Source organism: Cydia splendana, chromosome Z, assembly GCF_910591565.1.
Source record: "Cydia splendana chromosome Z, ilCydSple1.2, whole genome shotgun sequence".
Classification (NCBI taxonomy): domain Eukaryota; kingdom Metazoa; phylum Arthropoda; class Insecta; order Lepidoptera; family Tortricidae; genus Cydia; species Cydia splendana.
Genome location: NC_085987.1, coordinates 16,623,582 through 16,853,445, shown reverse-complemented (window position 1 = coordinate 16,853,445; position 229,864 = coordinate 16,623,582). Strand labels below are relative to the sequence as shown.

Below are 229,864 nucleotides of genomic sequence, written 5' to 3'. Positions count from 1 at the left end.
ATAATGACTGATAATGACTTATCAATATCAATAGTAATTTGTATTTTGTTGTTTTAAATTTCTTTTTGAGTTATGTTATTCAGATTTACTTTCACAGCTTCGGCAAACAAATTCGTCCGGGGACCGGGCTGCCGAGATGGGCCAAAAATACAAAGTTGATAGCAAATAATGTAGGTAGATAAAATTTAAGTGCATGTTCAGATTTTTAAGCGAAACGACCTGGTGAAAATAAGCAAACGTACAGTCAGCAGTCGGCCAAATATCGTAATATAACTCTGTTGCTATAGAAATAAGGATGTGTTCCGATATACTGGCGGAATACTGAGAGACAAAAGTGGCTAAGCTTACATTGGCTCGGACATTTAGAGAGAATGGGAGAGGATCGTGCCGGAACGAGAGCGTACTTGGGACAACGAAATGGGAGACGCCCAATTGGACGTCATAGGTACCTACCGCTGGAACGACGTAGTTGCTCGAGATCTGCTTATCCTCGGCCATGGGGACTGGCGAGAGCTATCGCAAGACCGGGAAACATGGTGTGTTTTGTTTTGTCTTTTCTCGAGGCCAGGATTCACATAACCGTAGTAAGTAATGTTAGTATTCAGAAAGGGAAATGGGGGGAGTACGTACGTTTGTACCAAAAGGCGATTTACTTATGGGCGGTGGTCGTCCATATTCGTCTTAAGGCGGAAATTAATCTAATGAACGTTTTTGCAATTAGGCTTATAAAAATAAATAATAATTTTATGTTGAAACGAGTTTTAAATAAATAACTACGTAGATGAAAAAGTATAATTTTGCCTTTTATCAAATCACATAATTTTTTTCAGATATTTTGCGTATTAAGTTATCCAAATAACGGGTACAAATAAGAAATCCCTATCACCGTTATCATAGTCTAATAAAACATGGTCTTCCATTCCCAGAGTGACACGGGCCTACGTCACAACAACATGGCCGCTATATATAGCGCTATCGCATATTATCATATAGCGCTGTCGCATGATGACGTAGGCCCGTGTCAGTTAGGTGACCTAGAAAAGACGGGAATGGAGTACCAGGCGGAGTATATTATTATACCATGACCGTTATGAACCCTGGCAGGGTTGACACACTCTTTATTTCATTTATGCGAGCGGAGCTGCGGGCCCGTCTAGTAATATTATACTGACCAATGACAGTGACTAGTGAATCTATTATAATTGGATCAGGCATGAGGGGTGAGGGGAAATGACCGAACGGAATATTCTTATTATCTTTCAGTAGGAGTAGCAGCGAAAGCGCTATTATTGTTTGTCACAGACAATTTTTTTATTCCCCACCGACAATTCCCCACGATTATGGTGGACAACAAATAAATTCGACCAATCTAATAGCCGTAACACACTACCGCACCGCACCAAGGTCATTGTGGGTCGCACCCATAAGTAAGAGGGAGAAAGAGATATCGCTTTCTAGCTCTTACTTATGGATGCGTCCTACAATGACCTTGGTGCGGTCCGGTAGTGTGTTACGGGTAATAGGGTCGGATTGCGTATGTTTTGTTCCTCACGGATGCACGCGAACTTGTAGCACGTCTATAGGATCCTACCATCTAAGCTAGTGATTTATCTTTAGCCCCCATTAGCACGGGAGCTTTTTCAACGCGCGATAAAAAAGCGCTTGAATCTGTCTGCACTCTAAATTCGATTTGACGACCAAGGCTTAAAGTCGAAAATCCAACAACGCTTGATAAAAAGCGCCACCGCTGTCGTGTGAATACATACCACAGAAGAAATAATAGTACTACCGTACAGAAAGGACACTTCCTACAAACCCGAAGTTTGACAGCGATTCAGGGTCGAATCATGCTATCCCTTTCTAATATATAGCACTATCCCTTTCGGCTATTTAGGGTTGTCAAAATTCAAGTGATTATCTTATCTGTGCTCGTGCACGAACAAAGAAGTCAAGTGGTGCCAACCCTAATAATTGCTCGGAGCAATGCCGAGCCGAACGGAGCCGAGTTCGACCGAAGTCAGGAGTGTCTCCCCACTGTACATACATGGTTATCCACTCGGGTTATCCATTTGTCAATATCACAGATCTGCGAAATCGACGATACACTCGCGTTCGCGGCTTCGCGCCGCAATTCGTGCATGAGTGTGGAGCGGGCTAAGCCCCCATTACCACGGGCGCTTTTACAACGCGCGTTAAAAAAGCGTTTGAATGACACAAATGGATACATGTGTATTTAGGATCCTATAGAAGTGGTATACGCGTGCCTTCGTGAGGGACAAAACATACGCATGCGGCCAATGCGACACTATGATTGGTCGAATTTATTTGTTGCTTACCATAATCCATACTAAATTTACAGTGGGGAACAAATAAAATGTGAGACTGTGACAAGGACAAACAATAATAGCTCTTTCCTTGCTACTCCGTAAATTTAGTATCAATTATGGTGGGCAACAAATAAATTCGACCAATCAGAGTGTCGCATTGGCCGCATTGCGTATGTTTTATCCCTCACGAAGGCACGCGTATACCACTTCTATAGGATCCTACCTTCTATGGCAAAACCGTTCCCGAACGCAACTTTACTGCTATGGCCTATTTTATAAAGCTACAAGTTACAATTTATAAGCGGAAGTCTCTTTCTAACCCTATGTGTTAGAACGAGACTTCCGCTTGTAAATTGTAACTTGTAGCTTTATAAAATAGGCCACTGGTTGTTGTTTGTTTAAATTGTTTTTCAATTGTCCAAAACATGAATCTAGTATTTTAACTGGATAAGGCATGATGGGTGGGAGAAATGATCGAACGAGATAGAGTTACACCAAGAAAAGTCTGCAGCGATTTTGATAGCCCACGCCTTCGAGCAACACCGGCTTCCGACACATCGGAAGGGAGGGGCCCAAGCGATATCTCACCGTACAAATCTTTCTGCCATTTTTCGCGGGGGGAAAGGTGCACACAGTCGCACTTCTCACACACTTACATACAAAATCCAATCTGTAATGACGACACAAATACATAGAAAATGACACACGTCAAAGACAAATCTTGCAAACCTCGATCTCTTTTTGTGTACGGACGAGTGACAAGTGTCACAACACGCAACACTAACACATTTTCGTTGAAATATGTTATTGTATTCTGAGAGATGAGAAGTCGGATTTGTTGCTCGACCGATCCGCAATTTGTACTGAGCGAGCAAAATCGATAAATCCAACAATTACATGAGACTAAAATATAATAATTGTGTTTGAATGTAATTAAACGTATGATATGTAAAAAAAATATTACATGTGAAATGTAACACTTTCTTTTTGTAAATTTGATGTCCTCGACCTCTTTTCATAACAAAAAACCGAGCAAACAGGCATTTTTGTGCAGCAGTGTTCACGCGCGCGTCTGGACTCGGTCTAGTGAAAAATCCAAATGCAACTAGTTTTATTACCCGCGCTAGATTAGATTGACGCGCTAATCTTGTACCTCGGCAAGGGGAAATAGTGCGAATGCCGCCTCCCTTCCGTGTTGCTCGAAGGCCCACGCAGTGCAAGTGTTATTTATACGTCATAATTTCATAGATGTTTGATGTTAAAAATGACACTTGCACTGCGTGTGCTATCAAAATCACTGCAGACTTTTCTCGGTCTGACTTTAGTCTTTGTATCTTTCAGTAGGAGTAGCAGCGAAAGCGCTATTATTGTTTGTCCTTATCACAGACTCACATTTTTTTTTATTCCCCACCATAAATTAGTATGGGTTATAGTGGGCAACAAATAAATTCCACCAATCATAGTGTCGCTTTGCCTATGTTTTGTCCCTTACGGAGGCACGCGTCTACCACTTCTATAGGATCCTACCTTTTATGGTCCAAAATAAAAATTGTCAATTGTCAAACGTCAATGTCATATTTGTTTTTAAATACACACTTTGCTATTTATGAGATGTTGTTTGGTTGTCGTGGTATTACGAAGCAATCAATATCGATCTAACTATTGCCATATTTTTTAGAAACTAATTTAGTTTAGTCCTTTAGTGATTTTCTAGTCTTGACAATGGCGCACCAACAGAAAGCGCCGCGCTACATGACTAAACTATTGGATGCACTTGGTTGGAATCAAGGAACAAGAATTCCTCTAGCAAATCCTGATAACCAAAATCTAGAAACCCTCTTAATTGATAGGTGAGTAAATAGGAATATAAATGATTTACGCACACGACTACAGGCTTATTGTTTGGCTATTATTTGTTTACAATTCATGTTGTATTTCTTGCAGACAAAATGAGATACAGAGGCTGAAGGAGGCTCTTTCGCTTCAGGATCAAAAAACCGGCGATCTTAATAACTACAAGCAACATGTGACTACTGAGTATCAGGAAAATACAGTTAGTATTTAGTTTATATATATTTTTTTACATAGTGTTGTGACAAAATAGTTTACTGGCTACATATATTTACTATTTGATTTGCTAAGTTGCTTTAAATTACACCATAGATTACTTACTGGGCATAAATTAATCTTCTACATAAGATCTTAGCAAATGCCAAAACATTTCAAGTTCTCAGTTTTTTTATGGTTGGATTTAACTCTATGCTAAACAAGATTGATTACTCTATTGAAGAGAATAATTACTCTTAACCTCATAAGACCCACCATATAAAGTTTATAAATTTTAATTTGAACCTTATTCTATAAGTAAATTAGAACGAATGTTGTTTGTTTTAAAAAGCAATGAAACAAAAGAAATGCTACTTTATTTGGTTCATGAAAGGTTCAAATTAGATTGCACGATTATGTACATTGTAATGTACATTTAGTCTCAGGGGTTAAGTTTTATTTATATTTAAAGAGACTGTACTTATTCTAGATTTGATGTTTATACTGAGTTAGAGTGTTTAGTTCAAAATCTGTATTAAAATTTCAGCGTCTGCTATTTGCTCACAAGCAGCAGCTGGAGCAAGAGGTGAAGCTCCGCCAACTGTCCGTCAATGATTCTGACAGCCTCGACAGAGATATTACTGCAACCAACAAGCAGAGCAAGGACATCTCTGAGCGGATTGATAAATACCAAGGTCTCAGATTATCCTCCTAGGACTCTATTTGACAGTTGTGTGAAAACCTGAATGTACAGTAAGCTGCAGAGATAGTTCACCCCCCCTGCAAACAAATTTCTTTGCATTGCTGGATGAACAGGAATAATGCAGATTGATACCCTGCTCGTTTTTGCATCTTTTGACGACCGGTCTGGCCTAGTGGGTAGTGACCCTGCCTATGAAGCCGATGGTCCCAGGTTCGAATCCTGGTAAGGGCATTTATTTGTATGATGATCCAGATATTTGTTCCTGAGTCATGGTTGTTTTCTATGTATTTAAGTATTTATATATTATATATATGGTTGTCTGAGTACCCACAACACAAGCTTTCTTGAGCTTACCGTGGGGCTTAGTCAATTTGCGTAAAAATGTCCTATAATATTTATTTTTTTATTTATCTCCCTGCTTTCATTTAATTTTGAACTTTAAAGAATTTACAAAACTAGGGTGTAGTTATTTAATTAATAAAAATAAAATATTCAATAATACGCAAGAATTATTTATTGACATAAATAAGTGTTGTAACGTCAGTGTCATCAGTATCATCTACTTAACATAAAATTTTAAGCTTGATTATAGCTTATACTTATGTCAAATTGTATAATGTATTGCATGTATCCATGATTGGTGTTACTTTCCTTTTTACTTAATAGTAAAATTGTGGTTTACAGCTAGCATAGCACGCCTTCTAAAGAAAGCGGATGCTCTGAAGAGCGAAGTTTGTGGGGAGCAAGGGGCACTGCAGGAATGGCGAGCGCAATTGGAACGGAACCACGGAGACATCACTGCTATTGAACAATTCACCAAGCAAGATATTTCCAAAGCAAAAGTATTTACGCAATATAAATAGGCTACAAATAAATAAAGTCCCTCCTTTTTCTGAAAGATAGTATCTTACAGATCTCCAATTTGAATTATTCTCTAAGATAGTAACAAATTTGCAGACTATAGCATAACTGTCTGTCAGTCTGATTAGAAGTGTTTTAAGTTTATGAATTTAAAGCTTGAAATACACATGCCTTTAGCTGGCTCACTAGCATAACAGCGAAGGAGCTGTTATGCTAGTGAGCCAGCCAGCCAGTGCCAGTGAAAGGGCACGTGCCACCCATTGTCATGTGTATACACTAACTGGCCTTTTTTATTGTTTCCCGCCATGCTTCTCTATTGTATTCTTTGCTTGAGTGATAGTGATAGAGGCAGATAACGAATTGAAAGTCCCACCTCTTAACGCTAGGCCACCAGCGCTTCAGTTCTATATTAAAAAAATAAGATGATGAATTTATATTACTGACTTCAATTTTAATTTGATTTTAGGCATTGGAAACTAAGAGACAGAAGTTAAAAGTAGAACATGACCATATGCTAGATCGGCTGAACCAGCTTGTGTCAAATCTGAGTGCTGAAGAAAGGGCGTGTGAGCGAATATCTGTACAGGTAAGTATATTTATTATCTCCTAGGCTTTAAGTCAATCTTGATCTTAATTTCCTAAAAAAATTATGTGTACCTAAGTCCCCAGATTTTCTTGTTATACCTAATACTTATAATCTGCTTACATTTGTTTGAAATAAGTTTCAAATTTATTAATATGGCGTCAATCCTATATCATATAAGTATAATTGGCATGTGACGAAGCTAAAATTCTTTTCTGTAGAGTGTAGACCTATGTAACCATACGTTACATCATAATTTCATGTAACATTGTCTTTTTTTTCAGGTGATGGAAGGTATGGAGCAAAGGAGGCAAATGATGGTCATGTGGGCATCTGCTGTCGAAAATTTAAGGCAACGGGACACGGATATTAGACACATCAGAGAGGTAGGTCCTTTAACTTGTCTGCCCATTTCAAGACAAAATGCGATTGTGTTGAAGATAGCAAGTCATTTAATTGGCTTCTTTACCAGTTGCTTTCACCCTGGAACGTTTATTATAAAATCTGTCTGCAAGTTATTGTTGTTAAGGTTTGGGTAGCTAGGTAATCTAAATATTTACTTTGAAAGGATTACGAAGTGTTACAAGTGGAGGCGAACAACATAACGGACAAATGTCGCGAGCAGCAGAGGTTCTGCGACCAGCAGGCCAGCAATAACGCGGAGGCGGTGCGGGCCAACACGGGCCTGGCGCAGGAGCTCTCCAACCTGCGGCTGACGCACCAGCAGCTGCTGGACCTTAACGCGACTCTGCATAGCAACGTGAGTCCCTATTAACCGCATTTCTAAGACCAACACTCTTCTGACTGACCATTGGTGTACCCTATCTTTTTACAATAAGGTTTAGCAATAGGGTATTTTCCTACTAGTCAAATCAGTTACTTTTTTAGAACTGTCAAAACGATTTGCTAATATGGAATTTATATGAAACATTACATCGTGACCTCACGGTCAACTCACCTACTTTTTATATTTCTATCTGATTTATTAAATAGAACTTGTGTTTAAAAATAACTCCTATCTGTGTTTTTCTAATAATCATCTGGTGCTTTATTTCATACATGGTGTAAACTGTAAAATAATTTATTTTTCACGCCACTGTTCGGAAATGTGGCAATAGATGGTCTAAAACCAAGCTGGAAAGTAGGCAATAGCTGTAGCACCTGAATCACCACTACTACAATGTTTCATTGTTATCATCATCTGTCATTGGTGACGGTTCGCTACAGCAATGAGTATCATTTAAAACATAAAAATCAATAAAAGGTCTTTTTTGGCGCAACTTTTTCCTTCAAAAATAAAATTAGGTTATTTATAGGAGCAATTTCTTGTTAAAAAAAAAGAAATGTCAAAACCATTCAGTTCATTTTTTTAACAATTATCCATTCAGTTCACGCTTAAGGCGTTTTTAGGGTTCCGTACCCAAAGGGTAAAACGGGACCCTATTACTAAGACTTCGCTGTCCGTCCGTCCGTCCGTCCGTCCGTCCGTCCGTCCGTCCGTCCGTCCGTCTGTCACCAGGCTGTATCTCACGAACCGTGATAGCTAGACAGTTGAAATTTTCACAGATGATGTATTTCTGTTGCCGCTATAACAACAAATACTAAAAACAGAACAAAATAAAGATTTAAATGGGGCTCCCATACAACAAACGTGATTTTTGACCAAAGTTAAGCAATGTCGGGAGTGGTCAGTACTTGGATGGGTGACCGTTTTTTTTTTGATTTTTTTTTTGTTTTTTTCTTATATGGTACGGAACCCGGAAAAACGCCTCTTAAAAGTGATAAAAAAAAGTAAAAAAGGCGGGATCTGAAAATATTTACTAAATTGGATAGTGTAAATTGTGTTTGACTAAAAATACAAGAAACACGTATCTACGCTCGCTATAAAAATGAGTTCTAGTGAAGAAAATGATATTCTTACGCTTACGCCTACCGAAATTCAAGAGACAGCACAGGCAGTGGCTAAAAAATTGCTACCAGAGAAATCGCGGGCAAGTACTTATGGTTATGCAAATATTTTCTTATTTCCTCGCAGTCGTCGTGAAAAGCACTATGTAATGCCTCGGCCGGAAACGCTAAAGATGGACTCGTATTATTTGAGGGCCTCCACTAACGTGTCGGCCCTCAAACGCACTCGTCCATCTTTTAGCGGTTTTCCGTCCTCTCCTACAAATTATTTTAGGAGATGCACATGTTCTACGAGGGTTAAAAAGGACCGTAAAGAACTGTTTTTGCTTCATCCTTCTATCCGAGGTTTTTTGCGTCAGTTTTGTGCATTAATTTTCGCACACCTTGGCCTCAAGCAAGAGCAGTCGTAAAATTTCTGTAAAAAATGCCACATTTTTAGTTATTTACAGTTTATTATAATCCCTCGTATTTTATTTTTATAAATTTCATTAACATTGAATAAGATCTATCGAATGACACCAATTTCGCCAGAATCGGTTAATGGACTGATGAGTAATTACTAAATAAACACTAGGGGTCGTAGGTTCATTACATCTGGTTTTTTTTTACTGGATCTAAAATTTTGAAAAAAATTAGTGTCCGACCGAAACATGTTTTTTTGCCGAAACCGAAACCGAAACCGAATGTTCGGCTTTGGCTCTAGTTTCGGCCGAAACCGAAACCGAAACCGAACCTTTTGTAGACTTGTTAAAATCGTTTAAAAAATGTCATAAAACCGCTTTTACACACATATTATGGAGCTGTCAACACCCAATGTCCTTGAAATTGATGTTACTTAAGCAGTTTTTTAAGAAAATTACTAGAGTTAGACCAAGGTAATTTTGCAACGATTTTGATAACACACGCAGTGCAAGTGTTATTTTAAACGTCAAAACTTCTATGAAATTATGACGTATAAATAACATTTGCACTAGTTGCACTGCGTATGCTATCAAAATCATTGCAGAATTTTCTTAGTCTAACTCTATTCATTCACCAGTCAAGCTAACATGTAGATACAGGGTCAACCAAAAACGCGAGCGCAGCGAGCGCGAAAATTTTTGTTAAAATATCGCAAGGCCGGGTACCGATCTTCACCTGGGCCTAAAAGTCCGAAGTGCCCCAGTGAGGCGAACTTTCATGCGAAGTCAAAGCCGTGCTTCAGGCTTCAGGATAAGTAGTTGAGCACAAACTCCAACCAATGTCCATTGTATTAAAAAGCGAGATATTTCCTTGAGCGCTGGTGGCCTAGCGGTAAGAGCGTGCGACTTTCATTCCGAAGGTCGCAGGTACAAACCCCGGCTCGAATCCAATGAGTTTTTCAGAACTTATAGGTACTTATACGAAATATCATTTGATATTTACTATTTGCTTTTCGGTGAAGGAAAAACATCGTGAGGAAGCCGGACTAGTCCCGTTAAGTCCTAGTTTACTGTCTGGGTTCGAAGGTCAGTCTGATGGCAGTCGCTTTCGTAAAAACTACTGCCTACGCCAATTCTTGGGATTAGTTGTCAATTGGACCCAGGCTCCCATGAGCCGTGGCAAAAATTCCGGGATTACACGAGGAAGATGATGAGTTTTCTTATTATTCCTTTGCCCAGGCCCAGTAACATGCGACAGTGCTATCCCATTTACTCCGATACAATTAGACAGTGTGCGCGTTATAGGTATTAACAGCCTCTTAAGACTGCGTCTAGTGGCGCCCTCATTAGTGGAATTGTGTTTTGATAATAAACCAGTTAATTACTGTACCTATACATGAATCAGTATATGTAGGTACATATTAATATTGTTGTCCTACTTATTCCCCAACTTTTGGTCTTTGTCACATAGTTTAGTTTCATAGTACGAAGTACCATTTCGTAAGTTTCGGCCCGGCCGAAAGGTTCGGCCGTTTTTTGGCCGAAACCGAAACTACAGCCGAAACATGATTTTTTGGCCGAAACTGGCCGAAACCGAAACCGAAACCGAACCTTCGGTCGGACACTAAAAAAAATACCTACACAAAATAGTTTTTTACCTATAGATATGACAGGAAAACCTATTAGAAATGTGCAGTCAAGCGTGCGTCGGACTTAATTACTTAGTTTTTGATCTGACCCCTACGGGTTTTTAAAGTCATTTCATTTACGTTCCACATAAAAAAATACATTGTTAAAAATTGGGTAATGTACGGAACCCTTGGAACAAGAGTCCGACTCGCACTTGATCGGTTATTTTTTTATTTAAATTGTTTTTTAGGGTTCCGTACCCAAAGGGTAAAAACGGGACCCTATTGACAGCTAGGCAGTTGAAATTTTCACAGATGATGTATTTCTATTGCCGCTATAACAACAAATACTAAAAACATAATAAAATCAATATTTAAGTGGGGCTCCCATACAAACGTGTTTTTTTTGCCGTTTATTGCGTAACCCTTCGTGCGCGAGTCCGACTCGCACTTGGCCTGTTTTTTGCCTTGACTTCTGGGGCGGCGAAACTTATTGGCCCGGGGCGCCAAATTTCTAAATACGCCCCTGCCTACAATGTACTATTAAATACAGTATATTAAGGTGGTTCTACTTGCTCGAATTTCATACAAACTTTCTTGTTCACTCACTACTATTCTGTAGGGTGTCTTCACTTGAATACGTAATGTTTGGGTAGTATATATATTTCTTACTGCGCCAAAGTAACAAAATACTAGAAATTGATTGATATTTTTAAGAAAATAGCCTTTGAAAATTAGTAAAATTTTGCCCCATTGCTTGTTTGTGTGAGTGATGCTTATAGTATGGGTGTAATTCTAACATGACGACTTCTTTGACAAGCAATGATTTTTAATTTATCAAAGGTGTAACAGATGGCATTTTAAAACCGGAACACAGGTTACCTGTGTATTTTGTTTTATCTTCACTCAATAGAGGGTGATAATTTTAATGCACAAAGCATGTTATGAGTATACTCATTTAAGAGTCTCCTTTTTCTTATATAATTTCATTCCCAGATGTAATATAACTTATATTATATATTAAAATACATTTATATAACTATACATTTAATAGAATTAAAGGTCAGTCCAAACAATCATTCGCGTAACGGTCGTCCACCGAAAAGCCTTGTGAATTCTGTTTTCGTCTCGGCAGAAATATAAATAATGGTCTCTGGAAGCCTATATTTATTCTTACAATGATTTTTAAACTAAAGTAGCTATATTTTTCTCAAAAATATATATTGGGAGCAAAATGTCATCTTCTTGTAAATAAACAAGATTCTATATGTTCTGCTTGCGCATAACAATAGTAGATTGTTAACCAAGGGATAATTTCTGCCGAAATCATCAATGATCACCTCGGCAGAAATGATGCCTTTCACCCGAGTTAAACACTTCGCATACAAGGAAAGTAAAATGCATGTGCTTTTTTTTAAAGATGACTAAGTATAAATAGTTTTTATAGTATTTTTTTAGGATACTTTCAATTAACAATTTAGCCAAAATTCAGAATGTCAGAATGGAAATTATATGAAAAATCCATTTATACCCAAATTTCAATTGCTTATCGTAAAAAAAATCGTACTTGGAATTGGAACCAAAAATGCTCTAGTGCAGAAACTTATCATTTTCTGCACAACTTTTAGAATAACAATGACCCTCTTTCAAAGCATGAGAAATGAAAACGGATATTTCTTGTTTTCTTTGCAAGCATTTTTCTCTCAATAATTTAATCAATTTGCAGCATAGAAAATCGTCATAAATGTATAGGTAATCATAAATATCAAAATATAAAAGGACATACATTTTTAGAAGATTTCTAGTTATTCCCCGGGCGACGTTGCCAAATGGTTTGAAAAGGCAACATGCTCGCAACGTTCGGATGTCGGTAAGTCAACAATGAAAAATTCTATTTCAAACTTGATATTTTTGACAGTAATGGGTTACTTAAATAAGAAGGCATGTTTCGCCCGGATCTACTATGGTCAAATGGTCTAGTGGCTTCTAGCTATTGAGTATAAGGTCTAAGTTGAACAGCGTTGCCGAGTTCAAATCACGAACAAAGACTGAATTATTTATGTTTTTATTTATTAATTTTATTTCTTTTTTTTTGCTTTTTATTACCGTATGCGACTGGCAAATATCAATGGATATTTCAAAACAAAAAATGTTTTAATTGAAAAACAGATGATAATGATACGAAAAGTTTAGTAGGAAATACAATATGTAATATAAACAAAAAAATATATAAACTAAAATTAAAAACTACATAAAGCTAAAACTAACTACAACATAAACTAAAATTCAAAAAATTCTAAATATGTATATTTATTTGACAACTTGAATTACAGAGGGGCAGTACCTACAACAGTGATCCCCACTAGGTTTAGCCTGTAACGTGGGGATCTAAGCGAAATACAAATTATTATTTCGTACATAAGTTCCGAAAAAGTCATTGGTACGAGCCGGGGATTGAACCCGCGACATCCGGATTGAAAGTCGCACGCTCTTACCGCTAGGCCACCAGCGCTTCTATGTGCAACCATATATAGGCAAATAAATGAGTTCGCATCCCATCATAATCACAATATTATATTGTGTTTACTTCCCCAGAAATGTGACTCACACGCCAGCTTACTTAGTAGTGTTTATACTACATACTAAGCTAACATTAAAAGCGTTTTTGTAATTTTAGGTAAAATAAATTGCATCATTTTCAATTGATAATAAGAATAAAAACTAGTGTCCGACCGAAACATGTTTTTTTGCCGAAACCGAAACCGAAACCGAATGTTCGGCTTTGGCTCTAGTTTCGGCCGAAACCGAAACCGAAACCGAAACCGAAACTTTTGTAGACTTGTTAAAATCGTTGTAAAAATGTCATAAAACTAGTGTCCGACCGAAACATGTTTTTTTGCCGAAACCGAAACCGAAACCGAATGTTCGGCTTTGGCTCTAGTTTCGGCCGAAACCGAAACCGAAACTTTTGTAGACTTGTTAAAATCGTTGAAAAAATGTCATAAAACCACTTTTACACACATATTATGTTACTTAGCAGTTTTTTAAGAAAATTACTAGAGTAAGACCAAGATAATTTTGCAACGATTTTGATAACACACTCAGTGCAAGTGTTATTTTAAACGTCAAAACTTCTATGAAATTATGACGTATAAATAACATTTGCACTAGTTGCACTGCGTATGCTATCAAAATCATTGCAGAATTTTCTTGGTCTAACTCTATTCATTCACCAGTCAAGTTAACATGTACATACAGGGGAAAAAAACGCGAGCGCAGCGAGCGCGAAATTTTTTGTTAACAATATCGCAAGGCCGGGTACCGATCTTCACCTGGGCCTAAAAGTCCGAAGTGCCCCAGTGAGGCGAAGTTTTTTGTCAAAGCCGTGCTTCAGGCTTCAGGATAAGTAGTTGAGCACAGACTCCAACCAATGTCCATTGTATTAAAAAGCGAGACCGCAGGCCGAGCATGGCGCAGCGAGGCCAAAGGCTAAGCTGAAGTAGAGGACATGTGGAACACAAACTAATGGTAAATTGAGGTAAAAAGAGAGGCTAAAGTGATTTCTATTCTCTTGCCCAGGGCCCAGTAACATGCGACAGTACTATCTCATTCACTCCGATACAATTAGACAGTGTGCGCGTTATAGGTATTGACAGCCTCTTAAGACTGCGTCGACCGTCCAGTGGCGCCCTCATTAGTGGAATTGTGTTTTATAATAAACCAATTAATTTCTGTACGTATACATGAATCAGTATATGTAGGTATTAATATTGTTGTCCTACTTATTTCCCAACTTTTGGTCTTTGTCCGAAGTACCATTTCGTAAGTTTCGGCCCGGCCGAAAGGTTCGGCCGTTTTTTGGCCGAAACCGAAACTACAGCCGAAACATGATTTTTTGGCCGGAACTGGCCGAAACCGAAACCGAAACCGAACCTTCGGTCGGACACTACATAAAACCACTTTTACACACATATTATGTTACTTAGCAGTTTTTTAAGAAAATTACTAGAGTAAGACCAAGATAATTTTGCAACGATTTTGATAACACACTCAGTGCAAGTGTTATTTTAAACGTCAAAACTTCTATGAAATTATGACGTATAAATAACATTTGCACTAGTTGCACTGCGTATGCTATCAAAATCATTGCAGAATTTTCTTGGTCTAACTCTATTCATTCACCAGTCAAGTTAACATGTACATACAGGGGAAAAAAACGCGAGCGCAGCGAGCGCGAAATTTTTTGTTAACAATATCGCAAGGCCGGGTACCGATCTTCACCTGGGCCTAAAAGTCCGAAGTGCCCCAGTGAGGCGAAGTTTTTTGTCAAAGCCGTGCTTCAGGCTTCAGGATAAGTAGTTGAGCACAGACTCCAACCAATGTCCATTGTATTAAAAAGCGAGACCGCAGGCCGAGCATGGCGCAGCGAGGCCAAAGGCTAAGCTGAAGTAGAGGACATGTGGAACACAAACTAATGGTAAATTGAGGTAAAAAGAGAGGCTAAAGTGATTTCTATTCTCTTGCCCAGGGCCCAGTAACATGCGACAGTACTATCTCATTCACTCCGATACAATTAGACAGTGTGCGCGTTATAGGTATTGACAGCCTCTTAACACTGCGTCGACCGTCCAGTGGCGCCCTCATTAGTGGAATTGTGTTTTATAATAAACCAATTAATTTCTGTACGTATACATGAATCAGTATATGTAGGTATTAATATTGTTGTCCTACTTATTTCCCAACTTTTGGTCTTTGTCCGAAGTACCATTTCGTAAGTTTCGGCCCGGCCGAAAGGTTCGGCCGTTTTTTGGCCGAAACCGAAACTACAGCCGAAACATGATTTTTTGGCCGAAACTGGCCGAAACCGAAACCGAAACCGAACCTTCGGTCGGACACTAATAAAAACATATAATCTATAAAACTTTTTATAAATTAATAAAAAATTAAAAAAATTAAGCACCGTATGTACTTACTCTGTATTGATACTCTAGCTAAAATTGATTCAAAACAGATGTTGTGGGTGCCACAAGCACATGACAATCAACGTCTGAAAATACGTATCAGTTGGTTCTAAGTTACTTGTCAATGTCTCAAATAAGAATTTAAATTCTAAATTGTTCTTCCTAAAAATATTCATGCGCTGCACTGCGCCCTCTAGGTTACTTTACTGTAACTTTACAAATCTACTGACATTAGACACTGACTTTAGGTATGTGAGTGTGCGTGAATGCAAGATATTGCAGTATTTTGCAGTTTTATTCTCTGATTATTTAGATTAGACACTGTAGAGTATAACATGTTTCGATTTCGACGTAATATTTTTTATTGTTTTCGCCAATATCAACACATCTTATGAAACTGTTTATATTTTGGGAGAAACGGTGAAAATCCACAATTCGTGCACACTGACGCCATCTTTTGGCTGATAATCGGCATCCCATCCCTAGACATCCACCTTAATACCCTATTGCCAGTTAACAGTATGGATTATGGTACGTGCTTTTAGAAGAAAGGAAGACCTTACACCATCGGTTCCGAAGTTTCCGAACCAAAGTGTTAATTACCCTTGTAGAGGTAAAACAGCTACAGTGTAAACTCTTTATAACGTCACTCGATTTAACGACAAACTCCTTAAATCATCGAAATTGCTTGACTTTGGTTGGTTTACCTTGTTTTCTATACAGTAATAAATTCTATATAGCGTCACGCTCACTCTATTTAACGACAACAATACTGCATAATACATCATTAAGAAGTACTTTCTAAGTAGCCGAAATAGATAAAACCTGCAGCTGTGTGCTGTTGTACGTTTATTGGTTGCTGTTTTGTTGTTTTATTATCTAGCACGTGTTTACTTCGACTGACGTACCGGAGATTCTAAGAAAATTATTCTTTTGTTTTTGTTTGATCAACTTGCACATGTTTACCTCGGTCACTAGACTTTTGACAAGATGTTACACGTTACACGTTATAGGCGTTGTTATTTGTATGAAATGAATGTTCTTGTGCAAAATGTGTCCTAAGTATATTATAAACAGATACATTAGAATAGTAAGATGACCTTTTTATTTCACTCCATTTAACAACCACTCTCTATAACGTCGTAAAATGCGCAGTCCCTTCAGTGCCGTTATATAGAGTTTACACTTTTATGCTGCTAACAGAATTGGTACCATAATGTATTTGTCAAATACAAATTTATTTATTTTATAAGAGTAAATTTTTATTTAAAAGAGTACATACAGTTGCTGTGTTTGAAACGACTAATTTTCAGATAAGTACGGGTAAAATCAGTCACTTTGTTACTTGTATGACCTATCTAGGTTACGGGAGTAACACAGTGAAAGTTAATGATTAAGATTAATTACGATTCATAAGAGCTTGTTGCTAGGCCTACATGAATAAAGTATATTTTGAGTTTGAGTTTAATGTTCACTGGCTTGATAGGTTACATTAATTACATTACCCAAATAAAGAGACACACGTGTGGTGAATAAACACAGCCTTAAAATGTATTTCTATCCTGCATACAGCATAGCACAGGTAATTAGTTACTCATGGTCGAACAAATTTATAGGTCTGCGTAAAATTAATTATTATTTTTTTATTGATGATAAACTAAAATACATTTTATAAATTACATAAAACTCGCCAAACTGTGAAGTTTGATGGCGAGGTACGCTCTTTTTTATGCAAATAACTTAACCTATTTGGGTCATACACGTTTTATAGTATGGTATAGTTACCTCGTTTCCTGAAGACATCGCAAGGTTAAGGGAATCTAAAGCTAATTTTTAAATTGCACCCTTACAGGCGGGTTGCATTTTTCGAGTACTTGAGACTCAAGTAATAAATAATAATAAAAAAAACTGACGTCCCCCTATCCACGTATAGTGCGCTTCGAGCAGCAGTGATATTGAATAATAACCGTATGCCGGTTGGTCTCCAGGTCCATTGCTCGCAGCGCGAGCTGCACAACTTACGGAACACGCTCGAGAAGCTGCACATGGAGAACCGGCGCATCATGGACCAGCAACATCGCAAGGACGTCGCCATCGAGGAGATTGTCAACAAGGTGCTCAAAGCAAAGCTAATTACAAGCTTTTATTTAACTTGCCCTGTTAGTTATTTTGTTAGTGTGGGTAATTTTAAAGGTGTAGCTAAATTTGACGCACTTATCGATTAAATCGGATGACAAGGCAATATTATGATGACATGAAGCTGATCTGATGATGGAGACAGAAGGTGGCCATGGGAACTCTGTAATAAAACAACGAAAACTAGTTGTGTTTGGGATTGTTAGAATTGTTTTGATGAGTATTAGTTGCCTGTGGAAAGAAAATTACAGTCAGCGATATAAGCTTGTACCAAAAATGAAATTTTTGCCAAAAACATATTTTCATTTTCAACCATTTCACATACTTTTCATTGGCCAAGAATACATAAAAGCAATATGTACAATTTGTACAGAATGTTTTAACGAAACCGATTGACAGCAAATCACAATTCAAAAGTAACTCTTAAAAGTAAGCTCTTAGAAAGCATCTTAAAAGCCTTGTGAGTTTACATATTTAATTACATAATATAAATTTTCAGACCAGATAAACCAAAATTATAAATTAAGTTAATGAATGTTAACTTCATCATTAACTAAAACTATATCATTCCAGATTAAAGAGGTTAAGGCGAAATTAAACGAATCAATGGACAAAACTAAAACTTCTGAACAACGTGCCAAGGAACTTGAAGCCATTTTGCAGGTAAGTTTATAATTGTATTACTATTAGAATAATTTTAATGTAATCTAAATTTCAAGTATGATTTTTTAAACTACTCGCACATGGCTTAGTTAGGCTTAATGAGCCTTGAAAAAAAAACTTGAAGTTTTAGATTTAAACTGACGGCCTCCTAGCCTAGTCGGTAGTGACCCTGCCTGCCTAGGAGGCCCCGGGTTCGAATCCTGGTCAGGGCATTTATTTGTGTTTATCACAAATATTTGTTCTTGAGTTATGGATGTTTTCTGTGTATATAAGTATTTATATATAATTATATATTATGTTTATCGTCGTCTAGTACCCACAACACAAGCCTTATTGAGCTTACCATGGCACTAGACTAGATTGATCTGTGTAAAATTGTCCTATAATTGTCATTGCTGACCCTATAACGCGGGGGTGGGCAGCTAGCTGAATCTATCGATCCATTGTGTAACATTGTTTAACTACCCACCCCGCTTTTCACGAATCAACTCTATTATTTAGTTTATCGCGAAAATATGTTACACTAACCAGTCAATTCAGACACTTTATGGAACATCCCACTTCTCTCGTAAGCTCAGTACTATTCCTAGATATGATTGACGTTATTCGGTTGTAGGAGGAAGAGCGCTACGCCAGTAACCTGACGTTGAACCAGCAGCGCGCGATGCACTGCTCTTTCGTCGAGCAGCAGAAACTCCTGGCGCTCAAAAATGAGGAAAGACTTTTCCATATGAACCTTAAAGGTATAGTTCCATTTGTTTACGTACATGAACCAAACCTACCGTCAGTGGGAGAACACCTAAGAACTATAACAGCCATTGAAAAACAGTATACATTTGGAATTTATTGTGAAATGCGTTTTCCAGTTTTTGTTACGCCTGTTAATCGTGGTTGGGCAGCATTCGTTGGGTATGGAGTCATAATTCAATACATACCTTGATGAAAGTTGCTTTCCCTGGCCTATTTGAGTGTCCCACTGCTGGGCAAAGGTCTCTCCCCTTGAATTCCATGACTCCCGATTCAGGCGCGGATCCACCGTTGTGGGCACGGTGGGCATGCCCACAACCCTAATAGGATGCCCTATTGATTTCCTGAGTAGAATTACGCCGATTTTTGTTTCGCAGACGCTTTGGCAGAGGAACATTTGGCAGAATTTCATTAGGTATAGGTAATTACGCAGAGTAGTCAGTTGATCGATACGCAGATTTACTTTTCGTACAATGATCGTTTGGTGAACGTCAAAATTGCCCGAGTAAATTAACCATTGGCCGAAACACGGTACCTAGGTACTTAGTGAAATAGAACTCTTAGCTGTCATAAGTATTTATATCAGCTGACAACTCAAATTAGTGATACAAAATAAACAGCAATTTTTTAAATTGTTACCTTATGGAGTCTTAAATTTAAACATTCAGAATTTTATGTACAATTGCTTAAAATAATTTCAGCTTTTAATTGACTGTCATAGGAGTTTTAGAGCGCAGGTCTATATGGATATTATGGATATGGAAAGGGCTCCATAGACCTTACGAAAAATCGCATGCCATTTTTGGTAAAATTCCGACTACACTTAAGTGTAGGGGCAAGTGCTCTACATGTGGACATTATCCAGATTTTGGCCTTATTTTGTTCATAAATCATAAACTATTGACAATGTCAAAAACTTATTTATTTCTTTTAAACAATTATTAAATAGTATATAATTGCAGACTAGTTTTATCACGTTAGCTAAATAGGAAACAGAGATATAAAAAAAATGTTAAAATTGATATTTTTGTATGATATTTGGCAGGGTTTGTACCGTATGGTCAATATTCTTGGTACAACTTTCCAGCAATTATTTTGGACTAGATATTGTCTCCAGGCCGGGTCTACAAAGACGTCGGAATCATCGTTAGTACGCAAAGCTTTAGACGAAGGCGAAATGCGAAAACTGTAGAAAACAACAATGAAACGTTGACGCTTATTTTGTGATTTTTTTACACACTTGTATCATTTACCGAATTCACAAAAAACATTTATATTACGAGGATAAAATTTAGTTATTAATATAATAACACTTTTATTATATACAATTACAAGTTATTAACATAATTTTTTTTCAGACCCAAAAAAATCTCTACATTTACCGGGTGTGGCCTGTAACACGAGCAAATAATTAAAACATAAATTGTACTCCTCAAACGGTGACACTTCTGTTCAACAACTTTTAAAATTTATGAAGTATTGACTCCCTATTTTTCATACAAAATAAATATTATCTTCAATGGACGCCATCGCCACGCCATATCATTGTGATTGACGTTGCTTGTCACGCCTTAAACATAACAAAATTCGCAATACATTGCGTCTTAGAATAAACTTTAAAGTGTATTAAAAATCAAACCAATAGTTATTTTTAAAAGTCGCTGAACAAATGTTGGTCAGTATGAGGAGTACAGCCTACAGTTAAATTTTTTGCTCACATTACAGGCCACACCCGGTATATATATGGTGAATAACTAATTGTTAGTAATATAAGAAAATGCATTTTTTTAAGTCCACGGTGGTAGCATATCGTTAGTAATTCTTTAAGAGCCAACGGGAGTGGTCATTTCCCCATACAAACGTACTCCACGTTTTCCTCCGTGGTTTTTGAAGCTAGAGCAATGATTTTTTCAACACAGATTAATATTGTCAATATCTGTGTCGGACCGTTTTGCTTTTTTTGATATTTTTGTTTTTTAAGGCGCTAGAGCCCTTCAAAAATGGCCAAAATGGCCTAATTGACTATGCCGCAATGAGAGGCGTGGCATTCAAAACTGATATCAATTAGCCAAAAAAGCAAAACGGTCCGACACAGATAATTTCATAATCATTTAGATTTCTAAATTTGGTTACGATTGGTTAAGTTTTGGAGGAGGAAACAGAGGAGTACGAAACCTCGATTTTTGAAATTTTTACGCAGCATTTTTCGCCTTGTCCTTATCGCACTACTTTTAGGTGCCGCTTCCGTTAGCGAGACGGGTATATTTACCTAAAATATTTAAAACTCAGCTCCTGTTTCGCCTTAAATACCGGTATTAGTGTCCACAGGTAAAACCGTCCACAGCACTTAAGTATACTTATATGTAGTGTGATCGAGTGCCACTTGACAAAAACTTTAAAAAAAGTTATAAAACGTTACTCGGCTGAAGGTTGCTTGATGAAAAGATTACTCTACCAAATGAAAAATACTCTAATAATTGGTCTGCTAATTTACACAGAAGCGAACTGAATGATATGTGAATCAAGAGTCTACCAAAAGTTAGTTGACCAAAACTTACATCTACGAATAATTGACTCTACGAAACCATTTTCGGCGAAACGTTGTAAGCAAATTGACAATCTGCTAAAAATTGGTCGGGGAATCATTAGGGTAGGTACTCCAGCTGAATACAGACAGAGCCCTAATTATTTGCAAGGATATGAGAAGAATACCAAGGTTACCAGTACAATTTGACACTGGGTTAACAGTTTAACGGGTTAACTCCGGGTTAGTGGGATGGTGCAAGTGGCGCTAAGTGTGTATACTCGTAGACTGAAATAAATCGCTTGTGATCCCTCTGCGAATTTATTGGTCGGGGAATCATCAGGTACCCCCTACTCGCACTTGGCCGATTTTGGAGTGGCTGTGACCACAACCTTTTTTGAGGGCTGGATCCGCGCCTGTCCCGATTTAGTGTTTCCTCCGGCCAGTTGTTTAGGAAGCTGTCCAGGTCATCCCGTCATCTTCGTCTGGGCCTGCCCCGTCCACGTCCCTCTACTCTACCGGCATCCACTTGGTGGCTAAGCTAGCCCACCTATCCGGATGTATGCGGTATACCGGCCCAGTCCCATTTGAGCCTAGCGGTTTTCTCGCCTACGTCAGTAATGCGGATTTCAGAGCGCGGCGTGGTGTTTCCTATGTGATCGGTTAATTAAATACCTATAATGCTGCGCTCCATAGCGCGTTGGCAAACCTTCAGTGTGGACTTTTATTGTTATATTCTGAAAGTTGCTTGGTATTTTTTTTACATGATGCCTAAACTGCTGTCTCTTAAGAACAGATGGTTGCGGGGGAAAATTTTATTTTAAAATTCTTTCTATATTGTTTCAGCTTCAAAAGCCATCGTCAGTAAATTGGAAAAGAAACGAGCCGATGTCCTCAGAAACCTCCAGAATGTGAAGGAGTCTCTTTACATTATCGTCAGTATCTTTTTGTAAGCTTGTGTTGATATGGGACCCGTTTGAACCCCTGTAAGATGTGAATATTGATACGATGATGTGGATTGTTTCAGTGTTACCAAGTGGAGACGATCGGCGCGCAAGTGTCGCACATGGAGGGCGCGCAGTCGGAGCGCGAAATGTCGGCCGAGTTATTGGCGCGCGAGAACAGGTCAGATAATAAATGGTTACTTTTGGTGTTGTGTAGCGCGTTAGATCTAATTTTGTGTTAATAGCCTTGAATTCTATCGAATTTGAAATTAGTTGTAACTTGCTTTTTTTTTTGCCCTGTCTTTGTGTTGTGTGCAGATAATCCACCGCGTTTCCAGACTTTTTTTGGTACTCACTCATTCATAAACTGACTAACTCGTATAAGGAAATTATAGCGAGCGAAACAGCTGAGAATGCTATGAAACCAAGTGTTAGATTGACACTTGAAATTTTGAATCAAGCTTTATTAAGCTTAATTATATAAACCGAGCAAAAATCGTCTTTCTCTGATGACACATTTCTAACTGGGTACCTACTTACAGAAAGTAATGATTGCATTTGTTTCAAGACTGTTGGAGGTGCGTGCGCGGCACGCGGCGCGGGCCGCGCTGTTGGAGCGGCACTCGGCCAAGTTGCAGGACGACATGCGCCGCCTCGCGCGGGATCTCGAACAGTTCGTCACCACCCACGTCGCGCTGGTCGGTATCATTATATAAATCTATCTGAGATATCGCAATCTGCTAATTCAAAATAAAATCCAGTAACGTGCGTTAAAATTATCAAATAATGATTATCAAAATTTTATTTTTGTCACTACCGTGAAATACAAATGTTTTAGTTACCTCATTCTTTCAGCTTATTTTCGTTGTGATTTCATGCCTGTTATGAAGTAACTGAATTTTTCTATAGGAAACTAGTTAAATGATATGTTTTTATATTTCAGCAAAGCCGTCTGCGCACATCATTGTTGAACGTAGAAGGCGGCGAGAAAGACTTGCGTGCGTCGCGCGGCGAGTGGCGTCGCGACCGCGTCGAAGAAGCGTTGACGCGGCTGCGAGTCGCGCACGCGTCTCGCGCACTCGCTAGCCTCGACGACCGCGCGTACAACGCCGACACGCAGCGGCTGCGGCTCGATGCGGTGAGCTCTCTTTGTTGTGGGCCTTGTTGGAGATGGGCGTGAAGCACGTCGAGAAGGTGCTGACGCGGCTCGACGCCGACCGCGACGACCGCGCGTGCAACGCAGATACGCGCGTCCATTCTCTTTGTGACTAATTGTTCTTTGTCGTGGGCCTTGGTGGGTGTATTGGCAGTGGCCATGTCGTGCGTCGATAAGGCGCTAACGCGGCTGCAAGTCGCGCACCACAGAACACCGCCTCTAGAAACCTAATATTGGCCATTTTGTTCCCGACGCAAATCACCAAACTGTGAGGTGCGGGAGGGGTGCTCACAGCGTTGCGATTGGTCGTTTCAAACATGGCGCGCTGACACGTGTAAGCGTAGGGATGGGACATGTTCATTACAGGTAGTGGGTACTGCTACCAGTGATACCGAAATTTATTGTGGTAAAATTGTTACTAATTTAGAATACTTAGAGTAAACTTACTTAATAATTATATTGATTAATTTAATATTTCATTATGTAATTTAACAATGTACCTGAAATGTTTACTTAACATATTAGAGCATTTCTGTTTAAAGTACCCAGAACATGAATTTTAAAGTTTAGAATTTTTATATTATTTCCACTCAGAATCGCAATCTCTTTCGATACGAGAAAAAAGTGTCGCCAAAATCTCATACAATTATTTTCTTTTCTCCGTTTTATTAAGGTCATAGAAGGTTGTATTGAAAACATATTCAAATGGACCAATAACATATGCCTATTACAAATCAACTCCGAGTTGTCTCGCACTTCTTTGAAGTTCATCATCAGGTCCATTTCGTGACATGAGACCTAACTGCTCACCTAGAGGATTCTAAAAAACCCATACAACATGTCTAAGACATACCAACACCGAGTTCCCTCGCACTTCTTTGAAGTTCATCATCAGGCCCATCTCGTGACATGAGATCTAACTGCTCACCTAGAGGATTCTAAAAAACCCATACAACATATGTCTATCACAAACCAACACCGAGATCCCTCGCACTTCTTTGGAGTTCATCATCAGGTCCATCTCGTGACACGAGACCTAACTGCTCACCTAGAGGATTCTAAAAAACCCATACAACATATGTCTATCACAAACCAACACCGAGATCCCTCGCACTTCTTTGGAGTTCATCATCAGGTCCATCTCGTGACATGCGGCCTAACTGCTCCGCCAGGCCAGCCTAGAGGATTCTAAAAAACTTACACAACATATTACCTATATATTATGTCTAAAATGGTACAATACGGTATGACGAAGCACGAAGTTTCCGCAACTGAAAAACCATCATCGTCACATCACTAGTCGAAAGGGAAAGGGATAGCGCATTGCATTTTCAAGTTGACGAAAAGGGACGGACATTCTTCGCCTCTGCTAACGACCAGTATAAAATGAACCCCGCGGACAAGATACATTATTCAATGAAATAATGAATTTGACTTTCCTGTGGGATGTTATTCCATCTGTTTCGTAAGTAGATGTCTTAGATGACTTGCCACACCATTTTACGCTGCAATATCCCATGATTTCCCAATGAATTCAATAGTTTACGATTTATTTTCTTAGACTCGTGCACACTGCTAACAGGTCGTAACCTTGGGCGCAACTGATCGGAGCGGCGCGCGAACAATCTTATATTTGACCTATACACCATACGGGCGGTGGCCGCGAGTCGTCCTATAAGCTCGGTCTATAGGGGTTGGTCTGTGTCGCGCACGCATCTCGCGCACTCGCTAGCCACTACCCTCGCACTTTCAACGCTGAGACGCAGCGGCTCCGGCTTGATGCGATGTGTTTTCTACGAAACTTGTATGATGAATGAAAATATGAACTTTATATTTTATTATGACGAACTGGAAAGTTAGCAAGAAAGATCTAAGCGGCAAAACTTGACTTGATTTGATGCCATGGGAGCGCTTGCAGATATTCCTTATAAAATACATATGTATATTTGACATGTCTTTTATGGAAAATTACAGTGTAAGCAAGAAAGTTGCGCGTTGGAAAAAGCGCTATTTTGTAGTTTTGTGAGTACGGCATTGCCGAGTGGTGACCATTTCAGCCTCACATCTTTATCTGCTTGTTTTGTATACTTCCTCTTTTATATATTTGATATATATTTTTGTAACCTAATGATGTGTTGCCAGAATAAATATTATTCTGTTCTAGTTATTGTCTCTGATCTGAGATTCACACACGTATGATGTAAGACGCACATGTAAACGCATTCTTTTTTGTGTCAGGCGATGAACGAACGCTTGGTGGAAATCATGGCGCGTCGCGACATGTTCAGCGTGCAGGTGCGCGCGCTCACGGAGGACTGCGGCAAGCTGCGCGGCGAGATAAAAGAGCGAGAGAACCGCATAGACCAGCTCAAGAAGAGGTGAGACAGTAGCTAGTTGTAGACAAGTGTGACGGGCGGCGAGTGTCCGTGGTGGAGACACGTCGCGACATGTTCAGCGTGCAGGCGCGCTCACGGAGGACTGCGGGGGAGAGCCGCATAGACCAGCTCAAGAAGAGGTGAGACAGTAGCTAGTTGTAGACAAGTGTGACGGGCGGCGAGTGTCCGTGGTGGAGACACGTCGCGACATGTTCAGCGTGCAGGCGCGCTCACGGAGGACTGCGGGGGAGAGCCGCATAGACCAGCTCAAGAAGAGGTGAGACAGTAGCTAGTTGTAGACAAGTGTGACGGGCGGCGAGTGTCCGTGGTGGAGACACGTCGCGACATGTTCAGCGTGCAGGCGCGCTCACGGAGGACTGCGGGGGAGAACCGCATAGACCAGCTCAAGAAGAGGTGAGACAGTAGCTAGTTGTAGACAAGTGTGACGGGCGGCGAATGTCCGTGGTGGAGACACGTCGCGACATGTTCAGCGTGCAGGCGCACTCACGGAGGACTGCGGGGGAGAGCCGCATAGACCAGCTCAAGAAGAGGTGAGGCAGTTGCTAGCAGTGGCGTAGCTAGGGGGGGGCGGCCCGCCCCGGGTGTCACCCATTTAGGGGTGACACCCGACCGTGAACATCTATAAAAAATCGTAAAACTGTGGCAGACAGAGTGTAACAACATGCCCACGAGGAACCCGAGAGATTTTGACAGTATATTCCTGATCATATTGAAATACTAAAGTGTCCTATAAACTGTTTTGGAATTCGCCTACTTTCAGAGTTCAGTATCACCAGCCAGCTAAAAAAAAAACCTCTTTTTCATCTCTCCTGTTTCTGAAAGTTCACCTTTCATAGGCTGATAACCGGGTGGAAAATTGCATTTCCCACCCTAGGGTGGAAAGTATTTTTTTTTTAATAATTTACTTCGAGCAACGGCTAACAGCCATATATGCCATATAATTCAGTTAAAAGCTCTTTTATTAGCTTCCGCATGACTGAAATTGGCGCCGTTTACATTGTAATCGGAAAAAAAAAATTTGTTCTAAAGAAATATACTTACCAATAATTAACCTACATTTCTCGTGTTTGACTTTCCTCATAGTCGAAATGAAAAGTAGAGTGTTTAACTCTGGTAAAAGTAACCATCTCACCCTCGAACTATAAGCGCTCTCTCTTCGTTCGAGCGCCAAAATATCTCGGGTGAAATGGTTCACTTTCCACCCTTGGTTAACAATCTACTATTTATTGTTACTTAGTGCAAAATGTTTTTTTGATGACGATGTTGCTACTGTGGGACCTAGTCCAAATATCCTTATTGATAGAATGTAAAAAAGTGACAAGTATACAAACTAGGTTTTACAAAAAAGGTTAAAATTCTTTTTGAGTGATAGTTTTACAAATAGCATTTATATTTTATCTACAAATACGTACAAAAAACCGAAAAAAGAAATATGTTTTCGCGAAATTGACGTAAACTTTTTAGGGTTCCGTAGCCAAATAGCAAAAAACGGAACCCTTATAGATTCGTCATGTCTGTCTGTCCGTCCGTATGTCACAGCCACTTTTTTCCAAAACTATAAGAACTATACTGTTGAAACTTGTTAAGTAGATATACTCTGTGAACCGCATTAAGATTTTCACACAAAAATAGAAAAGAAAAACAATAATTTTGGGGGTTCCCCATACTTAGAACTGAAACTCAAAATTTTTGTTTCCATCAAACCCATACGTGTGGGGTATCTATGGATAGGTCTTCAAAAATGATATTGAGGTTTCTAATATCATTTTTTCTAAACTGAATAGTTTGCGCGAGAGACACTTCCAAAGTGGTAAAATGTGTCCCCCCCCCCCTGTAACTTCTAAAATAAGAGAATGATAAAACTAAAAAAAATATATGATGTACTATCATGCAAACTTCCACCGAAAATTGGTTTGAACGAGATCTAGGAAGTAGTTTTTTTAAGACGTCATAAATCGTAAACCGCAATTTTATTATGTTACTTGCTGCCACGGAACCCTTCATGGGCGAGTCCGACTCGCACTTGGCCACTTTTTTCTTATTTTATCTTTCTTTTGGCCTCGGAAATGCGTGGTTAAAATCTCTCGGGCTCCTCATGGGCACCTGGTATGCAACAATAATATGTTGGCGCCTCGTATGTTTTTTTTTTAATTCAGGACCAAATGCTTTTTTCTTAAATTATGTGATTATTTCTGTAATTGACAAAAAAAAGTTAAAATAATTTTTTCGTGACCGTTTTAAAAATTATAGCATTTACATTTTATGTAGGTACTATACGTACAAACAATCGAAAAACAATTTTTTTTGGCGAAATTGACGTAAACTCTTTTAGTATTTTTTCCTTATTGGTGCCTCAGAAATGCGTGGTTAAAATCTCTCGGGTTCCTCGTGGGCACCTGGTATGTAACTAGGGCATGCAGTACCGGTCCCGGTACCAAGAATTTCATTTCCCGGGATTCCCGGTTCTTCCCGGTTTTCAAGGCATCTTTTGATTACTATTAAGAAATTGTTTGTGTTAGCGTACAATCTTTATGAATGACTTATTTTATTATAAATAAACACTTAACCCTTAAATGCATGGTGTACGATGCAGCGTACGTTACAAAAATATCTAATTTTATACATAATTAGATAAAATCTATTTATTTAAATAGTAAAACCAATCCGTTTTCCGATTTTTTACTTAAATTAACGCATAATTTTAATTTATAAAAATTACATTCGTTTTAAGACGAAATGTCGGAAAATTTTAAAATATCCAAAGTTTGATGATTTTTAGTAGGTATGTGATTTAGGACGTTTTTTTTGGGATTTAAAAAACTTTATCATAGGTGTATCAAAAATAGTGTATCTTTCTGATGGTAGTAAGATTTTTCATATATCTCTTCCTGATGCAACTTCTAACACTGATTTCGCAGATTTCGCAGTGAAAATCGATGTTATAATTTTACCATTTTTCCCATAATCAGCAAACAATTACGTAACACATATATTAATTTCGGGCAAAAAGAAAAAATCATGCATTTAAGGGTTAATTGGCGTTCCAACCTATTTTACGAAATTAACAATAAAATTAACCGGCACACTTCCTCCGCCTGGGCCGAGCCACACGGCCGTAGCGTAGTCGATGCACTCAGCACTATGACGGCACGGCCTGCCTGCACGAATGCCTACTTTACTAGGTTATTTTGTCGGGTTATTTGGGTCCCCCGTTTCATAGCACCATTATTAAATGTTATATAATGTCCCGAGCGAAAGTACTAAAACATTACTACTATTGAAATGGGAATAAATAGTCATATGATGAGAACCGGGAAGTACCGGTACCGGGTCCTCAGTACCGGTTCTTTTGACACTATAAAATTCCCGGGAATTCCCGGGAATATAAGAACCGGGAATTCCCGGGAGCATGCCCTATATGTAACAATATTATGTGGGCGCCTCGTAGGTTTTTTTATTCAGAAAGGTTTTTTTTATTATGTCAACTATGTGATTATAATTGTTTTATTATTTTTAATGTAATTTAATTTTAATTTAATTTATTGATTTTACAATTTATGTACTCAACTAACATATTTTAAGCACCGTGTATACTAACAGAATATGGGTCGACAGACCTGAAATAAAGATTTTCAATTTCTATTATTTCTGTAATTGAGAAACTATGTCACTGTTTCTAATTGGATAACTCTGGACCACTCTGGACTATTTTAAATTCATTGTGAAATGGGATTTTACAGTATCTCTTCCAAATCTCGCCCTTGGCAAAAAAGTTTTTAATTCTTTTTAACATAAATTATTTGTACCTATATCTTTCACGGGACACTGATGACTCGGACCTTTGGGACTATTGAGAGTTCATGGAATCTAAAATGAAAGCGAGAGTAAAATTGTGAGCTATGGAATATTAAACATAAATTACTATTTTTTTTTTAATAATTATATTTTAAAATTTTGATTGAATTTTGGGGTGACACCCACAATTTCCGCCCCGGGTGCCACCCATGCTAGCTACGCCACCGGTTGCTAGTTATAGATTAGTGTGACGGGCGGCGAGTGTCCGTGGTGGAGACACGTCGCGACATGTTCAGCGTGCAGGCGCGCTCACGGAGGACTGCGGGGGAGAGCCGCATAAACCAGTTCAAGAAGAGGTGAGGCAGTTGCTAGTTATAGACAAGTGTGAAGTGAGCGGGTGTCCGTGGTGGAGATATATTGCTATAACTTCTAACGCTGAGTAGCCTATTGCATATAATCTATAATATTGAAACTGATACCCCCTTGGGTAATTGTCTCCTGATTAGTTCTCGTTTATTTACAGATACGACATTTTTATTGCTTCACTGGGCAAGGATGACTCCGGGCAACAGTTGTCTGTGACCTTCTTCAAAATTAAGGTAAGCAGTAAAGTAACAAAGTATTTTATAGTTGTGTATTAACTATTCATGTGACAAGTTGTATTCGTATGTGCAACAGACTACTATTACTTTGCATCACGTGCTTTCGAATCCCTCGTTACGATCAAGATACCCATTTAGGCCCTGCCTCTAAACGCATGTAGCAAATGTATGAACATGCACTAAACACTAATCAATGTGTAAACAGGTCCTTAGAATGTGTTCCTTGAGTTATTCCTGTCTCGCTCAGTTCGCAGCGGAGCGAGCGGAGCTGCGCGAGCGCGGAGCGGCGCTGGACGCGGACATCGGGCGGCAGGAGCGCGACATCTCCGCGCTGGAGGCCACGCTGCGCGTCGTGCACGCCGCGCACACGCACTTCCTGCACCGCATCTCGCCGCTCGCGCACGACAGTCAGTTACTCACTCCTGTCGCACTTACTGTCGTGATGGCAAAGTGTGACAACGTCTTCATAGAAAATATAACGTTTATACTCGCCACAAATTATCGCCTTATACAGGGTGTTTGGTACATCGTTTGCCAAATTAAAACGGCAGATAGGTTGAGTCATATGCTATCTTCTCGTGCCTAGAAAAAAAAAATTAGCCATGGTTTTTTTTACTACTACGCAAGTAAAAATTTGAAATTTACGAAAAACTGGCATAGAACTGAAAAAAAAGTGCGCATTATTAAAAATTTCTAGGCCTGAGAAGATAGCAAATGACTCAACCTATCTGCCATTTTAATTTGGCAAACGATGTACCAAACACCCTGTATATGAGAAGTTCTACGTGCCATCTGTGGTACCTGGCTCAATAACTTTTATAGTATGAGTTACGGTTATGCGTCTTTCCTGTGGACGTCATAACATAAACCGCCTATAAATCCTAATTTTCGTACTTTATCCTTATAGGCTGTTTTGCCGAATGTCTTTGCTACGGATTCTACATTGCCTATGAACTTTTGTCTCTCTTTCTTTACCATACCATACCCCTAGAAAATTTAATAGAAAATATTTAATATAAGGTACCTAAAGTTATATCTGTTACACAGCACCCGAAATCCAGGAGCTGGAGGAGCTCACGAAGAAGTACTACGAGGTGCGCGACGAGCTGAAAGACTTGTACAACGCGACCGCGGCCACGGAGCTGCGCGTGCAGGACGCGAGCGCGCGCGCCACCGCGCTGCACGACAAGTGCAAGCAGCTGGAGCAACGGCAGTGAGTCACTCACTACACAGACACCGCATTATAAAGCTTCTCAAAGTAACGTGGCAAAAATTACATTATTGGTGTACAAAAACTTGTAAGCTTTTATCGCTGACTGTACTTTTCTTTCAACAGGCAACTAATAGTCATCGAGATAATTCTTCAAACCCCAAACACAATTACTTTGCGTTGTTTTATCACAGAGTATCCATGGTTATTGGTTACCTGCTGTCTCCGTCATCAGATCAGCTCCCTTTCATCATAATGTCATCCAATTTACATATGTATGCAAAAGTTCATCTCAATCGCAAATCGGGAAGTGGGTCAAATTTGCTTCCAAGATTTGACCCACACTAACTAACATATCTACATAACATACTAACAGGGCAAGTTCAATAAAAGCTTGTAAAAAGAAAACGATGTCAACACACATAGGTACAATTTTACTCGTAAAATGCTACGATTTGAGTTCAGCAGCATAACTAAGTTGTATTCTACACCCTTTTATTATTTTACACTATCCTAATAGTAGACAAAAAAATCGCAGAGAAACGAAACGCACATAGCGTCTCGGTCGCCATAATATGGAAGAGTTATAGAGAGACATTGACTTTTCATTTCGTTTTCCGCAAACGATTATCATGGCTAGGCTCCCAGGTACATCCCTAAAGTTTTAGTTTTGCGAATTTTTTTGATTTACACGAGTACTGATCGTAAATGTGTCCGAAACGCGTTTCGGGGTTGGTTCCATAGTAAAAGTTGCTCAGTATAATCCCAAAACCTCCCTGGCAACGGGAATACAGTTTTTTAGTCACCCTGTATAAACGTAGGTAGTCTTTATTAATATGTAAAATAATAATGTTCATTAGGGCCGACTGTGAGAATGAATTGGACAACTTAAGGGATAGAATCTCTAAGCATGAAGGCCGTCTCCAGAACGCCCTGGATGTAGTCAAGAATAACGCTAAACGCGCGAAGAAGATCTTTGACAACGTCGACGACTGGCGCATATTCCAAGTGGGTTTTAATCTTACACTACCCATATAACCATTCCAGTCGCAGAATCACAAAGTGGTAACTAAATGTCAGATGTGTCGTAACAGAGTCCACACAATGTGTCTAGAATTGTTTCGAAACAAAGTGTCGTCGCCGTGTCTACACTTTTCCGTAACAAGGTGTCGACACATTTGTGTGCACTTTGCGTGCGGTTTGCGACTAAATCTGACAGCAAATTTGTGACAGCAAATGTCAATATAAAATACCTCTTGAAAACCAAGGTTTGTCAAACTACTATTAGTGTCTCGTGTGCTCGTAATTCTAGTAAGTCATCATGGCAATGCAAATGATAATAATCGACCGAAACCATATAAACACCCAACACCCGTCAACCTTTTACAGAAAAGTTTTTAAAGAAATGTAATAAGCTACTTAGGTCAGGCAACGAATGCTCCAAAAGTTGTAGAGGGAAATGCTCGGAACACAATTTTTGACTCCGTAACTCGGTTTGACAAGTTAGGAGGTGAACATATCAAAAGTCCCCGGCCGTAGCCCTTGAGCGGGGGGGAGAGAGGGGGCTTTGAAGGTCCCATTTTCCGGTTTTTCGATTATATCTCGGAAACTATGCATCTCAGCGACATGGCCACTTATACAAAATGAAAGTTAATTTAATTTGTATTTAATTTGTTACAAGTTTATTCAGTCAATTTTTTCAATATGTTGAATAGTTTTTGAGATATCCGCTCTTGAAAGTTTATTAAGGGCTCTCAATTTTATCTTGATATATCTATATCAGTGAAGGTGCTAGGCCGTGTTTGGTATCGTTTTCGTATAAATCTGGGGTGCTGAATCCATTTAAGGTATCACATTGACACCATTCCACAAAATAAAAATAAATCTTTTTATGGTTCCGTACCTCAAAAGGAAAAAACGGAACCCTTATAGGATCACTCGTGCGTCTGTATGTATGTCCGTCTGAATACACAAAATAGTTCTTTACCTATAGATGATAGGAAAACCTATTAGAAATGTGCAGTCAAGCGCGAGTCGGACTTAATGTACGGAACCCTTAATACGCGAGTCCGACTCGCACTTGGCCGGTTTTTTTGAAACTCCTTCAGCGGTTAAGCGTCAAGCGCTTATTATATTTTGTCATAAAAGTCGTCATGAATATCGTTTTATAGGTTTTAGGAAGTGCCGATTTCGAAAATGATGACCAGTTTGGAATCCAAGATAACTGCCGTGCACTTTGTCATAAAAGTCGTCATGGATATCGTTTTATAGGTTTAAGGGAGTGCAGAATTCGAAAATGATGACCATTTTGGATTCCAAGATGTCTGCCGTGCACTTTGTCATATGACCCGTCATGGATGTTGATTTATAGGTGTTAGGAAGAGTAGAATTCGAAAATGATGACCATGACCAACGTGCACGGCAAACATCTTAGATTCTAAAACGGTCATAATTTTCGAATTCTCCACTCCCTAATACCTATAAATCGAGATCCATGACGACTTTTATGACAAAGTGTACGGTAGACATCTTGGTTTCCAAAATGGTCATCATTTTCGAATTCTGCACACCCTAAAACCTATACATATAGTAGTTCGCCCCGAACTGTGAACTCGCGGTTCGCCAAACAGATCAATTGAATGCAGTGCTACTTAGTCTGAGATGGGCATTTCGTAATTGATTCCTGATTCCACGATTACTTGAAATTACTTTGTAATCTGATTACCGATTCCTAGATTACTTTGTAATCTAACAATACCGAATTACTAAGTACAATTCCATTTGAGGAATCAGGAATCAATTTTTCGAATACTACAATTACAAGCTACTCGTCTTATCTGCCCACGGCACAATACAACTGCATTTCGTGGTAGTTTTAGATATTCTGCCACGAAATGCTGGAACAACATACCGCCGCCCATAAGAAACTCTCACTCTATTTTATCTTTCAAAGTAAAATACAAAAAATATATTTTGAATTTGCAGAAATCTGCTCAAAGTTAGATCACGCGTAAGTGCCAAGTTTATTATTTTCAGTGAATAGTTTAATGCAATACTAGATAAATTCTGAGTCTTACAAATTTGTTATTAAATAAGCCGTACATCATATTATACTTAATAGGTCAAATTGAAGTAATATTTATTTGTGATTTTTGTTCTGATCTCAATTTAGTTTAACCAATATTAGTTAAGTTTACGTGCTGACGCGATCGCTTGGACAGGTCTCCACGGAAGACCAGCGTCAAGATACCTGAAAGGTAACTTGTCATCAAGCTGAGGGGAGACCTATTCAGTGACGTTTATGTTTTAACTTATAAAAGTGTTGTATTAATTTTAAGCAATACTGTAAGCGTCCTGAATAAATTTATTTTCTTTCTTCTTCTTTCTTTCTTAGTAATAGAAATCAATGTCGATTCTTCATTAGGTACAGGAATATATATTACTTGATTCCTTTCAGATTACATTTCGTACTACTACATAAGTACTATCAAAAGTACATTTCGATAGTAGATATAGATGTTGTTGACTTACTAGGATGCATCTACCGATACCTTATTTGAAACAGATGTTTCGAAATTGATGACCATGACCAATAAAACGACATCCATGACGACTTTTAACATAGTGCATGGCGGCCATCTTGGATTCCAAAATAGTTATTATTTTCGAAATCTGTGCTCCCTAAAACCTATTAAACGACAGCCATGACGACTTTTATGACATACTGCATGGCCGCCATTTTGGATTCCAAAATGGTCATCATTTTCGAAATCTGCGCCCCCTAAAACCTATAAAACGACATCCATGACGACTTTTATGACATAGTGCATGGCCGCCATCTTGGAATCCAAAATAGTCATCATTTTAGAAATCTGCGCCCCCTAAAACCTATAAAACGATATCCATGACGACTTTTATGACATAGTGCATTGCCGCCATTTTTAAATTGAAAATGTTATCATTTTCGAAATCTGCGCCCCCCAAAACCTATAAAACGACACCCATGACGACTTTTATGACATAGTGCATGGCCGCACATTTTGGGTTCCAAAATGGTCATCATTTTCGAAAGCGGGGCCCCCTAAAACCTATAAAACGACATCCATGACGACTTTTATGACATAGTGCATGGCCGCCATCTTGGAATCCAAAATGGTCATCATTTTCGAAATCTGCGCCCCCTAAAACCTATAAAACGACACCCACGACGACTTTTATGTCATAATGCATGGCCGCCATTTTGGAATCCAAAATGGTCATCATTTTCTAAATCTGCGCCCCCCAAAACCTATAAAACGACACCCATGAAGACTTTTATGACATAGTGCATGGCCGCCATTTTGGATTTCAAAATGGTCATCATTTTCTAAATCGTGGCCCCCTAAAACCTATAAAACGACATCCATGACGACTTTTATGACATAGTGCATGGCCGCCATCTTGGAATCCAAAATGGTCATCATTTTCGAAATCTGCGCCCCCTAAAACCTATAAAACGACATCCATGACGACTTTTATGACATAGTGCATGGCCGCCATTTCGAATTCCAAAATGGTCATTATTTTCGAAATCGGCACTCCCTAAAACCTATATATCGACACCCATCTCGACTTTTATGACAAAGTGTTTTGCTACCATCTGCATGCAAGACATTTCTATTATTTTTACGTACAAAAATGGCCCCCTGTCAACTTTCAATCGAGATTTAATCGATAATTTATTCGATTAATATTCAGATTAATTCAATTTCAATCTATGTAAGGTCGACTAAACTAATCGCGATTAAAATTTGAGAATTAACTTTTTTTATTCCATTAATTAGTCGAATAAACAGTTAATCGATTAATGCCCATCTCTGACCACGGCATTTTTACACTTTGAGAATATCTGAAAACAAATCAACACAAGGAGCCATTTTGCAAATCCAGTAACATACCAGTAACTTTGTTATTACTTTTGACAGCGCGTGTCATGTGTCAACACAGAGTCGACACAAAGTCGAAACATTGCAACTACTTTGCGACTGCAATATTTCTCAGCCTTAAACCATATTTATACATCATAATTAACAAGTTTCGTAGTATGTAAAGCGTTATTTCTGTTATTTAAGTATAGTATACGCATCGAAGTACTAAAAATGCTTCAAATAATATAGTTATGAACACAGGCACTGAGAAGTAAACAATTTAATTTCCGGCTAAACTAAAACAATGTGGTGGCGCGTTGATTATATTACACTTAGTTTATTAAATCACTCGAGCAGTTTAATTCCCCATAATAATTTTAAGTCCTATTGTAATATAAATGCAAACAATATATAATTATGTCTTGTAATCCCGTTTTAGAGATGGCGTATTAATGTCACTTATTTTTATTTAAGTATTTTTCCATCTGACAGTTTCCATTTGACAGGAACAAAATGAACGAATGAACGAATGATTTTGGCATAAAGTAGTCGCAAACTCGAAACAATGTGTGCACACGGCGACCACACTTTATGTCACTTTGTGTCATGTGTCGACCCTTCCCCATTTCTGGTAACTGTGTCGACACGGCGACGACTCTGCGACTGGAATTGTGACCGAAACAGACGGTGTCGACACAAGATGTGTCAACATCGCGTCGTAACGGCGACTGGAAATGGTTGTATGGGTAGTTTTATAATAAATAACTACAAGATTTTTTTATTATATTAGTATTATACCTAATTAATAATTAGTTAAAAAAAAGTTTTTATCACCTGAACATTATACGTCTATAAATTACCTTCATCTTGAACAGCAACACAGAAGACGTCAATAAAGTTACAGTTTATAATGTTCATTGTTGCTACAACCGTCGACACTGTTATATAATTAACGATTTGTAAATCATCAACAACAACAACCAACAACAACAGTGAGTTAAGTGTGATGCTGAAAACCCTTTGGACCATTTAATAGAGCTGTTGCACCCAAACTATTTGTATTAGTTGATGATATTCGCAATAAGAATGTTACAAAATATAGTATAAATACTTACTAGGAACTTAAAATACCTACAGAATAGGAAGTTAGATGGTCCGTATTCTGTACAGTTAGCTCTCTGGATCCGCGACTACTCGGAGGCGGCGAGCGGCGCACTGGAGGCGCTCGTGGAGACGTGTGTTGGCGCGGCGGCCGTGTACTCGCACCTCGCCGCGCTCGTGGCCTCCGCGGACCTGCAGCGCTACGTGACGCGCCACCAGCGCCGGCTGCATCTCCTCGTGGAACGGTACCACAGTAGACGTTACTAGCCGCACTCGTGGCCCGATAAATTGCCCATACTAAACGAAGGTCTAACTGGACACCGGTTCGGGTGTATCGTATGGTTTAACTGTCAACGATGTAAAATTTAAGATGGAGCAAACACGTACCGTGGACTTGGGTTAGCCAAAGACGCCTAGTCTTTCAAAGATTGCATTTAGTCGAGAATTCGGGACGTGTACCGCCGTGGGTGTCATCTCATGGCGTTAGCCACGAAACACGAAAACGTCGGTTCGTTTCCGGCCTCGGCCACTGGAGGGCTTTGTCACTTTATCTTTAGTATGTGACATCTATTTCAGTTTATAATGTGTATTGTAAAATATTTAATGAAATAATTTGATGTGTTTCTTAGTTGATGTAAAATTTGATTTAAGCTGTTAATTTTTTGTTAAGTAAGTAAATATCCTTTATTGCACCATAAAGTAAAAAATAAAATACAAAAAGCGAAATACAAGCTTAAGACTAGGTAACAACAGGTGGTCTTATCGCTAAAAAGCGATCTCTTCCAGACAACCTGGGGTACCAAAGATGACAGACCTTGTCAAGTGGTTTTTGTTTTGTTACAGTTTGCAAGCAGATTCGCATATTGGAGTACCCGGTGACGATGAAGGTAATGGACATTATGTTTTCAATTTATATATACTATATCGTCGTAAATTAGTTTATGTATTGAATATTTCCAAATTTTTGTCCTCCATCTGTGTCCTCCAAATTTGTGGAAAATGTAGTCGATAATTTATAATTATATTTCGCTCTTATATTCATATTGCTGAGTAGGCGGGTATGTGCCTCTTTATACTAACATTACCCTACTGTCCTCGATCTTGTGCAAACCAGGGATGTTGCGGATGCAGATTTTTTGACATCCGCGGATGCAGATTTTTTTACATCCGCGGATGCGGATATTTAAAGACTCACATCCGCGGATGCGGATGCGGATGTCAAGATTAGGTACTTAAAAAACGTCAAATATTACATTTTTAGTAATTTTTGTAAAAAAATCCGAAACGATTTGTATTTGAGCAAGAATATAGGTGCGTTATATTTAATAAAGAGTAACTTGGCCGACTTTATGCGGATGCAGATGCGGATGTTGAAAATAATACGGAAGTTCCGCGGTTGCGGATATTCGCAACATCCCTGGTGTCAACAGTGAACTACCAATACATAATCTTTTTAATCCTCCTAGTTGTCACCAGTAAGAACTCGGTTCCCTGTTGCGCCGTGTACAGCGGCACATTATTATGGGAAGAAAGCAACATTTTTATAGGACGTTACTGACCAATCTGACCATAACCTAATAAAATTAATGTTGCCCCCAGAGTCTGTGTTTTCTTCGTCGATGTCATCAATGCGGAGCGGGATGAGTATTACGAGCGGCACCACGAAGCGGCTGACTGCGTTCCGTAAGACCCTCGCCACCAAGATTCAGGAGGCCACCGTAAGTTCCACTCCTAACCACAGAATAAATAACAGTACTAGGTACAGAAGGTTCGCTCTCTAACAAAACGCCAGAATAAAGTCTCTATTACGACAGATATGACCGCTAGGTGGCGTAAGCGCGAGCAGGCGTCCGTTTCGTAGCGGTGCGCGGCAGCTACTATGGCTAGACACCAAAATTGGTGTGGGCCGCTTGTATTTGTAGCGACGCGACGAAATCGCGGAGTGAGCCACGCCTGTCCTAACTCAGCCTGGCGCCTCTGCCACGAAACGGACCCTCCGAGTGTGGCCGACCGCCATACATTGGTTTAATCAAATGTATGGCAGTTGGCGTTTATTGTCGTACACGCTCGGAGCGTGCGCTCCGTGGCCCTCGGGTACACTCACGCACGTCACGGTCACGGTACTGGCCCATGTTTACCTTTTCAACATTATTTGTCACATCCGAAAAAATACTGTAAAAAATATGTTCGTATCGTATCATATACATTTTGTGTGCGGCCAAGATGATTATATTAACGCTATCTGATAGATCTAACTAAAGAAAGGATGCTTAGCATGAGGAATGCCCATGGTGCCGGCTTCCAATGTCACTGTGCGAACGAACAGCGATATAATTATGCGCGTGCAATAGAGATGGCAACAGGCAGGTCAATATACGAAATTTCTTGTGGTAAGCATCCTTTCTTTATATAAAGAATTCTGTGTCAACTATCGTAAAGCAGGTACATAATGCTATTGTCTCCGCCATGTCTTTAATCTTCAAAATGGCCCTGCTTACTATTTAAGTAGGCCAGTCAAATTAGATCCAAAAAAAGCGTTTTGAGGAATTAATTCCCAGCAAGCTAAAACATTTTAATACCTTCATTTGGTCCTAAATGCGTATAATACGAGTTTGCTCCATCCCAGGAGATGTGGATAAATTTTGGGAGCCTTGGGAGTACATTTTACCTTAGATTGACAAAACCACTCGATGTAGTAGGAACCCAACATCAATGACAATGTCACTACCAGCAAGGTTGTTGTGAAGCAGACACTGGTGAAAAAAAAATTTTGGTTTTATCGCGATTATATAAAAATAAAATTCAAAATGGCGGCCATTTTTTTCCAATCTTTGACTACGAATTCATATTAAGGTATCTTTCGGATCCTCGGGTGTCAATTTTTATCATGATTAGAGCAAATTTTCCGTCGGACGTACCTTTTTTGAACTACTTGAAAAAAACTGAAAAAGAGCAACATTTTTTCCTCAACTCTTGGAATGGAGCAAACTCGGATTACACTAATTTAAAACCAAATGAAGGTAATAACATAATTTCCAGCTTGCTGGGAATTAATTCCTGGAAAAAAATCTATATTGACTGGCCTATAAAGCTACTTTTGATGACTTTCCTCTGAGAAACTCATATTGTCGGCTCAATATCTTGCCTCAATTTTAACATGTTTTTTATAGGTATGTGTACAATTTTACTATAATTAACTTGATTTACATAATTTTAATTTTCGGTTGCTCGCAGCTGGTCGAAGACCTTCCAGTATCAGGTAACTGTTGCTTTATTAATAAATAAAATAAAGATAATTACAAAGTCATTAAGACAGAATCCCTCTTAGCCACACACGGAGCAGAATGCCAGATTGTTTGGCGTCACCACGTTAATTAACTGATAACCGGGGTCAGATAACTAAGCAACCGGGTTTCCTTCGAGACAATTAATGATTCATTTGGTGTTTACATATTTTTTTATTTTTGTTAATGTATATGTTTAGAATTCAATCCGTCTACCACTGGATATCTACAAGTACTTATATAGGGGGCGTAAGCGCTGGAGGTCTGGCGTGCGACTTTCAATCCGGAGGTCGTGGGTTCAAACCCCGGCTCGTACCAATGAGCTTTTCGGACCTTATGTGCGAAATATCAGTTGACCAGTCGCTTTTCGGTGAAGGAAAACATCGTGAGGAAACCGGGCTAATCCCAATAAGGCCTAGTTTCCCTTCTGGGTTTGGTAGGTCAGATGGTAGTCGCTTCTGTAAAAACTAGTGCCTACGTCAATTCTTGGGATTAGTTGTCAAGCGGACCCCAGGCTCCCATGAGCCGTGGCAAAATGCCGGGATAACGCGAAAAAGAAGACTTATATAGGGGGCGTGCATGAACTATAGGGGGCAGATAGGAGCCGTCAGATTTTTGGCGCGAGGCGTAAATGTGACGTTTATGCTTCCGATGTAGCCCACAAGATGCCAGAACCTACTATGCGCAAGGAAACGTGCATACGAGAACGGTAGATGGTCAATGGTCAGATGGCTTTGGCAATGTACATGTGCACATATGTTTCCTATTCAGGCCACAAGATGGCAGACCCTCCAACGCGCACGGTCCCTATATAAAGAGTATCGAAGTTAGGTATTTTAGAAGCGGTTAATTTTTACTACTTTCGTCCTCCGACGTATGAACAACATGCGTATCTGTGGCATCGTAGCTCTCGAACGTATCAACCGTTCTTTTGAGTGCGTTTTTTTTTATCGAAATCTTTGTCAGTAGAGACGGTTAGGATAAGCCAGAAAAGTAGTGAGATTTTTTAATTTGGAATTATTGTTGTGTAGCGTTGCGGTCGTCAGTGTCTCTGCGCGTTGTCACGCTGGGCCTGGAGCACCCGTCGCTGTCGTGCGCTCCCTCGGCCTCCGGCCGACTTGGCAAGACATCAACATCACGATAAATTATATCGCTTTTTTACTACGTTTATACATACTGTTTTTTCAATTTGCCAAATAAAGTCGAGTGCATTATCGTTAGCTTTTATTTTATTTCATAATGACAAATGATATAAGGGTGTGTAGGTACTGTTCAAACCACGTTCAAACGAAGGCCACTGATAGAGGACCGATTCGAAAATAGTAACTGAAATTCAACAGAATTTATGACTGGACTAAATATTTCAAACCACTATTTTACTTTACTAAACCTTGGGTTAAGGTTACCTTGTCTACTCTAAGCGCCACTTGCACCATTCCACTAACCCGGGGTTAACCGGTTAAACCCGGGTTAGTGGGATAATGCAAGTGGCGCTAAGACTGCGTTTCCACCAGAGATGTGCAAGGAGGCGCTAGCGGGGGATGTGTTTTTTAAAAACCAACTGAATCACTTAATTTTTTGGTTTACGCTCAGCGTGTAGTGATTATATTGGATCTTAACAAACGCATCTCTCGCTACAGATGTACCTAGTGCATAATTGCTTTCCATCGTATTTTCTCGGAAACGTTCGTATATTTGTCATGCTAGTTCAGTCATGTCAGTACCTACTTTTTGTACCCAGACTGACTGAAATAGCAAGACACGTTCGTAAGTTTCCGTGAATATACGCGATGGCAAATAAATAGGTGACTGCTATAGTTATTGGCCACTACATAGTAATTGGCCTTTCCTAACAAATCAGAAAGAAACAAGCCAATTGAAACCTTATTGTTAAGAGCGAGCGGCCAATTACTATGTGGTGACCAATAACTATAGCAGTCACCCTATGCACTACTTACATCTGTACTCATCCTCGCTCATCTCTGGTGGAATCGCAGCCTAAACAGAGTTGGTGGTAACAACTAGCAATATTTTTCGGTGGGAAAAAAATCCCAGTGTTAGAGGTAAAATAACTAGTGGAAATAGCCCAAAATTCTTTGTGTGAAATAGCCCAAAATGTATCTATTTTCGAATCTATAATACGTTTTCTGCGACATCTTTAATTGCTTAGTATTGAGCAATAACATAAGAGAACAACAGATTTCTCTCAGCGCTGCTTTATTTATCATCCTCAAATTAATAAAAGAATGGACAAGCGCAATCAGGGCCGTCTTAAACTATGCTGGGGCCCTTGGGCACATAAGAATTTGGGGCCCTGTTGGAAAGGAAAGAAAGCGAATGAAACTAACATTTTTCTACTACGATCTCCTATTTTTATAGGTAAATATACAGTTACTGTCTGTCCTTTGGGGCCCCCTGAGGATGGGGGCCCCTGGGCACGGGCCCCGTGTGCCCTTATGGTAAAGACGGTACTGATCGCAATTGTTGTTACGTAAGCAGAGGACCTACCGCGATCCGCGTTCGGCGTGTTGCCTCCCTGTCACACTTACGTACTAATTTAAAAGTACGACAGAGAGGCAACACGTCGAACGTGGTTCGCGGTAGGGCCCCAGGCTAATTAAGGTCAAGCGTTTCTGTTCGTTCCAGCCTACTTGTACCTACATCCAAATACCACCCCGACAAGACAATCGATTGCTACCCTCGATTATTAACGGTTTGACCTAGAAAGTCTGAACAACTTAAGTCAGTGGGCCAAGGTAACATCAACTCTACCTTTCTTCTGTCCCCGTGTACAGTCGCCATCAGATATATCGGGGCGGATAAGGCGCTCACAAATATCTGAACACGCCTCTATTGTCAAGGCGTTAGAGTGCGTGTTCAGATATTTTTGAGCACATCGGACGCTCCGATATATCTGATGGCGACTGTACCTACGATATCAAATCTCACAAGTTTTTTAGGCGAGCCACTTTCAGGGTTCCAATTAAGCTGCAATTATGCATACCTACTTAATATTGTACTACGTAGTAGTTTAGTAACTTGTGGGTAATAAATAAGGGATTAAGTAGTTTAAGTACCTAGTAGGATTTTAATGAACCAGAAATGCTCGAAAATAGCTAAGACGAAAGTGGAGGACCCCCGGCAAATATCTGGTTATTTGGTCTAAAGATAATTTAACTTGCACTTTTAATAGGTACTGCGTTAGTTACTCGTGTAATATCATATCCCTTATCGTTTGGGTTTTAACATTTGTCTCGTGGTTTGCAGAAGAATATTTTATTGTAGGTAGTGGGTAATTATACTAATTATAGTAGTAGGTATTAATTGTAGAAAAATACTATTTATTGGAAAAAAGGACTAAAATAGCGGAACTACTGCAGTTACTACAATGTTCTGCCGCCAGAGTGCAGCACTACCGACTCAGTAAATTCATAGACTAACTTATACATACTGTGCCTTAAACTGTTTTTAGGGTTCCGTACCCAAAGGGTAAAACGGGACCCTATTACTAAGACTTCGCTGTCCGTCCGTCTGTCTGTCACCAGGCTGTATCTCACGAACCGTGATAGCTAGACAGTTGAAATTTTCACAGATGATGTATTTCTGTTGCCGCTATAACAACAAATACTAAAAACAGAATAAAATAAAGATTTAAATGGGGCTCCCATACAACAAACGTGATTTTTGACCAAAGTTAAGCAACGTCGGGAGTGGTCAGTACTTGGATGGGTGACCGTTTCTTTTTTGCTTTTTTTTTTTCGTTTTTTTTTGCATTATGGTACGGATCCCTTCGTGCGCGAGTCCGACTCGCACTTGCCCGGTTTTTTTGACAAGTTTTCACAGACAATAAAATATGACATTGATGCATCAAGGCGGTTTGTTAACAAGGGCCTACCGGTAAACGCGAAAATCGAAATTTTGTTATCTGCCTCGCCATCGCTCTAATATACAAGAGTGATAGAGAGATTAGATAACGAAATTTCGATTTTCTTGTTTCGCGGTAGGCCATGTGATTGACGTGACGTGTAATGTGTCAATGTGGTTTGTTTACTGTATGTGCCACCTACGCAAGGCTTTGCCTAATATTCCCTTAGAGGTCCCATGACCTCTATGATGTGTTCAATTACAGAGGCCAAATTAAGAAAAACTAAAATCTTCCATAATTTCAATTATAGATGCCTTTTGGTGCCAAAGGACCGGAACCAGACCTTGGGTTGCAATTATTGAGGTTTTCCATTTATCCAGGTCCCAATAAGGAGTATTACTGCAATATTCTGCCGCCAGAGTCCGGCACTAATTTGTTTAGTAAATCATAGAGTAACTTATACATACTAGGCCTTAAACAGTTTTTTTGATAAGTTTTCACTATGACATTGATGCACCCAGGCGGTTTGTTTACAGGTTGCCTACCGCGAAATGCGAAAATCGAAATTTCTTTATCTGCCTCTCTATCGATCGAATAAGCAGTAGTGATAGAGAGAGGCAGAAACCGAACTTTCGATTTTCGTGTTTCACGGTAGGCCATGTGATTGACCTAGTGATGCAAGATGTGTCATTGATGATGTCAATACATATATTATTATACTCTTTGGTTTGTTTACTGTATGTGGTAGGGGTGCCACCTACGCAGAGCTTTGCCTAATATTCCCTATTAACCTCTATAGGCACAGAATAAATAATAGTACCGTAATACCGTACAGAAATGACACTTCCTACAAAACCGAAGTTCAGAGGGCCTACCGCGAACCACGTTCGACGGGTTGCCTCCCTGTCACACTTACGTACGCATTTACAAGTGCGACAGAGAGGCAGCACGTCGAACGTGGTTCGCGGTAGGCCCTCAGGGACGAATCATGCTGTCCCTTTCTAATGTATGGCACTATCCTTTTCGGCTATTTAGGGTTGTCAAAATTCAAGTCATCTTATTTCATAATTATTTAATAATCGGTACGGTCGTGACTTTAATTTACCTATAATTTTATCCCAGCTAGAGAATCAAAATGCACGAGGTGCATTTAACTTTGGTCTCAAGTTGCACATACAACTTTTTATCAGCATCGAGGACATATTGTTATTATTAGAAGTAAAAAAATACAAGAGGAATTCTATAAATATAATATAAATAAGATTTAGGTATAGATTACACACTATGACACAATAAGCTGCATGAGACAAAGTAAATTTGCATCACCATGAGATGAGGGTGATTGTATACTTGTTAGAGCTGCTGATTTGAAATAACAGGTGTACACAGCTCATTTTTAAAAACTTGTTATATGTATAATATAATTAACAAACGTGGTTTTGACGATGATGTATGAAGTAAATGGTAGTCAATATAAATGGTACAAATGATGCATAGGCCATGACTATTTGAGGTAATAAATAACAAAGGAACCACATTTACATTTCATAACTCATTCATTGCCTACATCTTAATTTACTAACTATTGGCAAGCAATAACAAATATTGTGGCTTTCTATCAGAGATGGGTCCTTATGCTTCATGTGCAGTATGGACCATTCTGTTAAGTGTTTTAGAATTTTAGAAAGCCACATTAAGTATTCAGCAGTACCTACATACATGTCAAAAATAATCAGTAAGTTGCAGGTGTTTATCTATTACATAAAAAGTAAGTTACATAATGTATTAAGCTCTATAAAGGTACAAATGTATAGAAAATTTATAAGAAACCCAAGTTTCTTTTACATAATTATAAAAAAGCAACAAAAACAATAACATAATAAAAACCCAAAAGTACTTGTGAATCTACCTGTAGTGACCAATTATTTTATTTTACACTATTTGTAATCATAATCTACATTTTTCTAAATTTGAATCTACAAATACAATAATTAGTTGTTATATAATCCCCTTAAACGTAAAGTTCAGTCTAATTACGACTAACAATGAGGTTTTGGAATAAGGCTGTTTTGTTTATTATCTATCTGTTACTTCATTCCCCTAATAATTCCATTACATCCACAATGTTTTTCAATTACATCTACTACGTCCTCTACTTTTTAAACAAAAACTACATTCAAATAACACATCCCTAGTGAAGTTGTATACAATACAAAAGTACAGTAGAAGTAGTAAAAATATGGTTCTTAGGTAGTTTCATGTATGTGTGTAGTTAGGTAGTTCCAACCTAGTACCATGTCACAGCTGGCAGACTGTCAGCCGGCACAAATTCATCACAAATCATTCGTATTGTAATGAATATGAAACATCAACATATATTATGCTTCATTTATATGCACAATCTTCAGTGGCTGCACTTTAAGGTGAGGGGGCCAATTGATGGTATACTGCCACATGATTAGATTTTTTAATGAGCAAATCATGTACCAATTAGTAATACAGTAAAATCTCAGTAATCCGGTACTTCAGTGGCACTAAAACAGAGGTGCAACTGATCACTATACAGTACAATCTCACTAAACCGGCACTAATGCTGACACAAGACAGTCAGATTACTGGAAAATGCGGTTTACTGGAAGTTAGAGCAAATCTGCATATTATTGATGTGTTTTTTAGTATGTTGAAGAAATACATTTTACTAAAATACTAAATGCAAAATAAAAATCTACTCTAACTTAGCCATTTATAAAGAGATTGAAGGGGTAAAATGTTAGCGCACATAGTAAATTAGGATATAGGATGTTCATTTGTATCCCAATTTTAGTGCCGGATTACTGGATATCGAAGTGCCGGACCGGACCATAGAAGTGCCGGATTATTGAGATTTTACTGCATGTCCAAGTTTAGTATCTACACTTAATTTATCATACTGCCTTCTGTTTATAAATAGCTATGCAATACAATAGCTAAAAAGCGTAACACAGCAGATTTTTTTTAAATATATTATTTTAGTATAGTGTATTTATACTCGGAGTAATTAACAAAGAACTCTATTTATATGACATACTTATCAGAATTTTCCACTTAACCAGCTCTCTTGTGTCAGCTATAGTGCTTAATTAGCGAGATTGTACTGTATCACTAATTTAAGTTCTGAACTGCAAAACATATTGGTAACATAACAAATCCCTAAATACTGACACCTAAATAGACGGACTACCAAGAAAGCTCTTCATGGCACCTTGGTGTAGGTAGCATGAAATACTATAATGGTTGCTTTTTAATCTTTCCTTTTATTTATAGCTAGCTACTTAATTACATATATTTCAGTAACTGAGTGCCGAGTGCTCCCATATTTTTATTTACTTCACTGTATGTATACCAAATAAAAAAGAAATGATGTAAGTAACACACACAAGGTGGAACTACACATAAATGTAGGCGACTTGCAACATTTGGTAGGAGTGAATATTTTTGGGTTCACCTTGGACTCCGTTTTTAAAAACAGTTACTCTACAAAGAGAACACAGTGGCTAGAATATGAGCTACCTAGGCTGAACAACATTGGGAATTCTATAGTGATGAGCCCTTGCGCAGAAGCCTTGCAGCATGAGCTTCTTACCATTCTCAAGACATGCCCATGTTTTACCTCTCGCCGCCAAACAGGCTTTTCGCTAACTTCAAACAATGTTAAAATATCAAAGCGTCATAAATCAGGAAACCTCATGGGGTCTTCTATGTAATCATCTGGTATAATGAACATGTCGTTTGGTATATCATTTTGGAACTCAAATTTTTGAAAAGTTATTTTTGCAGTAACTGTAGGTAAAATTGGTATATCTATTTTAACCGGGAATCCATTAGGCAACTTCATTGCAACAAACTGACGCAACTTAGCAAAATGTTTAAATGGTGCAATTACTTCTAATACATTCAGTAACATATCAACACTTAGAGGAAAGTCATCACTCATAGCAATGGTAGCTCTAAAGTTTCTGGATGACTCTTTATAAACTAGTTCTCTGCCCAGACTGGGGTATTGGCCTGGAGGTGCAGCGATGTAGGTTTCCCAGTCTACTCCACTCTCTGGCGGTGGGTTTAAAGATGCTCGCCTTGTTGGTTCTCCGTTAGTATCTAAATTCTGTGTATTACCTTTTGTTAGACTCTCAATTATAGCTTTATTCTTTTGAAGATCATCTGTGGATAAGTGTTCGCGTCTTTTACGTGATTCCAGGACAAGGCCAGAAATAGTATAAATGTCACTTCTGTAAAGTCCAGCTACAGTCTCTTTTCGGTCTTCACGAAATATCCAGCCTGACTGTGCTCTTAAAAACGCTATACCTTTAGTAGACATTTGAGCTGCCAAAATATCACTTGACATCAATATGTCTACTTCATCTTCTATTTCATTTTCTGTCTCCTCATAGCGCACTCTCTGGTACACCTTGGCTTTGTTGTCCAGTACGGTGAGTGATTCACTAGGTTGCTTCTCTCCTTGAAATATAAATGATATATCTCCTCTCTCCCATTTCATATCTGTGAAATCAACTAATGTTGTGTCTAATCTAATTCCTGAACCAGATTTATAAATTTTACAAACATCAGATGGTAGAATTCTAGAGACGAGAGGGACCCATGAGTGAAAATCCCACTTTAGTTCCATGTAGAAATCTTGTATTTGGGCTAGAGCCCTAATGAGGTCAGGTCTTCTTCGTTCCATTTGTTCGCGAGCCTGCTGCTTGAGTTTGCGTACGAGAGAGGATATGGTCTGGCGGTCCCCATAACTGATGGCCTCGGCGAGCGGCGACCAGCCCGCGAGGTTTTTGAGCTTGACGGGTGCGCCGTGCGCCAGCAGCAGCTGCACACACTCGCGCCGCCCCAGCATCACCGCCAGGTGTAGCGCCGAGTTGCCGTGTTTGTCCTTGCGTGCCACGTCCTCCAGCCGTAGCAAAGATGACAGCTTTCGTACGTCCCCCCTGAACACGCACTCGTGCAAAGGAAACGCCTCATCCTCCTCGCTACACTTTGAATTAGACATTTCGGTCACCACACCTAAATCATCACTCCTATAAAAGTATTCATCGTAATGAGGCGCTATTGCGAGTAATTTTACACTAAGATTAGATTAGATTAGTTTTAGCGGAAAATACACCAAGTACGAACATCATAATCGTTTTTAGTAGATACGGACAAATTACATTACAACGACTGAAACCCAAAAGCTCAGCAGCTGTCAGTGAAACTGTCAGTTATTCACATTAATTTAGAAGCACTGTTAAATTTTGTTGATTCTCAAACTAAAACGTTTAAACTTTTCTTTATAAAAATTATGAAAATGCCGTGCCGTAACAGCTAAAGTTGAACTAAAGTACGATGATAGGTCATAGACCTATATAATAGGTTTCATATTTCAGTGTGATAGGTAGGTACATGACAAATTGTCAATCGTACCCTGTCGTCCGTGTACCGAACCATTTTTTTGAATAGGATACTAAAAAAGTATACATGTGTATATAAAGCACTCTACAGACGCATCCGAAGGATAGTTTTCATGTTTTCATTTAAGGCCAAGCCACACCGGATGCGTATGCGTAGACGTGCACGTGCACGTACGCGTCCCGATGCGTTGTATAATACGAAAACTCATACGAGAGGACACACCGCTTGCGTGACGTGTGCGTGACGTGCGCGTACGCGTGACTTGCACGCAACGCAGCTCCGACGAGACAAACCGGCTGCGTGCTGCGTGCACGCGTCCACGCACCGGAGCGGCAACGTCGCTTCGTTGCGTGCAGTGATGACGTTGTGTTTAACTGCGTTCCCTATGAGAGGGCGAACCGAGCAGGTTCGGACACGCACAGCTCGGTGCTGCATAGGTGCTGTGCGTGTACACGCGCAGCTCGCTTGTATTTATTTACAACTCGGCCGGTGCGCGTGCTGGTTTTTAATATGGATTCAGTGATAAAAGAAAAACTAATTAATATATTCGTCAATACGAATGTATATTTACAACATATAGCACAAAGATTCCAAAAAAATACGTCTTATAAAAATTTGGCCTGTGGGAACAAATCGATGTTAGGTACTAATAATACTATTGGAAAACAAGGTTGTTGTATTGTGAACTTAATAATAATATTATGTACTCTGAATTATCTCGATTCAAATATGACACATTTTTTTCCTCTAATTGCAATGTCGGCATTCTGTGAGCTGCTTCCATTTGCAACAGGAGTATAATAGAATAGAATACCATTTATTTCAGTATAAGTAACAGTATAATAACATGATGTACTGTCGCAGGAGTGTATTTTATTTTACTGCACGCATGACCGAGCTGCAGCGTGCGCTTGCGTGACGTGTACAGCACACTGCGTGGCGTGCGCTGCGTGACGTGCGCGTCACCCGGTGTGACAGGGGTGCTGCGCACGTCTACGCTTACGTCGACGCACACGTGCTGCACACGCAGCCGGTGTGGCTCGGCCTAACATCGAAGTTCGAAGATATTATATCTCCACCTGTTTTAAGCACGTAACACACTATCGCACCGCACCGCGACCTTGGTGCGTCGCACCCATAAGTGAGAGCGTGAAACAGATATCTATTATTTCTCGCTCTCACTTATGGGCGGTCACACTTTTAGAGGTATAGAGTAAAAGGAATGCGGTGGGAACCGTAGGATAGTGGTCTACGGACGCAAACGCCAATTTGGCTCGTCGTTTTCGACCGCTGATTATGACCGATATTACTGATAAAAGTGATTTTATTTTATTGATAAAAACAAAGATAATAAAATATAGGAGACCTACCGGCGGAGTCGAATTAAACTTCAGTTAAAATAAATCTCCTATAATTAATTAATAAATACATCAACATTCAAATGACACGGAAAAATCAGCGATTGTTTCTGAATGTCATGCTTCAGCTTAAAACTCGTTGAACCGTAGACGTGTGGCCAAAAAGGCCAGTCCGCTACACTACTCCCCCGCCGAGACCGTTGCTACGGTCGATAGTCAAAAAGATGGGGCGGAAAGTGTACGGTTCGGCCGCTACGAGTTCTTTTTTCTGCAGTTTGTTCCTGCTCTAGCGGCAGATTATTGGGATCAGATGCAGGCACTTGCGGAACTAATGGCGTGTCAGGCGTAGCGCTGCTGTGGCTGAGATTTCCCCAATCGTCTTTGGACATATACGCTGGCTTGAGCCTGTCAATACTGACAGTGTCTGCTTTCCCAGCTCTCTCTATTTTAAATGTTTTGCTTCCTCTCTGCAAAACCTTATATGGGCCAGTGTACGGGGATTCCAGTGATCCTTTGACAGGTCCATGTCGTAGGAAAACATAATCTGCAGAGCTGAGGTCCTTCGGGATATAGAACGGCCTCTGAGAGTGACGAGTGCCAGGAACTGGGATGATTTTAGCTATATGGTTGCGTAGCCTGGCCACAAAATTGCAGTAGTCGACTGCAGTAGTTTCTGAAGGCTTGAAGAAGTCACCAGGTAGGCGCAATGGCTCGCCATATACGAGCTCTGCCGCTGAAGACTGGATGTCTTCTTTCCAAGCACTGCGGATTCCGAGGAGCACCAAAGGCAAAGCTTCTACCCAGTGCGTGTTGGTATGGCACATTATGGCTGCTTTTAACTGTCGATGGAGGCGTTCGACCATACCATTGCAAGCCGGATGATAAGAAGTTGTTGGTCGATGCTCGGAACCAAGGATTGTCGCCAAACTTCGGAAAAGCTCGCATTCAAACTGTCTGCCTCTGTCCGTGGTGATTTTTGCAGGACAGCCAAAGCGGGCGACCCAGCCTGATATAAAGGCTAGTGCACAGGTCTCTGCAGTGATGTCGGCCAATGGATATGCTTCAGGCCAACGCGTAAAGCGATCGATGACCGTGAGGCAGTACCTGTAACCACAAGAAAAAGGTAATGGCCCTACTATGTCCATGTGGACGTGTGAAAAACGATGAGATGGAGTGGAGAATGATGAGATGGGAGATAAAGTGTGACGTGAAACTTTGTTCTTTTGGCAATCTGCGCATTCTTTAGCCCACAATCGGCAATCTTTCCTGATGCCAAGCCAAACAAATCTTTGCGTTACCAGGCGGATGGTTCCTTTAACGCCTGGGTGGCTCAGCCTGTGTACTGCGTCAAATACTTTTCGCCGGAAAGTTTCCGTTATATATGGTCTCGGGTATGCTGTTGAGACATCACAGTACACTTCGATATCGGAGTCAGGGATTCTCAACTTCTTTAGGTTCAGCCCTGTGCCGTGTTGTAATAGTTGATTCAATTCTCTATCTCCGTCTTGAGAATTTTCCAGCGCTTTGTAATCAATCGTATATCCACCAATTTCTTCAACTCTGGACAGGCAGTCTGCCACTACATTTAGTTTCCCTGCCACGTATTGTATGTCTGTGCTGAATTGGGAAATAAAATCCAAGTAGCGGAATTGCCTAGGAGAGCATTTGTCTCTTGTTGAGGAAAAAACATAAGTAAGGGGTTTGTGGTCCGTGTAAATAGTGAATGGCCTGGCTTCAACCATGTGACGGAAATGCCTGATAGCGTCATATATGGCCAGCAATTCTCTATCATATGGACTATATTTCTTTTGCGAGGGTTTAAGACGACGAGAAAAGAATGCTAGAGGTTCCCAAGCTCCAGGTGTTACTCGTTGTTGTAGTACAGCGCCAATAGCGGTATCTGAGGCGTCAGTATGGATGGCCAACTCAACGTCTGTTCGAGGATGAGCTAGGGTAGCAGCTCGAGAAAGTCCTTTTTTGCATGCCTCGAACGCTTTCATCATTTCCTGCGTCATCTCGATGGCCTGCGTAGGTTTCTTCTTTGGGCCAGTCAGCACAATATTTAAGGGTGCTTGCAGTTCTGAAGCACTTGGCACGAATCTTCGATAAAAATTAAACATGCCAAGAAATCTGCGGAGTTCTCGGACGTTTTTAGGTGCGGGATAATCCAAAATCACTTGTACTTTGGTGTCAAGGGGTTCTATCCCTTGGGCTGAAACCTTATGTCCAAGGAAAGTAATTTCCGCCTTTCCAAATTCACATTTTGCTACATTAATGAGGACACCGTAATCTTGCAGACGCTGGAATAACGTGTGGAGATGTTGTTCGTGCTCTTCTGTGTTGGAGGAGAAGATTAAGATATCATCCAAATACCCGTAGCAAAAATCAAAGCCTCGGAGCACTTCATCCATAAATCGCTGGAACGTTTGTGCAGCATTTCGGAGGCCAAACGTCATGTACGGAAAATGGAACAGCCCAAAGGGGGTTATAATGGCTGTCTTTGGAATATCATCAGGATTTACAGGAATCTGGTTGTACGCTTTGACGAGGTCAACTTTTGAAAATATTTTGCTTCCTGTCAGCTGCTGTGTAAAATCCTGAATGTGTCATATTGGGTACTTGTCTGGGATGGTACGTGCATTAAGGGCTCTATAGTCACCGCATGGGCGCCAGCCGGCATCCTTTTTAGGAACGAGGTGCAACGGAGACGACCAAGAGCTCTCGGATCTGCAAGCTGTGCCAACTTCGAGCATGGCATCAAATTCTTTTTGAGCTATTTTTAGGCGATCTGGTGGAAGGCGTCGCGGCCTGCTTGTAACCGGCGGTCCAGGCGTAGTGCGAATATGATGTATGGTATTATGCTTGGGAGTGTTATGCATGCCGGCTGGGCGTGTAATGTCAGGGTACTGACACAAAATGTTATGGTAGTTCGACTCCCCTGACATTACTTTCACTGATGCGATGGATTTTGCTGACGGCTGAGGTGGGGCCGTGATGCTCAATGTTGTTGAGTTATCTATCAATCGCTGGTTTCTGCAATCGACTACTATACTGTAGAACGATAGAAAATCAACGCCAATGATCGGCTTCGATACGTCGGCGACCACAAAATTCCAGTTGTAAATCCGACGGAGCCCCAGGTCCAGTTGCAATTGTATCGAGCCGTATGTGTGTATTATTGAACTGTTAGCAGCAAAAAGTTCATAATTAGATTTTGCACGAGCTCCTCTAATTAATGTGCGCGGATATACGCACAAGTCTGATCCTGTATCTACTAGGAAAAGTGCTTTAGAGGTATGGTCCAATACAAAAAGGCGGCCCGGGTTTATATGGCAGACGTTGGGCGCTAATTTCGGCTGCCGCTGAAGTTTTCCGCTCCTGGGTAACCGCAAGGCCTAGTACAGCGGGTAGCTCTATCGCCGAATCGGTTGTGGTAAAAGCATATGGATTGATCTCTTGGTCTCGATGCGGAACGATCTTGACGGTTGCTAGACCTAAACGGCGCTCGACTGCCACGGAAACTGGATCTAGATGTGTGCGGTGGATTTCCAGCCTTTAAGGCAGCAACTTCCCTTGTGAGTTCAGTCATTTGTCTTGCAATTTCGGATATCTCCGTGCCATGAGTGGTAGTGCCTAATGCATGAACCTGCAGAGTCTGAGGAGCGACGTCATATACCTTGTCCGCCGATTCAGCTAACTCTTCTAACGTAGCTTTGGCTTGGGACGTAATAAGCGCCTGCAGGTTGCCGGGTAAACGGCTTATCCATACGGTTTTCAGGAAATCTTCCGGAATGCCTTCACCTGCCAACGCGCGTAAGTGTCGTAGGAATCGTGACGGCTTTCTGTCACCTAGCTCTTCGTGTTTCATCAACTGTAGAAACTTTTGTTCTTTAGACACGGAGATCCTCGATATGAGCTGCGATTTTATCTTTTCATATTTATTGTCAGCTGGTGGGTTGCTAATAATATCTTTTACCTCTACGGCGTACTTATGCTCCAACTGGCCAATAACGTGGTTAAATTTGGTCGTGTCACTTGATATGCCGGCGATGGCGAACTGGGCTTCCATTTGCGAAAACCATAATGCGGGTTCCTCTGGCCAAAACGGCGGAGTGCGTACAGTGACTTTACATACCATACAAGGGGCTTCGGTAGCGGTCTTGATTTCATCCGTCATTTTTTTTGATTGCTTGTAAATTTATTATGCGAGACTGTTTCAATCGGGGTCACCAATATAGGAGACCTACCGGCGGAGTCGAATTAAACTTCAGTTAAAATAAATCTCCTATAATTAATTAATAAATACATCAACATTCAAATGACACGGAAAAATCAGCGATTGTTTCTGAATGTCATGCTTCAGCTTAAAACTCGTTGAACCGTAGACGTGTGGCCAAAAAGGCCAGTCCGCTACAAAAACTTAAAAAATAAATAGTGCGGGCGCAAGAATATCAATTGGTGACACTAGTATTCGCATTTGGGGGTTTAATTGAGAGGGCTCAAATCTCAACTTGAATCTAAAATTGGTCGTTAACATTTGTATATAATAAAATAGAAACATCGATTATTCTAGAAAACATTAGTAGATAGTGTACGTGTGGATGCTAGATGAGATGGAACCCATTTTTTCTCTCGTCAATTTGATCACCCCGCCTGGACTGGCTTTAAAACCTAAAAGTATTTATAAATACGTTTCTTGGGTATGTATGACACACCCTTTACAGAAAAAGTACTTAAAGAATTACACAAGATGGCGTTGACAGTGTTGTTTTGGTTAAAAAAAAACCATTGACATGACAGATGCGCATACCGTACTCGAACTGAAACGCCTTTTTTCCTGTTTGTTGGAATACGACGTCTAAAAACTGTCGCGCATCGTATCGATAACGTTGTTTGTGATATTTTTCTATATTATTATGGACTAAAATATCACAGGTGTTAGTGCTTGTAAAAACTAAAGACAAATTCTTGCTCCATTTCAACCGCATTATAGTTTGTTAAAACACTTTTATTTACCGAAATTATATGTATGTAGATGTAACTTAAGTATCGGTATGTTTATAATAGTTAACGTGCCGAAGTAAATAATCGTCGTACTTATCCATATTTACGTAGTTTTTAGATAGACATGTCCATTTCATTTGTTTATCTTTTTATTTTAAACTCCTGTTCTGCCGTCTTTACCCTTAAACATTATTCGAAATTATGTATGTATTATTATTCCATTCCCATGTAAAGATTTAGGTTGAAGAGATAAGATTCTTATTACAAGCGATAATACCTGCAGATTTACAGTTATCTAGTTCTGATTGTTGATGCAAATATCAATACAAATGAAAAACTTAAGTAAATACTGTGTCTGTATAGCTTAATAAATTTAATCAATTTCTTTTCTAAACCAGGAATGATCACCATTTTAGAGGGTAGTTTCTATTGTGTTACCCAGAACTTATAAATGACTTAATTTCGGTATAAGTGTTTTGGCTGTGAAACCTACAAAAAGAAGATTCCTGGACTCCTTCAGCTTTCTTAGAGACGACACTATGTAAGTGTTAAATTATTATTATGTTAACTATATTTTTATGCATGCTCAATATGGAAATAGTGGTGTGAAGGTTTAAATATTTAGACTTAGTTTGTAATAAGCACTGATCATAGTAACACACTGCAAGTTATTGCATATACATTTTGGTAGTGGGATATAAATTAGTTTATGCATTTTTACTTAGCAGGAGTGAAGGTCTTTGGTCTGTTTTAATATAGGTTTCCATTTCATTATTATACATATGTAGAATGGCAACAAAGAGTTTTTGGATTATTTATGGCTCCTTCTATGAAAGTCCCGCAGAGCCTGAGCTCGGCAAGCTCTGGCTCCGAAGCAAGCAAGGTACCAACAAATTCACATCACTATTCAGCTAGTTTTATGGCAATAATATTTATGAGTCCCTTATGTTATCTAATTCTATGTACACTACTACTACTGAAAGAAACTTAAACAATGCATCTTTCAAAACAATTATTTCTTGCGTCTGGTAAGCACTAATCTGTAATTCTTTGTGTACCTATGTAGTCAACATTTTAATGCTTAATTGGATTGATGTTATTTTCTAGTAGAAAAACCATAATAACTAATATTAGGTAGTTGTAAATATTTAATTTCTTCATGGTGAAGGATTAAATTATTAATACGTAACATGTTTTCCATTTGATCATTTACATCCTGTTGGCATTGCGTTTATTTAAAGGCCGTAGATATGAATAGATAAGATACCTTTCTCACTCGGTTAGTTGGTGACTGTTTATTTTATTAGATTGTCTTAATTTTAAGTATTGTGAACACAAATTAAATACTACTCTTAAATCTTGATTTTTCTATAATAGGCTAGTTTCCTGTTAAAAATATGTACCATAAGTGGTGAGTGGGGTATGCAGTAGGTATATTTCTTGCCTTACCTGGAACATAAGAACCATCATAATATTAAAATCACGATAGGTCACGTTGGGGGAGGGGGGTATAAGGAAACCTCACGTGTATTTTTCTACAGTGAACGAAACTAAGAAAAAAGAACCTACCATGTCAGTAGATACTTTTTCTCGGTTTCGTTAAACATAAATCTTCACTCTGTGCTTCAAAATAGCGAGTCTATTTAACGAAAATAGAAAAATAAACAAGATTTTCTATATACTATACTAACTATTTATCTTAAAATTAGGTAAAAAAACAATTCAAAAAAATACACGTGAGCTTGTGTGGGGGGATGGGGGTAGCCAAAAAGCTCACCAAATATCACCAAGGGGGAGGGGGGGTCAAAAAGTAGCCGAAAACACCTCGCGTGATTTGTGCACAACCCCTTATCAATTGCAAAAAAGAAACGAAGTAACTATAGTGATAAAAGTCTGAGCTCCTTGGAAAAATACGTAACAAAGAGGGCGTTCCGACCAATCGTATTCGAGAAATACGAAATAGATAAAGAAAGATAGAGAAATGCAATAGTAGACCCATATCACCCATAGTTGCATCGTGCATAAATCGTAATTATTTTTAATATGTCATTTTTTAATTATGCGCCACTTCATCTAACTCAAGCTTGACATTAGAGACACTCCTCGCAAACTACTAGACCCGTGCTCCTCATTTTATTTACTCTTCGGTGATAATTTATTTGGATAAAAATTATCTGTTTGTGTGCAAAATTTCATTCAATTTGGCAACCCACTGGGTTTTGCATGAAGGTAGGATAACTGCTTGAAATATAACACAATGAAGTATTATGTGACATGACATACAAAATCATGAATCATTGTCTCTAAAAATATTTTTCAACATTAATAAACTTTCTGGCCATGATTGATATCATTGTTAATGTTAATGTATTAAACCGATACTGTTTACAGTCTGGACGGATTTAACGTTATCAACGAACTTAGGGTTATCGCAAATGGTTATCTCAATATTTTCTCTTAATTGTTGTTTTTAAATACAATTCAGTTTTATTTACATTGAGTAGTGATAAATAACGTATTAAAATTATGATTTCAATAGCTAAAAAAGAGAATTAATCAAAGAAAGAATGAACACACCTCGTAGATACATCTGGCCCGGGAGAATGACAGGTCGTGAGTCGTGATATGTCTATTCTACTTATGGTTTACTCAACTTGTTATTAACACTTAATTAATATTTATTTATTGACTATTTGGTTTATTCTTACTGTATCAATACAGTTATACCTATTCAGGACTTAAAGATTCTACGTCTGACTCAGTCTGTGCAGTGTGCACTTGTGCAGCCAACAGTTTTTTTAGTTTTAGTTTTTTGGGAAGAGAGAATATGACGCTTCATTTCCGAACTTCCGACACCTCCTGGGCGGCAACTCGTAACTAGAGGAGCTCAATCAAATGGAGGGTGCAACAAACTTGCTATTATTACTATCTAAAATATCTAAATACATTTCACGAAAATGGGTGACTTTGTGTAAGTACATACAGTCTTAAAGTGACCAGTTTACATTGCTCTTGAATTTTGTGAGAGACACGGAATTTTGGTTTTAGACTATTTTAATTAAAAATAAAATTGATAGGACCTTGACGTGCCGTAAATATACTAGTATTCTCAGGTAAACCGGTTATGACGTGATTTTTAAATATTCAAATCGAGCTAATATTTTGCGCATATCAAGGTCGAGCTAGAATATCGGAATGTACTAATTAAAATCCTATGCCTACTTACAGGCAATATGACCGTTGGTGGCACAAAAGTCCATCCATGACTAATAAATACAAAATTGATAGCTTTCCGAGACAGAGGTTATGGGCAGGGACAACTGAATTACCACACAGGGCAGAAACTTTGCTCATAAAGACTAATAAAGTGTATTATGTAATGTAGTTCACAAACACTGGAAATTGAGAGGTTGGGACCATCAATATTCAAATGCCTTTCATCATTTTACACAACACGCAATGTTGCACTGTGTGCCTTTCTTCGTTCTTACGGTTGACTGATAGAGAATGCCAAATGAAATCAAGTCCGCTATTTTTACGTATGTATCAATAAATTATGTAATTTATTATCATACCAAATTCGAGAATAATTCTAACGGACCGGGACCAGGACGGTCTACGAGTAATTAATAGTTTTATAACTCGTACCTGCTAACGGCTCATGATATCTCATGTCATGACCCGCTTAATTTGTAATAACAGTAGGTAATAGTATAAAAACCGATCAAGAGCATGTCGGGCCATACTTAGATTAGGGTTCCAAAGTTGGCCGTCAGTCAGAGGAGGCAGAGTTGAAAGGGGACCTCTTGTAGATAGGTACTATACATGTAACAAGCAAAAGGGAGTATTTTCGCCGCACTTTCTGTCTTTTTCCTAAGAAATGAAGACTTAGGTGCCATCCCTACTTTACTTGAATTTAAAAAAAGTTTAAGTGGTGAGGCCTAATATATTTTTATTAATATGTGTAAACGAGTAAATCTTTAGTAAGTACTTTTCTATATTAATTAATCCGTGGGCACTTTCAAACTTTCTTTCGTGGGCATATTCCCAAGCTATCTTACATTTATTTTTCACACCCACACCCTGTATTTTTCACAAAACATGTATTTTTTTAATAACAGTTAAACAAGGTTTTGGTTGTTATTAAGGCTTATAAAAACCTTCGTCAAAAACTAGTAAAACATCGCCAGAAGTAAATTTAACAAATACATATATGTGACGTTATCTATTATGAAAAGGGACCTTATTGTCGATGGCGCTTACGCCATTATTAACGATACTCCGATATAAATACAATGCAGCGAGACGCTGTGCGGCATAAGCGCCATCGTCAATAAAGTCCCTTTTGCATAAATAATGCCCCATATATTTAGTAAAGATATTTTAGGTAATATAAACCCTCATACAGGCTGTAATTGACTTGTACCGCATAGCGAGAAAGTTCAATACAGGACTCATGGCTTGTAACGCACTGAGAGAAAGTTCACAAAACGCAGCTTCGCAATGAACATTCTAATTAGCGTACAATTTCGTACATTTTTTTGATGTGAGTTTGAATTCCGCACGATACCATGTGACCGCTAGAAAGTATAATGCCACCATTTATAGTCCTATAAAACGAAAAAATATTCATTTAAATACCTCTTCTAAATAAGAAGTTTTAGCCTATTAAGTATGAATATAGCACGTATGAATTTCACTAATCCCAGATAAGGCCTAGTTTACCCTCTGGGTTGGAAGGTCAGATGGCAGTCGCTTTCGTAAAAACTAGTGCCTACGTCAAATCATGGGATTAGTTGTCAAGCGGACCCCAGGCTCCCATGAGCCGTGGCAAAAATGCCGGGATAACGCGAGGAAGAAGAAGATAGCACGTATGAATTTGACATAATTCGAAAAATTTTGATGGACACTGCTTGGCTGTTAACTATACGGTAAAAAAAAAATCGATGTGGCTTAGCACTTCTGTTATCACAAAATATATCCTAATTGTTGTTTTGCAGCACATTTTTAAATTCCGATTTGTTGACATCATATGGAATCGTCCATTAATTAGGCTAGGATGCTGATTATAATGCTACAATATAAGAGTATAAATACGAGGAATCAATGATGAGAGCAAAATCCACAATGCAGGTATTGTCCAAACTGCAGAAAAAGCATCTGTAACAAACGTGGTCCGCGGAACGGAAGTAAAACTTCACATTTTTTACCTCGACGGGCGATACCAATCATGGCCTTGTTAAGGCAACGGGAGGGGTTAATTTTCCATACAAGTCTGTACGTTCTCTGTGTATTTTCGTTTAGTTTCTTCTGTGGTTTTTGAACCTAGAGCAATGATTGTTCAAAATTTAGTTTCGATTGGATGAGTTTCGATTTTTGAAGGAAGTAACAGTGAACTGTTACCTCTGTTACGAACGAAGCCTCAACCCTTGTGATTTTGACTGCGGGTTTTTACTTTTTAGTCGATACTGCAGTTATACTCGTACTTATCACATCAAGCCGCCTTGCCGGCCCACCAATGAGACAGAAATCTTCGATTAAAATTCTCAAATCTGAAAAGGAGGTCAGCTCATATTTCCTTTTAAGCAAATAATCAGTAATATGTAGTTATAATCAATGTTAGATCGGTAACGTGTCGTTAAATACAAAAAGTTTCTCCTCCCAAGTTCAAGTTCCTTTGCTTTGTGTTCATTGATGACGAATTGAAATTACATGCATTTCGAGACAGAGGATCGAATTGCGTGCCTGGTTTGAAAATGGAGCATAGACCATTACATTAGTATAATTCATTAAAAGGTGTTTCCAATCCGTACAAGCTAAGAGTAGTAGTATACATGTAGAGTAAGTAAGGAAGTAGGTGTTGTGGAACCGTCCTGTGATTATATGGGGGCGGCGTCGGCGTTGGTGTGGAGCGGGGTCGGACCCGCCGGGGCGCACTGTTGTTCGCCGCCCTGCCGCGCACCCCTGTCCCTGCCCAGCGCTCCTATCTCTATCTAACATCAGTTGCACGCTTCCAGCCTTCGAAGCAGATCGTGTAAGCGTTATGCCGTATTACCTCCAGCCAGCGCTTCTTCACACAAACCTTGTACAGCCTCTTCGGTTCGTTGCATCGATGCATGGACCACATTAGATGCTTTGACTGCACTTCATTATTCATTTATACTTGCCGAAGACAGCGATTCGTTAATGTTCCATACATCATAGTCATTGTTTTGTTATCAATGTTATCATATAGGGAAACTAGTTCCATAATCATCATGAGATCATGACTTGTAAATTAATTCATACAATCATCGCCAAAGTTAAAAAATAGCAAAAATCAGTTGTTGTTTCGTAGTAAAAGCAGTTTTATTAGAAATTAAAAGTGTTTTGTGTATTGGTTGGCATCGGTTTTAAAGAAAAAAAAAACATGTTTTATTGAAGCTCAGTGGTAGTTTGCATTAAAGCTATAAATAAAAAGCCAAATGGTTAATGAACATAAAATAATAAATCAATTTTTGCTTTACATCGGTATAAATTTAAACATAATTCACGTTAAACAATTTCGTGATCGGTCAAAGTAATGCATATATAGTTCTCCCTAAAATTTTGATTGCAAAGGTGAAAAAATGTAATATTCATTAGGTATAGTAAATAAATATAAACTCATTCAGAACACTAACACAAAATAGTATTTGTATCGCCCACCTGTTTGAAATAAGTTTTCTACATACAACATAGAAGCAAAAAACTATGTTGTTTAGTGAGTGGCATGCATGGTTGTCGAGGATAACAGCTGATCGCGGAGCCCGCGCCGCGCTGGGCGGCCGGGCCGGGCCGGGCCGGGCGGCCGACAGGGAGCAGGCGCGCCGCCGCCGCAAGGTCGCTGGTATCGAGCGGCACCGGTCAAATATTTAGCAAGCGCAACACGCGTCCGGTGTTCGCTCCGTACTCGCCACCCTCTACACTCAACTTATTCTTTTACAATATAGCTATAGTTAGTTAGACCAAGGAAGTCTGCAACGATTTTGATAGAACACGCAGTGAAAGTGTTATTTATACGTCATAATTTCATAGTAGTTTGACGTTTAAAATAACACTGGCTTTGCGTGTGCTATCAAAATCGTTGCAGTAATATTTATAATCTGGGGCCGATTGCATAACAACTTGTGTAATAAATGGTAATAATATTAGCTGATCTCTTTCCAATTCCATTGATTAGAAACAGTAGTAATAATATTAGCTGATCTCTTTCCAATTCCATTGATTAGAAACAGACTTTCACTACTATTATAGTTACAAGTTCAATCGGCCTCTGATTATCTGCTGAATACTATCAAGGAAAAAATGTTAGTTTTAGAACTAGGTACATATTGGGGTTGTATTGTACATGTACAATAACCTAAAGTTGTACATAGTTGTAGAATTATTGAGATTATAGAGCACAATGTGGTAGGGTCCGTTTAGGCTTTGCAACCGTTTAAATAGAACAAAGTGAGGGAGTGCCACTATATAAACGTCATATTCATAGAAATTAGACAAACTTTGCCATCGCAAATGCCACGCAGTTAGCTTGGTCCGATTATCCGGTTCATGATATTGACTATTAATTGAATTATATTAAGAGGTAACTCTCTAATATAATATAAATTATATCTAGAGTAATTTAATTTGACAATAATTTCGTCGATGGCGTGGCCATACCCGGGCAGGGTCGCCTCCGCTTAGTATAAAACTGATACGATGGGTGCTTTTGAACATATCTTTACTAAGATCTTATATCTTACTTACTTACGATAAAATTGGCAATAAATTCTCTTCCATTGGATATAGCAAAAATCTTAAATCATGAAACTAAGTATTTTAATATTATTATCCTCTCGAATATTTGAAATTAACGGATCATTTATGATTTTAATAATCGAAATTGTTTTATATTCTGAATAATATCGGCTGACTGTCTCAGGAAACGCGGTCAAGTCCAGTTCCCATTTTCAAATAGAGCATGCACGTTGTTCGACTCGATCGTCCCCTATTCCCCATCCCGTGGGACGTGACTGAGGTATGGCGGCGATCAATCAAATGTTGCTATTCGTTGTGGTTTATGTCAACACGAATAGCGTGGAGGTTTCGTGACGATCATATACGAGATCAAAATAAACTCATACGAAAATGTACCTAAACTTTCTAGCTATTCTTTGACCTGACTACGTCACTAAGCGTGTTCTAAGCATCTAAGCTTTTAATTAGGTGAATCCATGTATGTATGAAAATTATCGATTCAAATCAAGCTGCGTGGGGGTGGTTGCAAATTTAGAGTGCTGATCACAGAGTGTAGGGCATACCACAGTAGCGGGGCGGCCTTTAATTGGATCCCCCATTGCGTAGGTACCTAACTATTCTGAGACATGTGAGCGCCACTTTAGATCTTCAAACAAATTTTGCTGCCCAACGGATATCTAAGATGTCGGGCCACTGAAAAAGCAGTCACTTGCCTTAACAATTAAGACGACGTATAGCGAGTAGGTAATGCATAATAGTGAACAATCTGAGTCAGTTTGAAATCCGTATCAGCTGTCTAGTTACATAATTGCCATGACGATGACAATGCAATAATAAAGTAGAAACAGCAAGAAGAGTAGGTGCTTACAGTTAAATAAGTTTTAAGTAAGTTTAATTTTTGGTAAAAGCTTTTATCGCTGACTATACTTTTTTTCCACAGGCATTAATTAATAATCATTGAGACAATTCCAACAATCCCAAAAACAATTATCTTGCGTTGTTTTATCACAGAGTTCCCATGGCCACCTCCCGCCTCCATCATCAGATCAGCTCCATGTCATCATAATATTGCGTTGTCATCCGATTTACATGTGTATGCAAAATTTCAGCTTAATCGGAAATCGGTAAGTGGGTCAAATTTAGCTTCCAAAAGAGCGTAGCCGTGTTTACATGGAAAAGCGGCCCTTTCACCAAATGTTTACTGTTTTTTTTTATAAGAGCCCTTATGACAAGTATTATTTCCTGTAAGTTTCAACTTCCTATCTTTGTTATTTTTTGAGATATGATTTTTTTAAATTTTTCATAAAATTGCTTTTTTTTTTCACATTGGCTAATGCAATTTACGCAAACTTTCGGTACAGTATTCTATATATAGAGACTTACAAATACTATAAATAATATTTAATATTACCAACAAAATTCTTCGATAAATGTAGGAAACAAAACTTCAATATTTTTTTTCTTGCTTTCGAGAAGGGCGACACCAACAGTTCTTTGTTAGGTGATTGCTTATATAGAGGCCTATAACATATATTTTTTTCAAAATAATCCAGTTGGTACATCATACTAGAAAATGTAAAAATAAAGGATACGGTATACCCACACCCGCAAACGAATTACACAATGATAGGTGAATGACAGATAAATAAGTCGCAAAAGAGATGACAGTGCATTTGCATGATTTTGCGATTAAATTATCTTTCATTTACCTACATATTATAGTGTAATTCGTTTGCGGGTGATACCGTATCCTTTATTTTTACATTTTCTAGTATGATGTACCAACTGGATTATTTTGAAAAAAATATATGTTACAGGCCTTTATATATGTAATCACCTAACAAAGAACTATTGGTGTCGCCCTTCTAGAAAGCAAGAAAAAAAATATTGAAGTTTTGTTTCCTACATTTATCCAAGAATTTTGTTGGTAATATTAAATATTATTTATAGTAGTATTATATCGGTCTATTTATAGAATACTGTACCAAAAGTTTGCGTAAATTGCATTAGCCAATGTGAAAAAAAAAGCAATTTTATGAAAAATTAAAAAAAAAAATATTTCAAAAAATAACAAAGATAGGAAGTTGAAACTTACAGAAAATAATACTTGTCATAAGTCTTATTAAAAAAATTACAGTAAACATTTGGTGAAAGGGCCGCTTTTCCATGTAAACACGGCTACGCTCTTTGACCCACACTAACATACATAATACATTACATACTAACAGGACAAGTTAAATAAAAGCTTGTAAAAAGAGGAAGAAGTAAACAAGTTTTTAGGAACAGTCCGAATCGGCTGTTGATAAATTTTCGGCAAATATGTTTTCTGTTACAGTACGAGTTTAAAGTAGCTTTTTAATATGTACATTTTAAAAAAGCTATACGAGCGTTGTGGATGACAAATTCCAAGCAAGGAAGGCTTTATTTATTTAGGGTCTATTACCTACACTACAGGCAACAGGCTCTTTTATTTAAGCCGATAGTGGCTGACCACTTCTGCATACAAATGTGGTCCAAAATGTTCCCATTTACCTCCCTGGATATTAAATAATGGAATTTTATTGTATATTAAATTAACCATAGCCTTGCTAGGAGTTAGGAGCAAAAAAAAAGTACATACATACAATGTTTTCAAAGCTCCTAACTCTTATAATAATTTAAAAATCAAAGGAAGAGAAGGGGCATTTACTCGTACCCTCAATACAGGAAAAATAATGTTTACCAGCAGAATTTGTATGCGGTAAGTTTGATAGTAGGTAAACTCTGCATACCATACAACTTCCTAATAAAAGGACGATTAATGAGGAACATTAGGAACTAGTAAAGTTGTAAACAGTTGCTAGGTGTTTTCACGTTAGGCGAGTTGCGCATGTTATCTTTAGAGGAAAGTCGTATACTGCGCGCAACTGCTTCTTCACACCAATAATCTCCATTATCCTCTCAGGATATTAACATTATAGAAAATGTTTATCAATGTATACCTAATACTTGAGACATGAAAATTATAAAAACTTGGCTAATTACAGCAAAAAGTAGGAAAGAAAGGCTAGTTACTGGGGTGCATAATTTGACCTCTGGAGCATTTACCCTATTTGGAAACCATTTTTAGGGTTCCGTACCCAAAGGGAACGTAAAAATGAGACCCTATTACTAAGATTGCACTCCGTCCGTCTGTCACCAGGCTGTATTTCATGAACCGTGATAGTATTTCTGTTGCTTAACCCTTTTTAAGGCCCCAGTTATACAGATATGCTATGTGAAAGTTAAATACACTACCATGTTTGTAATGCACTGGGGAACACATCTACGGCGAAATCAAAAAACGAAATCATTAAGAAAAACATGTGGTCAATATATGCACTCAGCCTGTTAGTGCACTTGAGTTTTCAGATGATCTGTTTCCAATACACCTATTCATTGACATAACAAACATAAGGTGCTAAGGTGTATAATACCATGCAAAAAGTTCTAATTACAATACTTATCGATATAGCATGTAACCTTTTCTAATTTTATTAATCTTAAGTGGCAAATGATACACTTTCCTGACACTACAAACAACGTAGTACAGTTATTGCAATTCACGATGGAGTGTGGATTTATCAAAATTAGACCTTGTCACCATACCAATAAGAGTATTGCCACTCGCCATCGTGAATTCCAAGAGCTATAATTCAAATTATTAGATACACCGACGTGTATATTTTTAATAGTAATTATAATGGAAACTATGACGATAGCTTGCTTCCCTTGACAGGCATAGTGCATAAATTGACCACATACTATAGATTAATTAATTACACTAAAATTAAATACTGACCGAAAAAGTATGAATGAGGAAAGAAAGCCTGATATACTCGCTATATAACACCATTATAGTTAAATAAAAAAGAGGATGTTCTTCTCCGTAAATGTTTATTAACTAAGTGGTTTCCAAATCGTCTCTGCCTTATAAAGGGTTAATTATCAGAAATGGAAATTGTACAAGAAATCCAAAATTTTATTTACTTATTGTAATAAAAAACCTACTTAGAAAGTACAGTGCTCTAGAGCACAAACGTATCTTTTTCTGCACACTTTTTTGTACAAGAACGACCCACTTTCAGAGCATGAGAAATAAAATAGTTATTTACGATACAAGTGCGGAAAAGAGGAACTCGTGTCGATTTAAAACACTCCCTTCGGTCGTGTTTTAATTTATCGCCACTCGTTTTGAATTACCTATTCGCACGTGTATCGTACAACGTTTTACAGTCCATATGGCCCTTTAAACTTTTGACATCGCACGAAAAGTGCTATTTTACGCACTAGTGTGGGAAAATAGGACCATATATTATGTACTGTAAAGGTTGTTACGTATGTTACAAGTTACATGCCGAAATGTCACTACTTGTAACGAGTGTATATAGTTATGATGTATATAGGTAAGGTCGCCATCAGATATATCGGAGCGGCCAAGGTGCTCACAAATATCTGAACACGCCTCTATTGTCAAGGCGCTAGAGTGCATGTTCAGATATTTTGAGCACTTTGGCCGCTCCGATATATCTGATAGCGACTGTACAGTCAAGTTTTATATTTCAAGTGTATTACTCAAAAATATGTCCCATAGTTCTTATTTCGCTGACATCATTGAACGGAAATAAAAGCTGACATATATAAGAGCTATGGAACATATTTTTGAGATAATTTGTGCACCCATATTTTTACACTTGACTGTACATATCATGTGACGCATATTATGAATGAAAAGTTTAAGTCGCACGTTGATTCTCAAGGCAAGTTAGCTAAGCACCAGGCAGAGTACTGTGAAGGAAGACATACAGACGCAGTACAGTGTTCGTTGCCAAGGGTACAGGGTGGGTACGATCAGCTGAGCTTACGTAAGGTTCGCGGGTTGGCGGGGGGTCGCGGGGTTGGGCGGAGCGGGGCGATCAAGGGCCGATCGATAAACGCTTTCGGTCCGTCGTGTAGGTGTTCGTTCGAAATTCGGAGTTCAATTTCACGCATCCTAATCTCACAGCATTTTGCCTGATGCTATTGTAATGAGATGACTAATAAAAATACGCATCTCTCTGTAGCAGGATAAAATCGCATTATATCTAATGTTGCAGCTTATAACACTTTGCGGGATCGTGGCAGGATATTCGAGGGCGTAGACGTAATGGAAAAAGAATTCAGGTGTATACCTTATAGAACAGCGAAACCCCTCTAGTGAATTTGCTATGGGTACTATCTTTATTCCTTGATCGGAATCGATTGACACCTCACTCATCAAAGTCGGCTCAGTATTAGTTTCATTAGCCCTTCCTTAGAATTCCCGTTGTCAAGTAAAAATTATCCCACAGCCCAGAGCCGTATTGACTACTCACCTTCTATCTAGTATGCTCTGCCACTCAGGCCCTCACTTTTGAACAGCTACCAGTGCCCTGTTTATCAAAAGCTTGTAACTTGTAATACAAGTGGAAGTCCCCTTCTAACAAAAGCTGTCAAAAAGGGACTTCCACTTGTATTACAAGTTATAAGCTTTTGATAAACAGGGCACAGGTGCTCGGATGTAATATAGAAAAGTACTCACTAGATGGGTTTCGTTGCTCTATGTGCTCTACAGTTCCACAGGGTGTGGCCCGTAATAAATAAAAGCAAAACATGAAACTGGAGATTTCTAGGAGTTAGCTTAGGGGCTAGCTCTTAGACCATTAGGTATTCTGGAACTAATTACGTAATTAGTACCAGGAGTAGGTTTTGCTCAAGTAATCAGACTATACCAAATTCTGAATATGCTAAGTGCTGTAGGCCAGGGCCTTTATTAAAAGTTCAAGTTGGTTAATCTTGGACCGCTGCCACTCGCTAAGGCCGTTAATAGCTAGAACTAAGATTACGACGATTTTCCTTCTCCTTCAAAAAAAAACCTAGGTAGAACCTAGATAGGAGTTAGTATTGCAAAATGTTAATATTGACTGGAACGTTAGAATTTAGTGTTATTAGAAACATTTTTATATCGTTATTATTTGATGAGAGACGATGCTTCTAAAAATGCACTTTAACTAGCGGTATAGTTTGGTTTTTTTAGCATTAGAAAGAAGGTAAGCGACCTTGACATGTATTTTTGTTAAAAATTTCCATTGAAAAATAAGTCACAGCAAATATGTTAGAATTATAAATCATATACGATCTTTTACATTCTTTTGCTTTCATAAGTAATATAAACTAATTTTTAAAGCGTTTTTCAATATTTTTTAATAAAAAGACACGTCAAGATTGTTTACCTTCTTTCTAATGCTAACAAAAACGAACTATAGTAGTTACAAGGACCGTAGTTTCATTTCATCGTTAACAATTAACAAATTTAACAATACACATGAGTTATACTATAATCATCCCCGAAAATAAACCTAGTTTAGTTTACTTGGTTTAGACCAAATGAATGAGCGATCATTCCACACATGGTCGTTCGTTGGAGATAACCACGTTACCGGCTGCTGTATCTTATTGCAACATGATAGTACAACTTGAATTGATTCTTAATCACGTACCTTATATTTTAAATACAGTTTTATTTTTGAATATCTTAAAAATAGTCCAAAGTGAATCTCCGTCCGTGTCTTAAAAAAAATAGTTATATAGGTACTTATATTTCACCTTAAATGACGTCCCCTTAAAGTTGACCAAAACCAAGCAAAACATCCTGATTATTTTTTCAGGGATAAAGCATTGATTTTCTGCTAGACCCAATGGTTGACTGGTAGAGAATGCCTTTTGGCATTAAGTCCGCCATTTATACATTTTTCTTTGTTTGTGCAATAAAGTTAAATAAATAAATAATTTTAGATACACATGCAGCACGTACGCTGTAGCGATGTACGAACAATCTAGACCGCCACTGGTGTTTAGAAAAGTAATTTGCATTTTGTATGGTCATTGAACTAACTGAGCGCTTCCGCGCTTTGGACTGTGGGCGATGCACGGTGTGCATTAAGATGATAGTGGAGGACCGCTTCTCCATACAAACGTGGACCCCATTTTCCTCCCTGGATATTGACATTATGAACAATATTTTGGCAAAATTTATTGTATATTAATCATAGACACCATAGTTATGCCTCTAGCTAGACTCTTGAATTTTTTCGATGTTTTGATTATTATAAGAGTTAGAAGCGATTGGAGCGAAAGCGAAACACAAATTAAATACGATTGGTTAAAAGCTCTTAACTCTTATAATATGCAATCAAATAATCGATAAGCTCAATCGAAGGGGCATAGCCATGGCTAATACTCGTATACTTCAAATTGAGTAAAAATATTTTCTATAATGTTAATATCCAGAGAGGAAAATGGGAAAGGCGTTTATAAGGAAAATCGGTCACGTGACGCCCTCCCCTAACATACCCTGGTACAGTCACCTGCAATATTATGTTACTCTTCGAAGGCCGCAAAAATATGTGACACGCTCTTATGGGGCTGTTCATAAATTACGTCATCTATTTTTGTCGATTTTTGATCCCCCCCCCCCCTAAAATCATCCAAAAATCATGACAATGACCCCGTTTCCTCCTACGTCATACTACCATCATCCTATGTCCAGACCCCCCCCCTAATGATGTAATTTATGAATAGCCCCTATGGCTCTACAAAGATCGTGTCAGATATTTTTGCGGCCTTCGTTGTGTAACATATTATTGCAGGTGAGTGTACAGTCCTACCTAAACCGTATACTTACCTACATAGGACCACGCTACAATGAAAACGATTCAAATATCTCACCGCTTAGTCAGAGATAAACTTGCGTATCTATTATTTATTGATATCATTATTAACATTCGTTTTAAGGTAACTGCTATATATAACAGAATTTTCAAAAACTTTTTATAGGAAGAAATAAATATTAAGATTCAATAAAATAATACATTTCTATTATTACCAATGTCGTTTATGTCTTAGTTATTTATTTCCTTACAGTTATGTAATAGGCCTGATGACAAATTTTGAAATCCCTTTTAATATTGTCGGTACACTTGTATTGGTTCCGAAAAACACAATATTTCAGCTATACTCATAAGATTTAACATAAATAATTGCATTATATTATAGCTAGTTTAAACCTCGCGCGAAAACGCCTCGCACGTCATTTGTGACGTCATAAATTAGTTGGTGTAAGGGTGGTTGACATTGTTTACATACTTACAGTTATGAATTTCCCTTGAATCTGAATGATATTGTTAATTCAGCACGATATATTACGATTAGGGGTGATAAATACATCACAAAAACTAATCACAATAACTCATTTTATACAAAAACTCTCACACGGTTGCAATTTAAGATTAATTATTTAGATACATGTACATTTTTAGTGAAAATACCAAGCGCCGATTTACTTTTTTATTTTTCATTTTTTTTGGTTACGACAACCAACATGGCAATGATAGTTCCATTCAGCCAAATAATTTAAAAAGTTTTTTGCTGAAATATCGTATTATTTAGCATTTTATTTATAATTTAACAAATAAATATTTACTTTATATCGTGTAAAAATATTTTTTGGACGTAATAAATGTTTAGTGGCGAAATAATATTTTTTTGAACCTTGAACTCTTTGGTGAGGACGTATGGATTACGGTAAATGAGGTTGTCTATTCTGCTCTAAGAAATATGTCATGGATTGATGACGCCACTTCTTAGATCGCTTCTTATTGGCGTTTCAGTAATAATGGCCGATTGGAGAATTTTGTACTCTTATTTTATTGAATATATTAATAATCCTTCAGTTTATACTGAGATTGGGCCATTTTTTAGAATCATATTAACATATATGTTTCTTTGAAACCATTATTTCCATGATTCTTTGTTACTGTCATCAGGCCTATTGTTTTGCCAAATAATTGCATTTGGTCGAGAGCTTAGGTCGCGAGCATTTGGACTGTAGTTCTAGAACTGTAGTTAAAGGTGTCATAAGTTAAAGGTGTCATAAGTATTTATGAGTATGTACGTCTTATGTGACGAGTGAGTTACCCCATTTTTAATTTATGTTAATATGACTATAAATAAAAGTCATTTAAACCATCAAATTGAAAGTATGTTTTTAATACTAAAAACGCCTGTTTAACTAAAAACGCCTGAATAACTAAAAACGCCTGAATGTTTGATAATGCTTACTGACTTGTCTTGGTATTGTTGCTTTCATAATTTGCATGGCGCTTTTACACTTGAGACTCGTGAGCAAATTCATATAATTTTTCTTGTAGTTTTTACACATAATGCTTTATGCCTTGGCCAAATGTTATAATGGGGCTTTGTTTTATTTATATTTATTTGGCTTTGGTTGTCTCTATCGTGTTGCAGCGCGCCACTTGTAGTGGTGTGAGGCGGGTGCAGTGTGATGTTAGTGTGCTTGAGAGGCTGGTAGTGCGCCCGCGCCGCGTGCGGCTGCCATGTCATCGCCGGCCCGCGCGCCGCCGCCGCCGGTGCCCGGCGCTCCCGCGGGACCCCCACCGCTAATGGCGCACGCGCCGCCCGGCCCGCCCGGCCCGCCGCGCTCCGCTCCGTTGCCGGCGGGCTCCGCTATGCTCCCGCCGCCGGGACCGGGACCCTCGAGACAGCGTTCCCTCAAAGACCGTCTGCGAGAGGGAATAACAGGACCATTCCACTGGCAGTGAGTACTCATCTTTTCGTGTACTTGTACATTTGTTGGCTTTCATAATTATTGTTGATTATGTTTTATTGAAAATGCATTATCTTACACTCAATGAGCACGATTTTGAGTTCATGCATGTATTATGGCCGTAGAGTAGCGGGATTTTCGCCATCCGAGACTGACGAAAATGAACGATTGGGACTGAACTGTACAGCTACCACCAGTTTGGCACTGGCATAACGTGAACGTAATAGAACGAGAACGTAACTTACTTTCTATGCATCTCACTCGTACTGGTATATTAGTGCGAGCGTATATGTCAGTGTTGACACTGTCAGTGATTCGTGGTATGGGTACAGAACGGATAACGTTATGTACAGAATTTATTGACAGCTAAGGAGTTCCTATATCGATAAACTCAAATATCGATGTTTCTCTCATGTACTAGTGATCGCTCCAAGTTTTGTTTGTAACAATACATTTTTATTCAAAGTATTAACATGAAACAAACTAATAACTAAGTTCCCGTTTTCTTTATTTTGAAGGGATTTTTGAAACTTCACTTATCGTATTTTTTTTAAATCTATTTAGCGGTCATATAAAATAGGCTTTGTGTAAACTTTATCATCGACCCCGAAATAATACTACTAATAAAATAATATACATTTACAAACGAAACTGGAGGCGATCACTAGTATTAGGGAAAAGTATCGATAATAGGGATGATGACACATGTTGAATTTTATAACAAAATCTAGTAAAATAGATAGCAAATGAGCAATTTATCACAATATTGTGGATATTAAAAAAATATATGGAAATAATACAAAAATACAGCACCTGAAAGATACAAAATTTAAGTTTTTATTTAACTTCCAAAAACTAAATAAGTAAGGTTACCAATCGATTCCTCACATTTTATCCAAAAAAAGATTGTATAGCAACTATATCCATAAACGCAATATTTCACCGACAAAAGCGCAATTTTCTTGTTTTGTTCATACAGTTCATACTTCAAGATGGACTAGAGCTCCCGATACACGTGTTACACGCTGACACGGGTACCCGTGTTCTTAAGCCCGCCGGGCTTAAGAACCTGAACTACACGAACCCGCCCGGATTCGGAAACGTTTACACGGGTACCCGTGTACACGGGTACACGGATACACGAAATAACGGATCTTATTTACCCGCCGGTTCGACCCTTCACTCTCGTGTAGCGGAGATTCGTGCTATGAAGACATACGATTGAATATGTGGAAGGTTAGGAAGATTCGATTACCTACTTTGCAGTTTTACTGGATTGATTTGTAATGTCAATAATAGGTAGGTAAGTACACTTTGTTTCAATAATCATAAGATTAAAATTAACAATATCTTAGTAACCGTTTACTTCATTGACAGGTATTTCATTTTCTTCATTGATGTAGTTTTTTGATAATTAAAGTAAACCTAAATGATTATCTAATACAAAAGTAGATAGTTATGCTTACTGAAACCAGAGTTGGGCATTATTCGAATAATTTTTCATCTAAATCATTATTCGAATAAACAATTATTCGTGGTGAGATTATTTGCGAATAAACCATTCGTTTAGAATTTCGAATAATAAATGAATTATTCGTTATTTTATTCGAATAAATTACACGAAGGATTTTTGTAATACACACTCAGATGGCAAATCTGAATAGGTAAGTAACTCCAGCGTATTTTAGAGCCAAGGAAAATTTTGGGAAAGGCCCCAACTGACCGTCGCCATCCATGAGGTGGGGACAAATGGGAATTATTTATATGCAGCGCCTATTTCCATTTGTTCCCCGCGGGGACAAGCGGGAATACATCCGATATTTGTGTAAAATATTATTATGTAGGGTCTACCCATATGTTCCCCGCGGAGATAAATGGGTATTCACCCATTATTGGTAATTATTAGTAATATAGGAATACACCAATAATGGGTGCATTATTGGTGTATCCTACGCCTTGCACGAGGCGGGGACAAATGGGAATGTTTTATATGCATTTTGGTGTTCCCATTTGTCCCCGATATTGATTGTGCCATTTGTCCCGGCCTCAAAAGATTTCTATGCAGCGTCTTTTCCCATAAGTTTCTCGCGGGGACAAATGGGAATACACTCTTTATTGGTGTATTCCTATTTGTTCCTGCCCTACGTGACCGCCGCCATACGTGCGGCGGAGACAAATGGGTACGATTTATACGCAGCGCCTATTCCATCAGTTCCCGACGTAGACAAATGGGAATGCATCCGAAAATTGGTTTCCAATTATCCCCACCCCAATAAGGTGGGGAAAAATGGAAAATATTTTTATGCAGGGTCTTCACATATGTTCCCCGCGGAGACAAATGGGAATTCACCCATTATTGGTGTATTCCTATTTGTCCCCGATTCACGTGACCTACGCCATACATGAGGCGGGGACAAATGGGAATGTTTTATATGAATTTTGGTGTTCCCATTTGTCCCCGATATTGGTGTTCCCATTTGTCCTCGCAACAAAAGATTTCTATGCAGCGTCTTTTCCCAAATATTTCTCGCGGCGTGGACAAATAGGAATACTTCCGAAAATGGTGTGTTCCCATTTGTCCCCATCCCAATAAGGAGGAAATATATAGGAAATATTTTCATACAAATTTTATCCCATCTGTACCCGGCGGGGACAAATGGAAATACATCCGAAAATCGTGTGTTCCCATTTGTCCTCACACCAATAAGGTGGGGACAAATGAGAATTATTTATATGCGGCTTCTTTTCCTATATGTTCCCCGCGGGGACAAATGGGAATACACCTATTATTGGTTATAATGGGTGCATTATTGATGTAATCCCATTTGTCCCCTATCCACGTGACCTACGCCATACTAGACATGTGCGCCGCGCCGCCGCCGCCGACGATTTTTCCACGCCATCGCCGCCGATAAATTTGACCGGCGTATAATCGGCGTATAATCGGCGTGGAAAATTTTGATACCTATCGTGTCTTATTCCATGTTGCGTAGTGAATAGATAGTGTCAGAGGTATAATTCTTAGTCATTTTATGTTCAAACAAAATTATAAAAATCAGTTTAAAGCTTCGCAATAAGCTATACTTAAGCAATTATACCTACTTATAGGAACTTAAATCACTAAGTATCATCACTAAGCTAGCAGTAAAGAAAACAAAGTAGACCTTAGTATTCCATAAGACGGGACACTTCAAAGACATTCTGTTGAGCGAATCTACCTGCCAGAGACGTTTTCTTTCGAAAACGATGACATCTTTAACATCTATCATCTTCGACAGCAGCTGGGAAAAGTCAATATACATAGATTTAAGACTTAACTTATAAAGATTTTTTTTGTGTTTTATTTGTATTCCATTTACACAGTAAGTAAAAATACTGCCTAAAATGTAGCGTTTTAAAGTATCCTTTTTATTTTAATATTTAATCATACTGTTGGTAACCGTGAGGTTGGTATTGGTAATAATTGGTTGCCAAATGTCATGATGGGATATAATTTTCGGCAACAATTTAGAAAATACACATAATATGTTTTGGATAGCCTAGTAAATGCTCAGAAGGCTTTAATATAGAGTTTCTACAGCCACGTTCTCATGCAGTATCAAAAATTATGCCACAACGATTTCACTCCGATCAACCCGCCGCCGCCGGTCAAAAAATCATCGGACGCCGCCGCCGATGATTTTGCCATCGGCGCACATCTCTACCGGCCATACATGAGGGACAAATGGAAATGTTTTATATGCAGCGCCTATTCCCATCTGTTCCCGGCGGGGAACAATAAGAATACACCCGTTAATGGTGTGTTCCTATTTGGCCCCGCTTCAATGAAGTGGGGATAAATGGGAAAGATTGTTGGTCTTTTCCCAACATGTTCCCGAAGGAGACAAACGGGAATACCCCCATTATTGGTGTATTTCCAGTTGTTCCCGCCCCACGTGACCGCCAATACATGAGGCGTATTCCCAGTTCCCACTAGGGCTTCCAAATACCGGACTACTTTCAATACCGCTATTAATACCGAAACTGTCTTCATCAATACCGGGATCCCGGGATCCCGGTATTGACTATGAATCGCATAATTTTTTTGAGTTTTATTATAAAAAGGCTCACTGTAACACCAGATATGTATGTCTTTAGCTTAGGATATAAAACAATAATCGCCGTCTGCAATAATAGGGAATATTACGCAAAACTCTGCATAGAGGGCGTCACTAACTCAATCACATGGCCTACCGTGAAACACTTCAATCGAAAGTTCCGTTTCTACCTCTCTATCACTCTTGCTTATTCGATCGATAGAGAAACAGATAACGAAATTACGATTTTCGCGTTTCGCGGTAAGCCACCTGTAAACAAACCGCCTTGATGCATGTAAAACTTGTCAAAAAACTGGTTAAGGCGTAGTATGTATAAGATACTGTATGGTTTACTAAACAAATTAGTGCTGCACTCTGGCGGTAGAACATTGCAGTAATACTAGGGAGTATTACAGTAATACTAGGGAGTATTACTGCAATGTATTATCATTTCACCCTCCAGGTTGGCAATCATTTTAACTTCACCACAATCACTTTAACCACGCCTTGTTAACTTCACCACTGTTACCAGTCACATTTTAGTTCAACCTTATTAGGTTGGCTGGTTTATTAACCAGCCAACTATATTCAAATTTGCCACTAAAAATTCGTTTGCCATACTACAATTCCTTGCTAATTAGTTTCCCATCTTAGATATAATTTTAAGGACTAACTATATTAATATCATATCCTGAACATCAGAATTCATTACCAAATATTTATCTATGCATATGCACCGACCTTGATCCAATTAAATAATCTTGTTTCATTAAATGGGCAAGTAATATCCTTGATACAGCCGAAGTTACTCATTTTAATGGATTTTAAACGGTATAATCGGCACATTTTCCTTGTTTTTTGAAAATACCGGGATCCTGGTATTGCATTAAAAAATACCCGGTATTGGAAGCCCTAGTTCCCACACCTCAAACCAACCAACCAGATAAACCGATAGAAAACATTTTCTTTTTACCATTGGGATATAAAACAGCTAAATAGTTATTTTGTAAGCTAACTATTCGACAATATTATTAGCAAATAATTTATTCGTGGGCTATTTTATTCGCGAATAATTCATTCGCCGAATAAATTATTCGCGAATGAATTAAACACGAATGATCATTCGAAAAAATTATTGAATGAATGAATTTTGCCCATCTTTGACTGAAACTACCACGAACGGAATATGCTATATTATCCTTTAGCAAAATCGCATTTTGCTCACTTTTAGCAAAGTACCCTTATTCGAGCTGCTTAGGTGAAAAATAAATTAAATTGGTACAACACATATCAATCACATTGAACATCCATATATACATTACTTCAATCTCCACTACACGCCAAGGCCGGGTTAGGCCCGCGTGTATTTAAGGTCCGTTTCGCCGTGTACACGGGTACACGGGTACCCGGATACACGGATCTTAATTACACGAGTGCCCGACTACACGTGTAGAACGGGTCAGAAAACCGTGTACGTGTAGTTCGGAAACGGGTACCGAACACGTGTACACGAAACCCGGACACGACCGCGAGCCCTAAGATGGACTCTCAGTGACCTTGACGTCACGGTCACTTATCGTTTTGTTAGGTGCGTTTCGCGAGTGAAGTACGACTGTCGGACTTTGACTATCATTTCTGACTTTTGTATTGCTTTAATGCAATGGATCCCAAATACACATTTGATCCTAAAAACAAACCTGATTGATTGATACCATAAATGAAAATTTGTCATCTAGCCTATTGACTCATCGATATAGGAACTCCTTAGCTGTCAATAAATTCTGCCCCATAGAATCCTTATGTACAATTGTACATACCTAACACGTGTAAAAATCCTTTTTCGGTTCGGACTGTAAAAATCACGGTACAGTCGCCATCAGATATATCGGAGCGGCCAAGGTGTTCACAATATCTGAACACGCGCTCTAACGCCCTGACAATAGAGGCGTGTTCCGATATTTGTGAGCACCTTGGCCGCTCCGATATATCTGATGGCGACTGTACTTACGCTGTGACCTTAAAAGGAATTGCGAACTGGCCTTTTTTAAACAAAACACTGCGCTCTTCTTGAACGTGTTCCTTATTTTGATGTACCAGTTCCATTCCCGCTGTACTGTAACGGATACCTTATATAAAGGGTAGGCCTACACTCGCAGAGGCTGCCGCTACCGGTGTCATTATAAGTTTAAATCGCGTATAAATATTATGTAACTCGAATACAATGAGGTATGCTCGCTCCTGATAATCACTTTTCGGGTATCTTTTTGTATAAGCATACTCTTGCCATGATTTTAAGCCGGTACAAAAATGTGGTCGCAATTGTCAAAATCTTATTTGTTGGTTTGTCTAGAATAAGGGACATAAGATAATTAGTAATTATCTTATATTGCCTCGCATAACTGCAACTAATAATGCACATATGAAAGGTACTACACGTCGATGCTTGCTTATAATAGGTACATACCTATAAGGCAGGCAGGCAAAAAGTGTCCTTCACCCCCAAAAATGCATTTTGAAATATAAATATAAGCGTCGGCACCAGAGTTGGAGTCACGCACACAATAACATGTCATGTAATGAATGACAGTGGGATTTGGAAATTAATGTTCCTGTTTCGTAACAGCCAACTACTGCGACATAGACCAATAAGTTTCTTAAAGGCATAAGTGGTTTTCTTATTGATAGCCCAAGGTTTCTACATCAATACGCCGTATAAAACAAAGTCTCCCGCCGCGTCTGTCTGTTTGTGTGTATGTTCTTAACTCAAAAACTACTGAACAGATTTTCATTTTCATGCGGTTTTCACCTATCAATAGAGTGATTCTTAAGGAAGGTTTAGTTGTGTAATTTGTTAAGGTTTTGTGTAACCCGTGCGAAGCCCGGGCGGGTCGCTAGTACTACATATGTACTTTTATCTATATGTTATAGTATGGAAATGTTTTACTTAATTAGTAATATTTTTCCCCATAAAAACATGAAGGTGATGATATATTTTTGGCCGGTACTGTAAACCAACACAAGCTTTAAGCTTTATGAGTTTTGGCACGAAATATTATTTTGTTTTCAACCGGATTTGTTTGAATGTCTTTGGCTCTCTTGTTTTTTGTTCAATGAATGTTTTTATTGCGACTTCATTAAGTGGGATTGTCTGTATTCTGCTGTCTATTAAAATAGTATTCAATATTTATAATATCCTGACGGGTAATAACCATTTCCAACAATTCCAACATCAAACTTATTGATTTAGACAATAATTATTATCGACGGTGTGAATAAAGTCATAACACTACTTATTGAAATTATTATTTAGTTTTTACCTTGCCTTTCTACAATAAGGAGGAACTCTGTTTTCTGTTTGACCTCATTAATCCTACAAATTTAGGTCATAGTCATATTTACTTCCAGCTTTGAAATATAGGTACATACGTAAAGTTTGGTATGATGCCAGTGCACTTGCATTTATGGAGGGTGTCTAGAAAAGCATTGTATGAACTTGATGAGTTAGTATTAGGTACATTGAATGGAAATCAATTATTGTTTTACATAATGTGTACTAGACATATTCGATTATGTGTTGTGGTGACCGTTTCTACACTCGAAAGTAAAGGAAACGGGTGAATTTGCATGAAATTTTCGATAGAGAATGACCCGTATTGGTGATTGCTCTGTTTGTTTAGAATCGAGGGTTACAGTCGAAAACAAAATTAACCGGCTACTAAAATTACAACTGTATATATTTTTAATCTCGGACGCAAAATTTTGCACGTAGTATAAGTTTAACATACGTTTTGACTGAATCAAATACTTAAACTGAATTGACTGAATGTACTTATTGTACTTAACTTAGGTACCTACTTAATAAATAATAATTAGAACCAAGCGAGTAACCATAGAAGACTGTTTTAGTCCGTGCTTAAAAATCCAGAATTATGGTTCAGTATATGGTCCACGACGAACTAGCTTGGCATCTCCAAATATTAGAGCCCTGTGCAACATTCCCTATCTCCCGTGTGTACCTTCTACTGGCTACCGGCTCGTTATCTCTCCTCGGCAGCCCCGGCTCGGCGCCGCGCCGCGCCGCCGTGATGCGGTCGCCCTCTAAAACACAATCTCACTTGTTTGCCATTCCCTTTTATAACATGTATTAATTAAAAACTTTGCACCAGTTATCAAGTGCGCTCAGCTGCTGCGTATATATGTTCAACAAGTATTCTAAACAATCTACTTACGTGGAATACTCGAAAAGTCGCAGTAATTACTTACGCATTAGCTCATTAGCTCTATAATAATAGTACATTACTACAGAGGCCGGGACGAAAGGGGTTGCCATTCGCTCGGCCGGATAGGTCTGAGCGCGGGCAACCCCATTTCCCGTCGAGGTATGTATAGTGCTTTTCTCAAACATGCAATGAAATAAATAAAATAAAAAATCCACGAAAACCAAGTTTTATTTATAGAAAAAACTAAAAGTAAACTACACCCAAAATATAACTAACACGTACCTATATCATTATCACGCGTATGTTTTACACGAGTCGTGTATTTTTACTACCCGTATATTTTCATGTATCTTTGATTTTTTCGCCTTGTATCCGTCTGACTGTCGTTTTCGTCACATAAGTTTACATAGTCTTTCATGTTGATATCATGTTTCACATACATCGTTGCTTTATGCATGGAGTAAATAAGTATAATTTCCACAGTGTTGACGAGTTTGTAGTTACATTCATTTAAAATATGCCACAAAACTGTTTCTAATAAACTGTAAGCCATTTTTCTTAGTTTCTCAAATAATAAAATTGCCATAAGCAACCATATACATACTTCGTCTTTGACTTGGCGGTAGAGGCAGCAAGTTATTAAAATCAATTCTGCTTACGCTGCCAATTCCAACACCTACGATTACAATTAATATTAATTTCATTATTTCGTCGGAACTCATATTAAAGTCAAAAAATCAACAACGCACCATAAATCCAATAAAACAGAATGAATATTTTTCAACTTTACCTCCATAACAATTTAAAAAATATAACTACGCGTGTTTGAGTAGACCTTTTTACCGCTAACGTTTAGATGAAATATTTTAAATGTTTATATTTGTGTAGTTAAATTTATAATTTAAAATTATAAAATTATTGAATGTATTATTTATTAAGTTCATGTTGATTTTATACAAATAAAACTGCAAATTATAGCAAACATTGTTTTTTTTTTATAGGTTTAGTGGCAGAGTGTCATTACGAACCATAAAGCAAATACTGCCTCTAGTTTTTTTTATGGATGAATGCCACGATGCTGTGTCACAAATATCTGTGAAATGAAAATTAAAAAAGAGGACGTTGCCGGCCTAGGCCTGCAAGATGTGTATGAAATTCCATTAACGACCTTTTGTCCTAGCCGCACCTGAAACGTCATACTTCGCAGCCTATTATAAGGAACATAACATCAATATTTCATTGCATGTTTGAGAAAAAAAAATTAAAAATATTTTCAATGTTACATATCTGTTCAAACATCCTTTAGCCCGTTTTTATAAAAGGGTGTAAGATACCTACGCCGTTTTGATGTTACTCTTTTTCTACTTACAGAACAGATCCTCCATTGTGCGTGGTTCGACATGCACTTGATAGGATTTGTTTTTAGTTACCATTAACATACTTGTTCGTAAAGAAAGTCGAAAAGGGCCTTCTGCGACCCAGTTTCGCTGTAATTTATTCGCCCCAGTCTCGCATTTATCCACAGGGGCGAGTTTTGATGCAGTGCTATGCATATCAGACTGTGTCCTTGGCCGATATAAAATGTTTAGACGACAAGCGCTCAGAACGAAGTGTGGGTCGAGGGTGGAGGGTGGGTCACTCCGGTATTGTTTCCTTTGTGGCTTCTATCCCATACAGCTATACAATCGTTACCGTGATGTATATTCACTCATGATAGCAAGTTGTGTTTATAGAGAGAGTAGAGTACATGTAGTTAGTAAGTATGTATTACCATTATTATCAATATTATCATCAAGAAATGATGAACAGCGTAGATAGCAAGCAAATCTCAACATTACGATGACTGATATTTTGAAAAGACACTTCTATTTCTCATATATATGTGTAGTACTATTGTATGTGAAAAGATGATTATTGGTAGGCAAGGCTATTCACCCTTTACCCTTTTGTTTTGTGAGGCTATCGACCGTATCAGCTGTTAGGGGCAAAACATGCGGTTTTTTGCATTTAAAATGAACAAGTTACGAGTTCGTGCTTCTAACTGTTTAAAACTTGCCGACACGTCATGTCATTTACTCGATACCTACGTATTTAGGTACTGACTGTTTGCCTCAACTCTATAGTATACTCGACTAACAATGTAGGGAGACATTAGTAGTAGGTAAGCCAGTTTAGTTATAATATAAAATAATGTTAGTCGGGGAGCGTCGCAACATTACTGGCATTGCGATGCAGTAGTGATGTATGCAAAGGAAGCGCATGGGTCATCCGGCGCTCGGTCGTGACGGCGACGAGCGCGAGGCCGAGTGTCCATTGTCGCGCTGATGTGTCGGGTAACCGGACCGTCACGCGCGGCCCAACACCTACAATACGCACTTCTTTGTTGACAAGTTAGCGCGACAAAATCAATTTCACACGGACACGTTCCTTACAGGTGCATTTTACTCTACTCCATAATTTACCTTACATCATCGGATATTATTAAGGCCAAAGAAACTTTTGCTTAATACAGTTAAACCACATCCGCATACTCTCGGACAGGAGAGCAGTCCTAATGGCTCTAAAAAGCCACATAGTTACATCAATACCCAGACACGAATGCCACGAACGACTAACGGAGGTACGTCATAATAACAAGCTCTCCCTTCAATATGGATTAAGGGACACGGGACACAGTGGATCCCGGGTAATGACGCCGCGGACGAGCTTACCAGGCAAGGATCAGGTGCGGGGGCGATTGGCGCGGAACCGATTCTCCCGAAACCCTTTAGCAAGGTACGCTTAGGTAGGATGCAACGAGGCTTATTTTGGATTTTGAAAACGATTTTTTAAATTCATTTTTGATAGGTACCTACAACATTTATGGCCCTCCCTTGTAATATTTCTTTATTTTATTTTAACCTCTAAAGTAAGTAGGTAATTGGTCTCAAAATACACCTATGATCCGAATTTAATTCTAATATACCTTATCATATACCTACCTCATACCTTATAGTTTTTGAGAAAAATGTATGTGACATACAGATAGGCGGATTCAGTTTTTGCCATTTTGGCTATTACGGAACCCCACATGCATATACGGTGTTTTTTTTAGTCCGTTAATTTCCGTTTTAGGGTGCATTCCTGACTTTAAATTAAGTAACTTTCTCAAAGAGACCGGTATTCTAATTACATAACTCAATTTTGGAGATAATCAGTTATTATTTTTTAATTTTATCTATTAAGGCCCCTACGAGCGTGAACTTGCCTCAGGGCCTGTTTACATATTGATTAGTGTTTAAAATCAGACCATGAGACCAAGACAAGTCTGCAACGATTGTGATAGCACACGCAGTGCAAGTGTTACTTATACGTCAAAATTTCATAGAAGTTCGACGTATAAAAGAACGCTCGCACTGCGTGTGGTATCAAAAAATATGTAGTTGCAGAGTTTTCTTGGTCTAACTATGAGTTCATTCATTTGCTACTATTTGAACGCAAGTACTATCTCGGACGTTCGATATTCGAAATGTCACTGATGTACCTACGTCATAGACGTTATACATAGTAAGTATTAAATTTTTTGGTGGATTTAAATATGTATAATGTCCGTGTTACAACAACGCTTTTAATTACTTTCTATGAAAAATACAAAAATTATGCAAAATATGTTAACTAAGCCATTCAGTTTCCTTAAATGTCATACCCCGAAGTTAACGGAGTTTAAAAAAACACCGTATATATGACAATTCTTTTGCTAGTGCGCGTGTCGAAGGTTAAACGATGTAAATATAGGTAAAGAATACCGTGTCATTCGTTATATTGTGTATACATAATAATAAATAATGTGTTATAACTTTCATCTTGCCTGTGGTATAGTCTGTTTCGTCGACAACATCAAAGCAATCGACGGTTCGGTCACACACCAAAACCGCGCTTTTCAAGCTTACTGCCTTCTAAAGACGGAAAACCTTGTCTGACAATTCAAAAATGTAATCATCAAATTCGGACGTAGGCGATGAGGTTGTAATTGATTGAATAATGAATCCTACTCTCGTTCTTAATCGTTTACGCGGGTTATATGTATGCTGTCGGTAATATATTGGTTGGATAATCAATATAATTATCATGGACAGCCACAGACCACCTCAACTACTAGATGGAGTATATACTCGTAAGACATTCGAGGTCATCACACATAAGCGCTCCCGTAAAAAAACCGGACAAGTGTGAGTCGGACTCGCCCACCGAGGGTTCCGTACTTTTTAGTATTTGTTGTTATAGCGGCAACAGAAATACATCATCTGTGAAAATTTCAACTGTGTAAACGAACCGTGATAGCTAGTCACGGTTCGTGAGATACAGCTTGGTGACAGACGGACGGACGGACAGACAGCGGAGTCTTAGTAATAGGGTCCCGTTTTTATCCTTTGGGTACGGAACCCTAAAAAATTGTATGGGAGCGCGAGTGCTTGTTTCAGTTGCGCTGACAATTACGACTAGTAGGTATTCCTGTAAATTAAAAATATTCCGAGACTACAATATGGTGTTGAATGCAATTCAGTTACATGTGCTAGGTACTCGAATTGTAGCATTATTGACAATATCTGGGAGACCGAGCTTTGCTAGGAAAACATATAAAAACTCAAAAATGCGCGTTTTCCCAGAGATAAGACCTAGCTAGATCGATTTATCGCCCCCGAAAACCCCCATATAGCAAATTAATTTCATCGAAATCATAAGAGCCGTTTCCGTGATCCCCGAAATATACAGAGTGACCTTAGCCATTGGACAAACCCCGAAATCCCACGTAGGGTTACTTCTCAGAAATGCTCTAACGGTAATATTTTTTTAATTAGAACTAAAGATAAAAAAAAAATTATCAATCAAAAGTTATTTCCAATAATTGAAAACAAAAAGAAACATACTGTATTAATCACTGACAGTGTTTTTGACAATTTGTTTGAAAATGTGCGGCAATGATGACATTTGTCAAAAGTCAGAATGTTATTAATGTCATAAGTAAAAAAGATAATCAAAACGGTCGAAGAAGGTTTCATACAATTTATTACCTCAGGAGCTACTAACACATATAAGTTGCTCCAAAGTAAAAAAATCGCAATTTGTTTTCTTCTTAACCGCTACACCGATTGTTATGATACTTTGTATACTGGTTCTAAATACCCTTATGCATATGTACATTTCGGCTTTGTCCAATGGCTAGGGACACCCTGTATAAATTAATAAACAAGAATTGCTCGTTTAAAGCTAAGTATTAGATTAGATATGGTCTTTCCTATTTTGTCCACATTCCTATATGGTCCACAGTGCTGGCAGTAGACATCACTATGATGTTGATGTTGTAATTGTAACACTTAAATGAGGTTGTGATATATATGTAGTTTGAATGTGGGTACAACATGTAAAAAATGTTGGAGCACAATTACTCAGTGGGGAGCAAAGTAGGCATATTACAAGCTTTTATTTAGTTTCACCTGACCGTTGTCAGTCTGTCTGTCGGTCTGTAATCAAATCTTGCAAGTTAAATTTGATCCACTTCCCGGTTTCCGATTGAGCTGAAATTTTGCACGCATGTATAAATCGGATGACAATGCAATATTATGGTACCATTGAGCTGATCTGATGATGGAGACAGGAGGTGGCCATAGGAACTCTGTGATGAAACAACGCAACCTAATTGTGTTAGGGTTTTTTAGAATTGTCTCGATGAGTATTAATTGTCTGTCGTAAGAAAAGTACAGTCAGCGATAAAAGCTTGTTCCAAAAATGAAATTTTTGCCAAAAACTTATTTTACGGTAATATTAAAATAAAGTTCAGTGAATATATGGTGTTTCTACTTGCACTGCCCCGTTTACCATTTGAATATCCAATAATACGCTGCGGTTTTATTGTTGTTACGAAATACAATGTACCTTTTACATATACACATTGTACGAATATCTTGTAGGTAGGTATGTGCAAATACATGGCGAAGTATGTAAATAAAGTGCGCACATCTTGTTAGATATCAGACATGTTTATGTCTAAGATAACGCGTAGACGAGCCCCCAACCATTTGTTTGTGTCATCACACCATTGTTTAATCAGTAATGAGAACTAAGTGGATAAGATAAAAAATGTCTTCTGTTAACAAACAGACTCTCACTTCGCGTGTAACTCGAACGATCTAGCAAACATTCAAGCTTTGAATGACATGCTGACTGACACCCCTTTGGCTAGTAGCAAATATTTTCAATTTGAACTATGCCGCGAGCATGTTTTATCCTATTATATGCTTTATTCGTACGTTTGCGTTAAGCCTAATGAGTGGAATTGGACCTCCATTGGTTCAACGATTGAATATTCAAGTGTTCAACACCGGCTTTTCTGTAGGATTTATGCAGACAAACATGTGATCTAGAATCCTGAAAAATCGTTTGCAAGGCTTAACATAATTTGAAAATTCAAACAAATAGCAAACTGACATCATTCTGATATATGCAAAATTATGTTTTTTATTGGATTGTTTTAATCTAAGGCAAAACCCATGAAAACTAAATACACAGACCTAGTTTTTTGAGAGGATCCTGCCCCTCGCGTCGAATGATGGTCATGACAGTTCATTTTTATGGAGTAGCTGCCACGTAAAATGATTGTAGACTTTTTCTGGAAATTCATTTAGGAGGAGATTCTATTCTGTGCAAGTCTTAACTGCGGCGTTTCTCTATGATCGTAGAAACAGTATTATCATAATACCTTTTAAAATTATTCGTTTCCGTAATGAAAAGACGTCCGTTTTAGGGTTCTGTACAGAAAACTTACTAAAGGAACCCTAATGATGCGACTGTCCGTCTGTCACATCGCTAAATATCTAAGAATTATTATCGATTTGGAATAGTCATGCATGAATAAGGTTATTAAGGTTACTAACCCAATATTGTTATATTTTATTTTATTGTTATTAACTATGGAAAATGCCGAACATGAAGATTGGGTATCATTTGAAAGAGCTCAAATTGTACATTCCTAAACATTTTTTTCTAGCGGTGAGAAAAATTGTATTATGAAGAAAAATGTTTAAAAAATACCATCCCTCCCCTTATCTCCGAAGTACACCAACATAGGTAATCATAAATATTACTATAATCACACCTCTGCACTGCATGTATTGCTAAAGTTTGTATGGAACCCTCGGCGAACTCGCACCTGACCGGATTTTTTTAAACATTTTTACCGGGTTCGATTCTCGGCTGGCCGTAATATTTTTTTTTATAATCTGTAATTGTAAGTTTCTTATCTACGTTTGAAAGCGGTTTCGGGGTTTCTTAAAACAACTTCATTTAAGTAAGTAGTATAAAGGGGCCCACAGGTTACCAGTTCGCCGGACGATATCAGCCTGTCAGTTAAACGCAAAAGGTGACAGTTCCGAACAAATGACAGGCTGATATCGTATCGTCCGGCGAACTGATAATAGTGATAATCTGTGGGCCTCTTTAAACACATACCTACAGTGTTTTTTGCGCCGCCAAGTTTCCGAAAAGGAAATGTCGCACTAAATTTCATACATTACCTATACCTACCATACGTAGCATTCAATTTCGTCATGTTCATATCATTGGCAATTATACATATCTGTGATAACACGACATGTATCGCCGTCGTCAATTAATCTACAGTCGATTAAAACACGTGGTTAATTGAATACGAACTAAATTAGAATATTATAGGTACGCGGTCCTTATGGCTTATCCGATAACGTCACACTAATCTAGAAAGTGCAAATAAATAATTAAATGTAGTATGTAAGTAAACATTTAATCAAGTGCCTAATTCAAAGCTTCGATACTTTTTCATACACTTAACTTCATATAATTAATACATTAATGAATAAAAATTAAAGACGCTACATACTTCTAATAATTTTATTAAATAAGTATTGTGGTACAATTTCAGGTTGACCTTGTGATACTAAAATGTCTCATAAAGAGTTTAATTATCTTATCGATATAGTGGAAGACGACGACAACAAAGAAATTTGGAGCACTTCTATTGAGTAAGTAGGAATGACACTTACCATTTAAGAACTCGATACAACTAGTCTAGTTGATAGAGGTTAACAATTAAATACTTAATGATAATAAAACTACCGAAAGTGGATGTCCTTAAAATGTGCTAACATTTTTCTTAGAAGTTGTTTGCTTAGCTTACATCCCGTAGTCATGAACACATATTATGAAGTAAACCTGTCAAGATAACAACAAGTGTTTGTACAGTTTTTACTGCCATTGTTCGATATGGAGTTAAGAATAGTTTTACGCTCTTTATTATTGAGCACACGTACATATAGCTCGGACATTGTTGAGCACCCACAATGAGGCGTGGTGCTTCAAACTATAAAAAGATACATCGCCTATCAATTAAGTATGTACTTGTATGCCACGGTTTACTCTTTTTTTTCATATCTATACTTCTATAGGTAGGGTCAAGGCGGGAATAGTGGCTCAACGCAAACAGTGGCTCAGTCGCCCAAATATCGTTATTCGCTATACACTGTAGCACCCTTACGTGTTAGAATAACCATTGCTCGTCCAATTGAATTTGTTCGATTACTGAATGTTTCTGCTGTATTAGTAGGGAAGCTAATAGCCACTGTACCCAGCTATTTTTTCCGAGTCACTGTTCCCTCCTTGATCCGACTGGTATACTCGGCAACTGAATTTGAATCGCGACGGCGCTTAGAGCTGGATGCCAAGCGCGACGAAATAAAAGCCAGGCACCCTGCAGCAATACATTATAATTAAGTACACAAATGGGGTGCTCACATGCCCGTAAAGTTCGCGAACTTTTGGTAACAAGATCGGCTACGTCAGCCACTTGCGAGCACACCAGAGACAGCAACGGAGTTGATAGCAGTTGCCGTGGCCGAATCGGCCGTGGAGTTATTATTATATAATCGGCAAACATATGTTAGATTATGTGTAAAATGTTCCAAAAATATGTTTCGTTTTCAGTTACGCTATAACATCGCAGCCAACGACGCAACCCAATTGTCCAGCATGGTTACGACGTGGTACATACTTGCAGTATGTTTTATTTTTAATAGTTCTTATGTCTCATAACATAACGAATAAATGTGCAAAATGCAATCCGCATTCATCTGTTTAAAAAAATGTTTCCTTGCTTTTAATATGAAAGAAAACAAGATGCGACGTAATACTTAGTATACAAATCCGTGTTAATACTATAGGAGCTGATTTTTATCGCTTTGTTTTTTAACATTGGAATAAGTTTATAACGATTGTACTTATGTAACGTTAGTCTAGTAACGAATAGTCTAATAACCCTTGTTACAAATAAATTACAATAACCATGTCAAAAATAACACCGGGCAGTGTCACACCGTCAATAAAGGGCAGCAGAAAGCTAAACAAAGGCACAGCAGACGGCCAGATGAGTCGCAGACGTCGTCTGTTTCAAAAACATCCTTGATCTGGTCGTTCATTCGACTTGCGCATCGACAGTTGATGATACAAACAATATGGATCCGACTAATAGGCGCTCGTGGCATCTCATGGTACGTATTTATTAATAGGTACCGGTTGGAATATGTTATTGACTACAAGAATTGAAAACCATATTACATGTCTTGTAACTCGGGAATCAATTCTATCCACTTGAGATTTTAACTTTAACCCAATTAATATGCCTACAACACATAACAGGCCTCACGTTGACGAATGGTCAATAAGCTGTCACTGCGATGGTATATAGAAATTGTTTTGATAAATAAATGTTTTAAATACCTACATAAAGAAGTGTAGGTACCTATTTGCACGTCACAAGTCACGTTGTTTACCTAAAAATTACAGAAAATCCCACAATGATAAGTATATAATAGGTAAATCATTTGGTATGCGGTAAATCCGTAATGATACTTATAAAAAAAAAAACAACGAGTTGCACTCCGGGAGTGCCGGCAGAAGTGAAAACTCAACGACATTGTAACTCAAAATATCATATATATAAAATTGAAAAACCAGAACGGCATAAAAAACGAGCGAAGAAGAGAGATGGCGCCTTACAAATTTCTAAAAAAGTTTTTGTCACGTATCTCGAATACAACGCACGTATGATAAGAAAAAACTGTTTAAATCTATTATCTACATATGAGAATAAAACTAGAACATAAAAACTATCGCTTTCGATGCGTATTTAATTTACAATAAGGAAAAGAAATTTTCATAACAATCTTCATTTTACGACTTCGGCCATTTCTCGGGAACTCTCGGTTGCTTTCGTTTGGCGGTGCTACAGATTAGACCAAATAATCCGTATGTTAAAGTAAGCTAAATTATGTTTGTCATGTTGGTATACAGGTATTTCTGAATTTTTTTACACGAAGTAAAATAAAAAGTGCTGCCAACCTCAACCTTAGTCCATAGCCCATACGAGTGAATTATGCCATTTATGTCATATCAATCAAATTAATATTATCGTATGGTTATCGTGTTAATTATTTGTATTTTATTGTTTTAAATTTCTTTATGAGTTATTATTATTCAGATTGATTTTCATGGCTCGGCAAACATTGTCATTCGTCCAGGGAAAGGGCTGCCGAGATGAGCCAAAAATACAGAGTTATAGAATGGGAGACGAGTGTACTTGGGACAACAAAATGGGAGACGCCCGATGGCGAGAGCTATCGCAAGATCGCAAGAAACATGACGTGATCTGGTATCGGAAGCCAGGTGAGTCCTTTGGATCGTTGCGTCACCTTAGCCGTAGTAATGTTAAGATCCAGAAAGGGAAATGGGGACTACCTAAGTTTGTATGAAAAGGCGATTTATGGGTGGTGGTCGTCCATATTCGTGGCTTAAAGCGGAAAATAAGTAATCTAATGAACGTTTTTGCAACTAGGCTTACAACAATAAGTAATAATTTTATGTTAAAACAAGTTTTAACACTTTCGCAACCAGGCAAAATTTCAAACAATACCCCAGAAACCGACAGTACTCGCTAGTCGGGCAACGACGTGCAACTCAATGCCGCACGCCGCGAACCCGCTAGTCGGGCAAGCGGCGGACGCTCAGGGCTGTGCCAAGTAACTTTCGTATAAGTACGTGGATAAAATCAAATCTGCTGTCTCATCTGTTTAGGCTCCCAGTTTTGTTCTTCTCCTAATTCTAACTCCTATTGATACATACCCGTGTATGCAATTTCACGTAACCAACTAATAAGAATTTTTATTTTGTAATCGCATTAGGTAAAGTAAATAAAAATACAAAGTGAAGTAATAAAATATAATAATCAACTGTACCAACTTTTCGACCACATAATAATCAGAAGACTTACAATTTTTTCTGTTAGTGGCAGTGGCAGCCCTGAGGTAGTGAAGATGCAATGCTTGCCCGCCTGTCGGGCACTTCGGCGTCGCGTGTAGGTTTATAGCTCTTGCCCGACTAGCGGGTATGCCGGCATCTGAGTAAAGTTTACGAGTGCCCGAGAGTCGGGTACGCGGTGTCGAATGTGTTAAATAAATACCTACGTACATTATAAGAAATTTTCGAACTAAGTTATACAAATAACGGCTACCTACTTGACAAATAAGAAATCCTTATCACAGTTATAAACCCTGGCAGGGATACATAATAATGTCGGTATTTAACTAAACATAAGACAAACTCTTTATTTCATTTACGCGAGCGGAGCTGCGGGCCCGTCTAGTTAATATATATAGTGCAAAATGTCTGCAGCACTATGTGTAATTGATGTTAACGCCATCTAGCGTTGTATAGTCGCATTACTTGAAACCTCTAAGCACATCACTGTAAGTACTACTGGTACTACAGTTAGGTATATTAATACCAGTTTGAGGGAATCTCACTAGATGGCATTTACATAAAAAAACAATGACATTGTCCGTCACACATCACGCAAGCGCACTGCGCCGCCTAAATGAGACAGCAGGCTCAGGCATACATTTTTGCCGCGCGACAGAAAGAGAGGAGAGACGCCTTACGCGTTACGCCTTACGCTGTCTCGAGTTTATCATTTTTTCCCCACCTCAAAAAGTGCACAGCGCCGCTAAAGAAGTTTTCACTTCAAAAACTATATCACCTAATATACATACTAGTACATAATACACACTACTGACACTACCAAAATATACTCAGTTAACGAACCCTATGTCAATAAGAAAAGGGTCTACAGGTCCTAAGATCCTATCGGTCAACTGTGGGTAAAATGCAATAAAAATATCATTGCACGCGAATTGTGTTTTGAGAAATACCTACTGTCACACACACGCTTACATATATGCATTTAATTAGACGGGCGTGTAATGAAATTATTGCGTTATGGTATAAATGCAACTAGCAGGTAGGGAGTTTTAATGAATTCAAATTATATTATATTTGTATGGTTCCGTTCCTTATCATTTACATTTCGACGAAAAATACCTGGTTTCCGTAGCCAAACTGGAAAAACGGACAGACAGACAGACAGACAGACGGACATGACGAAACTAAGTTTTAAAATATAACGTAAGTAATAACCTTAATTCATAAAAACTACCTACCAGTTCGTGTATTATGTCCGTTTGTCACTGGCATTTTATTCGTACACTATAGGCTAGATTGTAATGAAATTTGGAACATAATAATGTCTATTATGAGGTTGCCATCGCGCTACTTAGTTTAAACCGGCCGTACAAAAAAATAAAATAAAAAAGAAAATATTATAATATATGTATGTATATTAAAAATCCTTTCAACGAAAAATGTTTTGAACATGATCGGTTGAGCCATTAAGGAGTTTGTCCAATAAACATCTCTTTTTATTAAATTAAATTAAATTACATAAGGTATTAATAATGAAATTTTGTGTGATGTAACAATAAAATTTACGCATTAAGATAGTAAATGTATTGATAAATAACAGATAACAGATGACTTAGGTTTATCTGATGTATTATTACAGGAAAATGTATGTCAGTATAATTCGAGGAATTTAATTTTTTGAATACATTTATTTCAAATTTTAATATTTCTTCGTATTTACTGATCAGAAATCAAAAGATAAGTGACAGCTATACAAGGACCAAAATGACTAAAATTGACTTTCATACCAAATAGTCTTGATTGTGGTTATAAGGGTCCCGTAGTCAACTATAGGAACTCTTATAGTTTCGCCATGTCTGTTTGTCTTTCTGTCCATACGTGGCTTAACTCACTGTCCGTTAGTTAGTGCTAGTAAGCTGCAATTTGGCATGGGTATATGTATAAATCAATCAGGCCCCAATTTCACCACGGTGACAGGTGCGACAATTGTAAAACATCACTGTTGCTGACGTCACAGGCATCCATGGGCTACGGTTACCGCTTACCATCGGGCGGGCCGTATTCCTGTTTGCCACCATCATTGTATTATTAAAAAAAACTTTACTATATCGGAAAAAAACAGATATTTCTCTTGCTAAGTTTATGACAATTGTCACAAGAAACACGATAATTGTCACGAAATTCCGACATATAACTCATTTCCTGTCAAGAATTACCTACAATTCTTCTAAATCTTGACAATTGTCAGAAACTTCGCAAGAGAAATATCTGTTTTTTTCCGATATAATAAAGTTTTATTAAATAATACAATGATGGTGGCAAACAGGAATACGGCCCGCCCGATGGTAAGCGGTAACCGTAGCCCATGGATGCCTGTGACGTCAGCAACAGTGATTTTACAATTGTCGCACGTGTCACCGATGTGAAATTGGGGCCTGGCCTACAAAACGGTAAAATATAAATTAGAAAAAAGAACCTCACGTAAAGAGAAGATGTCATATTTTTTTCGCTTTAATCCTCTTGTGTGGGGTGTCGTTGGATAGGTCTTTCAAAACGAATATAGGTTTTCACAAACCAGTTTTTGATGAAGTGATTATTTTCGGTAACAAACGCTGCGAAAGGAAAAAACCGGCCAAGTGCGAGTCGGACTCGCAAACGAAAAAAGCGACAAATTCAAAATATTTTCATCATCTCGTTTATTTTCAACTTTACGGCATAAATGAAGAGGACTAATTTATTTTTTGAATTTATGAATTGGTCGCTTTTTTTAAATTTAATTTCCAAAATATCGATCCTAGAAGAAAAATTGTGAGGACCAAACTTGTAGAGAATCAAATTTCTTACAATTTTTGTGCTCACGGTTTTACTGTAAAATCAAAAATGGCCGAGTTATTCAAGAAAAACCGTTTTTCGAATATACACAGGAGCTTGATTCAGTCTACTTTTTGAATTTACACTCCCAGTGACCGCCCCGAGGGACCTACGAAAAAAAAATCCAAGAACTGATTATTCACGGGTAGGGTCGGTTTTTTGGATATAATGACTGGACAGAGATTTGTGTAACTACTTGACAAAAATCTATGAACAAATTGGGGGTAGACATCACAAATGCAAATTATCACCACACGTATGTTAAATATTATTATCAATAATTACCCGGTGTTTCTGTAAAGACGCGTTTTGGTGATCAGCCGTTAAAATGTGGTCCAACGAGACTGAATTGCAGTTTTTAGAATTTTACCATAGTGGAACCAATCCTATGGAACCCAAAAGATGTGAAACATAAAGGTTTTTTATGATATAGGCCTAAATAATTATAGTAACTAGCAGCACAGAAGCAAATAGCAACAACAGTTTCTATGTCCATCGTGGCGGACATTCGCGGTTTAAATGATTCAACGAGTGTGTACATGGTGTGCTCTCGTCGACAGCTTCTCGCCCGAGACTCTCGACTCTGTACAGCCGGCATGAGATGTTTTGTGCACCCATATTTTTACACTCGACTGTACCAACATTAAATATACCCTATAAATAATGTATACCCGAGCCAAATCAAACGTCATGAAGTGGTTCTAAAGTAATACAAGACAAATAAAATAGAATTGTAATGATATTATTATAATATATATATAAGATTGTATACCCATCAGTGTTGCCAGATGGTCACAAAAGTCACATTTTTCGTGACTTTTCGCCTTCTCGTGTGACATGTGCGTGACTTACGATCTTGAGGCAATTTTTGTGACTTTTTAAGCTAGTCGAATTTTGGACAAGTTTAGTTCTGCAATTTGTATTATTTAGGAACGCGGTGAACGCACCCAAGTTGACTCTTGCACTGACACCTTGACGTTACATTCACCATCATGTTTATTATAATAGTCGTAGCAAGATGAGACTTGTTACCTTGACATGACGGTGTCATTTAGTTTGATAGTAGTGGTTATTTTTTTTAGTGTATGATTCATTTCTTTTAGCCTCATATCTCGAATATCTGTACGAATAGCATTATAATTACTTCGGACAAAACCTTTATCACAAAATTTTCTACAATATTGGTTGTGTTCATTTTTACTCTGCGATCAATACTTTAGGAGCTACAGGCTGTTAAAGTTAAATAAGAGATAAAAAATAGACGGTTTAAGAAATCGTCGTTTTTTCGTAATTGTTCATCATAAACAAAAATAGTTTAGGATTAGCAAGCTAAGCGATCTGCTGATATAATATAAAAAAAACCGACCAAGAGCATGTCGGGCAATGCTCAGTGTAGGGTTCCGTAGTTACCCGTCCGTCAAAATAGACTATTTGCAAAAACTCAAAAACTGCTAAACCAATTAGGTTCGCTATATTTTTCCTTGAAAGTCTTTACTAAGTTTTACTTTCACGATTTTTTTTATTTTTTTTGGACCCATATTTTCGGAAATAATCGATCTGAAAGAAAAAAAGTTGTGTTTTCCCCTTTAGTTCCCCTAACTTTTGAACCATGGGTCCAAAAAATATGAAAAAAATCAAAACACATAGCTTAGTAAAGACTTTCAAGGAAAAATATAGCGAACCTAATCGGTATAGCTGTTTTTGAGTTTTTGCGAATAGTCTATTTTGACAGACGGGTAACTACGGAACCCTACACTGAGCATGGTCCGACATGCTCTTGGCCGGTTTTTTTTTTTATATTTTATCAGCAGGTCACTTAGCTTGCTTACTCCAAACTAAAATTTTTATTTATGATGAACAATTAAGAAAAAAACGACGTTTTCTTAAATCGTCTATTTTTTATCTCTAATTTAACTTTAACAGCCTGAAGCTCCTAAAGTATTGATCGTAAGGTAAAAATAAACATAACCAAATTTGTAGGAAATTGTATGATAAAACTTTTGTCCGAAGTAATTATAATGCTATTTGTACATATTTTCGAGATATGAGCAAAAATATGAAAAAAGGTACCTTAAACCCTACCCTCGAGGACTTTTAGTATGTTTATCTGGACACCATACGGTATACCTGTACCAATTTTCTAAACTACACGAATTATTTCCGCAGATTTTTCTAATTTGCTTGGGTTATTGAAAACCTTAATTTTTTAAATTTCTCATTGACCCCCCATGCTTAAAATTCATTTGTATACGTTACATGACTTAGATGTTCGTCTTTGGGTCACTAATTTACATAAGTATGTGTACCAAATTTCAACTTAATTGGTCCAGTAGTTTCCGTGAAAATAGGCTGTGACAGACGGACAGACAGACAGACAGACGCACGAGTGATCCTATAAGGGTCCCGTTTTTTCCTTTTGAGGAAAAATCATATAAGGTTAGTAGATTTTTTGTGAAATACATATATTATTTTCTGAATTTCTTCTAACAAAATCGATTTACCTACCCATACAATACAATAATATAAAAATGTGACTAGAGCAGCAAAAACGTGACTTTTAGGGAAATGAAACGTAACTTATTACTCCAGAGCCCTGGCAACACTGATACCCATTATATTCATTCTTGTTCCAGTACAGTATTAAAATATATTTTTTACTGTATAATGTTTCACTATTCTATTCAATGTTATTCTATTTTCATATAATGCCATTGCAATCAAAACCTTGATTTGGATGATGTATGTACCTATGTATTAACTTTTTGGATAAGAGCCAACGGTTCGATGTGATTATTATTATGCGCAATTTACTTCCGTTTAGGAATATCTAGTTAGGACGATAATTTTGAAGGAATTCATTACATTCAATAATATGATAGTGAAATTCAAATAAAAATTCAATCTGTTGGTCATCTGGTCATCTCGCAGAAATAATAAATCGGCGGCCGATAACAGGTAACCGGGAGTGTATGAGTGTATGCGGTCGTGACACTTTTTTGAATACCCAGTAACTTGTTGTTGATCAGACGACCTTTTTGTGAATTCCTGAACCCTGACCTTCTGAAAACGGAATAAGTACTTAGTATATAATTCGTCTGTTGCTCGGCCCTTACGGTGGTTTTTACCTTTTTGTTTGATAACATGTTTGGATACGTATTTGATTCAAATTTGTTCATGTAGTATCCTAGTCATACGACGATATGTTTTTTTAATTATATTTACCGATTTTTCTGTAAGATTGTCCGATTGTATATTCTTTTTTGATCCGATAAAGATAACATTAAGGGGTGTGGTCTCTTAAATGTTGGCCCCGACTAATTAGTTACGAACAGTATGATAAAAAAGACATATAGGTAGGTACATATTATTCCTTATTTACGTATCACCTTTTTAGGGTACGGTAGTTAACTAGGAACCCTTATAGTTTCGCCTAAATAAAAACTACGAAAAAAAGAAATGTAGGGTACCAGTACCACCCATACAAAACATTTTTTTATTCACTTTAACCCAATACACTCGCGTGCAAAAGTATTGCATCACTTTGCATTTTTTCGTCCGCACCCAATATATTTGTAAACTGGTTAATTTCGATAAATTATTTTAATGTAATCATGTTCCTTGAAGTTTTAGCTTTACGAAAAGAAAAAAAATGTGGAAACCGGCCCAGTATTTTTCAAATTATCGGCATTTTCCCGATTTGTGAGCGGTTTCACGTTATCACGCGCACGAGTTGCGTTACCCTTGACCCCTATAAAACGGGGGTAGAGAAGGGGTTGTTATCAGTCACTTATCAGAAGTCAATCGTTACATATCTCCGCGTATTTTCCCGTGAAAAAGACCTGGAAAAATGGAAACCACTGAAGCTGAAGTCTGCCAAATCGTCCAGCCCCTGCCCCGGGGCGTAGCCAACGTTCAGTATCCGCCGAGCTGAATTTAAGCCAATCTGCAGTTTGCAGAGTTTACCAGAGGTTCCAGGGGACAAGATCCTTTGCTTCAAGACCAAAGAGCGGCCACAGAAAGTGTACATCAGAGAGGGACGACCGCTTCTTTGTCACAACATCTCTCCGAGATCGACACCAGACAAGCATTGCCATCCAGCAGCGTCTGCGTGAGGTACGAGGAGTGGCTGCCAGTGAGTGGACAATAAGAAGAAGACTTAAGAAAGCGAACTTGACACCCAGGAGGCCCGCAGCGGGGCCCAGATTGCTGGCGCGACACCGTACAGCCTAAAGAGAGTTTGCTGAAAATCACAAGGACTGGACCATTGAGCAATGAACCCCAGTTCTCTTCTTGAAAGAGTGCAGAATGTGCTTGAATAGATGTGACCGAAAAGGAAGAGTCTACAGAAGGCCAGAAGAACAGTTCGCTCAATATTTCTTCTCCGAAAGGGTCGCCTATGGCGGTGGATCCGTAATGTTCTGTGGCGGCATTTCCTACGACGGGCGGACAGAGCTGGTTTTCGTGCCTGGCGGGGGCCGTGACAGTGGATTGACCGCTGCGAAGTACATCACTGATATCCTGGAGGAACATGTTGTTCCTTATGCCGGTATTTTTGATGAGGGGTTCATCCTAATGCAGGATAATGTCCCGTGTCATACCGCTAGGGCCACGGCAGCCTACTTTCTCGAAGTGGGCATTGACATCATGGACTGGCCAGCGATGAGCCCGGACCTTAATCCCATTGAACACGTGTGGGACTACCTAAAAAGGGGGCTTCAGAAGCGGAATCCTGCCCTGGTCAATGTTGAGGAGCTGAAGGGAGCCTTGCTGGAGGAGTGGGACGCTATTCCTCATCATCACATTACAAAATTAATTAGGTCTATGAAAAACCACTTGGTTTGTGAAAGGAGGCCTCTGGGTGGCAATACCAAGTATTAATTTAATAATAATAATCGATATTGTATTAATAAAATGACTTTTATTCTTAAGTTTCCTGATTTATTTTTGGAGCATTATGCGACTACTGTCAGTTTTCTGATTTTTTTTAGTCTTCAGATCCGAAATTTCATTGAATTTAAATTTTTCTAATGCGTTACATTATAAGCTTTCAGTTGATACCAAAATTTTAAGAATCGGGTATAGAATTACAAGATATTGGGTGCGGACGAAAAAATGCAAAGTGATGCAATACTTTTGCACGGGGTATGTGGGGTATCGTTGGTCTTTCAAAACCTCTAACAACCATTTATATACAAAGTGAATATTTTCTTAAATACTGGCACCAAAAGAAATAACATACAAGTCTCTCTGACTAGTGTTGGGGGTAGGACTCGAGTCCTTTGAGTCCTCTGCTTTAAGACTCCACTCAGTTTTTCAGACTCTTATAATTAAGTATAAACTCGAGTTATTTGCAACTTTATTGGGACCAGAGTCTTTTGTAGAGACTTGAGTCCAGAGAACTCTCTATTTTTTTTACAAACAATTTCGAAATGCATTGTCTTTATGTATAATTTGTGGATTAGGTACACAAACCATACAATAACCCTTGACTTCTTTACTGTTATTTAGGAAAAACATATTAAAAAAATCACGGACTCTTTGATCCACACTGTGTAAATAAAACACTATAATCGGTTTGTATTTGTTATAATTTAACTAACGCGCACTTATTTTCTTTACCCAAACACAACCATGCACTGAAAACATTGGTAGTTTTAGTAATAGTACCTGGGAGACCGAGCTTTGCTCGGAAAACATATAAACACTCAAAAATGCGCGTTTTCCCAGAGATAAAACCTAGCTAGATCGATTTTTCGGCCCCGAACACTATATATGTATAGCAAATTTGATCGAATTATTAGATTAGTTTCCGAGATCCCCGAAATATATAAATATTGTACATATTTATATATATGTATATACAAGAATTGTTCGTTTAAAGGTACATATAAGATACAGAGTGCGGTAAACAGTTGCCGTAGATCTAGAAAATGAAATTGTCACAGAACCGTCCAAACAATGAGTAGTTCAGTGAAATTAGCTAAAATTACGGCATAATTAATAGAAGACTTTTTTTAATTGGGATATGTACGTTGACGACCGAAGTTATTTTTCATCAACCCTCCCCTCCCCTCCCCCCTCTGCGTCACCCCCCCACACCCCCGCAAAGGGTCCAAAACCCAGTTTTTCTAAATTTTTAAGAAAACCGTTCAAGATACAGAAAAAGGGTGTAGGAACGAAGTGATCCTTATTAAATTTTCTATTAATCTCTTATACACACTATATTGCTATCACTTATAGTTTTTGCGCAATACGTCACGGAAGATGCTATTTTTAGCATTTTCAGTGTTATTTTTCTTCTAATGACTTTTCTCAAATAACACTTACGATATCATCCACGTTTTTAGGGCTCCGTACCTCAAAAGGAAACAACGGAACCCTTATAAGATCACTCGTGCGTCTGTCTGTCTGTCCGACCATTCCTCCCCCCCCCTTTATCTCTAAAAATACAGGGCCTAAAATTTTGATAATAATACACAAGATAATACTTTACCTATAGATAATAGGAAAACCTATTAGAAATGTGCAGTCAAGCGTGAGTCGGACTGTACGTTTATGTACGGAACCCTTGGAACGCGAGTTCAACTCGCACTTGACCGGTTTTTTTTAATTAAGTAAATAGTTATTTAAAATGGGTATTATTTATTGAAAGAGTTTGTGTTTGTGGGACGGTAAGCATGATAAAGACATTGAAAGGAGAGTAAATGCTGGAAATCGTGTGAATGGGGCACTTAACGCTTTTATGAGCAGCCAGAAGCTGTTGCAAAAAGCACGGTTGGCTGTTCATAGAGGGGTGTTGGTGCCTACACTTATGTATGGTAGCGAAAGTTGGGTATGGCAGAAGAGGCATTAGAGCCAAGTGAATGCAGTGGAAATGAGAGCGCTGAGAAGTGTGTGTGGTGTGAGACTGCAAGATAGGATTAGGAACAGTGTGATAAGGGAAAAGTGTGGACTGAATGTAGATGTAGTGACTAAAATTTTCTCTGATCAGATCGGGGAAATCCTGAAGAAAGGCCAGGTCAAGAACACCCTAAACCGGCGAGCGTGTATGAGGAATGTAATGAAAGTGAAGGAAGCGAAAGAGGTATGTCAGGATCATAGCAAGTGGAAATCCGTGGTCTCTGCCTACTCCTCCGGGAAATAGGCGTGATTATATGTATGTAACTACATGTTATTTATTATTAAACTACTTCATTTGACGATGCTAGGCCATTTTTTAAATACATCGCCTTCAAATATTTTTAATGTCAGCTAATATCGTTATTAACCACTTGTCTGTATATGAAACGGATCCTGACCGAAATTTATAGGTACAGCACAACCGAGGGTGAACCCACGATTTTTGATCACCACACACATCTTCTTCCTCGCGTTAGTTGTCGCTTTTCGGTGAAGGAAAACATCGTGAGGAAACCGGACTAATCCCAGTAAGGCCTAGTTTCCCCTCTGGGTTGGAAGGTCAGATGGCAGTCGCTTTCGTAAAAACTAGTGTCTACGTCAAATCATGGGATTAGTTGCCAGCGGACCCCAGGCTCCCATGAGCCGTGGCAAAATGCCGGGAACAACGCGAAGAAGATGATGAACTTTTCATGTGTGTGGTGGTCAAAATCGTGGGTTCACCCTCGTTTGTGTTGTATAAAATTCGGTCAGCGGGCGCAGCACGGTTCCAATTTTATCGCCTATCACTATGCGCGTCCCTTTCGCACTTACATACTTGTTAGAGCGTGACAGGCATGGTGAGGCAACATAGAGGTACAATAATAGAGAGGAAACGGGGGAGGGGCCAAATGACCGAACGAGATACACTTATAGAACTTTCAGTAGGAGTAGCAAGAAAGCGGTACTATTGCTTATCCTTGTCACAGTCTCACTTTTTGTTTGTTCCCCACCATACATTTAGTATGGGTTATGGTGGGCAACAAATAACCTACCTACCTTCTATGTGAGGCAAGCTATAAAAACGCGACCGTGCGGTCTGTTTCACAGTCAAGTGGTTAATAGTAACGATGTTCGGTGAGCTTAAAAATGTTTGAAGACGATGTATTTTCAAAATGGCATAGCATCGTCAAATCAAGGAGTTTAATAATAAATAATACACCATTTTAAAGAACATATTAACTATTTATTTAAATTAAACAAAATTTGGCGATATCGTAAGTATATTTTGAGAAAAGTTATCTTACAAAAGAAAAAAAACGTAAATTCTAAAAAAGTTGCATATATGGTGACAGATTTCACAAAAACTATAAGTGATAGCACTATAGTGTGTATAAGAGATAATAGCAAATTTACTAAGGATCACTTCGTTCCTACACACTTTTTCTATATCTTGAACGGTTTTCTTAAAAATTTAGAAAAACCGCGTTTCGGGCCCTTTGCGGGGGTGTGGGGGGGTGACGCAGAGGGGGGAGGGTTGGGGAGGGTTGATGAAAAATAATTTCGGTCCATAACGTACATATCCCAATTGAAAAAAGTCTTCTATTAATTATGCCAAGTTTTCCATATATTTTTTTCCAGAAGCAACGTACTAGAGTTGTCCGAGTTCATGTCGGCCCCATTAGACCGAAGTTTTGTGGCAATCCGAGTACCGTTGCAGATACTTTCTTCGGTCTCGCGTTTTGTCCGCTCGTACCCGTTAGTCACACCACGACGCAATTTAAGGTACCTTCCCATTTTTTTATTACTTATTAGTTGCATTAAGAAGACGACGAGTGATTAAGTGTTGTCATTACTATAATAACAAGTTATAGGTAGTTTCGTTAGTAACATTATAGTAGAGGGGCCAGCGAAAGAAAAGTCTTCTAGAAATCGATTTTCGCTCATGTCGTCTCGGATATGGGTGAATATGGTATCGATGCATTCAGTGTAATGCCCTGAACACAAATTGAATCCCGCTAAGGGCATTTATTGTGTATTTATCATGAATATTTGTTCCTCAGTTATGGATGTATTTTATGTATACATACAAGTATTAATATCTGGGAGACCGAGCTTTGCTCGGAAAACATATAAAAACTCAAAAATGCGCGTTTTCCCAGAGATAAGACCTAGCTAGATCGATTTTTCGCCACCGTAAACCCCCATATAGCATATTTCATCGAAATCGTTAGAGCCGTTTCCGAGATCCCCGAAAAATATATATACAAGAATTGCTCGTTTAAAGGTATTCGATATATATATATAGATTCATATATAAAAATATTATATATCGTCGTCGTACCCACAACGCAAGCATTATTAAGCTTACTGTCTTAAAACATTTCTTTAACTTATTTATTTATTATTATTTATTACCGAATGTAGTGGTCGAATAGTTACAAAGGTTGGTATTTACATACATTTTGCTATTTAAAGTAGCTAATTATAATTGCTTATTCAGTCAGAATATCAGTACGATTTTTTTCTATCAATATGTATTGTATACTTTAGTGAAAAATGGTACGATGTTACCAACTTTTATATAAAAAGTATTTTCTAGTTTTTGTTTAAATAACTGCGTCATGATTGCTAGTGTTACTCTTGTTACAGTTGTTTGTATCTATTATTGAAAGTTAAGTGGCCTCTTAAATGTACTATTACTAGTGGTTCTGTGGTTCTGTAAGCTGTAGACATCGCGAGCGTAACTTAAAACTGAATAAATCCATGGTTTCCACTTATTGAACAAATTCCAAAAACTGAATCGACAAAAAATTCTATTCAATCATTGAACCTGCTCACAAAATTTCACGAGAATAGCGATTGAGGTTGTGAGAATTGCGACCTGTAGAGAACTTCCGGTCCGGACATACGAAAGTATTTTTGCTCAAGCTGAAATGGAGACCTTGGCTTACGCTCGGTCACTAAAATTATTGTAATATTATTTGTCTTTTAATTACTACTTACTTTAATTATTTTTATGGACAAGCTCCAAGATTTTTTAAGGGGTTTATTATTGAAGACGGAAAATCCTTCATAGTAAATTTCCCTCGTTGGGTAATGTTTTTGTTAAGTTTTCTCGGTCACGCAGTTTATTGTTTTCATTATTTATGTATTTAAGTAGCACAGCTTACTCGTATCTGACATTATGACTCGAACGGTCCATCACAGGTTTACTTCGAGTCACCGCATTCGCCCCACATTTATTTTTACTTGTCGATAACTTACGTATTTTTCTGACCGCAATCATATTTTATCATGAATAATAGTGTTACCCACTCTTTCATCTGATAACAAAAAACTAGGATCTTAGTTGACGTTCCATTATCTTGACTTCATGATTTTGGATAACATTGTGACCTGAATACTGTTTAGTCATGCGTTCTGGCTATGTTTAGCCATGAAAGACAAGAAATCAATACGAGGACTGGTGTTGCAAATGTGCATTATTGTGTTATAAAGCTGTCGATAATGTCCACTTACAACCTACTGAATCTATAAGGAGAGTTGATTATATTTACGTTTTACACTTAGCTGACAAGCATAATAGGCTCTAACATTGAGATCTCAGATCACACACGACGTCACAGTTTCGCAGTCGAGGCGCTTGTATTTTTTAAGTATACCTAACACAGAGCCCGGTTAACAAACATAACAAGATCGTTACTACTTCATTCTTCTAGTATATTTAGTTCAATATGAGTATTACTGTCACGACTATATTTTAAAGAACTCGCCTGATGCGTCACGGTGCAAATCCCTTGAAATTCAGTAGATTTAGCTGATCTCAAGCAGTCGGAAGCTAGTCTGAGAAAATTTAAATAAAATAAATAATAAAAAAATATGTTATTACGTACTATTAACTTCATTTATAGCCTTTTGTTACGGAAAACGTTGAATGTAGTTTATAAACTACATAAATAGGAGGGATGAAAAAAAGGTTAACGTTGTCTCTATAGAAAAAAATCACGAATGCATATTTAATTGTCATTTAATTTCAGTTGTATATCGTAATATAAGTAGGTACAATTGAAATGAAGTAAAACGTTCAAACCCGCGTGATCGCCGATCTCGGACCGGTATTTTTTGGCATTATCTAATTTCCTGGCTTTCAGCTCCCTCATAATAAAGATTTTCGAATCAATTTCTCTGTTTATTAAATATAGTAGTATATAGACTAGCTTATCCTAGGTACCTTTATTCAGAAGAAAGGACTAAACTTTAGAATATGTATAATAATTTCCAAAGCTAGTTTTGTTTACAAAGCGGATGAATTAAATACACATATGTATTTATTTTGTCAGTTGGTAAAATAAATAAAGTATAACACGAAGTGATACGCGAAGCGGAGAAAAAAGGGTTGATTTTCAGTAAGTTTGTTTTGCGTCACGCTTCCGAGATTGGTTGCCCCACTCCCGCTGCTGTGGCTGCTGTCGGTTCAGTAGCACTCGCAGCGCCGCGCGCCTCACTCGCTACACATGCGCAAGCGCACCGTCCTCCCTCAGTGAAAGTTGCGCGCATGTTCTACGTTTTCGTGTGCCAACATCTTCGTCTAGTTATTGTTTGTTGGTTGCGCCAGTGCAGCGGGGAAAGGAGGTCGAAACTTGTCCGCAACTCGTAAGAACACCGTGTTTTGCGATCCCGGTATCCGTGTGGCAATGTTATTTCAATCATGCATTTATATTTAATTTTCACAATTCATACCTCATCTTAATATAGTTATATGTTTAGGTGAGCCTAAACATTTCTCAGAAATAGTGATGATTATAAGTGGACCAAAACTGTTAGGATCTCAGAATAAATATATAAATCATTTTCATGCGACGGATGTTAAAAAAAGATGTCATACATTTTAAACAAATAAAAAAAAATACATTTTATGTTATTAGTGGGGCTAATATTATGCGTTAGCTATTTTCTATTCATGGGTACTGTTGTAAATAATAATAATTATTTTAAATTTTAAGATCTGGTACCATAAAAATATAGTTTATAGGAAAGTTAATTAATGTCAGTGATAACTGATAAGAAATTAAATATCAGTCTATGAACATTGCAAAAAAATTAAACCTGTTTAGCATTATTTGTGTTAAATTCATAACAATATTACCCTTACCCTTTAAAGTACCCACACTAACCCAAAACCGATTGTCACCGAAAAAGAAAAAAATGTTACACAAGAGTAAAAATGCTTTAGGTTAAGTTATATAAAATAGGAGTACATATTATGATGTCGGTTAGAAAGTTCTATTACATTCTTCAAACGCAAAATTCGAAGTATATTTAGGTACCGTCCCTAATTCCGTAAAGTTCTACTGGTCAAACATCTGGTAGGCACGTAGGCACTGGTTTCATTTGTTCTGTTGCGCACAAAAGACGGTTCCATTAAGTACCTGGATCATATTGTATATATTAATGTGGATTAACAATAAAAAATAAACGTAGGTTGAGTAAGTAGGTACCTCCTCGATGTGACTTAAACATTTCTTTAACCAACCTCGGCGGTACGCCTGAAATAATTGTCTTATTAAATACTGTTTGCATATATTTCATTTATATTTTTTAACACATAGTGCCGAGAACCCGCATGGCGGGTTCTCTGTTCGTAATCGCTTTCCTCTACAAAGCGGGAAAACGCTGGGATCGGCTACGAGCGTAGCGCTACTAAAACGTTAGCACGTTAGCAGTGAATGTGTTAAATAATTCGTCCCAAAAAATACAGCCGAGAGGTTCTAATTCTCTATGAATTCACTCCGTTTCATCGAATGCGCAACAATGATACATAGTTCTCTCCTAGATTCGTAGACTCTGCCTAGATTTTCCTTTTTTAGTGATAGTGACTAAAATTATCCCCATTTCTTAGAATGGCATTACACATAAGTGACCCCGGTACTGCGGTGTAACATGTAAATTCTATTAAAGTGGCCATGCGTGCCAAAACGATTGGATTTTATCGATAATCGGCTGAGTTTTCGATAAGTGATAAGGCTGTAAAATCAGACCGGGATTGAGCAGTTTATCTTATCAACTTGCAATCATAAATAGGTAATTGTGAGGCATAAAAATACTGATCACATGTTGTGTTCCATAAACCGACAGAGAAATAATGCCGTAGGTATTATATTGAACTGTCTGTCACCAGGCTATATCTCATGAACCGTGATAGACCTAGACAGTTGAATTTTTCACAGATGATGTATTTCGGTTGCCACTATAACAACAAATACTAAAAACATAACAAAATAAATATTTAAGTGGGGCTCCCATACAACAAATGTGATTTTTTGCCGTTTTTTGCGTAATGGTACGGAACCCTTCGTGCGCGAGTCCGACTCGCACTTGACTGGACTCGCATTACTTAAAGTAATTCTAAGTTGTAATTTAATAATGTCATGGTCCAACGATTTTTACTAGTTTGCAATGTTCGTTAAGTTGAATACGGGGGTCAAGTTTTGAGATTTTAGTTCTTGCACAAGCTACCTACCCAATTCAGCTGCAAATGCAATAATAATGCACCATTATATAGCTAACATTATAGAGTTAATATTGCTTAGATTATCGACATGTGTGTACTAATTCTTTCGGATTAGTTAGACATAAGGTAAACAAACAGAAACAAAGTCATCATTTCGACTTGTGTATTTGTAAGAAAGGAATAAAACATAATTCAACAAAATCAGGCCCGTTAAATTTTACGAATAAGGAGGAAAGTTCTTATCAAGTTATCACGCTTGCGAAAAATTTATTATTAATTTTTTTAGACAAAGCAAATTTAAATTACATCCAAAATTACTAATTTTGATATGCCATTTGTTAGTTTCTAAAGTGAAACAGCGAGAACGTAAACGGCTGTGTCATACACATTTTAGAATAACGTCACCTCTGTGGAAAATATAATAAAAGTTAACGACTCTGGTTCATATATCTCCCGTTTTTCTTAATTGTGTCTCAAGTACTGAAAAAATATATCCCGCCTGTAAGGGTGCAGCGTAAAAAATAGCTTAGATTCCGTTGACTTTGCGATGTCTACACAAAAGACGCAACGAGTTAAGCATACTATAAAATATGTATGATCCAGTTTTTAAATTACCAATATTTGATTATTATGAAAATTATTATAAGATTATTGAACAAAATAAATTGTGTTAGTATTTCATAGTAAAACGTATTTATACTCGTAGCTTGATTTACAGAATGACCCAAAAATACGTTGACATTTTTTTCGCCATATTTTTCTTACTTATACGTGTTATACAAAATGCCATAAAAATAAGTACTTAGTCCGTGTGACTGAAGCTTTTTTAACAATTTTAACTCGGGTCTCGAGCCGATTGGCTTTTGTTTTGTAAGTATAGGTAGCGGGTTCTTTATGGTTTCTTCTTATTATGCCGGTAACTCATTGAATATAATATTTTTTAAATGTAAGATGTTGTTACTGCTTCTTTGTTCAATGCAATTGATTTAATGAGCTTCACATCTTCTTTGTCCTGCGTACGTAGTGTATTTGTTGTTGAAACAATTAATCGGTATTCCGCGCGCAACATCTTGATACTAGCAAGCTAGTTAACTATGCTCGTTTATAGAATAGTATTTTTCACCGTGATGCGTTGTTTAGTATTTGTAAGCATATTTTCTTGAACGAAAATCCGGTTCATTGTGGTTCTTGTTTATAATTTTACTGAGCATCTAAACAAATTATGCTGGCGTATCAACTCCATCAACTGGTGCTTACATCCATCGTTATGATAAAGATGACGGAATAAATCTAACGGAGAGAACATGTTCTTGATACTTCAAAGGTATACTGAAATACATTAAAATGTTTATCGTGAGAATCGTGTACACGCAATTTGCGTGTTCTAATGAAAAAGCGCCAATGTATGGATGCTATGAAAATATTTTTCTGTATCCTAATATATTTTTGATAACAATTTAAACACAAAGTTACTTCTGTACAATTTTGTATTTAAAATATACGTTTAAAATATCATTACGACTTAGTGTTGCACTGTCATTGAAGTGGTCTATCTTGTTGCGTGTAGACATTTCTGAATGGCTCGTATAAGTTTTACCTTCACTCCGTATATTTGTTTGCTTTTTTTATATACATATTCTACATACATTGTCTGTTGATTGAAACAGTTAAGGAGGTTTTAGCTGTGTTCGTAGTAACGAGCTGAAGTCTATGGTATCCTATTGTATGCTATACGCGACGTCACGAGTAAGCATTGTGACGCAGCGTAAGACGACGCTGTAAGCGGCTAATGGCGTTTATGTATAGGAGACCAAAAAATCTTGCATACATTTTAACACAAGATTAATTGAATCCCGCTTCCAAAATGAAATGAAGATCTAAAGTGTATAGGTATTTGACGTTGATGCTCGATTTTATACTTGACTGCTAGTGCTAACAATTACAAATGTAAAAGCTCTCGACTATAAATTGTTTACGGCTGTAAAACTCGAGTGTACTTCTGGCAGAAGTCTGCTTGAAAACAATCTTCTATCTTCGTAAACATAAAAAGATTGAGTGTTTGTGTCTAAAAGGATCATGCCGAATTTGGCCTACGATTCGATAAGCATGCTATATATACGATAAATTTAATCATATTTCTTACAATCTTATACATATATTAGATTCCAACGGACACTTCTTAGTAAGGAAAATAAGTTAAAGAGTAATTAAACCAAATCAACACATCCCACGCCATTACATAGAATCAATGACATTTCATAAATGGACGTCCAGAGCCAAACAAAAAATAATGGCAGCAAAATACTTTTCTACGATGTTTTTGTTGATGCTAATAAGTCTAATAACGCTCACTTCAAAAAAAAACATTCATACCACTAACGACATACTGTTTAAGCACTAAGTATCAAAATTGCAAAAAGAACTGCGAGACAGTAAAAACTTTTTATTCCAATGACTTTAATTGTTACATACCCAAATGACTTACGTCAAAAGTGAACAGCGAACGAATATGGAACGAATAGAGTCGCTATGGATTGTGTTTTCATATTTATTTGATAGTATTGTATGAAATGTAGAAGAGCACCAATTTACAATTAGCTTTCACCGGCTTTCCCCACTGAAGTCGTTTTTTTTCTTCTTTAAAATTGATTAACTTTTTTAATAAAACCTTATTTGATATCAGGGTATGAATAACACGAAAATAGGTTAAAACTTAAAAATACATTAAAATAAAGGGAAAAATATATATCTAACTTTTTTTTATAAATTACATAATAAACTTACAAAATAGGAATTCTAACTTCTTTGAAATAAATTAAGTTTACTATTAAGTGCCTTTTTAGGCAAACATTTGTTTTTGAAACATTATTTTTTGGAATGAGTTACTTATCGAATTCATTATAAGAATCCTGTGATTGGTATTGTATTTCTTCTCTCTCTGGAATTGAAGTAAATATGTTTACTTAAGTGATTGGTTTTACATTTGATGCTATAACAATTTTTACTATAAAACAGCTCTAGTTGTTATAGTCTATTCCGGTTCGCATGCTATGTCTTATTCATTTAAGGAAGTCGTATTAAATATATTATTTTATTTAAAAAAATTTTTAACCTAATACCAACTCATTCGATTTTTGTTCCTTGACAACCTTTAAACTGTTTAAACGCCCAATATCATCGATATGTTTACACTATTTACGGCACCTTATTTCCTTGTAATAAGGCATAATAATATTTAACATGGCCCGATACAAGGCAGAATTCCTAACCTCAAAATCGTAGAGAAATTCCGCTTTTATAATGTTCTGTGAAGTGTCCGTGAATTTCTAATAACTATCGGGACTTTCATTTAATGTTTGGAGCCTAACAATATACCACCCATGTTTAGCGAGTGTTGGGCCAAACTTGTATGGGAGCGGAACATCATCCTTTCGACACAAACATTATTAATTTAGACCCTAAATGAAGACACTATTTGACTACCTACTTACCTTACATTTTTTATCAATTTCACCATTGTTCTAATCTTATATCGCAGATCAGATACAAACTATTAGTCTACCACGTACGTCACGTGCCACGTACCACGTAATTCGGTGGCTGGGCCACTAAAAACAACTGGGAATAGGTACATTTAATAAATCTAGAAAGGTCAATCACATTATACTTTTTATGAAGCTTGAAGCATGCTATTAATGTTTATAAAACAAAGTCCCCCGCTGCGTCTGTCTGTCTGTATGTATGTATGTTCGTGATAACTCAAAAACTACTGAACGTATTTTCATGCGGTTTTCACCTATCAATACTTAGAGTGATTCTTGAGGAAGGTTTAGGTGTATAATTACAACAGACTGAGGTGAAATGCGATTTTTTATTCCCAGTTGTCCTCCGTGGTTATAACTGGCAATATTGTCCGGGTTGTTCCGGGTAGTAACAGGACACAGGTGTCTTTTTTCCCAGCGAGTTCTTACAGTACACGTACAGGTGGGAACAAATAGGAATGGACCATTTATTCGGATTATATTTTTACGCCTAAAAAGTAATTAAAACATGTACATAAACTATTAGCTACCTGACCGAAATAGCGAGTAAAGTTGTTGGTGGAAGATCGCGATAATGAAGTGTCGGATGTCGGGCCCTCTCGCTGTAGGTTAATCTCCTCGATGACATTGAGAGGTCGCGGATGCCGGTTACGTCTCGTCTGCACTGACTGACTGACACTTAACATACGAATGTTGCCTTTGCTTACTGATATATATTTTTTTATAATGACAACGACTTAATAAACCACTGGCTTTCACAACATGTCTGAATTAAAATTACTTACTATTTTTTTTTTCTTTCTTTAGGATTACCAACAGATAATACATCTTACATGCTCTTAAATCTATATAACAATCATGACTGATGCTTATCTAATTATAGGTAACCACAACTTAAAATTACTTACTGTGACATATTTAAGCAAAAAGCACCGCGTTAACTTACCACATTTAGTTACAGTTTGCTTGAAAACAGCGAATATTAAAGAACACCCTGTTATTGGAGCAATACTACAAATAAAATAATCGTTAACACAATCGTAAATTGCATCGAATAGGTATTTCCATCACGCTCCCTATGATAGAAAGACCCTAAACTAATTAAAAAAACCCTAAAAATATAGGTAACATTTTGTAAGTAAGCCCTCTGGGGGCCGATTTTTGAATTTCGATCGTTCGATTTCGTCACTCGAAAGTCGGTGGAAAACGGCGAAATGCTAATTTATGAAATACGAGCGATACAAATTGGGAATCTAGTGGTGTTGACCACTCGTTTTCAATTCTATCAGTAGAATTTAAATGCCTAGCAGTGGAGATATTATTGAACGAAATACACAAAATCGAGCAGTCGAATTTAAAAAATCGGCCCCCTGGAGCCTTTCCTGGTAGGTCATTTGAAGAACAATGGATTAACATTAATTCGTATATTTTATCTCGGTTTTTAGGGTTCCGTACCCAAAGGGTAAAAACGGGACCCTATTACTAAGACTCCACTGTCCGTCTGTCCATACCAGGCTGTATCTCATGAACCATAGCTAGAAAGCTAGACAGTTAAAATTTTCTCAGATGATATATTTCTGTTGCCGCTATAGCAACTAATACTAAAAAGTACGGAACCCTCGGTGGGCGAGTCCGACTAATACCTAATTGGTTGTGCTTGATTATGATTTCTGATTGAATTAAGTTGAACGGTTATAGGTATACCGTTGCGGGGAGTAACCCGAGTGACGCGTATTAGGTAAGCAAATAAGAAACCATTCAACGGAGCTGAAACCTTACACAATCCCCGAGGGGTACCTACATTACTACGCGGTTTGGTTTACATCTGATAAGTATCCTTTTAACTAAGCTTTTTGGTAAAATCTTGCGCCATGTCAAATTTTGTATAGAATCTACAAAATACGATATTTATTGCAGTTTGTGTTGATGTAATGTTACAATGTAATGTGCATGTCGATTACGTTGTATTCGTTCCTATAAGTATGTATATGTTTTATTTTATGTCCAAGTACTATCTTTAGATAAGGAAAAAAAAAGTTTTGAAAAATACGCGTCTTGGTCCAATACTTTTCAATACAGATTCTGGCACGTAAACGGTTAGCTATAGGTACAATGCGGACAGACTTTCCCACGTAATTGTATAGTTTTTTTTATTTGTATCTTCTAGTGTTCCACCATATACTGCATGAAAAATAGACCGTTGATTTTGAATGAGTATATACCTAATTAGTGTATTAAATGAAACGAAAATCGAAGATTTCGTTGAATTGGAGAAGGCCTTTTATTTATAGGCCTTTGGACGGTAGGAGTTTAAATATCTACGTGAATTAATTTTTCCACCCCTTACCTGTATAGCTGTAGCGGCTGTAGCATTTCTAAAGCTACCTCTCGCATAACTTATTACTCTTATTAGTTTACACTAGCGACCCGCCCCGGCTTCGCACGAGTAAATCTAAACAAATTATACACCTAAACCTTCCTCAAGAAATCACTCTATTAATAGGTAAAAACCGCATGAAAATCTGTTCAGTAGTTTTTGAGTTTATCGCGAACATACATTGACACAAGCAGAAAAACGCGGCGGGGGACTTTGTTTTAAAAAAGTGTAGTGATGTGTTTACATCACATACCTTATTGAATAACAGTGGTCACTGTGATCCTGACTTGGATAATGTCGTGTAATTATAAATATAACATATGCGCATCAAAAATGATTGCAATATCTGATATTTTGTACTTAAAATGACGTAGTACCTAATATAGTGAGTGACTCGGTAGTATTTAGCGTGTTGATTTGTTTTATGATGGGTAATGTAGGTTCAGCGACAATTAGTATTCTAAATTGGGTTGTGACCTTGCTGGCGCATGGACGACTGCTTGAACGTGATTTTGTTTATGTAGCAAGCAACTACTACATTATCTTAATGTAAAGTTTTATCTTTTTTCACGTTATATAAATTCCATTTTCATATGTTAGGTACGATGTCTCTTCGCCTTGCCACAGACACCGTTTTAACTATATGCTATGGTTAACATTTCTAAAAATAAACAAAATGCAATAGAACCATTTAGCAAAGCATAAAACGAAATCCATTTATGCGCGAAGGTGGCAACTTTCCCCGCATAACAGTCAGGTTGCGCGTGCGCCGCCGCGCCGGTCGCATACTATCTATGCAATTACGAAAGCTACACCACCTGCTTAAGGCAGCGCCGATACTGCCTTACTCGATTTAGACCACAATCGATAGTATATATATTTAATTACACAAACGGGTCTACCGCGAACAATGAAATTATATCGCGGTAGACCCGTTTGTGTAATTAAATATGTGTACAAAACGCGAGGGTTTAAAGTGTTATATCACAATCGATAGTGTTTTTGCTCCTACGAAGAGCCCATACGATATCAGACACATTCAACAAATAATGTCTGCATAATTATCCTGTCAAACTGGATCATAATCAGCATATTTCCACACAAAATGCATAGAAATGAATAATGAAACCTATTGTTCGTCCCTAAAAAGTACATATAATCACAAGTACTCCTGACTCCAGACGAACTTGGTCTCCTGCGAATGAAGGGTATTTTTTGTTTTTGTAAAAAGAAATATAAATGAGGTTTCATTTAGAAATACTGATTTAGGTTATATTATTTTAATTAATTTATTTATAATAACTTGATAAGAGTAAAATTGATATAATTTAAGAGCTGTTTTAAATGTTTACCTACACACATGGACTGTAATCTCAGTCGGAAGCCGCAATAACAGGAGTCGATATTTTTTTAGCTTAAGGCGGTCTACCACGCTCTCATTGAAGAATCTAAATTGCGTTACCTATAGCATTAAATTGTGAGGTAAAAGTTATCAATATAATTCTTGCTTGTACAATATATTGTACATAATTGTGCTTTATTGATGCAGAAATTATTAGTCTAAAAGTGACCAACTTCAGGATCATTATTTTTTTTAAGTAAATTATTCTAATGTGTTTTGTCGTCAATAATTTTTTAACATTGAAAATGATGATGACATCTATTAGGAAATAATTATTTTTATTGTAAAGTTCTAAATTCAATTCAATGAATTAACTATATGTACATAAAATCAATTAATAAATTGTTTTATTAGAGAAAATTTCTCATCTGTTATTATGTTATTATTGCATAATTATAATAACAATATCGATGTTATAATGACATTTAAATTTCGAACTTTACTGAAAAACAAAGCAATCTGATTTGACCTCTATTCTTAGGCAATTAGGCATTAAAACACTCGTATAACTCTATTATAAAACTTACTTTTGTTTCATAAAACCACTCTCATATTTTAAAGCCTTACATTATGTTGTAGTCACATAAACTACTGCTTGTACAGTCAACAACAGAGCTATGAATACAGGCAAAGTGTCAAAAATATGTATACAGTACTTTATTGCCTGTACATTAAGGTCGTGTATTTTTGGCACTTTGCCTGTATTCATAGCTCTGTTGTTGACTGTACACTACTTTCAATCTAGGCTGTAAGTATACCGATTGGGTGCCTCTCATGCCTTCATTTTATACCAATAATAAACAAAGTGCCGGACGTAAATTTATTTGGCTTAAAACTATATACACCTGCTCATGTGAGATGAAATGCATACGGACGATACAAAAAATATTGTAAATTCAGCTCATAAATCCTCTGCCCTGCGAGCATTGGATTTAAATTTACTCTTGTTAACAAGGTTTGGCCATATTTTCCTATTGCACAATGTATGTAGGTACATATACCTACTATATAAGTCATATGTTCATTAAAGAATCCTAATGCAAAAAATGCTTTGTTCCTTGTACAGTGAGTAATTAATTATGTGAAATAACATGCATGGAAATCGCGTATAATTCATTTTATTGGAATAGATTGATAAATTAGAGCCGTATAATGGTAAGTGACATAGTAAATTTGTAGGTACCGTTACGGTTTAATATAGCCATTCATTGGCTGCCATTAGCGTTAACTAGTTAACGCATTGTCGGTAAAGTGAGACTATTTGTCAGCCGGAGAATGCCGCGGAATGCTACTTCGCCCCATATTGCGTACGTAAAGTGCATTTTGATAACTTCACAAGCGGGATAATTTTGCTACTAGACCAGAAGCATTTCATACTTTGGCAACACTTCAGCTACTGCAACGCTTACCTCTAGCTTGCTTACTGTTGCTACAGTAGAAAGTGTCTCTAGTTTACTAAGTAGATGCAATTTTCATAATTACTCCGCATTCGAAGTTACTCCAATGCACCTTATACATAGGTATGCCTACTTTATTTACACATATATGTATATCAACATTCCCTTTTAGTATATTATTTCATCTATACCTTAAAGTCCCTAAGGGCTCATTTAGACGATGCGAGAACTCGCATGCGAGTTTCATTACATTGCGGGTTTTGTTCGGTCGGTTGAATTGGACGTCTAAATCAGCCCTAATACTGTTTCACATTTGCCATTGTCACATGTATGCCAGGACCGAAACGTTATTATTATAATAGTGGTAAAATACTGCAGTTTTATATGGAACGTTATCTTGAAAATGGTGGAGTAGTAACAGACATGCAGTTTAAATAAAACTGTGTTTGAAAGCTTTTGGAGTGCACTAATATCGAGCATGATGAGTGGAAGTGAGCCCACGCTGACAGAGCCGCCGGTACCGCTGGCGCTGGCTCGGCTGCAGGGCCGGCCGGCGGGGCGCGCGCCGCGCGGGCTTCGCTCGCACCGCCCCAGCCTGCCGCTTGCCAGCCTGCAGGAATCCATCGACGAGACTCCGCGGCGCTTTAGCGACGAACCATTCACGCCTGATACAGATGACGACGAAGCATTTTCCGATATGATACTCGCTGACCCGCCGAGAACGGCGGCTAACGGTCGGCGAGCTTCTGACGCAGCTTTCGCTGAACGATATAGACAGCTGAGCGATTTTGACGGCCCTCCGCCTGATCCCCCCCGACGCGCTTCATTGTCAGTGTCCGTGGGGGCAGAGGGGTTTAGTGACAAAGGTCGCCGTCGGTCTTGGGCGGCACGCCTGCAACTGGAGCGTAAGAAGAGACGAAAATCAGGAGGAGGGAACGATACTGACGAGGAAAGTGACACACCTGTATACATAAGGCAAAAAAGGCCATCTTGGTGGAATGTATTCGTGCCTGATAATATCAAAAACAGGTTAGTATATGCATTATTGTGTATTGTTATTGTTTCAAAACTTCTGTCTGGCGTTAAGGTCACTATTGACAATACGCCTAAACCCATCATACCCTCGGAGTAATTAACAATGGAGCCGCCATTAACAGGCGTTCCCCTCTGTCGAAAAAAGGCGGCCAATGGTCAACCACATGTCAACCATATGTATGGACTGACGTTTATCTGACATGACGTACCTATACATTTGATGTGCCCCTCCCCCGCAAAAAACGGCAGACTATTTTGTACCGAAAATTTTAGACATGGCGGCTCCATTGTTAATTACTCCGAGATCATACCATACCATCTAGTGAAAAACTAAGTGCCACCTTGATATTCAACATCCAACCGAGCTTTTTCACACTTATGTATACCCCTAGGTATCTACGCGTGTGCGAGTTATTAACTAAATATTATGCTGCTTGTTCTATTGTATTATTTCACATTGATTTACACAATTGGCTATTACTATAAGCAACAGTCATAATAAATTAATCATTCATTCCTACTTCACAATTAAATTAGCTAATCACTAATCAGTAAATAGGTGAACAGTACCGTGTGTAGAAGTCTTGCAAATATTATCAGTAAATTTTACCTAAACAGGATGCAATAGAAAGGAAATAGGAGAGTTAATAAAATAGTTCACCATATCTATAGTTGATTTCCTTGACCTAATGGAGCATGATTGTTCATATCTGCGTTTGCTCTAGTGGCATTAGTTACTTTCAGGGTCACGTAACCCCACCAGTAAATACTATAAACTTATATTGCGAGAATTTTCTTCGTTATTAATAACTATGATATTTATTCCATGATTCATCGTTCGATTTAAAAGTACGTTTAACACGTAATACGCGAAATAACCGAGTAGAACGATTTTCAACTGATTCGTGCTGACGCTGACCTCTCAGCGGGCCTGTTTCTTGATTTTTATTATACATAGTACATTTCAATGCAAGTGTGTAAGGTATGTTATTATTCACGAGTCCCGAGATGTCTTTTATGAGCCGTAGGCGAATAAAAGACACGGGACAAGTAAATAATAACACTTTCACACGTACATTGAACCACGTTTTTTAATACATTTGCGAAAAAACTCACAATAAAACAAATATTGGTAACACGAGCATTACACTTACAGTTACAAATTTTCTCTTGAACTTGAATGATATTGTATATTATATATTATTCAGCACTATAAACTACGCTCAGCGTTGATTTACATTGCCAAAATAAATCACATTAACTCATTTCATACAAAAACACTCTTACAGTTGCAATTTAAGATAATTATTTTGATTCAACTAAATATCAAGTGAAAATGGCGGGCGCTGGTTTTACTTTTTATTTTTTCATTTTTTCTGTTAACGACAGCCAACGTGGCAAGTAGTTCCATTCAGCCAAATAAAAAAAAGTTTTTTAGTGATATATCGTATTTTTATAACGTTTTATAGGTATAATAACAAATAAATATTTACTTTATATCGTGTAACAATACTTTTTGTACGTAATAAAACTAATAAATGTCTAATGGCAAAATAAAAATATAAAGTTTTTAAACATCCAAACTCTTTGGTGTGGACGTATCAATTACGGTCAGAATTTAATTTAAAAAAGCCGGAAAAGTAAAAAGAACAACTTTGCGAACGCTAAACAGCTACGTAAAGTAGCACTTTTTGAGCAACTGTAATAAAAAATATTGTACAGACTAAGATCTAGTTTATTTTGGCTTTCTTGTAGTCTGCTCGGAACAAGTGCCTCAAGTCTATTTCCTTAAGTAACGTTTAAAAAAATATAACGTACAAAATGAGTCGATATTATCGGTTTCCACTGTTTCCAGTCTACAATAGGCAGCCAAGTTTCAGACCGCTCGTTTTGCTTACCGTGATGACAACCAGCTCACGTGATTTATTTGTCATTAGTGTCATTACTTTTGTAAAATAAATCAAGTCTTTCAAAATCTGAAGCTTTTGTACTCTATTGGCATTTGATGTTAACGAAACTTGTTTTTTTTTAATTAACAGTCGTATTTTGTTCCCGAGTAAAAATTCAGAGTCGTGATTTTGATTTCGCGGTTTACGTAAGTGTTTATTTCTTGTCGCGTAGGCCAGATAGGTACATGTTTGCAAGAGAATGTGTGTGTACTGTATTGTGTACCTACGTGACAAATTTATGATTTTAGTCATCTTGATAAATTAGTAACCGACGCTATCTAGATTTACGTGGGCATTATGTTATCTTTGTACAAGTATACAGTTTTTGTTCTTGAAACATGACTTATACAAATATTTATGCCCGCCATGCCGCATTTTCGCTCTGTTATATTTAAATTATATTATATTAAATAAAATATTACTTTGTTTTCTATCCATTCTCAGGTTAGGAGTATTATGTGTGTTTGAAAACAATTTGTACTGTAACACTCTCTAAGATAACCTTTGGGTAAAGACTGTGACTGTTTTACTATGGCTACACTATATTTTTTTAAGTGGTTACATGAAAAAAAATTAGGTTATATTATAGTCATTACTTCAGTAGTCACCGGATTCAGAGCGGTCAGTCATTGTGTAGGTATTAGCGGATTTTCTTGTATTTAATGATGCTGCAATATTAGAAAGTATGTATAATAAGTACACACAACAAATAATTAATGCATTTCAAATCACAGTTATAGCATAGCTCACGTTATCGCCTTAAGCAGCTGCTGATATCGCAAATCAATTTAGATTTAATCGGATTGTTTGTATTTTAAGTCTCAACTTTTTCTTTTTCTTCTGTGATATGAACTTTGAGTAATAATCTAATAATAAAATGATTCTAAAAACAAACAAGCAAAAAAAAATAGGTAGACTTCTTTCCTCAAAGCCCTAAGATAAAAAATACGTGAAATATACGTGTGGTGAAATATACGTAATCATATTCTATAATGACTAAATATAATCCACAAACTCTTATGTTTACCTTTGCGGTAGTCGGCTGTAAATAAAACTGTAATGCATGTAGATACATTCACATCACATTTACATTAGTTATTTATAATATAACCTTAATGATACGTACATTTATTTAAATTAAAGGTGCCCTTTTATTGTTTGTATCATTCGTAGACGATAACGTAACTTAAATCATGCTGATTAAGTTTCATGATTAGCTGAATGTTTTCGCCGTTTTCGGATAAAATAGTAAGCATAAAGGCAGGGACACACTTATCCCACGTACGCAACGTATGCAATGCATTATGACAATCTGAACCCTGAAAGTTGTATGCTTAGAAACATACTTGTCATGCGTTGCGTTGCGTATGACAAGTATGTTTCTAAGCATGCACATTTCAGGGTTCAGATGTCATAATGCATTGCATACGTTGCGTACGTGGGATAAGTGTGTCCCGAGCTTTATATGTGTACTTACAACTTTTAGTTTTCTATTATCTATATTGCCCCTTCCTTGTTTTTAAAATTATCTGCTTTTTTCCTATTTAGCACGGAATCTATCAGTGTGTGTAGCCCGACACGCACTTAGGTAACAATTTCATTAGAAGCTACATATGTATGAACATGTATCTGTCATGATTTCTCTGGGTCACGGTTCGACCGCGCGCTGGTGGGTACCAAGCGTGGCTAGCCTATTCATACCTTCACTCAACCTACATTATGTTCGTTTTTTTCGTTATTGGTACTGTCTGTACATGTTCAATTGTTCATGCTTAAAAGAGTTTCTAATTGAGATCATAAGTCAGTTGCGTTCATGTTAAACAAATACTTATATAATAATATGTAGTTACGAAATCTCGGCTATAAGTCATACTTATACAGAAGCCTTTCTAGGCGGTTTATTTTAGCGTGTTCTATTTACTTAATTATATGGAAAGTTGTATAAGTGAACAACGTACAATTTGCTTTCTTAGTCTTACCTGTGGATTCTTGTCATTATTGTTAAATCTATTATTAAAGTAAATAGGTGGTGTTCCCATACCTACTATTATCGTGTCAAAAATAACATATATTCTCCAATGTCAGAAAAAGGAAAAGCAAATTACTATCTTAATCTACGAGTAATCTGTGTATGAATCAGATAATCAGTAGCTGTCTTCCTGCCTATAAACAGATGCAACTTTCGTTCCTGCACGTTCGACCTCTACCATCGCCCACATCTAAAAATAAGATCCGCAAACATTACTCGTACATCCTAATGTGGAATATTTGAAGGTAAACAATAATCCCACCCAAAATGTACTTGTAAGAAATAGGCCAAGTTTTAAATTGCTACCCTGCTATACATAGATGCGGCGGGTTTGGATGTGTACCGTAAAATGGTCCTAATTTGCTCCCCTGTGGGTAATTATGCTTCAAATCTGTAAAACATTTAACATCTAATAAACATATTCAAATAGGGATAGTACTGGAAACCCTCTACCGTGCACGAAATAAAGCACCAGTTTATTATTAGAAATAACATAGATATAGCATAACATAGAGATTTATTACTTTTATTAGGCATAGATTCCTAGTCCGTACATTCCTAGTGTAGCCATTTCAAGTGCAACGTCACGTCGCACTCGTGTCATCGTATTCGAACGGCCCTAGCGCCCTAGCAGTACTCAACGCAGTGTAGGTACACCTCCCGTTTAAAAATTAAAAACTACAGGAAAAATGGTTGTGTGTGCAGTGAATGGGTGTCACAACACATCATATAATAAAAACAAACCGCCTGATACACCCGATTTCACGCGTAAGTATCGAGTTTAATGTGATGTTTTAACATAATCGTAAATACAAAAATTCAAATTTTCGTCAGCCGCCATTTCTTATAAATGTTGCCAGTGTAGTGAATATTTTTTTCTCTAAATGGGACATGACGTCTACATTCTAAAATAAATACGCTTAATTGAAGTTCTTTGTATAATTATAGAAAATTATAATTAAGTTAATTATTTATTTAGTTTTTTTCTTATTTTTATTTTGTGTAATGTTCGTTTTAGATTTCCGACTGATCCGCTTCTGTCTGCAAGATGGACGGAAAAATTGGACTAAATCGGAATGACGCAATATGGAAACCGACTAAACACAATCGAATATGCTCTGTCCATTTTAAATTTATTTTTATTATTTTATGCACATTTGTTAAATGTGCATAAAATAATAAAAAAAATAAAAAAAAAGATGTTGTTAAAATCCCCCTACTTTGAGGGAAATAAGTGAATACTGGCAACATGTTTTTATTTTTGTTGTTTCAAGTCACTCACTCAAAAGAAACATACATTACAAATACCCCTAGAAACTTTTCCGTTCCCGCGACGCCTTTATAAAGGATGGTCCAGACATAGAGGCCGTTTGTAAATACATAAGTAAATTTCTACGTAACTAAAATAAAGTGAGAAAAATTGAATTACATATTCAGTTTTACTTTTATTTACAGTAAATATGCTAAAAAAATTACAACCCAACATGACCTTGTTTAGCACATTACTTGGAGCGGAATCAACTGAAAAGTGATTTTCTAGATTTAATTGCGATGTCCTTAGAAATTCGCTGCCAGATTCGCTTCATCGCTGGGATGCTGTTAGCTGGCTTATTCACAGTCGAGAGAAAAGTGTCTTCATTAGTGTATCTAGTTCATCGTCCGATTTGTAGTATTTGTAGCCCGCTACTTGTGTCGGATCCAGCGGTACATATATTTCATCATCTAAAACGAAGAAGAAATTTCGACCGCTGGGAATCCCATAATTAATACATCGATCTGCCCTTGATTGTATGTGGGGCAGCGTCTTTTCTTCCTGCTTCGAATCCCAGCTGCTTTCTTTACTCGCCGATATGTAGACAGGGTTAAGCCAAGGCGACGCGGTTAGATTTGCTACGATTTTGACTCGCCTTCTTTAACACTTTCTTTTGCAGCCTGGGCGGGTTAATATTGTAGTCGGTTTTAGACCAGGAAGTGGCTTGAGTCCTACTTGACGTTTGTCTACGTACCGTTTGGCGTTTGATCACATTTCGGATGGTCTGGTCAGGTACATTTTGCTTGTTAAAGTGATGCAAAGTCGGTACACGGTTTTCAGAATAGCGCCTGTAAAATTCTATTATCGACTTAGCTCGGTATTCGGGCTCGGTACCTACGTTTCATTATAATTTTTTTACAGGATTTAATTTACATAAATGCAAATTAGGATAATTTTACAATAAAATGCATTTAACATTTTAATCCAATTGTTTATTCTCGTAGTCATATAAACGGCTGCAAAAAGCGGCCTCTATCTCTGGACCACCCTTTGGGCAGACAGATTCAATTTCTACCGAACTTGACCTCTCTTTCACCTTGGTGGTTCAGGTCAGTGGGGTAATGTAAACAAACATGTTTGTTTTTGTTATAAGTTCGGTATTTCCGAATTACAAATAATAAAAAGGTTAAACATAGTGGATGCGTGTCCTTTTACATTTCAGACATAGTTTGATGAAAAGCACTAGCTTTTACATGTAAAAAAAGGACACGCATCCTTACAATAGTTTGTAAGGCACACCACATGTTCACGGATTAAGTTCAGGTATTGTCTATGACGCCTGTTTTTTAATGTTCCGTAGCCAAAATGACCGTCTGTACAGACAGACGGTCATTTGGAAAGACAGCTTTCCGTATGCCACAGCCACTTAATTAAAAAACTGTAAGGTATATTTTAATGAAATTTGGAATATAAGTGTATTTTGTGAGTCGCTACTTAGTTTAGAAGTTAAAATAAAATAAAAATGTATTTTCACGGGGCACTCCCTGCATGTAACTAAAAGTTAAAAACATGATAATATTTAGAGTTAGACCAAGATAAGTCTGCAACGATTTTGATAGCACACGCAGTGCAAGTGTTATTTTAAACTTCAAACTTCTATGAATACGTCATAAACGTATAAATAACACTTGCACTGCGTGAGCTATAAAAATCGTTGCAGACTTATCTAGATCTAACTCTACCTAATTTCAACGTGTGGCACGTCATTCGATAGGTCTTTAAAAAAACTTTAAAGGAAAAAAAAATTAAGGTGTGAATACTTTCCAATTGATCGCTTCGAAAGTAAAATAAATGTGGTCACCCCCTTCCTCTAACTTTAGACCGCATGTACAAACAAAAGCACTTTCCACGAATTATTTTAAACATTGTCGGTTGAGCCAATAAACTTTTCTTTTTATTAAAAATACGCAAGTAACGCGAAGCCTTTTTGTTTGTAGGTATTGCTTTTTCATATCGTATGAAGATATGAAAACCTACATTATTCGGGGCCGGACACGCAGATAGCCGGATTTTTATTTGAAAGAATTAGATGACATAGGTCATAGACAATATCTGAATTTATTACCTGACCATAGATATTCCTGCGCTGAATTTTTGATAATTTCAGCCCTGTGTCGTGCGTCTTAACAACCGAACTTGGGCAGCGCTACGCGGGGCAGTGCTGCCGTGACGTTGCTCATACAAACGCACAACTTATTATTTCATCACTATTCGGCCTCCATATCACTATGATACTGCAATCGTGCATTCACCTATGATACTATTTTTTTTAACTAGTCCAAGTAGACGTGACTTCATGTTTATTTTATATGAATTAAATTTACATAATTGTAGTAAACATTATGTTTGTAAACGAATGTTTAAAATGGTATACACCTTGCGCTTATGTTATTGATTTAATGTACATTAGTCGATGCAGTTTACCATGCGTATTTCTTAATGAAAATAAGCTTAGGTAATAATTTCAGTTAAACGTGTGGCTGCCGTACCTGCAAATATTACTTTTTTCTCGTTGAAGTAAAATATTTTATTTTGTGTTAATTATAGAGGTATATTTATATACCTTGAAAATTGGCTACATAAACTACACTGTATGTGTTGACGATAAAGATGTACTATTGAGGAAAGAAACACAGTATAGCAGTCATAAACGCTACGATTTAACTCCCGACTCGTGGTCATAGGACATAGTTTTTCGAAATAGTTTGTACAAAGTAAGATAACCTTAGTATTGTGTTTCGATCTATTTGAGCTCCTATATAAATAAATATATTTGATGTAGATGCAAAACAAATAACCCGGCAGCAACCATTGTTTATTTATTTATTTGCGATCTATTATTATCAAGATATAATGCACTTTGCTAAATTAAGATTCGGTAGACATTTGCGCGGCGGCGGCAGCGTCGCGTCGTTGGTTTTATTTCGATCTCACTACTCCCAGTCACCTACTGATGTGTATTATGGGAAATGTGTTAGCAAAATTCGCATTTCGGCAATCTGTGTTAGGCTGACTGGACATCTCGGAGAGTTGCCAACTCAGAACATAAATATTTTTCCGGATATATACATATACAGTCACAAAAAGTAAATAGTTCATAACCCTATATTAAATATGAAATCCTTATTATGTTCTACTAGTACCTACCTAGTTTAAATCTATGACCTGATTGCTGCTAAGTAAAAGAAAGGAAGGTTATGTGTGTGATCTGTGTTTGTATAATTATGTACAGTACCTGCAATAATATGTTACTCTTCGAAGGCGGCAAAAATATGTGACACGCTCTTATGGCTCTACAAATAAGATCGTGTCAGATATCTTTGCGGCCTTCGTTGTGTAATATATTATTGCAGGTGACTGTACAAAACAACCTATTTGATGAATGACATGTTGTTAAAGGCGATTTTTTTGCGTCAATGACGAGTGACGAGAAATCACAACGATGGTTTGTTCGTCAAAAATGTAGGTACTTTTGGTGACTGTACATTATGTTTTCTACAAATCTACACATCCGTGCATCTTATAAGATAGAAAAATTAAAAGTTTTCAACAGTGATTACGAAAATAGTTATATACAAGTTCTCATTATTAGATTGAGCTGAAACTTCACATAAATATGTAAGTTGGGTGACGATGCAATATAATAGTGGATGCAATGATGTGTGTTTTTACATGTTTTTTTTTTGTACAACAAAGTGTTTTACTACTACTACTACTAATATTACGATCGAGCTGTGATAAAACTACGCAACCTAATTGTTTTTATTGGAATTGTCGAGATGAGTATTAGTTGCCTGTTGAAAGAAAAGTACTTAAGTACTGATTAACAGTCCGCCGGAAGGTATCGGCCTGTCAGTTAGAACAAAATTTTGACAGTTCCAAACAACTGACAGGCCGATACCGGCCGGCGGACTGTTAATCAGTGGGCCCCTTTACAGTAAGCGATAAAAACTTAATCAATTTGAATGTTTTGATAAAAACTTATACTTTTGACATTGTATTTACGTCTTAACAGGTTTGTTATAATTTACACCATAATATTGTTTTTATTAGAAATACAATCGCGGTTATATGTTTGGCTGGCAGCCAACGACGCATTTCGTCGACGCATCTGTATACTAGCGGTAGCTCGTGCCTAGTGCTTCAAATCTATACTGATTCGTTTCACTGAAAAAACGTAAAAAACGTTAAAAGTATGTATTATTATATAATTTATCGTAAATACAGCAAGATAATACAAACGACTGTAATGTTGGTGTTAATAGCCTTCCGTCACTACTGAACTTACTTATACGTACGTTGTTATTGGTATTAACATTTAACATACTTTTTTTATACCACGTCGGTGGCAACTGCCATAAAAACATACGGCCCGCCTGATGGTAAGCAGTCACCGTAGCCTATGGATGCCTGCAACTCCAGAGGTGTAATATGCACGTTGCCGACCATTCAAAAACCTGTACACTCCTTTTTTGAAGAACCCCATACTGTAGTCCCTCGAGAAAACCTCGGCAGCTCGGAGCTCATTCCACAGCCGGATCGTCCGCGAGGGTGTGAGGATGGACACCCTGCTGATAGCAAACGGTGGTGCGGTGATAGACAGCGACCGTTGGCATCATGTCAAACAATCAGAACAGACTTAAATTCTTCATTATTTTATTAATATTGATTAAACGTACATTTTTCTATTTATTTCTCAAATATCATGAAATTCAGGTCGAGACTTCCACTTAACTACACTCTGCAAAGATAATGGCAGCGTCCCCTTAAGAGGGACTAACGCGAAATTCTAGTTTTTATATTGAATTTTACACGTTTTAATCAAGACCACATGCCATGAAAGTAAAAACACTTAGAAAGTAGACTAAAATATAAGAGGATCAACTAGCATCAAAACCTGAAAAGGTTAAAGTTGACTCCATAGAAAAAATCACGAAAAAATGTCTAATTTTCATTTATTTTCAGTTGTATGTACATATATGTCCTGTATACCATAACCGTATAATTTTAGTAAAAACTAGCTATAGTCGAAGGAGCCGAGGAGCAAAATTTTAAACAAAAGTTTATTTTCAAAGATTTGTCTTCTAATTTCCTGGCTTTCCAGGGCTGGCAAAACGCTGGCGTAGGAACCGCGGAAAGAGGCCGGCCTACATGTGTCACGGCGAAGTGGCCGCGGTCTCGCCGCGCCGGTGACAATGTTGCCGCACACAAGGACGGCCACATTCATGCTCTGCTTGCGAGATGTATGTGTGTCACACATTCGTATTTATTTATTGCAAATGTATACGCTGTACTCGGCCCTTACCATAATATGCCCTTATAAGGTATAAAGGTAAATGGATTACTCTGTGTGAAGTTAGTCCTATCTACACCTACTTGAGTATTATACTGTAGTTTAAAAAAAAGCAAGTACTAATAGTCTACGTCTACTTTATGTGCGTAGTTTTTAAGATGTTATAAATTATTTGTGTTCAATGTGTATTACCGGAACTTGCCGTCTTCCCTTCCCATCTACTCTACCTAGTAGCCGTCAAAATACCCTACTGTGCAAAACAACCTACTGAATATTAAGTTTATCTAATCTACAATAAATACACTACTTAAATCCTAACCAATCGGTTATTCTTAAAATATCATTTTTAGGTTTCTCATGATAGGTATTAAATATTGATTTATTTCTCCGGAAAGATATTATCCAATGCTAACGTGTTCGCTTTGTCTATCAGTTAAGTCAATAATAGTGTAATATAAATATGTATGTACTTATAAATACACTTAAAATTTAATTTTAATTTAATTAGTTACCAAAGTCAATTACCGTATATTTTAATAAAGAGAATTACATACATGTTACTCAATGTATTTTGCGCAGAGATTGCCACTACGTTTTTAGACAGTTTATAATATTTACCTATATAATTATCAAACTCTATAATATATCTCGAGTGCTTGCCTTTAGTCTCTACGTCAGCGACATAAATTAGTTGGCGTGTAAATTGTGAGTGAGAGAGAGGGAGGCTAGATGCAAAAAGGAAATTTCCAATCATTGCCAGCATGAAGTGATTATCTTTACATCTTTGGCGCTAAGATTGGACTTCCTTTCAGCTTAAATCAGTATCTATATAGATCTGCGTAATAGCCTGCCCGCCTTGGTCCACCGGCTACGCGTCCGCCTATTATAGGCATAGAACCGTTTACGTGGTATTTATTAGGTCAGGCCATAATTAAAAATAGATATATAATGGATCTAGTGATATCGCTTCCGTTTTGTCCACCGGGACACACTCACAAGTGCATCGGATAAAGTTGGCATGATTTTCTGAACAGTGATAGAGGATACACACAATTAGGACGTTTGTCGTATCGTTTGCGTCTCGTGTACGTGTATTCGAGGATGGATGTTCATTTCCTTTCCATTGCGCCAATTGCGCTCGTTTGTGGACGGCACTGGACTAATTGTGGAGCTGCGCAATTAGTAAACGAGCATCGTGGATAGCCGCGCACCTCTCTGTATTCGTACTTGCAACTTAACAATATAATTCAATTTGACAACATCTTCTATTTTACATATCACAGACAGAGGGCAATTCCTTTCACTTGATACTCAATTCAAAAGTTTTAAATTATAGATACGCTACATTTTAACTAATGTATCTAATTTGTCACAAGGAATACCATAAAACGGATTAGCTACTGATGTCGACCGTTTAGTTAAGATAAATAGAGATTAAAATCAGCTATGCTTAAATAAGTAAGTACGAGGGTTGCACTGAAAATGTCGGGAATAGAGAAAACTGTCGCATCTAGACGGTCAATCTTTATTTTAATACATACTTAAACTCAAACTGACCACGCATATAAATTTTCTTTTGAAAGTAATCATTCTGTAATGCACACGGCTCATAATCCCAAAGTCCTTTTTGTATGGCGATTTTGGGGCCTTAGTGGTTTTGTATGAAATTCGTGGAGTAGCCAACGGAATTGAAGTTTTTTTACATATATATATATATATAAAAGATTTTTTTACTGTTGTCATATGAATATTTAGGAATGTCGAAATCTGCCGATATGCAACTTTTTTGGCAGTCTTTTTAATTAACAGCACAAATGCGATTTTAATTTTTGACGTCGCTTTGGAATGACATGCTTCTTTAAGATCACCCATGGGATAAAATGAAAGTGACTTTCATATTTAATTTTAACTGCAAACGAGCGTACGATGAACTCTAGTTCATAAAAAAATAACAGAAGCCCATTGTAACTTTTATTTGTTCGCTGAGGGCATATTGAAAACCGTTTAAAAATATGATCCGAAAAATCACTTGGCCAAAAATTCAAATAATGTTCGACATACAATTTTCAAATTGCCAGTAATTCTTAAATACAAATGACAACCAAATGGAATATACCTTAAAAGTTTTATAAAGAGTTACATTTTTATAAATTATATGCCTGTTTCTATTATGTTATTTCTAAGTGTCCCATTCCCGAATATTTCAGTGCGACCCTCGTACCTACCTACTTTCTCGCATATAAAATAAATCCCTATTTGAGCTACTGCACTACTACTATACTAAAAATAATTCGCCGACCGACCTCATTAAGTAAGTCCATTAAATAACTGAACTTGAGTTATAACCCTTAAATGCATGATGATGTAGATCTACATCGTATATTTTGATGGGCCGTGGCTCAATATGCAGGTATCCTAAATGACCTTTATTACTTTTAATTATTATGTTTTTTTAAATCATGGATTTGAGGGTTTTAATTTATAAAAATTACATTCGTTTTAAGACGAAAAGTCGGAAAACTTGGAAACATCCAGAAGTTGATGATTTTTAGTATGTGATTTTGAACGGTGTTTTCGGAGTTTGTAATTATTTTATATTGAAAAACTTTATCATAAGTATATCACAAATAGTGTACCTTTCTAATGGTAGTAAAATTTTTCATATATTTATTACTGAAAATTACATATTTACATAAATATGATTTAGCATATTCAACTTCTAACACCGATTTCGCAGTGAAAATCGATGTTATAATTTTTTTACCATTTTTCCCATAATCCGCAAACAATTATGTAATACATACATATATTAATTTCGGGCAAAAAGAAAAAATCATGCATTTAAGGGATAAAGAAATAAATATTGATCAATATCCTAAACCGATTTGTTGGCCGGTGTATGTAACGCATAGTTCGCAAGTACCAATTTTTGTGAAAGTAGTAACAAAATATTTTATACTGTTATGCAAACATTTCTTTCATTGTGTATTTCCATCGTCCGGTAAGATACATTTTAGCTATACGTTGTGAGCCTCATTGCGACTTGGTAATAAAATTAGAAAAAAAATGTTAACAATCCACCGCATATGTAGGCGCGCCTCTTAGGTCACGTAGTGTTCCTATTAGACTATCTATATTATATGAGTTACAGTGTAACGAAGGACATTTTAGTCATTAAGGTCAGCCAAGTTTACACTGCCATCAATGAACGTGCCTTATGACCCTATACTCATTTTTCAAGTATCGTTAACATTGTTTATTTTGTTATTCCAATAAATATGTTGCATGGTAAATGATGTGTTTGCATTAATTATTTTTAGATTAGATTGTTCTCCAATCTAAATAAATCGTTATTCGTGGCGGTTTAACTGTCTTGAATTAGATCGGTACCTTTCTTTTGCAAAGTATAATTAGACCATGACCCACCAGCCAACATAACGACCCTTTTTCTGGAAATATGTTCCGATGTAGTTTACTAACGCGATAAATATGTCTAGGCTTTGATGACAGATACGATGATGAGATGTTAACTCACTTGTCCAGATATACGTTACTACACCTATTGTTTGGTAGTTGCACTATGTGAAAAGGCTTTTCCTTTTTTGATAATTAGCTTTGTTCGATACGTTGCGAAAGCGCTTGCGAGCCTCGAGCATGTGGACAAAGTGCTTGGATCTAAATTAAACTGAAATAATATTTATAAAGTGTATAATTAAAAGTTGTCGTATGTAATAGCTGTTTATGTGACTGCTACACAATGCCTAATTATGTATAGTCATTTACATGGAATGTTTTTATTACAGACATATTATAAGCTCTCTATGATGTGTTAGGGAACCGCATGTTACGCCCGGTATTGCAGCATCTTTGCTCTGTCGCGGATATCAGGTGGCGTCTCTGGAATATCTTGATCGTTAATTTTACATGAAATAAACAACAAAACATACTATTTTATACAAAAAGATTAAATTAACGTCAAAAGGCGGTAAATGGGAACATTTTTCACGCGTGTCATGTAACCGTAGTTTTTTTTAATTCAGAGGGTAACTAGAGTCGATCCCAAATGCTACATCGTTCGATATCAAGTAACATACGAGAATTATCAAAATTGGTTGCATTCGACACTTAATTTTGAATAAAACTTCATCTCGACTTATATCAGAATATATGTCAAAACAAAGTAGGGTATTTGTCTGTATTTAAAAATGTTAAAATTATTTCATACCATGCATGAAATAAAGCACCACATAATTATTAGAAAAAAACCGGACATGTGCGAGTCGGACTCGCCCACCGAGGGTTCCGTACTTTTTAGTATAGCGGCAACAGAAATACATCATCTGTGAAAATTTCAACTGTCTAGCTATCATGGCTCCTCTACACGATGGGCCAACGCCGGCCACTCCAAGGGACGCATTTATGCGTTAGAGGGAGCAAGTGATATTGCTATCTCATTCTACCGCATGGCTGCGTCCCTTGAAGTGTAGAGGAGCCATCACGATTCGTGAGATACAGCCTGGTGACAGACTGACGGACGGAAGGACGGACAGTGGAGTCTTAAGGGGCCCACTGATCAACAGTCCGCCGGACGGTATCGGCCTGTCAGTTAGAACAAAATTTTGACAGTTCCGAACAACTGACAGGCCGATACCGTCCGGCGGACTGTTAATCAGTGGGCCCCTTTAGTAATAGGGTCCCGTTTTACCCTTTGGGTACGGAACCCTAAAAATGTAGATCGCAGTTTTTTTTAAACACAAGTTCTATTTAATAAATCGGATAGAAATATAAAAAGTAGGTGAGTTGACCGTGACGTCATTGCGTAATGTTTCCTAAATAAATTCCATATTAGCAAATCGTTTTGATAGTTCTAAAACAGAAACTGATTTGACTAATAGGAGAATACCCTATTGCTTTGTTTTTTGAGTTTTTCGAAATTTGAATGTTGCATTTATGCAATAACAGCATTTTCACAGATAATAAATTTGTTCTAATAAAACCGTTTATGCTGGTTGTAATTTCCGGTTTTTGAACGCATCGTTAAGGGTTTATGAATTTTATGATATTAGTCTAGATAAATTCATTTGTTTATTTTTTCCCCTCAGTGAATACAACTAACATAATGGCCATTAATTAATGACAGCCAAACAGGACTTATTAACAACAGAGTTAGACCAGCTTGTTGTTCAGTTTTATTACTGTTGTTAACTTGTTGAAAAAATACTAATATCCTTCTAATATGAGTAAGCCAATTGTACAATGATTGCATGACATCAGTCCGTTCCGTTATACAAATGGCGTTCAATCGAACACTGTAATTACTCCAATTAGACTGAATTAGCACGCTTTTTTTTTCATTGCATAACTTCCCGTTGTGTGTAGTTGTTTATGTCATGGCAAACAGCCGTAGCCGTGTGTCAGGGGTAGTGCAAGTTTCTGTAACAGGGGAAGATAACATTGATTTTATTCTTAATGATAGGGTACAGCCATGTGATCCCTTGAGTCCCGTGAGTGACTCTCAGGAGAGAGTAGGTAAGCGCAGACAGTCGATTAGATTTGAATCACTTTGATTATTTATTGTCGTGGTTCTCAGTTTCACAAGCGGTTATTACCTACTCTGTTTTCATATCAGGACGTCACTGTAATACTAAACATTAAATTACTTAAATGTGAAACGGCAAGTAATTTCGTGTAATCTTTGTTGTATTCAAAGCATCTAAAGTAAACCTTTACCCTTGTACAAAATGTATGAAATTGGTTATTTAAATATAATGATATTCTTTTTTGGTAAGCTGATATCGGCAGATCGTCATCGTCATATAGACGTCTAACCATAAAAACCGTATTTTATCTTTTGTGTGCGTAATACTTTTTCATCTCTCCTGTTCGGAAAGTTTACCTTTCATAAGCTGATAACCGAGTGGAAAATTGAATTTCCCACCCTAGGGTGGAAAGTATTTTTTTTTTATTTTTACTTCGAGCAACGGCTAACATCAATATGCCATATTACAAGCTCTCATATCAGCTTCCGCATGACTGAAATTGGCGCCGTTTACATTTTCCAGTAATTCGAGTGACTTATAGTTATGTGGTTTACCTATATATCTGTTAATAATTTGTTCTAATAAACCTACATTTCTCGTGTTTAACTTTCCTCATAGTCGAAATGAAAAGTAGAGTGTTTAACTCGGGTAAAAGTAACCATCTGGTTCACTTTCCACCCTTGGTTAACAATCTACTATTTCATCTCTCCTATTCGGAAAGTTCACCTTTCATAGTCTGATAGCCGGGTGGAAAATTGCATTTCCCACCCTAGAGTGGAAAGTATTTTTTTTTAATTTGTATTTCAAGCAACTGCTACCAGCTATATATGCCATGTTATTCAGTAAAAAGCTTTCGTATTAGCTTCCGAAATTAAATGTGAATTGGATTGCATTATTAAAAAGAAAATAGTACTTGTATTCAGTATTAAAATGTGTGAAATAACCATAAATATTTGTTAATAAATCAATATAAATGACGATGAAGTAAGTAATGTGCGTTTTATTTAATGCTATATATGTACACAGTCTGGGCTAATGATCAGAGATCGTTCAGATATATTTAACATGGACATAAAGTTTACAAATGACCACTTTAGTGAGTTGTCGCGTCGGTAGTATGTACAACCAGTGTCACTTTATCCGATGCTATCTCATTACATTGTGCTGTGGTTATCTGCCACGTCTGTAGCTAGGACGGTTGGTATCTTTCATTGGGTTGCAGTACAACAACTGACACCATTCATACATATGTATATCGTGTATTTTTCATCCAAATCTGAAAATAAAAGATTGGCGATTTTAAACAAAGGCCTATAAGTTTTAATCAGACAAACAATTTATTTATTTTTTTGGAACACCTTGATTGTCGTATTTGTGTATGAAATAGTTGAGTGTTTCGTGTAGAAACATACACTTTATGGGGCTTCACATTTGTATGGAAAAAAGTCAAGAAGACTAGACCCCCCTATTTTGTTACATTTATTATGCTGATAAAATACGCCAAATTTTGTAATTTTATCTCAACTACAAAGGGGTATACTTAAGTTATTATTTTCACATTGTTTAGACATGTGATTTATTTAGAAGTAAAAAAAAAAACTTTCATAAATTTTTCATAATCTTAATTTAAAACAAAACATACTAGAATATGTCACAAGCTCCTGTTTGCATTATAGCAAGATAATATAGATACGCATGTTTAGTAAGGTTAAATATCACTTTAAAATTTGACAAAATCGGTAGAATATTAAAAAAAAATGTTTTTCTAAGTGGTGTAGCAACCCTTAAATAAAATACGCCAAGTTTGTGCCCGCCGTAAAATTTATAATATAAATATTTGAAGACCTCTATTTCACATATATTTTATGTGAAAATAAAATAATAAGGCGTATTCATACGAAGTAAAACAATTTTACATAATTTCTAATAGGTACTAAGTATACATTTGTAACGTCGCAGCGCGAGTCTGTTATACTAATAGAGTCTAGTAACTAGACTAACTTGATACAACAAGTTGTTATAAAGTTGGGCTGTTGCCAGTTGTTAGATAGACGCCGCACCATGTACCTACTGTGGTCTGTGGTTGCACTGGTTGCTACGAGTAGCGTGTAGCCGCGGGCACGGGCATCGGGCGAGCGTCGAGTGTCAAGGGCGAACAGAACTTCGCCGCCCCCGCCCCGGTACGTACAACTAAACCTACTAATAGTTAGCGCTCATCTCACCCTTTACTCTTGCGAATCGCCAAGGCTGATTCAGAACACAACAGGTTCATCAGATCAGATGAACGTCAGATTTCTCTTATGAAATATGGATCCGATATACTATAAACAGTTAATTGTTGTAATGTAATAAACATTTGGTGAAGCAAGTAAATTATTAGCAATTATATATAAACAGATGTTTAGTTGAGAGTCACCGTTTCCAAAACATGCAATGTGTCAAATGTGTGCCATCATTCATAAGCAATGTTAACGCATTCACTGCCATGGGGCGTGGCCTAATAGGAACAAACTTGTATGACGGTGGACGCACATGTGCGTCGGGGGCAGTGAATGTGTTAAGCAAGGTAACGATACCTTGTAACTTATTTACGATAGAGCTGACAAATGACAGTTTAACGCCACCTTCAAATCCTACAACCTATGTGCAAAACCGACTTCATAGTTTGGCTTTAAATTAGGTACGTATAGATACAGCTAGAGGTAGACCAGTAATTAATATATGTCCTCGAAGATACGATTAACATGTAATGTGCAATGCCAATGACTAAAGATAATTCATATTCAGGAAATCGTTAAAATAGCCAAGTTTGCAAGCTTATCATTAAATTGTATCCTATATATCGCTACAATTCCGCTGTACGCAATTCTTTGTATTTATTTGCAAAGTAAAACGACTACGCAAGGTAATCTTTCTTAATGTTTGCCATGATGGGTAACAGATTTCCCAAAATGAATTTGCTGTAACCCTCGCAACGATATATTACCTACAATCGTACAAATAATGCGTCCTACGGTTTGTTCAATAAAGTAATTATTTAACTCCATATCGTGCATGTTCATCATGCCTCTAACATGTTGCAGCCATGGTATATACGAAATCACATAACACATGTTTGTGGAACTGATTTACGTTTATAACACCGAACACGCGAGCTATCTACATTTATTTTTCTTCCACGTTGTGAGTGTTTTCACAGTCGTCATTAAATTATATTTGGAGATTGATGTCACTTTGAAAATACTTTTTCACCACACCAACTCGGAAAGGCTTACTTTGCACTTCAAAAACTGATAGCAAAGTTGCATTTTATTCACATGTGAGGCAAAGTAATCAAATGCCAATTTTGAGTTGTTTTCTTATGTTTGCTGGTAGAATTGACTTTTAAATGATGACTTGGATGATAAATATTTAATAATTTGGATTTGTTTTGGTTTGATTTTTTTTATTTAATCGGGTTGGTGTGGTGAAAAATTTTGTGTTTTTCTCGGGGGCAAATTTTGTTTAACCCTCGTACTTTGAAGCCCTCGCAACGCTCAAGATTCCACTTTTCGAACCACTCGCTACGCTCGTGGTTCAATTTTGGAACCTTTCGCTTGCTCGGGTATCAATATTAGCACGAGCGGTTAAACAACAACTTTGCCCCCTTGTAAAACAAATAACTATTATTCATTCATGTACAGTCAGCAGCAGAAGTCGCTAAGCCCGCGAGGTGTTAAAAATTATCTTGACGAACGAGTGTGGCTAGGTAATTTTGAACACCTCGCCGGCTTGCAACTTCTGCTGGTGATTGTACATCAATACAATTTTATATATTATTCAACATTATGTTGTCATGTTAGGTACAACAAAAAAGTGTGTTTATAATTATAATAGAATCACAATGTTTTTGAATAGTTTTGATTGGTAGATGTCGTATTGCATGCCATGCCTGTGTGTAGCAAGTGGTCTGTATTGCATGCAGGTCTAGGCGGGCGTCGCAGCAGCTGTCGCGGAGCGCCGAGAGTATTGACCAGTCCTTCAAAAGGTAAGTATACGCCACCATACTATTTCACTGCACGTTACAGTAAGCTATAGCTTGCCTATTTTTTTTTTTTTGTTGAATTTAGTCAGAACTGAATATATGTCTGATATATGTATAAGCTTTAAATAATTAATTATATTCATCGTTTCAAAACATAAGCATATACATGCTTTGTTTCCGGGTCGGGGCAAAAGCATTGAAAAATAACAGTACCTATTGTTATACGTCATTTACGAAGATACGTTTGTCTGCTACAACCTAATAACTGAAAAACTAGTTCGTCCAATCAACGTACTAATTTTACATACGAGTATGTCGAACTAGCGTATTATTTGCAAACCGTCATGCCGAACTGAACTAGTTTAATTATAGTTTTTAACTGCTCCTAGGCGGTCTCGACCCAGATATAACTAATTATGGTTTATTTAAAACGTTCGTCTAAAATTACATCAGCTTTTCAGGATTATTAAAGACTAAAGACGAACATTATTCTAGTTGTAGGTACTAATTGTTCACATTCGTTAGGTAGATTCGTAAATTGGCAGACGGATTTAGATTTCAAGTTACTTCATTAGTATTGTTAGTTTTGAAAACTGAAATAAAAGATATAATTTGCTTTTGCAGGTCAAAAAGTCGGTCAGTGGATCATGGGTTCGCGGCCGCGTTCGAGCTGGACTCTCTGCGCTCCAAGGTGGAGGACAGGTTCAACGCTGTCCACAGAGGTGAGTCACAGAACACGGCTGACAGCTTGATGGATGCTAGTGATTACAACGATAACACTGCTAAAGTAGGATACCTAAACCATAGGAACACGATGAAATTGTCTGAGAACATACTAAAATAACTTAAACAGTAAATATTTTTTTACAGACTATCCAGTTCAACAAAAAACTTACTTAGAAACTTTATGGTTATTTAAAAAAATAAGTGCTTTCCTATGGGATGATGTGAGACACGTCGATGTTCAGTATTGTTTTCTACTTTTAGTTCCATGTAAATATGGAATGCCCTAACTAAAAATATGCTGTGTTTTTATTTGATTATTTCAACTTAGTGGCGGCTCCAGTGGCGGATTTGCAGTCTTTGCCGCCCTAGGCCCCAAGCCCTGTAGCCGCCCCTTTATCAGCACCCATCATATTGACTACATTTTGAGTTATTTCTTGTTACCACCAACGGCATCAGCGGATTTTTTTATCACAATTTGCCGCCCCTAAATATCTTGCCGCCCTAGGCCCGGGCCTCCTGGGCCTTAGGGCAAATCCGCCACTGGGCGGCTCACAAAATATGTACACTTACGACAGACAGACAGACAGACAAACGCTTACGATTTGCCACTGCTACTTAATGTACTTGCCTGGTTTTTTCTAATACCTATTAAATATGACGATTATAAAATTGTATCCGGCTTAAATATAATGTTCATGGCACTATTAATCTAATCTCGTTGGTAAACAAAATCAATCGTAATGTTTAATTACATTTTTAGTATATCACACGCTTGGGTACGTTTTACGACTGCAAACTAATAAAACCATTCATAAAAATAATATTATCTATAATGTTATAAAACGTGAGTGTTGAAGCGCTGATGGCTTAGCGGTAAGAGCGTGCGACTTTCAATCCGGAGGTTCAAACCCCGGCTCGTACCAATGAGTTTTTCGGAACTTGTGTACGAAATATCATTTGATATTATCAAGTCGCTTTTCGGTGAAGGAAAACATCGTGAGGAAACCGGACTAATCCTATTAAGGCCTAGTTTTCTCTGGATTGGAAGGTCAGATGGCAGTCGCTTTCGTAAAAACTAGTGCCTAGGCCAATTCTTGGGATTAGTTGTCAAGCGGACCCCAGGCTCCCATGAACCGTGACAAAAATGCCGGGATAACGCGAGGAAGAAGAGAATGTTATTAAAACAAAATTTTGTCAGTAATTGACCCTAACACATCAAAATAAAGTTAGTAAAAAACTTTAGAATTGCTTTAAAGTTTCTCCCCCGTCCTCCTTTTAAATACATATACGCAAACTCTACCGAGCTAAAGTAACTAATATGTGGTTTACTAACTATTGTAGTTTCCCAGCTAAAATCCTCGACGCCGATCTCGTACCTCAGCGGTAGTTAACGGGGGCTGTGGCTGTGGCAAGCAAGCATACGATATAAACCAGCAATTAAAAATCTAATACCTTTAAACGAGCAATTCTTGTTTATTTATATATATTATGCATCTCGGAAACGGCTGTAACGATTTTGATGAAATTTGCTATATGGGGGTTTTCGGGGGCTATAAATCGATATAGCTAGGTCTTGCTCCGAGAAAACGCGCATTACTGAGTTTCTATATATTTTCCGAGCAAAGCTCGGTCTCCCAGATATTAATCACATTTCACCTGAAATGTGCGGTCACGTGGTCGTTCACGGGGCCGGGAGCACGTCGCTCACGTTAACGTGAGGCAGCGTGGATCTGCTGCCTAGTTTCCAGGAACAGCCGGATCGATATTGCTGACCTGCTTGTGCAACCTGTCATCACGTCCCCCTCATGTTTACTTTTCACTCTTATCGATGAAATTTGTCAGGCGATTTTTTTATGATATAGGGGGAAACGAGTAGATGAATCGCCTGATGGTAAGCGGTTACCGTCGCCCATGGACACCCGCAACACCCCTCTCGGCTGTAAGTGCGTTGCCGGCGGTGATTGAAGTAGGCGAACATGACTTATAAAAGGCGATTAAAAGTTTGGCAATAAATGACTTGACTTGCATTTACTACATTTCCACAAAAAACTTTATTTGTACCTACCAATATAAATAGGTACCTTATTCTTCATGCATTAACTCGTATATCTTCTTCGGACCAGACAGTAAAATATGAGTAATATTTATCTTATAGAAGGCCAGCTAATTACTGACAATTATGAATGAAAGCTTGCTTAATTCAGACAGACTGTGTTTAAGTAGGTACAAAGTCACAGTATGTTTGCTACTTACATTACCATATTTCACTAGTTTCTATTAGCTACAGTAATTGTGACATAAATGATCGATGCTCGCTGCTTAAGCACAGCAGATCTTACTTTGAATTTTAATTAGCAAGTCTCAAAATTGACAATATGTATATTTCTTCATTATTATCGATTTGCTAAAACCAGGTATTCAAATGAAATAAGTATATAAAAAAATAAGTATTTATTAAAGGCCGAGGTGCTCAAAAATATACCTTGCAATACAAAACAATGTACTTATAGGTAAACATATCACCACAATACATTTACAAAATACTTATAAACATATTATAAATAAGGTATTATTATTATTAATTATACTGGTTGTAGCGATCTGGTGGCTTTTACAATACCTATACCAATGCTTGTTAAAAGTATTTTTAACCCGAAATGAAAAATTAAATAAATACCTACTCGTAAACGGTCACTTGGTTTTTCGACTTGACTGTGTAACATTGCTCCTTTTTATATGAACGTATTTGTGTTATAAATAGTCAATCGTTATAAATAAATTAATTGTTATCGAACTAAAAAAGGTTTTTTCACCTCAGCAGCTCGAACAAGGGTACTTTGCTTCTTAAAAACAGTGAGCAAAATGCGATTTTGCTCACTGAGGCATTTTGTCTCACTCAGTGAGCAAAATGCGATTTTGCTCACTGAGTGAGACAAAATGACATTCAAGTGACCTTTATAGTCAAATGTCATTTCAACATGCGGGGTCTAATACAAGTTCGATATATGTACTTGGGTTCTATTATCTCTGTCCCTCTCGGTATGTTCTCACTGCTTAGGGTGAAAAATTGTGTGTACTACACGAGATCAAAGTTATTTACATCTCGTGCGCTTTTGAATCCCTTACTACGCTCAAAATTCTAAATTAGATTCACTCGCTACGCTCGTGAATCTATTATAGAATCTTTCGCTTGCACGGGACTCAAAATAAGCACTCGAAGAAATATCAAACTTTGATCTCTTGTTGTACAAATAACTATTGTCACTTAACTAGCTCTTAAATGTATTTAGGTAGGTACCTACATATCTACTTGCGCGGTGACATGAATAAGGCCTCAAATCGGATCTTATAAATACTCGATATATACTCGTATTATGAACTACATGCAGACCACTGAGTGGTCTATATTATATATCGAGAGCTATAAAGTGAAACCAGTTAAATAAGACTAGAAAGTCAGTTTTTTTTTAAATTAGAATTTATCGTGAATGTTAAGCTTCCGCTACAAGTAAGATCGTGTCAGTCGTTTTTGCGGCCTTCGTTGCAGGTCACTGTACGTAAATCTGGGTCATACACATTTTAAAGTATGGTTAACTCGTTCGCGTCTTTCCTGTAGACATCGCAAAGTTAAGAGAATCGAAAGCTAATTTTTACGCTGTACCCAAGGCAGTAGGGTTATTTTTATTCAGTTCTTGAGACTCAAATAAGAAAAACGATATACACAAGTGTCGCTAATTTTTGTTGTTATGTCTAAAAAAGCGGCCAAGAGCATGTCGAGCCATGCTCAGTGTAGGGTTCCGTACACTGAGAGAAAAACCAGGAATTAAAAAACAGTTCTGTACTGGGGGAAAAAATGAAGTTTAGTAATAATTATAGACGTTTCACTATTTCTGTAAAGTTTATTTATTTCTACAAACAGCTCAGTAATCCTAAATCTAATTTCAACAAACAGATAATAGAAATTGCAAGAACTAATAGAAATTGCAAAAGTCAATTTGTTCCTATTAGTTGACTCTCCTTGTCCCCGGATTAAGTTTATTTTTGTAATTCTAAGTGTGTTTTTGTTATCCTTTTCTCTCAGTGTAGTTATCCTTCCGTCACAATAGGCTAAACTGGAGCTATTAGTATAGAAGATTGTTAACAAAGGGATGAAATTATCCTTGGTGCCTTTCACCTGAGTCAAACACTACTTACTTTTCATATCGAATACGAGGAAACCGAAAGGCAAGGCAAATTTGTATAGTCAATAAATAGACTATGGCCATGATTTTTTCCTTAGGACTTAACGTTCAATCGGAGCCTTTGCATGTTTGGTCATAATGACCCATAGCTAAAAACATCAAATTGCAATATTTATGAAAAAACACATCGGGTAATTCGCCAGTAACTAGCCACCCCAAACCAAAAATGAATTCTAATATAAAATAGAATTCATTTTAGTATAAGGTGGCCAGTTATTGAAAGCTGGCCAGTTATTGAAACCATATAGTTACTAAAATGAATTCTGTTTACAGGTGAGTAGAATTCATTTTTTTTAGTTTAGGGCGGTCAGTTACTAAAAGTGGCCAGTTACTGGCGAATTCAGGAAACTGCAGTAATTATTTAAAACTGTATATTATATAAAATATATTTAAAACTGCCAATAGTAAACGTCATTACTCATACAGCCTATGAAACTGTTTTAGAGAAATAAAATAATACCTAAATAACAATAGAATGATTAAAATAAGCTACATATTTTTATCTTGCATTTTACTTTATTTACATGAATACCTAATGCCAAATAACTTTAAAACCCCATTTAATGTCGTAATAACGTTTAAATTTGGCTGTACGTCTTTTTCCCATTAAAAAAAGTGGTAATCAAGACTGTTATTAAACAAATATATATCGACAATTCAAATATGCCTATTGTGTAGCCCATACGGTGTACTAATAAGTGATAAGTACAATTAATAATTAATAACGGCATTGTGCATTTTGCTAAATTTTACTTGTTGCATTTGTTTCAGATGAGGATGAACACGCCAAACGATTGCCACCTCCGCCGCCGATTAATACCATTACTTACACGGTACGTATCAGTATTTTGTGGTGTTGGTTCATTTTGAACCAGTATTTATGTACCTAGTCACTCAAGCAATCTTACAGTGAATATTAACGTATTGTTTATCATATTTCTCTTTAGACTCCGTCTACACTCTACGTTAAGGGTTGTTTGCACTATTTACACCGGCTGTTACCGTTAAAACGTTATCTAATTTTGAATACATGGGAAATTTCATCATTCATTCGTTTCCTATGATTTAATGAGGAATATGATATGATGCATGAATTTAATTTCAGAACTTCTTTTTAGTATGTCAAATGATCAAAAAATACTTTTAATTAATTAATAATTACCTTCATGTGCTAGCATTATTATCACGGACTGCCTGTTTCGTAATAGGTACCTACATTGTGTATTAAGGGCGAATAACAAGAACTTAACCCGAAGCCGAAGGTAACAGGGTTTAATTGACACGAGTTCGTAATTCCTGTATCGCCCGTGGCACACACAATGCAAGTTTTCATCATACTTGTGAGGAAAAAAAGGGGAAATATAAAACTTCTGTCCCTTCGGACGTACATTACAGCCCTAGGTCGAAATTTAGGATTTACGGCATTCTACGTTTACGAGCAAGGGTGATGAAAAGTGATTTGAATATTTATGTCCAGGTCCGGGACCGTGACACGTTGACGTCGCTGGCGGCCCGCTTCGACACCACACCCTCCGAGCTGACCAAGCTGAACAGGCTCGCCACACAGTTCATCTTCCCCGGACAGCGGCTGTTGGTACCAGACAAGAAGAAAGGTGACAACGTCACACAATTATTATATTATTTTTTTCTGCTGTGCCCCCAGATGTAGTATTTTAACCGCGGTTTCGACATAAATAAATCTTACTTCATAATTCATTCTGCACTAAGTATAACCAGATTTACGTTGAATTATTTGCCTTTGATAAAATCTATGCCGCGGAGTCTCGTCTTGTCGCGTAAATTTTACAGGCTTTGCGAAACTCGGCCTTCATCGTCGTCAACGTCTTACTCACTCAGTTGCAATAGTACTTCAATTTATATTATCAGCCGGTTAGTCGATAAGGAAACATTTGTGCAATCGTTTGGGATTAGTCGGAAAATGGATAGATCTGGCGTGGCGGTATTCACGGTTGTGATTTGAATGGTCGATGCCATTCAATCTTTAGATATGTCTGTAGCGTGAATTTTCATTTTGTGGAATATAGGCATTGGCAGACAATGATACCAAAGGCCATACGTGGATGATGCTAATCATGTCTCATCTACAAACTTAAAATAGACGACTTCATTGTTTAAGGCCAAAAGTTCACATTCGGTTTAGATGACGATATTGACCATTTTGGAAGAGGAAGAGGGGTAGGAAGTAAATATATCTTTTATGAACCGTACTACATGTACGTCAACACTAAATAAACGCCTGAGACTCGGACGATATTATCAAATGTTTATAGTCTCTGGACATCGTTCGCAGACATTGTATATAATAATAATAAATAAATACTGGGGACATCTTACACAGATCAACCTGGCCCCAAACTAAGCAAAGCTTGTACTATGGGTCCTATGCGACGATATACATACTTATATAGATAAATACATACTTATATACATACATAGAAAACACCCATGTATTTAATAATTACCTACATATAACACAAATACTTTTTATAAATTAAATTTAAAGTTATATTCAAGGTCCTACTTACTTCTAATTATTTTATTGCAAAAAGTAAAACAAAATCCTGAAAAGTGTACCCTGCCTGAGCAAACAGAACCAAATGGTTCTCCACTTATTGTTTTAAAAGAGTTTAGCTTTGTCAATAGTTCTTTACAATACAACAATTACTAAATATACCTACATATTGTTTATACTAAATCTAAATCATTGTCTGTGCCGGTCATTACTTGTCCACACTTACTGTGTGGATCTGTTATCGGATCGTAGACACTTTCGACTCCTATCTCCACAAGTCATATCAATGACATCGATTAGAAGCGTGATTCTGTGAGCTCCGGCCGGCGTGAAACAAAACAATAACATTCAGCCTTGGTGTTATTCATTCATGTGCGACGTAGACATGAAACAAAATTTTTCTCGTATTTGCACAGTAAACAAGAGTTTCCACCGTCAGTGGACAGCTTGCAGTCGCGGGCGCGCTACAGTGCCGACATCACGCGCTACAACCCGACACTATTTTAAACTACACTTTCGACTACACTCTATAATTACCCTGAACTAAAATCAATTGTGGATGGTTATCGCCGGCGCCAGCGCCTGCCTGTGACAATAATAATGGACTTATCTAATTCATTTCATTACCACGCAAGATAAGTGCTGTAGTGAAACGTGTTTAAAACTTCTGCAATATGTTCAGTGTAGATTTTCTTAAGCGTTGGTATAATGGTACGTTGAAGGTTTTACACTACAGTTAAGACCCATACACATTTCTCTGTCCTAATTTATAAGTATTGTAAGTTTTATATTCAAATGAAACCACACAGGATCAGTATTAGTTTACACAAGTAGTTACGAAGAAATCGTGTTCCAGGTGGCGATAAGGACTCCGATGGTCCCTCGGAGAGCGGGGACAACACGTCTGAGTCAACAGTGGGCCCGCCGAGCGAACCTGCACAAGAAAAAGGTAACTACATCGCAACTCACAGCTGTGCCAATATACGTCGCAGCGCTTATCGCACAACACTATCACACACTAACGAACGGCATTTTAATTTCACCAACTTTGTTGGCATTGTTAATATTTATGATTACAATCATTGTGTATGATGTGATGGCACAATGAAAATTAATGCACATATGGTAAGTCGGTAGTGAGTGCTTAATAAAAGAAACAAAAAACATTTGAACTCAATAAACAACCAAAATTTGTATTATATTTTAACCTACATTAAAATCTATTATATTTTAAAAGACTTATAACAGATATAGGTGGGTGAATCAACTTTTTCTTGTCACTAGTTGCCATGGTTACGGTCTCCTGGGTCACTCTTAAAATCCTAGTTTCTTCGAATTTAAATGAACCAAACTTGATTTTTTGGTAGTTATAAGGCCTTTCCATAATGGGACACCTACTAAGTACGTTTTGAGAACATGGTACAGCAGTTCTTCTAACAAACTATGCTACTATTGTCTCCTGGCTGATGGGACAGAATAACATCAAGAAATAGTTGATCGACCCAGGTACTCCACTTTCAGAGTACAGAGTACGCAACACATTAATTAATTATGTATTTTCTATAACTGCACTATCCTTTATGTCCACGAGCCAATGCCACAGTTCAGGCGCACGTTCGTCGCGTGAGCACACCGATTTCAGCTCTAGAATCGCGTGTGTATTACGTTCATTATTGCTTGCAAGGAACACAATAGTAGTACCATAATAATATAATTATTTATTCAGAAAAAGGCTATATTTGTTAATTTAGTAGTGTTTACATATCGAATCGTATACATATAACATACTTTTGCACTTACCCATTAGTTAAGAAGTGACTGAACCTTTATCTATGTCGGTAGTAACGTGAACTCAGATGAGAGTATTTTTAAACACGAGATGCAAAAAGGAGTGTTACACCTTGTATTAGCGTATTCGGAATCACGTCTGATTGGCCGGGTATTCAGAAAATTAATCATAATTCTATAATTTCCAATGAGAAAAATGGCTAGTTTATCAAGAATCGTTTAGATTGGAATTAACACGGAATTAAATACACCAGCCTGACGGCTCGGCTGCGCGACAAATCATTAGTACTTAACGTAGAAGTGGCTAAAATTTATAATGCAATGCCTAATTTGTTTGTTATAATTATAACGCCAATCTCATTCTTATCAAAATAAAAACTGAATGCTTATTTAACGACTGCTGTGTTGGATGAGGTAAACAGGAAGGGACATAATAAAAATAATATATAAGTGAACAGAACATATCAGCGTTAAGTGTGGACGTAAATGTAGTTGTTCTTTTACGATAATGCTTGTTGTTCTTGCAGAGATCCTGGACAGCCTGCGGCCCGTGTCGCCGGAGGCGCCGACCAGCAGCAGCGCCCCGCAGCGCTTCCTCAAGATCAACGTGCGCCACATCACAGATGGACAGGTGTTTATCTTACTTACTACTCTTTATACATACATTATGAGAGTGGATTAGTGATGATTTTTAATATTCACTCATATTAGGATGTCGCTTTCACGATTGTAAATAAGACGCTGCTGGTTTATTTTAAACATGCAATTAATATTAGTCTTCATTGACAAGCGGCATGGTACGTTTTATCTTCATTTAAGTTGTAGCGTAGTTGAGTTGATAAGTTTGTTCTTATCCACTTTAATCTACATACATGTAAACTACAATAATCAACCTGTCTTCGCTAAAACATGTATCTACGAACTACGAAATCTTTTTAAAGTGCACAGCTACTGAAATTATGCTGATTTGCGAGTGTTTTGGGCGAGAGCGAGTAAATAAGGATGAAATGATGCAATGCGAGTGTGTATCAAATTCCATCGCAACTGTATCGCTAACATTTTGTCAGTATTCTAAACCTTACACTTTCTTAATTACATAACATCAGCTTAGACATCCGACACCTATTAGCCATAAGCGATGGTTCCAATAATTCCACTTTAAATTTTAGTATAATGAATTAAACAAAGGTATTCTAATGTAAAAGTGACCGTCGTCGCTCCGACACTAATTGCTATTCAGATGGAGACTAGAAGCGCTGGTCAATTTGCATTTCAGCGTAAACATCTCGGAAGGGCGTTCAGTTTTAGAGTACACTACAAATGTATCAAGCGGCTAAAAACTATTTGAAAGAATGAAGTAAATATTTAGCAACAACTGTTCAAACGAATAGTTATAAAAATGTTTTAAATTGTTTGAAGCGGCTACTCTGTTTATAGTGTTACTATTATTGTTATTTGTTTGCAAATAAACGGATTCAGATTAATTCATGAATACCGCGCTCGCTTTGCGAAATACATGTTCATTTCGTCGTGATTGACACACGCAATTACGCTGGCGATGTTTATTTACGCGATGCTATATCGGCGAGGGTTTTTAAGAATTGCACTGCTATTTCGGTAATCCTTTTTCTGTGTGTATGCTCTTGCCTGGCGGCCTATTTTGTGGATCGAAATAAAATGTATTATGATTTTTTATTCATTCATTTTATTCATTACAGCGATTATAACATGCCTTGCGGCAGCTTTTTATTGATTTAAGCCTCCAGGATAAATAATGAAAAGTAATAAATTTTATTTTTAATGTGGCATATTCAATTGTAATCATATCAAATCTTATGCGAAAGCGTTGGCTCAGGCGAAACTTTGAGCCCATGCGACGCATTGATAATCATCTTGAATTAAATTTAGTTTTGATAAAGACCTAAGAAACTTGAGCCCCTAAAAGCACATGTAGATCGCTTTGGGCTGACGGAGTTGTGTTGCAGGGCGTGGTGTCGGGCGTGCTGCTGGTGACGCCTAACGCGGTGATGTTCGACCCGAACGTGTCGGACACGCTGGTGATGGAGCACGGGCCCGAGTCGTACGGCGTCATCGCGCCCATGGAGTACGTCGTCAACGCTGCCATCTTCTATGACATCGCGCACATGCGCACGCACGGACCTGACCAAAACACAAACAAGTCAGTTCATCCCTTTATCTACTATAATATATCTCTATAACTTTACCCGCCCAAGTGGAGCTATATCATTTTAGTAGTAAGTAGTTTAATAATACAAGAGTTCCTGGACTCAAATCTTTGCTTTGTGCGTAACGGTCGCCTTAGGGCTATATATAACTTTAAATCGTAAAACTGAACTTGCCTGACCGCTAGCACAGGCACAAAACTACAGCCCACACTAAACTGCAAATTGCAGCTATAGTGAAGCATGGTAAATGAATTCAGCGTGTAAATATAAGTACAGTTTTGTCTAGTGATGTATTTATCAGTGGATTATCAAACGCAGTCACAATAGTGTAGCGGTTTATAATTAGTTCAGGACTATTCGAGTATTCATTTTACGTATGATTAATAGGGTTTGGTATTCCATTCACGAGAATCGTGTCAAGTCTATGTAATTAGTTATTGACATAATATTAATTCCCATTTCAGGGCAGAGACAGCTGAAATATACTACATGAATAAATCCGAACATTCGCCAGGAAAGGATTCCCTGCTAGTCAAGGTAAGCAATAATACAACATTGATTACGCGCAGCTTATTTGGGCGTAAATTGCTGCAATTTGCGCTGCTGTAGGGCTGCGAAAAGTATTCAGCTGCGTACGTGATATAAATTAATACATATAATGGCGAACTACATTGGTTAACTGGAAGAGATCTCTCATAGGGATAAATTCGCCTTTGTACTACACATTATATGTTCTATCTCCTATAAAATATTTCTTATTCGTCCAATAAAGTGTTTACTTATTATTTACTTACTAATCTGAACAACTACTGGAATCACTTTACATTATAAAGTAGCAAAATTCTTATTTATAAGATTTACATCTATGTTTGAGTCGCTTAACTTCAAACTCGGGTAAATCCATCTGTCAGATTATACGATTTTGGTATTAAGAAAATGTAATAGGGTAGATATTTGCTGAGAGGGTTGAATGGATTTACCCGAGTTTGAAGTTAAGCGACACATTTGTCACAAGGAAAACGTAAAAACTAGGTGATGCGTAGTAGCATTATTTGCTGTCACATTGCACCCCATGGGGCATCCGCGGCCGGCCGCCTGCGGCCCTCGTTTATTTCCACTGTCTGCACCGAACATTTTTACAAGACATTGCATCGGTAACGGAAAAGAAACCTCTTATATAAACACAAAAAAAAAACATTTTGTATGGAGGGTCCAATTTTCCAAAATTCGGTAGCAACCCCTAAAACGTAATTGAAAATTCTGAAAAAAATCCATATTTGTTTTTTAGTCAAAGATAATAAATTAAGCGGGTGCGACATAGAAAATTTTAACTTCGACTAAATAAGCAACACCCTAACCAGTTTGTTGAAGTTATTCTTATAATTAATGACCGTATCGTGATATATTCCAGGACGAGACTTTCCCAGAGCTCCAAGCGGCCAACGGCGAGGGCGAGGGCGGCGCTAGCGACGAGCGGCCCGGCTCCGGCGACCCCGAGGACCGCGGCGGCGCCGCCTTCCCCAAGGCCTTCGAGCGCGAGCTCGTCACGCCCACCGCGCTCCAGGTACCGGCACGTGGCCAGTCTAACACCTAGATCAGTGCTCTTAATCGGTTCTTCATATAACAACCCTTACCTGAATTGACTTTATTCACCATACGTATTCATTTCCAAACAGGAGGGGATACCTGGCAAAAAATAATTATGTATGTCGAATCATTAAAAGGGCAGAGGTGCCCTAAACCTAGATGAACGGCCTATCCCGTGGTTTTTACAGCATAAATACAACCTCGTTTAGACTATAACCGTGCATTGACAAAACCTCTCAGGGATTTGAAATTTACTTTAACTCTGCCGAAAGTTACATACAGGTATTATGTAATTTGAAAATGCCGTCCGAGATTTTACACAAATTAATGATTTTATGTCGAAGATAAATCATGATATGTTTGATTCGTAAGCAAACCAGCATGTTGTTGTTGTGCTTGTTTATGTTGTTGTTGTTTCGTGTTCATCTGTAACAGTTAATTTTCATTAGTTATAGTTGTATTGATATCTGATCAGATGGACACAAATTATTATAATGTACTATGAACATACTGAACATATTGAACATTTTTAAAAGTGGTAATTACTTAATTACATACACTACGAATAATTTTAGTTTTAATATTCCATTAAACACTTCATAGTTTATTATAATAGCAAACAGATTTCAATCGGAATAAATGTAACTACTAGGGTGTTGCTTATTTCGTCGAAATTGAAATTTTCTATGTCTCACCCCTTAAATTGTTCTCTTTCACTAAAAAACAAATGTGGATTTATTTCAGAATTTTTAATTTCGTTTTAGGGGACGCTACCGAATTTAGAAAATTTGGATCCTTCATACATGATGATTTTTTTTTTTGGGGTCAGACGGCGTACATAACATTTTAGTGAGACAGTGAGTCAAAGTATATGGAAGCTATTTATATGTAATTCAATACTAGGTATAGTCAATCTATATTTTTAAATAATTTTTATTCCTGTTTTAGGAGTGCGCACTGCTGAATGAATATTTAGAACGCCTAAAACACGCATAATAAGTTTTAAAAAGTAGTGGTATTATTTTATGTTAAACTGCACATTAATACACCCTGACCCGTTGTCTCAAAAAAAAACGAGAAAAAGAACAAAAAAAAATCTTGTATGGAGGGTCAAAATTTTCAAAATTCGGTAGCAACCCCTAAAACTCAATTGAAAATTCTGAAAAAAATCTACATTTGTTTTTTAGTGAAAGAGAACAATTTAAGGGGGTGAGACATAGAAAATTTCAATTTCGACGAAATAAGCGACACCCTAGTAACTACATATTTGTGTTTCAGCAACAATCGACTGAAGAGAGGCGGAAGTCCCTTCTGGATCATCACTGGGCTATCCCAAGCAAAGACAGGATGTCTATCGATCAAGGAAGCGAGGTATTCATACTTGGATAGTTTTACGTATTAATACTCGGATTTTTCCCATTGCTGGCCTTAATGCCAGCAGTAGTACAGTCGGTTTCCTAATGTAAGTAACCACATTTCTATGCAATTTGGCAACGTGGTTACTTATGTTGGGGCACCAACCGTACTTGCCTTCCACGCTCACCCATGGCAACACAAATTATGGCAAGTCCAATAGCGGTCATCTTGGCTATGTTGGCTTATATTGGAGCATTTATGTTATTACCTTGACACCCAAAATACTAGTTTTGAACAAATAACGGCGAATATAGTTATTTAAAGTTTTATAGAATACACAACATATGGATGTATATGTCATTGAGTAGGCACGATTTTACACAAATCTATTCCTTCGATACTACTATCTAAACCCGCGCTAATCTAGAGTAATTTATAGCTGCAATCTTTTTTACGAAGAACTGTTTATATTGGACTTATCGTAGAGCGACGATGTGTTTCAGGTATCATCAAGCACTGACCACAAGGAAGACGGGGCCGAGGGCGCCGAGGGAGGCGCAAGCGTCGAGGCCGCCGAGCCCGGGTCCGGCACCGAGGCCGACGAGGCGGGCGACGAGGCCGGCCCACAGCCCGCCGACGCACTGCACCTCGTCAAGCTGTCCTACCACGACTCGGGCATCGACATCCGCGACCCGCTGCTGCATGTCACGCCCGCCAAGTCTAAGAAGGTGCGTCTGCCCACGCTACTGCACACTGACTGCAACAAGTCTACTTAAGACGATAACCTCATAAGTATATGTATCATTATCGACACAAGATAAAGTTCGCCAATGATCTCTGAAGTGTATTACTGTGCTTAAATATATTATGACAGTACCCATTTGACCATTTCATATTGCTATCTTATCTTACAACCACATAAACACTCTCACATTAAAGTGTTTGCGTCGTAATTACGTAAATAATTATTTTTTCACTTCTCATGCTCAAAAAGTGCACCTTTATGTCGTGCGTAGCATTTTATGCTCTAGAGCATAAAAGTAAAATTTTCTTCTAAGACTAAGGTAATCGGTCTCAACAGCCAAACAGTTAAAACATATTGCACAATTTTACTGAGCAATAAAATTGTGTAGATGACAAAACTTGTTATATTATTAAATTTTTGCTACAATTTATTAGAAATCCGTATTTTCTGTCATTAAATTTAGTAAATCACATAAAATAGGAGTCGATTATCGTTCAAAAATGCTCCGAAATGTTTGACTTGGCAGAAAACCAAGCGTCTGAAACTCTGATCACATGTTGAAAATTTTTAAAAAATAATTAAAAAGTTAGTTGGCGGGAATTGGTTATGTATTATGTTCTTTCGCTTTACGACAATTTCGTGGTGTAAATTGCCGTGAAAAATATAATTATTTTCCTCGCAATCGAAGTGAAAAGCAGAGTGTACAACAAGGGCATAAATGTCCATTTTTACCCTCGTCTACTATTTTGGTCTTCTCTTCGCTCAGACCAAAAAATTGCCTCGGGTACAAAAGGGGTCACTTTATGCCCTTGTTGTACAATCTACTATTGTCCATACGACCCATTACTCTTATATATTTAATTTCTAAACATGACTAACGAGTCCATAGATAATGCATTTGTTTTTTTTTACTTTCTAACCTAGTCATGACTTGTAGGTACATACTAACAAGTAATTATACATTGATTACCTATACAATGGTATCTATCACAGAATATGTTAATGTTGTTTCTATTTATCGCTTATTATTAGATTATTCTAACACCATATTTCATACTGTAGTATCATTATCACTATTAGCTGTTATTTTAGTTAATTATATTTATGTCATTACTAACATAGCTAACCTAGCCATCTAGAGACTATTCATATTATTTATTGTTTAAATGCGCCTGTTAAAGTTGAAACTATTTGAGATTAACATCATTACTCATTAGCAAATATTATCACAGCAATAAAAATAACTAACTAACTAACATATTTCAGTGATTTATTTAACGTAGTTCGTCTAAAATGGTTTCAACCGTGGTTTAATGTATTAACTCGCATGATTTTTAGGAGCACCACATCCACGATCCATATCACGATGAGTATTATCACGAAATAGACACTATATACGAGTCGGAGGATGAGCACCCGCTGTGCGACTCGCGGTACGAGGCCAAGTTCCTGTCGTGTTTCGTGCACCACGACTCCGACACGAGCCCGTACGACTCGCACGACGAGGTGAGGCGGGTCTACGAAGGCACTTGCTTTTCCGTCTCCGTGTCGTCGTCACTTCGGGCCGACGTCTCTTTTGTATAAGCCTACATTCGTTCTATTCTGTTTCAACGCATACCTTGTCTTGGCCTACTCTAAATATCTATATGGTATTTCGGATTTTTGGTGTGTTTGGGTCGTTTATTCTACTTTCGTTCTATGCTGTAACTATGTTTAAATGCGTCAATTGTCGTATTTATTTGTATAACTTATGTATAAATGTTGAATTATAAAAACAGGTAGTATATAACTGTAGTCATTATTTTAAGAATCAGTTTTGGTCGCATAATTCTAAGTAACTGTTTTTCACTGCTGCGACGTTTGTTGGTGTTAATTGATTTGCCGAGAGTGATGAACTGATGCAACTCATACGGCGTGAGAGCAGTTTTACATTGCCCGATAGATTTTTCTCGATTCTGATAATCTTCGTAGATAATTAATCAGTATTCGGATGACATAGTCGACAAAATATATTGGCATCATTTCCGTTACTGTAAACACAACCTCTCCTGTGCGGCTGTGTAAAATGTGCTATTGAAATAGTGACTGACTTTTATATTTGAAGTTCAAAATAGTGTAGTGATAGTCGAGGGGGCATTTTGCGGGCACGTCGGTTTACAAATATAACATACAACAATAAATGTGTGAATTGTCAAAACAAGGTATATTTGTACATAGTATTTTTTACCTGGAATTTAATAATAATGATGCATGACAGTTATTTTTATTGTTTTTCAAGAGATTTTTACACATAATGTAGGCAATTCAAGATCTATTTATTTTTGATGTCAAGTTATTACGACGATAACGGCTAAAAATACTAGGTAATTTACAAATATTAAGTACAAGTATGTGTACTTATAAATTAAGTTTTTTTTTTCTATGTTACTAACTGACGTGCCCGCAAAATACGAGGGAGCATGGAGGGTGCGATGTATGTTAGTAACAGTTGCCCACTTGTCACATGAGACAGGATAATGTGAAAGTGGTGTAATATTGGTGATGTAATTCCAGGTGTACAGCGACGCCGACATAGTGCTGTCGGCGGATTGGGTCCCGCCGGTGTGCTTGCCGCGCGGCGAGCCGCCGCTGTCGGCGCCGCCGCTCGGCGAGGCGGAGCGCGCGCCGCGCAAGCCCGCCGCCGTCTCCTTCTCGCTAGACGGCAACAACCAGAAGGAGGACGCGAACAAGCCTGACAAGAAGAACAAGGTTAGTCTTGTTCCGCGTCATTATTTGGCTAGATAAGCGCCCTGGTCAATAGTAGCCTGATGCAACAGCGAGCAGCAGCGAGCGAGCGATATTCGTCGTTCAGCATAGCGAAGCTCTAACCATAAAGAACTCGATTAGGGGCAACTTTAATCAATATAACATATTCTAAGATAAGTGATCATAAAAACATTTAAAAATACTCATAACGTACATATTACTAGTTATAATGTACCTTCGACGATTTTAAATTATGACGGATCAATTTGTCTACTGATCGTTATTACTTCTATATGACGGCATTCATACTCGTAGCCTCGTAGGCCAGTGTTTTTCAGAGTGTGGGTCGCGACCCCCAGGGGGGTCGCAGCACTTGTCCAAGGGGGTCGCGAAGCTCAGTTTTGAAAGAAACTTATGTAAAGCAGATTTCATTTTTTTTTACTTAAATATAATCCAATCCTTTAAAATTTAATGGTCGTTAACGTACATATCAATAAAACAAAGCATTATTAGATAGGTAAACTGTATTTATTAAACAGTTAAATAAGTTAAAATCTGTCAGGCCAGTCAAATTAGATTTCTCCAGGAATTAATTCCCAGCAAGCTGGAAATCGTCTTAATACCTTCATTTGGTTCTAAATTAGTGTAATCCGAGTTTGCTCCATTCCAGGAGTTGTGGAAAAATTGCTGCTCTTTTTCAGTTTTTTGCTTGTACTTACTTCAAAAACGGTATGTCCTACGGAAAATTTGCTTGATAAAAATTGATTTCTGAGGATCCGAAAAGTGCCTTAATATGAATTAGTACCTAGTCAAACGTTGTAAAAAATGGCTACCACTTTGAATTTGTTTTTTTTTTGGTAATCGTGATAAAATCCGTATTATTTTTACCAGTGTCTGATCCACAACAACCTTGCTGGTAGTGACATTAAATAATTTTGACGGTGGGTTCCTTCTATTTCGAGTGGTTTTGTCAATCCAAGGTAAAATGTATCTCCCAAGGCTTCCAAAACTTTATCCACACCTCCTGGGATGGAGCAAACAAATGAAGGTATTAAAATTATTTCCAGCTTGCTGGGAATTAATTCCTCATAACGCTTTTTTGGATCTCATGAACCGTGATAGCTAGACAGTTGATGTATTTCTGTTGCTGCTATAACAACAAATACTAAAAATAGAATATACTTAATAAATATTTAAGTGGGGCTCCCATACTACAAACGTGATTTTTTGCCAGTCCGACTCGCACTTGGCCGTTTTTTTTTTGTTTTGATATCGACTCTTGATGGACTATGCGGAAAGAGAAGAGCCGTAGAATGTATGGGATCCAGTAAATTTCACGACTGTTCTCTTTCCGCGCAGACTCTATATACCTAGATAGAAAAACGTAGAAACGGGGTTTGGGGGTCGCGAAAAAATTTTTGTGGTCATAAAGGGCCGTGACACCATAAAGTTTGAAAAACACTGTCGTAGGCAATTAGTAGAGCCCGGAATTACGAGTGCAGCTATTGACAGATTGTAGGGAGAGAGCAACGCTTTCATCGATGTTATCAAACTGTTAATCATGCTATAACGATGCAGTTAAATTTATTAAAAATTAAATAACAGGTATGAGTCATTTTTCATAAGTTTTAAATAAAAAGGGTTTTTTCAATACAGTAATTTAAACAGATTAAACTTTCCAAGATTTCGATTCTTTTTCATCATTGACCGTTGAAAAGAATACGTATCGGATAGTAGGATAGGACATCGTTTGAGGTTTTTTATTAATAAAAATCTGATCGACTAATAAAAAAAGTATCGTATTGTCGATAACATCGATAAATGGTCTTGTTCTCTCCCTACAATCCGCTCCCAATATCCCGGGTCTTAGTAATTAATACTCAGTTTATATTGACGAACCGTGTTGATGCGTTGATAAAAGTAACTCATTTGATCAATCAATACCATCCCCTGCCGCGTACGTGACCAGCGGCATGTAGCACGCCATACTGATGACGCGTCCTCCTATAGTGTAAACAACGTTATTTACGGTATTTGACGTCTGTCACTCACTACAGCAACACTACGTAAAATGTTTTGCACATCGAAATCACAAAGGAAAACAACTGCACTGCGAACGTTTACGTTCTACGTCTTTTTTTTTTAATTTTAGGGTTGGCCGAACACCATCGTTATGAATCGGTAGTCGTCTAAGTAAATCGATATGAATTTTTCATTTTTCTTTTAATAAAAATAAGGAAAAGGTGGATAATTAACTGTAAATATGGATATATTTATCGTCACTTAACAGACAACAAATTTGACACAGAAATAACATAAATAAACTTTAAAATAGATCCCCAGTTAGTTTCAATTTTGACAATGGGTGCGACCTACTCGGTCGGTGTATTAAATACACCGACCGACCGGTAGCTTGCAAGAAAACCATATAATTCTAGCTTTATTTAAATCTCAAATAAAAATTCATTATACGTCACAATTCGATACCTCAGTCTACGTGCCATCCAATCGTAATCGCTTGCTGTGACAATCGATTTGCGTTAGTTACATCTCTATATACGTCAGTCATAATGTGTCAAATACCGTAAATAAAGTTGTTTACACTATAGTACCTACACGTATACCACGGTTGTATGAAACTTGTTTCCAGATTTCTGTCCTTTTATCGATTCACCGTCCACCGCTGCTGTTTGCTTTCGTTGCAATAACTCATAAGGATTTTTTTTTGGCGGACATAAGGACTGTATCGTTTATTATGAATACAACTTTACTTAGCCGTTTTTTCTGGTATTATATTTTTATTAAAAAATTACACATATAGTTTAATTAGTGCTTTAATAATAAGTAACATTTCGTCCTGGGAGATCACAGACAATATTTACCCAATCCTCCCGAGTAACTATAACGATTTTGGACAAATACTACAAGAAAATTTACGGTTTGCGAACAAGACGAGATATTACACAAAAAAAATCGTACTATGTAAACAGCAATTACATATGATTCGTATAGCGAAACATCTGGGCATAGTCTAATCATTTCTTTTAGTTGGAAAAAAAGTTTTGGACTGTGCTTGGTGGCCTTTTAGAGAATATGGCATGTTACTTACGACAACCCCGACTTTGGTATACAATATAACCATCATGGAGCGTTTCTATCGACCTGTTCTAGCCATGGTTCAACGCCATGAATGTCCGTTAGGCTTTGGATTTCGGTAGATTCTTTTAGCTGTTTCCCTCATTTCGCTGGCGTCAGAAATTGACGGGAATTCAAAATGTTGCATAAAAAGTCGTTTTCATGTAAAGATAAAAATTCACCACATTTATTCTGTGGATGTTCAATTGAGCAATCATGAAAAGGACACTTAGGTGGCATATTTTGGCAACATATTAACCTTTTGTTTCTTTAAATCGTACCAAGGAATCGGTGAAATAGTCTCAAATTAAGCTCGATAAGCTTGTCCAAATTACATTTGCTAGACGGTATTAAAATCATCATAAAGTCCCTAAAATAAAATAAATGTAAAACCTTCTTATATCAGATATGGCTTAAAAATACCCCCAGATTATACCTTAAGAACATAGTAATACAAAATAATACACACGTCAACAGTTAGACCAGGTTTTATCTGTATTTATAATAAACGATACAGTCCTTATCTAAATAACTCATCGATAATCGGGTTTAAATCTAAGCTAATAGCGGCTATAAAAAAGCAAGAAAGCTTTTTTACTCGTACCAGTGTTATGTTATAAAACTGATCTAAGTACTTAAAGAGTAATTAAATACATAGGGATAACAAAGTAATGTTTTAAATCATTTATTTACATACAATATAATATAATTATACAGTGGTACTACTAAACGAAATTATTAACTAGCTTAAATCTAAAATGCCCCTGAGGCATTGTACCAAGGATGCTGGCGGCATTTCCTCGCTGTATCGCAATGCTGATACGTTGTGCGAGGTAGCCGCCAGCTCTTCGGTCACCAGTTACGTCAACCAGACGCTTCGCGATTTCTGCAAACAACTTATGCGCGCTGGGACCCCATGGACCTAGAGTTTCAACTCCAAATGGTATAAAATGGTACTCTCTACCGAGGCTCTTATATTTGTTACGTTTTAAAATTTCGGCGCATTCCGCCGCCCCGCCCGCTTTTAAATACATTAGTCCGTTGGAGGTGGGACGGTGCCAGTGTGTCTACGCAGGTAGCATCCCACACTAACATCCGTCCCAAGCTCCAAGAAACTAAGGACACCCCATCGGGCCTCTTGCCATCATCTCTGATAATGCCAGTCGGCTCAAGAAGAGCAGGCACATTGATGGTGGCAAGAGACCGACGGATTATGTCACAAAGTAATTAAATATGAACTGCATAATATATTACATATCGTTGAGTACGTTGGCTATTAGCAGTGTTTTCTAAGTACATATATGTACTGAGCAGTAACCGTGACTGACGTCTTAAGATAAGCGGAGACTCGTTGATCATAGCCAACCCGAAACAAACGAAATCTTAGTCACGCCACACATATAGTTTGAGCAATACCTATCTATCTATTGTGCTGCCATACAGATTGCTTGTATAAAGGGGGTCACGGATACGAAAGATAAACTGAACATTTCTTATCGGTCTATCTTTCACTTCAGTCTTGTCATGTGGCTACTGTAAACAAAATAGATCATTTTCCTTATAGCACAATGGAATTTCTAGAATGTTTATTGTACTTTGGTATACTGCTACTAGAATTATTTATATCCGTACGTATACGTAAATGTTGACGCCCTGGTTGTGATTGCATCTTGCTTGCTGAATTGATTATTAAAGAGAACAATGATTATAGGCTCTTACGCTAATTCAATTCGAAGAGCAATATAAAGTCGAGCATATAAGAAAAAGTTTGCCGGAAACGGCTCACTCGAAGTGTTTTCCTTGATTTGAGGACGTTCGTCTTGGCATTTTGTAGGTTAAAGATATTTATGTAAATTGTTGTTACCTATAATTAGATACATCAGCCATGATATCAGATTTAAAAGTATTTAGGATGTTGGATAGGACTAGGATAAATAAAATACTTGATAGAATGAACAAAACCGGGTAACAATAAGTGTACATTGTAAACAGATGCTGAAGCGGCTCTCGTACCCGCTGTCGTGGGTGGAGGGGCTGACGGGCGAGGGCGGCTCGCCGGCCGCCGGCGAGGCGCTGCCCGCCTCCGACACGCACAACACCAGCGTCTTCTCCAAAGTATTCAACAGGTAGCGTCTTCACTCCGCCATCAATCACTTTACACGAACCACCGCCATGGACAACTGAACTGTCATACACGCTCGGAACCGGACGAAATTAAGCAAGCACAGCTTGCAAGGCAAGCAAGGGCAGCTTGTCAGCTGCCCTTTTAAGAGCCGGATTATCCGTAGACGCATGAATATTGTTAGCCCTGCGTCTCTTACGAAGTTCGCCTGGCTCATTATATAAAGTTGCGCGCTGCTTAGCGCAATACATTGTACGGAAACCGGATCTTCGCTCGTTGGCTCGGCTTCGCTATAGTATACCCGTAACATTTGCAGTTAAATAATGTTCACCAGTAATGTTTGATTTGTATGATATTTCAATTGTCTGTGCCACACCTAACTGCTCATTATATGCAATACTCATTCATTTTAATTCTTACAACAATAAGGTAAACTTCACTATTTAGGCCGTGACAGCATGAAATCTTAATGATTAAATGCCTTTTTTGCAACTAAGCACCTGAGGCGCAATTCCAATCAGGTTTGAGACGGCTCGTGATATCATAAATAGAATGAACTTAAGTTTCTCTATGGAAATGTATTGTTGATAACCTCCATTGAGAAAAATTGTCTTATGATATGATTATCAAATCACAAGCCGTCGTTAAAACAAATCGAATGAGGGCTACCGCATATGAATTCCTCGCTAGAGGCGCTATATAGTACCTGTAGATTGAGGTCTCTGAAATGTCAATTGTCACTGTTGTTCTGAGTGGGTTACGCGCGTTTATTACTATTATAATTATTTTGTGAACTTGTTTGTAAAGTATGAGTTACGGCTCAATGAGTGTCAGTACTTTAAAAGTGGAATAAAAAAGAGGTGCAAAATTAAGCAAGTCAAGGAGCAACTTATTAAGGGGTTAGCCTTTTTTACGGTATGGTGATATGGTATGTATTAAATATGATTGGAAATAAAAAAACTATGTCGCACCCATAAATAATGACGGTAGCCCTCATTGCCTTTGTTGAGTTGCCATCCACGAACAGGGGGCAAGGCAGACCACCGTTACTTTTATCTTACCGCTTGAATGAGATGCTAATAGTGCCACGGACCGACGCCAATAACACGAGGCTAACAGGCCAACTGTGTTTACCAACATCACATCTTGCTCACACTTACAATACATTTATTTTGAATGTAGGTATATATCTACGATACTGACCATTATTCGCCAATCGTCTCAAAAGTATTTAGAATTCACCGCGCATATAATACGTAGACACTGTAATATATTACTCACAAAAGTAACAATTGCTAAAGCCTAACATAGATTAATGATTGCAATGAAACATTTTTGTTTTGCTACCGTGGATGCTATCTGGATTTGACTCGGGCCGCTCTGTTCATTGCTAAAGCTCGCCAATGAACCTAGTGGAGTTCGGTACTGGTTTGTTCCTGAGTAAAACCCCCTCCGAAGAGGCACCGCACGACGCGCTCGCCGCCCCGGGGTACGTCACTCGCTGCCGGAAAGTCCATGTGCCAAGTCGTTATGTGAATGTCTGCCTTGAGGAAACATCGAGACCACAACGCTCTTGTCCTTCTCTCGCTCGTGCCTCCACCGCTCGCCCTCGAACGGTCTGCTCACTTCATTAACTGTGCTAGTGTACAGGGTTTCGTAACTAAAGCTACACTAGTAAGGCGGAAAGCTCCGCCCTTCTCTCGAATCAACCCAAGCCACGAAGATTGTTCTCACGTTCGTAGCGCATTTCAATATTTTATTGAATTAAGAGTATTTAAATCAAATAGAAATATCACCATACAAGACGTGAAGATGTATTTTACTAGTTTTTTTGTCGCAAAAGCTCTTATAATAACCCTTGGACTGGCGGGATGCCGAAAACGGTCAATTCAATCAAATATGCCACCTGAAGGATATATTATAATATAGTGCAGTACGGTCACGTCTCAAAATATAGATACGGACGACAAAGTGCGAAAAATATGTATACACCTTAATATATGGGAAATAAGGTAGCGTATATATATTCTTGGCACTTTGTCCGTACTGATATTTTCAGACGTGACTATCATAGTACTATTATACGATCTTCCTAACTACCTATGTCAAAATTCGCGATATGCTGATTAGTAAGTTTACTTTAATAACATTTGTCTCGTTAAATAGGTATTACTCTATAGTCTCTATACTATAGGTATCGCGCGTTACCGTGAACGGCTATAGTTACTAAACCCTGGAATAGACTGGCACGTTTCTATGTATGTTCGCGCGGCGCGACTTCAGAGTGAAAGGGGTGAGACAACTCGAGCTTAGTGAAGTGTCGCTGTGGTCAATGTCGTCTCCTATTTTTAATCACGTTTCTCTTTTAGAAAGCAATTTCACAACTGTCTCTGTGTTTCTACTGTCTTGTGTTAGCTAATTTTCGATTGCGATTACAACTAAATTTGTTTTATTTTTATACCTGTTTGTGCTTTTTTATCCTAAATGAGGTTAATATCGTCCGGAATGGCATGTTGTATCAGTGTTAGGAAAATAATAGAACCATTGTACAGATGCTATCCCCGTCTAGCGAAACCTATCTCGAAACCTCACATGTCGCACCTTAGCCAATCATAACATACCTATTCGTAATATGTCATGAGACTTCATCATCAAACTTGTTTTAGAACTGTTCGAGTCTCGATTTATTATCATCATCATTTGGCATTATTATCGTACGTCATACTAAGAGCACTTAAATTATTATGGCACTATTATTGTTGTGTACATTGTGCATTGACTAAATGTTTAAAGCATGTTAAGCTTGTATATGTTCGGCTACCAGGAAAAACGCCAATTGCGAAGTATTCCTCGAGCTATCTCTACAGATGCCGCGTTTTTATAACCCTACCTATGCCTCGTACTTCGTGGTAACGAAGCTCGCGTCCGTACCCCCGGATAACTTATCTAATGTTACGTTGACGTTCTAGTTGTAATGTGTGTGGCCCATTATATGTACATGTTTAGGTTTACGCGGAGGCGTGGTCTTGCTATCAGGTAAATATTGGTATATTAGAAAGTTGGTAATTAGCATCATGGATTACCTACCTTAAATATGATCCCTTATTTAAAAAAAAAAGAAGTGTCCAGAAACATTTGGCAATATTACGAATTTTAATATCTAAAGTAGCATTCCTTTTCATGAGATAACCAACCATAGTACGAGTATCACCGTGAAATAAATGGTATTACTACTATTACTGAATTTTTTTAGACTATATATTTGTTAAATACATATTTCCACAAGATATGATACAAACAAGATCATTAAATTGTTTTTTGCTTGCAGGAGGCTAATGTGTTTTTATACCTTATCTATCATGTACTTGAATAGAATGGAAAAATCACGATGGATACGAGTTAACTTGATTGCTCCAAATTTTTCTTTCGTACATTTTATCAATATAGTTCTCAAGGTCGACTTACCCAAGGTGCTAATAATGAATTGATTAGGGTAATAGATACGTTCCATGTGTGTACACTAAAATGCTTATACAATAATACATTTTATTCGTTTAGTCGCATTAATTTCGAGTTTGCTGAATTGACCAGAAAGCCGGGCGGACCCCCGCGTGCGCGCCACGTTACTCAGGTAGCAATAATGGTTTTGCACCTACCGCACCGCCATACCTTGCCGCAAATATTAGGCTAATGAGCCAGGAATAAATCGGCCTCTTGATTAACATGAAATCCCTTAAAGGGATAAGTTCGCCTTTGTAATGCCTATCCTGTGCCATAAATTTGTGTTTTGTGTTTTGTACAATAAAGAGTTTATACATACATACATACATAATATTGCCGGATCAGTGAAAAGGAATGCGCATAACACATCTCCCCTGCCATTTTGCGGGACAGAGACTTATACAGTGTGTGTGTACAGACGGAGCTCGCTGGGCGGGTTCGGGCGCGCGACGCCGAAGCCGACGGCCGGCGCGCACCCGCGCCTCGACTACCGCAGCATGGTCTCAGTCGACGACATGCCCGACCTCTTCGCTTCTTTTGACAGTCAGTATCAATAATACTTTAATGTCGAACTATGTATGTTCCTAGCCTAAGCAGAGCAAGTAGGATCATCTAATGTATCGGCCCCACTGCAAATACCATTTACTACTTCAGAGGGGACATTGGGACCCCACTGAAAAAATTAAGTGTTTAGCCTGCTAATAACTTATTTTATTTTTATGAAATGGTTTCAACAGAAATTCGTTTTTAATGATTGCTTTTGCACATGGCGTATGATGTAACTCCTGCAAGTTTCACACACCAGTAACTGGCGTCTGCTTGTATTTGGTGTGAATTACTTTGCTGAAGTACCTCAACATGCGCAGGTTACATGCGCCATCATGTGCAAGATCCATAGGGTCATATTTTTGGGAATTCCAACGAATTAAACTGTTTAGTTCAAGTTTAAACTTTACCTTGGTTTTTATTACCTATGTTTTAGACAGTTGTATATTAGTCCTCGTTTCCGCAGAGCTTATCCCGCGGCCTGCGCGGCCCAGCGACGACCCGCCGCTGTACCTGCGGCTCCGCATGGGCAAGCCGGCGGGCCGCCCGCTGCCGCGCACCACGCCGCTCATGTCCTACGGCCGCAAGCGCATGAAGCCCGAATACTGGTTCGGCGTGCCCAGAAACAGGTCACTTATCTTTCCTTAACCAATGGTCTCTTAGGGGGGCATTAAACACGTGAAGCTTGTAGGAGGAGCAGGCCGAGGCAAAGCTTAACAAACACGAAGGAGAAAGAGGGTCTCGGGAAACATGACGTAATTTTATTTCCAAATTAAAAACTGTACAATTGCGAGAAAACAGAAAATATTGTTAATATTGTGCAGGCTGGCACATACGCCACTTTAGATTAAATAAGGATTATGTGTGATGTGTAGTAGTAGCTAGACTCTAAATTTGTTTGTTTATTCTTAAACATTAAAGCGCGTTTTTATATAGCTAGTAATTCCATGTAAAATATTATACAGGGTGGACGACTTGTTCAAGTTCCTGACACACTGGGTGCCGGACCGGTACGGGCCCCTGGGCGACGTGACCGCGCAGGGCTTTGAGCTCATCGACTCGGACACCGAGTGGGACGATGACGACCACAAACCGCACAAGGTCAGCGCTCGCTACTCTACTCCCCGCCACCGTTTGCGGTCCCGGGACACTGGCCCGGACCGGGACGAGTCGCCAGGCGACGTATCCACGCAGGGCTTCGAGCTCATCGACTCGGACACCGAGTGGGACCATGACGAGCACAAGCCGCACAAGGTCAGCGCTCGTTACTCTACTCCCCGCCACCGTTCGCGGTTCCGGGACACTGGCCCGGACCGGTACGGGTCGCCAGGCGACGTGTCCACGCAGGGCTTCGACCTCATCGACCCGGACACCGAGTGGGACGACGATGACCACAAGCCGCACAAGGTCAGCGCTCACTACTCTACTCCCCGCCACCGTTCGCGGTTCCGGGACACTGGCCAGGACCGGTACGGGTCGCCAGGCGACGTGTCCGCGCAGGGCTTCGAGCTCATTGACTCGGAGACCGAGTGGGACGATGACGACCACACCAGGTCAGCGCTCGCTACTCTACTCCCCGCCACCGTTCACGTATTTGGACGGTAAGATACAGTAGACAGTTGTTGGGGGAACGTCCGGAATTATTGTATCCAGGTGATAAAAATACAGCTATATGAGTTATCATAATAATTCATAGTAAATAAGGCTCATATTATAAAGGTAGGTAAGTATACTAAAATGTAAATATTTCCTAGAAAAAAATCATACGTACGTACTAGTGAATTTAATTACAAGTGTGTTATGTAGAATAGATATGACATACAATAGGCAGCAGCGATGTTACACAAAAACTTATCGCTAGATTAGTATCGCGACCCATCAAGATAAGGGTAACTGAGTGACATATTAATGAGCATCTCTCAGCTCGCGCGCGATTAATGAGTAATAATTAGCGAGTAAGATGCGGCAGGAGCCGGTGATGATGTGAGTGTTGTCGCAGGGCGAGCGCACCGGCAGCTCGGGCGACGTGTCGGACATCACTCGCGAGTCCTGGGAGGTGAGTGTCACACCCCCACCCACCCCCACTTGTTTACTTTTTCCCAACTTACATTTATTGTAATCTATTTTACGAACGTGTTCGATTTGTGAATTAACAATGCTTCATTAACACACTTTTTGCCGTCAACATTGCATCTATATCCCACATTCCACATCAGTACACATTGAACATGATTGTTTTTTGATATTGCATTCAATTATTTTTAAAATTGCACTATGAGTATGTTTACCTTGTTTTGCATATTACGTGTCTGCCCGCCGCACTTGCGGCAGTGACGCATCGATGTCGCGACGCGTACCATTGTAGCCTCATACTACATAAATATTATTGCTGATCGCCGCTTCACCAATTAACATTATATTGTTAACTTGCCATAGTTATACATACTAATATCAAGAGCAATATGTGTACCACTTTACTAATTTGAGGCATTTAACATATGGTTAACGGTCTATAGAAAAATAATTAAAATACTTGAAGAATGTTACTAACATTGAATTATACTTAAGCATCCAATACTCCTACTACCAAAAACAATCTACCTATAGGCACACAAAGCATTATGAATTATAATACACATAATGATAATTTAAAATTATAAGGCTTCCGGTAATCCGACAGTATTACGACATACCTGTAATAAAAAGACTTCATATTAGTCGAAAATTCGCATCCATTATTTTGATTCCATATTTGATTATGTTAGTATTGATGTGGGTCTCGTTAAATAGTGTCGGATTAGAAGGATGTGCGTTCGAGTAGGTATATTAACTGTGATGTGTGTGCGGCTGCGTAGCTGCTGAAGGCGCCGTACGTGAAAATATATTCGATAATGAAGAGCCAGGCGGAGGCGCTGGGCGACTCGCTCGGCGAGGAGCCGCGGCCCGAGGTACTGTCCGCGCGCCGGCGGCTGCGACTCGGCCGTGCCCTAGCTGCCCATTGCCCACTGTCCGCGCCTAACGCCTCCCACACGCATAAACATGCCTTCAAACTATTCTCAATGCGATAAGTGGAAACAATAAGGGCACTATCCGAATCGCAGCCCGCCTGCTCCTGTAGCGCGAGTGTACCGCACCCTATTATAGAGAATGATCTAGTGAACAATGCACTAATTACTATAGATTTATACGTATAGTCAGATAAAATAACAATCAAATTGTATGACTGTTAAAAGTAGTAAGCTTAATGTTAGCGTGAATGTTTTTCCATTGTTTGCTCTTTCAAAGTTTAAAGTTTATACTTTGCTCCCGAAACCGATTAACGTTACATATTTGCACTTCAAAAGCCAGTGTGATTTTCTTGACCTAAAGTGTTGTTTTAGATATAGCGTAGTTTCACTCGTTATTAGTTTACTGTAAACGTTGAGTGGTAATGAGCGATGCACCGAACAACGCGTGAACGCTGCCGCAGCACAGCGTCGAGGTAAGCGACGCTCTACTCTCCACTAGAGTTTAGTATTGCACTGTACCTATCCGTCATTGGCTTGTAGACCACCTCGTAATGAAATATATACTTATTACCTCTGTACATTCATAAAATGTTATGATCCGTATACATCATATCTAAACAAGGGCTCTCTTGACGTTTACGCCTTAAAGCCGGCGGGGTTTAAAAAAAATTACGTACTAAATACTAATAATAAATTGACAATATTTACAGTCCGGGAGCTCTTAGAATAAGATTCGGATTGTAGAAAGATACTTGGGGTATAGGCGACGACACGCGAATGTGTTGCTGCTAATTACTTTCTTAATATCTCACGAAACTTTATAACTTACCAAAGTTAAAAAGTTTAGAAACTAAACAACTTTCCAAAAAACTTAAAAAAACCTACCAAAGTTAAAAAAATTGTAAAGTTAAGTAAAGAATAGCCAACAATGTAAAATAAATCCTAATAACTTATGTTAAATGGAACATTACAATAAAACCAAGGCACTGTGAAACTACAAAAGAAAAACAATACACAAAAAATAAATTTTCACGCTACTGTTCGGAAATGTGGCAATAGATGGTCTAAAACCAAGCTGGAAAGTAGGCAATAGCTGTAGCACCTGAACCACCACTACTACAATATTTCATTGTTATCATCATCTGTCATTGGTGACGGTTCGCTACAGCAATGAGTATCATTTAAAACATAAAAATCAATAAAAGGTCTTATTTGGCGCAACTTTTTCCTTCAAAAATGAAATTAGGTTATTTATAGGACCTATTTCTTGTTTAAAAAAAAGAATAGTCAAAACCATTCAGTTCATTTTTTTTAACAATTATCCATTCAGTTCACGCTTAAGCCGTTTTTCACTTTTGTAGCTGTTTGTGGTTTTTTTTTAGCAAAAACGCTTCTAAGTTTAGAGTCGGTTTGAAGCAAATAACAGAAAAACGCCTCTTAAAAGTGATAAAAAAATTAAATAGGCGGGATCTGAAAATACTTACTGAATTGGATAGTGTAAATTGTGTTTGACTAAAAAATACAAGAAACACGTATCTACGCTCGTTATAAAAATGAGTTCTTCTAGTGAATAAAATGATATTCTTACACTAACGCCTACCGAAATTCAAGAGACAGCACAGGCAGTGGCTAGTAATTTGCTACCAGAGAAATCGCGGGGTAGTACTTATAGTTATGCAAATGTTTTCTTATTTCCTCGCAGTAGTCGTGAAAAGCACTATGTAATGCCTCGGCCGGAAACGCTAAAGATGGACTCGTATTATTTGAGGGCCTCCACTAACGTGTCGGCCCTCAAACGCACTTGTCCATCTTTTAGCGGTTCTCCGTCCTCTCCTACAATGTACTATAACTAATCATTAGATTTGGGTGACGACGTAACGCCGTGGTTCTGTAGCGTCTGACTCGGCGGCGTAGGGTTCGGCAGGTAATATATGTTAGGGGAGGGGTATTAACTGCTCCATATACCTACCTACATCAACCTACTTACCTACATTCATTGCTGCGCCCATCAGGGTTTCATGTGCATTTGTGTACCTACCTATATGTTTAAGTAACTACTTGAAATACCTGTTAAAGCACGTAAAAAAACCGCATCGAAATCGGTCCATGTGTTGGAGAGCTACAGACAGACAGACATCGGCGTCAAACATATAACGCTCTTCTTTTTAATTAAAAATTAAGAAATAATCGAATACCTCGTGACGTTGTTCGATTTGTCAAAAGTTTGAAGCACAAAATTATTTTGAATAACGGCACTATGTTTTTCAACGTTCAATAATTAGTCTTCTTTTTTTCTTTTTCTATTACCTACACGTTCGATTCTACCTAAAAACCGAATATCTTTCTTAGAGCTCACGGACTGTACGTAAATAACTTGAAGTAGGTATGTATTGACCTTTCATCGTATTTTCAACTGAATGCGAAAACAACAAGTACCTATTGAAGCTGAATTAAATTGCAGGTATACTAATAAAACAAGTATGTTTCTATACACAATAAATAGTTATAAAACTCGTAAATCCTACAAAAAAAGCACTGGTCTGGCTGCTGAAATATTACACAATTTCACCTATCAATGAAGTCATTCTTGAGGAAGGCTTAGGTGTATAATTTGTTAAGGTTTTGTGTTATCCGTGCGAAGCCGGGGCGGGTCGCTACTAATCAAAAAACTATAAGTAGCTACTATAAAAGGCTAGGCTACTGTCTACGATTTGTTATTCTAGTTTTTTTGCTTAATTCTTTTTATAATATCACTTTGTTGTCCGTCCGTCTGTCAAGACCCTTTATCTCGGGAATGCGTGGAGGTATCGACTAAAATTAATACCATATAGGTACTCAGGTTTACAGTCCCTTGAAGCTGAAAAAATTAAACTTCTAAGTTAAAGTAAAAAAGGATACGGTAGGTATATTTCGACACTCTCAAGGGAATCAAATTTTTTAGGGATAGGGTGGGAGGATACTTCCCGTTGACCTAGAACTATGAAATTTGACAAGTTCATCTTACACTACAAGTACTTACAGGAAACAATCTGAAAACTAAAAATTTGTATAAAATAAAAATATCTATAAAAGTTAAGTTACATTTTTACGTAACCCTCGGTGGGCGAGTCCGACTCGCACTTGTCCGGTTTTTAATAAATAAAGAAAACCAACTCGTAATGTAGGTACAGTCGCCATCAGATATATCGGAGCGGCCAAGGTGTTCACAATATCTGAGCACGCGCTCTAACGCCCTGACAATAGAGGCGTGTTCCGATATTTGTGAGCACCTTGGCCGCTCCGATATATCTGATGGCGACTGTACTTTTATAGGCCCCGTGCATGAACTATAGGGGTTAGCATACGAGCCGTCAGATTTTTGGCGCGAGGCGTAAATGTGTCGTTTATGCTTCCGATGTAGCCCTCGGTTCATGGCTTCTTTCGTCTAATGTCTTTGACTGCATGCACAACAGAATGTCATTGCAGTCATTCTGACGTTTTAAATACTCTCTATTCAACGTAATATAACATTATTCTATATAAATAAATCGAAATTCATACGTATTTAATACAATAATCACTTTATCAGAATCTGTCCCTATATAAAAACTAAATCTGAATTCGGACCGCTCTGCTACATAAATGGTGAGTTCTGTATTTGTTATTAGTAAAATACGTTTACTTCTTTAAGTATCTCATTAAGCCATTAAAAAACTTGAAAGATTAATAACGTCTAAGTAAAATTAAAATATTATAGACAATTATGTGCAGCAAACATGCCTTCTAGAAGTTTATTACGTTATAAATCGACTTCTAGTTGATTCCTAATGATGATGTCGACAAGACAATGAGGCATTAATTATAATTATATCTCGCGAATAACGACAAAATGGATAGTAAGTTTGACGGTTCCTATGACTGGTTTAGAAAAATTTACCCTTAGTGTACACTTGTTACTTGTTCATACTAACAGGTGACTTATTTATTAGCCCCTTGTCGCCAACGCCCCGACCTGGGGGCCGCTTTTAGAATTTCGCGAAATGCAAATTTTTGAAATACGAGCGATAGAAATTAGGAATAGAGTGGTATTGACCACTCGTTTTCAATTTTTTCTCTCTCAAACTCGTTTCAAATTTCAAACGAGCGGTCGAAATTAAAAAATCGGCCCTATGTAGTACAATAGTACATTACATACCTAGGGAGGTAAATTCGTAAATGCTCCAGATCGCAGGTGTTTGTGGCCCGAACCGAAGGTGAGGGCCATAAATATGCGATCTGGGGCTTTACGAATTACCGCCCGTGGTTTGTATAAAGTTTTATGTCTTGCCTTGGCCAGGAAGTGAGATTTTCTTCCCGTCCCGTGGGAAGAAAATCCCACTTACGGGCCTAGGGTGACGTAAAATAACAAAATTTGTTAAATATTGTTCTTTTGGCTTAGGCATTAAATTCAATTTAAAATATTGGAATAAAATCAAAGCTATCAAAGAAAGCTTGGAAGAAGATATACTAGAGCATCACCGCAACATCTTTGATGAGTTATTTATAGATAATTAGTCCGTTATTTCTCGACGTGTTTACTCGCCATACTGGAGTTGAATGCAAGGGTATCCATGTGCGTGGAGATGTGAGTTGAACTGCGTGTATAAATTCGCATTATTGTAACGTTCGTACCATACGTACAAGACATCAATAAATACAATTATATGTAGTAAATGTATGCACGTGTTCTACGTAAATAGGTACATAAAAATACAAACAGAACTTGAGAAGAAAGATGTAAATTGTAATATATCATATCATACAAATATTTGTCCTACCGTGATAGAAACCTAACGTCCCAAATAGGGAATGCAATCTCGCACCAAGATTGGCGATTCGAGATCTCGCACGAAAAATCTGAATCGAGATAGGGTGTTTCGAGATCTCGACCGTCACACTTTCGAGATCGAGATTTGACAAAGTAATTAAAAATGTGTTATTTTGAGCAAAAATCTCAAAAAATTCCGTATATACTACTTTAGAGTACCTACGTCATGTTTTATTTTGAAGATCAACAAATGAATCAACATTTAATTAAAAAACTATGTACTTTTATAAAAAAAAATAACAAATAATATGTATGTAGCTCTAATTTGCATGTAATTATGAAAAAGTGGTATTAATTATTTTTAATTTTACAATATTATAAGTAAGCAGAGGCAGTAACATGCTCAGTTGATATTTTTGACAAGCACTCAGCAACTTACAAAAAAATGTAGGGTAAGCGAGCAATAATCATAAATAACTGTGACTGGGTACGTTAAGTTCGTCCGATTTTTCCGCACAGAGCGCGCCACAGTGCTTTTATCGTCAGCTAAAGCCGGCCGCATACAATAGAACTGCCTGAACAACATGAACCTAAGGTCAAAAAGATTACTCAAAACAAAGTAATTCACACGGATCAATCTTTCAATCTCGTTCGAGATCTCGAAAATATTAATCAAGATCTCGACCGAGATTGCTAAAATCGAGATTTCCTGTCAACGAGATTGAATCTCGAAAATTCGTGCGAGATCTCGCGAGATCTTGAAATTGCGAGATCGAGATTGCATTCCCTAGTCCCAAACCGCTACCTTTTCAGTCAACTAGACTTGACTAACCGAACCTATATCGACGAAGACTATTATCCTAAACTAAAATCAGTGTCGTCATATCCAACAACAAAAAGCAGACAGCATAATTTGACACCACTATGGATTGTAATGGTCGTATACGGGTTTCGGACAGACGTTTCCGTCGCGTGGTTGGATGCAGAGCGCGCCGCTACATTGTAACGACAGGTGACTTGTACAACGAACACGGTCCTATGGCTTTACTCGTATTGAAAGGATATGTTAAAACCTACTACGCTTGTGTGTCTATTTTTCTCAAATTCTACTGATGCAAATAAATTTTCACTTACTAATGTAATGTCTAATTTCACGTACATCGTAATATCTAAATATACAGCACTAGCTTCTGCTCGCGACTTCGTCTGCGTGGGATGATGATGATGGATGATTGATAAAATCTTTCGTATGTAATTCCTCGGGCCTCAAACTATCTCCATATCAAATTGCATTCGTTCAGCAGTTCTTAGAGTGAAGAGGTAACAGACGGACAGAGGTAACTATAGAGACTAGACATCTGTGTTATATTATATTATATTGTAGTAATTATTTATTTTTAAGATTATTACAATGTAATGTTTTCCCAGGTATTGGCTGTTATATTTATAAATGTTTCTTTGTATTTTTCATACGTCACTATATGATATTACCGTAAATGACTTTGAATTTTGAATTTTTGATTTGATTGATTGATATATTATAAATAATAAATAAAAATATATTTTGAATATTAGAGTGACAGATAAAAAGACCAAGAAGAAGAATCTGAGGGTAAAAAGAATTACATGAACCAAGTAAAAGAAAAAATAAATGTCGTGCGGTATTAGGCCATCTCATAGACCCATCCTTAAAATAATTGATGATGATCGAGATAGAATCGCTAAAATACACAGGCATTAGGTATATAATAGTACTTCAGTTTAGTGAATGACGTTGCGATACTAATTAAATGACGCAAAGAAGATTTTTGATAAAACATAATAAAGAAGTGTCATTAGGAAACCATTTGATTAGAAATGGTACACAGATTGTCGATTTCTCCTTGACCTACACGCTACGAGTGGTCGTGTGTTTCGTAAGACCAAGCCGAAGGTGAAGACCGACATTCTAGCACCGGAAGATCACCAATCACTGGTTTTTTCCATTGTTTATTTTAAGAAGTCGAATATTATACTAAGTAAATAAGTTGCCCTGCCTGCGAAGCCGATGGTCCTGGGTTCGAATCCCGGTAAGGGCATTTATTTGTATGAGGAACACAGATATTTGTTCCTGAGTCATGGTTATTTTCTATGAATATAAATATATACTTATCTATTCATATAAGTATGTTTCTATCGTCGCCTAGTACCCATAGTACAAGCTATGCTTAGTTTGGGGCTAGGTCGATCTGTGTAAGATGTCCCCAATATTTATTTATATTTATAAATAGGCCAGCGACAAATAGATCCGTTGTTATTAGCCTTTTAGCCGCCGGACCTAGCCTGCAAAGACGCTCACTCACACGCCAAATTGCCAAAATTAAACATATGTTTTACACCCGAAAATGTTTAAATATAGGGATTTATAATCAAAAACAACCACTAAACGATGTCGATTCAAGACGTAATATCGCCGCACTAGGCTGTACGAGAAGTCTTTTATACAAGACAACGGCGCGCATGGACTGCCCGCAGTGCAGACCGACAAGGACTGTTTCCGCGCGGATTAAGTAATAATAGTCTCTAGGTCAACGGCGTAAGCGCTTGTCGGTACGTAAACTTTATTAGCGTAACGTTAAAACAGCGCATCATGTGTCGATAACGTCAATATACCAGAACTGTTTTGGAGAAAATTACACGTGGGTTGAATTTTCAATGAGTGAAGAAATTATTCCCGAATTAGAATCATTCATTATAATTTCAGTTTGGTATGCGGTATACATTAATCTACTAAACTCTTATCAAATTAACGACGACTTGTTATAAAAAAAATAACATATTAATTTCAATGTTAGATACTTATAACAAAAAACTAAAGTCTGATAAATAGGTATCTCCATCTGTACCTACCACTCTTGTGCGAAGCGGTCGCTGCGGTTTATCTCTTCCCACTACGCTATCATCTCAAAATAAAATCAATTATTTATTTTATTTTTTGAAGTGAAAACTTCTTTAGCGGCGCTGGGCACTTTTTGAGGTGGGGAAAAAATTATAAACTCGAGACAGCGTAAGGCGATCACGTGACCGTAAGGTTTAGATGGCTACTCATTTAGATGGCATTTAAATCAATAAAGAAAAACTCAATGACATTACATGAGAAAGGTTCTAATCTGTACGGGTTGAAATACGAGGATCTCACAGTTACATTCTAACTTTATATCACTCAAATATAATTCAATAAAGCTACATCTTGATGAAATCGCTAATAAAAGTGAACTCTAGTATTGGTGAATAAAACTCAAAATACCATGACCAAATATATTTAGATGCGAGGTCTGTAACGTAACTTTACAATTTCTATTCGAATTTTAAACAATTAACGCTACACATTTGAATTTCGAATTTTAAACAAGCTCACTGACCAGCAATTTCGGAACTAAAGTTTTTCAATAGAAAGGAGGATGGGTCAATTATACATAGTGCTGCAGACATTTTGGACTAGTCATTGAGTTTTCACTTCTGTCGGCACTCCCGGAGTGCAACCCGTTGTTTTTTTATTTATCTTTTCTGCAATTAGTCAACAATCCAAGGGGAAATTTACTTGTCTGATCCTACTTTTTACAGCTAAAGATGCTGCCTGAACTTTACATATATATATATATATATATATATTTTTTTTTCATTTATTGTTTAGGGACTTTTAATCTTAAGATTACGACAGTCCCATCGTACCTTAAACTAAATTACAATCATCTACGGCCTGACAGTATACTGATTAACATAATTATACACAAATAAATATATCTCCTTTGCCTCTTCAGAGATTGGTGCCGCCAAGATGCTTTGAAACGACGAACGTATGACGAACTGAACTTTACATATAGTTATGCCTACCTGTCTCTCGTTTTACGTATTCTAGTAAGTAATTACCTACTCGTTACTAACAATTGGCGATTTACAAGTGTTCAAATACTTAAATAAAAACATATTTCTGACTTTATATTTACTTTGAAAATTCCCATATCGAGTTAACATTCCCATCCCTAGCTGTCTTGTATACAAGACAACGGCGACGAGGAACATGAAAAACGTTGAAATTTGGAGCAATTTTTTTAAATGCCTTATTATAAAAGAATGGATTTATATAGCTGTTTAAAAAGCAAATAAATGAAAAAATAAAGATCTAAAATATGAACAAATATGTAAAAGAAATTGCAATTGTTATTATTTTCACGTTAACTGAGTGGTTGAATTTGTGTCTTGTATACAAGACGACGGCGCCAGCGTATCGTTCTGTCGTTGTCTTGTATACCGGACAGCGGCGGTCAAAGGGTTAGTGACCACGTTTAGTAGGTACGCTAGCGGCACCGGATTCGATACCCGCTAATTTTTGTGCTGAACTGAACTATACTTATACTTAGTCTTACTCCTCGTGCTAGTTGATTTATTAATATCAGCGTAGATATATTTAGTACAAAAGTTAAATATGATATGATATGACTAAGTTTCCATCTGCATACTTCATGAGCTCAAGCTCATCAGAATATAAATTTTTGATACTGCATTGATGGCTAATGCAGATAGTAGATACACGTAGGTATCTGTACAACTACTATATTGATGTGACATAAGACCACTAATCCATCCTGATCCAAAAAAAATGCAAAACAATTGTTGCGCTAACAATTATAATGATCTTGTCCAATTATACGAGACAGTTGATCCGTCTAGAGCCACGTCCGAGCGCGGGCGGCTACTCGGCCTCCTAAGTGATGTTGATACGTATTTGCATGGCTCGCTTATACCCAATGAAACGGCTTCAATTAAAGTTTTACGGGTTTGTCTCGTTATCATTCTGCTCGGTCGGGATGTTAATCGGCACTAATTGAGGGCCTGTCGCAGGCTAGTTGTCTCGACATAACATATTGTGCATGATTTATATTATGCACGGGCCGGGTTCAAATGCAAGCCATGCGCGCACTGGTGCCGCAGTGTCGGCGGACCGCTGGTGCGAGAACTAAGGTAATTTGCAGCGGCTTCTTATGACCTTTATTTTTCTTGTAGTTCGAAAGCTCTTTAAGACGTGCCCTAGTCAGGTTTTGTTTGCAACAGTCAAAATCAATTCATGAGTGACGTATCGTCACGTGACGATTAGCTTATATAGAGATAAAGTATATAAAATATAAAATTTATAAGCATTTGTGTATATTTAATTTATGCTAAAACAAGACTTGCATGAAAGCCTGTTGTTATAAAATGTGTGTTCCATTAGGTAACTTTACTTATTATAGAATAGTTTCATCGTAACAACTGAAATCTGCCCCCAGTATATTCATTATGTTATGAATTTATGATTACTTTGGGTTGTCCCAGTTATAATTACAGGAGTTTGTCTGTCTGACAAAACTTGGGATAATAAGTTTCCATTTTTCTTTACTCCGCCTTTCACGTCACCACACATCCTTCTTTACTTATCTAGATGTTTTTTAGGTTTACTGGTTTAAAGAAACAACAAATCCAAAAACATCCCTTTAGTGGTTTCTTTATAGGTAATTTATAGATTTGATTGTAGCATTTATAGCATCAATATTAAAAATACTACTGCATATTACATCAATTACGGGTTATGTGAGATACAGCCCGCTGATGTATTATGTATTGATGGACAGGCAACGGATGCTACGTACCTAATAGGGTCCCGTCGACTACTTTCGGGACGTAACCCTAAAGATAAGTGCAAATTAACTTCATAATATACTGCAATATATTAAAATTTAATTGTGACGTATGCATAAAAAACCGGACGGACGGACGGGCACAAAGTGATCCTATGAGGGTTCTGTTTTTTTTCTTTTGAGGTAGGTACGGAACCCTAAAAAAGGAAATGTTATGGTAATCCTCAGATTAGTTATCTGCCGAATAATATGTTTGCGGGAGGGTGTAACGATATCAAATAGAAAAGATAAGTAGCTTTTACTTATAATTTCATAAATATCGGCAACGTCACTCATCGTACCATCCAATTGCATGTCCAATCCGTATACGTGTAGGTAGATAACTAATCCGATTTTAATACTGTTTATTTTGATGCACGTATTCCAAGTGCTATGTAAACCATGTAGGTACATACTAGGTATAGATGTAGTGCATCATTATTTTCCATTGTTTTTTCACGAAAACGTACGAACGTGTCTTGCTATTTCTGTCAGTCCCTGTACAAAAAGTACTGAGGTTGACTGAAGTAGATAAATACGAACGTTTCCGAGAAACTACGATGGAAAACAATTATGCACTACATCTGTAACGACCAAGCTTAAAGGCTAGTCTACCCTTTTACCTACCTAAGATCAAAACTTCAAATTCATAAAATTTTTGTTTTATAAGCTGCTGGTATTCATAAAAATAATAAACTATTTAAAATCAAAAGGAGGGCTCGGAACAATAATAATGCATAAATTATTTATTTCAGAAATTTGTGCGTGAAGGCACGGCTGACAGTGCGGTAAATGGACGTTTTGATGGTCAAAGGGTTTTTGTTTCGGACTGTTGGACTAAAGTTTTAGACCAAACGAGGGTATGTCGATTGTCGACTTCGACAGACGGACAGGACTACCAGCTACGTATGCATGGCCATTACCGACTAAGCTAGGAAGTCGTTAGACTTAATTATTTATACAATTCATCCTCTTTCAACTCGAGAACCGGTGTTTGAACTTGAACTATTAAAATGTAGCATACCATAAAAATAAAACATTGCAGGTCGAACCGCCCTGAATAAGGGCTTATATTTAGTTATAATTTGCTTGTGTTAAAGGATAAATACATCAATAAAGTTTTGATCGTGAAAAGAGGTCCTTATAATAACAAATAATTCAACTGCTTTTGAAAACTAATAAAATACTCCGGAGTCCATGTGTATATAAGTGCCGAAATTTAATCACTACTATCCCTACTGATTTAACGATAAATGCGAAAGTACCTTCGGGTCGTCTGTCTGTTACCTCTTCACGCTTAACCCTTTAACGGACAAGACTGAAAAAACCTCAATTCATGCCTAATCGCCAATCTATAGCCCTAAAAATTCTGCACAAGAAAAAAAATACAAAAAGATGATGTAACAGGATGGTCTTTATTGAGACAGTTGTCTACTGAACCGAATGAAATAAAATTTGGTAGAGAGATAGTTGGAGGCCCGAGAAAAAACATACAATAAAGTCTGTCCACGATAAAAAGTGGTCATGCATAATAGTGTAAATCTTTTAAATGAATGTGAATTTTCAAGCAGCGCGTTTTGTACATAATTTGTGGATATAAACTACATAGGAAAATACAAACATAATATAACGTTAGGTTGTCAATGAATTGGCCTGATGACAGTAACAAAGAATCATGGAAATAATGGTTTCAAAGAAACGTATATGTTAATATGATTCTAAAATATTGTCCAATCTCAGTATAAACTGAAGGATTATTAATATATTCAATAAAATAAAAGTGCGAAATTCTCCACTCGGCCATTTTGACTGAAACACCAATCACAGGCGACGTAAGAGTTGACGTCATCAATGCATGACATATTTCTTAGAGCAACATAGACAACCTCATTGACTGTAATCCATTACGTACTCGCCAAAGAGTTTGGAGGTTCAAAAAAAATATTGTTTCGCCACTAAAAATTTATTACGTCCAAAAAATATTATTACACGATATAAAGTAAATATTTATTTGATATTATATAAATAAAATGCTAAATAATACGATATTTCACAAAAAAACTTTTTTAATTATTTGGCTGAACGGAACTATCATTGCCATGTTGGCTGTCGTAACTAGAAAAAATTAAAAATTAAAAAGTAAAACCGGCGCTCGGTGATTTTCACTCAAAATTTACATGTATCTAAATAATTCATCTTAAATTGCAACCGCGTGAGAGTCTTTGTATAAAATGAGTTATTGTGAACAATTTTTGTAATGTATTTATCATCCCTAATCGTAATATATGGTGCTGAATTAACAATATCATCCGGATTCAAGGGAAATTCGTAACTGTAAGTATGTAAACAATGTCTACCACCATAATTTATGACGTCACAAATGGCGTGCGAGGCGTTTTCGCGCGAGGTTTAAACTGGCTATAATAAAATGCAATTATTTATGTTAAATCTTATGAGTATAGCTGAAATATTGTGTTTTTCGGAACCAATACAAGTGTACCGACAATATTAAAAGGGATTTCAAAATTTGTCATCAGGCCAATTTTAGCAATAGATATGGCAGCAATACCATGGGGTACCAATGTTTTTTGTACAGCGTCTTCTGGCAGTCTTTACAAAGTTTTCCTGTTAAATATTTATTTTTTTATTAGATAATCCAAATTATACCTTATGACGTCCTCTTTTCACAATAGATACAGTTTTCTAATTGTATTCATTCATATTGAGAAAGTTCTGAGGATTTTTAACTTTGCTGAATTTGACTTTTTGACAATAAATAGCTTCCCATACAAAAACTACTTTCAGTGCTTGTAGTAGAAAGTCTTCCTGACTACCACAAATAGAAATGAATTTCTAGAAGTATTTTTGTTTTGGCAAGATGACATTCTAATGTGCGTAAAACATCTTGTAAAAATATAAATACAGGTGTGACAGTGTAGCAGGAAGCGAGTGAAGATTGTCAAATAACGCTGTACAAGAAATGAAAGGTATGATGGAATATATTTTTCACGCCACTGTTCGGAAATGTGGCAAAAGGTGGTCTAAAATCAAGCTGGAAAATAGGCAATAGCTGTAGCACCTGAACCACCACTACTACAATATTTCATTGTTATCATCATCTGTCATTGGTGACGGTTCGCTACAGCAATGAGTATAATTTAAAACATAAAAATCAATAAAAGGTCTTTTTTGGCGCAACTTTTTCCTTCAAAAATAAAATTAGGTTTTTATAGGACCAATTTCTTATTTAAAAAAAAGAAATGTCAAAACCATTCATTCATTCGGTCAGTTCATTGGATTCACGCTTAAGGCGTTTTTTATTAAGTTTAGAGTCGGTTTGAAGCAAACAACAGAAAAACGGCTCTTAAAAGTGATAAAAAAAAGTAAAAAAGGCGGGATCGGAAAATACTCACTGAATTGGATAGTGTAAATTGTGTTTGACTAAATAATACAAGAAACACGTATCTACGCCCCCTATAAAAATGAGTCCTTCTAATGGTCGGCATGTTCGCCGAGGCGCGAATAGATGACTTTTTCGCCATTAGGCGGAAAAGAATCGCCTCCATGCTGAGGCGGGTGCGCGGCAGCAGCAACAGTCTTCTCAGGGTGTTGGCCGAGCGCCTCGACTGCCCGATTACAAAGTTTTGGGTGGAGGTGGCAATTGGGAGAGCTAAATAGAGCATGGCAACCTGCGCTTCTCGTCTCGCAATGGCCACACATCTGCCAAATACTAGTTTTTAGTCATTAGTTTTTATTTTTATATTATAGTTTTCATTCGTTCTTTTATTTTTAGTAATTAACATAGTTTTTAAGTTTATACCTACTAATAACGCTATGGATCAATGATCTGAAATAAACGATTTTTATTTATTTATTTATTTATAATGAAGAAAATGATATTCTTACGCTGACGCCTACCGAAATTCAAGAGACAGCACAGGCTGTGGCTAGTAATTTGCTACCAGAGAAATCGCGGGCTAGTACTTATAGTTATGCAAATGTTTTCTTATTTCCTCGCAGTAGTAGTGAAAAGCACTATGTAATGCCTCGGCCGGAAACGCTAAAGATGGACTCGTATTATTTGAGGGCCTCCACTAACGTGTCGGCCCTCAAACTCACTCGTCCATCTTTTGGCGGTTTTCCGTCCTCTCCTACAATGTACTATGGCGAAAACTGACACAAACCCAAAATACGATTTTATTTTTATTATATGTATAGTATTATATTTACAAATTATTAAAAATAAACTGCTTGAAAATGTGCATTCGGTAAAAAGATATACCAGATCATCCACGACCACTTTTTTTCGTGGACACTGAACAGATTTTAGTTTTTGTCAATCATCATCGCAGACAAAATCGCGGGCAGTACCTAGTTTTTTTTGTATTTTTTTAGGGTTCCGTACCCAAAGGGTAAAAACGGGACCCTATTACTATGACCGATGTCAGTCTGTCTGTCACCAGCTCCACCACCGTGATAGCTAGACAGTTGAAATTTTCACAGATGATGCATTTCTGTTGCCGCTATAACAACGAATGAAATAATACTAACTAAAAACAAAATAAAATAAATATTTAAGTGGGGCTCCCATACAACAAACGTGATTTTTTTGTGGTTTTTTGCGTATTGGTACGGAACCCTTCGTGCACGAGTCCGACTCACACTTGGCCGGTATTTTCTTTTTAATAAGCAACTCTAGAACCATATAAGTAGGAATTGTTTTGTACGAATATAATAATAGTAATAATACTTAATTGATTCTGTCCTAAAATAGATGCTATCTATAAGTAGGTAAACGGTCTTTATTAGAGTAACCATTAGCTATTGTATATTTTTGTATCACGCATAAAGAATGTTGTTATTAAGTTTTTTTCCAATGCAGGACCACAACCAGAATTTCGAAGGTTAAGCTCCGTAATGGAAAATTACAATCTTAATAAATGTTACGCGTTTTTTATGGAACAATTTACTACACGTATTACGTATATTATGTGACATTAAAATAAGTAAGAATCTGCTTGGCTCACGTAAACTTTGTATTAAACCTGGACTGGAGAGGGCACCGTACATGCAGTAATTTAATTCTAAAACTTTTACTTACAGAGCAGACTTTATAGATTTACTAGCGACCCGCCCCGGCTTCGCACTGGTTAACAAATTATACACCTAAGCCTTCCTCAAGATTCACTCTAATTGATAGATAAAAACCGCACGAAAATCCGATCAGTAGTTTTTGAGTTTATCGCGACCATACAAACACACAAACATACAGACGCGGCGGGGACTTTGTTTTATAAGGTGTAGTGATAAGTAGGTACTTGAGGTATTTTTTAATCTCTTTACCTACTTCGGGAGTTAGGTATCGTAAAATCTGGGTTTCATCACGGTAAGCGTTCACTAACAATTGCACATGTAATGTACATATCATTCAATTATCCGATACCTTATCGCGGCATTGGCACCCTACTCAATTAACGCGGTCTGAGGTTTTCAACAATATTTACGAGATGTGTTTATAATATCAATTGAGTGTATGTACCTACTAATATTTGTAGGAAATGCCTAATCTACCTACCTACCTATTAGATTTTAAGGATCCCAAATAAAAAAATAGCTAGAAGGTTTTCTAAATTGTGTTGTCTAGCTAGGCAGTAATTTACTTTGTAGGTTACACCTTACTGTATATTCTTATATGGGCATGAATATTAAAGTAGGGACATAATATTTAAAGCCTTGTGCGCTCGCGACGCTGCTCTGCGTGGCGTGCGCGAGCGCAACCGCTTCGTTAATCCGGCCGGGCGGCTCCGTCACCTACGAGCCGGCGCGGGCGCGGGCGCGCGGCGCCGGGTCAAACGCTACACATTGACATTCCACCCAATGTCGTCACGTTGCTTCGCGCCTTTCCAATCGTTATTACTAGGTAATTGCTACCGCGTAATTACCTAATAAATACGAATACATGCACATTGCACGCGGCTATTTATAGACCGATCTAAATAGTATCGTCACTTCTCATGCCCTTCTTATAGCTAGGAGCGACACATTAAAAGGACACTACTAATTATATTTGCAATAATGGGAAGTCTGCCGTTACCTAAAAACATAAAAAGAAGTAAAATTTACTAGGACTTTTACAATCTTCTGTAATTGACGAATTTAGGCTCCATTATATCCGACGGTTGTGCAGTTAAACACAAGACACTTCAGCGGACAAAAACATACTCTAACGAACTCAAATGTAAACATAGTAATGAAATTAATCTTCTTTAACGCGTATAAACATTTGATGCGCTTTTTTCATCTATACACGTCGTATATTCTCGTAAGCCGTAATGCATGTAAATAAGTATCGCGGGCAGACTGAATTAATTTTCCACGTATGGGTTTAGCGGGGCCGCTGCCGTGCCGGCTCGGAGCCCCGAGGCGCTCGCGACGGGAGCAGTGTCCAAGCAGCGCCGGCTTGCCGCACCCGCCGGTTCGGTTGCCGCATGCCATTACTAATATTTGGACGTCATTCATAATTCATACCATTTCATACACACAGCTGACCGTCAGCTGCGTCATTGTTTCCGCGACTGCGGTGCCGACGTGCTCGCAACGCCAACCAATTTTACCGAAGTTTGTTTATAAGCCAATGCACACGACGCCACCGTTCAGTGTTTAGTTACGAAACCTTGTAATCGCGTGGGTGAAGCTAATTTAACGTTGGCAGATGTCGCCGTCGTGTTTTTGTGGGATATAATAGCGGCACCTCGTACCTACTGCAAAGCGTATCGCTTGTTGTGTGGTGCGTGTGAACTGACATAAATGCAGACTATGAAATGTATAGAGATGGTGCGCCTCGGCCCCGCCACTGCGGAAAGGTCTTCAACTTTCGACAGCGATAAGGTGAGGCCTCGTCGACAGTACCGTTGTAGCAGCAAAAATAAATAATGCGTGCGAATACATACTACTATTAGTGCTACACTGTCTAGTGATCGCTGATATCGTGTAAGGCGATATAAATGTATTTGGCTCAACATGATTACTTACAACTATAAACCTGTAGGATCAAATGCTACGATATTGTGCACTTTTGTATTCAGGTAGTAAGTAAGATGTAATTATGTTTCTATTTTTGTTTAATAATGTAGTCAAGTCCCGTCTTACATATTATAATGTACGGAACACATTTGATGGCTGCGCAAGTAGATAAAAGTATGAACACGGTGTAAATAACGTAGTATCAAAAATCAAAATTGAAATAACCAATGGTACGTGCAACGTGCATGTGGTATCTGATATAAGTATTATTACTGAAAGATATGGCAAAATAGTTATAAAATAAATACCTAATTAAAATTATGTTATTGTTCTCCAATCACATAAAACATAGATTTAGGTAGGAACTCAGATTAAGTAAATATTTTAACTTTAAAATCAATGAATATTCCAATTACAACAATTTTACAAAATTATCCCTGTTAATATTGACTTAAAAAAAATTATTAATGTGATGTGATATACATAATTATTGATAAAATACTGTACTGAAAAAGTATATCAAACTGAATAAAACTTACGTACTGTACGCAAAGTCACAGAATAAATAATAGTACTAGGTACAGAAGACTCACTCTCTAACAAAACGCGTCTGTTACGATCAGGACAGATATGGCCGCTAGGTGGCGACAGCGCCACGCGCGGCTTATGGCTAACCACCAAAATTGGTGTGGAACGGATGTACTTTTAGCTACCTGTAGCAAAGCGACGAAATCGCGGAGTGAGCCACGCCTGGCAAAGTGCAAAGGATAGCCGGGTACTAAGAAATTATTACAGCAAGATTATAAGATGAGATGAATATGTCAATTAGCTGTAAGTTCAAGCATAAAACGTGAAGCGGTACAGGTTGTTTTTAAACAACTAACATTTTTGTTTTACGTAAAATTTCTAATTACTATATCTATATGTCGCAGTCGGATCGTATAATCCGCCGTATTACATTACGGCTAGCCGTTTTCAAAAACAGGGGCGTTTTGAAATGCGGCGGTTTAACGATTAGCCGGATTGAATGCGGCTGAATGAGAATCCGCCGGAATGTATTCGGCGCCATACGTTCTTCAACGCGGCTAGCCGTAATGTAATACAGCGAGTCATTAGCCGCCGCTTTGACAGTTTTTAGTTCCCATTTTTAACACCCGTGGCGCTGCCTGACAAACGCTGGGGTGTCCATCAAATCTGGAGTTCGTCGGACTGTTTCTTTTCAAAAAACATTTCTTTCGCAACTTAACTAGACGGAGCCCCGCTTCGCGGGGCTCCTATTTCTGAGCGGTTTGCCCTTCGGGCATCTGAAGCTACCTAACGAACCTAACCTACCTACCTATTGATTTAGTGAGACGTCCGTGAAAACATTACACTTTGGGGAAAAAAGCGTAGGTAAGTAAGTAGGTTAGGTTCGTTAGGTAACTTCAGATGCCCGAAGGGCAAACCGCCCAGAAATAGGAGCCCCGCTTGCGGGGCTCCGTCTATTTAAGTTGTGAAGGAAATGTTTTGGAAAAGAAACACATGTAGTGCGGTGGGACCATGGTAAAAATAAATTAAATTGCAAATATTGTCAAACTCCGGTTACGTAGGCGACCGAAAGAACTGGTCACTCTACAATCTAAAATAGTAGTACGATGCGGCTAAACGTTGGCCGCCTTATTGAAGAACGTATCGCAATGACAATCCGGCTAATCGTCGAACCGCCGCATTTCAAAACGCCCCTGTTTTTGATAACGGCTAGCCGTAATGTAATACGGCGGATTATACGATCTGACTACGACATATATACCACCCTACTCCTATCGCAAAACAAATAGGATCTACGTATCAAATCTGCAATTAAAACTTATTTAATGAAACCTCATTATTCATTATGTAAATATCCATCGTTCCATCATGTCGTTAAGACTACAAATCAAATCATAAAAGCGAAAGAGGCAACACGATTTCATAATTTGATATATTATAAAATAATTTTCTAATAAAGTAGGTTTATACATACCTACTGAATATAATATAACCCCCAATGTGCCTATTATAATATAAATTAATTTAAATTTAAGTGATTAATTAATTAGCTCGTTTACAAAACATTCATTACTTAAGGCACGTATTTAACCGGTCAAATAATTAATCGAATATGGATAGTTTAAAAAAATAGAAATGGGTACTAAAATTAATAGTTTGGCAACAAAAACGGAGCCTTAAAATATATCCATATGAGTTGTATTTTAATGCCGTTACAGCTTTTGATAACGTTTAGGCAGGTACCAAGTATTTATTTGGCAACTGTATTATTATATTGGAGACCAGTTATCTATTAATTCAAAAATGAAGTTCTTTGAAAATATTTTGTTTGGTCATTACACGGTCAACCTAACACGCTCCTCCTCGCTTTGCTCGTCGTCGCACCTATCTGTTGACTCTAGCAGAACACAGTGGTAACTACTGAAATTAGTAATTAAAAATTTAAAGATATAATGATATAATGGCCATTAGGCGTTTAATGACGATGAAGAAATTTCGACTATAAGTATACTGACCATTAAGTATTGGTAAATTAATTTGAGGTGTTTTGTGTAAAAAGTGACCAATATTCATTCGCATTCAACTGCTTTCGTGTTAAAATACTACCTAGCTGAAACGACATGCTCAGTTATGACTATAGTTGATTACGTGTGAACAACTCGGAGACGCCATGTCTAAAATTTTCGGTACAAAATAGTCTGCCGTTTTTTGCGGGGGAGGGGCACATCAAATGTATAGGTACGTCATGTCAGATAAACGTCAGTCCATACATATGGTTGACAAGTTGTTGACCATTGGCCGCCTATTTTCGACAGAGGGGAACGCCTGTTAATGGCGGCTCCATTGTTAATTACTCCGAGAAATTTTATGATCGCTTTACAATATTAGTTGCCAATTTATTATTTTAGTCGTCAACCTATCACTTTAAGTTCCCTATAATTTTTTTGGGTGGCTTGATTTTGCTGCCAGTTTTTTTTAATAATATGATGCTTATATTTGAGGCTAATATATATTTTTAGACGCTAAAATATTAATGCACAGCCAAATTATATTATTATATGCCCAATGAAAGTTCCTGTTTAATATTTTAGTTGCCCGGTTAATAATAAGCCATTACTTAATAATGTATGATAATATACATTACCTACTTATTTGCAATATTAAATTTTCTACTAACTTGTGCAATGATAGTGCAGAATATTTAAAAAATATTCATTTTATTCTTGAAATATGATCTGAGGTCCATTGCATAACAATTTGTAACTTGTGATATTACCGGAGCTCTCTTTTAATTGGAAGCAAAATTAGAGTTCCTCTAATATTACAAGTTATTATGCAATAGACCCCACCAGGAGTACACCCTTACAATGATTAGGGATCCTCGAGGGCACGTTGTATAAAATTACTTAGCTACTATGAATTGTTTTTTGACCACCTATTTGTTATGGGGCTTTTAGTACAAAACTACAATATCATATATTGTTGAGTCCGTCCAATATAACCAAATTTTCCCTGAAAATGTCTCCGGTCCGACTGTAACACGAAAAATATTAACAGGTTGTAAACATAATTCTTTGCAAATCAACATAAACATAATCTTTAAATCAACAGCATAGATACCGTAGTTACAAAAACGCCGCTATGGCCTAACCTTGTGTTTAAAGGATTTTTTATAAGTAATATTCTAAAGTTAGGGCAACTTATGCCTATATTTACCTATGTAAACATGAACATGTCATAGACCTAGGATGGTAGGTATATAGTTATAGTATAGGTACAACGGAGGACCACCGAAAGAACTTACGGTGCAACGGGGCCACGCCTTAATAAATAAACGGGTTCATCCTGTTGTTATCGTTATTTCATCCTTTGAGATAGGAGTTTTATTCAATCAATAGTTCAGTTCAAAAGTCATCAAAATTTTTCGTTCTTCAGAAAAGAAACGAATGGATTTATTACATAGTGACAATCATTGTCAATATATTATTATTATAAGTAAAACACGTTAAGTACTAAAAAGTCCCTTTTTCTCGTGCGAGTGGAGTGTTCCAATAGACATTCCATTTTTGAAATGTTCACGGTCCATTTGATAATAGTACTACTACTACAAGTGCGAAAAATAGTAAAAATCACATCGAGTGGCGATAAATTAAAACACGAACGAAGGGAGTGTTTTAAATCGACACGAGTGGCGAATTACCTATACGCATATGTATCGTACGACGTTTTACAGTACATACATATGGCCCTTTAAATTTTGAGCGGAGTTAAAGAAATTCTATGATATTAATATTCAGAGGGCTTATTGCGAAAAACAAACATGTGCATGTTCCCTATTGTCTTCGTATTTTTTGCATCGTTCGTGAATATACAATATAATACTTACAGTTTACCACAGAAGTCAATTTAAACACATCGAATTTGAATTATTTAGTACGCAAATACTAACTCGGTAGAGGACTACTGCATATCCAAACGAAAAGAGTGTGTAATTTGTACAAATAATTAAAAGAGAAACATTTTAATCACCCATAAATAAATCTAACGGAAAATCACGCATTACAGTTGACATATTCAATGAAGTGGTGATAAGGAAAACGAATTACAATTTTCATGATGTAAGTATGTAATATTTAAAACTTATATTAATATATTTTTCACCACACCAGCTCGGAAAGACTTACTTTGCATTTCAAAAACTGATAGCAAAGTTGCATTTTATTCACATGTGAGGCAAAGTAATCAAATGCAAATTTTGAGTTGTTTTCTTATGTTTGCTGGTAGAATTGTCTTTTAAATGATGATTTTGGATGACAAATATTTAATAACATTCATTTGGCTTTGATTTGGTTTGATTTTGTTTGATATTTGTTTCGGGTTGGTGTGGTGAAAAATTTTGTGTTTCACTCGGGGGCAAATTTTGTTTAACCCTCGTGCTTTGAAACCCTCGCAACGCTCAAGATTCAATTTTTCGAACGACTTGCTACGCTCGTGGTTCAATTTTGGGATCTTTCGCTTGCTCGGGCATCAATATCAGCACGAGCGGTTAAACTACAACTTTGCCCCCTTGTAAAACAAACAACTATTATTATGCTTATGTGTTTTATGTATACTGTGCACAACTGAAAGGCAAGTGAAAGGCTTTAGTAAAGCTTTTTACCTATACACAAGATGCCTGATGATTTTTAAAAATAATAATAATAGAGGTAATTTTAAGAAGTGTCCGTAGCTCAGGATTCACATTGGTTTACGTGACTGTATACATTATTTAATTATAATCTATCTGATCTATGCTCAAACTCAAAATATATTTACGTGAATTTATCAATTAGATAATTATTAATTTATGTAGGCCATCCGTACAAACTTGTCTGCCTGTGCGGGTGGCCTCATTCATTACACTAATTCCCTGTAGGCAATGGTATTAATATATATATTTAACTACCTAAACAACAAAGAAAAAGTGCGACGTGAGCTTGTTTATGTTTTTATTAAGGTTCGCAATCAGTTAAGTAAACTTGCAAGCATATGTTACATGCAATTATGAAAAATACAGAATGCCTAGGCACTTCATTGAAATCCTAATGTGTAGGTTTTTTTTTTTCAAACATTTTGATTAAGTACGCCAAAGTTTATGAATTGTCAAAATAATATCTAATTCGTTGGTCGAATAGTTACCTCGAATAGGACCACATGCACGTTCACGTAACTGTTTGTATAACGTTCGCGGGAAGTTTTATAGTTCGGTGTATGCTGAGCTATGTGTGTGAATCCCTCGATTGTGATTATTATAACCGTCTAAATTATAAAAACATAATTTAAAACGCGAATTTCTGTTAAATACCTACTCTTTACACACTAACTTCGCTTGAAGTGTTTTTTATCTAGTTAGCTACTGGTACCTACATAGTTTTTAATTTCCTAATATACACTTGTACATTAACATCGTCACAGCCTAATTTCGGTTGTAAATTACTGATAAAGTAAATCCATCGATTGTTGTATACGCCTGCATTAAGATAAAAATGACACATTGATTGCCCCGAGATAAATACGTGCTTATATTAAGTTTGTCTAAGCGGCATCTATTAGTCCATGTTCAGATCCCTTGCTTGTGTGAAGAAAAAATACACATGTGCTACAAAAATGGCTCTCATAGGAATTCAACCGTAAAATAATCAGTGGCGTGCATACGCAACGCAAGAGAAGGCGAAGCCCACTTCCATCACCCCCGGTCCTGTAGTGTCAACTTTATTTGAAGCAGTGATAACTATGTAATACTTCCCTAAATACATACATCTCACTCCCAGCAATCAAGACGTTGAAGCTTTAAACGAATTTGAACTTCAATTTTAATACATACGAGACAACAGAACGAGTTGCAGAATGTTTCGCTTGATACGTAAAGCGGTACGCAGGCTAATAGATACGTTCCGAAAAGCCGAAATTATGATATTTAATATGGGCATGCGAAGAAGAGGCACCCTTCATTCCATAACTAGACGGGGAACTTTAGGCTCAAATAAAACAAGCACTCTACGCAGTCTACGAAGGGCCACAATACACTCTATCTGTCAGGTGAGAGAACGTTTATATACCTACTCGTATACTTTACCACTCCACAAGAGTATCTAATGAAACCGGGACACTTGGGAGGGAAATTGATTTTTTACTTACTCCTGAGTGTTTTGTATTATTCACGTTTGCTTGTACAAAAGAAATACGTGACGTAACCATTGCGTTTTAACCACCAACCGTCGATTCACCGAATAGGATTCAAGACAGACAGAGAGAATATTTGCCTTCCTTACTCCAGTACTACTGCCCCAAAGATTGGCACCTTTGGGTTTTTTTGCTTACTGAACGGCCAACCATTTTATACGGGTGTGGCCTGTAACAGGAGCAAAAAATTAAACTGTAGGTTGTACTCCTAAAACTGATCAACATTAGTTCAGCGACTTTTGAAAATAACTTGTTTTGATTTTTAGTACACTTTAAAGTTTATTCTAAGACGCAATGTATTGCGAATTTTGTTATGTTTAAGGCGTGACAAGCAACGTTAGTCATAATGATAATGGCGCACATTGAAGATGATATTTCATTTGTACCTATGAGAAATAGGAATTCTAAAGACTTCATAATTTTTAAAAGTTATTGAACAAATGTGTCAGCGTTTGAGGAGTAAAATCTATGTTTTAATTATTTGCAAGTGTTACAGGCCAGATCGGTCCCTGATCTATTATATTATCCGATCATAAAGCATAGATACCGTTGTGGGGATCGAGGATCCATTCCGAGGTGCTTGATTTCAAGCAGCCTAACTAAAGCACCGACTATTGCTGCTGCTATTTCACCAACTTGACATCTGACACTGACAATTTCCTGTCAGGCAACAATTGTCAGCGTGGTAAAACCGGGACCAGGAAGCACCTTGTAACTGACAGACACCCATTTTTTCTGGAGGTATAGTTTTTGATGTGGGTGTGCCTGGTATCATACTACCACAATAAAATTGTAAGATAAAAAAGCATATTAGTTTTTAGATATATCTCGAGTATTATAAAGTACTGGCTGCTTGGCAGTCATTTTATGAGGTTTAATTAATTATATCAATCTTAATATCTGTCAATATAATCAAGTGTGTCACTCGTACTAGTATTTAACGATATGTGTTAAATATGTTTTCGTTCATAGATGCTCCCTTTAAGCTGATCATTGTTATGAATTTGATTTAGAATGAGTAAGTACGAGTAGGGAGGTTGTTACACCTTTCTGAATTTCGCCATGAATTCGGGACTAATGTTTGGCATCTGACTAGTAGCAACGTATCAGAAGCGTTGACCTAAATCCAGTAAGGTGTAATGAGCCCTTACGTAGAGCGCTCGGGGCTTGAGCACGTACCTACTGCCCGCTCGCTGTCCATGTTGAATGTGAACTGTAGTGGTCACGCCATCACCGTCCCGCCCGACTCACCGTAGTGCACCGTGTCCGTATTTTATCTCACTAACATTTATGTCACGGCCCTATGATCTGATCGAGCACCCTGAAAACTTATCGCTGAATTGTGCTTGAACTATTTATGTGCCTTTTGATATTCTTGTTTGTATTCATACAAAGTTCAAGTGCGATGTCAGCTCGATTCAAGTTTTGCATGTGTATAATTCCTCATTACTAGCGTTTTAGACAAGTTAAACAATTTACATGACTGCGCAGAAAATAAACATGTGTGTAGGTAAATAAACATATTTTAGGCCAATCAAATTAGATCCAAAAATAGCGAAATCGTTTTAATACTTTCATTTGGAACTAAATGCGTGTAATCTGACTTTTCTGCATCCCAGGAGGTATTCGATTGCCATAAGAATAAATTTTACCTTAAAGCTTTAATTTTTTGTTTAAGTAATTAACAGTAAATTTGATTGGCCTATTTACAGTAGGTCATATTAATATTATTGACTGTTTTTCGGGTTTGGGTGAATTTGTCATAACATCATAGCCCTTTTTTTTGTAACGGACAGCGACATCCACAGCCATAGTAAGTAAGATTATAAAACCCGAAATACATTCTAACATTTTTTTTATTACATATACAACGTGCCCACGAGGAACCCGGGAGATTTTAACAGTATAATCCTGATCATATTTAAAGACTAATAAAATGTTCTATAAACTATTTTGGAATTCGCCGAGTTTCAGAGTTAAAACTAGTAGAAGACACCTCATCAGGTCACAACCACGTCGGGATGTTTCTTAGAAGGTACCACGAACGTACGTTACTTTTGGAACCGTAAAACACATTCTAAGCAGAACCAGGGCGACGTGGGTACAAATAGCATTTACATTTTATGCACCAATACATGCAAAAAATCTATAAAAAAAACAACTAAACAAAAACAATGTATATATATTTTTTTTGTGGAATTGACCATTTAATAATTGACCTAAACTTATAAAACATTTTTTCCTCATCATTTAGGCCTCAGAATTGCGTGGTTAAAATCTCCCGGGTTCCGCGTGGGCACGTGGGTGTATTGTGATTGTGACTTACTAATAACCGACTCGATATGATAAAGATAAGAAATTTTCTACTAATGCAGTCTAAAACGCGTGTAAAATGGTAGCAAGTAATTCTTAATTTTAATGGGATTTTAATTTTATAAATATACACTATTTTTCCTTTTTGCTAATATATCTTTACTTAGGCATATCAAGGTAAGTAATTAACAATTGATGAAGACGACTCCAAATAAGAATTACTTATTCATAAATTAATATTCATAGATATTTAACACTAACACTTGGCTACCTAATAAATGTTTAGGTAGGTATATTTCTTTTATAGGTATATTTTATAGACTTCAAGCTCTACTGCTATGGTGTTACTTTTCAGTTTTGCGATAATACAATATTTGGCCGATAAATATTTTTTTTAAATGTTTGTTTCAAAAAGCGAATCAAATGAAACAAGAGGTGACGGAATTAGATATTTTTTCTGGATGTGTATGTAGAGGAGACCTAAAGAGTATGGCATTTTGGTTAATATTCCTCAAGACAAAGGTGCGCAATGTCACGCAATCTGGTTTTCCAGAATTGGCAAGGCTTCTGCGTAATTTGGCATGCGACGTCACGGCGTAAAAAACATACTGTTCAAAGATCGGCAAAATAATGAGTAGAACAACAGTTGTTAAATATGGTAGGCGGTGTGTGTAAGGTTGAATGAAGGGTGTGTTGACTTGTGGCAGGTGCTGTCGATGAGCGATGAGCTGCGCCGCGCGCTCTACTCGACGGGCTCCTCGCTCGACATGGAGTTCTCGCCGCCAGACCTCATCGGCACCTCCGAGATCTTCACCATGGAACACAGGTTAACTATTACTCCACATAATTAAATAACGCATATAAAATCAACATTAATAGCATAGCATTGAGGCAGCAAAATCAGTCTCTCATTCTCTCTTTTTTCCAATTTGGTACTAATCTGCCGCATGGAACTAACATTATTTTATTCATACTCCGGCGACGGTCACCGCCGCACGGCTATGACCACCCCTGCATTTCTAGAGATACCAAAAGTTACGACTTTAGTTATGTCCTTCATTTATTAAAATAAACTTTATTCCTGCTCTGAGTAGAGCAAAGACCAATATTGCTCCCATGCCATTGTTTATTTTTAAAACACTTTCTATTTCTATCTATTTCTGTCTATAAATTCCGATTTAATTTTGTTACTTTTACTCGGGCTAGCACCCCGCATACCCAAGGCGTCTAAGGGTCTGCTAGCCTATTATTGTAATTGTTAATTTTAAGGTTTTTCTTATATAAGGAATGAAAAGCAGAGATTATAACACGGTAGCAAATGTTGTCTATCTCGTCTCATCGCACATGAAATCCTCGCTACACTCAAGTTTTCAATTTAACTCCCGTGTCGTACAATCTGCTAGTTCTGTCGTATTGTGTCTGGAACTAGCCGCTGGCCGCTTGCTGTTTATGGATACTGACTAGTTGACGCTAATAAACTAACACTATAAACATGACATGTGCTCGACGCGTTCAATTTATTGTAGACGTGTTTTGAATGCATTGACGCAATGAATATCATTATAAGTGATTATAATTAAATATAAATTCTGCAATTGCGAATTTTATGGCATCATAATATAGTAATAGATATTTATGTAGATTTGTCTTCGAATGATACACACAAGTAAAATATAGTATGTAGATATAGGAAATATTCTTTTTACATTAAAGGGCGCCGCGCTGACTTCATGCATGTACAGTAAGCTGCGAAATTGCATGGAGAAATTATGAATGAATTCATTGATAAAGTCGCCTTGCACTTTTGCGGCTGATGTTACAAAACCTATTATTGTGTGCAGCTAGAAAAAAGAAGCAGGTTTGACTTATCAGTCAAATACCCTATTGTTATAATGTTGTTTTTACAGAGAGAAACTGTGCAGCGTACTGCCGGCGCGCGCTCAGGGCTACATGTGGTCGCTGGCCTTCAGCACCAGCCAGCACGGCTTCTCGCTCGCCTCCATGTACCGCAAAATGCAGCGCGTCGACAGCCCCGTGCTGCTCGTCATACAGGACACACAGAACAATGTAACTAAACATTACTTTATCATATCAAACTCCTCGACTGAACTTAACACATATGACTAATTATTTACTATGGCGGTCTTCACTGCGCGCTGTGGCGAAATTCATAAAGTCTTAATGGATCGCACAAAGAAGATACAGCTGTGTGTACAAGTGTGCTGTTCCAACAGCTTTAGCGTGTAGTAAGTTTACAACTTGCGCATACCTATTGATTACGCCAGTAGCCTACGCCTTTATTCTGCTTAACCCTTTTCCAGGCATAGTACGATATATCGACCACATACGCGCCAAAATAATTTCAACTTTAGCATTCCGATTTAAGGTTAAAATTACTACACTTTCGGGAAATGTGACTTGCCTTCAAATGAATTATCAAAGCTGGATTAATTGGAATATATTTGGATTTTTTGGGAACACCTTGTAGATTGGTGCGGCCTGGAAAAGGTTAAATTACTTGCACAATCATCATCTTGAGTATTGGGTATTAATGAGTATTGTGGTACTTGTGCAGGTGTTCGGTGCGCTGACATCGTGCGCGCTGCACCCGTCCGAGCACTTCTACGGCACGGGCGAGTCGCTGCTGTTCTCGTTCCAGCGCGTGGACGAGCGGCGCGCGTCCACGGAGGAGCCGCGCTCGCCGCCCGCGCCCGCCGCCGCCGCCCCCGCCATCGCCCTCCCGCCCGACGTCGCCGTCGACGCCGATGAAAAACACGGTACGAAACATTAACCCGGGGGACACTCCGAGCGTCAGACCGCGCCGGCAGGGGCGTCACTCACTTGTCCAAACATAAATAGAAGGCGTTTTACGGCATCATACGTTTTATAGCAACTAGATTGTCAAACGTTGGCCCCCGACGGCCTAGGCAACAATTTAGAGGCTGTACAGCGCAATTGTCTTCAGCTGTGATATTTGTGGCTAACACATATATTTTGCATGTATACGTGACAGCATTAGTTATAATATAAACGAATGTAGCTTGCATTTTCGACATCGTATGCCATAAATAACGTTGGAGGTACTCGAGATTATATTACTTGCCATTTATGTACGTTACAAATACAAGCTTATTTGCACATTGGTATACGGAAATGGTATGATGTTGGATTGGTTAACTTATAGGTAAAAATAAACCCTATTTATTATTTTTGCATTTACAGATCAAACGCCACCGGTGAAAACCAAATTTAAGTATTGGGGTTGGACAGGCGACAACATGTATTTTATTCGTGGCAGCAACGACAACATCTCCATTGGCGCTGGCGAGTGAGTATTACCGTGCTGAGTACTTGGCTAAATTTCAAAATGTAGGTTTTGATGGAGTCTACTTTTGAATATTATAAATAAACTTTTGATAGTCATCATTCATCAATCTACAACCCAATCAAAGTTGAACCCCCTTATTCTTGAAATTTAGCAACCTCTTACAAACCTCTGTAAAATTTTGTCACTTTCTACAAACAGATATATCAAAATGACAGACAGACAAACGATTATCAACGGTTTGTTAGATTTGACGAACGTTTACGAATAACGCCATCAGTTTAAAAAAGTGTTTGATTTGTAATCGATGAATAATTCATCGATTATTCATCGATTACAATATGAAATGGTGATTCGCAGCGGCAAGTTCGGTCTGTGGCTGGACGGAGACCTGTACCTGGGGCGCACGCAGCGCTGCACCACGTACGGGAACGAGCCGCTGACGACGCGCGAGGACTTCATAGTAAAGATCATGGAGTGCTGGACCTTCATCTGAGCGGCGCGCGCCGTCGCCGCCGCCGCCGCCGCCGCCTCCTTCGCCGCGCCCGAGCCTCCGTCGCCGTCACGCCGCTCCACCCTCATACTTCACCACATAAGCTTTAGACTATCTTATGAAATTTGCTATAAAGATTTGACATTTTTACAAGTCAGTCTTTTCGACTGTAGTACCGATGAGTCTGAGAACGATTTTGTACTCGCATCGTGACTCGATTGGCGTAGAATGACATCGATAGGCCGCAACGAAGACAATATATCGAAACTTCTAAGCGCATTTCTAGTCAAATGTACTAAAGTAAACCTGACCAATGTTTTGATTCTCTTCGAATTTAGTGGCGTGTTCTGATGGAGCGTCGACCCGGAGCCGGGCGCGGGCGACCTCTCGCGAGTAGAGCAAGTGCATTAATCCTAGTCAATTGTCACTCGTATCTAAGTTGACGGTTTGTAGAAGATGGCAGAGCTGCTAGCGCGAGCAGAGCTCTGGGGTAGACGTCGATAGTGCGCGTGCGGCGCGACCGAGTCCGCCGGCCGCGGCCGCACCGCCACCAGCCCAATACTGATTACGTGTCAATTCATACAATTACTATTGTGCATTGTTATTAAGAAAATATTAAAAACGTATTTGTTACGATAAAATCAATGTATAATGTTATGTAGCAAGTTTATAACTAAGGAACAGCCGTTTTAGTGAGGTGTTACGGGAATTATGAAAGGGCTTGCTGGTAGCATACAGTGACGGTATACAACTTAGAGTTGTCTGGACTCACGGACGATTCCGGTAGCGTTTATATTGCTGAGCACAAGCTACTTCAATTGGTAGCCGTTGCTCTCTGATACAGGCACTGCCTATTGCTGCCTGCACTGCCACAAGTGCATTTGTGGCTACAACTTTGCAGTCCATTGGATAATTCACTCTTATCTTGATTGATCCAACTCACTCAGACCGATTAAATTCTCAGTGGATCTGTACTGAAACAATTTTGTTATAATATATATATACTTTTTTATATATAACGTTGAGCACAGAATGACCACTCCTGTGGTTAGCCCCTGCTCTTGAGCATAAATATTTACTAGTTATTTCTCAAATAGACCACCTTCTCAGAATAGATAAACCTAGAACAACTACCGTATATAACTAATATTATCACCATCACTACATTTCTAAAAATATGTTATAATTACTGCATCAGTAGTTTTTAGTGAGTGTCAGTCTGGAAACAGTCCGTTAAGTGGTGGATCTAACGGCTTCGTTAATCAACAGCCATTTATTTTATCTGAACCTGTCGGTCGGTGTACTGCACATTCTCAATTCTTCTATCCATAAGTGTGTTATCTGGGACTAGTCCTGACGTGAAAAATTAATATTTTAACCACCATATAATTTTTCATCGAGCGTGCTCGTGTCGCCGGCGATACGAAATTACACGAAGTTTTGTCTTATTTATTAGACTGCGGCGAAATTTTGTATGTCTTATATATATCAGTCTAAGGCGGTTAAAAAAATACCTGTACAGTGTTGCAGTGAAATTTCATTGTAATACATGCCTATTAGTTGGGACGTGACGTTCCTGCACACTCGAGCTTCCCGAGAGAGAAGATTTATTCCCGGTAGGGGAGTCTAATACCTCTAAACGAGCAATTCTTGTGTATATATATTTATATATTTCGGGGATCTCAGAAACGGCTCTAACGATTTCGATGAAATTTGCTATATGGGGGTTTTCGGGGGCGAAAAATCAATCTAGCTAATAGGTCTTATCTCTGGGGAAACGCGCATTTTGAGTTTTCATATGTTTTGGTCTCCCAGGTACTGTTCTAACTGATGCTCGTACTCGTAGGAACGACAAGAAAGAATCAAATTCATTAGTTGAAATATTCAACTAACTGTGAGGCCGGTAAAAATTAAGAATGTGCAGTTCAGTATCAGTATACCTCAAGAGTCTGGAACAATATAACATATCTGAATGTCTATTACATATGCCTTTATAAGTAATAACTGTAGCACCTTTCCCTTTTTTATTATTTTAACAAAGATTTTCATGTTCATGGTTGTATGTTTAATTTTTCATCATTACGAGTCATAATAATTATTATATTAGTGAGCATTACTGTTCTGTGATTTTATTACCTACTCTGGTTTGTTGTCACTGTACTAACGGTGAACAACTAAGTTTATTTTAAAGAACAGTTCACAAGTTTGTTCCATTCATTATAATATGTTGACTTAGGCTAGAATTAAAATTTGTTATAATATCAGAGTGTATACAATTATTTTTGTCATATAACGCTTCAGTACAGAAATGAGTAGCTGATATTTAATATTAAATTAGTAAAAAAAATAGTTATATTAGAGGGCTTGATGAATATAATCGTCATTGTGCTTAGTAATCGTGTCACTTAGCATGATGTTACTCAGATTTATCTGGTCGTAGAGCATTACTTTTGTGGAGTAAGTGCGCTCCGAGCGCCGCCGCGCCGGCGCCGACGCCGCGAGCCGCCCCTTACACTACTTGTACGCTTTTCATGTATATTACAAACTATTCCTTTTTGAGATTATTGGAGTTATATTATGCGAGAAGCCACGCAAAATAATATTATTGTGATTACCTATGTAATAGTAGTAAATTTATTATGAAGGAATATTTTGAAGCAATGTGCAGGCATAATGAAATACTTTAGTCCAATATCAGCAAGCAATAATATCGTCTAAATGCAATATTGAATATACATATACCGGTTGCTGCACCTACGGCGCTGCGCTGCGCTGCCGCTGCCATCCGCGTGCACCGTGCAGTCTTCATATACAGAGAGAGCACATTGTTTTGAGGGTGTCTGCATAAGTTATTATTGTTACAAATTTATAAATAATTAGAGTTGTTGAGTAGCTGTGACAAATTTAAATATATTTATTTATTCACATTGAGTTTCACTATAAGATTATTGTAGTTGCATAATTTTTGTGATGATTATGTTATTTATAAGTTGTTAAAATGTAAAGCAAAGCCATAATAATTGAGAGTATATTATTTTGAGAAAAACTAGTGTTTTTTTTTAGTATACAACAATAAAATTGTTAATAGATTAACGACCTCCTATCCTAGTCGGTAGTGACCCTGCCTACGAAAGCAGAAGGTCCCAGATTCAAATCCTGGTAAGGGCATTTATTTGTGTGTTCATGACACATTGTTCCTGATTTACGTAAAATTTATATATAAGTATATATCGTCGTCTACAACCAACAGCACAAGCCTTATTGATATTGAGCTTACTGTGGGGCAAGGTCGATTTGTCTATAATAAAATTGTCCCACAATATTTATTTATTATTTTTATTCAGTAATACATAATATATGGATGAACATTTATGAATGATTAAACAAAAGTGAGCTAGTAATGGCGTGGGCGATTGCTGTGGTGGCCGTAGCTCCTGTCGTCGTAGGAGCGGGAGTGGTCGTACCGGCCGCGGCCGTGGTCGCGCCCGTCCCGCCCGTCGCGGCCGTCGCGCGAGTACGGCTGGCTGCGGCGGTTGAAGCGCCGGTCGTTCCGCCGCCCGCCGTTATTCGGCACCCACCATGATTCTATAATAGGCGGTGGACTCGGCTCCGCTTTAAAAACTTTCATAAATGCTTCATCATTTTCTGTATATCTATCTTTTAGTTCTTCCTCGCAACTGGCTAAAAATTGTTTGTCTTGATCAGATAAATGCTCCGAGGTAGCCATGGTCCTTAGAAGTCAGCTGGTAACTTGACCAATGAATCTCTAACTGTAAAAAAATGAATTAGGTTTGTTATATTGACACTAAAGGTTGTTTGTTGCCTCTGATACGAGTATACAGCTTATGTTTAGGGCTGTAACCGTGGAACACTTTGATCTTTCGTTTCGAAATATCGCTCAAATAAGAAAAAGCGATTGTATTTGAAATGCTAAGTAGACTGTTTAACTCGGTTGAAAGGCACCCAATCTGACTCAAACCATGGGCGCTCTCACATTGTTTGAGCTCCAAAATATTTTATTATCACTGACAACACACAATGCCTTTAACGCTTAATAGAGTTTGAACGGTTAAGTCTGTTAGACAGTAGAATGTTTAACCCATTGACCGCCGTTGTCCAGTATACAAGACAACGACAGAACGATACGCTGGGGCCGTCGTCTTGTATACAAGACACAAATTCAACCACTCAGTTAATGTGAAAATAATAACAATTGCAATTTCTTTGACACTTTTGTTCATATTTTAGGTCTTCGTGTTTTCATTTATTTGCTTTTTAAACAACTGTATAAATCCATTCTTTTATAATAAGGCTATTAAAAAAAATTGTTCCAAATTTCAACGTTTTTCATGTTCCTCGTCGCCGTTGTCTTGTATACAAGACAGCTAGGGATGGGAATGTTAACTCGATATCGTCGGTTGAGAATACGTTTGTGCCATATCCATTTTTAGCAAAACTGTTTTTAATGATTCCTAAAATAAATAAATAATAATAAATTAGCTATAATTGTCAGTAATCGGTTTTTGAAAAAAAAAACTATTTTTGAAAAATGACGTGCCATATCCGCATTTTGTTATAGGATAATTACACTCTTATAACAGAAAATTATCACAAAAGTGTGAAATATCCAAAACGTTTGTGTCATATCATACATTGTACGTTTAACATTTACTCATCAAAAACCGGACAAGTGCGAGTCGGACTCGCCCACCGAGGGTTCCGTACTTTTTAGTATTTGTTGTTATAGCGGCAACAGAAATACATCATCTGTGAAAATTTCAACGGCCTAGCTATCACGGTTCATGAGATACAGCCTGGTGACAGACGGACGGGCGGACAGCGGAGTCATAGTAATAGGGTCCCGTTTTTACCCTTTGGGTACGGAACCCTAAAAAAACGGATATGGCAATATTACAAATGCTTTTATTTTATGATTACCACTATATTCACAATATTTGTATGGTACTATAAATAGTAAACATATGTGCGTAAATGATAAATAAGTTCAATATTTCCTAAATGTAAAAGTTTTCGAAAAATATTTTTTTTGGCTTTTCGCTCTCCTGCAAACCAATGTAAGTGGCGCATGGCACAAACGTATTCTCAATTGGCGATTAACAAGTGTTCAAATACTTAAATAAAAACATATTTCTGACTATGAATATGTTTTTATTTCAGTATTGTTGACTCATTGCAGATAAGATAAATAAAAAATAAAATAAATAATTGATTTTATTTTGAGATGATAGCGTAGTGGGAAGGGATAAACCGCAGCGACCGCTTCGCACAAGAGTGGTACAGATGGACGTAAGCGTCAGGACCCCTGGACCACTTGAGATATTTGATGTTTAGATAATATCAAAATACACTACCTTTTTGCTACTATTTGGTACCTAACTTCAAATAATTAGTACCTCGATTGACAGCGAAAACCCGAAGAACTAAAGTGGCCATACATTCTGACGTCAGGATGTCTGGACCATTTTTTTTACATGGTTTGTGACAACACAACTACATGACATGGTAGTAAATATTTACTACCTTTTTAGTACCTCAACATATATTTTATTTTTATTTTTTTGGCGACCCAGAAAAAAGATACACTTAAAAAAAGAAATCTTATAATACTCATAATGTTATAGTCCCTGGTGTTCACTTAATTATACGGCAAATGATGATGATGGAATTTCCTTTTGCAGAGTTGCTCCTTTTGACTCACAGACTGATTTGGGAAGGGGAGCCAATCGAATTTTTGATGCAAAATTTTGACTTAAAGGGGGGTGCCCCCCAAAATTAATAAAAAAAAAAGTTTTGCTATGTGGTCAAGTTTGGTGTCATTTTCGTGTAACACAAGGATGCTAAATTCGTTTCTGATATTTAATTTATACGGTTTCATACAGGGTGTCCCTAGCCATTGGACAACGCCGAAATGTACATATGTATTAGGGTATTTAGAACCAGTAGGTATACAAAGTATCATAATAATCGGTGTAGCGGTTACGAAGAAATTAACAAATTATGTTTTTTTTTACTTTGGAGCAACCTGTATGTGTTAGTAGATCCTGAGGTAATAAATAGTATGAAACCTTCTTCGACCATTTTGATTATCTTTTTTATTTATGACATTAATAAGATTCTGACTTTTGACAAATGTCATGCCGACCATTGCCCATTGCCGCACATTTTCAAAAAAATTGTCAAAAGCACTGCCAAGGATGTATGTTTCTTTTTGTTGTCGATTATTGGAAATAACTTTTGTTTGATAATTTATCTTTTTATCTTTTGATCTAATTTAAAAAATATTACCGTTAGAGCATTTCTTAGAAGTAACCCTACGTGGGATTTCAGGGTTTCTCCAGTGGCTATATCCTGTATAAATAATTAAAAAAAAATACATATAAAAATTTGGTAAGTATTTTTATTTTTTTCGAATAAAAGCCTGTAAAATAAGAATATTTTTATATGCACACAAAAATAAAAATTTCATGAAAAAGCCCAGTAAGGCTATTTTTTTATAACGAGGAATTACTATTCCTCGTTATAAAAAGTATACATATGGCATATTTATGTTACATTAATGTGAACAAAAAAAATAAATATTTGGCAATGACGAGCATAAGCAATGTTAAAGAGTGTTTACAAATATATAGATAGTAAAATCTTTAAAATACGAAATAATGTAATTATTAGTCTATTTCCCTTTTTTTTCTTTTGATTAACTCGATAATGACTTCAAACTTAATGCAGAAACCTAAACAGATGCTTTCATAAATTTATGATTGTATGGGACAAATCAACCACACCGCACCAAAAATCAAGGTGGCTCCCGTTTCTAAAATGATCGAAGGGTTCTAAGGACTCACTATGCTAAAGGGTATCTCATCATCATCAAACGCCGTAATTCTTATAGCTGTAACTCATCTTTGTATACTATTCAGTGAGCTGGTAGTCCAAAGTAAGTCTGCATTTCATTTTTTTTTCTCTACATTTTTATAAATAAATATGCCATGTGTATACTTTTTATAACGAGAAATAGTAGAGCTTTTTCATGCAATTTTTATTTTATGTGTATATATAAAAATTAGAAAAAATTAGGCATTTATTCGGAAAAAAATAAAATGGCAAGTTTTTATTTTTATTATTTTTATGAAACCGTATAAATTAAATATCAGAAATGAATTTAGCATCCTTGATTTACCCGAAAATGATACGAAACTTGAGCACATAGCAAAACTTATTTTTTTACAAATTTCGGGGGGCACCCCCTTAAGTCAAAATTTTGCATGAAAAATTTGGTTGGCTCCCCTTCCTAAATCAATCTGTTAGTCAAAAGGAGCAACTCTGCAAAAGGAAATTCCATCATCATCAATTGCCGTAAATAGCACTTTTTTGTCGTGAACGCCACGGACTATACTTAGATATAAATATAAACTAAATAATAATGACGAACAAAAATTAATTAAACTAATAACTAAAAACACTAAACTAAAACTACCGAAAAAAATAAAAAAACCTACAAATAAAAGGACTATTAATCTTATAAATATCAAGTGACAAGTATAAGTATGTAAACCGCGTTAAAATCACGCCAAGAAATGTGGTTTTTATTATTAAATCATGTACAAACAACAACACTCTTAACTGTATATTGTTGAACCTTATTACAAAGACATAAGGTCCACCGATGTACAGTTAACAGTGTGGGCGATGGTACTTACTTTCAATTCTAGTTAATAAAATGATTCTTTTTATTTAAGTGTATGATTTTATAGCCACAATCATAAATATATTATGTATACTTACCCCAAAAACAAAAGCTATACATAGCAAAAAAAACCTAATATAAAATTTCTTTTTTGAACATACTTTTTTTCTGGAATACCAAAAAGGATGGAAAAAAATATATGTTGAGGTACTAAAAAGGTAGTAAATATTTACTAGCATGTCATGTAGTTGTGTTGTCTCAAACCATGAAAAAAAAATGGTCCAGACATCCTGACGTCAGAATGTATGGCCACTTTAGTTCTTCGGGTTTTCGCTGTCAATCGAGGTACTAATTATTTGAAGTTAGGTACCAAATAGTAGCAAAAAGGTAGTGTATTTTGATATTATCTAAACATCAAATATCTCAAGTGGTCCAGGGGTCCTGACGCTTACCAGATGGACATACCTATTTATCAGACTTTAGTTTTTTTGTAATAAGTAAGTACCTATCTAATATTGAAATCAATGTGTTATTTTTTTTATAACAAGTCGTCGTAATTTTTTATAAAAGTTTAGTAGATTAATGTAGGTATATCAAACTGAAATTATAATGAATGATTCTAAATCCAGAATAATTTCTTCACTCATAGAAAATTCAACAACCCACATGTAATTTTCACCAAAACAGTTCCAGTATATTGACGTTATCGACACGCTAATAAAGTTTACGTACCGACAAGCACTTACGCCGTTGACCTAGAGACTATTATTACTTAATCCGCGCGGAAACAGTCTTTGTCGGTCTGCACTGCGGGCAAGTCCATGCGCACCGTTGTCTTGTATAAAACCCTTTTCGTACAGCCTAGTGCGGCGATATTACGTCTTGAATCGACATTGTTTAGTGGTTGTTTTTGATTATAAATCCCTATATTTTAAACATTTTCGGGTGTGAAACATATGTTTAATTTTGGCAATTTGGAAAGAAATTAAAGCTGGATAAGAACAAAGCTAAATTGAAAAGATTTTCACGATAAATTGTAAATATCGACATCACTATTTGCAATCCCTAAGCATTTTATTAGTGGTTTACTTAAAATTTGCTCTAGCGTGTGATTGAGCGTTTTTGCAGACTAGGTCCGGCGGCCAAAAGGTCAATTTAGTTTGACAATGTTATGAAAATCTGCAGTGGTACCCTGCATTAGTGGTCTGATAAATCCACAAATCAAATGTGATCAAAAGTACCTGAACACTACACAATTTGTTCCATACATTTTCATAGTTCATGGTAAAATTACCAGCCTGACATATACATGAATCAAATCAAATGAGATCAAAAGGACATAAAACAACATATCTGTCATCTACATTCTCATAACATGTAGTAAACCTACCCGTCTGATGTATCCATGAATGAAACATGATCAAATGGACATACAACTGCAAAATGGGCCCAAGAAATTTAGTAAAAAAACAACACAAAAAGCAAACATCAACATGTTTTCCTGGTTATATATCTGATAAGCAAAAATAATTATACTGCAGTCACAATCCACAAATAGCTAACCATTATCCTTCCATTCCGAAGAAACAACACAAGTTCCCACAAAAACCTCCGCAATACAAATTATAGTTACAAGATTCTCCAATCACTGATGTCAGAACTAAACAGAAAACTTCATCTGGCGATTCAGGGCTTCCAGGATTAATAGACTCCAATATCCAGCCTACAAATTCTCCACAATCAGGGCAAATGCAGAGCTTCCAGCGATATCCAGGGAACCATGAATTATCAACCTGCCACTGTAATATGCAAAATATAGGGACCTTTTATAATATAATTAAAAGGTTAGGAATACACAAATTTACCGATCTCCTATTAAGTATTTTGAATCCAATTAAAGTTGTTTTGTTTTTTGTGTCAAAGAGACTAATGTTTCATTAAATAATTTAAGATAAGATTGCGTGATACCCGCCTTACATACCTCCCCATAACCTTGACATGTAGATTGAGTGGTAGTTATCACAGGGAATTGAAAAATGATATCGTGTGATACTACTTGTACAAGAACCATTTCTCTATTGAACAACGTGTCATGGAATGCATAGTGTGAGGACGGGCTTAATTTGGATATTATGAAATTAGCCGAAGACGTTTGACTTCCACAGCCTCTGCACAAAATATTTTCGGGGATTTGCGAACCTGAAATTATAGATCAACTTAACCACCACCAATTATTCCGTGCAATAAAAATATCGTAGTGTAACTAAAATTTACCTGTAGAGTTTTTACCACCGGCTTCCAGGGAGATTAGAGGGTTAGGCTTATTCAAAATGATCGTACCTATTTCTACTATCAATGTACAAACGAATATCAAAATATAAGTTGGATTCATTGTAAATCTAGTAATACCTGATAATATGTATTAGCATTCACTCACTTTGATATAAAGAAACTCCGTTTTCTGGAATTATACACCTTTCTGATCCGCGTAATCCAAGTTATCAAAATAATATGTCAATATCACAATCACTTGACAGTTGACACATATAGCCGGTTTAGACTCTCGCGCGAGCCACGAGACGAGCCACGAGACGCGAGTGTAAGCGGTGGGCTCGCGGCTCGTCTCGTGGCTCGGCTCGCGCTCGCCTGGCTCGCGTGGAGGCTCGGAGTAATTAACAATGGAGCCGCCATTAACAGGTGTCGAAAATAGGCGGCCAATGGTCAACCATATGTATGGACTGACGTTTATCTGACATGACGTACCTATACATTTGATGTGCCCCTCCCCCTCAAAAAACGGCAGACTATTTTGTACCGAAAATTTTAGACATGGCGTCTCCGTTGGTTATATCCTCTAAGCGTGGAGGAGCGGTTTTTTGGGCATGAGCCAAAGGGGCTCGCGCGGGACGCGCGCTTGCGTTCACACTCGCGTTCGGCTTGTCATTCGATTATAAACCTTATGCCATGCCGTTAGTGTTTAAAATATATTAGCTCGACGAGCTTACGAGCCATGAGACGAGCCTCGAATTAGCTCGACGGGCTCATGCGCTCGAGGCGAGCCACGAGACGCGCCGCGAGCCGAGCCGCGAGACGAGAGTCTAAACCGGCTAATAGATGGTGTACCCATGCATTAGCCTAAGCGCGCACCACGATTTTAGTTTTTGCGACACGATTTTAGAATCGCGCTGTAATATATCGCAGAAAATTCACTGCGCGCACTGCGATGAACAAGTCGCGGTTTGTTCATTCTCAACATGGATTTCGTACCAGTCGTTTGTCATGAAACGTTGTCTTTAATATGTGATCGCTGTATGACTTTGAGTATTTATACCACAAAGGTGATCTCCTTCTATTTTCATAATTAAATGGTCAACATCTAGCGTCTTCAGCAGCAGGTTCCGACATGTTGACGCTTGGAGAGCGATATGCCGACTGAGGTCCGGGTGCGATTTTATTATCGCAGTGCGCGCGGGGCCATACAACTCCGTATGCCGCAATTCACTTTGCGACAATCGCGTCGCGAGCAGTCGCGGAAAAATGTGACAAATCACAATTTTAAAATCGCTGCGATTTTTTTGTCGCATATGCGCGCACTGCCATATAAACACATACGTTACATTTCTGCGACTAAATTATCGCGCGACAAAAAGTCGTGGTGCGCGCTTGGCCTTACATATGGAGTGTAGAAGCACAGTACAAGAACAGTAGTGAATCTTCATAGAAATGTGGCGCTGCCGACTTGAATGTGTGCGTGCGCGCCGGGCGCCGTGTACGCACGCGCTGCCACGCACACATTAGCATAATATACGGGGGAATACGGTGGCGGCAGTGTGGGCCGTACCGCGACTGTGATCGCGCGCATTCGAGTACGCTGCACGCCCGCTCGCATTTGCCTGCTCTTACCGGCCTTAATTTTTTTAATCATGACTTCGAACAGAGGAAAAAAATATTGTAGTGTCTTTGGGTGTCACAATAACGACTCCTCAAACCCGGACTTGTCATTCTTCACAATACATTAATTACAGGAATTATGGTACAGATCGAAATTACTCATAGTCCCACCCGATGACTTCGTCGTGAATATAGGAAGGATGGAGAAGGTGTTTCGCAAAGCGTTTGAAAAGGACCAAATCAACATTAAAATCGGCACGTCAATTTAGGAACAATTAAAAGTAGTGAATCTAAGGCCGCTCGGCAAGTTATTTACCTACTCTTGCGTTGGCGCTTAGGGTTGTCACTTTTATTTTTAGTTAAATATTATTTGCGTATTATGAGTAACACTAGGTTTCTATTTATATAATATAATGAAATGTTCTAACAATTCATAAATGACGTATAAATAAAACGCTCTTTAAATATTTACATTAGGAAATGGCATTTATAAAAAAGATTATAAATTCAATACAGAAAAAAAGTTACTCCGGTTTCTGCATGTTCGGAACGCTTTACTGTTAGCGGTTAAAGTAAAGTAAATTCTCATCCTTACGTATAACATTAGTAAAAAGGTTTTAGGGAAGCATGGGCAGGGCATCGTAAATTCTATGTCTTTTAATTGTTCCTAAATTGACGTGCCGATTTTAATGTTGATTTGGTCCTTTTCAAACGCTTTGCGAAACACCTTCTCCATCCTTCCTATATTCACGACGAAGTCATCGGGTGGGACTATGAGTAATTTCGATCTGTACCATAATTCCTGTAATTAATGTATTGTGAAGAATGACAAGTCCGGGTTTGAGGAGTCGTTATTGTGACACCCAAAGACACTACAATATTTTTTTCCTCTGTTCGAAGTCATGATTAAAAAAATTAAGGCCGGTAAGAGCAGGCAAATGCGAGCGGGCGTGCAGCGTACTCGAATGCGCGCGATCACAGTCGCGGTACGGCCCACACTGCCGCCACCGTATTCCCCCGTATATTATGCTAATGTGTGCGTGGCAGCGCGTGCATACACGGCGCCCGGCGCGCACGCACACATTCAAGCCGGCAGCGCCACATTTCTATGAAGATTCACTACTGTTCTTGTACTGTGGTAATAACGACACAAATACATAGAAAATGACACACGTCAAAGACAAATCTTGCAAACCTCGATCTCTTTTTGTGTACGGACGAGTGACAAGTGTCACAACACGCACACTAACACATTTTCGTTGAAGTATGTTATTGTATTCTGAGAGATGAGAAGTCGGATTTGTCGCTCGACCGATCCGCAATTTGTACTGAGCGAGCAAAATCGATAAATCCAACAATTACATGAGACTAAAATATAATAATTGTGTTTGAATGTAATTAAACGTATGATATGTAAAAAAAATATTACATGTAAAATGTAACACTTTCTTTTTGTAAATTTGATGTCCCCAACCTCTTTTTATAACAAAAAACCGAGCAAACAGGCATTTTTGTGCAGCAGTGTTCACGCGCGCGTCTGGACTCGGTCTAGTGAAAAATCCAAGTGCAACTAGTTTTATTACCCGCGCTAGATTAGATTGACGCGCTAATCTTGTACCTCGGCAGAGGGGAAAATAGTGCGAATGCCGCCTCCCTTCCGTGTTGCTCGAAGACTATTACTTATGAAAGCAGAAGAATATAAATGATCGTATTAGATTCATAATTTTTACATATTTGCCGTAACTTATTTTTAAAATGTGTTTTTCTATTGAAAGACACATCAAGATTGTTTACCTTATTTCTAATGCTAAAAAAAACGAACTATATGTGGACACTATGATTGGTCGAGTTTATTTGTTGCCCACCATAATCGGTACTAAATTTATGGTGGGTGATAATAAAAATGTGAGACTGTGACAAGGACAAACAATAATAGCGCTTTCGCTGCTACTCCTACTGAAAGATAAAGACTATCATACATATTTTACATAAGACTATCCGGTTCGGTCATTTCCCCCCACCCTCAAGCCTAATCCAGTTATACTAGCACTTAAGGAGAAAGAGATATCGCTGTCTCCCTCTTACTTATGGGTGCGTCCCACAATGACCTTGGTGCGGTGCGATAGTGTGTTAGCTACTTTACACTCGCGTTCGGTTTGTCATTCGGTTACACCATAGACCTATATAATATTTCAGTGGGTTACACACCTTAACGGCTCTGCCACGACATCGAGCGACTTGCGACGGCGGGAGCGATAACCATAGTGTTAAGGGTGTATATGTAAATAGTTTTTGATACTTTTACACTATTGTCTATGTTTAGTCTCAAGTTCTTTTTTAATTCCATATTTAAATTCTGATGTATGTTTGACTGTTTATATTTTTGTATGTCAGTTCGCTAAATAAATCCATCGCAACTAGTCGACTGCCTGTGGCCTATTTTATAAAGCTACAAGTTACAATTTACAAGCGGAAGTCTCGTTCTAACACATAAGGTTAGAAAGAGACTTCCGCTTGTAAATTGTAACTTGTAGCTTTATAAAATAGGCCACTGGTTATTGATTATTTTCCACTAGCTAGCTATCGAAATTCCCTCCTCTTCATCTGGTCCTTCTTCCGTCTTCATGATCTTGCGATCTACAAAAACCAAGCAGTCGCAGTCTCAATGCCTTCCTCCAGTCAGCACGTCTTAAGAGGTCTCGGTCGTCAAGGGTTGCGGGCAGAACCTGGTTAGAGGATGAGCCAATTAAAAAGTGGAAGGGCGTTAGGGTTTCCTGGTCTTCAGGGCCAACAGGGACATGGGTCAGAGGTCGAGAGTTTACTATTGCCTCCGCTTCTAGAAGGAGAGTTACTAGGACTTCGGGATTAGGTTCTCTTTCACGTAATGTGGCATTCAGCGCGACTTTGACGGTGCGAATCAGTCTCTCCCAGCATCCGCCGAAAAAAGGAGCAGCGGCAGGAATGAAGCTCCATTTTATTCCTCTATTGGCAGCAAAATCGTAGACCTCGTTCTGATGAAATTCTCGTAAAATTCGGTCTGCACCAACAAAACATGTACCGTTGTCAGAATATACAGTATTGGGAGCGCCTCTCCTAGCAATAAACCGTCGCAGGCTCATTATTGCGGAGTCAGCAGAAAGGGAATGTACAAGCTCCAGGTGAACGGCTCTGGATGTCATGCAGGTGTACAGGGCCACATAACGTTTCTCTTGTCTTCGACCGATCTTGGTATTTATCGGGCCGAAGTGGGTGTAATTATTCCGCCCCATATAGCGGTAGTTACTACCATGACTGCCGATCCCACTATAAATCTACGTCCAGAAACTTCTGTAGAGTGTACTGTAGTAAATAACCGTATTAATTCACCTTTAGTGCGTGAAAACATCAAACGTCAAAACGGCCACGATAATACAGCAATTGATTTTAATAATGATTTGCATGTAAACCAAGAGTGCCGCCGTCAAGATCAAACCGAGCCTATAACCGGCTCTGCCACGCTTTTACAAGCTATTGCCGATACGGCTGCCGCAGCTAATAAAGCGCTCGCCGCACGAGACGTGCCAAGAAAAGCTAAAATTGAGCTTCCAACTTTCTATGGCAACTCGTCACAATGGCTTCAATTTAAATACTTATTTGATAATACTAAAACTTCTTATTCCCCCGCAGAAAATACGGCGCGTCTACATAACGGACTCCGCGGGCCCGCCCGGGAGGCCGTCGCCTCTTTACTCAATACCGCGGTAGCTTCCGAAGATATAATGGCAGCACTCGAACGTACATTTGCTTGTCCCGAAATGATTGTCTTCGGCGAAGTTCAGATTTTGAAAACGCTGCCTCGGCTCGGGCCTGACCTAAAGGAGATAGGTATTTTCGTTAATAAGGTACGCAATTCTTTGTCTAACAACAAACAAACAAACAAACAAAATTTACTTTATTCATGTAGGCCTAGCAACAAGCTCTTATGAATCGTAATTAATCTTAATCTAATTATCAGAGCAATTTATTGATGTTAGTATTATGCCATAATAAAATTGGATTATTATACATATCAAATTTAACACTAAAAATTTCACAAAAGGATCGTCAAACATTAAAAAGATTGTATAAAAAAATACTAGTCTAGAATTTCTAGAATAAAATCTAAATGTCAAAAAAAAGCATAAGTAACAAAAGAAGTAGATAGTATTACATCGGAATATCCATTTCCTCATCAATAATCAAATATACCTAATAAATAAATAATCATTTCGAATAACAATTAATCCCACGTTGTAATATCATTCATGTAGTCTTGTGTGGTATAATAAGCTTTAGAAATAAGTTTACGCTTTACATAATTCTTAAATTTATTAATAGATAATTCAGTAATATGGTTTGGAAGTTTATTATAAAATCTTACACAATTACCCATGAATGATTTTTTAATTTTATGGAGCCGAGTGAAGGGCACTGCGAGCTTATGTTTATTTCTAGTATTAATATTATGAATTTCACAATTTTTCCTAAAATTTACAATATTTTTATGTACATACAGAATATTCTCATAAATGTATTGACAGTGCACTGTCATTATGTCAATTTCCTTAAATTTATCTCTAAGTGAGTCTCTATGGTTCATTTTGTATATTGCTCGAATAGCCCTCTTCTGCAGAACAAAAATGGTATTTATCTCTGAAGCACCGCCCCACAGTAAAATACCATATGCCATAATGCTATGGAAGTAACTAAAATATACTAATCGAGCTGTTTTCACATCAGTTAACTGACGGATTTTGCTCACTGCAAAAGCTGCAGAGCTCAGTCTATTCGAAAGAGTAGCAATATGGGGACCCCACTGGAGTTTAGAATCTAAAGTTATTCCAAGAAAAACTGTACTATCAACTAATTCCAATTCCTCATCCTTCACAATGACACTTGTTTGTACATGCCTTACGTTACTACTAGTGACAAACTTAATACATTTGGTCTTTTTCTCATTTAACAGTAAATTATTAACATTGAACCAATTTACTACTTTTGAAATAGCATTGTTTACATCATTGTAAGCTTGTTGCTGACGTTTGACTTTGAAAATAAGTGAGGTGTCGTCTGCAAACAATACTATATCATGGTGGGTCTTAACAAGGAATGGCAAGTCATTTATGTAGATAAGGAACAGGAAAGGCCCCAATATTGACCCCTGTGGTACACCCATAGAGACCAATGACCCAGGTGATCGCTGTCCACTCCCATCGACCCTTTGTATTCTACCATTTAAGTAGGACTTAAGTAAATTCAGTGCCGATCCTCTAACTCCGTAATAATGAAGTTTCCTGATTAATGTTTCATGACAAACACAGTCGAAGGCCTTAGATAAATCACAGAAGACACCTAAAGCATCTCGTGACTTCTCCCAGGCATCGAAAATATGCTTAATTAGCTCAACACCAGCATCGGTTGTTGAGCGACCCCGTGTAAAACCAAACTGCTTATTATGCATCAAATTATTAACGTTAAAATGTCGTATTAATTGAGAAAGAACTAATTTTTCAAAAATCTTGCTAAATGTTGGTAGCACAGATATCGGTCTAAAGTTAGTGGGGTCAGAGCTGCTACCAGATTTAAATAAAGGAATTACTTTACTATGTTTCATTAGATCAGGAAACTCGCCGCAATCAACACTGTTGTTAAATATAACTACCAAGTCAGGCGCTACAATTTCTACTAAGGATTTGACAGCATGGACAGAGACTCCCCAGAGGTCATTAGTTTTTTTGACATTAATTGATTTAAACGCCTTTATTACATCTGAGGTACAAACATGTTCAAAATGAAGGTCTCCACAACACTCTGGAGCGTTATGTTTTAATAATGTAACAGCAGATGAGGTTGATGAATTTAAATCCTTAGTTGTGGATACTGGTACCTCGGTGAAAATTTTTTCAAATTCTGTAGCTACTTCTAAATTGGAATCTATAATTTTGTTATCAATGTTTAGTTTAAGTTCTTTAATTGTATGTTTCGAGCGACCAGTCTCCACATTTATAACTTTCCAGGTTGCTTTAACAATGTCGGAACTACTTTTTATTTTCTGACTTAGATAATTTCGCTTAGCTATATGACAATCTACTTTAAACTTCTTCGAATACTCCTTCACATGTTCTTTAAATTCATCACTCTGATTAAACCGCCGTTCCTCATATAAGGCATACAGTTCACGTCTTCTTTGATGTAAGTCCGCAGTAGCCCACTCACTAAAAACTGATGCACCACTAACTACGACCGATTTTGAGGTGAATATCGCATTATAATGATCCATAAAAGTGTGAAAGAATGAATTATACATACTATTAGGACTCATATCGGAAGACAAAAAGGGTAGCGCCTGAAGAGCGCTCTTACAAGAAAAGTCGAAATAATGCAAAATTGATGATACTAGTCGACGAAATTCAGGACTTTGCGCTCATTATTAGAAACAATGAGTACTTGTTCCAGTAAAAGCGTCTTCTTATCTTTATAAATATCGTTGTAAATATTAGAAAAAGGACTTATTAAATTAGTAATGATTTTTTTTCTGATGGTCGTTTCCGAAAAACCCCGTGAAGCACTGAATGGCGAGCTCTTATTAGGAAATGTTGAGAATTTTACTCTGCTAAACCTGGCTATTTTGTATTACTAATACCCTGTACTTTAGGCATATCAAACTATATTTTTCCTACATACCTTTGAGAAAGAGAAAATCAAAGTAAAACGAACTCGATTTTCTCTCCGAAACAAGTGTCAATTCCTACGAAAATCTACTTAATATCGAAGTCATTTTCATACTCAAGCAATCTGCAACGTTTGCTTATACTGTTGGTATACATTAGTGTTTATGAAATTCTACTATAATTTTTTGGCAATTTTTTGAAAACTACTCTATATTACCGATGACGCGCGCTGCGCCAGCTCAGTGCCGCGGCAGAGCTTGTAGAGGCAGGACGTGTGTCGGTCGGCTCCGCACATTTTCAACGGCGACGACGAGGTTTTTTATCATTGTGTGCGGCGGGCGCCGTGTAAAACGCTAAACTGTGTGCATGTAAACCGCAACGAGAGACTTTGATCCTAGCACTGTTTTTATAGTATTATAATTTATAATGGTACAGTTTAATAAACTACCGGACAGGATTAAAAATATTTGAAACGACCTGACATTCTATATGTATTTATTTGACTCAAGATAGTACTCAGGGTCTGATGATGGAGCCGGAAGGTGGTCACCGGTACCAATCAACCATGCAACTAAACCACTTCGTGTTTAGGCTCATTTTATTCATCTCAACAAGATATTTGACAGAAGATAGTACTCAGGGTCTGATGATGGAGCCGGAAGGTGGTCACCGGTACCAATCAACCATGCAACTAAACCACTTCGTGTTTGGGCTCGTTTGATTCGGCTCAACAAGATCTTTGACTTAAGATAGTACTCAGGGTCTGATGTTGGAGCCGGAAGGTGGTCACCGGTACCAATCAACCATGCAACTAAACCACTTCGTGTTTAGGCTCGTTTGATTCGTCTCAACAAGACCTTGGACACAAGATAGTACTCAGGATCTGATGATGGAGCTGGAAGGTGGCCACGGGTACCAGTCTACCATGTAACTGAACCACTTCGTGTTTGGGCTCGTTTGATTTGTCGCAACAAGATCTTTGACACAAGATAGTACTCAGGGTCTGATGATGGAGCCGGCAGGTGGTCACCGGTACCAATCAACCATGCCACTAAACCAATTCGTGTTTAGGCTCGTTTTATTCGTTTCTATAAGATCTTTGACACAAGATAGTACTCAGGGTCTGATGTTGGAGCCGGAAGGTGGTCACCGGTACCAATCAACCATGCAACTAAAGCACTTCGTGTTTAGGCTCGTTTGATTCGTCTCAACAAGACCTTGGACACAAGATAGTACTCAGGATCTGATGATGGAGCTGGAAGGTGGCCACGGGTACCAGTCTACCATGTAACTGAACCACTTCGTGTTTGGGCTCGTTTGATTTGTCGCAACAAGATCTTTGACACAAGGTAGTACTGAGGGTCTGATGATGGATCCGGAAGGTGGTGACCGGTACCAATCAACCATGCAACTAAACCACTTCGTTTTTGGCTTCGTTCGATTCGTCGCAACAAGATCTTTGACACAAGTTAGTACTCAGGGTCTGATGATGGAGCTGGACTGTGGCCACGGGTACCAGTCTACCATGTAACTGAACCACTTCGTGTTTGGGCTCGTTTGATTTGTCGCAACAAGATCTTTGACACAAGGTAGTACTGAGGGTATGATGATGGATCCGGAAGGTGGTCACCGGTACCAATCAACCATGCAACTACACCACTTCGTGTTTGGCTTCGTTCGATTCGTCGCAACAAGATCTTTGACACAAGTTAGTACTCAGGGTCTGATGATGGAGCTGGACTGTGGCCACGGGTACCAGTCTACCATGTAACTGAACCACTTCGTGTTTGGGCTCGTTTGATTCGTCGCAATAAGATGTTTGACACAAGATACTACTCAGGGTCTGATGATGGAGCTGATAGACAGGTACCCGTCGCCACCTTCGCGCTCCATCATCAGACCCTGAGTACTACCTTGTGTCAAAGATCTTGTTGAGATGAATAAAACGTGCCTAAACACGAAGTGGTTTAGTTGCATGGTTGATTGGTACCGGTGACCACCTTCCGGCTCCAACATCAGACCCTGAGTACTATCTTGTGTCAAAGATCTTGTTGAAACGAATAAAACGAGCCTAAACACGAAGTGGTTTAGTTGCATGGTTGATTGGTACCGGTGACCACCTTCCAGCTCCATCATCAGACTCTGAGTATCACCTAGTGTCAAAGATCTTGTTGAGACGAATCAAACGATCCTAAACACGATGTGGTTTAGTTGCATGGTTGATTGGTAATGGTACCTTCCAGCTCCATCATCAGACCCTGAGTACTGTCTTGTGTCAAAGATCTTGTTGAGACGAATCAAACAAGCCCAAACACGAAGTTGTTTAGTTACATGATAGACTGGTACCCGTGGCCACCTTCCAGCTCCATCATCAGACCCTGTGTATCTTCAGTGTCAAAGATCTTGTTGAGACGAATCAAACGAGCCTAATCATGTTACTACATGGTTGATTGGTATCCGTGACCACCTTAATCATCATCAGATCCTCAGTACCAGTTCGTTTTTAAACCCTCGTTGATACAAACTTTACAACCTATAGGTACCAAATGCAATGACGAAACTTGTAAATAAGCGAGTAGGTACCTATAATTTCTTTCGAGTAATATACCTTCATAAGTACGAGTATGGGGCTATTCATAAATTACGTCGTTTCAAATGGGAGGAGTCGGGGGGGGTCTGGACTTCGGATGATGGTAACATGACGTAGGAGGAAACAGATTCATCCGAAGCTTGATTTTTGGATGATTTGAGGGGTGGGGGGGGTCAAAAATCGTCAAAAATAGATGACGTAATTTATGAACAGCCCCTATGCACATTTGCACTGCATTTAGTATTTTCGTACTTACCAAATAACAGTTTTAGAACTTTAAAAGTTAAGTACAGTTAGTGTTGTTATGGTTGATTTCAATATGCTTCGCGAAGGATCAAGAATGTTTAATCCATCATTGTAGTGCGAGTGTGGTAGAAGGGATCGGCATACTGAGCTCGCACGGCCTGCCGCAGCGCGTAAAATACCTAAACTCGCTCAACGCCGAAATGTAATAGCGCTCTTAAACGTGAAAATATACATGCCGTCACTCATGACAAAAATAAAACAACTGGTAAGATAGAGTGTGTTTATTGTAAAAAATCCCACAATATTAAAAACTGTACTGAATTTACGTCGTTATCTGTTGACGATAGGTGGCGTTGGTTGCGTGAACACAAAGTTTGTTATAGATGTCTAAAAGACAAATCACACCTATGGAAACTATGCAAAAGCAACCCTTGCGGGGTCGATGGTTGTACTTTTCGACACAACCCTCTTTTGCACGGCAGGCAGGATACGTTTACATCACCGCCTACACCCGATACACGGATTAATAACGTCATTTGCGTTCCTGCGGCTGAAAGTGATACCCAGCTAACCCAGCATACGTCGAGTTCCTCGCCAGCAGGTAATAAGGTGTCAGACAACAATGTGACTGTGTCTAATATAGGTATATCGTGTAGCCAATATAAAACGTCTAATGAAACATGTTCAAATATTACAATGTTGAAGGTTTTACCAGTGACACTGTCAGGGCCAAATGGCAGCTATGAAACCTTCGCGTTTCTCGATGATGGCAGTACTGCGACTATGATCGATTGTAAAGTGGCTGCTCGCATAGGTTTAATAGGGCCTGAGGCCCCATTCGCACGACAGCTTAAAAAGCGTTGCGTTAAAACCCGACGTTGGCGCTTTTTTACCGTTTCCAATATTTGTGTTCATATGAACGCTTAAAAATCACTTGTGAGTCGTACTGCCACGTACGCATCTCAGCAAAGCCATACTTTATTTGCTATTACGACGTATTATTTGAATATAGCTTGAATATTTCAGGAACTTGTAAGCATAAGTTGACATTTTTAAGGTGAAACTAATAATAATCTTGACGATTGACACCAAAAATTGACACTTGACAGCCAACTGACAGCAGCGCCGGCGCTTTTTCAACGCTTGTGAGAACAGATACACGGATTTCCGTATGGTCTATTCAATTTGACGCCAACGCTCAACGCCGAAAATCGAACAGTGCTCGATAAAAAAGCGCCGCGCTTAAAAACCGCCTTCGTGTGAATACATACATGGTTATCCATTTGTGTCATTCAAACGCTTTTTTAACGCGCGTTGAAAAAGCTGCCGTGCGAACGGGGCCTAAGAGATCATAACTGTCAATGGTATCATGGGTTTACAAACAACTACAAAGGTAAGGTACGTTGACTTTTACATAAGAGGTAAATATGAATCTGACATCCATTTGGTAAATCGTGCTAAGGCTGTACAATCGTTAGGCTTGAACGAACAAACTCTATCTAGAGAGACTATTGAATCTTATGCTCACTTAAAAGACCTAGCCGAATACTTGACATATGCTGACGCTACACCAACCGTACTTATTGGTGCTGAGGCGCTACCGCGAAAACCGAAATTCGCAAATTGCGGGGATCTGTCTCTTTTACTCCAATGAAGGCGTAATTAGAGTGACAGAGAAAAATGCCCGCAATTTGCGAACTTCGATTTTCGCGGTAGCCCCTCTGAGCATTGGCATCTGTCAATATGTCGCGAGGTTTGTGAAGGCAGACGTAACGAGCCCGCCGCTTGTCGCACTTTGCTTGGGTGGACTTTGTATGGACCAACGAGTAGCAAAACCAAGCCAGTCGAGTTCGTCTACCATTGTCAGTTAGACCGCACTGAACCTTCTGAAAATGAACGCCTGGAGTCACTGATAAAGGAGCAATACAAACTCGACTCGCTCGGTATCTCTAAGCGTGAGACTCTATTTAGCAAGCTAGACTCCCGTGCCGTCGAGATTCTTGACGCTACCACCACACGCTTACCGACCGGTAGATATGAAGTAGGTCTTCCGTGGTGTGACAACATACGGTGTGTTCCCGATAGCTACCCACAAGTGATAGATATTCAGACTGTAGACTGGTGGAGTTCTGCTTGGCTTACAGCAAGCCTAAGAAAGACACTAAGGTAGTAAAGTGAGATAGACATATATAGCTCCCTGACGTTGAGCAGGTTTGCAATGCACCTAAAGAGTTTACTGAGTTTATGGTAATTTATTGTGTTATAAAACATTATTAACTTTGTTATAAATATTGTTTAAAATTAAGAGTTGATTAATACTAGTAAATGTCCTTAGTATTATATCTTAGCATAGTTAAAACCGTTGACAATAAAACGCCATTGATATGAGAAATAACAAAACGCTTATGTCAAACGGGACTAATTGATTTTATATAAAAAACTGAACGACGCATTTGTAAAAAACGAAATTAAAACTTACTTATTCAGCAGATAACTAGTTTTTATTACTGATTCCACCAGTAATTATTATCAGAAGTGGTCAGAACATTTAAATATGAAGAAAAAACGCGATCGTAAGCGGCGTAAACGTGAGCGTAATCGAGCAAGATCTAAATCGAATACATCCAGTGTTACTGATGAAAATGTGCCTTCCACTCGAAGAAGTCGTTCACGCCAACGCTCTACATCCAAATATCATCGAAGAATCACTTCGGAAAGTCGAAAATTTCGTCAAAAGTTTGACAAGAATCGTAAAAGACATCGAACTAGTTCGAGTCCAGATACGGATTCGTCGAAAGAAATTGTGTATAGAAGTAGATCACGTTATCGTACAGCAGGTAGGAAGCTACATAAAAATACACCAGAGACTAAGAAAGTACACCGAAGAAATCGGAAACGGAGTGAAACACCCCAAAGACAGCGATCATCGAACTCGAAGTTTTTACATACACCTACTCGTAGCCCTCCGAGACGTGAAACTGTTCAAGTGCAAGTACATAGAGAAGATACACATGATAGAGAATTAAGAACACCAGGTGTTGAGCAATATACTGCTAGAGATATTCAATTTGCATCTGCTAACAATTGCGGCTACTCTACAGTTCCTGAAAGAATTACAGAAAGTTACCATAGTAACATGTTAGAAGAGACATCTTTACCTATGCAAGCGCCTCCAACAATTCAACGTACATATCCAGAGGTAACATCAAGGCAATCAGATATGCAGGATATGACATGTCCGGTTTTAGGATCGTCGACCACAAACCACTCAATGCAGCTTGTAGACAGTGGTACAACAACACGGGCTATTATACCGGCATGGCCGATCTATGCAGCTGAACACCAGGATCAAGCTGTCCAGGAAAGTACAAGGAACATTGATGCTGAGCAAAGTGTGCCAAATGCATCAGGTCAGTTTACTTTCCAAGATTTTATGAAGTTTATGAACAATGTCGTAAAACCAGAGCAAAATAAGATTCAATGTGATAAAAATATAGTTCCTGAATTTAATCCTTCCATTAAAAGTCATAAAGTAGAAAATTGGATTTCTAAGGTTAATGAGTGTGCACTGATTTATGGCTGGTCTGATAGGCAAACCTCCTTTTATGCATTGCCTAGATTAGTTGGTCATGCTAAGCTTTGGTATGAAACTTTATTAACAGTAAATTATACTTGGCCGGAGTGGCAACAACAATTAAAAAATGCTTTCCCGTCTGATGTTAATTATGGTTCTTTGTTGAGTGAAATGTTAGACAGAAGGCTTAAGGCAACTGAAACATTAGATGATTATTATTATTCAAAAATGGCTTTATTAAATGCATGTGAAATTACAAACAAAAAGGCTGTGGATTGTTTAATTCATGGCCTTGATGATAGGACCATTCGGGCTAGTGCTACCTCAGCACGGTTTACACAACCCGAGCAATTGTTGAAATACCTGAAAGAAATGAATCGTGATACTAGGGAGTCTAGGTTATTTAAAAACAAATCCATTCCTTCTAGCAGTAGTAATGTTACATGTGCAAATTGTGACCAAGTGGGTCATCATGCAAGTCAGTGTAAAAAGAAGTTAAGATGCTTTAATTGCAAAGAGCTAGGACATGTTATAATGAAGTGTCCAAAGACATTGATCAAATGTGAAAAATGTAATAAAGTTGGTCATAAAACTGAAGATTGTTATTCAGGTACTAAAACAAAAAATGTAACAAATTCAGATAAACGAGTGTGCACAGTTGAGTCGACAAACCCTTCTCAAACTAGTTCAAAATATTATAAATTTGCACACATCAACAATTCTACTAGTGGCACTTTGTGTTTTATTGATTTTGGCAGTGAGTGCACTTTAATAAGAGAAGACTTTGTCGACACACACAATCTGGTTGTTGAAAAAGATTGCATTCCTAACATAAAATGGGTTGATGAGACACGTTTAACAGTAATTGGTAAAACTAAAATCTTATTAAGAATTAACCAAGTTGAGGCATTAATTACTGCATTAGTAGTGCCCCTAAAAGAGTTACATGTGCCTATTCTAGTAGGACATGATTTTACGGAATTACCACACATATTAGTCATCAAATCAAGCACGTCCCTGGAATTATTAAACCGTGACATGCCATCAGATTTGTCCAAAATTGATCATGAAATAAACTGCATCATAAAATTATATGCGAACGATGACATTACACTTAATGGAACTGGTAATATTAAATGTCATACGCGTGATCTAACAGAAGGTGATTTATTTGTGTCAGGACGTTATCGATATAATGGACCTGGAAGCGAATATTACATACATGAGGGTGTTTATAATGTACTTAACAATCAATGCAATATATTAGTATCTCCTACCTCTAATTGTTTTCCTGTGAAGAAGGGGTCTCTTTTGGCCCGAGCTGAGTTATGTAAAAGTGAGGTGCTAAGGGATACTGATTCTGTGAAGTGTTATAGAATTCGGGTAGATTCCCAACAAATCGAACGCGATGAAATAAATGTTAACCCCGACTTAGACGAAACACAAAAAAATCAGCTTCATGAACTTATACAGAAATACCGCGGTACTTTTGCTCAAAACCTCTCCGAACTAGGTTGTACCAATTTAGCTGAAATGGATATCAAGCTTATTGACAATACACCGGTAGTATACAGACCATACAGGTTGAGTTGCACACAACGTGAAACAGTACAAACCATGGTTAACGAACTTATTCAAAATGATATTGTAGAAGAATCTACTTCCGACTATGCTAGCCCAATCATATTAGTGACAAAAAAAACGGGTGGGCATCGTCTTTGTGTTGACTATCGAGCTTTAAATAAACGGACCGTAAAAGATCATTTTCCACTGCCACTCATCGAAGATCAAATTGATCAGTTAAGTGGTAGTCGATATTTTTGTACCTTAGATCTGGTTAGCGGATACTATCAGATACCTATTAAACCCGACTGTAGACACTTAACAGCTTTTGTTACCCCGGATGGGCTGTTCCAATTTAAAAGGATGCCATTTGGCCTAGCAAACGCACCATCAATTTTTCAGCGGACTATGTCCAAAGCGTTGGCGTTGTCTGGTACAAACGGTGAATTTGGAAACAAAGCAGCATTGGCATACATGGATGATGTCATAATAGTTTCAAAAAATTTTAAGGAGGGAATTGATAAACTAGAGTCAACATTTAAATTAATGGATGAAGCTAATTTCACACTTAATATCAAAAAATGTAGTTTCTTTCAAACGACTATAGAATATCTAGGATACGAAATCTCTAGTGAGGGTGTCAGACCAGGTAAATCCAAGATTCAGGCCGTAGAAAAATTTCCAACTCCGAGAAATGTTCACGAAGTTCGCCAATTTATAGGTTTAGCCAGTTATTTCAGGAAATTTATAAATAACTTTTCTCTTATTGCTAAACCATTGACTGACTTGACAAGAAAAGACTGTTCGTGGATGTGGACTGAACTCCAAAATGATGCGTTTAATGTTTTAAAAGAAAAGTTAATTGAACGACCAATTTTGGCAATTTATAATCCTAGAAGTGAAACTCAATTACACACGGATGCGAGCAAAATCGGATTAGCAGGAATACTGCTTCAAAAAGAATCTGATGATTCTCCTTTTAAACCTGTAGCATATTATAGCAGAAAAACTACCATAGATGAACAGAAATTTCATGCATATGATCTTGAAACGCTGGCTGTGGTAACATCACTAAGTAGGTTCAGAGTTTACCTTCTTGGAACTAAATTTACTATAGTCACTGATTGCAATGCGTTAAGAGCAACATTTACTAAGCGTGATATTTTGCCGCGAATAGCACGTTGGTGGCTAACTCTTCAAGAGTACGATTGTGACATCATCTATCGTCCTAATCATTCTATGGCTCATGTCGACGCACTTAGTCGAAATCCTATTGATGTAGATCCTTCATCTGACGTGTCATACGAGGCTCCTCGAGTATTATTTATTACCACCGAGGATTGGCTTTTAAGTTTGCAATTAACAGACCCGAAGATCTGTCACATTCGTGATGTTTTAGAAGATGCAAAATATAATGATATTGTCGATATTAAACAGAACTTCATTGTCAAAGACAACAAATTATACAGGAAAATTAGTGACAATGAATTAAAATGGGTCGTACCAAAAGGAGCCCGGTGGCAAATATGCAAACAAAATCACGACGACATAGGTCACTTTTCTGTAGAGAAAACACTATCAAAAATTAAAAAGGATTTTTGGTTCCCGAAAATGAAAAGATTCGTGTCAAAATATGTTAAATCTTGTGTCGCGTGTGCTTATGGAAAGGCCCCGTCTGGAAAAAAAGAAGGATATCTTCATCCCATCCCTAAAATTGAAAAACCCTTCCATACAGTGCACATTGATCACTTAGGCCCATTTGTAAAAAGTACTCGCGGGTATTGCTATTTACTTTTGGTAGTTGACGGATTCACCAAGTATTGTTTTCTGAAACCCTTGCGTAATCTAAAATCGACGCCCACTATTGCTGCGTTGCAGGATATATTTACGACCTTTTGTTACCCTAAAAGACTTATATCAGATAGGGGAACTTCCTTTACCTCTGAAGAATTCAGAAAGTTTTGTGACAAGGAAAATATAAAGCACATATTAAATGCGGTCGCGTCGCCTCGTGCAAATGGACAGGTGGAGCGCTATAATCGCACAGTGTTAGGTTCGCTCTGTGCATATGCAGAGATTCATGGAGAAAACAAATGGGATATAGAATTAGGTAAGATTCAATGGGGTCTTAACAATACTTTAAATAAGGGTATTGGTAGAACCCCAGCGGAAGCCCTTTTTGGACAAAATATGTTTCATGGTGGTGAGAATATGTTTGTTGATGTGTTTGCAAATACTAGAACCCAGTGTGATGACATTGGAGATGTTAGGGAAGGCATTAGCAAACATATACAGAAGGATCAGGAACAACAAAAGAAAAGGTTTGATAAGACTCGTAAAGAACCAAATACATATTCTGTAGGTGATTTAGTAAAAATAAGAAAACAAGTTGCACAAAGTGAAGGCCAAAGTAAAAAACTCTTACCTCTATTTTCAGGTCCCTATAGAGTAACTAAAGTTCTTGAAAATGATAGATACGAAGTGTCTAGTATTCCTGGTTCAACTATAGGGAAAAAGAATTACTGTAATGTATGGGCAGTCGATCAGATACAGCCCTGGATCAGTGCACACATACAAAATGCCAGTTCGGAAACAGATAGTGAGAATGATAAGAAGTAATTGTTGTGATTAAATTAATTAACGTTGTCTGAAATCAGCTTTAATTGTTAGAGATATATTTAATTAAAATATTGCAAATGTTTAGCATATACTTAAATATGTCTTTTAACTGTAAAAGATAATACTATTAGTACCTATAAAAAAAAAAAAAAAAAAAAAAAAAAGAATGTGATGGCTGTGTGTTACTTATAACTTTCAGATGAAGTCCACGGTGCAGCTGAAAACCGTGGGTGGCCAGATCAATTGTGAACTGGTGAAGCCCGCGGTGCAGCTGGATGTTGTGGGTGCCCGGATCAATTGTGAACCGGTGGAGCTGGAAGTCGTGGGTGGCCAGATCAATTGTGAACTGGTGAAGTCCACGGTACAGCTGGAAATAGTGGGTGGCCGGATCAATTGTGAACTGGTGCAGCTGGAAGTCGTGGGTGGCCAGATCAATTGTGAACTGGTGAAGTCCACGGTGCAGCTGGAAGTTGTGGGTGGCCGGGTCAATTGTGAACCGGTGCAGTTGGAAGTCGTGGGTGGCCAGATCAATTGTGAACTGGTGAAGTCCACGGTGCAGCTGGAAGTTGTGGGTGGCCGGGTCAATTGTGAACCGGTGAATTCCATGTTGTGATATTAGTATTACTAACTTTATGTAG

At 37.8% G+C, this 229,864-nt stretch overlaps 4 protein-coding genes and 1 long non-coding RNA gene across 30 annotated transcripts; 2 read left to right on the top strand and 3 right to left on the bottom strand.

Annotated features, from left to right (window-relative positions):
* The first annotated feature begins 3,927 nt into the window (after positions 1 to 3,927).
* LOC134804736 (coiled-coil domain-containing protein 39-like) lies at positions 3,928 to 42,098 on the top strand. 2 transcript variants are annotated; one of them, XM_063777937.1, is made up of 24 exons: positions 3,928 to 4,177; positions 4,272 to 4,380; positions 4,921 to 5,068; positions 5,761 to 5,918; positions 6,404 to 6,523; positions 6,805 to 6,906; positions 7,089 to 7,280; positions 17,407 to 17,532; positions 18,128 to 18,217; positions 18,834 to 18,960; positions 22,335 to 22,423; positions 22,516 to 22,613; positions 23,001 to 23,130; positions 23,376 to 23,570; positions 25,827 to 25,966; positions 30,303 to 30,378; positions 30,629 to 30,788; positions 31,429 to 31,594; positions 32,452 to 32,603; positions 37,673 to 37,844; positions 38,443 to 38,486; positions 39,199 to 39,317; positions 40,834 to 40,858; positions 41,915 to 42,098. In XM_063777937.1, the coding sequence occupies exons 1-24, from the start codon at positions 4,050 to 4,052 to the stop codon at positions 42,025 to 42,027; spliced, it is 2,979 nt and encodes a 992-aa protein (XP_063634007.1). In that variant the 5' UTR covers positions 3,928 to 4,049; the 3' UTR covers positions 42,028 to 42,098. The 2 variants fall into 2 exon arrangements, with proteins under 2 accessions (XP_063634007.1, XP_063634008.1); XM_063777938.1 differs by having other exon boundaries at positions 4,030 to 4,177; positions 32,452 to 32,599; positions 37,669 to 37,844.
* A 3,883-nt stretch (positions 42,099 to 45,981) lies between these two features.
* On the bottom strand, positions 45,982 to 50,109 carry LOC134804988 (ankyrin repeat domain-containing protein 13C). The gene has a single exon (XM_063778277.1). The coding sequence runs from the start codon at positions 49,784 to 49,786 to the stop codon at positions 48,455 to 48,457; it is 1,332 nt and encodes a 443-aa protein (XP_063634347.1). The 5' UTR covers positions 49,787 to 50,109; the 3' UTR covers positions 45,982 to 48,454.
* A 4,782-nt stretch (positions 50,110 to 54,891) lies between these two features.
* Positions 54,892 to 55,614, bottom strand: LOC134805258 (uncharacterized). Its single transcript, XM_063778571.1, has one exon. The coding sequence runs from the start codon at positions 55,612 to 55,614 to the stop codon at positions 54,892 to 54,894; it is 723 nt and encodes a 240-aa protein (XP_063634641.1).
* Positions 55,615 to 56,932: 1,318 nt separating this feature from the next.
* On the top strand, positions 56,933 to 203,395 carry LOC134804722 (TLD domain-containing protein 2). Of its 23 annotated transcripts, none has more exons than XM_063777897.1 (26): positions 56,933 to 57,090; positions 73,653 to 73,962; positions 139,688 to 139,750; positions 140,372 to 140,469; positions 145,486 to 145,547; positions 146,192 to 146,327; positions 148,104 to 148,196; positions 149,563 to 149,666; positions 151,021 to 151,214; positions 151,686 to 151,758; positions 152,633 to 152,785; positions 154,087 to 154,179; positions 154,650 to 154,892; positions 157,463 to 157,657; positions 162,782 to 162,915; positions 164,308 to 164,400; positions 166,831 to 166,955; positions 167,425 to 167,587; positions 167,924 to 168,059; positions 168,958 to 169,014; positions 169,814 to 169,906; positions 197,239 to 197,357; positions 198,439 to 198,598; positions 199,107 to 199,308; positions 199,754 to 199,859; positions 200,217 to 203,395. In XM_063777897.1, the coding sequence occupies exons 2-26, from the start codon at positions 73,742 to 73,744 to the stop codon at positions 200,350 to 200,352; spliced, it is 3,252 nt and encodes a 1,083-aa protein (XP_063633967.1). In that variant the 5' UTR covers positions 56,933 to 57,090; positions 73,653 to 73,741; the 3' UTR covers positions 200,353 to 203,395. The 23 variants fall into 23 exon arrangements, with proteins under 23 accessions (XP_063633967.1, XP_063633970.1, XP_063633972.1 ...); XM_063777896.1 differs by lacking the exon at positions 56,933 to 57,090 and adding an exon at positions 62,544 to 62,648; XM_063777898.1 differs by lacking the exon at positions 56,933 to 57,090 and adding an exon at positions 62,560 to 62,583.
* Positions 203,396 to 203,669: 274 nt separating this feature from the next.
* LOC134804939 (uncharacterized) lies at positions 203,670 to 210,584 on the bottom strand. Of its 3 annotated transcripts, XR_010146197.1 has the most exons (3): positions 210,492 to 210,553; positions 210,036 to 210,253; positions 203,670 to 204,119 (listed from the first exon to the last, which is right to left on the bottom strand). It is a non-coding gene; the product is annotated as an uncharacterized LOC134804939 (long non-coding RNA). The 3 variants fall into 3 exon arrangements; XR_010146198.1 differs by lacking the exon at positions 210,036 to 210,253 and having other exon boundaries at positions 210,492 to 210,584; XR_010146199.1 differs by lacking the exons at positions 210,036 to 210,253; positions 210,492 to 210,553 and adding an exon at positions 210,329 to 210,423.
* Positions 210,585 to 229,864: the final 19,280 nt, after the last annotated feature.

Bases quoted from the DNA above. Each gene is read 5' to 3' on its own strand.
- LOC134804736 (XM_063777937.1), top strand. From the start codon at position 4,050: ATGGCGCACCAACAGAAAGCGCCGCGCTACATGACTAAACTATTGGAT. The intron at 5,069-5,760 runs GTCTCAGATTAT...TGTGGTTTACAG, and splicing joins GCGGATTGATAAATACCAAG to CTAGCATAGCACGCCTTCTA. The intron at 6,907-7,088 runs GTAGGTCCTTTA...TTACTTTGAAAG, and splicing joins ATATTAGACACATCAGAGAG to GATTACGAAGTGTTACAAGT.
- LOC134804988 (XM_063778277.1), bottom strand. From the start codon at position 49,786: ATGTCTAATTCAAAGTGTAGCGAGGAGGATGAGGCGTTTCCTTTGCAC.
- LOC134805258 (XM_063778571.1), bottom strand. From the start codon at position 55,614: ATGGAAGCCCAGTTCGCCATCGCCGGCATATCAAGTGACACGACCAAA.
- LOC134804722 (XM_063777887.1), top strand. From the start codon at position 119,044: ATGATGAGTGGAAGTGAGCCCACGCTGACAGAGCCGCCGGTACCGCTG. The intron at 164,401-166,830 runs GTACGTCACTCG...GTGTGTGTACAG, and splicing joins GACGCGCTCGCCGCCCCGGG to ACGGAGCTCGCTGGGCGGGT. The intron at 199,309-199,753 runs GTACGAAACATT...TTGCATTTACAG, and splicing joins CGACGCCGATGAAAAACACG to ATCAAACGCCACCGGTGAAA.